The 288,358-nt window shown below is 36.9% G+C and overlaps 1 long non-coding RNA gene across 1 annotated transcript; it reads left to right on the plus strand.

Annotated features, from left to right (window-relative positions):
• The first annotated feature begins 28,353 nt into the window (after positions 1-28,353).
• On the plus strand, positions 28,354-166,052 carry LOC141948774 (uncharacterized). The gene is made up of 3 exons (XR_012630547.1): positions 28,354-28,409; positions 164,504-164,624; positions 165,939-166,052. It is a non-coding gene; the product is annotated as an uncharacterized LOC141948774 (long non-coding RNA).
• The last annotated feature ends 122,306 nt before the right edge of the window (positions 166,053-288,358 follow it).

Raw genomic sequence — 288,358 nt, forward strand, 5'->3', positions numbered from 1 at the left:
CAGTGTTGGTTATCCCTTGATTCTAAATCTACAGTATATTCTATAGTAATTAGTGGTGTACTGAAGTGCCAGCAGGTACATTAAACAACAAGTGGTCTGTCATGGGTTGGTTGATCTTTTATACTCACTGTTGAAAGAGAAATGTGTGTAGTGAAATGACTTGTTTTGTTTGGCATGGGATGTTTTGTCCTTGTTTTTACTGGGTTTTTTATTTGTCTCTTATTGAAGGTAGAGTGTTTTGGTCTGGCAAAGATATATTCTTTGCACTTGGAGCAAAGCATAGCGAGATTTGGGATTGTGCCTATTTCCTAGGAGAGTTACCTCGAAAGTTTTGTCTCACATGTAGTTAAACTTGTTACAGAGATGTTAGCTGTGCCTGAAGTTGTTAACCATGGCCTTTATCCTGGACATCAAGAAGTCTTTTAGATGCCCTTTGACCAGATGACAGAGCACTTCTACACAGAAGACCAAAAAAATTTTGCATATGATAATTAGGAAGCCTCGGGTTTATGTGGGTTTTTTTTGTTATGTTTTGTTTTTTAAAATGGACATCTGGACGCATCTGGTATACTTACATAACACTCAGCGCTACACTATTAAGTCTTAGATACATTCCCTGACCAAGAAAGACTCGCTTCATCATGGTCCAGTATGTCATGTTACGTGGTTCAACCAGAAAGTGATGAAATCATGAGCAAATCCCAGCCAAGGTGGAATTGCTCATAGCTGTGGTGTTTGTGAACTTCAGCCAAGAAGCTAACAGTGCTCTTGAACTGACTTGAACATCTGACCTTCAAAAAGCAGAACAATAATGCAAATAATCTTGATGGTAAAAAAAGAAACTTTAGCATAATAAAAGGATTGTATTGCTTTGCCGGTTGACAAAACAGTTATCTCTGTTACTTTGCTTCTAGGTTAAGAAGAATAATACAACTGCTAATACACAAGAATTTCAGGGTACCATATGAAGGTATATTTTAATATCATTTGATGAAAAAGAAGCTAAGTTGTTGAGTGGGATTTCTTACTGGCCTATTCACTAATCTCTTGAAGTAGCAGATCTACACTGTTACAACAGTACCTTTTAATATTAAACTATAAAAACCACAGAACTGTGTATTAGTTGCTTTTACTTTATATATTCATTTATGCATATTATAATTCTCAGTCTTGAAAAAAGATTGTATCCACATTATTTTGTCTAATTTATGCAGACTTAATTAGAGATTCTGCTCTCAAAAACTTTAAATTTCAATTATATTTACTTGAGCAAGCATGAAAGTGATGAGTTAAGTGTGAAAAAGACAGAAACAAAAGTTGAAAAAGCAATGGAAATACTTGAAATTGGCTACGGAGAATGAATATTGTTATTTTTTTAAAGACAATTTTTCATCTGTATATTTGGAAAAGCAGTACATTTAAGCACACCTATCCACTACTTGAAATGATCTGGTGTAAGCTTTTCTTAGGTTACCGAGGAAGAGAGATTCAAATGCTTGATGAAAGTTTAATAAAGTAGGAATGACAATTAGTTTTTGAAATATGTAAGTAAATAGAGGTCTTTTTCTGTATTCTTATGTAGTTAACATGGTGCCCGAGAGTCCAGTGTTGATGTGAAATCCCAAATTCTACATTCAGTGCAGAAAATAGGGGAAGGAAGAAAATTTGTTATCATACCACAGTGTTTTTTGGAGCTTCCAGCATTAGGCTCTTAGAGAAGGGGCTGCAAACTCTTCTCACGGGCTCACGCTGTCTTGTGAGCTCTCTTGCTCTCTCTTCAGTCTCATGTTGTACAGTTAGCCTGCACCTTCCAATATTTTGTGGAATTCTTTCAGAAAAGAAGTAATAGTCCCGACTAGAATCATTCATCACTGAGGGAAATCTATAGCCAGTGTTATACTAGTGCAATCCCTAGGAGGAAGACAGAATTACACAGGGGAGGGAGATAGAGAGCTGGCTGATATGCTTTGAGAGGTAGCTTCTTTATTAAGAAGCAGCAGCACAGATTCAGGATAGGTTGAGGAATAGGTAGGAAATGAAAACAACAAAAGAAAATTTCCCCTTTCTCCTTGCACGTACTTCCTTGGTGTTGATGCATCTTGCTAAGCGTCTTACAAGATGTAAGAATGTATTGTGTTTCAGGCCATTTCACCAGCTTAATCTCCTGATAAGCTTTCTAACATCTGTTCTGAACTTGACATAAATTTTCTTTTCTGTGTTATCCTTGAGGCAAAATTCTCTTCTCTGGTCCTCACTGCAGCTCTCTTATCTACACTGCAGATCTTTTCTATGAATTTATATTCATTTTGCTGACTGAACATCCACTGACGTGAAGTTTTGCATACCAGCCAAACATGGAATGAATATATTTAACAATTATTCACTTTCTCACTTCAAATCTTAGAGAAGAGAGAATGAAGGAGCTTCTTACTGATTTTTTTTTTGTGGATTTTTTTTCCTTCACTACCTTTTCAACTACTTAAGACATTTGGTTTTAGAGAAATAAGGACCAAACATTGACAAGAACATGTTACAAGTGTAATTTGTGAGTGGCTGCACCTTATCAAATCCAGAATGTTGCAAGCGTTTAATTAGAAAGTAAAATACTGTATGTAATTCTGAATTTAAATTTTTCTGTTGCTTGTGGGGACTTGGCTTGTTACATTTCCTTGTAAAGTGTACCACTCTTAGGCAGAGGACTGCAGATTTTTGTCGTCAATCAATATAAAAGTTCATTCACAAATTTAGTGGTGACTGAACTATACCACATATTGATTTTTTTTTGTCAGTACATTTTAGTCTCCTAGATGTTTATAGGATATGCATGTTCTTCACTGTGTTCCTCACTACAATCCTGAAAAATTTAAAGGGTTTTTTTTTGTACAGACAGTTAGAGTAAGATCTTTATTTTTTTTTAAAGCACTCGAAAGGAGCATCCAGTTTGCTACTTGAAACTTAAAGAACTTCACGTTTCATGTTTTAGAGAAGATTGTTGTAGGTCTGATCTCGACTTAATTCAGTTGTGTCCAACCCCAAATTGAGATCTTATTAAGATTTTTTACTAAGGTAATTATCTGTGATTTTAAGACAACATTAAGATCTTAAAACTTGTTATATTTACTGAAGGCTTCTCCAATAACTTAAATGTTTTCAATCCAGTACGTGAACTTTAGATATGTACTAAGTCCCTTGCACTATCATTTGCATTGTAAGGGTGGGTGGAAACACCTATGGTCATTCTCTGCACAACAGAGTATATCAGCCTAGCAAACTTTTTCTTCTGTTATGATATGACACATACTATTCTGGAGCAGTGTTAGATTGCTACAGACCAGAACTTCACATGGAAATGACAGTTATGACCATGTTAGCTAAGAGTTGCTCTTGTTGAAGGTTGAATTAGTTTGTGGTTGTCTGTTTTCTTTAAAGCAACATTTCAGTTAGAGGCATTTGCAAGTTATAAAGTATCTGGAAGTGTTTTCAGAGAGCTTGTGATCTTAGGATCAAAAGGACTACATCAGTGTTTCAGTTCTTCAGGCATTCAGAACTCCTTTTTTTGGTGCTCTTGTAATTTAAATATAGCTCAAATGATTATATTTTATTGTAACAGAGAAATAATTCATGGCAGAGATCTTCTATGTTCAAATTTCCACAGCCAAATGCCTTTTGAACACCGAACTCTAACTAGAATTTAATTGATGCCAACCCTCCAGTTTTCATAAAAGCGTCACTGATAGGATTGTAACATTGGTAACCGTAGATCTTTGCATTCATGCACTTTCAAAGTCCATATAGTAGCAGGATAGTATTCTCCTATGCATTATTTCACAGTGTGGTCATTGCTCATAAGATGACTGTATACATGGTAAATTAGCATAGGATTTTGTGAATATTTGGAGAATATGGTGTAAAACCATGATGTTTCTAGTAGTTCTGCTCTATCTCCTTTTAGCTTGAACACAGCATGAAGAGAGCATGTAATTTTTGCAAATAATTTATTTTTTTAGGAATTACACAGGCTTTCTTTACAATATCTGTAGCATGATGTTAAATGGAAATGAAGTTCTGTCTTTTTGTTCTAGTTCCTATAGTTCCTCAGAAAAAAAGAAAGGACTTAATACATCAATTCCTGTTAACTGTAATCAGAAGGGTACCCACCAAGCTTTCCAGTGGGTCAGTGAAGAAAAAAAAAACCTCAACATGATATAATTTGGTACTTTTGGGGTTTGGGGTTTTTATGGTTTCATATGACATGGCTCTCATTTTTTGAAGTATTAAGAGGATAGAAATGTATGGCATGAACTTTTATTGTCCAGGATACAAAATTGGTAGCTCACTGTTTAAGCAGGTATTTAAAAACTTTGGTTCGTCAATGAGCTTAGTTCGAGAGTTCAGTGTTGTACTTCATAAAAATGCCTGCATCTTATCAGCTAGTCATATTTGTCTGCCCTTGTTAGAAACTAATGTTGTTATACATAATGCTGAAGTCACAGCAGTCTTTGAAAGGGGTAGCTTCTGTTAATCTTTCAGTCTTCAGCACTTCTGCGTTTAAACTTGAATTAATTAGTTAATTCATCTATGTAAAGAAAACCCCTTAATATAGTGCACTCTAATTGTGATTTCCTTCAGGATTCTTAAGGAGATCATATGAATTTGAGTTGTCATACACAATATCTTGTTTCTAACACCTGGATTTGCAGATTTTTCTATACATGTTTGCATAAAAAAGTATTAGAAATGGTGGAGGTGCAGAGTGATCTTTCCCCTGTTTATTCTTCAAGCTTCTGGCAGACAATGACAGGGATTTACTGAGTTGAAAATTGCATTGAAAAGCACTCATTGGATTTGATTGTGTCTAGTGGAGAATCTTCTAGGATTTATAGCTCATACTTTTTTAAAGTAATCTTATGTTCCACCATGTCTTGTGTCAATGAATTTCACAATTTAATTATGTATTGTGTTAAAAATTACTTTAAGCATTACTTTGTTTTTTGACTTTTAATATGCTACCTGTTAATTGCATTGAAGGTTTCTCAGCTCCTGTGCTGTGAGACACAGTTGACCATTCATTCCACATCGATATGCCTCACTATTGTTCGTGATTTTATACATCTTTGTAGTATTCTAATGCCTCTCTTCCATACTGAAGAGTCCTAGTCAGTCCTTTTATGGTGTTCTCTTCCCTAATCTTCTTATTCCCCTTCTCTGTGCTTTTTCAAATTCTCTCATTTGGTTTTATTTGATATGAGGAACCAGAATGGCTGCAGTATGAGATGCCATTCTTCCATGCATTTAAATCCAGGAGAATCCCTGGGTATAATATAATAATAATTACATGTGTTATATCTTTTTCAGAGAGCTGGTCACAGTGACTTAAAGATCTCTTTTTCTGAACGATGTATGATTCAGTGATCATCTCTGAATTAACTCTCTTTCTTTAGTGTGAATTGCTGTGGACTTAACTGACATGGGACTTTATCTCCCAGTTGGTTAGTATCAAAAGCTCTTTCTGGAAATCACAGTCTAGTTCATATGAAAAAAAAAAATGTGTTGAGTATGTAATATGGGAAGAAACTCTGCGGCAGCAGTTATTGCTGCTGGGTTATTTTACTCTTTGAAACTCATTCATATGAAGTAAGCATAGTGTTGGAAACTCAAGTAAAAGAAAAGAGAACTTTTAACATGCTGCCAGTGCTGTGAATGATCTACCTGTCACTGTGTAGTCTGTTCATGGAGATGAACATGTGCTCTCCTGGAATGATTTACATGGTTTGGTATGTTTGGAACATTATTTGCCTCAGTGAAGATGTCATTTTCCCTGCTTTTCCGAGATTTGTGTAGACAGATGACTTCATGGCTAGAATTCTTTGTCTCTGGGGTGAATTGCTGCAATAGTTTACTGTCTCTGCAACTTACGGAGTTCCTGTTGTGCCAACACTTACTCATCAACAGTAGTGTCCATATTGCAATTCACATGCAAAACTATTGCAAGAAGCTGTAGAAGAGCAATTGTTTGATGGATTTAAGGAGATACCCTTTTACTGTTGTGTTTGTTTAAAATGGGCAACATCTGAACAAAACCAGTATAGGCCTTTGTTCTGAAGAGCGCATAAGTGTGTACTTTAAGCACGTGCCTGAAACTACCCTATACTAGACTACCAAAGTTTAAGCATTTTGTTAACAGTTATCTAATAGAATTTCATTTTGTGGTGCTTGTTTCTCTTGATCTTTACTCAACATTTTTGGAACTTCTTACTTCAATAGATAAGTCTTATGAAGAAGCATAAAATATCTGGAGTTATTTATTTAGCATTTGCTTTTTCCTGAAGAGAAGATATAGTTGTGTAGCAAAAGAAGTATGTTGGCACTTGTAGTTGAATGCTGTAGTAAATACTAAACTTGAGCTAAAGGGCTTTTTGCTTTAAAATCCAGCTATACCTTTGCTTTTTTGATACTAGTTTATGAACTGCTTCCTGACTGGTAAAATGGAAGTTGTCATTAGAAATCTGCGCTGAGTGCCCCCCACCCTTCTCTTGTGAGCTATGGCAACTGCTTGGAAAAGAAAAGAGATGTGCTATGATTTAAAATACAGTTTGTGATCATTTAGATTGGACTCATCAGTAACTCCTTTGTTTTTTTTTCCCAGAATGATATTACTGTCACAAGTTAGCATGATAAAATGAACAGCAGATTTTGAATAACAGTGATGTGATTATTGGGGTTTCCAGAATACAAATTTGTACTTCAAAACAGTCTTCCTTACAGTGGGTTTGAGACACATGCTTTGCTTAGACATATCTATATCCCAGGAAGTTTCTAAACAAGTGAATAATGTCACTGTGGTCAGCTAAAACACGCACTTTTTCCATTTTTATATATTTCTGAAGTCACCAGGGTTGTACAGGTTCTTAGCATTGAACTCATGCTTACATGCCATGTTTGACTGAGACCATAGTAAATGCCCAGAATACTCCTTGTCACTTTACAAAGACAGATGGTTATTTGCCATGATGAAATATTGCAATTTTTAAACAAAATGGGTTAATACTTATTTTTTTATTATAAAGATTATGCATCATGTCTACTTTCTTGTTACTAATATTAACTTTTCTTTATTTCTCTTCTCTCTTGTCTACTTGATGCTTACAAATGTATATCAGTCCAAAAAACCCCTGTAATTAAATTCCTTGGGCAGCATCAAAAGAATGAAGACATTTTGAGCTTACTAATGTTCTGCAGGGGATACTGTTTGCATGCCAGAGGGAAATGTGCACAAAAGGTGAAATAACTGGCAGTTGGCAGTTGTATATCTTCCTTCCAAAGTCAGGGCCACCTGAGAAGTAGTGTTTGTTATTTGCTGTCTTCCTTGTGAGAGTTAGCGATATGTATTATTGTGAACAGACTGACAGTGGGTCAGATGGCACACCAAGCCAGAGCTCTGTGCTCAGGTGTAAGCAAAACATACAGTAAGGACAAACTTTAAACAACTTAGGTGCCTGATGGACTGACTCAGATTTCCTGGGGGTAAACTATTTGTAAATATTCACCAAACAACTTAGATCTTTCTGTTTTTCACGTCATGGATAAACTTCTACCTCTTCTCAATCTTTCAGGGAGTTTAGCCACCACAAAGCCTGGAGAAAGTGAGGTAAGACGTTCTTAAAATTACTAATTTCTAAGGATTCTTCTTCATTACTTGTGTTGAGAGATTAGTCAGTCCTCTGTTACCATTCCTGATCTTTGAGTCTGATCCAATTTACAGTGAAGTCATTGGAATAATCTAGATGCGTTTTACAGGCTTTCAGCTAGTGCTTGGATTTTTGCATGAGAGAATCATAATGAAAAACAGGAGACTAGTATTTCACAAAATATTTGTGAAAGAGGTTTTCTTCTATAGAGTGAGTATTAGGCCTGTAGTCTGTTGTCAGTGGTAGATTGTTATAAATGGAATAGCAAGCATTGCACAAGATATGTAACAAAGGAATGAAAAAAGTCTTTAATACAATGCATTTTCATTTAAATTTTTGTACTAAGAAAAGTGTTTTTATTAACAGATGTATTACATTTGTTTATATTCTCTTTATCTCTGTCAAATGCACTATATCTGTATTTTGTATTTATCATAGTATACATACAGCATTAGGAAGAAGGATTAAAGCAATACTCATTCATGCACGTGTGTTCTTATTTCTGTTTTCAAAATTGGCCTTGATATTCTAAATAACCCTGTATTTTGCCAAAATTTCTCCAGTTTGATTGGTAAAAACATAGATGGATTTAATTTGGAGGGCCCCTCTAGAGGTCATCTGATCTAGCCCCACCCTGCTGAAATGGTGAAGACTTCAAGCAAATTGCTCAGGATCTGTCCATTGGGCAGTTCCTCTGGCTCCCGTAGTGTTTCAAAGATGATAGGGAATGACCTCGCACTGCCACTGACAAGCTCCCTTGGTACCCGCAAGTCACATCGACTTGTATGTGTCCATTTGCTGAAGCAGTCTCTAGTTCAACCTTACTCTACTGAAATGCTTCACTCTCCCAGACTCTGCTTCTAGATGAGTCAGCAGTCCCGGACCCTTTTGCACCTTGGGGCAGTCTGCCATTGTGATCTGCTAAGCAGATCCCTGAACAAGCGGAAATCTGCTTTCCTGAAGCCCGGGGCTGTAATTCTGCTGTTTGTTTTGTTCGCTTTTCTCTTAAACTCCATCATGTAGTCTTTGCAGCGAAGGCTGTCATTGACCTCGACATACTCACAGTTTTTCTTATTTATTATGTTAGTAGGTCCAACAGTGGGCCTCTCCTGGTTAACTTTCTGATCACCTGTGTTAAAAATTCTCATTAACTCTCTTCAGAAATCTCCCGGATTTGTTGTGCCCTGCCACGTTGCCCTTCCAGCAGATGTTCAATCATTAATGTTCCCATTGAGAAGCGGGGCTGTGATGATAAGACAACCTCCAATTCTTTGAGGGTTAATCCTTCTTAACGAGGTGATCTGTCCCAGACATCCGTCATGATGTCACCCGTGATTGTCTGTTCTCTGGGCCTTACCCATAAGCTCTAAACTAGCTTGTCACCAGTTCTGCAGCAGAGCTGCATGAGTCTAAGCTGCTCTTTGGCCCTCTTCCTTACGTTCCCCTCCTGTCCTTCCTCAAGAGCCACTATTCCTTGTAGCACTCTGGGCTGAGCTGTGCCAGTGAGATCATGCCTGTGCAACTGCTTGGGAGCCATACATCAGAGTCCATTTACATATCAATAGATGTAACACATCACAAAGCATCCTTAGTCAGTGTTACTACACACCTTTATCATTGATAGGTGTCACATTTATTGTAGGTAATCTTTAACCAGCCTCCTCTGCATTCTCCCAAAATAGTTCATTTTGGTGATTCTCATTGTTTGACTAGACTCGTCTTCAGACATTTTTGCTTTCAGTCTTCCATTAGAAGATTTTGTATCACTTTTAAACTTCAAAGTATATAAAGACTGATGGAGGAGGGGAAGAGAGGGGAAAAAAAAGTGTGTTTTTTCAGACTATTTGTTAATGCTCCTGGTCTTGGATTCTCTTTGACGTTTTCCACATTTCTTTTTGTTTTGTCACTTGGCTGTAAATAACATACTTTCCTGGCCACTTAGAAAGGTAATGTTCTCCTCGCTTGTCTTGTACAATAGACTTATCATTGAGCAGAGCATTCCTGGCAGCCTATTGAAGAGCTTTAAATTGAAACATCCTTTTAGTGCAGAGTGGTAATCAAAATACTTGTGTGTTATATGGGAAAGGAGAAGTAAGCATTTTTCAAGTTTATGGCACAAAGCTTTTCCCATTGTTGTAAGAGTTCCATCATTAAAGAAGCCACCTTAAATTGCCACATAGATCCCAAAGCAGTTCTAAAAAATGTTTGCTTTTGGAGAGCAGTCTTTGGATCAGTTGTAATTGCAATTGTATTCTGGTGTCATTAGTTCTCTCTGTGGCTTTGCTCTGTGTGGTGTTCATCATCCAGAAAGTACATTCTATTTGAAGCATTTACTCCTAAGTCCCAGAGTGAAATATATTATATGATTTTCTCTGTCATCCCCAACAACTATGCATTGTTAGAGGTTCAAATTTGCTTCTTAATAAATATTCACTTTTTCTATGATTTTAAAAAACTGTAATACTGGTGCTACATACATTACAGTAACATGCTGGATGTGCCTTGTGTAGCATGGTAGCAAACTATAAATTGTAGTAAGTACTACCTTTACAATACAGAGTGTTTTCCCATAGGAGGGAACTGATGTTTATATTATTTTGATAGAGTTTTCAGGAATTTCTGAGGATATGACCTAGCAAAGGAGGAGAACAACATGAAAATTAGACTTTTATCGCATTTATTTACTGGATGGTTGTACTAGCCATAGGTCTTGTATTTTGGGACTTTTTTCAACTGTTGAATTTGCCAAATTGTCTGACTGGAAGTATATTTTCATTTTTTATGGGCTCATAATGAAACTTAATTTTCTCTTAAATTGCTCATCTGGCCCTAGATGAATGCAGATAGGTTGCCAAGCCCCCAAGGCTTCTTGGGGTCATGTATTTGGGATCACTTGCCACGTGCTTTCATAAGCCATGGCTTCTACACTAGATCTCTAGTCTGGCCAACTTGCTTGGCATCTGGTCTCCAGAATTCCTGACTGCAGGAGATCCCTAATGAGCTGTGCTAGAAGTTGTGGCAGGTGCAGACTGAAATTAAGATCCACATTCAGAATAAAAATCTGTTGTGCTAGTCAGAAGTGAATAGCCATGGAAATGACTGGTATTTTACCCATATCCATCTAGAGCTTCCAAAGCTACTTGGATGTCCTGCTCTAGTGTGACCACTGATCAGTTTAGCAAAGTGGATTGGTACCTTGGAGTGGATATTTCATTCTAGATATGCCATAGTTTGGCAATAAGTATACACTTTCATGTTTTGGTCTATTGTCCTGATTCAGTCTTATTTTTCTTGAAAATAAAAATTTCCCAGAAACTGAAATTTCATTTCTGCACCTGCTCTCAGCATGTACATATTCCACCAACCATATACAAAATAAAAGTGAAACAAAATTACACATATCTTTAAAAGTTAAGGAATACTGGATTGTTGGCATTTAGCCCCTCCTTGCGTGTATGTTATGATTATGTGCTGTTCTCCAGCAAGAATGTATTGACTATAGAACCTAAGCTTCCTTAATCAGTTCCTCATTGGTTCTATCCTCCCAAGCTTCAGCTCTTTATCCTTCATAAATACTAACTAATCCTGTTCCGTTCCTGACCATCAGCTTCCTCTTCTTTTGACAAGTCAGCTTTTTGCAACTTGCTCTGCAGTTTCAGACAGCTTCTTTCTTTCTCCCTTTAGCTTGTGATTCACTGGTGCTAGAATGCCAGCAGAGAGCAAGGAGACAAAAGATCTCTGCTTTTAATACAAATACCTTATTGCATCTTGTAGCAGCAGTTATCATTAAAACCCTTCTCCACACTTACTACCAAAGAACAAGACGTGCTTACTCAGTCTATGGTATTGGAACATGCACTGTGTAGTTACAAACAGAATTTAATACCCACTTTCCTACAGAGATAAAAATGCTTGTAAAGTTTGGTCAGCAAAATCCAACAGTTTGAGCTGTGAGAGTCTCCAGTTCAGTCACTGAGAACAGATTCTTTTGCTTGTTAATCTTTGAGTGCCTGCTTACATGTGTGGGAAGTGTGGAAATGCTAGCAGGCTTCAAAACAAAAAAGTCTGGGAACTGGTTTACATGTGCAAAATTCTCCTCTCCCACTGCCAGTGTCAGAAATTTCTGATCAGGATGAAAGTATCAAAAATGAAAAGCTGAACCAGAGAGAGAGCACGAGACCCAGTGTAGGAAATGTCAACACAACTGGCTAAAGTTTGAGCCAGAAAAAGCAGTAAAGCAATGTTACTATTCAATGCTACCTGGAGTTTCCTGAATATCAGCACCAAATAATCCTTGCTTTTATTTTGTATATTGTAGTAGTGGTAAGAATAAAGCTTTCTGCTATAAATTCACATCCCTTAATTTATTCCAGCTTTTGGAATCCAGCAGTAAGATAAATGAAATGGAATTGCTCAACTCTTTTCCTTCATCATGAGCTGTTTTGTATTGCCAGGGTTCAGAGGAAGATTAAGAGTTATTTTTGTGGTTTAACCCCATCCAACAACTAAACACCAAGAACCGCTTGCTCACTCCCCCCTGGTGGGATGGGGGATGAGAATCACAAGAGTAAAAGTGAGAAAACTCGTGGGTGGAGATAAAGACAGTTTCATAAGTAAAGCAAAAGCCGCGCACACAAGCAAAGCAAAACAAGAAATTCATTCAGCACTTCCCAAGGGCAGGCAGGTGCTCAGCCATGCCCAGGACAGCAGGGCTCCGTCACGTGTTGGGTGACTTGGGAAGACAAACACCATCACTCTGAATGTCCCCCCCTTCCTCCTTCTTCCCCCAGCTGTATGTGCTGAGCAGGACACCCTGTGGGCTGGGACATCCCTTGGGTCAGCTGGGGTCAGCTGTCCCGGCTGTGTCCCCTCCCAACTTCTTGTGCACCCCCAGCCTCCTCGCTGGTGGGGTGGGGTGAGAAGCAGAAAAAGGCCTCGACTCTGTGTAAGCGCTGCTCAGCAGTAGCTAAACCATCCCTGAATTATCAACAGTGTTTTCAGCACAAATCCAAAACATAGCCCCATACTAGCTACTATGAAGAAAACTAACTCTATCCCAGCCAAAAGCAGCACATCTGGTTTTCTTATTTCATTGGTTGATTTATTTTGCTTTTACTTTACCTTTCAGGATGCAATTATGTCTACTGCATAATTTCATATTTTTAAACCAGCATGTAAGTTAACCATAGTGATACATAGATTTATTATGGAATATATCCAAACTTACTCATTTGTCAGATATGATTATAATGTATCTTAACAAGTTTAATAAAGTGTGCTGAAGTGGTGTCACTATAAAAGTATTCCCAGAGATGTCTACATTGATGTGAAACAGTTCCCTGACTACTTTGATTTGATCAGAGCTACGCAGCTAGCTTCACATCAAGCTTTTCCAGGCTTTATCACTCAGATTTCCATGAATTTTTCAAGCCTTTCTCTAAAATCTGCTTTATTATTTATTTAGCTGTTTCTTCACTACAAAGAAATCCAGTGGAAAATTAATGTCTCAGCTGTTTAACCGTTTGGCTAGGTCAGGTTATTTACTATGTCTCACTGTCTTCTCTATAAGTGAAGGCTGGAGTGTGGCTTTGTTTTTTGGCTGCATGCCATATGCCAATCTGCACAGGTGAATCCATAGTTAACCCATGGATGAAACTGGGCCTGTGAATGACAAATACCTCCATGATCATTCATATGGACAAGTCTGAGGTTGCCTACTCTTCTCAGGCTTGAACAGTTGACAGGAAAATCCAGTTAGTCAGAATGGTTCATTAGTAGCTGCTGCTTTGAGGTGCATATGTACACGCGTGCATATGTTATTAGCTGTCAGGCTTTCAAATTAGCTCTTAAGAAAAGGAAGATATGTTATTTCTTTTTATGACACAGAAGTGTTCATCAAAGTCAAGTTTCTACATCAGAAAGCATATCATATTGCAGCACAGTACATTGCTTGGATCATAGAGAGAAATCAGCTTTGGCAGTTACTTGCCACCTCATTGGGTGCAGAAAGTCCTCGTGACAGTGATTGGTAGGGTTGTGCTCCACAGAACAGAGTGTGGAAGAGTTCTCAGCCTTGCATGTTGAAATCTACATCCAAATCTTACCTACTTGCTCTCCCCATTCCTTTCCTATTCTTCCACTGATGTGAAAAGAGAGGAGAAGAGAGAGGCTAGAGTGGAAGACACAATAAACTCCTTGACTAGAGGAGTACATTGTAAACCTCCATTTATGTGGGTGGGCCTAGGGCTAGCTGGGCAGGTTCAAATATAAATGAGGTGGCTCCAGAAAGCTCCATTAGGCACAAGAAGTACAAGACTAGAAATAGCAACAGAATATGAGTGTTGGCACATTGGGTTAGTAAAACTTTGACGGTGATTTTTAGTTCTCCTATTGCATGCTAAGATCACCTTAGGAAGAAAGAAGCAACCTCTCCTGAATGCAGTGCCTGCAGAAATCTCTGATAATTGCAAATGCAGTGAACTATTTCTTCTTCAGCAGACTTCTGACCTGAGGTCTGTGTTTTTCCTGTACGTTTGTGTTCTACAGTTGTGAATCACTGTATTTCAGTTTCATTTAAATTCAACAGTGGGAATAGAAACTAACTCTCCGAAGGACAGTCTCTGTGTTTATGGTATTATATTTTATTTATATCCCTTAGTGCAAAAATTATCATAGGCTTAACTTGTTTTCCTATATTTGAACTCCTGTTATGGAGTATATATACACTGCGTCTTGAGGCTTACAATGTTTCTGGTGTACTTCATATAGTGTTACAGATTTTAGCAAATTTATGTCATCCCAATGGTCTTTGAAGGAATTACAATTTCAGATTTACTCATCTACTTGCAGGTATGAACTGCAGACTGTGGCAACCAGTGCCAAATGGGATATGTATTCATAAATCTTATAACTGATACTTTGCACTGTAGCATTTAAATATTTTAATCAAAAGAGAAGAATGATAAGGAGGATGTATGGATATTATTTGGAATACTTTTTATACACAGAGTGTAAAGTGAAGAACATGATTGGAAAGACCTAGGAATATCCCAAAGTAGTTTTTGAAATAATAGGGTGATATTGTGAATAAGAAGTCTTTGAAATCCACCTACATTCCCTTCATCACGTAAATAGCGAGATAGTTAAAGGTTAGTAGGGACGAGTTACAAGTTGAGGATATATTCTTTTGTACCAGTCTAGCAATGGTTGGTCTTCAGTGTAAACTACAGTGAGGATTTAGCATTCCTGCATGTAGTGTGTTACAGTGTTACTGCTTACGTAATGTGAAATGTATTTGTTCAAACTTTTTTTAAAAGTACTATTAAGTGTGCATGTGTGGATACAGACACATGGCTTCTGTGATCTCAGCTTGTAGAATGTGAGCTAGGTGTCATCCTCAACTGTTGCAACGAAGCTCGCAAGGCTTTTTTCCCATCAGTCTTAGTACAAGCATGTTAATGTAGCCAAGTGAAACATGCGGAAATAATTTCACCACCTTTTGTATTTGTTTGTGGGAACATATAGGCAGATGCAGTAGGAGAACAATATCCTTTGCCCTGTTTCTGTGGTTGTGGTGGCTTAGCCTTGGCTAACAGCCAAATGCCCACCCAGCTGCGTGCTCATTCGCCCTCCTCTGCAGGGCAGGGAGAGGAAATAGGATGAGAGAGCTTTTTGGAATGAGGTAAAGAGGGAAATTCCTTATCAATTACTGTCACAGGCAAGAGAGGCTCAACTTGGGGAAAAGTGGGTTTTATTCACAATTAAAATAGATTCAGGTAGTAAGAAATAAAAAGACAAAAATTAAAAGAACACACTTCTCCCTCTTTTCCCATGCTGAACTTCACTCCTTCCCTCCAGACTGCTTTCCTGTCCCTGCGTGGCTCTGGGGGTGACAGGGATGGCCAGTACACAGTGGTTTCTCGCTGCTGCTCCTTCCATCCCTCACTTTTCTCCTGGTCCACTGTGATCTCTCCCACAGGCTGCAGGGGAATCTCTGCTCTGGTGCCTAGAGCTTCTCTCACCTGATTTTCACACTGCTGGTTTTCAGTATGTCTTTTTTTATCCTTCCTCCTCTCTCTTTTCCTAAATATGCTCTCACAGAGGCTCCACCAGTGTCTCTGACAGGCTCAGCTGTCCGGTGGTGCCTCCATTGTGGAACCAGCTGTGTCCGGCATGGGGCAGCCCCAGTCTCTCCTCCCAGAGCCCACCCTGCAGCTCCTCCCTCCGCCAGCACCTCCCCAGGTAAACCTCACACAGGGGTAGAAGGTGAGTCAGCATAAATAGAAGTGATTAGGGGAGCAGGAAAAAAAAAAAGGTGATTTTTTTGTATATTAAATTGATAGGCATGTTGGATGAGCTCCTAGTATGAGACTGGCTTGGGAACTCACCGATGAAATTATATTGACAAATTGTATGGTAAAATGATCCTGTAAGTAAATACCTACAGTCCAAAGAGATTGCACCAGATAGCCTGGAGGAGAAGGTTAGAAAACAGAATTTACAGGAGAGCGCGAGATGTGAAGGAGGAAGTTATTTTGCCTTCCTGTATCTTGTATTTCTGCCATGTGCCTGATGCATGCTTATCTTCTGCTTACTCTGTACAGAGAGTTTTATGTGCAGTTAATTCTGTGGACTAGCAGCTAGGATATTTTTGCAGTGTGCGTGTATTTCCCAGAAGTGCTGGTATATGAAGATCTGGGAATAAGCCATTAAGATTTTGTGAGAGCTTTGTTCTTTCCTACAGGGTGTTGTAAATAACTTACAATAATTTGGACTTAAGCAAAAAGGAATTAAGAAGTTGACTGCTGCTAATGAATACTAATGATTGCTGGAAACATGATCAATGTGAGGTACATATTATTAGTGAAGGTGCCCTTCTTAAACTTCATTAATCACCAAGATACCTAGGAAGCAACAAATAATACCTTGTTATTTGGCAACAGCTGAAGGAAGAGCCAGTTAGTAATTGGTGTTAAATTCTGCATTCCTGTCTCATGCTGATGCAAAGCAAGATTTCTGTAAGACTTCGTGCTGGCATGAGTAAAAGATGTTTAGTGCCCTATTGGCGCTTCAGCATGTGAATGTATCTGAATAAATGACTAAACCTGTTCAAGTCAACCAGGTAACATGTGAGTTTATAGTTAATCATGTATTTCAATACAAGTCTGTAAGGGCTTCCATAGTGGGAGAGCAAGGCCATGACAGTGTATAGTCAATGGGATTGTACTGTCTTCTGAAATCCCATATCGTACAAAGATACATCTCTCTACTTTTCTGTAATTAAACACTATCACCATAACAAAAAAGTCTCTGAAGTTAAATGCTTGTTAAACATGTCTTCTAGTTTTAGCTGTTTTAATGACCACAGTGGTGCTGCTTGTTTTCATATGCCTATTTCACTGTCTTCATATATTCTACAAACAGCTTTCATGTAATGGCTTTGTTACTTCCTTTTTTTTCTTTTTTCTCCAGAAATCTCTCAATAAATACATTAGGAATGAGATAATTTCTCATTCAGCTTCTGTTGGGGTGGCATTGTCCTTAAAGTTTTTCCTTCTCAATAGCAAAATCTTTTAAATGGAGTCTTTTAAATTCAAATTGTTTGTGGAATGACTTCCCAAAAAATACGTATTTTATAGATAAGGTTTTAAAGCGGTTACAAATGACAGGTGGAGGAAAATTGTATTTCAGACCCAAAGAAGGACTTTTTGCAGCTGATAACTAGTCCACTTTTCTGTCTGTCAGATAAATATGCAACCTCTCCCTACATGTCTTCAAACACATTATACACTATTTTCTTTGCAGCGTCAGTGAAAGTGATCTTGTTAATAATGGAAATAGCAAGAAACTTTTTGCACTTCTTCGTCGTCAGAGTCTATGTTTACCTTCTCTCTGGGCACATAGCGCATTTGTGAAAACAAGACTAGATTAAAAAAACCACAAAACCAACAAACACAAACCAAAACCACCCCAAACCCCCCCCCAATAACCCCCAAAAAACAGTTTATTGATAATTTGGGGCCATCATACAGGTGAGTATGTGGTAATGAACTGTAAAAAGACTTTAGATATTGGGTTGATTTTGTGCCACCTGGGATAGTAATAAATGTGTACAGACCTTATTTTCTTTTTTCTGTTTCCTGATGTTTCTCTACAGATAGTGCAGTAGTATTAAAGCTCTTAAGAGAAAAAAACAGGATTTCTGGTTGAGAAGTACACACTTTTAATAAAATGCTATACCTGGTTAGCTTACCAAATGGGGGACTGGTTTTTATCTTTGTTTTCATCTTCCTTAGCTCAATTTTTTTTAATGACTAAGTAGAGATTGTGCCAGGAAATCTTAGTTACTTTTGATACTGAAGTTTTCAAGTGTCTATTTGCATCCTATTACTTAATTTATTTGTTTTGTCAGTCTTACTAATGGTATTAATGATAAGCTATGGTTTTATAGTGGAGGTGTTAGCTATCTTAAGCTTATTGCTCTATAGCAATGTTTAAACTTAACTAAGCTAGAGATGTTTTATTTCTTTTTAGGAATCTGCATAGAAAAGTTTTTGTGTAGTTCAATTATTTCCAAATTTTATTCACATGAAATTTTTCAATATCCATATGTGGGGAAACCCTTTCAGCACAGTCAAACCAGCTGATCCCTTTGACAGTGTCTATGATTTGCAGTTAGCCCAGACTTGATTTTCATTTCCTGATAAACGTTGTTCTCTTTCATTTCATTTGAAGAAAATACTTTTTCACCTCTCTGTCCTCATTGGCTTGAATTTTCCTGTCTAGTTCGTTCATTTAAGTAACAAGCAGGCCAACTGTATCGAACTTCAGACCTCTTCAACACTATGTGCTGTATTTTTACTGTTCAGTAATTAGTTCCTTCAGCAATTCACTTAGCTACTGATCTTCCTAGGAAGTTGCATTAGATCCCGTTGATAATAACCTGCTGTGGAGAATTCTTTGAAGAAGTTTACCTTTCCCAAGTGTGATTTTTCTTTCTCCTGAGCTTTCTTGTGCTCATTTACACTCCTCACAGTAAAATATCTTGCAGCACTGCAAAGATTCTCAATTTGGAAACTTAAATGCTCTAAGAGAATTAGCTTTTTGTCATTCTGTAGGGATGAGATCGGAGCTATTTTGATCATTTTCCACAATTTCCCAAGTAAATTAGTTTTTGTGCTGATAAAAGGAAGGGGAGAATAGGCAAAACAAAGGTTTGCATAAGTCCTCTGCATCTAATGGTGAGCTTCACAGCAGAATTCACTGGGAATATTTACTTTGTCACTAGGTTTCAGTGTATGCAGAGAACAAAGCAGACCAGTGACATCTTTTCTCCTCTGTGCCACCACCGGTGCTATCTGTCCTTGCAGAAAAAAACCAGTCATCTTCAGCTGCTAGGTGTATAGCAGTGGCAGTAAATGCTTTTAGCTTTATCCCTTGGACCATGTATTAGACCTATGGTAAATTTAGTATCTTTTTTTCTGGAGCATTTTTATTTTCCTACTATACGTAGAGTGAGGATACTGCTAATGGTTAAGATTTGGATGTCATGCTCTAAGGATCATAACTTTCCTTTAGGTGGTCATACAGGGAAAGTTTCAAGGGAAGCTGTTTTTATCACTGAAGTAACATGCTTGCTTTCTTACTGTCTGCTTTTGTCTGTTTCTAAAAGAAGTAGCTTCTAGGAGAAAACTTCCTTGTGAAAACTTTAATGTTCATTCCCATCACGTGGTGTATAGTATTCCAACACTGCTGATCTTTGAGCCCAGATTTTTAAATCAAATGAAGTGTTCTGCATGTGGAAATGTTTATACCTGTGGTTGGTATCTCTGGCTAATGGAGAGGAAATTAGTCTTTCAGTGCAGCTACGAATATTTCTGTGCTACTGTTTTTCACTGTAAATTTAGAATATAAAAAGTGGGTTAGGCTGAGCTCAAGGATTTTTAGGTGAGGTATTACCTGACCATGGAAGAGTTCTTGTCTCATTCCCTTAAATGCCTCAGAAATTTTCAGGCATTTAGTTTTCCTCTTTTTTTAGAAACCTACAGGAGGAAAAGAAAGCATTTACGAATTACAGTATTCTTAATGAACAGTTATAAAAAGTGACTCAATTACTCCTATTGAGTGAATTATATAATTTTGTATTAATAATTGTGTGTTTACTGATGTGGGATAATACATCTGAGTAAAAACCCATGGTTACTCTTACAAAAAAAATTATAATCTGAGTGTAAAAGATAAGGAAGCAGATTGACTGGGGTTCACAGCAGTTTGCTATGGACAAAATTCTTCTCAACACATTATGGTCACAAATTGTCACTCATGTGTTTCAATGATAAATATTTAATTATCCTATAATAACTCTGTAATTTGTTTTTACCCTTTATATTGCACAGTGATTATTTTATAATTAAATATTAATTTAATAACATGATTATGTTTGTGTTGTAGCACAGAATTAACATTGAGTTAATTATGAAATATTTCAGATGAAGCAGTTTTAAGTAGTAACCTCTCCCTTTTCCCAAAAGAAATGTAACAAGAATTGTATTCAGAATGTACTCCAGAGTAGTAAAATGGGATAATCTTGTGCATGAATTATGACAGATCTGTGGGGACTAAGGTAGTTTATTGGCATTTATAAAAGTATAAAGGAATAATTCCAGCTTTAACACACTTAATACTTTAGCAGAGATTGATGATTCTTATCCTAGTGGTGACTCTCACTAGAAATTATTATTCAGATACTATTGTGTGTTTAAGATGATGATCTTCATATACAAAGAAGTTGCAACAGCACAAGGAATATTTTGTTTGAGGCTAAAAATTGAGCACCCCAAAGCTTGCAGTAAATGTTTATAGGATACTAAATAGATCTGGTGTTTTGGTTACTAAATGAGGCTTGTCATTGTCTAATAAATTCTGGAAAACAATGGTGACTAGGTAAATAATAAGAAAGGTCCTACTTGTTTAATATTGATATATTAGGGGTTTTTGGCAATATTATGAATACTAAAGTGCTGTGGAAGGGCTTAACCTAGCTAACAGAACTGTTTACCTGTGTTTATAGCATGCTTTTTGCATTATTTTTACACTCAACAGAGAGAAAATAGTAGCCTTTAACAAATAAAACCCTTCCCTATGCTAGGCTTGATGTGGAATTATGAATTATGTGGGGTTTTTCCAAGCAGTGGAAATAAATTCATTCTGAAGATGGATTTACTATGGAAAAGATTGCTTCATAGCAATGTGGAGTAGTGTGTTTTGAGAAAGTGCAGCTGCTCTTAAAACATCATTCCACCCTATCTTCTTTTTTTATTGTATTTCTCCTTGCCAAATAGCCTTGTTTCTGGTTAGGCTAAGGGTTGTATTACTTAAGATACTGCCTGAAGTCACATAATGCAGAGTCATGGGTTATTTAGAGAATTATTAAAAGAAACAGGTTATTTCAAAACAAATGAAACTTGCTCTTACAGAAATAAGAGTAATTTTTCCTCCTTGTTTATCCTAATGCATTTCTGATACCCTTTTCAGTAGTTCATCACATGACTGAATTCAACCACATAACCTTGGTATTCACAGTGTATTAACAGGAATGTTTTACATCGTAGTATCTGAAATAGCGGGTAACATTGCTTAATCTGATTTCCTCCCTTAGCGTTGCCATTGTTCCTTATCAATCTGTTGCAGTTGTAGAGTGTAAGTCTTCCAGTATTGGAAGCTATTTATAGTGAGCTTTGTGAAAGGTCAAATACCTTAGGCTGTTTAGATGTTTTAATTAACAATATTTTTTCCTATTTTCATACTGTTTGGAAATGTGCCAAACCAGTATTTTTTAGAGAATAATATTTAGATTTTTTTAAAAAAAAAAATTAGGACTATTTTTGATTTTGGCTCGATAAATTCTTTACAGAAAAACAGGTAACATAACTAATTACTGTTACTTTTTATATCTTTTATCTGATTTTGTCTTGAAGAGTCCATACATTATAAATACAGTCAGCATTATTCATAAATGCTGAATTGATTAGTTAGGTTTGGAACTAGAGTATCCACAGGGTACTCAGATAAAGAAGAAACCTGAAAAGCTGGTATCAAAAGCTTAAGGAATGAATAGAAAAGAACTTAATATTGCACATTTGATATCATCAACCCAAATATCAAACTGCTTTTCAGGTTATGTCATAGCTCTCTGACATTTTTTATTGCTTGTCTTTGGGGCAGAAAGCACCATGTGAACTGTAGTGAGGTTCATATCCCAGAAACTCTGTGATAGGTCCCAAACACTTTCTTCAAAAACAGCTGTGTTCTTTCTTTTCTGTAACACTGGGTCTTCCAAAAGTAAAGATAGTGGTGTAGCCCCCACTTTCACAGAGCAGTTCTGCTTCTACCTGCATGGCCACTTGTGCCAGTCTGGAGCTTTGCTGACCAATTATAGAGCTGATTCAGCTAGCCCAATACCCATGTCATTCTCCATAAAAATGGTTATTATCTGTTAGCATGTTGAATTACCTCATCAAGGGATCAGAAAAGCTGCAGCTTTTCCATGTGAAGATTGTAGCCAGGAACAAGGTTAAATGGGAAAAAAGATTTGGTAGAAAGAAGGAGGAGCAGAAGATGAGCTCCACAGCAGCATGTAAACTGTTCATGTCCCATATAATTGGGCCTGAAAACAAATATGAGGCAAATTGACTGGGACAGAGGGAGAGAGAGAACCCCCTTTCTCTAGTTTAGAGGTGAAGACAAATACAGCTGAGGTAGAGACCAAACAGAAGGGCATGCTTATTCTAGCTTAGGTCTGATCTCACCAGTTCATGGATAAATGTGGAACACTGCGTCTTCCCACTGCAAGCTGTGTTTTTGAATGAAAGTAGCATCTGGTGCTGTGTTTTATGCTGTCATACCTTCCCAAATGTTCCCTTTGGGGAACGTAGGAGAGCATCTACGCTGAAGATTCTACAGGGAGTCTGTGTGAGATGATACCAACCTGCTCAGTTCTGATAAGACTGTGATCCTTCTGGGCATGGGCAGAAAAGCATGTCTGTAACACCTGAAATGTTGCTGGTGAAGATGTATGTGCTTGTAGGGAGTAGATGAGAATTTTGAGCATTGCTCTTGTGGATTAAAGCACATAAATGCCAGTTATATCTTACTTCTGGTGTATATATATAATTTTGAATCTGCATGGTCTCTTGTCTACTGGGATGAGATTTAGAAAGGCACATTTGGTGTTTCCAATTAAGCTTTTGCACATTTGAAAATTCAGAGTGTGTTTCCAGTTGGATTTAAAGAAGCAGTGGTATGGATCTTAGGAAGATGAGGCACTAAATTGTACATCATGATGGACAAGCCACTTAAAACTGGTTGAAATAGCAGGAAATACTGACTGCAGATGCATGTCCTCTCTGGACTCCTCTAAGTCACCTGACTCAAACATGAACATGAGGCTCGCAATTTTCTGAGAAATTGTCTTCCCAAGAATTCTTGTTCTTCACTACGTTTTAGTACTTTTGTATGCTCTCTTATAAATACATTTGGAAGAATAGACTCTCCTATTATCTTTTGAGCAATTTTCTAAGGCCTTTATGAAGTACCAGTTTTCACCCTGGGGAAGTATGCACACCAGCTTCACTTGTTGCTGGTGGTGGAGAGCTGCTCCTCTTCCTCAAAAGCAAACAGAATTATGTGATGTTTGGGGAAGTTGATCATATGGTTTTGATTCATTGCACATCTCTTTGCTTAACATCTGAAAAATAGATACTACTTCTACTAACCAATTGAAATAACATCAAAAGAGACCAGAAAATTCACGCACAAAAACGAACCAAATAATCAAAGTTTTGTCTGGGCTTCCTGTAGGTTTTACGCAGTTCTTACAGTTAAGAGAGTGGTAGTCCTGAATCTTGAAGCAGTGGATTAGAGTTGCCTTAAAAATGTTCTGATGGAAGCATTTTTCAAAAGGAAGAAATAGCAAAGCAAGTTGCTGTTGTTTAATATGGAGGTGAATACTTGCATACATATTTTATTGAGTCTCTGAATATGCTCAGAGTGAACATGAATAGATTGAGTAATACAGATGTGCGCTTCATAAAACACTCTGAGGCTTCTTCTGGCCAGCCTAACTCCTGAGGTCTTATTTAATACTGCAACCATCTTCTGCCACTTTTAAGTGGCTTAACCTCTGATCATCATGCCTGTTTAGCAACTGTTTATTTTTCACTTAACCTTTTCCTTTGCATTTGTTTAATTAAAAGATTTCTCAGGAAAGCACATTGCTACAGTACCACATTGCACTGCTTTTGTCAAGACTATATATAAGTGCTTCTGTAATAATTGTCATGTGATTTAGGAGAATTCTGCAAACAGGTCACCTCCCTGCCTTCAACTCTTTCCCATATTAAACAGATTGCCCTTCAGCCTGTAATACATTAGAAGTCTGGTTTATAATACCGTAAACAGTAACATAACTGAAGTAAATCTCGCTAACACTGCAATTTACATCAATTGTTAGTGTTAATTTATGATCAGACTTTATTAAATCCATTTAGTTTTATAAAAGGACTGTAAATTAATTCTGTGATTTGGGAACACACTGAAGTTATTACTGCACAGCACCTTATTAAAACATTTGAACACTTCTCGCCTGTAGAAATACACTGTGATGCTCTGATAGTCTCAATGGCTTTTAACTGTACTACTGCAACAGTATAATGATTTTCTTTAGTATAAGAGAAAATTCAGGTGATGATTACACATTTTCTGTTTAATTATATGCTATATTTGATTGCACAGATATACTGAGCCCCTCTTAGTTTATTATTCATAGTGCTTAAGGGAATCCTTTCTTGACAGTCTCAAGGCATTTATGTGTTTTGTCCATTACTGTTTGCCATTGCTGTTGAAAGAAACAGCAGTGTCTATAGATACTTTCTTAGTACAAAAAAGAAAATCTTTGTTTTATCACGTCAAATTGCAGGGAACAACAAGAAAAACCACCAAATTCAGCATTGCTTTTCTTCTAAAATTCTTTCAATCTGTTCTGAGAGAAAAAAAAATTAGCCTGTGAAATCATTAAATATAAATTTGAAAAAAACACCTTAGTATTGTATTCAAAAAGGCATCAGTTTTATTCCACTGTATGTTGAAATGTCATCACTGATGTAAAACACAGGATGTTAATGAAATGGGAGCATATACCTTGCAGAGTAGAGATGTGAAAAGGTAAATTTAACACCTAACAGGTGTTAAGAGCCATAAATAATGAATGGCTCAGCAGTAATTTAATCCTTTGTCAATCAAAGTATTCACTATTCAGAAAATATCTTGCTGAGAATGCTATGTTTAATGGAAATGCTTGTTAGTTTGAGAGGCAAAGTGCAATTTTACTAGCATAACACTGAGCATGGTGCATTTTCAAGCAGTCTGTGAACCCTCAAATATCAGAAAAGATGAGTTTTATTGCTGGTAGTCATATTTTGTTGTTATTCCAGAATTCTGTACAAATAGCACAATGGCAAATAGACAAAACACTTCCACATTCAGTATCTACATAATATTTATCAGTGTACTAGGTTGGCCTTACTGTATGATAGATAAATAATTCAAACGATTCTCAGAAAAGTACTTTAAAATTGTATGGAAAGTAAAATCATTAAAATATGGGTGAAAAGATCGGTAAAATATTTAACAATTCTTTGACTTGGGTTTATTGCAGTCTGTTTTCCACATGGACAGACTCAGGGAAAAATAAATTGAGATTTAGGTTGGTGTGGGAGAGGAAAGGACACGTGTGTCCCACTCCTGCATAGCTGTGTTAGGTACACTGAAGGACTGTGGCAATTGCAGTCTTCAGTCAGCTGTGCATGTGCTTAACTAGGAGCTCATAAACAGTCACAGGCTAGCGACAGATGTCCTGTTCTGCATCTAGTTTTGCCTATGGAAGCAATTATCATCTGTAAGTGATGTCCTCCTCCCTGCTGTTCTCCCCTGTAGGGTCTTCTCCCCTACCAGCACAATTGCTCTTTTGAAAGCTCCCTGACCCATTTCAGTCAGAAAGCTGGATTCAGAGAGACTTGCTCTAGAAACTGGCTAAAGCCATCCTGCTCGTTCTGACTGAAAGCAAGTGAGAATGGCATTCACAAAAGTAGCTTTGGGAGGAGAAAGTAGGAACAGTCTCAAGAAACTTGGCAACAGCTTTTTGTCTGTCACGTCTGGGTCTGGAAGAAAATTTGTGTCCTCATCTGTTTGACAGAACAGCCTCTGTTGTGGGTGATGACCTGGGGAGCTCTGTCTTTGCCTGTCTCCTGTAGAGGCAGTCACTTGGTTGTGTGGTTGTACTAACCTATCTAGACTTTTCTCAGGCCACACCAGAGTTCTCACACAGAACTGCATTTTGCATGAGATATGAATCTGATCTTGAGGAGAGTCTCTGAACTGTCCTTTTCTTCCAATGGATATAATGTAAGTATGGTTCAGTAGGTTAATTCCCATGCTTAAGCACATTTATGTTGAAGATTAGGGTAAAATATATGTAGACACATAGTTTTGCCATAGTTGACCCCAGTGAGATGAGGTATATTGATGACTTCAGTAATCATGAGCATATTGAAAGTAGAAATCATGCTTCAGAAACCTCCAAGCAAGGTTAAGTCTTCTGTTTTGATAAGGACAGTCACTGGATTTTATTGACTTAGATGTTCAGCATCCCAAAAGGAAACAAAATAACAACGAAAGAGCACAATAAAGTTAACTGTTGTTTAAAGTTGTGGAACAAGGTATTAAAAATTGATAGAATGTGTGTCCAAAACATAGTATAAGGATACAAAGATAGGATTTTGTCAGTCACTTCTTATTACTCCAGAGAACAGGACAAATAAAAATTGTATACTTTATATATTTTTTTAATCTTTCAAAAAGTGTGTTACATTTTTGGATCATAATTTTGCCAGGGAAGATGTATTTATTATCTAAGAGTGGTGTCACTCAGCAGATACCCTGCTGGCTTCATTTACGGTAAGCAGTTCTGCAAAAACACAGAAAACTTTTTTCCTTTCCATCTGCTGTTCAGTTAAATTTCTATTACGTTTGGTTGGTATTTATATAAATTGCTGGTAAGTTCTTTATCATTGCTTCAGATGGTAACTGTTCAGCTTTCAAGATCCCTTTCCCCAAATTAACAGTGAGGGCTCATGCTGTTTTCAATTATTACAATTCATTCCATTTGCTTTGTAAAGAATGCTTTTCTACATTTGAGTGAGGCACCAAAAATAAGTTTTCCTTAAAATCAGTGGAATCCCACTGGAAGACTATTTGTCTGATTCTACCTGTACTGTGGGTACCTTTGGGCTTACTCCTCTTCTCTTTGAAAGCCAGCCCCTACTGAGTTCAAAGTGAGTGGGGTCAGAGCCTCAGTGAAAGAGAGAATAGCCTTCACAGAACAGCCTGTACTGTTATGCCAGGCTCTGCCTCTGAGTTGTTACTGCAATCTCAGCACAGGCTAAACATGTGGATTTGAGTGCATCTGGCATCATATAGCGAAAGATACACAAAAGAGTGACTGGTGTGAGTTCTGGTGGCTCATTTTGTGGATTGTAGGATTTGATTGCCTGAGCTGCTCAGTTTGCATATATGGACTAGGGGAATAGGTTCTGTAGTGACGCTTGTCAACATGGTAGAATCTGAGAGGAAGGTGGTTTGAGAACTTGCTTATGGTATTTAATATCCTAATGTATGCAGCAGATTTTGAGTCCCAGGGGTAGGAATGTGGGGTTGGGTTTTTTCTGTTTATTTTGTATGTGATTTTTTGACTGTGGAGGCTGGTTTGGCCCACTTTTGTTGCTTGCATGAAATTGAAATAGTATTCGAAGTGGTGGGCAACAGTACAACACCCTCAGTCAGAAAATAGAAATGGGTCTATAGCTGCAATCACTATTTATGTCTGCGTGGGAAGTGTGTGCAATCCTAGTACAGACTGCATTGTGGTCAGTAACTTGCACTTATTGTAGTTCAAATTATACACATGCAGGCTGTCAAGGGTGACACATTTATCTAACGCCTTCTGACAGATTCAGCGCAGTTCTTAGCTGGCAGACGCACTGTTTGGACCAAATGTTCCAACACCAACGCGTTAGGCAAAGAGCCAGTAACTGTTTGTCATGCAAATATAAATAACTGATACCACAGCAGTGGTGTCTTGCTGCAGAAAAGCCTGCTTTCTGGTAGAAACACAGTTCTCTGGTTGTATTTGAAGCATGAAGAATGAAGTAATACATGTATTTTTAAATTATGTGTTCAAGTGTCAGAGAACAATTAGTAATATTGTTATAAATTCTGTAATATTTAAAAACTCATCCTATGGATTCTTGGAATCTTTGAAGCTGCGTTTCTTTGTGTCTTTGAATGGTGTGTGGCAGAGTTTGGACCCTTCTCAGTGCAAGTGTGTAGGTTCTGCTTCAGTTTTAATCTTCCTGCCTGTCCAGACAGAGAGTGCCTGTGATCACACAGGCAGGGAGAAGGCTGACCCTTTGAAGTGAACCCTAGTCATGGTTGAGGTCCTTTCCCACTTTATTTCACCTTGACCATATGTACCTGCCTACTGCTGGCCAGATGCCAGTATAGGAGAGCAAAGCTGCTCATCTCTGTAGTCTCCTCTTTGTATATCTGTGGCAACAGGGCAGTCAAGCCATTCTGACTGAGACCACCTCGCCTGTCCTGCATTAAAGTGTAAGTATCATGTTCCCAAGATACTGTGCATCTGTCCAACTGCTAAGAGACAGAATCAGGAATATATTTTTCTAGGGAACCTAAATTGCCAAGGTATCTTCTTCATAGCAGCCTGGATGTTTAGAGCCAGCCTACTGGGGAGTAGGAAGCTGTAAATTTTGTATTTAGATTGGATTTGTATTTTTGTCCCAGTTTTCTACTAACACTGATAGATTACTTCCAGTGTAATACAGGCGATTAAGGAGATAACGAGCAATAGCGGTTTGTAAAAAATAGTACAAAAAGGTTTTTTAAATCCTCTCTGATTAAGATAGCTCTTCTGTACTTGCCTTCCTCCTTTTTTAGTGAAAGACCTAACTGTCAGAATACCTAGGCTGTATAATGTTTATTTGGCTTGGAACACTGTTAGCAACATACTGAACTAAGTAAAAACATTTCAGTGTAATATCTCCGCTTGTGATAAAAGTTAATAAAGTTGCAGCCTCTCACTTTAAATCAACTCTTCTATTCTTAATTCAGTTCATGTCCTAATCAATAGAGGCACTTCTGCAGTGAAATTCAGCAGCTGTTAGAAAGCAAACCTGCTACAATAAAGGCTTAAGACAAAACTGGAAATGCAAAATGAGGTCTTTCTGGGACAACAAATTTTCATGACTGCCTGAAATTGAAATTGTATTGGTGTATTGTAATGGGACCTTTACTTATCATAAAGAGTCAGTTTCTTGACTTTCATAGAAGCATGAAGAAGCAGATTACCTTATCTTTTTTTCAGGATCTATTCGGAATACAAAGGCTGCAGCCACTGATTCAAATACTGCTTCTTAAACAATTGCATGTCCTCCATATGTGTGTGGCATAACTAGTGTTACCGTTACATTTTAGTGCTTTTAGAGCTGAGTAATTGTGTATCTACTGTCTTAGTTTCTTGAAGTATCTTACCCAATCTTTTGTTTGTTTGTTTCTAAAATACACATGCGTCAGTTTCTGGGAAAACTGTGTTTGATAATGAAAGCTCTGCCTCTGCTATCACAAAACAGTTCCTTATCCTTCTCTTTTGCTGTAAACAAGGATAAATGGTTATGCTTCCTTAAAGCTTAAGTCTTATGTCAGTCACACCATATAAACGTCTTGTCTTTGTCTCTTGCATTACTGGCAGGGGAAAAATGTCAGTGCTGGTGATTTCCTTCATCCTTTTAGTTGTTTCAAATCTTGGAGTCATGATACATAAGCATAACCAGGACTTTGTTATCCAGCTGCAAATCTGATGTGCAAAATGTAATTAACTTGGACGGTGACATCTCTCTGTAACCTATCTAGTCAATACTTCAGCTCTTTGTTGTCTGGAAGTGTTAAAGCTGTTGTCTTATTTCACTTTATCTCTTTGGTATTGCTCTACATCTTTCAATCCACCTCCAATGTTTGTTTCTGCAGTGTACTGCACAAAAACCAGAAAAACTGCCCCATCATAAGTAAAAGTGCTAGAAGCATGTAGGAACTGCATAAACAAATTGTGATTTGGCATCCTTCTTAAAAGTTGTAATCTCCCTGTCTTGGCTGTTCATTAAGACAGATGCATAAAACATCTGTACTAGTCGTCATTCACTGCCAGAATGCCAACTACTCCAAACATAGCTGAAAAACCCATTTTACTAATTGAGGAGGGAGTTACCAGCAATCTTTTTGACAATAGCAGTTTCATGGACTTCAGTCACTGGAGGGGAAAAAAGAAAGCAAGCTATGCATGTTGTATGTACATATTCTAAATAATATCACCCAGGATTTCACATCATCCAAGCTAGCAGACATTTAGAAGCATTAGTCCTTTTTTAAAGCTAATTATTGCATGGGAATCTAGTTCAATATTCAGTACCATTAGTAATGTAAAGGCGAAAAGTTCAATTTCAGGACAGCTCTGAAAAATGGAGTCCTGCTCGGTACCTCCTCAGGTATGTATGCTTATAAAATATGTAGATATTTATCCAAAAGATCTCATAATACATTGTGCAAAAGAGGATGTAGACATACAAGCAATATTTAACCCAATGAGTAAGTTAATTTTTTGTTCCTTTTTATGATCTGTCACTCTTATTTTTCAAAAACATGTGTGAATCTGGTTTGAATATTCCCACTAAATTTACTAAATCAGTAGAAGTTTAATGAAAATTTCCATTAAGCTGCTAAACTTAGCGGTGTGTTGGTAAAGTATATCAAGTTTTAATGTTCAGTTCATTTTGTATCCATGATAGGGAGTTTGAAGTGACACATTTGTTCAGAAAGGAGAACCTTGTTTAGCTGTACTGAAAGCTATACCCACAGTTAAGACTCTTCTAAATAAGGCAACGTTTAATTATTGATCTTACTAATGCATGTATTCTGAACTGCAGGATGTAACACAAAAGCAAAGAAATGCAAAAGCATTCATATTTTTGAGTGAAAGTACTGAGTTGTTTCCATCAACTCAAGTATCCGTTTCATAATGGAGATACTTCAGTGAATTTACCTAAAATTTTGGTTGCTATTTGTGAAAGCAAAATCTGAATGGGTTTATTCCTGAATGAATTTTATGTGGAGGGGAGGTGCAGGGGGAGTGTTGGCAGTGTTCTTTAGAAATACAGTTGCATTTCCACAGATACACTTAATTTTTGTCAAACTTTTTAACCAATTTTTTTTAAGGTCTCATACTGAAGAAAGACTTCGGGTTTTACAAATCCACAACAAGAATATCTGAATTTTTGACAAAGAAATATTTTGGTCTTGCAGAATGTCCCTAAAAATGCAGTAAAAGTTTCTCATTAAAAACTCCATGTAATGAAGAAAAATCATGTATTCTCTGACTGACAAGTTTTAGTGTTCTGTATCTGAATATCCTAAAATGGATATGAAAAAGTGCATTATGCATTACTTAACATGTTAAAAACAGTGTGTAAAACTGTTAACATCCTACCTATACAATATTTTTTCTTCCCCGTTTGTTGTAATTTCTGTGTATTTGCTAAACTGCATATTCCAAATGGCACAGTAAAACTGGTGCTTAAGAAAAATGCTGCGTCTTAAGCTCTGTTGCCTAATATCTTCTATTTAGACAAGTTTTGTTGTGTTAGAGGTACCAGTAATATAGCACTTACCTCAGACTGCCTCAGTGGGGTTAAGCTCCTGTTTTGTTTTGAAAGGACTGTGATCAGGTCACTGTCAGTTTTCAGATTCTAAGCGTAGTATCTCCTTGTCTTTTGCTTTACAGGTACATTAAGCAACACAATTAACAACTGCCATAGAATTTGTTCTTTAGGGGAGAAGCACGTTAAGGCAAATTACTTTGGTTTGAATTGTTATTTCATATGGGATGTGTTTGTGGAAAAACAAATATGCACAAACCTACTGGTAAAACAATAATTAGCATAACTCCGTAGACACAGTTCTGCTTTGCAAAAGGGTTTGCAAGAAGCACATATGTTTACACAATCTCATACTTGCTGCTTGTGGTAGTATCAACAGGTGTTTCTTGAACAGCTAAGTGAAATGTGCAAAGACTTTTGATCGTCCTTAGTTAGTTGGAAGATTTATTCTGCAGTCTTGAGCTGTCCCAGGAAATTTCCATCTCTTGGGTAAAATATTTTCAGTGTTCCAACATTGATTTCTAATATGCTTACTGATTAGAGCAGAAACATTTACAGTAAATAAGTTATTTGTGAATTCAAGTAGGGTTTTTGTCTTTAAACAGCTTGTGCTTTTAACACATTTCTTCTCAAGCCATAATTATCCAGTAAGTCATTTTATGATTCTTATTCTCAAGACAAAGAGTACACTATAAAATTTCAGGTTCAAGAAGTCAAGAACATGCTTGTAATTCATATTTAGGCTCTGAGTGTTTTCTGGTCACAAGGAGGTAACTCTCTACACTTGAGTGATTAGTGTGACTGTGATAGGCAGCTGAAACTCTAGGAATGTCTTTGTCCTTTTGAAACAAAGTGGAAACTAAAGAGCTGATGGTCTATGGAGTATCTCCATTTAATACTTTGAGAAGAGGTCAGAGAACAGTGAAATTATGTAACAATTATAACGTAGTATTTTGTGCCTTTGGAGAAAGTGAACTTGTTTTACATTCAATATTCCTTGTACACTGAAACAAACTAGAAAATTGGAAGTGCCTTCCAAGGGAAGCCATAAGAATGGCTTTGCAACAAACTTTTTTATCTTAGTAATAAATACAGCAAGAAATTAAATAGTGCACAATCTAAGAGTATTTAAGCTTGTTTTGCATATAAATATGCTATGTATACACACACACATATATATATGTGAGTGTGTGCATGTGTGTAATAGATAGCAACAATTATGAATACGTTGGTTGGTCTAATTAGGTAGTAGTGATAGGTGTCCTTAGAAGGAGGAGGTTCCATGCAGTAAATGTTATTACTCAGCTTTCCTCTCTCCTCCCTTAATTGCACTTTTCATAACTCTTTCTTAACTTATCTTCCCCTTCATAACAGCTAGAACTCGGTACCATAGAACTTTAAAGATAGACCATCAGATGTTTGAAGCACCTACCTTCTTCTACCTGCTTCTACATTTATTATTTTTTTTTTATTCAGTGCATGTGCTCAGAATTAAGTTTGTTAGAAGATTCTGCCTGGGCAAATATTTTATCTTTAAAGAATGAATGGCAGAAGTGTTTCCCATGCCTTTACATTTGCTATTGCCTACAGATCAGTTCCACTTAGATTAACTTGGACCTTAAAGTTTCTCTTTATTAAACATCACAGTAAAAAAAAATGCCAAACAAGCTGTTAAGAGAATTGCACTTTTGGTAAGTGGAATCAATTATATTTAATACTATTTGTACATCAATACAAAGTTTAGAAATAAACTATAAAAAGTATATGGCGCTGTTCTTTAAAACAAGCAATAAACACAAGCTGTCAGTAGAAGTGTAATCTTGCACTTTCATGTAAAGTAGTTTCTGTGCAGAGGAATCCCTTCTCATTCATTTTATTCAGGAAGAATTTCTATTAAGAATTAAAGGCATCATAGCCGTATGCAACAAAACACACAGCACTGGAAGATAAGAGGGATACATGTACTTTTCAAAAAAACTCCATACTGGAATTCATTATTATTAGTAGTAAGAAGGCAGAACAATATTTTGTGAAAGCCCAGAAACAAATAAAAATGCTTAATTTTATTGCGGATTCTTTTTGCAGTTTTTTAGTCCTAGCATAAGCTTTTTTTGATTGACTCCCTGACTGAGCTCAGATTTGGTTTGATGCATTTTCATCTTTGTCATTAATACAAGTACATGTGATAGTTATGAAATATTTGCTATAGCAGATATTCTGTACACCTATGTGTACACTATAGTGTACTACTATACTGCTTTCTGGCTCAATCTTACTGAAGTCCAGTCTGTCCAAAATAAAAGAACATATTTTTGGCATGGTAATAACTAGAGGTAGGCATATTCACTTCTAGTAATTGAAAGAGGTTTTTCTGTACACTTCTTGTAGAGAACTGAAGTTAAATACATTAGGGTTTTTTAATGTATTGTGTTAGATTTAGAGTTCTCTGATCTCAGTGGAGAAATTCTCATTCTGTTTAGTGGATTATAGATATAGCATCTTAAAAGGAAGTCTCTTGTAAATTTTCCTCCTCTAAATTACTGTGTTTGGATATGTGTTAGTTTGGGAAAATTTGTTAAGAAATGTTTCTTGCTTTTGTCATTTAGGTGTAAAACTGACTTTCTTCACCTTTTTTCTGCTTAGCAAATCATTTACCTGACATTCTTCAGAGTGGAAAAAAGATTGTTAGTATTTATGGCAATTAATGTTGTTCAGCTCAGACACATTAAATGTACCTAGTGGGGCTTGTTTAGAGTTAAATCCAAAATATCTCCATCTCAATTTCAAGTGATAATAAGATCCTGTTTTATTTTAGAGGTTTCTATGTATGTGTGCAAATTGCAATTCTACTTTCATTAAATGGAATATAATAAAATTATTTACTTGGTAGGATTAAAGCATAAAGGTAAATATAGAAGACATTTCGTGATATTTTATCATTATTCAGTTGGGTTTTTTTCGCATTTCCTCTGTGCCTGACAAATATATCAACCTTCCCGTATTTTGTCATAATTATACCTGTAGATCAAATGGTTGCGGGGCTGTGATGTTACAGAGACGTGAGGAATGTGCCCAGTTGATAACAATGGTGCTTGTACATAAAGAGGCAGTAAAACAGGTGATAAAACACAATCTGTTTCCTCAGTGTTGTTGATACCTTGATCGGGATGTGAAGGAAAACATTTCATTTTGGTTTAGTTTCTTCTCGTGCTGCTTTTGGCTGGGATAGAGTTAGTTTTCTTCATAATAGCTAGTATGGGGCTATGTTTTGGATTTGTGCTGAAAACACTGTTGATAATTCAGGGATGGTTTAGCTACTGCTGAGCAGCGCTTACACAGAGTCGAGGCCTTTTCTGCTTCTCACCCCACCCCACCAGCGAGGAGGCTGGGGGTGCACAAGAAGTTGGGAGGGGACACAGCCGGGACAGCCGACCCTAGCTGACCCAAGGGATGTCCCAGGCCACAGGGCGTCCTGCTCAGCACATACAGCTGGGGGAAGAAGGAGTAAGGGGGGGACGTTCAGAGTGATGGTGTTTGTCTTCCCAAGTCACCCTAACACGTGACGGAGCCCTGCTGTCCTGGGCATGGCTGAGCACCTGCCTGCCCTTGGGAAGTGCTGAATGAATTCCTTGTTTTGCTTTGCTTGCATGCGTGGCTTTTGCTTTTCTTAATAAACTGTCTTTATCTCCACCCACGAGTTTTCTCACTTTTATTCTTTCAATTCTCTCTCCCATCCCACCAGGGGGGAGTGAACAGGAGGCTGTGTGGTGCTTAGTTGCTGGCTGGGGTTAAACCGTGACACCTGTTCAGTAGAATTTAGAACAAATCTTTCCTCAGAAAGGAAGGCTTATCTTTCTCATTCAATCATGTTTGATGTGTGTTCTAAGGCAATTAAACAAGGAAGATCCACGTAGCCTGAAAGTATATAAAACGACAAATGTTCACATTTGAACTGTTGAGAAAGTGATGCATGTTTGATGTTCAGAGCACCTGAAGAGTGCAACAAAGAGGTTTTATTTTCCTTAAAATTCTGCTCAGTTTTTCAGAATCTGGTAGCAGTTTTGTTTTGGTAATAGGAGAGTTGTAGCTTTTTAAGAAACAAAAATTGAAAATAGGCTCAGTGTACTTTAGAGACTTGTATTTTTTCATAGTTGATGGCTCTTTATGCTGAACTTAGTATAATTAAATTATCCTTTTTAATTGTATGCTACGTACTGAAGACTGCGTTCTACTTGATGACATTCAATATGAGGCAGCCAGTGTGGATTGCTTTATCATAAATCTTTAAACAGTACATGGGATTGAAGGTGATTTGTTGGCTCTGGCTGCATCCTACATGCTAGTGTTATGTTGACACAGGGTGACTGAATTTTATGTATTTGCTGTCTGAGCAGAGTACTTTTTTATCTCAGTTCTGTTTGCAGCTGAATCTAATTGCTAAGTCATGTGTAAATACTAATCCTCATCAAGAAGTGGCATTGAATATTGGTTGGAATGTGCACAATGTGCTGTAAACTAATGCAGTGTAAGAAGTTCAAAGATGAGCTGTGGCTTAAGAGGAAGAAGTATATTAAAGTTCCTTCCTCCAGGGAGGTACAGAGGTCAGCCTAGCGTGATAGCAGTAGTTTTATAGCATTAACACCATCTTCATTATTATTAGACAAAATTGCAAGTGTGAAAATGCTGTCATTATACTGATCCCAGATCTGAGCAATAGCAACAGAACAGCAAGAGGGAGGGAGGGAGGGAGAGAGGACTGGCATTCCCTGTTGGTGGGTTGCTCCTTTCCTTTGGCACAGCGAAGGATTTTTCTGGCTTTATGTAGAGAAAAGGAGGGAAGCACTTTGGAAAGATTGTGAGAATCATGTTTCCCAGCTTCCCAGAAAATTAAAAGGCTTTACAGTACTCAAACTGAGCTCAGGTTTGGGGCCATCCAGAAACAGGGAAACTGCTAGTGCTGTGGCTGCTATAGGTCTCAACAGATCCATGATGTGCAGGAGAAAAGGGATAATAAACATGGAAATCTCAAGGTTGTTGCTGCAGTTTCCATTGTTGGAAGGCGGTCTCCCTGAGGAAGGTTACGCATGGGGCTAGAACATAAAATGTGTTAACAGCTTCTGTAACTTCTATGTAGGCAATTGTTCTTCTGGATTATAAACAATTATAATACCCCTATTCCCGAATGAGACTTTGTGACAACCAGGTATCCTCCTTTTCCTCTGGAAAGCTTGCTTCTTGCTACTTCTGCAAATTACATCTGTGAATGTTCTTTCATTAGCATACTGCTCAGACTTGGTAGGGATGGAAAAATTCACATTCAGTACTGGCTTGTTTAGCCCAGATATTCTCTAATAATAGTGTGTAAATGATCAGTGTGCTCTCCCTGAGCCATCGTGCTGCACTGGCACAAAGATTATAGACAGTCTAAATTCATGGCTTATGAATTAAATTGGGCATAATGGGCTGCTGAGGCCAAAATCATTTAAGTGCCTTGGGACTTGTATATCCATTCCAAACCTGGTTCTTCCCTTACACTTTTTGGGAACACTTTGCAATTACTGATGGCCACCCTAGTGTTTTGGCAGTAAGTAATTATTTCAATTGCCTGCGGTCTTAAAGAAGCTTATTATACATATAGCAGACAAAATGGTAGTTTACATGCCCATGAGCTTCACTAAAATTTTGGCTTCTCTTAGGCTGGGCTCAGCATTAATGCTTTGCAATGTAGTAAAGTACCCGTTTAATCTTACTTCATACTAAAAGCTTGAGTTGCATTGGATGTTAACACTTTGTTCATGTAAACCTTCATTTTATGTACCTGAATTAATTTTGAATCTCATAATACTAAATGATATATATTGTGAACCTTATCCTGCAAAAAGGGTCCTCAAGGCAGCTTTCTCTAAATAATTACTATTACAGAGATTCCATTTGCAGAAATCATTGCAAGGAGAAATTGTAGGCAAGGCCTGAAGAAATGCATCTTGCTCATTCAATTAGAGAGATTCAGCTTCTCTATCTTGTAGGTTATGAGTATTGCTTAGTCTCTTTTTAATATGTGTGTTTATAGGATAAATTTATGTCTCCAGGAGCACCAGAAACTCTTCTGTGAACCTAAACAACATAGACTTTGTGTCCAAGGCAGATCAAAGGTTATAAGGTTGTGTCACATTTTGCTTAAGATAACCAGTCAAGAACACAGGATTTAGTATGACTCTGATTACACCTAGTCACACTTCTGCTTCAGCGATAACAGCATGAAGTAAGTCGGCAAAGGCATTTTAACCACAAAGTCATTTAGTACATACAATGTATGTATTATGTTTGTTTGTGCACAGTCATGTACATGGACTAATATTAAAATTTCCTCTTCTTTGTGTTGGGGAAAAAAAGCACTACTCTCTTCAATAATCTGTCTCATCAGAAAGAACTAGTTCTTGTGGGAATATTCCTCTTAAAAAGTACCTTCCTTTGTGTGCAGATCATGCATACACCCAAAAAATCAAGTTATATGCTTTTCCATTAAAATACAACCACTGTAACTTAGTGCTTGAGAGCTTGTGTCATAAGGCTGTAGTTCAGAGTGACAGGTATATAAAGGTCCATTCTGCTTTTTTCTTCCCCTACCAGTCCATCCCACACCTGTTCCTTATTTGTAATTATTTTTAAAAATAAGTGAGAAATATTTTTATAAACATTTTTCTCAAAGGTGCAGGTTTTTTAAATCAGAAAACTGTTCTTTGTGGTCTAGACAGTAAAGAACTTGCTTTTTGGGCAGGGATGGAGAAGAGATTGTATGGGATTTTTATTTATATATAATATATATACTATATATAATATATTTTGTAATACATAATACAATATATAATATATACTATTAATAACTCCTAGGGAGTTGATTAGATAATTCCACCAGATTGATAAAATACTGATCTCTGTGAAGGTGCTATCATTAGAGCAGCCACTGGGACTATAGTGTGTTAAAAATTCTGTATAAAAGAGGGTTCTTTTCCAAAAGACACAAAAATGTATTGTGTGGACCTAGCTTTAAAACCATACTTTTTAGAACATTTTTAATAGAAACTAGTTTTGCTCATGAGTGAAGACAGTCATTCAAACAGACTTTGTTCTAGACTATGTCTTGTTCTGTGCTAATATGAGATGTTGAGCATGGGAACAGTTTTCTTGCATCTTTTTTTCAAATCTTTATATGAATGATTTTAGAATATAGTCTTCTGACAAGAGATGCAAATTATAGCAACCTGAACAGACTTTATTGATGATGTCAGCACTGTAAATCAGATATACAATTGTAAACTTGAACCACATGACCTGAGCATTTGATACACTCTTTAGAAATAAGAAAATGAAATAATTAAAAAAAAAACAACAAAACAACCAACAACAAAAATGTCTTATGTATGTGTGGGATAGAAGAGAGATCAGCATAGACTATACTTTTTCATATTCTCTGCTGATCTTGTTCACAAACACAATTCCAGAGGACCTTGGGGGATTTATTTGTTTTAGCTGAACCCCTGCATTGGTCTGCTTCATCTGTTTAAGAGTCATCCTGTTCTTCAGAATGCTCAAGATCTTCTAGTTTTATTTAGGTATGAGGTGACAGTGATGCATGAGAAGGTATTTTACATTCAGTTAACTAAATGTGCTTTTGTGTTAAACCAATATAGGTAGTGCAGAAAAATCAAGCACAGGAGAAAATGGAAAGCTCTGAAGAAAAAAAAATCAAACCACTGATAACAGCATAATTCTGTTATTCTGTTCAAGAACCTCACCACAAAATTGATGGCATTTGGATGTGCATATCTCATATTTGTATGTGTGATACCAGACCCTGTATTACAGTTTTATTTTTCTACTCTAAAGCTATCTTTATCTTTTTTCACTAGTTCCCTCTTATGCCATGGAGCTGATATTCCTGAGTGTTAATGAGAACAAAAACCAGCGAAAAGTCAAGTTATTTGAAAGTCCTTATACCCCAAACAAGTGATTGGATATTTAGCTCGAGAGCTGTGTGTGCTCAGCGTTTAAAACTAGGGCATCTTTTTAGATACTTATTATTGTTTTAGGTTTTGTACATGTTTGAAAAGCTCTTGTGACTGAGTGTATCATTAAAGGAATAAACACAATCTTCAGTTGTAGAAAAGATTTTTCTCAAGTTTGATAAATACTGCAGCACTCTAAAGTTCTATCATATCTTCGTTTTCTCAGAGATGAAAGACTGAGAAGAACCCTGTGAATGAAAAGAAACAAGTGTCTGGCCCCCACCCCAAGTGATCCTTTCTGATATTTTTGCAAATCTGCAAACTGTGGTAGGAGAAAATGGCAAACATAAGAAAGAAAAGCAAATAATCTTGTCCGAAAGTATTTCTCATTTCCTTCTCTTAGAGACTGTCAGGGTGATTAGCTCTTTAGGGGCTTGTGATGAAATACAGTAGCCCTTGAAGTATCTATTTTAAGACCGGTTGCTGTTGGACTTCATGTGCCTATCTCACAGCAAGAGACACAGTCCTCATCCATAACCATCAAAAGAAAGACAGCCAGGAAGTGAGCCTGGCACTGTTTGATTATTACATCTTTTTTGGACTGCTATGTCTGTCTTTTCAGTTAAAAGCTTCAGTTTAGGAATAGTTTACTCCTGGGATACTCCAGAAGGGCAGTGTAAACAGTGTTCTCTTAGGTGTGGCCTCTTCCTGCATAAGCCAGTCCTCTAACACTGTCCCATCAGGCTGTGCACTCCCAGATACCATAGATGGATGCATGCAACTCTTCCTTCAGCTTACCTTTGTAACAATACCACCCTTGGGGGCTGTAATATATCCGTTACGTTATTTCAGAGTCTTTGCACTGAATAAAGCAAAGTACTAATATTTCAGGGCCACAGAGACGCTGTATGTGGCCCAGAGGGGATCCTGTGGCAGGATCTCTAAAACATTTGCTATTCCAGGTGGTAATTTGTGTCATGACCCTTGTTCTGACACATGACCGACATGCTGAGAATGAAAGCTCTACTCTAGGGAGGGACAGCAGGGCAGAGAAACCAAACCCTAGAAAGTGAAAAGCTACTCTTCGTTTTGATCTTGGTTTTCAGCCATAACTCTAAATAGCCTTCTATAAACAGGGGCTGGGTAATCCACCAGTTCATCTTCATTGCTCCTAGCTTTTTAACTTTATCATAGTAGTAGTTAGTAATAGTGTTAGCAGCAATCTTTCCATCTCATTCATAAGAAGCTATCATATTCATATTTGATAGTTTATATGCATATAAAAACTATGTATATATGTATTTAGTTTAGACATATATATGTGTGTGTATAAAAATGCAAAGGGGCAAGTGAGAACCAGAGAGAAGCCTATGAACTGAAGATCATATTATTCATGTCTACCTCCAGGTGTTTGCTCCCCATAGTGTAAGGAAGGTTTAAACTTGATTTCTCCCTATACGTGGTAAATCCTACCACATATAGTAAGTGAAATAAAACTAACACTTGAGCCTGACTTTCTGCAAACCTCTCTTGTAAACAAACTGTGATTTGGGCAAAATGAAGATACAGTTTTCTTCAATTTCTTTCCTCCTTCATGTGCATTTGACCTTGGATACATAAATGCATTTTGCTACTAACACCCATCAGAGAAAGTAGATTGTTTAGTGTTGAGGCCAAGAATATGTGGAAACCTTTCTTAAAGCTAAAATCATGATTGTGAGGCAGGGAGATACTCCCGCATAAATCTGAGGCAAAGGCTAATATTTGTAACTGGGAGTGGCAACAGTATCTGATATTCCTTTGTGGTGTGTCCTGTTGTTGGTTCTTTTAGCAGTGTTACTGTCTTACTTGTTTGGTGACCAGTACAATAACAACACTGCTTTTTTGTTTAATCTTGAAGCTCTGTCAAACTTCAAATTATGATGTATTACTAATTTTGTATGTCTTGCTTTCAAAGCTATGCATACCTACATATGAATATAAGTATGTATCTTTCTTACGCACTTCACTTTGATAGTGACATTCAGGATGTTGGAGATTCTGTAAAGTCACTAGTCTCCATACTGAATATATCTAAAATATCTCTTGAATGCTTATGGCACTTGCAACTCAACATTGTAACTTCAGTTTCAGAGGGAGAGGAGTTAGTCTGTAAGTGGCAGTAGTGGATTTCTAGATGGTACCTCCTTTGTCCTTAAACTTGAAGTACAATATGGATTTGTAAATCAGAGTGAATTATGTGAATTTAGGCAATCTGAGGTAGAAGAGGAAAACATATGTTAAAAATAGATATTATCTACCCCATCTTTATCATCTTTAGAAAAGAGCTGTCAGTGAGAACACTATTGCCTAGCAATGAGATCCTAATTTTCCTTTCTCTCATCAGTCTGCTATCTTTTCAGCTTTCTTGGCTTTCTAGCATTTGATTTTTCTACAGGAACAGACTTCATACTATTCAGCTTGTCAACTTTAAGGGTTTTTTTTTCTTCTATTACCGTTTTTACCTAGGTTCCCCCACAATCGTTTCTTAAGACAGAAAGTTAACAGTGGCTGGCTTTTTGTTATTTCTTTTTCTGAAGTGTATGTTCTTCAGTAGTGTTTAAGAGCATGTTGTTCTTCCTGACAGTGATTCAACAAAGATAATGGAAAAGGAAGTTTTCACATATGATCTGATACCACTCCTGTGTTTGTATACCTTGACTGAAGGTAAAATATCTTCTGAAGTAGTGATTACCATAACACTCAGTCTCCTTAAAGGAAGGAAAGTGAAATTTATTATCACTTCCTCAATACAGGACCATTCCTTGAGACTGAAGTGTATCAGCTTATTCTCTGAACTAAAAAAACAAAGGTATGGCAGTGTTACTTGTGTTCATGGAAGAGATAAAGGGAGATCTGGAAAGAGAAATCAAATGCCCAAGTCATTAGAGAAAAGTGTGACGTCAGAATCAGATGGGAAATTGATGTTGTTAATATGTTTAAAAATAAATAAATAAACACTGAGCAATAATTAATAATCTATGGGAGACAGTGCTTGGAATTAAAACTAAACATATCAAATGTATTAAATATGAAAGGGTATATTTAAAGTCAACTTCTTACTGAAGTTGCAGCAGAAGAAAGTTTTATTTCATGAGAAAGGGAAGGAGGATCTTTCATGTGCATTACAGGCTAGAGCTGTATATAAATTTTACTATCCATGGCAATTTATGTCTATCAATTAGATATTAATAATAATTAATTAAATTACTTAGTATATTCATCTTACGGAAAAGATAGTAAAGCTGGTAGAAGGGCACGTAGCAATTTAATTGAAATTCTTTTGTGTTTGAACAAGCTACTGACCAAATCTTCAAATGCCTGTGACTAAATAGGAACCATAGTGTATGCCAAACACTGTGATTGCCCCTGGAATCTAAACAGTGCTGCTGTAAAAATTAAACTGCAGTAGTACATAAAAGTCAAAATGTTAAATGACCTGGAAACGTCTCAAGACTGCCAGACAGTGAAACACCGAGAAATTTGATTAACACTCCTTCTTTGTCTCTTAATTTTGAATTGTGCCTCTTTTATAAAAACATTTAACATTTTCTTATCTTTTCCAAAAAAGATCCAAAGAAAATCCACGAGTTATAAATTTGCACATAATGTATACTTTTATAGGATTTTCGAACTTTATCATGAGTAACTACTTTTGTGTTTTGCATTGCGAGTTGGAGATCTTCAAAGGAATCAGTGATAAAATACAGTATGTTCTAGAAGCAGAGCTGTCTACAGTATCACTTTTGTTTTAGTGGAAGAGAATCTTGGGGATAGCTCACTTGCTGGCTAACATGGTATAGCCATCTTCAGGGCTTATAACATAGACTTGAAAGCTTCATTACAAGGTAGTGGATAAAAACGGAACTAATTCTTTCTGTTAATGAAATATAGAATAAAGTCAGATTCTCTGATTAGTTAGTATTAGTGCAATAAGCTTTTCTAATAATTTCTACATAGATTAATACTGGTTCCTGGGGGGTTTTTTTTGGTTGGTTTGTTTTTTTGGTTTTGTTTTTTGATTTTTGGGTTTCTAGGCAGTTATTTGGTTGTGGGGGTTTTTTTGTGGGTTTTTTTTAACCTGCTTCAGGTTTCACCACTCTTAAAAAGAAATAATAAATAAATAAAACCTGATTGTGGTATTTTGGAAAAGGAAGGAAAGAAAAGGGGATTTTTCCACCCCAGAGGGAGCGGGGAGGAAAAAAAACCCAACAAACGAGTCAGAGACCTTTCCTTTGCTACTTTGAGTGGGATTACAGGTTCACAGAATACAATTTGCAAACACAGGAGAATACGTGAGCTTCTTGCTTAATTTCAGAAGTGAAGTCTCAAGAGAAATTTTCTTCTTTGATTAAAACATGCCTTTTTTCAATGACTTGGCATCCAATTATTATCTACAAAAACCCATCTTTGACCTAGCTGAACACTGTGCTGCCACTCAGTCCATTTTATTCCAGTGAATATCCACAGACTTGAGACAAAAAGCACTAGATCAGTCTTTGTAGGTAGTTATTCTTTGCCATGTTGGCATTATTCTTCCCAGTATATCTTGTTTGTGTATTTGATGTATACTTTATTCATTTTGGGACACAAGATAATGATCAGTCTATTGCTTCCTGTTCTATGAAGGTTTGGAACTTCTTCCTGTGCTTACTTAATTCTATTACATATTACATGGAATTTCATACCAACCCACAAAAGTGACAACAGTAAAATGATGGAAATTGCACCTCAGTCTACTTAGGAGCTCTAGAGTATCTGAAATAAGACTGATTATAAAGCAGCAGCAGTTTGTTGATGAGCAGTGAAGTTTTTAAAAGCCTTAAAATCTTTAGAAATATGCACCTAGATACTTGAGACTGTCTTCTTTTAGCAGTACATGCATATGTCAAAGCATCTCTTCGTCTTACTGATTCTGGAGACATTCTATTTAGACTTTCCATTTATTACATAAAATGCATTTGGGTGTTTTTTAAGTTTGCACATCATTTATTTAAAGTTCTGCTGTCTCTTCAGCACAGGGCAAACTGGACTTTATAAATGTTTGCAATCTTTCTTTTGCAAAAGCTGCACTGTTACTCTTACGTTACACCTTTTTCAGAAGAGAAACTACCACCTGTCTTGAATTTGTATGCTGGCTTGGTGATATGAACAAATCCAATAAGACTTATTCAAGACTCTGCCAGACTCATTTGGCTTTTATGAGCCTAAGTAACAAAAAAACCCCCCTAAATACTGTTTAACTCAATATTTCATCTCTCTGAAAGAACGATGTTATTATTGTGTATCACAGTGAGCAAGGCCTTGAGCAGATTCTTCATATTTCATGTCAGTTTGTCTGCCTTCTTGTAGCCTCATATCATCTTATGTGAAATGCATTTGTTTTCTGTAAGCTTCATTGCATATTCAATGAAACTGTCTTGTCTTCTCATCTGAACTCAGATCCCGCTAATGTAAATTATTATTCTTCCATTTTACAAATACATCATATGCATATGATTTAATTTATGCTTTTCTCTTAGGGTACACATTCAAACTTAGATGTATGAGTGAACTCTAGTAAGCCAGGAAATACCTTGCTTTTTTCTTCTTAATTAAGAAAAAAAAACCAGTTTGAATGAAGAGAAACTAATGTGATCCTCTGATGGGAAGTCCACAGAAGAAGGTAAGAGGTCATTGTGCACCTAGGAAATTAGGTCAGAACAAAAATACATTTTTTCCATTTTTAGTCCAGATTTGAGTGGCATTAAATGATAATGGACAGATGGAGGAATCCCATGCAAGAGGTCACCTAGTAATTTTTTTTTTTTTTGGCCAGGTTGACTGCAAATCCATCAAAATCTACGGTTGTTAGAACTGCTAATGGGTTCCTAATTAGAAATTAGCCAGCCATATTAATAATATATAATGTTTCCCAAGTCTGTCAACCAGGAGGATGAAACTGTTAACAGCCTAACTGCTAGGTTGATTAATGCTTATTTAAGTATATGATTTTACATACTATTTAGCCTTTTCTCTCATCATGATCAAGTCATTTTGAGATGAGTTGTGGCATTTTTTCAATCAATTCTACACCAACCTTTTTTAATGAGCCAGTTCAACTAATTTGAATTAGTCAAATAGTGGTGATACTGTTTGTTGTATAGCAGTGCTGTATATATATAATTATTACAGTATGTAAAGATGTTTGCATATTTGGCATAAATGCAGTAGAGAAAATAATTTACATTCATCAGGAGATGTGGATTCAGTAGACCTACATATTTAGGTTAGCTGGTTGTGTTTGTCAATACAACATGTTTTGTTGGGAACAGTCTGAATTTATTCAAGCTTATTACAATTAGATAAAATATTACCAGGATTATTAAATAGAGATATTTCTTGCTGAAATTTTCTTCTTGAAAACTCCATAGATTAATTGCATTTTATATCTTATTTGAGACAGCAAAAATGGGCACAGCCAAAATCAAGAAGTTGTCTTAGGTTGGAAAGTGACTTAATTATTTACTTATGTTTACTTCTTTGGAGTATTGTGTTTTTATCACTAAGTGCAAGTAAAGTTAATATGAACACTGGGATATTAATATAACCCAAAGGAAAAAAAGTGTTATCAGCCAGATGGGATTCAACTTTGGAGGTAGGAGAACCACGGAAATTTCAGTGCCTTGTTTGGTTCTGCAAATGTTAAACTGCAAAAGATCTAAACTTGTGATACAATTTTGAATTCACTGTTTATGCCCTAGATGATCTTGGAATCTTACTGTGTCTCTGAAAAGCAAGAATGGACCATTTAGAGAGGACCCGTGACACACATGAATCCAAAAACATGCTATTAAATACTTCTGAGTTTTCTATTTAGTTCTAGCAGGTTCACTTTGCATGGTTCAAGTAAATACCACTGGTACTGTTGAACATTGGGATGGTCAGTTTTGGGAAGCTATCATCAATATTTCAAGACCTTTTAGTCAGGACATGTGAAAATAAGAGTTAGAACCAATTTGGGTTGCTAACGAACAGTATGTGTAAATGTATTGAAGTTGCATTTTAATGTGTTTCATGTATGTCGTGCAGAATACAAGTATTTAAGAAACGTCACCGAATTTCACAGCATATATAAAAAATAACGTTTACAAAGCAGTGAGATGTCAAACCTATGTGTGCTGCATAGAACTTTAACTGGTAAGAATGTTTTGGGGATTTTTTTTTCTGCTCTTTTTCTCTTTAAAAAAGGGGAAAAGAAGGAAGTACTTTCATTCAAGGGATTGATGCTCATAGTTTTTTGTATCCTGATATTTTCCAAAAGCCACTTGCTTCAAAGTATCAGACAATTGAGGAATTGATTTAGACTTGTAGGTGAGCTCAGAAGAAGAAATGTGTGTGCTGTGGTCAATATTTTAGCTTTAATGGGAAATTGAGTATTCCGAAGCTCACTTAAACCTTTAATGAGCATTTTAGACTTCACTAGGGCCAAAAGTAATGTTCTCTAATTCTTGCAAATAAATATTTTACTGTTTCTTTTTTCTAATGTGAGTGCTCAGATAATTGAGGCAAAGTATTGGTGTTTAATCATTGCAATTAATTTTAATTGTAAATGTACATTTCCAGAGGAAAAATTATCCAGACCACATTGGCGGTTTTTTCAAATGTGAACAGTAAATCCTGATAGGGCCTAAAGCATTAAAAGCAAACAACAACATAAACCCCATAATTGTTGATTTAGGCTACATTAAAGTTGAAGAAACTGTTAATGGGTAAAAAATAAACTGAGTACCTCATTAATATTATTTTAAGTAACTAAAAGTAATCCTAACAGTGTGTTGAGTTTTGGCAGAAGTGATGATAAGTTTTTTGCTGGCAAGGGCATTGTGAGAAATGTGCATAATGTGGTGGAATATAGCCTGAAAACGGAAAGATTTTTTCATACAGTGGTGCTGATTCATACAGTACAGGAAGACTGCTTATTAAGGGTTATTAAGAGTAGCTGGAGTGCCCTAATTAGTGTTCTGTGTTTTGTGCTTGTTCCCTGTGATGGCACTTGAAGGTCAAAAAAAAAAAAAAAAAGGAAAAACAAATGAAATTAACAGAAACAAGCCAAGACATTTCTGCATATTTCTTTTCTGCAGGTAGGTGCTTTTGTGAAGCTATCTGTATGACTCGAGGACGCAGTGGTTTTTCTAACATAAGTTTGTACAACTTCACCATTTAGGAATTGGCAAGATGCTAATGATTTAAGCTTTTTTTCTGTAAAATTCACTGGGGAAAAATAGTGCTACCCTTTGGATTGTGAGGCTATGAGCCAAAGATCTCTCCAGCCTTGCTGAAAGTATCTGGACTTTGCTTCAAGAGGCTAAGTACGAAATACTTGTTGCTATGGCTTATAGGTAGCCTCAAATTAAAATTGGGGAGGTGAGGGGAGAGGAATAATTTCTGTACTTGAAAATATGGAAATGTGTATGTGGGTAGTAGTGCTAAAGTGTTCTCAGCAAATTTGAAGAAAAATAGATCATTAATTTTTCAGTTTGCTTTTGAGGATACTAATGACCTTATAGTAAAGCTTAATGAAAAGCGCAGTATATACTAACTGTTTTCTTCACTTTTGTTCTAGCATGTATGTATTTATGATTATAGTGGTCATTCTTAGAAGCTCTAAATTGGAGAATGCTCAAATGTCAAACTGATGGACCCTGAATTTGAAATGGATTTGAATAAAATTTAGACTGTTACAGGATAAGCCTGATATTGTTTATTAAGGAAACCAGTAGAATTTCTGTAACTTTTTTTCACTGCCTGGCTATAGGTAGAACTTTTGTTGGACCACTTCTGCTTGGCTTATGCCACAGTTAATTCAATGGAATTTCCAGAAACTTTTCCAGTTATCATTGTTTTAGTATCAGAAGCAGTGTTAGGCATAAAAAACTCTAAAAAACCCAGGGGGGGAAAAAAAGCTGCAAAAGAAACTATTCAATGCTACATTATATTCTTGAATTGCTCAAGGAACTGTCTTTTTTCAGTTTCCATGATACAGCTATCACTATGTAAACATAAACTGGTGCATTGTCAACCCAACCTTGCAGAAAGCTGTCTCTAGCCAAAAGATGCTATCAGCAAAGGTGTGAATGTGTCAGTTAAAATGAGATGAGTTGGTACTTCCCATGATCTGTTTGTTTTCAAAATTTTAAGTGTTAAAGAAAATTGTGTTAATTCTTAGTCTGCAAATTGAGTAGACCTTAATCTGCAGTAGATCCATGTTGAAACTCGCATATTATTTCATAAGAAGTGGAGCTAAATCTTACAAGCACAACACAGTTAAATATGCATGCAACTAAAAGCAGAAACAAATTTGAGATACTACTAACTGAAATGACTTATGCTTTTAAATCTCTGTGTAATCTAACAGAATTCTGAAAACTGCTAAAGACCTGGAAGGAATAGATGAACAGGTTTGTGTATGGCGCTTTTGGCTGGTAACACTGAATATAACTTAAGCCCAGCAAATAAATTCTAATGGGAAAAAAAAAAAAAATCTGGAATTTGCCTGAATTTTCCAGAGCCAAATTTGATCACTACCATTGAGTTTGGAGAGATTTGACTGAGAAGCTTTGCTGAAGTTCTTTGTGGCCTGACAATTAATAAAATTCACTGACAAAGGACGGAGTCTTGCTACAGCAGAAAATAGCAAGCTAAAGGAAGAATGTGATGCAAATTAAAGGGATGATATAATATTACTTTATTCCTACATAGCCTGAGCTTTTTTCTCTGCTAGCCAGCCATTTATTCCTGTCCCACATACACCCCTGATTCAACAAATATATCAGACAATGCAAAGCCATTTTAATTAGTCTGTGCTCCCTGTATTGTGTTGGTATGCATTCTGCCACTTGGCAAATCAACACAGCAGTAGCTGGAGATGGAAGTGTGGTCAAGAAGTATGTCTGGAGGAAATAATATCATTTCTTTTGGGCAACAATACCATTTCAGAAGCTGTGAAGGTTTGAACCCAAGCTTTGAATTGCAGTTGCAATAGCTACTGGCTGCTTTTATGTTGAACCACACTGTGCAGTGAAATATATGCCTAAAGGCTTATCTGCTCTTCTTAGGTGGCAGAGCAACAGCAGTTTTTCATGGCCAACATAATGCCAGAAAAACTTATGGGCACTGGGACAGGCATTCACTGTCCAGACTTCTGTGTTTCTCAGCTTCTCCAGGAAAGGGGAGAAGCTAAGATGAAAGGATGTTGGGTGTCCAGATCCAACCCCTGGACTGTAACCTTTCAGATCAAGAATCACGCAGTCTGTAGATTGCAATTTTGAATAGAGTAAGAAGCTGCATTTTAGTTTGATTCCTGTAATCTTCTTTATTTGCAGAATTCTATATGACCTGATCCATTGTTCACCAAAATTCACAAAAAATTCTTCTCAATCTTCTGTTTTGTTCTTGCACAACAGCGCTGTGGGTTTCTGAGATGTCCTTGCAGGATATTACTTCCTTTTTTCCTTCCTCCTACAAGAGACATTCTCCCCATCTCACCCTTTACATCACCTTGCAGTCGTGTTTTTTTCCTCCCCAGTGTACTAGAAGAAATGCCATTAGAAGCATGCAAAGCCTTTTTATTTTTTTTAATGTTTCAAATCTTTCACCTTTCTCTTGACCTAATAGCTTGTCAGCTGCACCTCACCTTCTTTTTCTTTTATAGAATCTTTAGTATCATTCATTTTGAAAGAATAAGTAAGTTCATGGGGATACAAACCTGTTTGAACTGCAAGAAATCTGCCTTCACTTATATAAAGCCACGTTAGTACGCCAGTGTGAAAACACATTCAGCTTTGTTGCTCTCTAAATGTCTTCAAAGGGGATGAAATCATGGGCAATAAGGGAAAAAACATACTTTTGCACAGAGATATGTTGCAATAGAAGGAAAATTTTGCGTATTTGTTTGTATATTATTCTATGTGCAATGGACCTGACGAAAGAGTTCTTTCACATTCAGACTTAAATAGACTCAAAAAATGTGAGGGAATATTTCATAAGTGCTAGTAGATGTTTGTGAAACAGAGAGAGATAGGCAGGAGTAAAAGACCTTCAGGAGTGTATTACTTCTTGTTATTGCAGAACTATTGAGATATATATTATTCCCAGAAAATGTCTGCCTTCATTCAAAACTGTTCATCAGGTCTGTATATAAGATGTGCTCTAGCCATAGCTCCTTAGGAAAGCTGTCAGCTGCTTCTGAGGCAGATTCAGGTACATCCTGAAGTTTCTGCCTTGCTTCCAGCCAGCTTAGACTACTGGTAGCAAGGGTGTATGTGGGAAGGCTGTTGAGACCCTGTGAAACTCTGTAGTTCTATGTGGGTAGGAAACCTCAAAAAGCTGAAAACACTGATGAAGTAAGGAATGTTTGAAACGTGTGATCATGAGCAAGAGAGCTTGAAAGTGTGTCTAAACTGCAGACAAAATGATATTTTAGTGATGTATAAATTATGAATATGTTTGAAAGATGTATGTTACGGTATTTAAACTAGGTGAGAGAAATATAAATTTGAACTGCAGTAAAGGTCTAAAGTCCTGAGTGCCATATTTACAGTGAAAAAAGTCTTGAAAGCAGAATCTCTCGGGAGCAAGAGAATTCATCTCTTTGTCAAAGATGAGTCAATACCATCCCGGCCTGATATGTGTTGTGAGGACCTTGAGGTGTTCCATACAGGAAAAACTCATACAATACCTTGTTTTCAAGTAAACTGCGGTCAAGCTTGAATTAAAGATAATTACCTGTCATCTTAAACAGATTCTCTTCAATACAAATCAGCTGTGCAGTGGCTAATCCTCACCAGAAACTCTGTTATGCACATCATCATTTGTTCTGGCAAGTGCATGAAATCTCTGGTCAGAATGAGCTCCAAAGGTAATTGCCTCATTGCATGCAAGTGTACATATAAAAAGGTTCCAGTGAGTGCCCTTCCTAATCTTCTGTTCTTGCAGTGAAGACTCTAATATTCTCAAATCATGAGGTCTAGTATTGTTTGCAGAATTGTTGCCCTTCCCTGAATCTCCTTGCATGGCACTGTACCTCTGGTACAGCTGTGAGCAGCATGAGTCCTGTGAGAAATGCCTGCACAGAATAAAATTTGCAGCATCTTGGCAGATTTCATGTTTTCAGTTTTAGATTATTTCAGATCTCTGGAGAGACTGTCAAAGCAGTTAAAAGAATTACTGTTTTGATTTTAATTACACAGTAAGTGTATCTGTTGGTTAGGCACAATATGATGCTTTTCTCACATGAGTTTACAGTGGTGGCTAGTCAGAAGTGAGGAAAGCAAGAGCGAGTAGTGCTGCTTTTCACAGTTGAGGGTTAATAACCCATGTGCTATCCCATCCTAGTGGTTAACTAATATATTGCAATTATGTTACCCTTAAGGCCTCTTTAAAAAGTTACAGCCTCTTAGAAAGAACTGGTATGTTTTAGGAAACTAAGAAAATGATCTAAAAGAGGTAGAATTAAAGAATAAAGGATTAAAGACCTAGATCCTATGTGGCTGTAAAAGTATTGTACTTAACTTGTTACAGGTATAATATTTCTTGCATATATAGCTCTTTAAAATAACGATGCTTTGTTTAGGAACCAGACTTTGTTGGTTTTTTTTTTTTAGCACAAACAACTGATGTTTTTAATGGTTTCTGTTTTTCATTATTATTAGTAGTAATATTAAATATTACAAGTGTTACGTGTTTAACTTGCAGATCCTGAAAGCTTTTACCTTGTGCTGTTCACTTTTGTTATTCAGCAGTCAGTATTGGTGTTGTGCAGTCAGCCACTCACATGCAGAACCACCTGATATGCAATCAAATGAAACTGTCTCCTTTTTTCTAAGTTAAATTTAAGGAAAATTAAAAAAAAAGTATTCACAGGAAGGAACACTATTCTTAATTTTAATTGAAAAATTACAAGTATGGAATAGTGGCCACAGATTTAAGCTACATGTCACTTAGAGAGGTATGAGGAATTTAGGTTTGAATTTTTTGCTATTATTGCTGTTTTTAAAAACAATAATAAATTAATTATTCTAATGAGAATAAGCACTGAGCTGATGATGATGTTAAAATAGACGTAACTAGAAGGAAGTTAAAGCCAAAAGGTATCGTTATCTGAAGTACCAAGGTATGATATTTTATGGCAGATTGGTTGTCACAATATATATTTGTGCTTAATGCATACTAAATAAGGCCACATTGTAGCTGTGGTTTGTGTTGTGTGCAACACTGTAGATATATCATAAGCAAATGCATAATAATTTCAACCAAATGACAACTGGAATATTTTTCAAACACTGCTCTGCTACATATCTAGTGGTAGAGCTCCCAACAACATTGACAGGCTTTTTGAATCTGCAGGCAAACTGAAATCCTGTTTATAAGGTTAGTTGTTAGCTGTTCATCAGCGTGCTCATTGACTGCGTTATTATAACGCATCAAAACCCACGAAGAGCATGTGCTGCCCTCTCCACCTTTGGCCAAAGCCACATTATACATTAAAGCTTCTTAAGTGGGGAACTGATCCATTCAGTGGGCTTTATGTTTTGGAAAGCCAGGATGTTGATATCCTAAGTTCAGCATTATGACTTAATTGCAGAGTCAGGACGGAAGAAAGAAGAGATGGAGGAGGCAGTGATGAGGAAAAGGATTGATTTAAAAGGCCTACTGCATAAATTATTGGAAATTGATATGAGTTCTCATTAGGATGCATTGTGAATAAGGAGTTTGCCTTATCTTTACTGGGACTCACATCTTTGCTATTTAAGTATGAGGCACATGATGAATATAGTAACTGTTCTCATTTTCCCCCTCTGTAATAAAACTGGAATAGGTGAGCTGTTCTCTTCCCTCTAACTGGGGCAGAACTGGAAGCAAAAGCTATTCAGGTGAATACTGAAGTCTCAGAGATGGTTCCTTATCTTGTTCTGGTAAGTTCCTATGCTAGTGGAATAGAATACAACAGAGTTTTGTTGGCAGCAAACTGTCCTAGAAACATGCCCCCCCAAAAGTCTCTGGGAACTTCTACAGTAAGATGTGAACAAACCTTTCATCTTCAAAGAAGTCCAGCTTGGATCCATGTCAGTATGCAAACTCCTTTTGCCGCCTTGGTCCAGCAGTCTTGAGCTAGAAGTACAGTGTAGATTTGGGTTCCATGGAGCATCTTTTGGTACAGGCAGAGTCTGGAAGTACAGAGCTGTGGATGTGTATGAGGGAGTATCTGTGTGAGATTTTTTTCCAACTAAATGTGGATGTACAGATCCAACAGAGTAAATAGATAGCCTTGAGAAACTAAAACAAGAAGTAGTGTTGGGAAACAATAAAACAGCTATAGAGACATCTGAGAGGTAGAATAAAAAGAAAAAAAACCTCAGCTCTTAGAGTTTTCTTCATCACTCTTTCATCATTATGTGTACTGTTAGGTATGAGAAACAGCATAAATACTACATGTTTCTGGATTTACAAACTCCAGTTTTAAATGCTGTATCTTATATTTTGTTCTTTTAATAACATTAAATAGAATGAATCTATTCTCTGGAAGGAGCTAGAATCATGTGGATTTTTTTTTTAGTTAGAAGTTTCACGTACTTGGTTTAAGAAAAACATCTGTGACTGTTAGCAGTCTGGTTAAAGTGAAATTTCTTGTTTAAAAATGTGACAGGAGTACAAGCTGATGTTTATTTAGCTTATTTCAAGAAAATGGGATGGGGAAAGTAAAGATAAGAGGGAGAGAAGTGTTATTACTAACAATGAATTACTTTTTATATACAGCATTATCTGCAGCCTCCTGTAGTACAGAGAAAGGAAAAACCCTTAAATTCTGATCTGTGCTGTTGCTAATTCCTCTGCAGAAGTTAAACTTAGTTTCACCTCTTCCTGACAGCCCAGAAGCTCTTATCTCATATATTCCAATGCTTATTTCTACCACTCCTGTACAGTCTTGGAACAGGCCACCACTCTACCTAAAGTCAGTGGAACGGTGCTTCCTGTTTTTAATGGCATCTGAATCAGGAACTTTATATCTTCTGTATTTAGAATCTACATTTTTACGTTCATACCAAAGAAATATCCCTTGTGGAAAATTCCCCACAGCTTTGCATTTTTTAGAAACCATAAAGTTAGTTTTGCAGAACAAAATTATAATTTAGGATTTATAAGACCTTGAATTCCATTGTTGAACCCCTTGTTGAAATGCTGTGAAATCAGTCATTGCAACTATCTGCAGAACTTCAGATAATACAGTAGACTGAAGTGATTAGGTTAGGGGTTAATTTATGTTAAACATGCTGTGGAATAAAGTTTCATAACAAAGAAAAATGCAAACACAAAATGCGAACACAGTGGTGTTCCTAGCAGTTATTCCTCCTACTTGGAGCTGTTTGAGGTAGATTCTAATGTGACATAGAGACACCTAGGGGAGATCACTTGGATGGTAGAAGCAGCCTTGTTAAGCCAAATATATCTTATTTTATTAACCTCCACAACAGAAAACATGTTGTTGTAGCTGCAGTTAATAATAAGATTCCATTGTATGTAAACCAACTTGGGTATCTTTATCTGTCATACTTTAGTCTGCAGACTTGACTTAAGCAGCGGAAATTCCACAGAAAGTCTCCAAGGAATAACTTTGCACAAAGATATTTAAATTGTGATGTTGTTTTTTATGTTAATTTTTCTAAAGTAAGTATTGATGAGTGTCTGGTTTTAGGTAGATGCCCTGTATTGGGCTGTTCGAGGCTCTGCAAATGCAGTTTTTGTGCATGTCAAGCTGTGCATAGTATGAGTTTTCTCTGGATTCTTTCTCTTTGTTAAGAGTGGTCTCTTAAGACAGAATTGCTCCTGTTGGGCTGTGATTTCTGTGTTGGGCTGTAATAACAGCTGGCATGTTATTTGATAGCTTACATTCCAGCGCTAGTTAGAGATGTGTAAATAAAACAAGTTTTACTGGTGCTCTCTTGGTCATTGAGGCTGGGGCTTCATCTGGAATGCACCTCAGTTCTCCCCTGACTGAATGCTTGACTTTTGTCCTTGGAGGTGGAGAGAAAGTGCTTCTGGTCCTGACAGGAAATGCCGTCTTTCTCCCACAGCCTACTAATTAAACAGAAACCTAGTCTTGTCAGTCTTCCTGTAGGAGTTACTAGGGGTAGATGAGTTTCTCCAGAAGGTGATTGAGAGCATACTAATTTTCTGAAATTGTTTGTCTCCATTTGTTTCGTTGCAGACGTGCAGAGGTGACTGAAAGTGTGTAACAGGAATACATTCAGCTCTACAGTTGTTGATGTTACTGAAATCTTGTAGGTGTCGACAAAAAGAGCAGAATGGGTTATCAGCTGTTTAATTTCTTGGTCTGATGTTTTCAAATGTTTTCAGTATTTCTGTAAAAAGTTACATCTTGGAAAAATTTATGGATATTTCAGCTGACATTTCAGTAGGACAAACTTCATTTCTACAAGATAAAATCTATCCAGGACCTTGCTTTAAACAGTGCTAGTAAGAAAACACCTGTTTTATTGTACACATGGTAAGTAGTCAAAAAGTAAATATTTCTTTAAGTGACATAGTAATTATCTACAAAATATCTGCTAAATTTCATCTGGTCTGAAATTTCTCATGCAGCTATGTTTTAATAAAAGCTTTGCCTTTTTGTGCTGTTTTTAACATAATCCGATATGATGTCTTGAAATTCAGTACAGCTACTGGAAAGAAAAACTGTTTCAAACAAAATGGGTTATAAAAATGTTTTTAAAGGATTTAATTTGTAATCGTTACAAAGACTTAGCTGAAATGTTTCATGCTGTGATAGATCATTTAAATATTGTGATATCAAAGGCAGTTGAGTGATGTACTGAGAGCACAAATTTATTAGCTATTGCCTAGTATTATGTTATAATCTAGTCTGCCTGAGTGCAGGTGAGCCTGTATGCTGAATGAAAGCAAAGGGAAGACTAAATAAAGTATGAAGTCTTGGCTTTTTGCTGGTCTATATTCTAACAATATAGACATACTGCAATAAAGTTGCTTAAGCTTTTTTTTTTTTTTAAATGTAACTTCACTGAGACAACTGCACATTTATTAAAGAATATGCTTCACTTGTTTTGTTAGATGGAGCATGATCTCTGGAAGCAATGAATTTTGTTCTTAACTTGGAACTGGTGACTACTAAATGTCAGAAATCCTTCCTCCCAATTTGTTTTCTGGAATATTTTGATTGCTCCTATTAGCTTCAGTGCTAGCATTAAAGGAAATGCAGTAGAACTCTAGATCATTTTAAAGTCATTCAACAAGTTTTACAGCAGGGGAGGAATTCAGCTTTTTATTTTCTTTTTAAGATAAAGTATCTGTGTCTGAAGTTAAATGAATTAATTTTTAACATAAAAGTATATCTCTAGCATTTCTTACTTAACATCCTAGGTAAGGATTTCTTTCTGCCTGATCCAGTTGTGTTGAGTGCTTGTGTGTTCAAAGAGTTGCTCTCCCCCTTCCCCGGCCCCCCACCAGTAATACCCTGGTGGCTTCAGTGAAGCAGAACCCAAATTGCCTGCTTAAATAACAGCAGTAAAAATCACTCATGCAACTAAACATAGTATCAGGACTCTGTCTTATTGGAGGATCTTTCACTTGTTTGTTTGGTGGGGTTTTTTTTCCTTGTTTTTCATTTAATTTTCATTCTTTCAAATCTTGGTTCAGCAGATTAATAACAATTCAGCATATGAAAACAAAGAAAGTAAATGCAGACATTCAAATAGCTAAACTCACAAGTCGATTTACCACTACTCCACGGTGTTAGCAGTAGTGACTGCTAACCCAAATAAGTATTTTACTGTTGCTTCATATGTGTTTTCTGTGCCATATGAAATCCTGGTGTGGCTTTCTGAAGGGTCTGAGAGGCTATGCTATCAATGGTGTCACTGGTATTCTATCCAAGAAGTTCTTACAAAGTCAACCATTTTACTTCCTTTCTATACAGTCATATTCTGAGTGAATGAAAGGGTATAGTCACTTGCAAGGATGTTAACCATGCTAGAGTCTGATGAGTAGGTTCTAAAGATGTCCAAGGATTAAAGTGGAAAAGCGGGAAGTCTCAGGGGGCTATTACTGTGACGGTTTTCCAGTGAAGCAGATTATATGCTGTGCATAGTCTAAGGGTTTATTGAGCACTGTGGCTGTAAAAATAGAAATCAAAAAAGGAAGCTCATTGAAAAGGTTCTGATTTTGAAAAGAAAACAATGAAGAACAGCAATTAGTATTAATAATTAAGGAGGAAAGGTTTTTGACAAGATTACCTTATGTTGAAAGAGTCTTTTGAAAGAATTAAAATACTGATGCAAATCAAATTTTCTTAAAGCTTTCATCATATTTTTAATTCCCTTTCATTAGAAAGTCCCTAGTCAAAAGTTCCTTTCAAAGTCCATGGGGCTATAGGTCTTTCAAATCTGCCTTTATTGCATGTTTATTTCTCTCTTGTGTGGATTTTCCAGTGAGCAGACTTAGAGACTTCCCAAATGCACAGAAATGATTGGAAGAATTCCTGTTAATGTTGTGCAGTTTTAGATCAGGTTCTGAATTCGTGGACTGTTGATGTCACGATCCCATCAGCCTCTGAATGAAATGGGACATCTAGTTGGTAGAGAAAGGTGGGAGCAAGAAGCAGGTGTGGGAGGAGGACTGTTATGTTGAAATAGAACTTGGCATTTTCATGATGTTCTCTTTCTTGGAGGAAAAAAAAAGAAACATTCTAGAATTGCCTGCACCTTCTTTGGAGGAACTAGTTATATTGACCCATAGGTCATAACTGTTATTCAGATTAACAGCAGAGGCTGAAGGAAAATGTTATGGTGTAATTTGTAGGGAACATCCTATGTACATTGTAAAAGCATAAAGAAAAGCAATTTAATATCTTTCATGCTGAATTAGTAATGTAGAAAAATATTATACATCAGGATGGAATGTTAAAGCATTATAATGGATGAAAATGTGCCAGAGGAAAAATATTTCTTCCTGAAACAGAATTTGAATTTCTTGAATTTTACCTAAAATGACAATTATAATATTTACAATGAAAAAATACAGTGGGAAAAAAACCCTACAAGCAGTAAGTTGGTAATTATGCACTTGCTGAAAACATGCACTCTGCATTTTTTAAATTCCCTAATTAAATCTTAATTAGCATGTGCACTAGAGTGTTAATTCTTGCTTTTATTCCTCTTGGGCATCCCTACACCTTCAGGAACATAAGCTTACTCAGATATGTAAAAGATAATTATCAATAAATAGGACTATCACATAGTATGTTCATTATGTTACTTATTTGTTTTGTGCCTGCTAGTCTATTAGCCAGAAAAGCAATAGAATTTGTTTTGTTTCTGGTTTCGTATGAATGTGTTCAGCTTTATCAACAGGATATCATAGCAGCACAAAAATTGGTCACCATATTGTCAAGTAATTACAACACTGGAGCAATTTTTTACTGCAGATTCCAAGTTTAGCTGCTTGTGTGTTTGAAAATATTTCCTATAGCTTAGAAATTTATGTTGAGAAAAAAATAAGTGCCAGTTTAAAATAGATGGTCAATTCTTTGTTATACAGATCTTTAGGTTATTTCTATTCTCATGCCTTTATTCCACCTTTCATACTGCTTGAACTTCACATTGACTACTTGGTGGTTTGTTAATATTTACTAAAGCACTAACTCTCTTAATAAACAAAAGATATTAATTAAACACCCATATTTAAACCCAACAGGTAAAAAAAAAAAAACCACAAAAAAACAAAAAACAAACAAAAAAACCCCACAAAAAACCAAAAAAACCAAACACTGAAAATAAACGAGCAGTGTGATTTCTTGGCAACCACCAATAAATCAGCCAGTGGAATTGTGTTAGGGAAACAGATGGGTTTACTATATGAGATATGTTCTAAGCATCCTCTCCATAGGGCTGAAAATCTCGCTCCTGAGGCCATGCCCAAACCAACTCATTAGTGTTTAGGAAAAGTCAGGATTTGGATTGGGTGGTAAGTCATTTGTACAAAGCAATCACTAGGTATCTATCTTTGTACTTGTAAGGTGAAAATTTTTATTTCTGAGACTGGCACTTTGATTGTATTCAGCTTTTTAATTGAAGTAATTTGATAAAGTGACTGAAAATAGGTGGTTTTCTTCCATTCATTTTTCTGTCCCTCTCTTCCTACAGCAGGGATGCTGTCACCATATGTCATGGTTTACAGTTCATTAAATTCTTGTCCTGAATGTCAAAGGGGCTCATCTTTTCCATCTGAAGGAGCTGTTTTTAGACGTATTTTGCCAAAAGTACTAAGTTCTCACATTTTTCTAATTGCAATTAGTCTTTGAATGCAAGGTTTGAACCCCAAAGAACAACGTAAGTTCAGCTGTCCTTGCCATTAAGTAACCTGATCTGTAGTAACAAATTATTGGGGAAAAAAGGTTTTCTCTACATAAAGAAAAATCAATAAAAATATACAACATAGTAGTGTTTGCCACCTTTAATGAGTTTTGATGACTTTTACAATTGGATATCTATTTGATTGTATGTATTTTATTGACTTTCACTAAAAATTGCTAAGATTAATTTTCCTTAAGCAATTAGAAATAACTTCTTAAATTTGCTTAGACTTTTGTTGGTCAAGAGTTGCTCAATTGTAACGAGATAATCCATTAACTATAGGAATTTAAGGCTAGGAGGTCTGTAAGAAATCATCTTATGCATCCCTTTGTACCAAAATAGCTGTTTGTCTAATGTGTATAGCAACAACAAATCAAAAGGGTTTATACAGCTTTTCTAGAAATCTCTAAAGGCTTAGTACCTCTTTTAGTCAGAAAACTTTTCTAATATCTAAAGTAAATCTTTGAACCAAATTTTAATGCCTGTCATTTGTTTTTTCCTGCCCTGCATAGGATGACTGTCATTTTGCAGATTTTTGCATTGTAAGTCTCTCATGAATCTCACTTTAATGTTTTCTTTTGTAAATCAAATACATCAAGTTCCTTCAGCTCTTCTTTATATGTCATGTTCTAAAATCTATTGTCTTTATTGTTTTCCTCATGTAGAGCCTGCAATTTGACAGCATCTATTTTCGGGTCTCAGAACTTGGCTCATACTATCAGTGTCAAGAATACTTGTCTTTCTGTATTTTACAGTCCTGCTAGTACCTCAAGAGTGAGTTTGGTTTTGGTTCGGTTTGGTTCTTTTTTAAATACTGTTTATGTTCTAGGCCCTCTATTCTCTTCTTCAGTTTTGCTGTCTGGCCCCTTACTCCTTGTTTTTTATTGGTGCATTTCATGACTTATTCCCACATGCAATGCCATTACCAAATAATCTGCCTTTTACCAAATTTCTTCCTAGAGATGTTTATTGACGTTGTTTCCGTTCTGTAAAGATCATTTCGGATCACAAAGATCCAGAGTGCTTTCATGTCCTCCTGCCTTCTTTCACCTGCACTTTTTCCTCCACCCTCTTCACTGGAAGATAATGTAGATATTGCCTGGGTGGACCCCTGTGAATTTCCATCTTAATGCCATTTTTCAGTTCAAAATCAGAATATTGATAACAGTGCCTTGAACTTATCTTTTAAATTAATTAAAGATTTACCTCAAGGTTTTTTCAACCAGGTAATATTTCTCTAGCTTGTCTATGGAGTTTCCACGTCCAGCAGTGTTTAAAGCTTTATTAAAGTGAGGCTGTATTACACCTACTGCTTCTACCTTATCAATTAAGCCAGTTACCTGTAAAGGAGGAAATTTAATTGGTTTGGCACAGGTTGCTCTTGACAAATCTGTGTTGGCTATTTCCATCGCTTTATTATCCTGTAGGTTATTATTAATTGATTGTTTAATCATTTTTTTCCAGACTCTGTCAAGCAACTGAAGTTGGGCTGGCTGATTATTATAATTGTCTCCTTTTTACTTTTTGGATGGGAAGTGAATCTGTACAATATTTATACTCCTTTCTGACTTCCATATTCTTTGTTAGTTGTATGTAGTATTGCACCAAAATTTACTTGCCCTATTCCTTTATATACATCCTCAATCATATGGCTTTTTATTAGCATTGTAATTTTCCTTTTGACTTCTAATTCTCTAAAGAATATCTTCACCAATTCTTCTTATTTTCTATAACTGTATCTTAGTTTCTTTTGTCATCAGTGTTTCTACAGCTCTTCATTCACCTCTCCCATTCATCTGTCTGCCTAGACTCACAAGATTGAGTTTAACATGATAAGGATCTGGTCTTTTTCTTACAGAACAACTGTTTAATTTTCAAACCAGAGTGATACTTCATCTTCTTAAGCTTTTTAATCTTTGCTTTGTCTGTATGCTTCCTAGTGACTTGGACATAAAGTATGGTCAAATCTCACTGCCAAGCGAAACCTTCCTGTAGATCCCGGATTCCCTGCCTCTTGAGTGTCACTTAGTGCCTGGCTTACTATTTCAATGTTTATGAAGGTTTAGGCTGGAGGGTGTATGCCTGGGCAAAAGCATCATAAACATACCCTTATGTGAGAGTTACCAGCAGTTTTGACATGATATTTTCATGTTAACACCTCAAAAATCTCTGCTTTCTCCTCTTCTCTGTTGGCACACTGAACTAGTTCCTGTGCTGCTTTCATTGTTTTTTTCAGTTCTGAAGTCTTTAGTCTTAAGATTAGTAAATGGTTAAGGAAGAGCTTGTCTAGATAAGGCCTCTCATTTGAAATAATAGACAGATATTAGCTCTCAAGTAAGTATATAGTTCATTTACTGTTTTTTTAGAAACTCTACATAAAGAAATTACCCTGAAGGTCACAAAATGAGTGTTCAAATTAGTTCTGTTAAGAGCCATGAGTCAGGTTGGATTTGAGACAGAAACAGGATCCTGAAATGGTGTTCTCTCTTTTTCTCTAGAACACCTTCTTTAACCAGTCTACATTAAGTACTTGCTGATGTCTGTGGCGTAGTCCCCACTACAGAAGTCATTCCCAGTGTGCTGTCTCCTGACAGTAACTGCTGCTTTAGTAAGGTTGAGGCAGTCTTGAAATTTATCATTCTGCCAGCGCACACTTTTCAGTCAGTGCACACTTTTCAAAAATTACTATTGCTTGGTTTCTCCTCTTCATGAGGCTGGGGGCAGGGCACACTTTCTGAAATGGTTTAGAAGGATTCCAGCTATGCCCCCATGAGGAATAAACATTTCAGTTAAGAGATTTTGAGGGTTGAGCTTGAGGCTGTGTAGAATTAAATCACATGGCACTGGACCACTGCTTTGTTTTGTTTCACACTATATCTTCTCAGCTAAATTTTCACTTTTCATAGTAAAGGGAAACTAAAAATCAGTTTTCCTATGAACTCTGGACTATCTAGACCTGGTGTTTCTATTTAGGCAATTGTATTCATATTTGCCTTCTGGATTTAACCTTTCCTTCTTAATATGTGCTCCTTATTCAGATAAACTTTGTGATTTAGCTTGAGAAAATGGCTAAAATGTCTCCCTGTAAAGAGATCTTTCTAATCAGAGTTCTGTCTCACAGTTTCTGTATCGTCACTTTGGTACACTCTGGGTTTTTTTCCTCAAGATTTATTGATCATTTAGACTTGTCTGAGTGTTAATAACATGGTCTCTCACCAGGTAGTTTCCACGGAGCTACTGAAAAACTTACAGAAAACTACTGCAAAGAGAAGGCTGTCTTACACATGGGTGACACACCCACATTTAGTAGAGGTATAGCTATGCTGCAACTAGTGATCATCTCACTGTATCATCTGTGAGAAGCCATTTACAAATGACCCTTGGTCAATTCAGGACTGTTTCACCTCTTTCATAATGTGACTGAGCCTCAAAACCAAATTTAAATAGAGCAAATGCTGTATTTTAAGTGTTGTAATATCTTAAAATGATTCACTCCTTCCAAGAAATAAACACTTATCTAGAATTTAATAATTCTGTATTGATGTTTCTTATCATTGATGAAAAATGAAACGACATAAAAATTGTCCATGCTGAATTGTTTAAAGCACTGTAAAATGAATGCCATTATACCATTCTGATCCTTTCACCTTGGAGTCCTTCAGAAACCAGTTGGTGTAGAACAGCATGGAATAATAGATATTCAACATCCAAGTGCTGTATCCCAGTTATCTTAGAAATACAATTTTAATGCTTACCGTGTGCTCAACATGCAGTAGGGACTTTGAGGGAATATGTGGATCACCTGCCAGTTCTGAAAATACTAGTATAGAAAAAATAATGATGTGATCATTCCCCAAAGTATTCCTATCAGAAGTAGTTTCATATATTTAATACATTGACACTGAACTGTGAGTGTTGTCATGGCCTTATTATGGAAGGTGAAATCTTCAGAGATACTGTCCTGGTAGTTAAATTGGAGAATGAGAAGTTACTAAATGTTAAATAATATAAACATATTTTGGGATACATAAAATGGTGCATTTCATAATAAACATGCAGTTTAGATACATGTAATGTGTTCCAGATCAATAGAATTGCCTAATACTACTGTCCACCTATCCAGATATAGATGTCAAAATGTTTATGAGCCTAAACTTGGAGCCTAAACTTCCATGCGAAGGGAGTCGTGCAGACCTGTGCTAAAATTGGGCATTGAATATGAAAAAGAACTGGAATAGGGAGGTATTTATTCTGAAACAACAGTGAACATTATGTAGGTTGATATTCTCTAATTTTGAACATTTTTAGTTATTGATAATTATGATTTTCATCAGTCTGTACATTCTGTAAAGGTTTGTGTTCATCAAGCACTTCTCACTTCCATGAATGTTTGCACATCACAGAATACTGTGAACATAAACAGTGAAAAAGTTCACTGCTCTTAGGCATTGAACCTTTAAAAGGTTGCACAGTGGGGAACCATGTAATTCTTGGACATTTAGTGAATAGGACTGACATGTTAGAGGATGCAGGCAGAATGAAGCAAGGGGAGGACAAATCTGTGTGAATATATATTAGACTGCTGAGAGCAGTTGGCTCAGTTCTCTGCTCTCTCACAGAATTCTGTTTGGAGTTCTGCAAACTCTTTGGCTTCTCAGTTCCCTTCTGGAGATGCCAATGAAAATATTACAATGGGTGCTGATGAAGAATTTTTGAAATAATGTCTTCCAGAAGAAAACAAGAAAACTATTTCAGTACTTTATAGCACCCCATTTTAAAAGATTTTGAATGAAGCACTGGATTTTTCATTTGAGATCACTTTTTATAGCGAATGTATAACACTACGCATTAAGCGTACATTTAAACTTTAACATGTAAATGAGTTAGGATATTTTTTAAAAAATGGTTAATTGATGGAAAGGTGTCTTCAAGCCTTCTGGAGAACTAGACTGTACACAAAGATGGCCATGCTGAAATGCTAAAAGTGCAGTTGCAGCATGGTTTTATCCTAACTGACCTCTACACTGCAGTCTTTTACACTGTCTATCCCATGAGTATATGAGTTTTCATAGTTTTAAAAAATAGTAAATTGCAGCAATACTGTAATAACTTACAATTTAGACTGTTCATGCAGAAATTGAATAGATGACATTGTAATCATTGCAGTAGGATGCATACTTTATTACAGTATGTTTTTAAAGTATCCTGAGGAAGGTTATTCATGCTACACTAGTCAGGGATCATTTTTGTTAGACAAGAAAAATAAAACTGTTAAGTGCTAGATCATTTACCTGGCTGTAGAGTTTAAGCCCATCTGTGTATTCTGCGGTCTCTCCCAAAGAACACGGTAGCTTTACATGGCTTAAAACTGCAAGCTGACTTGTCGGCTTGTCAGAGAGGCTGATGTCGACATCAACAAATCAAATAATAGCTGTGAGAAAAAACATGTGTTGGTGGGTAGGAGGCCATAAGGGTCAACAATTGGCATTTACACAGATCTTTACTTTGAAAAATAGTATTAGCAGCTTTTTGCTGCTTCCTTTCAACAGCAGTGTGTGAGGACTAGAGTCATGTGAAAAACAATGATCCAGTGATGCAAGTCAAATTGCTGTGACTTCACTTAAAACCTATCATTCTGAGTTCCTTTCAGCTGGTTTTTCAAAAAAAAAAAAAAAAGCAGAATCCACAGATAGAAAATTATCCTTTTAACAAGGGATTTTCCAGGTAAAAGTGATAGAGCCTACTACATGGAAAGAAAAGTCGTTTTCTTACCCATAGGGTAGGAATATATAATCATTATTTAATCTATTTCTTTGTTTTTTAACTTGAAATCATACTTACACATCTGAAGTCTTTAGAAGATTTATTAATCCTTTCCATATAAAAACCAGAAATAAATCAGTAGTTACTATACTTTAAATTTATCTTTTTGTTTAAAGAAGCATTATGCAATATAATTTTCAGATTTCTCTATATGAAGGAATATTATCTTCTTATAGAGTAAATGCACTTTACACAAAATTGCTATCGTGTAGGGTTTTGAAATTTCAGTAAGTGAAAGGAAATTGAATATTAATATTTATCAAACCAGCTTTATTTATGAAATGTTCATATGGGCAAAATAGCATGATTTGTTGACTTTTTTATGCATTAGATATATTAGATATATATCTTCACCTCTGAGCACTTCATTTATTATCTGTTTTGCATATAATTAAAGCATTTTTTTAAAAGTAACCATGGCCTCCTTCATTCTTTGAAACATTCCTCTGATTTTGAATTTTTTTTTGTCTGATGAGAGGCTATCGATAGTCTTGGTGCTATGTGAGATGAGTTATATTTGTACAGCTTCATTAATATAAATTATGAAATGAGAGTAGAATGCAAAAAGAGGTCATTTTTTATGGCAAATTTTTTACTTGGATTATAAGAAAACATTACAAACAAAATCACACATAATGACAAGCAGGATAGTATTAATAGTAAAAGCACACATATCTAACAGCATGAACAAAACTGATAAAACTACTGGGAAATTGTATGAAATTCTTAGAATTCATGTTGTGTAAAATGCATGTGTCGTTTGAACCAAAAGATACATATTGACTAAATTCTGGGACTATCTTGCTAGGATAAGCTTAGAACCGAATGGAGTACAGTGAATTTCTGATGCAGATGCCAATGTTCATGTCTTTTGAAGTGCTTAGAATTCTCCATGGACTGTTTAACTGTTTCCTTTCATCAGGGTGTGTTTCTTCCAGTTGTGGGGCCATATGGTAAGGAATTACCCTGCCTTCCTTGCAAGCTGCACTGTTTTTATTAAGGTGGAGAAAAACTGTGTTTAATAAATAAACTTATTTTTATTGAAATGTTAGGTAACAAAGTAGTAAGAGCCTGCTAGCAACAGTCTGCCTGTTCTGTGCACTCTGGGAAAACAGTCTTCAAACAGCAGGTGAAGCAATAATGTCTCCATTGCTCTGCTAGTGTGATCACAGCAGGTACAGGCATATGTGTGTCGGCTTTGATATGGATGGTCTGAGCCACTAGTACAAGTGAAGTCTGGAGCCACGTAGGTTTCTAAAGACAGCTGCTCTATCTGAAGCCCGTGTCTCCAGTCGCACTGTTGCTGGTATATGCGTTCACTAGATGAAAGCTAGATTTAAGATGCCTGTCCATGATCCAGTCATTCCTCTGATTTCCAAACAGGTGACCTGTGCATAGGTGCTGTGCCACACCTGCGTATTGGCACAAGCTGCATGAATCACTGCCAGGAACTTGTGTATTTCTGCTAAGTCTTTCACTGTTCTGTCCTTAGCCACTCACATCTAAGTTTACAGGATTAGAGCTGACTTGAGCATGTGTTCTTCTGTTGCAACTAAACCTGCAGTTGCATTGGAGAGACAGTGAGTCTTCCTACAAGAACACTGTCTATTCCACACACAAAGCCAGTGTGCATTAGAAGGCGCAAAACCACAGTTAGTTTCTAAGAGCCCAGTCCTGCATGGAATGTTCTGATCATGGGTGAGCATGGTGCTTGCCTTTCAATGACTGTGAGAATCTTTACATTGTTTTCAGTACGTTGAAGCACTTGCTTCCATCTCAGGGCTTTGAATTAGAAAGCATAGCCTTCTAAAGCATAAACCCCCAAAAGCGTGTTTTGTCTTGGCATATGGCCCCTGTGCCTCTTCTTCTGTATAGCTGAGAAGGGATGTGTTGTGTGCAGAGGCAACAGGGATGTGGGAAGTGCTTGGGAATCCAGTCTCAATAGTGTGCCTCACTTACCACCCAAAGAGCCTTGATCACTGTACTGTAATAAGTATTGCTGGCATTACTGAGCAGAGGCCCAGCATGGTTTTGTGGATCCATTGCTATGTTTCATGCTCTATTTATAATGAGGAAAAATCATTGAAGTTCCTTTATTATTTCTGGTTACTCAAAGTCAGAACAGTAGTAGTAGTATATTTCTTATTTTTATATATAACTTGTCTTTGACTAAGAGAAACTATTTTAAATTTTTATTTATTTATATTTACCTTTTGGTTTAGAAATCAATGTGGTAATGGTAGACCACATTGCTGACTGTGTGTATGCATTGTGCAAATGCACTGTATTTTTCAGTGTTTTTCTCCTTCCTGTTTCTGTTCGACTTCTTACACTTCTGGTCTGCATCCAAAGAGTGTTTTCCTAGTTGGAAGGCTGGTGGGGATATACGTCATAGAACAAGGCTTGAGGGACAAAAGGATATCAACCATTTCTTGAATATTTTTACTTTAGGTTCTTCACTGCCTTCCTTCCTTTCTTCTCTGCTGCTTGTTAAATGGTAGCTGCTTGATTTAATTATGCCTTTTCTTTCAGTGTTCTTCTCAAAGACCTTCCTGTTAAATCATTCTACTTTTTTTTCTTCATAAATACTCACTTAGCAGTAGTATTACTGCATTCTGGTATTTCGTGAGTAAATTCCTCATAATTCCTTTAGGTCACTTTTAAGGCACTTAAATACAGTGGAATCACCTATTCTCTCTCAGATTCCTTTCCTGTTAAGAACCAATTTGCATCTACAAGCTGAACGTATTCTTACTGACATGATGAGGCACATAAATATGTGCCTGTCATGCAAACATACTATTCATTATCTGTTAATCTACAGAGCAATATCTGTGCCCCTGTTTGATTGCTTTTCTCTTAAGTAACTGTGCTCTGGCTCTTAAAAATAAAACAAGCTTCTAAAGAAAAAAACTAAAACAGAGCAAACACAAGTGACAAGAAAGTAAACATGATGGAAATGGTGCTGGATTGCTATTTCTATGCTTCACAAACCCAGTAAGGAAAAAAATAAATACAACTAAGACTGTGGCCCAGAATACTAATCTGAAATTTTCTTGAGATACTTTATGGCAAACACATCCATGCAATCCACAAAGCAGGTTAGAACAAACCCCTAAACAGCAAGGCTAAACAAGAGCAATGCAAACTGAGTTACCATAAAACATGATCAGCAACGTTAACTTTAAAAATGGCTCTTGCAGTTGCCAGCGTCTTCCTGATAGGCTTTTAGCAAAGGGTAACATAATAGTTCCTGAGTTGGACTGGGTAAAAGAAGGTTTGAACTCCATATAAAATAGAGAAGATTCTATTTGGACAAAAGAAAAATTTAACTTTGTAATACACTTTGGGGGAAGATCTGGCAAGTTCTACATATATTGCATTTTAAATGGTTGACTTAGTGTCAGTAGTATTCCCCTGTGCTTCCATGTACTGGACTTACTGTAGAGAGTGTGTCCCATACTAAATGTTCGTTCTGTGTGGTCACTCTGAGCTGAGGGGAGGACACAAGGAATGCAGTTGCTGTTACCAAACTTCTGGAGGAAATACATTGAAAACTAAAATTGCAGAGGCACAAGAGGGGATGGGCAGTTAGGTTTTCTTTCCTTTTAAATGTTCAAGGTCAAGCACAGTCATTCTTTTAAATAACATGCAAGCAGTTGAAGTAAAAGCTGATCTTGCTTTCTGTGTTGAGACTCAGGTGTAATTGCTCTTGAGTAATAGTGTAGGTGTACTTCCATTAGTTATACTCCTTCAGCAGAGCACTAAGCCTGACAGCAGATCTTGAAACAGCTTCTCCCTTTACATATCTGTATATACATGTTACTTCCTAGACACCAGCGTTCCACTGGAAGCTCTAAAAATTTCATCAGAATATCCAGAATCCCTCTTAACTGCCTTATTAGTTATCCTAATGCCATTATCAGCTTCTAATCTTTTATGTAGTGAAAAGTCAGAAGAAACTTGGCCTGCCAACATGATAACATGCAAAGAGAAGGTGAACGCTTAATGACTGCATCTGTCTCAGTATCATCCTATTAACTTATGACATCTGTGCTGATAATATATTAAGGTGGCTGGCTTGCCAGCAGGGAGACTGTTTTCACTAAATCTAGTATTTAAAATATTAGAATCTTTCTAGATTCCTTTCTTAAAATCCCTTTGCCTAAGAGAGAAATTGCCTTAAGTGTTTTCAGGAATTTATTAGTATAGCACGGAAGATTAATATTGTGTAGATTCTCATATGATTAGAAAGAACCTCAAAAGGCCGTCATTTCTGTCCCTTGTGAAAATCAGGCTGAACTCTCTGTCATTTCTGACAGTTGCATGTCTAACTTCTAAAGAGCTCTGCTGACAGAGACTAAACTGTTTCAGTTAACTTCTTCAGTACTTCAGCAGTTTGAACATTTTTCTTCATGTCTAAATCAGATCTTCCTTGCTGCAACTTAATCCTCTTGCTGTCGTATCAACCAGAGACATAAATAATCACTGTGCTTGTACACATAACTGTTATGTCCATCCCATCGCCCCTACCCCTAGCATTTCCTTCTCTAGCTTGAACAGCTCTGATCTAGCCTTCTCCCTTTATCCTCCCCTTCTTTGCTTGGGTAGCTAACAATTTGCATTGTTCTCTTTGAAACTCACCTCATTAGTGTTTTCCCATCAGTATTTCTTGAAGAAGAGTGCTGAAACTGAAGACACATCTTCAGCTAAAGGCCTTGTTGGGATGGAAGGATGAGTGCAAATGTTTTACAAACAGCTTCTGTTATCATGTCCTGCTATAGTGTTTGTTTTTGTCTAATTATGCCATTGGTTACTTAGGTCTTGTTATAGGTGATCTTCATTCAGTTCCTTTGCCGTGACTTACTTTGTCCTCTATCGTGTTCATGAGCAACTCAAGTTGTGAGAATTTTGCCATGTTGGAGAGTTGACTTCAAGTGTAAATCTAACTGCTAAGGCAGCTAATGTCCAAACACTTACTAAATAAGTAGAAATCAATTGACTGCAAAATTGAATAGGTCACACAGTAGAAACACCTTAATCCCTGTATAATTTGCAATCTAATTGAAATTAAGTAAATGAAAACAATGCAGATGAGGTAAGCAAAGTGTAACTACGTGTCTTGACTATGCTATTAGGAAGTCTGTATCACAGCTTCTGCTTTCTTCTGCTTTTTCCAAGCAAAATAGATTGCACTTTTCAATTATCTGACCTTTCAGGAAAAATAAGTATGGGTAACTGAATAGGTAGCTCACCATCAAGCTTTCATTTATTTTTATTTCAATTCCTATGTGGATGATGGGTCTATATAAAAGACTGATATCAATTATCCTTCCAAACAGATTCATCTTCTTCACATGATTTGAACCATCAGGGTAGCCCAATAGACCAGTGCTGAACAGTGATTACAAACCAGTGCATATGGCTTATCACAAGACAAGCAGGGTTCAGGTGCTTAAATCTGAAATTGCAATGTAAAGGTGTTTTTGCTTTAAAAGTTGTCTATTGCTGACAGCCTTCATTTTTTAACATAAAGTTTTAAGTGCCTGCCATTCTTTTTTCTCCACATAGTCAGAATTGTCTGGACCTGAGCAGCTCCAATCCTGTGCCTAACTGGGACCCTAAAGCTAGAGAAAGCATTATGCAGGTTCCTGAAAGGTTCTGTGAGCAGGCACCCTTTTGGACTCTTAACTATGGAATCATTATCAAGCACCTCTCTAGTATAGTTTATGTACTTCATTTTTAAAGCACCATTCTTGCAGCCATGGAGCTTAAGAGTTCTGATATGTCATTTTTTCTGTGCTTAGCTGGTAGAATTTATCTACTACACAGTTTGTAATAGCAGTGGCTTGGCACTCAGGGTGAACTAGAGAGCCTGCATTGTGTTCTGAAAAACTTGAAGGAAGTCAGGCTAGGCTACTCTGACAGCATTTGCATTTGTTCTGTCTAGTCTGTTGTGACTATACTGCTATCCACATACAAGTCATTTGGCTTAAAATAGCTCAGGTCTAATTTTAAGATATACTCCATTGACGGATATAGTACTATCCCAAGGATTTTACGCAGTAACGTGTCTGTGTGTTAAAAGCATTCATGTTTTCCCAAGAAGCATACCAGGGATAATCAAATATGGGACAAATTCTGTATGTGGAACATCAAATGGAATAGGATTTTTCAGCCTGGAAAAGAGATTACGTTAGAGGAATATAGTAGAGACCTGTTCAATTGTGAGTGGCAAGTAGGTGGTTAATCTGGAATGTTTGTTTTCTGTCTTTTCCAGTACAGAGCTAAATTAAACCAGTAGGTGGGCGGGAAAACCCACCAAAAAAACCTCAAACCAACCAAACAAACAAACCAGCAACAAAAAGAACCTCAAACCCAAAAAGACAAACAAACAAACAAAACCCCATCTTCAAAATCATGTAATTAAGCCCCTGCTTAACTCTTGCCAGAATAAATGTTCAACAGATTGTTGTGGGAATTTAGACTGTTTGAGTCTCATACAATTGGCCTTGGCCCATCTATCCAGCCTGCCCAGATCCCTCTGTAAAGCCTTTCTACCCTCAAGCAGATCAACACTCCTGCCCAGCTTGGTGTCATCTGCAAACTTACTGAGGGTGCACTCAATCTCCTTGTCCATATCATTGATACACTGATACACTCAGCAGAACTGGCCCCAGTACTGAGCCCTGGGGAACACCACTTGTGATGAAGGGTTCTGAAATACAGAGGAATCTCTCAGGCTTGTATAGTACTAGAGCTATAGATTAGGGGAGAGCATTCTGAGGACATACAATTACATGCTTCTCTTTCTTTTGTATTCCTCTAGATAGTGCTTGCTATCAAAAATAGTTGGAGGAATCAGGCAGGAGGAATCTTTGATTTGACCTGATAAACTTTTCCTAAGTTCCTAAGAATATTTTTTTTCCTGGCAGATCAATTTATTATTCCCCATTCTCCATTTCTGGCATGATTTTAACTTCACTATTTGTCTCTAAAGTACTTGCAAACAATTAGTTTAAACCTGACCTTTTCTTTACTTTGCCTAGCAACACCTTTTTTTGCTTTCTAGATTTAAACTGCTTGCATTCTTTTCCTATATTTTTTGTCCTAGAGTTCAGGAGCTATGTCTTTTTTACCCCCCATTTCTGCCCCTAGGAAATCCCAACATGCTGCTGTGCTTTCATTTTTTTATTCGCCCACTGTGATTTATTCTATAAGAGGCTCTAAAGTACAGGATTCAGTCAATAAACAAAATACTAGGGTGGCAGCTTGATGGACCAATTACAGAAAGGTAATTGTAAAAATGTGCTTTTATTTCCTCTAGACATTGTGTGCAGAAGTCATAAAGTGGACTGCACATTACTGAAGTCAAATTATGATGAATGAGAATGCATGCCAACATTTCGGCATGGTTTTGGCAACTTGTAGATTTATTAGCTGATTAGAAATAAAAGATGAAGACACACTGCCCGATTGTTCATTGAAAAGCTGTTCAAATGCTAATATAATGGAACTAATATTTCTACAAACTTTGATTAAATGTGATATTATACTTCTACACTTTTGTGTCTGCAGTCTCACTGCAAAGGATAATCTGTTGTAATAATATCAATCTTGGTAGATAATACCATCAAACTTTAAACCAATGGAATATTTCACTTAATAAAGTGATATGATTATGTGCATTTTAAATAATTTCTCTGTTCTCATTGATTTGTGCTTAAATCAGGATGTCTTGGAATAAAATCATAGTCTTTCTAGTTTCTAGTAGTTTCTAAGAGTGAAAGTGAAGTAACCAGACTGTTATCTGTTACTTGCTTACTTGGGGTTCATAAAATTCTTCTTATGTGAGGACCTCCTTCCTTTTACCAACTTTAAATTCTCCATGTTAGTATTAATTTCTCCCAAGATTTTATGCTTGTAAAATTTGTACAGTTTTGTCAGTACATATTATACTTGTACAAACCCAACTTCATCAGGAATTTGCAGAATAATACTGTGCCATGAAGAGTTAGATATTTGTAGAATTTCTTGTAATTATATTTATTGAGTTTATTGCAGTTGATTTGCAGATAAAAAGTCATGTGATGATCTAGTATGTCCTCTAACATAATGTCAGTCCTTCCTAAGCATCTATTTATCTTGGGAGAGGCTGGTGCGAGGGCAGGCAGGGCTGGGAGTGGCAGAGTTGAATCTTGATGGTAAAACTTTCTAGATGCTTACAGAATATAATAAAATATATAATCAAATGTGAAAATGACCTTTCTGCCACTTTTTCCTGACTCATCTTTTCTTATCCGTATGTCTAACTTGTGTGTCTCAGAGACTGTCTCTCGTTATATTTTCTACAGTGGCTCAAATCCAGTGTTTTATTTAACTTCCAGTTAGCTATTCAGCATTTAGTAAAGGTCTCAGTAGAAGGGAATAGAGAGAATTAATTACAGAAAAATAATGGCCCATGCAGTATTTTTTCTTTGTTAGTTTTTTTAGTGGTCTAAGACAAATTCAGCAAAATACAAGTATTTGCCTTATATAAGGGGAGAGACAGTCATGCTGCAACATTAAAAAGTTTGTAGTGGTGCCATAATGGGTATAATTGGAAAAGCTCTTATCAGCAGTGAGCTCTATGCCTCGTGTTAGTTTAAATCTTATCAGTCTGTTTGTCTCAATAGATTTTGTGGCTTTAAAAATTAATTGTAGGTAATTTTAAAAACTGCCTTTAAATTTCTTGTCTTTTAGTCACATTGAAATTTCTATTGTTCTATTAATTTAGTTCAGAATAAATAAGAGTTCCCAACTAGCTTTAACTGTACTATAAATTTTTATATATATATCTCAATAGGCCAGACGGGCAGATCATTATCACTGAGCAACATCAGCAGGAATGGGATCAAAAGGCAAGGCAGCATTAACCAAGAAAATATACACACATTACACATATGAAAGAGAGCTGAGTTCTGCTAGCAATTAGTGTCCCAGTAAGGGTCCTGCTGTTGTTACTCTGCAGCCAAGACATTAGTGAGCCTGACCTATGCACTGCGTGTAGTTTTAAAATGCATAAATATGAATAGAATAAAATAATCCACATAGGATCGCCTGTAGATGTTGGCTTTTTTCCTGAGATAAGATAAAATAACGCTAGTGTGTTTTCATAAGAAGCTATTTGTGCGTGAAGAGAAGAGCAATATAGAATACCGTCAAAACTATTCTCCACAGCCCCTGATTTGGTAGTTTGTGGGGAAGAATGTGTTTGTCTTGGGAAGCAATTTTGCACATTTTAGCAGTCTAATCAGAGTGAATGAAATTGCTTACATGCTTAAGTGTATTGCTTTATTCCCCTGAAATACAGGGCAGAACTACAAGCTGGTATGATACCAAATAGGGTGGATGATAGTTGTGTCCATTACTTTGATCCTGATTCTGCACCAACAATCTTAAAGAAGAATTAACCCAGGGTATCCCCACAGTGCAGGCACATGTCTGCTTTTCAGCAGCCTAATACTGTACTGAATTCTGAGCTGCAAGAAGTTGGCTGTGAAGAGCAGGAGTGCCTGCTGTCTTTAAACTGTAACATATACTGTGGATATTATTTATCATGATATTCTCTCCTATTTTCTAGTAGTCTCCTTGTCATGTATGTATTCCTCAAGAGGTTTTATACCTCTACTTCTCTAATCATACTACTAATAGGAGGAGCCTTTCTGCATTACTAGTGTTTTCTTACCATCCCTAGGGAATGTGGTTAACGTATGTATTTTTCTGTTATTAAAAAAACCCCTTTTTCTCTTTGTGGTGATTGGAAGGACTATTGTTATTTGCTATCCTGGGTTCATTTTTGCAGTGACAGTGGATTATTCATGTTGACTCTACATTTGATCTTGTTTGGGGTTTCTGTGTGGTTTCTGTGGAGAGAGGAGGTTAATTTTTTAAAGAGATTTGTCACTTGCAGCACCTTGTTCAGGAGGAGAGGTTGTCTTTGTCTTGGTGCTTTTGTACATACCATGAATATTTTTTATAAACATTGACTACTTCTTACTGTATTTAATGACTGCCAAAGTAAAGTTTCAAATGTCATCAAAACAGCAAAAAAATTGAACTCAGTTTCTAGGTTGTCTCAGGAGAGGTCAGATCGGACCAGAGGTACTAGAAAGCGTGGTTGACATCTTCCCGGCAGGACAATGCTAACATACAGGCTGACAGGGACTGAGGCCATGAGAAAAGAGAATGAGGTGGTAGTGGGGTTGGCAGAGCTGTTGGAAGCAGATTTTAATACCTACTTCCACCACACCATCTTCCTCACAGGCCCAGGTGACACAGGTCTCTGGTGAAGTTGTTATGGCATAAATAAGCCATACCCTTCATGTGCCACATGGATCGCAATTGAAAAGCACTGGGATAGAAGCCAGAATAAAAAGTAAGACTAAGCACAAAATGGCATCTAGTAGCTTACTATATCATAATATACAATAATTACTATAATTATTCAGAATTACAGTGGCAACAAAACCCGTCTTTTATAGTAGAAATTCTTGTGAAGGAATGTGTGTGATGTGCATTTTGGGTGGAGTGAGAGAGTCAAAACTATAGTAGGGAGAATAGTTTATCAGTGGATGGTGTAGGTGTGTATAACTGCACATGATGGAGATAAAAGGTAAAGAAAAAAGTAGTTTTATGTAGTTGATGAAACAACCTCAGTATGGCCCATGCTTTCATCAATATCCGCCAGAGTAACTAATTTCAACAAAGTAATATGATTTGTTAAATGCGCTATGCAACTTTAAGACTGTTTCTAGTCCAAGCTGAAGAATATTCAAACTTTTTTTAAATGTCAGCTGGCAAAGAGGATAGAGCTGTACTTGCCAAGGATATTAGTTTTATGGTGATGAAAGGAAGAACAGCAGTACCTCCTCCAGAGCTTTGTGACCTCACTCCTGCACTTACTCTTCATGTCCTTTGATTTCCCATGAAGTTTTCTCAAAAGTCCTTCTCTGAGGTAAGGTAGAGACTGCATCTGTAGCTGTAAGTTGAAGGGTGTTGTGGAACATTCCTGAGCACTGTCACTTGATCTCAAAACCTGTTAAATTGTTATGATGATCATGGTCACCATGTAATAGAAACAGAAATGTCCCAGTGTGGGATAACACAGGGGCCATCAAACAGAGCATCCTGTCACTGAATTTCCAATATTTAGAGTCTGATTATTTGAAGATGTAAGTTTGAAATTCTGTGTCTACTAACGCTTTCTTTAGTGTTAAATATTCTGGTTCTAGATATCCTGTTCTCACAAATGCCTGTCACCTGGAATCTGCATTCTTGGCCTCAACAACATACTGTGCACTGACACATTAGAATTATCAAGACATCCAAGTATTTTATTTAAATATAGAGATTTCAAAATTAAAAACCAAATGTATAGGGTGCCTTCTGGAAATACTTCCTTTTGTATAGAATTTTGGTAGGTAAGTTGACCTTCTGTAGTTCTAAACGTGGTGTCAAATATTTATGTCTAACAAAAACAGAAACAAGAATGTTGCTTCTTCAGTAGACTTTGTCTCAGGGAATTAGTAAGCACTGATTCAAACCCCTGAACAGGGTCACTTATCTCCTTTATGCTTTCCCACTAGTCAAAGGTTAGAAGATGAAATGGCAATATGACAATAAATCTCTCTTATCTGATGTTAGAAGAATTGTGGTTAGGAAAAAAGGCACACTGTAAATAGCATCCTGCATAGATTAGTGTAAGACAAGATGCAATATGTATGCATATTAATTTTAATTTGCAAAATGTCTTCTCTTGAAATGAAATAAGGAAAATTTGCCTTTTTATATAATAGAAATAGTTTTGGTATGTACCAATCATTTCCCATATCAAACCAGGAGATAACAAATCTTGCACAATGCTGCTAAAAGGCAGAAAGATTATAGCATATTAAAGCAGCATATTACTATTAGTCGAAATGATTATGATAAATAGATTTGAATAGGAAAGCTCAAACTCAGAGAACAAAGAAATATATAGGAGGTCTATGAAATGTATGCTCTATCAGAGCCACGCTAACAGGAATGTAAGTCAGGAAGATACTACAGTTCTTTTTTATTTGATGGCATTATAAGACAATGCAGTAAATATGACGGTTACTGTTGATTTTTTGTCGTTCATTATTTCCAAGACAGAGGATTAAACAAAAGGATGGAACATGTAGAATACTGGAGAGATAGTAGAAGAGGACATGTCAACTAGTAGATAAGAAATAATGGCAAAGCTATTTTAGTAATTTCCCTTTCTACTGCTTGTTGTAATGAACTTCATAATTTGGAATATGCCTTTTGTACAAAAGAAATACCTTTTTCCCTTGCATTACATTTCTACATAGTTTTGCCTATGTGGCAATATAAAGGTCATTTCAAGGCACTCACATTGGTTATCTTGCTACCTACTTTGCTTGTGCAAATACTGTAGTTGTCCACGTGTTCCTTTCCTTTTTGGCCTAAATTTATGTCTTGATCGTAGCTCCGTCTGAAGGACAAAATTTCCCTCTTAGATCTGCACATTGAAGCTGAACTCTAATAAGCAGCTCTCACTTTGAGTGGATCACCCAGTGAGATCAGTGGGACTTCTGCATGCAGGGTAAGGTCAGTGTATTAGAGGTGAGCTTTGCTCTGTAGATTTCAGAGAACATCTCTGTCCTAAGTACAATTTTTTTTTTTATTTTTCTTTTTTAAGTGTAGAGCTTCTACATTTGATGCTGGTGCTTGGTGTAAGGTTCTTCCTTTTATTCTTCTGATAACAGAAAAGTGATACCAACACAGGAAGATATAGCTTAAACAGTAGGCCAGAAATTTGTACCAATTGGTGAATGTATCCAGACACAGTCCATTGTGTAGACACAGGGGCATTGATGTGTTTAGAGAATGCTAAGGGTAATAAAGGAAGAGACCCAGGTCTGTCAAAATCTTTGGGTCTCTGCCTTGCCTCCTATCTGTGTGTCTGACTGGCACAGATAAATATGGATCCAGTGTACGAAGGCAGAAGTGAGCTGTCAGTGCCTATGTGTACAGCTCAAATCCAGCCAGATGGACTGGAGAGAAGCAATGGAAGAGCAATCTCAGAAAGCAGTTCCTAAAAGATAATTGCACAACTTTATTTGTGCCACGTTCTTTCTCCTGAATCAGACCAATCACCACGTCTAGCTACAATGTACAATATTCCTGAAACATATAATAACCTGGAAAAGGGGTGGCTATCCTTTAACGTAGATAGAAATGTGAGTAGTTTCTAGAATGAGGTAGGAAAAGTGGAAAAGAATGAGTGCGGAAAAGGTGCACTAGATTCACATATGACTGAGATGATTCTTCTGTATTTTTGTATCACAATTGTATAAATAAAAACAAAGAGAGTGTATTCTTGACATTCTGCAGCCTACAGTACAATTTAACTTGCATTCACTAAGGAAACAGGTGTTTAAGTTGTTAACAGCCTCTGGCTATCTCTCATTATATTTCTGCAAGAGATTCCTATCCGTATGAGAGGGTCAGTAGAACAGGGCAGACCCCCATTACTCCAGTTCCTCTTTATTGGGGGGTTAAGCTAATCTGTCTGATTCTAATGAGTTAAGTCAAAGTCAGTGCTGTTTGCTGTTGACTGTGTTACAGGGGTGACAACCTATGGCACAAAGGCAGGTGACAGCTGAAGGGTAGTAGCTGTTAATTCAATTGTCTTTCTCTACAGAAAGCAAGGGGTGAAGTGTTTCATACAGTTACAGTTCACTGGGTGTGGCTTCTAGTTCAGATTAATTCTGACTTGTGTGAGTTGCTAAATGTCTTTGTACCTTAATATTTCAACTACAAAATACAAGCATGACCACAATAGAATTGCAAAGTCTCTTTTAACCATATATTGAAGAATTTTGAGATCCTCTGAAGAAAGCACAAAGATCAGTGTTTTTGTAATTCATTACTATTATAACAACTTCAGTGCAAAACCTGTTCTCTACAGTAATTTTATACATGTTGGGAGCTTGATGGATTCTATATGGATTTCATATTTCATATTTCAGGGACTACCTGCCTATATGACATACTATAAATTGGTTAATTAGTTGACAGATGAGAATTACCAAGTGGTGTCTCTTGCTGCACTAAAACTGTGCTGTTACAACTTGCTGTACGTTTGGTTTAGTGGGAATTAGTTCTTAGTTGTAGTCTATGCTAGCAACATGAATGGAACTGAAGAAAGAACACTTCTGGATGAGACAGCCATCATTAATCTTACTAATTAGTCGTTGATGTCAAGTGTATCTTTAAAAAATAAATAAAAATAAGCATTCTTGGGAACTGGACCTGCACTTTGCGCTGGACAAATGCTTCAACTAATTTTAATTTTGAGTAGTTCTTCTCTTTATATTATTTTGTTCTTTCAATCTAAATATTTTAACTTCTTTCTCAAGGCTGTATGAGGTCCACAGGAGGAAGTCTATAGCTTTCATCTTGATTTATAGAGATGATGATAAAAGTTTAGTCTCACAGCTTGTTGCCCATTTCTCTGCTAGATTGCTGCCTACAGCATATGTTCAAAGACAGGTTGCCCATAGTTGAATGTAGCTTTATTTCAGTAAACATAGCCTACAGTAGAAACATATTGAATTTAGGCTAAACTTGCAGAAAGATTGGAAGAAAAACACTATGTATAGTGTTGGGTTGCAATTAACTCTGTTCTAACATTTATAAGCCTGTGTGGCTATGCTAGAGGGATAGAAGTGGATGGGGTTCCATCCCTGTTTCGGATGTCTGTGGTCGTCATGGTTTGTGGCTCAGTGTACAGAAACAAGATATTGTGACTTCTGTTGTATGAATGTATCTTCTTGTGAATCAATTTTCTGTGTGTCTCAGGAATCTGTATCTCTCAGACATCACAAATAATGATTTCTGTGCAAGTTTTTCATGCTATAGAGGAGAAACAATATGAAACTGCAGATGAATAAGAGGAGAATTATTCATCCCCAGGTGAGGAAGAAGACTGCTTCTTTATGCTTCCTCAGAAACCCAGGAAGCAATATAATACAGTCATCATTTTGAAATACCCTTCACTGTTATATATATTTTTTAATATATACAAAAACTATTTCTATAGATAACATTTATACATACACATATATACACACATTATATATATGGACTATATACACTGTTGTGTTAATAACTGCAAAGGAACTGCTTACTTTTATTGACCAGTGCCTTCAATGTTAATTAGTTTAATATTAATTTAATAATCACATTAATATCGTTTATACACTAGTGATTGCTTACTATAGGAGGATGTTCTCAGTTTTACCAAAAGAGAATGTGTGCTTTTTTCTTGGAGTAAGCATTCACTGACACTAAAATACAGCACGACCTCACCAAACAAAGACATGTTTAAGTAAAAGAATGCATACGCTCTAGGGTCACTCATTCTTAGTATTCTCTGAATTTACTGTTTGGAATTACTGCAATAAGGCTCTGCTACAGTAAAAAAGGCAATTCTTTGCACATCCCTGTTCATGGTAGGAGCCCACTCCTGTCAAAATTATTATAATGCAGAAATCCAGAATTACAGATCTCTTTCAGTATTAAATATTTGGTAATGAAGGGACAGTTTTTTGGTTTTTTTTTTTTTTTTCTTTCTGTTGCTGACGTAGGACTGTACAGAGTTCCATACAAAGCTGCATTTCTACTGCTAATGATGGAAGTATCTATCACTGACTTACAGGACAGACAGCAAACAGATTTGCACTAAAAGACAAGAAACATTCAGCTTAAATGCATCAGATTGAATGGAAATTTTTGTTACTTTTACCTAAGTTAGTTGAAACAGAATAAAGTGAAGGATACTTCACTACATGGTGAAGTAGTGGTTCATTAAGATCCTCATCCATAACCTGCCTGTCACACACCCCTTGTTGAGACCAGATTGTCTGCTGTAGGAAAGTTCAGATTAATCTATGCCTTATGTTGTCATACTTGCTGGAGTGGCAGATTAAGATTCTATTTTTGGTGCCTAATTTCTAAATTAGCAGTTTTCATCAAACCATGTTTACTGCTGTCACAGAAGAACAAGCTGGGATGTGCACAGTCTCACTGAGTGACGTGTAATTATAAAAAGCTGAGGATGTGCCCTTGTGCTTGCTAAATGAGATGGTAGCAGTCCTTTTCCTCTCTGAATGTACTGATGAGCTCTTTTTTGGTGTATATTTAGTTGGCACATTCTTTAATAGTTAAAGTACTGGGAGGTTTTTTCCTATCACCAACTGGTAATTGGTCAAAGTTAAAGGAGGTTTCTTCCTTAGTTTAAGAATTTTCTTTTTCTGAATTCTTTGTACTATTCCAGTCCCTGCTAAGTGGGTAGGCTTACTTTATGTATTGTAGTTGTTTGAATACAGTTTTAGTTATTAAAAAGTGGAAGAAAACGGCTTTCTCAGCTCACATGAAAAAAGATGTCAATCCTCATAAGGTTAAAACATACCTGTGACGGGCTTGTCCTGTCCAGCCATGCAAAGGCTGAAGGTTCAAGAACACTAGTGAAATTCCAGGAGAAGTTCTGACAACTGCGTAAGAGGGGAGTGGATGATATAATTTTGCTTCCTGAAGCTATGTTCATTGTAGATATACACTCTCAGTTCTCTAGGGAGTGAATTTGGATTGACTCCCATTCCTAAAATTAGCCTTCTGAAAATTGGCATCTTCAGATAAATTGGAAACAGTCTACCAAACTTTTTTTAAGGTCTTAGAAGATGTTAAGCTTCTTGGGAAAATCTCATATCAGTGGGGAAGTGACCATCACAGGCAATGAAAGGTAAAAATGGGGCCACCAAAACTTGCAAGACTACTAGATTTTGGCAGTGAGGGGGCATTTCTGAGAACAAAATGTTTGCAGAAAGGAGGATACACTGAATCTGGAAGGAGAAGTCAGAATATTGGTCAAAATCAGCAGAGTTTTGTTCACTTTCTTAGGTAACTGTCCAGTGGAACAGAGTAGTTGTTGTTTAGCACATAGGCAGGATTCACAGCACATAGCTTGTTGATGTGTAGTGGTAACTCAATTTCAGTTTTAGAGTAGAAGGCATCAAAAAAGTATCAGGTGATAGCACTCAGTATAAATATGAAAATGTTTTTTGTGTATCTCCATGTTGTGCTAATTAATACTAGTTAAGAAAAGCCAGTTCAGGTGCTACTTAACATAAGGCAGAATCAGACAGTTCTTTAATTGGTCATCTGTATCACTTGGAGATATTCAGATTAGTGATGGTTTAGGAATTCCATATAATTATATGAATTTAATAACATTCAGATTTATCTTGGTAGAGAAATCTTAGTATCAAGGTACTCATTTGATTTACATTTCACTACTACACATATGCCTGGGTGATGAAGGAGCGTTAATATTTCTTACATGTATATATGAAATAGTTAAGTATCTTAACAAACTGCTATATATTTAAATACTGATTACACATGGAAATATTGTCACAGATTGGAAAGAATTCTTTTTAACTTCAACATCTTTCATTCCTCATTCCCCTTTTTTACCTTATCAGGAAGGTCACTCAGGATAAGCGACTCTTTATTCAGACTGCAGTTTTTTAAAGAAGGGTCTAGCAGTCTTGAAAAGGACTCATAATCACTCCTTTGGATTTCTTTAGATATGTTTGCTGAACTCCTCAGGGAGTCTTTGATATCCTGACACTTCATGTTAGTGCAGTGTGTTTGCCAAAAATATTCTTTGTCAAAGAGGTTGCAGAGCTTTTTTCTGTTTGCCTGTTGAAGCTGCATGGCATACAGATGCCTACAGTGAGAAAATGGGATAAAGAAAGTGGTGTAAATGTAATTACTGTCAGCTATTTGGTGCAGACACTTGAAAAGATTTTTTTATCAAACAGTGGAAGAGCAGTAGTTCATTCGGAGCAAAATGGTAAACATTAAAACATCTAGAATCTATACTATGGAGTTCCTTAAAGAAACTCCAACCAGAGATGTTTCAAGTACTCCTGTGAAGATGAAGTTATTTCAGATTGGGGTTACTCACTGAGCCCTGGGTAGGGAAGTTATGCCGACATATGTTTAGCAGTATCTGTGGGACTCTCTTTCAATTACTGTAGTACACTATTATCTCCAGATAACAGTAGATCTGCAAACAATACTGTAGCCCTGGAAATGCTAACACATTCAGGATGTATTTTCTTTTTCTCTGGTACAGACTTCTTCCCCGTAACTTCCAGAAATATAGACACTGAACAGCACTAGAATAAATCATAGTGATTTCATTCCACTCTTATAAATTGTTGCCTAAATCGTCAACACCTCTTCACTATTAGTATTAAGTAAACTAGTTTTTATAAAATATGAGCAAGTCAATCATTTATCTTAAGCCCCAATCTATCTTCTTGTTGTTTTTAAAGGTGAGATATAATACTAAGTGAGAACAGGGATTGCTTCCCTGAGGAAATTTTACTGCAGTTGAAGCAACCTGACTGTGCATGAGTGAAAATGATGCCTTAATGAAATTTAAAAAAACTTAGATAAATAGATGAAATGGAGGATTCCAAACTAATTATACAGTAACTCTGAAGAGTGAGTGCAAAATACCGAACCTTCGGGTTGAATGTGGAGGGGACAATCATACTAGTAAACTAGGTCAGGAAATATGTTCTTTGATGAAGGGGAAGGTAAGAATGTGGAAGTGGCTTTGTGAGACACTGTTGTGGACGCCTGATGATGTTTAATTGCCTTTGGAGTGATACAGGTAAAGGGTGATGAGAGAAGAGACTAAATCAAATGAGAAGGGAGGAGCAGAGTTATGTAGAGCCTCCAAGGTGGGGGCAGGAAGACTTTAATTTAAATCTAACTTTTTGCAGAAAATGTAATTTAAAAAAAAATGTATTTTGTAATAAATGGAAGATTGCTATGCAAGCAATAGAGTCTGGTTCAAAAGTAATTCTCCCATCTGCAGGCCTGTCAAAGGAATAAACATGAAGTGGGCCAGAACTAAATGTCTGACGGGTCCAAATACAGCTTGAACTTAAAATAATTGTTCATTTCCAATTCTAGTTTAGAAGTCATAGGCTTCAAGGGATTTGCTGGTGATCGACTTAATAGCGTTTATACTTGTCATAATATCTCATTTCTGAGAGGCCCAGTTTGTATGTTTTACTCACAACCTCAGGATTATATTGTTTGCAAGATTTAGGTCTGAGAAACCATCCTTCCCAGATTAGATTGATGGGGTAATGGATGATTTCTAAGGGTCATTTAAGTATAATTGCACTGTTTGATTTCTGCAAATTCTGTCAGTAAAAGTGTTTCAGAATTTAGGGACAACTTTTATTCTTTGCTTTTGTCATCCAGTCTGTGGGGACAGAAATCACTATATTCATTTAGGAGCATCTAATGATTTTCTTTGCTCCTCTTCTCTAGAAAGTCTTGCTTACTATGTGGAGAACCAGGGAAGGGTAGGAAAGACATTTTTTTTTAATTCCTGTCTATCTAACCATCTGTCTCTGGGGGAAAACCAAAACTTTGCTCAGTACACTGCTTATAAGGAGATTTGAAAGAATATGTCACTAATTGGAGCCTTTTGCAGGTAAACACTAGGGTATTCCAGCATGTGACACGAATGCAGATGTAGCTGAATTGCCAAATTGCTCTGCACATATTCAGCCACGGCTAGGAATTGTTGTGATTTTGCCTGATTTATATAACCTTCAATTTAAATTTAGACTCTCTTCTCTTCCTCCACCCCACTAAACCTAGGTGGATATAATTACTTTGTTTTGAATGCATTTCAACTTCTGCAATTAGTTTTTTCAGCAGAAAAAAAAGAATCAAGTGTTAGGTTGACTTAAAAGTCTCCCATTTTTTTCCTCTCTGTCTTCTTTGGAGAAAGGTGAGAACAGGTTTTTGGATCCTAATATATTACACTGAGATCTATATAGCACTTACTCTTTTGTATCTGATGTGATGGCCAGCAAAATACTCATGCTATTGAAATTATGTTTTCGTCTTTTAAGCCTAGTTGTTTAATCATGGTATAGTGATACCAGGACAGACATTGTCTGTTTATTTGTTTGTAGATCTCCATCTCTTTCTATATCCATCTGTTGTGTTTTCTCCTTAGGCAGATGTCCAAATGGGTAGTCTGGGTAGCAAATATAATAGGGTCAAATGCCATTTTATGTTATAGGTTAACCGTGTTGCAATATTTAGCAAAGTCTTTGCTATCCAATAGCTGTACAAGTCTATGTATTAGAATCTTAAAGATTCAGGTGTGAATAATTCTTAATGAGAGTTGCAGTTGCATGTTAGGCACAAAAGCTACACTGCAAGATGTTACCTTTCTTAAAGGTAGGATAGCCTCCACTGTATTTTTCAGTGTTTCAGATCTGTTTCTCTAGACAGAATAAAAAAAACCCAGATGGTCCCAAGTTTTGTCTGGTTCTATAGGACTCCATGGGTAACAGGATAGACCTTTCTTGGCCATAGATTGGACAGAGTAAGTAGGGTTTGAAGGGGTGACAGAGGAAGAAGAATGGGGAATAAAGATACTGCAATAGTATGGGATCTCCAGGTAATAGAGTATCTGGGGGAGCTCAAAGTCCTACAGCTTATCTTGACTGTGGACACTTAAAACATGAGCTTAATGAAAGCAATACAAAAGACAGCAATATAAAAGACACCCATATGTTATCATGCAGCATGAGTTAGGCTTAGTTTGTTTTCATTACAAGTATGTCTTTGACCTGTATGGATTTTCATCCCATCACTACTTCAGTATCTTAAATCATATCATTTTCTGCTACATTACTGTTTTGAAATGTTAAGCTTTCAAACTTCTACATTCAGGGCTATCATTTGTATAGCACTTCATTAGGAAATCGTTTGAAAGTTGGAGAGATGCCTAATTTAAATCAGTTAAAAGGAAAGTTGTCAGTTGCATTTTCAGTGGTCATCTGCAACTTTGCACTATGTGAGAGAAAGAGGATTTCTGTCTTACTCAATCCAGCTACTCCTCAGACTTAAACTGGTCCTCAAATTTCAGGAAGTAAAGCTGGGAATTAGGAACAGATAATTCTGCAAAGTACAGACAGGAAAGCTGCAGTATAAATGTGGGTTGTTAGCTGAGATCATTACCTGATAAGCTCTTTTGCAGTATCAAATAAATGTGTGTATATATATATTTACATCTAGTGGATGTAAACAGTTAAGTATCTTTCTATTGCCTTGGATACCCTTCCCCTGCCACCCATTGGTTTTGCCAGTGCAGTGTGGCTATTTTATTTTTGTGATAATATTTGTTTTGATTGGAGCAGGTTGGTAAACAACTGAGCTGTGATAATTACTTTAGTAGTTTGTTTGGTTTTATTTCCTCCTTGGGATAGTCTGTGTAACTGAGTTTGTACTGCCTGTTCCTTAGGCAAATCTTTCGGTATTGGAAATATTATCTTCTAGACAACTTTATATTAAGATTTTGTATATTTTATTCTTCACATTTCTGTATTTTTCGTACTGCTCTTCTTTCTAATCCTTCCTTGCCTGTTCATAGAAATTATTTACAATTATGCTTTGTTATTAAGAGGAAGGATATGCTATTAAAATGCACCATTACCAGAGTTTTATTGTATGTGTATGAACTTTAGAACAGATTTCTGTGCTCAGATAAACCTTAACATCTTTCTCACCCCCCCTTTCTGTCCCAAGTGCATACTATACTTTCATTAAGATACAATGCAGTTATGTTGACTTCTGTGTTGGTATTTTGAGTCTTACAGGTTACCTCAGTCAGTATTATCCAAGGGGAGAGTCAGTTTATTCAAAATGTACTATTTCTGCTTTTGCTTAATACTACTGAATAGATGAAAATGTTTTCAACATGATGGTACTGTTTTACACAAACAGGAAGGGTTATCTAAAAGGAGTAAAGGCAAATGTTGAGTTTTATCATCTTTGATTCTTCAGTGAGATCGGTTTAGCTGTACAATAACTGGTGCAAACATCACTGAGTGTGTCCCCATTTTATTGTTTACTGGGGGTGAAAATGCAAAGTAGGACTTTTCTGAAGAAATTCTTGCCATTGCCATTTGTCTGTCTGTATGCGGTTTGGAATGTAGTTTAGAGGAAAACAGGCTATATTCTATTCTTGCTTGTTCTACTTTTAGTAATTGTTACTCTTCCAAATTTTAACACATTCCTTTGTCATCCCACATATGTATCGTAATGATGAGATGCACTTCCTTCAATGCTAGTCTGTTCTTCTAACAATCCATGTGAGTGACACAGATTAATAAAATGTGGCATTTCAGGATGCAGAGTAAAATATGAAATAAAAAATTACTGTTTGAGGAAAAATTAGTCATATGCAGAGGGACCTATTAAAGTTGCCTCACATGTCAAGTCTTTGTTCTGAGCATGTGTGACTGGAAGTGCAAAGTTAGGCTGTCAGAATTTGTTTAGCTAATGATTCTAACTTGTTAAAATTTTAACCATGGCTCCTTTTGTTGTGCTTCAAAGGATTCGTAATGCTCTTTATATTAATTTGTCTTATATTCTTGAAAATATAAATTATTTTAGTTATTATTTGGACATTGATTTGACTGCTCGGCAAATACTATTTATATGTAATTTTGATTTTTGATATAGAGTTGTGTAAAAAGAATCTGCATAAAATTTGTAGCTCATATACGAGCACTTTTTTGTTATCCACTCAGACACGAGATGCAAATCAAGTGTGAGAAAAGCTTGAAGCTAGACTGTAAGATCTGAATGTTAAAATCTATCACAATTCATCCTGTCAGAGAAATACAGATTTAAAAATCCTTGGTCATGTGTAATAGTAGACTGAAACACAAATATCATGTTCAAGTGTAAAACTTAAGGAACATTTTTGTCTGAGAAGAACTTGAAAACAGTCCTAAAAGTACAATGTGTGAAGAAACTCATACTGATGTTTTCAGTGTGGTGCTACCAGGCCCATTACCTTTATTCTGTCTCTGTGTGGCAAACAATAATCATAGAATCATAGAATGGTTTGGGTTGGAAGGGACCTTAAAGATCATCCAGTTCCAACCCCCCTGCCATGGGCAGGGACACCTTCCACTAGACCAGGTTGCTCAAAGCCCCGTCCAACCTGGCCTTGAACACTGCCAGGGAGGGGGCAGCTACAGCTTCTCTGGGCAACCTGTGCCAGTGTCTCATGACCCTCACAGTAAAGGATTTCTTCCTTAGATCTAATCTAGATCTACCCTCTCTCAGTTTAAAACCATTATACCTCATCCTATCCCTACACCCCCTGATAGAGAGTCCCTCCCCACCTTTCCTGTAGCCCCCTTTAAGTACTGGGAGGCCACTCTAAGGTCTCCCTGGAGCCTTCTCTTCTTCAGGCTGAACACCCCCAACTCTCTCAGCCTGTCCTCACAGGGGAGGTGCTCCAGCCCCCTGATCATCTTCGTGGCCTCCTCTGGACCCACTCAAACAGGTTCGTGTCCTTCTGATGTTGATGCCCCCAGAGCTGGACACAGCACTGCAGGGGGGGTCTGACAAGAGTGGAGTAGAGGGGGAGAATCCTCTCCCTCGACCTGCTGGCCACACTTCTCTTGATGCAGCCCAGGATACAGTTGGATTTCACTTTCTGTGATAAGGTTCTGGATAACCATCTGGTTACAAAAATGTGGATGTGGGCCCTTGCTATGGGGTGAAGGTGATGCATAACAGTTTTAGTTTATGATTATGTTTGTCACTGTTCTGTCCTCCTATCAGTCCCTGCCCACACTGCAGACATTTTGCTCCCTGAGCTGGTTCCAGAGCCCACTAGAGTGAATGGAGACCATCTTGGGGTTTTCAACAGGTGTTGGAGTAAGTTCAGTTTCATAACCTGTTCCTTACACATTCAAAACACAGAACCTGCTTCTCCCAGTGTGCATATGGAGGTGGGCCAAGCAATTCTGGGGTAAAGAGAGTTGTTTTTAAACAGATACATCCAAACGCATTTGTTTGCGTGTGCATACCCTCTTGGTCATCAGAAAAAGAGCCTCCTGAAACATCTGTGGGAAAAGAGAGACAGCTTTAGAAATGCTTTGAAAAGATGGGTTCAAACCAAAAGCAGACATAGTGAACAGTCATATAAGACGGGTGTCAGTAAAGCAAAGAACTGAACTTTTTGCTTCTCACCTAGAAAAATCTGACTGATCAGGAACACTGGATTTCACAGGGAATATAATTTCTTTTTCATCTGTTTCTGATGGGGTTGAGCTCTTGAAGACATTGCACCAGGAAAGAAGCAGTCTTGCCCTCCCATTAATCTGCGTGTCTCTTGATTCTGCTGGTCTCTGTTCGGACAGTTTCGTACCCACCTGTCCATGGCTTCCTTTGTAGTAAAATATTCCTGTTAAAATTACAGCTTACTTGAATTTCTTATGTCATAAAAAGTGGGATCATAATTAAATTATTTACCCTGTCTGTGAAGTGAAAACCACACACAATAACAAATCCTTTTAGTACTAGCACCCAAGAAGTTTGGGTTGGATCTGCTGTCAAACTAAGGAGCACCAGAAGGAAGATACAGTCAGGCATGGGTCCGATCATAGAACCAAGCAGGAAGCAGTAGCATATAAAATGTACTGTGCTCACAGCTAGGCTATGTTAATAATTGTGGGTTTATACCATATTGATAGGCCCAGGTAGATTGCATTGGTATTAAGTATAAAAAAATGTGTATGAATAGAAATCTGTGCAATTAATTTGTTATAAAAGATGTGTAAATCCTAAAGCACATACTTACACATTCAGTACATGCTTTGTATTGTCTTTCTCTTATAAAGAAGAAAGAAACTACAAGGAGAATTACACTCTAGGCAACACAAAGGACTTCCTAATGTTTTTGGAAAATATTATGTATAGAATAGCATGCCACTGAACATGTCCCAGTATATGTATTATTTGCACTTTTAGAATTGCTGTTGTATTTACCAGAGCCAAAAACTGGTTGCCAGTGTCAAATAGTGACCTTCTGAACCAGTCTTTCCATCCTTTACGTAGTGACAACTTTGTTCCTCTTCCTATGTGAAGCTTGAGATTGTGTTTCCTTTCTGTCTCTTCATAGCAGAGATTTTGTCATGGCAGTTACAAGTGAGCATATGGAGGCAACAGCCTTTTGGGCATCAGAAGCTGCAGCATCAGAACAAGCCACATTAGTAGCCTAGATGAAGGATGCTTCCTTGTTGATAAATGTCATGTAAAGTGTTCTATCTGCATGAAAATGTGTGTAGTTTTCTATGCAAAACCAAGGGGATTCCTAACTCTCTGCCCAGATTGGAAATGCTCACTCAAGTATGTGGATGGCCTAAGATGCCCGTATGCTACGGCATATTTTTGGATTTCTTTTTGATTAATATCATGCTTCAGTGCATCCATCTGTCTGTGTACTGAGTGCAAGTTTCAGAGGAAGATAAGTGATATACATCAATTAAAAATGCAGGCAAAGTTTAGGACTTCAGCAAATTTCAGTAAGTTTTTAATAGTAAGGTGTTGCCAGATTGAAATGATAAACAAGTTTATATAGTTTTCAAAATAAATTAAGTCTATTTCATAAATGTAATTAATAAAAACCTGTGAGGCTGAATAACACTTCTAGCCCTCCTTACTCCAAGAGATCCGGAAAACACAAGAGATAGGCAAAAGATATTTTGCTGTCATAATAGTCTAGGATGGACTTGGTTAGATAACTGCAGTAATTTCCCGGAGACTAAGCAAATAATTTCAGAGTAGTTTGGCAGGTCTGCAGTTCACAAAGCAAAAGCTATGTCTGTATTTTACCATAGAAACATTTTAACCTACCCTGCAAACTCTGCTTCAAAAGTCAAGCTTCCGGCTTTCCTAAAGCTGTGCCTTCAAATCCATTTTGAGCAGTGGATGCATTGTCTGTGTCAGGCTTGGAAATGCAAGCTATTAGCCTAGAAGTTACTGAGTGAAATATAAAAAGTAAAAAGCCTATAAGAAACTTAGCCCATACAGTTTAGCAATCACTAAACCAGCTAACAAATAGAGACGATTTAAATTGCTTCACAATGCCAGTTGCTTGCAGAATACCTGCCATCCTCTTGATAGGTTAAAAAATAATCTATTTGCAGCTCTAAGGTTGAAGAATGCAATGAATTTAGCAAGCTCAAGCCTCACTGCACTTGTCTTTCATGCTACCAAATGTGTCCTTTTAAGATATTATACTGTTTCACACCTGACTGAATAAAGAATTTAAGAAGATATCTTCTCACACTATATCTGTTCTTAAGTCTCTTATCGTTTCTTAATGTTGGAACACATACGTGCCAATATCCATGGGGCAGTTAGAAAATATTTATAAAAAATGTCATGGACAATGCTTTGAAAGCTTTATTTGAATATCTAAGGAAGACTTAGATTTCTTATTTTACAGAAAAAAATTAGACTGCTTATCTGCAGACAAATACTCTATACCATAGTATACTCTTTCAAAAATAGTGGTTAATGACATAAAAAGGGTCGGTAAAGTGCAACCTTAGGGCAATAGACTAACAATGTCCAATTTTATCAGTAGTGTAACTCCATTACAGTTAATCAAATTACAGTTGAAATGATTTGGCCCAATGAATCTGCAAGTAATGTTTTCTGAGAGACTGAAGGGCATATGGTTACTGTGTATCTTAACAGTGATGTTCTGTGACAAGTTTCTGAGTTCTAATCTAGATTGTGTGAAATCAAATGGACCTTGCACAGCAGAAATTTATGATGTGCTTGCATATCTGTGTCTTCCTTAAAGATTGCACATTGCTAAATACCCACATAATCTCAGTATTTCTGCATTCTTACATAGTTATTTCTAGCTTCAATTTAAAAATTTATTAAAGCAATGTGGTGGTGGTGCATTTAGCCAGATTTCAGTGCATATGTATATTTACACAGGTGTTGACAGATATTTATACCTATATACATAGGTATAGATATTGCAGAGATACCAAGCATTTGTAACATTTTTGCGGTCTAAATAATTCAGTGTGTTTGGAGGTATTTGAAACAAAAACTGCCTTGGGATATCAGTAGGTCATACATTCAGTGAGAATCGGCTTCTCCATTAACTAGTACTGGCATTGAATCAATGTAGTGTGAGTTATGCTGTCAGCTTATTCATTTCAGCTTCATAAAAATGTGGAAAAAAAATCCAAATTTCACAATGGTTTATCCAAAACAGAAAGAATCTCAACAACTAATTTTGCATGCAAAATTGATGAAAGGCTGAGGAGAACAACAGACCTTGTACAATCCTTTGTGGATAAGGTTTTGTGTAGAGAAGTTAATAAGCATTATAGTTTTCCTTATTTCTCATCACAGTTCTTTTCTGTTTGGGTGTTGTGGGTATTTCTTTAGATCAAGATCTGTATGTTAAGAGCCCATTTACACACCTGCAAAATTCACTGAAAGTCTGTAAACCACTGACTGAGGTAAGTGTGTAAGAACATATACATGTTAGGGAGTGGAAATTTCTGCTTTAAAAGACTGATAAAGTTTTTGCTCATGTGTCATAAAGAGAAAGCTGAATTCAGTTCTTTTAATGATACGTGTCTGAGCTTGCAAAATCTCACACAGCACAAGATCAGTTTTTATGTACTTCGAGATACCTGTGTTTCTGTTAGTTCATGTGTGTGCAAAATATTCCTGCAAAAACATTTAACATCAGTATATGTTAGGTTCTTTTCTGCTTATTCTGTCTTCTACAGCAAACTGACCTTTCTCTGAATAGGTCAACATCTTACAGAGCCCAGGGACCACCATCTGACCTATGTTACAATGATGAATTTCTAGAGTATCTTCATTGATGTCATCAGTACAGCTATTCCATTCTATACTGGTGTGAGAGCAGAAATTTCACAGGGAGCTGCCCTCAAGTATCTAAGTAAACAGTTTAAAAACTTTAAATCAGTTCCTTTGCAGTGGTAATTAATTAATTAAACAAAGGCTTTAAAAGTAACACTTGCACTCTGCCATAAGAAGTGAAGGACCAGGTCAGAAGAGGTGAACTTGTAGGTGAAGAAATCTTCTAACCTTTAACCTTAGGGATTGCAATTTGTGTTCATATTGGAGACAGCTGCCTATGGAGAAACTCACCAAAATTATTTTGCAAGGCTATGTGATTGCCCATGGATAAACAGAGCCTACCTGTTTTCTAGTTATTTTATAATCTGTAAGAAGTAAAATTGAGATGGATATTCTGTTTTAGAAAAAGGAAAATAAAATTAGTTTACTTTGAATTAAGAATGGATATTACTGACAGACTCCATCACAGATGATCAGTGCAAAATTGGTGTTACATATTACTTGACAATTTCTCTCACATTGAAATTAAAGAAATTTAGGATGCTTTCAAACAAAGCTGTGTCTAATTCTCTAGAAGTGCACTTGTATGCCTTGAGGGACCTTCAGAAATGTCTGTTTGTGATAAGCCACTTCAAGCATAAAGATTTCAGACATGTCGAATGTTAGCAACTATAAAGAAAAGCCGTATCTGTTTAATTCGGATCATTTTCCAATTTACGTAAATGAAAGGCTTGCAATTTTTTTTTCTTTTGTCCAAGATTCAAATTTTCAGTGCTTTATTGCATCAAAACAGGCAAACAAAAATGGATGAATTTACTGAGATGTGTGTTGAACACCAAACTCGGGTACAGTCTTGCAAAATACCATCGGGCTTGGCTTTGCATGGCACTGCCATCAGTAAGTCCTTCCAAGTGGTTAAATTCAGTCCAGATTCTGTGTTGGATCTCAGGTGTTGTGTATTATTTCACATCCAATTAGGATGGTTTTGTTGTGTTGATTTAGACCTTCTGCCAGTCAGACTTCTGACTTGAGAACATTGAGGAGTTGTGGCTAAGTGGGAGCTATAGAAAGTACCAGAGTGATGAGGCCACTGTGTCCAGCAAGCCAAATAACAATTCCACTGTGTATCTCATTACCTATGTGTGTTATACCTCTTCTGTGGGGAGTGGAACACAATAGTACCTTCAAAGTTTCTCCTTTATTTTGCCAATTTATATCACTCACATTCTCAGTTGGTACAACAGATATATGTGATTTAAAAAATAATTTAAAAAAAAAGGTATCTAGTCTTGTACATGGTAGGGTCGTTGTGCAATTATTTTTCCTTCCAATACTGCAGTTTTTTATTCCCTACCTATTATCCTTCATTGTTCCATAGATGATGAGCCTAAAACTTGCAGCATACCACTGAGCTTTCTCCCATATGCTCTATATGTATGTATTGTGTGTATGTGTATACATAGGCAAGTATATGTAAAATCATTTATGGGGAGAAAGAAGCAATTAATCCTCAGGCTGTGTAACTGCACTGTGCACAGATGGGAGTGGTCAGGTTAAAAGTGTGTGGGATGAGTGGGAGCTTAAACTAGGTTATATGTTTGGTTTGTTTGTTTGTTTTTTGTGGGGAAGATGTAAAGATTATTATTGGATAATACTGCAGACAGTGGACTAATGAAGTTCCTTTAAGTACTCATGAAATTGATTTGTTTTTAAGGTGAAGGTCAGCCTGTGAATGAAGACATCTGAAGCAATGGTCATGATAGTAATGAACCAGCTACAGTGTCATTCTTTCACTCCTTGGGTCATGTTTGTTTGCATTGAATACTTTGCAATGGATTTTCCTCACAGATCCAATACAATCTCTGACAAATCAGGTAGTTTAGTGAAGATCCTGGTTCTTGATCTGTAATCCCAGAGTCCCTGAGAAATTCATTTAATATCAGTCAGCTCTGATTTCACCAGGGTGTGTGTATTTAGAGGACTCTGTATAAAAAAGGATAACTATATTGAGATGGTATTCTGCCATGTTGTGTGCTCAACTGATAACATCCATGAGCTGAAGTACGAAGGCACAAGGCTGGAATGCTTGTACCAATAAGGATCACATTAATTTCTATAAAAATCTCTCTTGAATATTTTCAGATAGAATATTCTTTGTCATTCCCACATAGGAAGCATAGATACGAAACTACACCCTATAGTGTTTTGGTCATTTCAATTCAGAATTCAGCATTAAATCCAGCATGGGTACAATTCATTGCCAAAGGTTTCCTAGCTACTACAGAATCCACTAATAATATGCACTAAAATAGAGAACACTCCCAGACCTTGTGCAACACTGGTTTTAGCTGTGCAGTTTGCAAGTGAGCATGTAGAGCTACAGACAAGGAAGAGATATGAACAAATGTCCTTACAGGAAAATACAATACTGAAGTAAAGAATATCAGTGAGACTATAATGCTAGAGACTGAATTTTTTGTTTTATTTTTTTTTCCCACTGTGCTCAAATACTGTTGAAGCAGCTTGAAAGCTCAGGCAAAGGTGTGGCTTCCCTAAGGCAGAGACAAAAGACAGGATTAAGAGCTATTTATTGTTCTGGGGATGAAAACTGGTTTACACAGTGCAGTAGCAGATAAATACTGAAGAAATACATTCTGCGTATTAAGCATAGATTTAAAACATAATGTGTTCTAAAATGAGGCAAAAAGGAAATCCAAATGATGTGGTGTTTCTTAATGTTGGTGAATGACTTCCATTTCTTGGCATCACATATCTAATAGCCTCATAGTGCCTTAGTAGAAACGTTATACAAGTATAATCCAATAAGGCAAAATGCTAAACTAAAGAACCAGTAAACTTGAGATAGAAGCCCTTAATCCCATGACCCTTCAATAGGAAACACGGAGCAGAGATTACCAAGGCAAATGTTTGTGGATTGTTATATGCACAGTTTTCTTGATTTGGCACAAACTTGTGTACTACTTCATACAGAGTTGAATTAAGATCTAGAGTTAAGCAAATAAAGTAACTTAAAGGATGCAGCTTGTGGGTTTTTTAGCCCTGCTAAATTTCATTGAAAGGTAAGTCTGCCTGCTTTTCTTTTTCTTTCGTCCCATTCTTTTTCTCAGTGCAGTCCTTTTGAAGAGTTTTCTATGTGAGTGCAATGATTTGTATGGGAATGTTCTGCTCAGTTACTATGTTCGAGCAGTTTGCAGTCCTGGTAGTTATAAAAGTGGGTGCAAAAGATTCTAGTGCCTTGCCCTTTTTCCAGTGTAGTGTATGTAAGACAGCTGTAAGAAAGAAACTTTGTATCTGATTTTATGTAGTGTTCCACCGAACAACTATGACTTGCTTTTCAGCTACCTAGTGCATATTTAGGCTTATTTATTTGACACAAGGCTGCTTTGTGTTGTGTTTTGTCATCTTGGAGTATGGGCTAAAGACTTTGGATCTTGCTACACATGTCCATGTTGACAGCCCTCCATTAAATAATGTTATTCCTAATTACACACCCATTTAAAGCTTAGCAGTGCCTCTGAAATTTTATTGACATCCTCAGCAACTCACCGTGATCTAGGCAGTGGTCCTTTCATTTACATATGCAACTATCCTTCATTTTCATGGGTGTTGTACATGTATGTACTCTGGTTTGTGTTGTTTTGCTTTATTGAGACAAGAATGTATAGATACTTATCATTAAACAGAAATATTTTCTACCCTCTGCAGTGTTACAAGAATAATTTCTTAACTTTATCTCCAGAGAACAACCAACCAGGGAAACATCTGTTTTTTAATACTGGCAATCTGCAAAGGTGGATATTGTGCTCTTACTGCATTTTGTCAGGACAAATACGGTATAGACTTTATTAATGTTTACAACAGAAGCCCTAATTTACTTACAGGCGATTACTATAGCAGTTTCTGAAGGCAGCCAACTGAAATGCAGATTTTGTGTTGTTGCTTCAGATATGACTAATTTGTCACTGAAAACCCCAAAAAAAGATTATTTGTAAGCATCTTTATATTTTAGTTGTACATTATCAAGCATGCACTAGTCAGTCCAGTTTTGAACTTTATACTGGATTCAAGGAACATTTGAGAGATGGTGTTGATTAGAGAGAAGATAAATTGGTATAATGATATCTTTAAAAATACAGACTTCTGATGAAGGCTGTTCCATAGGAATGACCAGTGAGCAGTAAGGCAGCAGTGAGAAAATATATATGTATATCCCTAACATATACATTTGCTACAGATAAACATAATGCCTTATAAAGTAACTTCCAGGAAAGGGGGAAAGTTTCCTCACTAGTGTGGATGAAAAACTAAGGCAATAGTTAGAGTGGACATTTTGACTTTGTTTGAATTTAGGCAGTGAACTTGAACCAAAATCTGAACTTCTGACCTATGCTGTTTCTTACTGTCAGTGACAACTATGAGCTTGTTTCTGTTTGTTTTCCTCTGATAAGAGGCCTATGCATCTTAGTTCCTCCAGAAGGAGGACATATATCAGAGGATAACAAAGTGATGAAATCCAAGTTTTACTCCCTACCATAAAATGACCTTTTAAAAAGTGCATCATTTAGCACTGTAGTATCCATAGCTTTTTACTAATGTCTTTTTATCCTTTAGCGCACTGTGAAAACTCTGTGGAATGTAATCCTGTAACTCACACAGATGTGCTAATAATTCCTACTTAATAAAGGCAAAATTTAAGTCCTTACTCAAATTATGATGGTTATTGTGGAACCATTGAAAATGTAGAAGGGGAGTAGATTTTGTTAATTGTGACAACTCTTTGATTAAAGCATGATAAATTTTAGTAGATTCTGTTTTATAATTAATTAGTGTTTCCTACAGATAAGCTAGAACTAGTGTCTGAAATTAGTGTTCCATGTTAAAAAAAACACAAAAAATGAGCTCAAGGAAAAGCAAGAAAGAACCATAAGCTGAGAACTGAAAAGATGAGACTGGCAAGTGAATGTGTTCACATATGCTTCTGTTACAATGGTGCTTTATCACTTAGCTTATGAAAGGCAACTTCTCTTAGGCTACCTTCATGCAGTGAAAGAATTGTTGCAGTCTCCAGCTTGTAGCCTCCAGGCTGGTAAATTGAGCAGCTCAATGAGTGGGTGACAGAAAGGTCACCTTACTGACAAACTATCCTATGTATCATCACAGATATGTAACACATTGATTGACTGCTAGAATACATATTAGTTGTGATAGAAACCACATGTCTTCTTACTTACTTCAGGCTATGGATTCGTCAGGTATAGGTGACAGATATAGTTATCTGTAGTGTTGCGAGCCTGGAGATGAAATGACTGAATGAAGTAAGACTTTGTTTGAAATGTTGAGAACATATCAAAAGGTTCAGCAATTCATTCACTTAAGCATACAGAATTGTATTGCCTACTTGAAACTCATACAAATGAGATAAACTTCCGGGGCTTGAAAAATAGGGTTGTAGTATTAATCTTGAAAAATGTACTCCTTTGATATTTCTGGTATGTTGTTTTTTACATAAGCCAGTAACAATAGGAAGAAAAGATGCCCTTAGAAAACCTCTGCATGGTTGTCTTCAATGTTGTACCAGCATTGCAAAGAAAAATATTTTGAGACTGCCTGTCCCAGTGAGCTGTGAAGAAAATGAAGCGGTTGGTAGTTGTTTCCCCTTCCATCTCATAGCTTCCTATGAAATTCCTGGCATGTATCTCAACTCAGTAGCTGAGGCTATGGAAATTTTCTTGCAAGTTTTTTTAAAAAAAACTTTTTTCAGTGGTTGATCTTCTCTTTGTTTCAGGAGAAAAATCTTAAGTGTTTTCTTGCTGAAAAGCAAGCACTTAAAGAATGATCTTCCATTTCAATTATTAAAGCAGTCTAAGTTCTTATCCTTTCAAAGTAAAGCCCTCACTTTCAGATGCTTACTCAATAGAAGAATACAAGTCTCCAAATTTTGCGATTCACCCAGCAGTTGTTACTATAAAAGTACTTTTCTTTTTTATTTTCCTCCACAAAATGTTGGTAGCCATTTTAATTTTTCCTATAAAAATGGAGTTACTATGAGATGTCTTAATGAATCTCACCAAGTTGACTGATGAACTTGTCAACAGTTAGAAATCTCGTTGTCAAGAAGAATGTAAAAATTAATGTTTCCCATCCATAATGACTAATTTCACTGAAGCTATCACTCCGTGGAAGTACTTTTATACTCCTCATGCATTCTGGTTAGATGCTTGTTGTGCCTGAGCTGCTTGAAATACAGAAATATGTTACATTTTGGTTTCCAACTGCTATATACAAGGCATTTCTATCATTTCAGTATGGTATCTTTTCTATACAATGCTACAGCATACACTTATGCTGTCTTCTCCTTCCATCTCCACATACAGCTGTTTTTTTAAAAAGGACTGAGAATCAGGACATTGAAAACTTGGCATGTGCCTTTTATTTTTAAAAAACATGAATGATATTAAGTATGGTCTTCCAAGCCATTCATCATTATTAGTGTCATTTGGAGCTGGACTGCTACCCCCTTTGTTTTTAGTGCATTTCCTTCTTGTGGAAAATGCCAGATTGACAGCCTTGAAAACTGAAATCCCTCTGTTTATCTTCAGGTCGCAATAGTATAGTCAATGACAGCACAAACATCCCCTCTGCCTCATCAATATGCCTGAAGTGTGAGCGAAGGTAGTTCAGTCTCCATGGCCATTAAATCCTGTTGATTCCATCAATAAGAATGCCAGTTACTGAAAGATGTCATAGTGACTTTGTGATCCGAATGACTGCTCAAAAGACACTAGATTGAGACACCAAATTCATCTCACATACCTCAGCGCATATACGATGGTAATGGTTTTCATTCACTGTGAATCTGGGATGGATTCAAAAGGTGTCTTAGATTTAAAGCTTTCTGAAATTCAATAACCTTCCCCTGAGCCACACACTCCCTCCACTTACTTGAGAAACTTGTTCATGTTTTTTAACAGGTTCCTTTTCATGTATGAGGCCTTTATTGTTTTCAGTACTATCAGTAGGAAATAAGTTTCTGAGATCTGTGGAGCATGTGAGTAAGAATACTTAAAGATGTACTTAAGTGTAGAAGAACTGCATACCATCTGGTATACTGCATGTATTTTGTTTATGCTGTTAAACAAGCTACAGGTATCTATCTTTATTCTGAGTTCTGACCCTACTTACATCACCAACAGGGGCTGCAAAAGCATAAAGGTCTGTAAGGAGAGCAAAGTGTAACTGGGTTAGCCCTCAGCAAAGTCCTCTTGCTTCCTGCCTCAGTTTCCCTAACTAGAAACTGGTGATAGCAATGCTCCGTGAGATATGATTTTAAAACCTGAATAGTTTATATCTGAGCATTTTATCAGGCATGTAAAATGCTAAGTACTTTTGCCACCTAGTTAAGCAATCCATTAGTAGATTAAAAATAAAAGAATTATCTTTTAGACTTTTGGTTGTAATAAGGTTTTCAGGCTACAGAAATGTGGTGTAGATAATTTGCTGTCATCTTTTTTATTTCAGAATGCTTCCCTGGAAAAGAAATACTCTTAGAAAATTCAAATACAAGTAACAGCAAAGTTTGCTTCAAGAAAAACCTGTACAAAACATATGAGCTTCATTAGTTACCAGGCAATATTTAACTGAACTAGCATGCTGAACAGATGCTGCTCACCAAAGGGTGCTTTTGTCTAAAAATCATTTTGAGCATAAAGAAAAAGAAAATGGAGAAAAAAAGTGTAGAAAACTTACCTGTGAAAAAGAAACCCATATTTGGTCAAAAAAAAAAAGACTTTTTTCCTAGTATCCCAGGAGTTCCATGTCTAAAATGAGTTTTAATGGTATGCAGTGTCTTTTCACTGGAAAGGCTTTGTGCGATCAGTAGAATGAGAAAGTTCTCAGTCAACACCCCAAACTCGCATGACTAAAATGGCTGTAGAATAAATACTTTGGAGCTTTATTTAATTTAGAAGGTAGCTCCACACGCATGTCAGACAGGTTATCCATAGTACCAAGTGGCTTTCAGGGGGCAATGGTAGGATTTAATATCTGGTTCTGAAGTTGATAAAAATACTGCTGATGGTATTTTGGTGCTGGTTGCATCATCCTTCTCCGAATTGCTACAGCAAACACAAAAGTTTTTTTCAAAAATTAGAAGTCTACAGAACTCAAACTTATTTTATGTCAGCATCCTATTACACATGGACAATCTGTTTCATAGATAGAAGGCAAAATTTCAATTTCCTGTGTGCTGACTGTTGGAATTACCGAGGCAGGTAGCCAGGTAGCCGTGCAGTGGATGAGTTTCTGACACACTGTGCCCCTCAGTGCATGTGAGCTGGTAAGAAAAGTTAGAATTGGCAGAGTGCCCCAAGAAAAGTGCTTAGATTATTTCTTCCATACCAGGAGTACAGAGAGACTATGGGGCAACTCTTAGCCAGGTTTCTGATTTGATTCTGCAGTAGCAGAAATACAACTTTCATCTTATAGCGTGCAGGTAAATAACAGGTGAGCCAATGTCCCTGTCATTCCTCAGATAAGCTCTGCATTTTGCCTGTCACTAAAGATGGTCCCAAACCATTTTGGATATCTTGAAAATTGCAGCATATATAATGTATCTCTAAATCCTATTGGCATTCCTGACATTTATATCTTTGCTAACATATTTTATTCCTGTGTATATCTTCAGCAAGAAGGGAGAAGACATTTCTACACTGAATATAGTTTCAGATGTATCAAATGGCCCAATCTACTGCGGCTTAAGTAATTTGAAACTTTTTTCCATTGACTTTAATCTGTAGTTTGGAGATGAGTAAACTATGGGAGGAAAATAAAACTTGACCTCTGGTATTGCATACCACAATATGTTGTATAGTTCTTTATAGGGCAGTAGCACTTTGTTAGTATATATAATTTTCACTCTTAGAAGCTTCTCCCACATTCTTAACATTAAACTATATATAAATTTTGTTAAACATATAAAAATATAGAATTTATGTTAAGTTTATCATGCCTGTGCCTTAAGGAACACATTTTTATTGTAAAAAAATTACACTTTTAATTTACGGCTATTTATAAATAATATATTAGTAATCAGTAAATGATTAATACACATTTCCCCCCTTAGTTATTTAGGGCAGTGTTGAGTAGGACTGTAAGAACTAATGCACGTTATAATGTATAAGAGCTACGAAATAATGGATAGTATCCTGTAGTAACGTCTTTTAATATTATTTATACATGTCTCTCTCATATGTTATACAGTGGAGCTACTTGCAATAATTTAGCTTAAGAAAGCAATGCCTAGACTCGTTATCCATTTATCCAAAATTGTCATCTTGGTTTATAGTGATACTGATATTTGCTATTTACCTTTTTAAAAGATTAATGTTGTTTACTGACTCACTGTCTGGACTAGTGTAATAGAGAAAGAGACTTAAAAAATTCTAAGCTGCTCTGACCTCATCCTGCAGTGCAGTCAGCAGGAAGGGCTCCGTGCACCCCTGTGGATGCCCACCAGGTTCAGTGGGAGTGCACAGATGTGAAAGACGCTCAGGGGCTGATTGCGCTGCTGGAGGTTGGCCTGTAGAGAACTAAAAAGATGAGTGTAACTAATCCAATAGGGGCTCCGATACAAAGCTTAACTTTTAGCATTTCACAGTGAACACAACTGAACAGATAACTCTATTTTATGAACCTGATTGCCATGCTCCTTTCTCTTTTTTTGGTCACAAAATGCATGGCTCTAAATGCATTAAAAGGAGTAAAATCTCAGAGTTCAAAGCATTTTCAGAGTATTTGCTTATTTGTTGTATGTTTGTAACAGTTTGAGTACACCACATTATTTAAGCTATGCCCTTGTTAATAAGAATTTTGGTTTTGTAAGTATCAAGAAACCACAGAAGCATTTGGCTTCCTTTTTTAAATACACGTTAAAAAGCCACTGGTAGAGTATTCACATCAATAATTCATTACTATCAATGTGGCAGGTTCCTAGTAAGAAAAGATAAATAATTTTAATGAAAATGCAGTGACAGAAAAATAAGCAAACAGAATTGAACAACTGGTATTTTAATGGCTGGATTTTCTCATGGTAGTTAATGGGCACTTTTAAACTGACTTCACATGGAATATGGTCAGGCCAATAACTGCTTTCTACTGATGTACTCGGTACAATTACAAATAACTTAGGTAGCACCGTGACTGATATTGGGTAGTGTTCTAGGCTTGCAGTCTGAATTCAGTGATGATGCATAAATATGTTTCCCTGTACTCATTTCAGATCTGGGCTGTAGTTTGTAACAGATATAATATGTAAAGATATACTTTTAAATGCTTTCCATGCATGTCTCCAAATGATGCAATCCTAAAATGATACTTTTAAACTAAGTATGAATGTCAAGGTGGCACAGTGGGACTCAGGTGTTTGCACTTACAAAGGTTTATCTGTACTGTGTCACATGGTAGGGTGTTATTAGCTTGACTGAGGACTAACAAACCTACATGACATTTTGAGTGGAAATGATTTGAATTCGTACAGCTGGGAGCTGGCAGAGAGAGCTCGTGTTTGTCTGTACCCATCCATGTAGACATACCCTAGATTTTCAGCTTAGATTTTAGGAAAGAAATAAAGGAAGGATCCCACTATTCATGGGTTCCTGTGAAATACTCTGCTGAATTCAGTTTAATTTCCCATGGATAGCTGTCCGCCAGTGCCAGAACTGTCACATCTTACACCCAAACTGACACAGCAGTAAAATGAAGCAAATATGATATTTACCCTTTTTTAAAAGTATATGTCTAACTGCCGTATATAAATCTAATCTGACATTTCAGACTATATAAAAAAAAATCCTGAAAAAAATTGTGGTTGCCGTGTTTTCAGAAGAGATCATTCTCCTCTGTTACAAAAAAATGTGCATGTCTTTCCATTAATTCTCATTATGGTTCTGATTAATAAATGTTGTAACAACATAGCTTAAAATGCTGTTCTGCAGTTCTCTGGTTTTGAGAATTGCTTAAGATTTCAAGTGGAAGGAGATGGTTTGAGATTTTGATGGCTTTCATTCCATACTTTAGGGAAGGAAAATGCAGGCCTTGAGATTCTCTTATCATGTCTTCCAGGTTTTGTGTGTTCAGATTTCATTATAATCTGGCTTTCACTGTCTCTCTTTCAGTGAAGTGACGGTAATTTATATACACCTGTTTATTGTATGTGAGTTCTTTTCTGCCACGTTTTCTTTAGTTTTATAATAAACATGAAGTTTCATCTAGCTGTTCCTTTTTACTGTGTTTTAAATTTCTGAAAGTGAGACATTTTCCCAGGATGGCAGTAGGAATCATCCTCTAGGTCTGGGAAACCAGTAGACACAAACATATAAAATCACAGCACTGAAATACAAAATTGTGTGTCTTTTTTTGGTAAATACATGTATCTGAGTAAACTGAGGTATTAATATGAATAGCAATCTGCATTCTTACAAGACCCATCTGCTATCTGAAGTTTGGACATTTGAGATTTGCAAGGCATTAGAAAATTTGAAGATTAGAAGACTTAAGGAAAGGAGATGGTTTCATCCTATTTAATTTAATGAAATTTATTTAGTATGAAAAATGGAGAGAGCTAACTGTCTCCAGCATAAAAGCTCTTTAAATACATTAGTTCCTGAGAGGCCTGCAATCTGAACACTGCTACTGTGCTTTTTTAGATGAATTAGACAATGTCTTCCTCCATTCCTTATGAATTGTGAGGCAGAATAGCTTCTGAAGTTCTGCTAATACAGGAGAATGCTCAGACATCCAGTCTTGAATTGCAAGTACATTACTATGTAACAGTGAAAGTGTAATTCAGAACTATTTGTCACTCGTACTGTCTATTAAGGTCCTAGACCATCCTGAGGATCTACTTAGCAATTAAAAAAAATCTTCAACAAAAATCTACTTAACAGTAGTAATATCTCCTTCATTTCATATGCATTATGGAAGATATTACACAATCTTGGATTATGAGTTGGATTGGGTTCAGAATATGCAGAAGTGGGAGAGAGGGTATACTCATCATTATACAAGTCTACAACTGCATGTTGACTTATATCTTTAGATAACACCCTGGGGAAAGTCCTTTCATGGAGAACTGTGCAGCTCAAACACAGCACAGAACTGCAGGTTTCTATTTCTTATAGTTCTTGTTTCCTGATCTGCTTCAGAGATATTTCACACTGTTCTTAATAATGCGATGGGCAATCCACAGTGCAGGATTCTGTACTGTAGTTTTTTTGTCAGTTTTTATTCAAGATTGACTATGTGACTACATAGATCCTGGTTTTTAGAAAAGTTTTCTCATGCTTATTCCTAGATTCACAAATGTTACTAAAAGATTTCATAATATGTTCAAATCTAAATTCCAGTGTATGTGAAACATAGGCAGGTAATAACAAAGCCTATATTTTAAAAGATACTATATTATAAGGTCTTTAAGCATTGATGAGTTTCACACCTTCTGTGGTAGTCTGTTACAGTGTTTAATTATCCAGAACAATTTTGAACAAAAATCAGTACACTTGGCCTCATTAATGTAAGCCAAAGCAGAGCTTTTTTAAAGCAACCTCCAGACAGGATTTGTAAACATCAACTTCATTTTTATTTGGTACAAAGCACATTAACAGCAGCAGCAGAGAGCGAGCTAAAATTTTACAAGTAGAGAATTAATCACAGTGGGTGATGACAGGCTGGTAAAGTGTCTCATTAGTAAAAGAATAACAAGGAGTTTAATAGAGAGTCAGTGTTTTGTAAGTATAATGGCCTGGGTTTCCAAAACGGATTGGCAATTTGGGAATGTCTCTGGTTTTGATATCAATTCAAAGCACCCAATTTTCAGAAGGTGTTTAAAACGTCTTCCTGCAACTGCTTTAAAGCATTTTGAGAGTCAGCATCCCGAAGTCAGTAGACTGTTTTATCAGTCTTAGACGAAATTCTTGACAAAAATGCCTAGATTCACAATATTTTAGGAGGCAACAGCATGGTTTAAGAGGCAGATTTGCAGCTGATATAAAATATCACAGATCCAGACAATGTAGACAGAGCAGTGTCAGTTCACAATAGCTGAGATACTGCCCCTACCATGAGCTCCTTGCAGTAGGAAAAGGATGTGTCATTCTAAGGGAAAGCTGAACGTTATGTGGAAAGCTAACACACACACACAGACCCCCACCCCAGTCATGCAACTACAACACTTACCACAATACATATTTTGGAAATGCTTTATTTTAAACATGCATTCTGCTTGCAACAGACCTAACTAATGCAAGATCTAATCTAGAAAAGGGCATAATAAACACAGCTGGCAGAAGCAGGAGACATAACCATAAAAGACAAGAACAAGCCATAACTTGAATGGACAGATTGGAAAATGGAAGATGCGAGGAAGAAATTCCAATATTATTTTAGCTATTTTGAGAATGAGCCAGGAGTTTTACAGCAAGCTTGCTGGGTAGTTTACTCCTGTGAAGTATAACTAATCGCTTCAAACAGATAATCTGTAAAATCTTCTTAGGCTTTTGTGATACATTTAAATATATTATTTTGATTGGTTTTTACTCTCATGAGTGCCTTTTCCTCAACTACTGAGCATATAATTTATATAACCTTGTAACACAATATATTGCAGGTAGGCATTTTATGGCATGTTTTGTTTATATTTTACTGTTGTGTGCCATAACGATGTTTCTGCTGCTTCCAATTTCACTCATTAGAGCAGGCAGGACAACAGGCAAAGCATCTTGTAATAACTAGGGGCTAAAGCACAATAGGTATTTCAGCAATGCCTAATTCTTAGAGGCCCTCACCTGGTGTAGTATGTAGCTACAAGTTAGTAGACTGTAAATTATATAGGAAGAAGTATACACCAAAAAAACCCAATTAATGAAAGGCAATGTGTGATGTAGCAAGACCAAAAGACTTAGAAAAGATGGGCTGAGGTTTGGTCTGTAAATCCCATTGGTGTTTAAGGAGCTAATTTGTTTAATGCCTCCAACTGAAGTACTTTCATCCTTAAGGATACAACCTTTGTACTGAGGAACTTTAGAGCTTTTTTTAAGTCAGGTAGCTTCTGTGCAGGGGTTCTGAAGAATTAGCCTTTGGACCTTTACATACTTAAAACAGGAATCATATAATGTCTTTAGTGATGTTTGTCATAAAAAGGTCAGGTCTGCCTTCTGTGCTCAGAGAAAGCACCTTTCTCTGCTAGAGCTGCCATCCAAATAAAATCAGTGTTGTGCAAAGTGGTGGCAGGATCAGTACCCGTACTTTGGTAACTCATGTACTGAAGTGAAGGTTTATCTGTTAGTGGAAGAAAACCAAGTTTTTCTTTTGATGCTTTCCCCCTGCTAAATCTATTGAAGTCACAGGGAGAATTTTGATGCCTCCCCCAATCTATTGAAGTCACATTTAGAAGATTCTTGGTGTTAGTTTTATAGCCAAATTATTTCTAGATATTCAGCTCATAATAAATCTACTTAGGGTGTTTTGTTCTGATGAACTCATTTAAATGTATTATATTAAAAAATTACATTTTCAGAAGCTTCTACAGACATTTCTTAATCGGTTGTCATGGTGATGTCACTGATTACAGTTTTTAATGTCCCATTTGAAGATTATGCACTACTTAATGGTCCAAAAAGTAGGTCTAATTTCTTTATAGAAAAAAAATGTTTTCATGGAATGAATTACACAGGGTACTTATAGTACAAAATAATGAAAAAATTGAAATAACACAATGTAAAGAAAAATTTCCTTAAGATTATCAGTCTAGAACATGTTCTACATAAAACACCTTTTAAATAAACATAGCAATAGAATAAAAAAGTTACAATCACTAAAAATGTGGATATGGGTAAGAGTAAAGAACACCTGAAATATCCTTGTGCAATCTTCATCTTTCTTTACAATTACAAAATGTTAGTGGTCTGGAGAGCATGTGCAATTATTTTATATTTTAAAGGAATTTGTTGTGACATATTTCTCAGTTCCTGGTTGGACTGTCACTTTGATTTAGGTAGCTTTGCAAGCTGCAGCAGAGTTCTAGCTGGGAATTCAGTTTCAGCTTCACCTGAGCGTGGTCCACCTGCGTGTGCTCCACATTTGGAGGGAAAAAAAATGTCTTGCTATTTTTATGTTTCAGACTATTTTTCTCATCCTTAAAGGATAAAATGTCACTAGTGGTTGTTCTAAAAAAAGTTTAAAAACATTCCTTTCGTAAACAATATTTTAAATTTCAAGAGGTATTTTTGTAGACTTTTTTAGCCTTTACATTTATAGGTATCCTAGACTGTAACATCTCTTCCATAGATTTTATTCCTGTCCATCCAGACAGTCTGAAACAAGACACATAAACTTCCTATTACAATGCAAATTACTATTTTCTCTGATCAGGACAATATCACTTCCTATTTAAAAGTAAATTTCCATTTAGGTCCATTTCCCCGAAACTGATTGGGAAAATGATATACGATCCTTGTGAACTCAAGGGACTTTTAAATGACATAGATGTGCCTATATCAGTGTTCAGGTCTGGAACAGGAGGGCACTTTAAAGCTCATCTGATCATTTGCAGTTGCTGTGCTTTGTTTTGTATCATGTAATCTCAGAGCACGTGAACTGTATTCAATTCAGTTTAACTTAAACCAGCAGATCTCTTCCAAACCCTAATGAACCTGCCTAAAGCTAGTCCAGAATAAATTCTCCTAAACGTGTGTGGCATGGGCATCAAGTCCTCAGTAACAGCTGGTTCTGTCACCCCATCCTCTACTGTCTCCTAACGTAGATATAGCAATAGTGTGTCACACTACTCTCTGCATCGTGCGTGTGTGTCATTTGAGTTGACTCATGCAGACAGTGGCAGTTAGCTTCCTGAACCCAGGAACTAGTCAGGAGATATTTGCTTTGTCTTGTTTATGCCACCTATTCTGCTATTCATTCTCTCTGACATTTATAAAACTATATAGTCCTTAGGCTGATTTGTAGCACACGGAAGTCAAGGAATTAGGAGAATGAACTGTTGGTTTACTAGCAAAGGAATTGTAAAAATAGTGAAGGGAGTGGGGAAAGGAGAGAATAAGGAATAAATAGGGAAAAATTAAATTATAAGGAAAAAATACACCTCAGTTCATGTTATGTGATCCTTCATCTTTGTCTAAGGACAAGGTTTGCAGAAATATTTAGACACTTAAATCTCATTGCTACAGAAGATAATTACATACCTATATGCCTTGACTTCTGGTTAATATCATACTGCTTTACCCTCCCGAAACAACAAATTTTTCGCAAAATCCATTGAGAGAAGTCTTTCTATTAAGATTTCAGGTTCTTGCTTTTCATTTTTTGGCAGATCACAAATATCTGCACCTATAAAAACTTCCACATGGATCAAGGGTGAGAACACAAATAATAATGAAGACTTGCATTGTGGCAGATTCAAAAGACATCAAAAGGCAACCAGTGCATTTTGTGCATAAGGAGAGTTGGAGCTTTTCATGGACATGAAGAAAGTTATGTGGGTCAAGTACTTCATTTACAGTACAATGAGCAAAACTTTTTTGAGAAAATAAGTATGTAACTCTTTCTAGACAGTAATGGTCACAGAAAATATGGAAAGAATTAAAATCGATCCTTCAAAAGACATATGCTTTATTCATTGATGGGGGGAAAGTTTTGAGGGGAAAAAAGTACTGGGAAAACATTTTTTTGAAAAACAAAATGAAACAAAACCCAAAGTCCCAAAACAATAATCTGTTTTGGAAAATATTTCTTATATTTGAACTATGCCTATCATGATCATCCCTGCCGTAACAAGCGTAGAGAAGCAATTCCTCTCTTGCTTACAAAATGTTACCCATTACCATAATACTGATTCAGTTCTTAACGTTTTTATTCTCAGAAGGTACAAAGGTTATATTAGCCCCATTGAACAAATGAAGAACATTAGGCACAGAGGAAACAAAAAAGCTTGATTCTTAGAAGATCAGTGCCTTTTCAGAGGTCAAACTCCAGCACTGGAAGCATGGACTTTCTCCCGTAGAACATAGTGCTCTGCCATAGCTCTGCTTATTCTTCTGACTCTTGCAATTCTCCTTTTCCTGTGAGAGGAACAGAATGAATATCGTGATTTCTGACTTCTACTGAAAAACCTTTTTCTTAATAGGCTTACAGTTTTAGCTGTAAAAAGCACTGTTAAGCCTTGCACAAACACACATCATCCACGTCATCAGTACCGTGTCCTTGTTATCTGTCTTGGGATCACAGGTCCTTGGGCACATTGCAGTGACCTCTTCATTTTTTCAGGCCTACTTGTGTGAGGCAATTTGATTCCTCTACTAATCATGCAACTTCATGCCTGCTTATTATTCATGAACACATGCAGCATGCATGTATTCGATGCTGTGTCCACAGGACATACCTCAGGCTAGTTTACTGGAGGTTAGTTTGCTGGAGAGAAATTTGTTGACAGGGGATACAGGGCAATTTTTGTTTCATCCTTTTCTCCTGAAAGCATAGTCTTTGCAGTTTGCAAAGTTTTTCCTTTATTTTATTTTTTTTTTTAAAGAAATTTCATGTAAATACACATCTTGATCAAATAGTTTCTTTAAAAAAAACCAAAGATATTTGCTGCTCAGGCCTAATTTTACTTCATCAGAGCTCCATGACTTTAATGTTTGGCAGCTTGCGTATTGTGTATATTATTGAAAGCTAACCAAATTTCCATACAGATAACTGTTCTGATAATCTCCAGAAGTTTTATTCATCCACAATAGACGCAAGCACTATGTAAAAGAAATAAAGAATGATACCACAAATGTCTTTAAAGATATATTAGAAGGGAGTCAGCAGAGGAAAAACTATGAAGGTTGTGTGATCTGTAGATTATTATGCATATGCTACAACAGCCAGAACATTAAATACCTGGTGCTCCATCACAGCCACAAATACTATGTTTGGCATGTAATGAAGTCTAGACTATATCAAGTAAGTGGTTTTATTCAGCAAGAGGCTTAAAGATAAAAACCCTTCAGAGCTGAACCTAATTGTCCTTTGAGGTATGTGTTAAGGTCAAAGCTGTACTTGATGGTAATTACAGTTACCTTCCCATGAAATCTTTGCAATTGTACTAAAAACAGTACCAAAACCTCTTGATCTTTTACTGTTTTTACTCCAGAGAGAAAGAATGATTCCTCTTTCTTTTCAGTAAATAATGCTAACTTAAAAGATTGTTGCACTTTAGTTTTGTTGTGGTTATTACTGCAATTAAGTCAATATCAGTCAAGATAAACTTTACAAAAAGAGATTAAAAGGAAATAGTAAGAAATAGTATAAAAAACAAATGGCTATTCTGATCAGGAGACCAGCCTACTTAGAAACCCAGTCAAGAAATGAACCACCTCTTTTCTTACAAAAGTCAGCCATCTTTCATTAGCATTAATCTCCCTTATAAAGTATTTCCTTCACTCCTTAGCAGTGAGAAAAAGTGCCACAAACCTTTGTTCTTGCAAAAATTTTGCATTTTTTTTGTAGTATAGGATCTGCTTGAACAATGGTACTTTTTAATAAAGAAAATAAATGTAACGCCACAAAATAGCTCTCCCTATCCAGTCTCCCCAGCTTTCAGTATCTAGAAAGCAAACAAGAAAGGAAAAAGAAGAAAACCAAACCCCAGACCTCCCATTTTACATTCCTTTTGCTGACTGTTTAGACCTGGTAGACTGAGACTTCCATTCTCTGGCAAATATTCTACCTTTTTAAAAAGACCTCAGCTCTTCTGCTTTGCTTTCAGCTTAAAACTTGCATAAATTCATGCACTATTTCCATCCTTTTTTGCCTTGTCAGTCTTGTTCTCTGAAGTCACGTTGCTATGAAACATTGTGCCTTTTCAGTTTCTGTCGACATGAGTGAGTCTTGATGGTTGTCAGCACTTAGCAGCAGAGCACCAGGGTTTGTCCCCTCAACAAATACTGTACTCCCTACCATGTCTTCTCTAGAAATTCCTCCTGCCTTTCTTCATTTCATCAATTACCTTCCTACCTCCTTTGACACATCATCACGGACCCCTAGGCTTCCTCAGGTTGATCACTTCTATTTTGTGGTCTGTCCCCCACTGATTATTATGTGGAAGCATCTGACTGAAGGATTTCTATTTCAGTTACCTTTAGGAGGAGAATTTTTTGAATGAGTAGATTTCTGTATATGCCTCATCGTAGTTAAAGAGAAAGGAATATATATATAAGATTCATAGAAGACTAAGTTTTAAGTCATCTTACTTCTTTGGCCTTCCTTGACTTAATGCTTTTTGTTATTTTAGATAACCTATTTTATCTGTATTTGCACTGAATCTGAGAAATTGCAGTGTTCCAATTGGCCTCTGTGAACTATTCACAAATTCTTCTTTTTCTTGCCCAAACTTAAAGATAAACATTCCTTCTGTAGAAATATTCAGTCCAGTTTGTATATATGCATAGTCATACCTTGGGAAATTCATAAAAAGACTGGGTTAGCTTCACTTCTTTCAGTGGTTGAGGTTTTTTGAGGAAAGACAAGTCCTGTAAGAACAAGAGAAATTTTGAAGGGTGAACACCATAAAGTATGTTATTAAAGTGCACAGCAACACTATCATTTAAATGCTTTCCCTGTTCATGACAACAGATTGTATTTTATATATTTATTACTGTTTACATACTATAACAGCAGTCCCTCATTTGTTCACAGTACTGGTACATTTATGGTCATACAATAGCTTGTTTAGGCCAAATATAGGTCATTACATTTCTGTGAAGTATTCATCACTTTGTGTCATTATATGCTGACCCCTTCTTTCTCAGATTAAATCATTTCATACTAATTTATGCAAATTTTTCCCCTCTCTTTTTTTTATTCCTTCATCCCATGGATAGAAATTTAATTCATCACCGTATACTGACTGGTGTGCATTCACGCTAATGGTGAAGTGATTAGCTTTTCAAGGTGGCATAAAAGATGCTAAACCAAATATATATATATATTTGTCATTGAATATTCAGAAAAGATCATGGTCTTAATTACAGTTCAACAGTAAGATACATGGTAGAAAGGTGATTTTCCCTCTAAACTTGAGACTTTTCCATACTGACATTCAATTTGGTTAATGTTTACATTAACAGCAATTTATTGGTCACTTGCTCAGCTGAAGCTTTCCAAAGCGAGATTATATACGATAATGTGTTACTACTTACAACCCCATAAAGCATACACAGATCACAAATTGGAAAATATAGGACTAATTAACACTGATCAGCAGATGTGTATGCTGATGTGATATATTGAGAAAATCTGATTTTCAGCTTCATTTATTCACAATCAACATGTTGACCATCCTTCTGAAGAATGCCTGAGTGAGCTTTAAAACACATCAGTAAGGCCCTATTCATATATTCAGCCTTGTTTTTCTATAAATCTAAAACAGATAATAATATGATTAAGTCTAAGATCTATATCTTTTTGCATTGGATTTGAAAATTGAGTAACAATTACATAACTGTGTAAGTAAAGATACACTGGTAAACAATCCAAAGATGATATTCACAAGGCTGATTCACACAGCCCAAAAAATACATTTCTGTATAGATGAAAACTGAAATCTCCCTTTTTTAATGCATTGTTCTTAGATATTTTTATTGTGATGAGAATAGGACATAAGAAAGAAATCACAGCATAGCTCAAATCAAGATGGAAAAACTTTAAGACAATTAGTGTGTTTAGAGATCATTATCTGTCTAGTACAATATGAAAGGAATAGCTTCCATTTCTGGTATAGGAAATGTATCAAATAAAAAAACCTACTTTATTCTTGTTTTACGCAAGTACATTCTCACACAAATGCACCATATGCTAGCGGGCAGCAAGACTAAGGCAGATGCAAAGGTTTGTGAGAGAAGTACACAGAACAGAGAAATCAGCATGAAGAAGTCGGATCATCTTACTCACAGCCCATAATCAGAAAGGAACGTGTCATTCCTGTTTACTCCTAGGCAGTGCTGGGAAACGAATAGCATTAAACATTCAGCAACATTATTCCTTTTCTATGTCTGCATAAATTTTTAACAGTTGCAGCGTCCAAAATAATTTGTATGAGTTTTAAAGCTAGGAAATATGTTCAATCATAATATGCCTTTGCCAGTTGGTCCAATAAATTTAATTTCTGACTACTGCCCTTAAACTCTGAATTGGACTATTTTTGAATCAATGTGAAATTAAATTTTAAATTGGTGCCAACTTTCTTCACATTACAAGAGGCTAAGTTTTAGCCTACTAAAAGGTACCCCAGAAAACTTGTGCCTGTTTTTGGCACAGCTTTGCCAGCATGCATATGCTCACATACATGAGTACCTACTTTTTCTGTCATCACTGGTGATGAGAGATACATATGTGTATTATATATATGCGCACACACATATGGTTACTATAAACCATATATCTCATTTTAAGTTGCTGTTCTTATGGAATGCCATTTCAAGTATGTCTATACAGTAAGTCCTACTCTTAGTGCTTTTATGGTCTCATAGACTTACCTCCACCCCAGCCTTCAATCTCCCCACTTTCATTGATATTTCCTCTCCACCAGCTTTAAAAATCTTCCAGACATCTGAGCAGTGTGTCATATTTTCTCATCTGTTGTGAACAAGGTTCAGGTCATCCATGCAGTCTGTTCATCTACCATAATTGCTTTCTCTTAACAAGTGGGGAATGCTTTGCCGGAATGTAACAGTAATGTAAGGAGATCCATGAACTTGAATAGCTTTCCTCTGCTTAGTCAAATCTCCAAGCATTTCAAATTTTATTAACCCCTACTGTTATCTGATTTAATATTCCAATGCATTATGGCTTGCAAGCAACGTGGGTGGACCATCAATACGTGGCTTTGCTATTAGAAGCAAGACTGATATAAGAAAAGAGGGATCTGGCTTTCTTCTCCAGTCAAGGGGACAAACCCAGGCAAACTGCTACCAGAATTTCCTTCTAAATATTCGTGACTGTAGCCCCCTGATTTTGACAAATACATGACCTTCAAAAGAGCTTTTAGTTTCAAAATTATGTCTTGAAAACAAACAAGAAACATACATACAGTGTGAAAACATGTCTTATGGACTAAAGGTTTTAGGACTAAAATGGTTTTGATTTTTCCAACTTCTGGTGAGAACTCCATAGCACTAACTTAGTGTACAAGTCAGTATTTCTGTACAGGATGGCATTTCCTCCAATCTAACCTTCTTACTGAGAAAATTTCTATATGTACTTCAGTAATTCAGTTTAAATCCTGCTTTGATCCACAGTGTGTGAATTCTGCTCCAGCCACAGATAATTCTCTGGAAACCAGTGTAGTGATAGTATCATCTGCTGATTTTTGTTTTTTGAGTTCATCACTTTTCTGAAGTGAAATAATAATTCTGGAAGAATATGCAGTATGGATATTAAATTAATCATTAACATATTTGTTAAGAGACAAAACATAAAGGGATATATGCCCTGTGCATTTCTACATTTAATGAATAAATTATGGAAATTATTGCATTTGTTCACAGAAGAAAATATCTTACTCAAGTATTTACCAGTACGGTATTCAACCATGTTGTGGATATAACACCCTCTTCCCCTTATGTTGTACTTGGCCAACAAGAAACGTGGCTCTGGGCTCAGACCACGACAGTAGGAATCTATGACTCAAGAATATGAAAGCTAGCAATGAACACTGCTTTCTCTCAGTCAGATGCGCTGGAGTGTTTTGGGCCTTTAAAGTGCTTTTTATTAACCTGAGATCGTACAATTAAGTAACTGCATCACAGTGCTCATGCCTCATTCAGATGCACTGACTTTTGAATACTTACCTCTGTAGTATTAAAAGTTCATTAACATTACTTATTTAGACACATTTGAACATAGTTTTTGGTTTATAAGGCAGTAATTATTTTGAAAATACCGTGTAATCACAAAGTTGGTACAATCTATTTGTAATGTTGGCCAAGGATCAAATGGTTGCTAAAGTATCAAATGGTTAGTATGACTGAGGAAGCCATCTATGCTCATATAAGTATGATACAGGCTGCTGAGTTCATCCTGTCCACAACAAATTTTTGTACCAAAAATTGGAGAATTTTCTTAGCTAAGCCCAAGTAGCGTCTCAAATTCCTGTCAGCATCCTACTTCAAACTTGGTAACCTTCTTCCATGGTATTTTCTTTCAGTTTTAAAAACTGTTTTTATTCAAACATTTGAGAACTTCCCTGTCTTCTCTCTATTTACAGTCTCTGGTAATTGAATGTGTAAAAACAACCAGGCAGCTATTTCCAGTCACATTTTGTGAGTGTGCATCCTGTTGTGGTAGGTCATTCGGGTTGACATAGCGCTGAGGGATATGATGTAGTTAAGAACGGTCAGTGTTAGGTTAATGGTTGGACTAGATGATCTTCAAGGTCTTTTCCAACCTAGATGATTCTGTGATTGTTTGTAAGATGCAGGAATAGATGTATAATTTAAATTTTGACAAAACCTAATGCTGTATGTTTGTGTGCATGCACATAGATGTGTATATATATGTGTGTGTATGTATACATGCTGTCCTGTCCTCATGCACTGGCAGCCTTCTAAGTCTTTTATCTGTTTTCTTTCAGAAAAAGAAACCTCTTTGCACTCCTCGTACCAAATCAATTTGAAAGTGGTAGCAATTTTTAAAAAGTCAGTAAATCTTAGGGAGTTAAGTGAAAGGTCATATGCTGAGAGCAAAGAGAGAGAACGTCAATTGTATGCAGCAAATGCTGTTTATCTTTTTCATTCATCTGTCAGTTTTGAAAAATTGTATGTTATATAACAGTTAAAAATAGAAGAATGCTAACATTTTACAGAAATGCTTGTTCGAGATCTTAAATTCCAATTATTGCCTATAGTGCATTGATAACTTAATTTAGTGCAACTTTTATAAGCAGCATACTTACAGCTGCCTGCTGTACCTTAGATGGTTTCAATACTTGCTATAATCCGATGTGTAAGTTAGTGTACCGTGAGGAATAGGGAGTCTTCCAATTTATTAGCTGAAGTATCTTACATCTTTCGATGCTAGAAAAAAATTTATATTGACATATCCAGAGTTTTTATTGAAGTTATATTAGTGCTATCTATCAGGGATATGCTAGAAAATCTATAACTTCCACCAAAATGTTGCCCATGTGAGCAATTCAGTTTATGAAGTACAATCTTCCCAGGCTGGATTAGTGCCTCCTAGTTCATTTTTCAAGCTATGTGATGTTTAATGAATTTGTCAAAATAAAAACTAATACACAGTTTCACGTCTATCATCAAATTATGCTTTCCAATACACAGCTAAAAGTCTGAAAAGAGACACCTATATGAAGGTCTGCAAATGGAAAACATCTCGGGTCTATGCTATTCTATTTCTTGTTTTGACACTTCTTCACAGTCTCAGAGATGTTTTACATTGGTTGCAATTACACTGGGAGTTTGTCCAGATGAAGTAATGACACTGTTTCATTATGTGAAGCATGTAGGTATTTGTCTGTGGTGCACCATCAAGCCAGTCAATATATTTGCAAAAAAATAAATAAAAGGAAAGGTTGAGAGGTCTTTACGACCTTGTTTAAAGCAATCTCAGATCCCATTTTCTAAACTACTAAACAGAGATTTTCAGACTCATTCGTTTTCTCCTACATATTAAGTCAGACCCTTACATCAACTAACAGACTGACATTTTTTAAATAGCTTGACATAATGTTTGCCCTGTTTATATATGCTGCATCGTTTTCCCAGGGCCTTAAGTTTCTTTGAATAAAGCTAAGAACAGTAAACCTCTAGGAATACTAAAAGGGAAAATGATTTCTCTGTGCCCTGTTCTGCAGGCATGAGTAATATATGCTATACTGGCTACCAATTTTCATAATCATTGGCCATTGTCAATCATCATAAATCAGTCTCTGCTGTGACCTCTGTGGGATTACGCAGGTCACTGCAGAGTGCTTCACATGTTTTATTTTTAAGTTTTGATGGAGTGAAGTAATGACACAATGGTGAGAGTTACAAGACATGTAACTCCTCAGGCCCATTAGATGCCATGTCAGATGGCCATGTGTGCACTCCCTCATACAGTCGGGGCTTCGGGGCTGCAGAACTCTGTTCTCACTGCAGCTGGATCCAGGGCCAACAATCCCCAGGCCTTTCTCCACACAAGTGCAATGTTCAGGCATATTAAGCTAATAAAGCATATTAAAAACCCACTGGTGGGGCACTGCTGATTATGGGATGTAAACTAGGCTAACGTTACAGCACAGGGAGGCTTATTGTGAAGAACATATCACCATCAACAGACATATTGCTGTATTTCAGCATTACAAAAGTGTATGTACAAAATCTTAAGTGTATCTTTTTAAATCGTGTATTGCCAGCTGCTGAGCTGCAATGATGTGGCCTTGAATTTACTGGGGTGGTGATGTTTTATATCCACTGATACAAATTTTACACATGTAGATGCTATTAATACCAGCACATGGATGGAATAATACTTAAATGCCTCAGATACATCTGGCCAAATAGCTTGCTGGCCTTTAAAATCTTGTGTTTTGGGCGTGATACTGGGTGTGCCTTAACATTGGAGTGTAAGTGTAACCTTAGAAATTCACGTAATCATGTCAGATGTGAAACAGGAGCTTTATGATAGAAGAGAGTAAGTACCATCTGTAGCAAGTACTCCTTTTATTGCAGAATACAGCATATATACTGGCCAGGATAGTGCCAGTCATAGGCTAGTCCCTGGCTAGTCTCACTACTTCAGTCCTGTGCAGGCAGACTCTGACAACTTTTCTACTGTTTTAGTGTTTTCCCATTCTTGTTCAGGAGATGATACCACTGGGACAGTGCAGAACCAACAACACGAGCCTCTGAATCAAGATATTAGGTCTTGCAAAGAAATACAGAGGGCTCCAGAAATAAAGCATGATTATAGGGTTTTTCTGTGGGTGGTTGGTTTTTGTTTGGTTTGGGTTTTTTTTCCAGGCAGGGTTGAAGTCCCTGTCAGAAAGAAAATTAATAATTTGAAAAAGGCAGAGAACTTCCAGTGAAATGATGACCATAGACATGTGCAAGTCTGGGAATAAATAGGGAGGTAGTATTGAAAGCCAATCTGTTGAAGTCTGTGATTGCCCCAAAGGGGTTAATTGGGTTTTTCAAAACATTTTCCATTGGTTTCAGATGATAATATCTAATGAATCAAGAATGAAGATTCCTTGAAGGAATGTTCATTAGCATAATTATGCTCATTAACATAATATGCTATCACTTAATATGGATCTGATTGGCTTACTTAGGATTAAAAGCCTGAAGCTGCAACACTGAAGATGACCTTTGCTATCAGCTGGCAGACTTTACTACTCAAAAGGATTGTGATCATAGGGTCCAGGAGCCAGTGTTTTCACAAGTGCTTCCAGTGTATTTTTGTTCACAATTGCAGCCTCAGAATAATACAGGCTCTCAGAGTTTCTTTTCACTGCCAGAACATCTAATATTTGCCAGTCAGACAAATTCCTATGAGACAGTATTGTACCTACGAGTATATTCTGGAAACAGTTCATATAGAACCCCTGTGTAAGTTGAGTTCATTTTTTCTTGATAATAACGGAATGCTAGGTTGGCATCCTAATGTCCTATTTTTCTGCTTAGTTGGAACCTGTCGTGTGCATGTTGACATTAACAGGAAAGCTCAATATGAAACTTGACTACACTACCTAGAACATTAAAATTTCAGTAAGTTCAAAAAAGAAAAATGCAAACATTTGAGAGGTCATTTTGCTCGTTCATTTTTTACAGTAAATTGCATGCAGCTCTCATTATATCATTTATCTCTCATAATAGCTTAATTTGGACTCTTTCCAAATTAAAATGGAGACAAAGTCATTGTTTTGCTGTTTTCAAAAGAGATGCTGAATTTCATATGAATAAGGCAATAGAGCAATGTCTTGAATACTAAAAGGAATACACAATTTCCTTCTGGTAGCTGTGCTGGCAATTGAGTTAGTATGTTTCCCTTGCTTGAATGGCTGAAGAAAATAATGGTTTTGTCCCTTCAAATGGCACTGTTGAATCCAAGAGTTGATTTCAGCAATGTGACTCATACATTATGCTGTCATAGTCTGCATATGGTCTCTTCTTCCAGAAGAGTTTCTTGATGGCTTCCCATGTGATAAAACACATCTCTCTGCAGCTTATATTGCTTCCATTGCATCCTCCGCACTGAGAAGGTAAAATAAGTAGGTAATCCTGCTCATCTCTGAACATTCCCTTTTAAAGGCAGTATATGATGTTATTACTAAAATCATAAGTTTTCAAAGATGATCAGACAATACCTTTTTTTTTTTTTTTTTTTTTTTAAAGAGTCCCTATATAATGATATCCACACAAGTACTGCCTATTGTCCCTGCCAATGTAAGCTAAGCTGCCAGCATGTTTAATAAGTCTGGTTCTTAGGCTGTAGTAAGACTGGTCCAGTACTTAACTACAAATGTCTGTAAGCCAGTCACAATGAGCCAGAACAAAAAGCACCTCTGTGGCAGCTCCATAACCAGCATCCAGCACCTATGTGGTGAACTCATAGGAAGTTGTAGGGTAGATGTAGGACCACTGTGATAAACCTAAGGCTGCTGTATGGTCATTCAGTAAATTTCTGCTTTAAGCTCTCTCTGTCCATAGCTAAGTCCAGTATCAGCTGTGATGAAGGCCTGACTGAAGTTTTCAGAAGCGTTTCAGTGTGGCAGTGTTGCACCAGGGGCACGTCGAAGGGGCCTTGTGGTAACAGCTTAGTGTTCAGTACGTGATATTGGTCACTCGTCAAGACTGTGCTCCCTTCCCTCTTTTATACCTTCCTTTCATCTGGGAAGATCATAGAGTTCAATTTCAATTTAACAAATTGTGGCATTGATTACAACCAGGAAATTCAACCGATTTTCCTGTGCTTGTGTGACATTTCTGTGTTTGCATGGGCACTGAGAGTAGAATTTGACCACACACCACTATCAAATGTAAATAACATATTAAGAATAGCAGTTGTAGGCATTTTTCAATAACATCCCACAATAATATGGAGCACATACTGAAGAATAACATACACAATTCACTGAATTTTAAGTAAGCAAAATGCATGTGTTTATAGTGGAAAATGGCCAAGACACGACCATTATCTGCCACGTTTTATCTGAAATAATCTCCTCCATCACAACTGATGAGAGAAGGTCAAAGACACCCTTTAACTCACACCCTGGAGATAAATACGATTCCTACTGCCTTTTAAACATTAACTAGTAGCTGTTCTCAGTTTTCCTATGACTTAAGTAACAATAGTAATCATTAATATCAAATGCTCTTATGAACCTTTCAAGGCACGGATTTCAAAGAACTCTGCAGAACTATGAAAGTGTCTTCATTTCCCAGTTTTGCAAATAAGGAGAGTGAAGTGGTTTGGGTTAGTGATTTGCCTAAAAGCACATGTTGATATATTGCATTTCTAAGAATAGCACTTAGAAGTTTTTTGGCTCTCAGTCAAAGGATCACTTCACTAAACCACTTTGCTTCTGATACCTATGTTAAGACCCATGTAACACATGATTCATAGGTATGAATGAAAAGGAAGAGCACCATTTTGTGTACCAGCAAATTTATGCTTTTCAGAACCTCAGATTGTGTTATTAGAGATATCAGATATTTCTCATCTAAGTACAAACAGACCTAAGCTGTTGCTTATTTGACAAGTAAGGTCATGGTCCTCGTTTCTTAGATGATTGTATACAGGAATACTCTTGATATGTTTTAGCATGCTTTCCTCTGTGTAATTCTTACTGTTGTGCCCACTCTTCTTGAAGATTTTTGCTTCATTGATAATAAGTACTGATGGGGCATTAAAACTTAAAGAAAAGTCTTAGCTCAAAGTGGAATAGGATTAAATTCAGTGTGGTGAAATACACAGCAGTGGTTGTGGGATAAACTTGAGAATAGAAAACCCTGGAAGTATTTGGCTTGTAGAGTAAGTTTGGCATCATTAGTCTCATCAGAGATGTGCCAGCATTTCTGCACCATCATTTCTTCATGAAAACTTTGTCACTAGCTACAGCTATAATAGTTTAAAAATAATATTGAAAATTTAATGAAAGTTAGGAAGCCACTGGTAACTTTTTACCTCAGATACAGAAGAGACAATTTTTAACAGCTATATTCTTTATCTTAAAATAGTGGAGAAAGAGAAAATAAATAGCTTTGAGATGTACCTAAGCATTTTACAGTCTTTCACCATTTCTTTTTGCACGTCTGATAGCTGGTGAGGTAGGTAGTGCTATATGTGATGGAACGTGGCATTGAGACTCACATTACTTAAGTTAATGGGTTTTGTTGGTTCCATTCACCATTGACTAGTTCAAAGTCCAAATCTTTAGAGGCCTTTATTACTACTTATTTTTTATTTTGTTGGCGTTAGGAACATCATCAACCATATACCAAACCATCTGAGGAGTGCACGAATCTGGTGAAAGATAGATCCTGCAACTTATCCACCATAAGGCTTGTGTTTTAGGCACCAATGGTCTGACCAAAAAAAGAGACTTCACTATGATACACACACTAGGTCACATATAATTTAGGAGTAGAATTCATAGACAAATTTAGGTTATTAAATTCTGTATCAGGTGGTAAAGGTTTGATGCCTGGGAATGTGTTTCAGACATACTGCACACTGAGACAAGGGAAAGCTCTGAAAATTAGCTGAAACAGCTGAGGAGAGGGGTGTTACTCTCATCCTGCTTCTCTTGTGCACTCTTTTCTAACCCTTGCTCCTGCTCTTTGAAGATCTAGTTCTGAGGTCCTGAGACTCAGTTGTGCACATAGGAGCATTGGGGAAAGGTTGCGATACGGGGGTGGGGGAAGGAGGGAGTGGAAGAATAAAGGAAGTAACAGATACCTAGACTCACTAACTACCAGAATCTAAAATAACTCTTTTTGAAACTGGACCACTGTGCAGCCAGGAAGTCAAGCGATATCAAGCTAGTCAGTAGTATGGAGTATTTGAATCTATTATAATGAATAAAACAGTCTGAAAAACAGAATACCAACATTTTTCAATACCTTGGCTAATAAACTGTATAGGAATGTTTTTCATAAGTCCTTGTGTTTTTTCAGTTCTGGCTGCTTGGTGGTTCCGTTCTTCAGGAAGCGCAGTCTCTGCGCATTAAGTGTGCATATACTATGCTTAATTAATTGAGGTTTCCAAAAACTCAGCCAGAAGTGAATATCTAATACACAAAGTTGCTTAGGCTGAGTTAAGCATTCTCTTTCCCATATCAGGACATTTTGGTCTGTGCATGTTCAAGCTCAAAGGTTTTGGGCCAGAGAGCTATCTACTGTTTTAGATACCCTCTAGGTTCACGTGGCTGTTGCTAATCCTGCTGATTTTTTTTTAAACATAGGTGCCTAAATTCTGCTTATCCCCCATTGTAGAAGTCAAGGTAGGAGTCTGAACCTCAAACACAGCACCTAAAGCCTGATGCTGTCTCTCAGGAGAGAGTAACTTCCTTACTGTTCAGGGAGGCAAGAGGAAGGGATAATCCCCTTTGCTTTCCTGGGATGTGTGGGTTTTTTTCAAGATTTATTGGAGGGGGTGAAGGTGTATGGAGGTGTAGTCATGGTAATATTTATTTTTTCCAAATATGCCCTCAGAAGGAGTTGTGTGGGTTTTGGTTTCTTTTGATAAGAAATGAACCCAAAGTAGAGAATTAGAATTTTTGCAAAGAGGCTAAAACTTAGTCTGAGTTGCAGGCAAAGAGAAACTGTGGCTTAAGTGGAAAGTGGTTGGAAAATGCCTTTTAGATGTAAATTGCAAGTACTGATGTTGCTGTTCTTGTAAGACAGGACAGGAAATCTCTTCTTTTTACCCTTCTATTCTGCATTTATCATCATTAGCTGCTAAACCACATTTTCCAAAGTCAATATAATATCAATATATTTCAAAGACAATATATTTTTTTAAGTTGGGGCATTTTTCAAATATTTGCGCTATTTCCCATCTCTAACCAAAGTCCTGCCATTCACTTCTGTTAGTTTAGTAGTCTTTTAAGATTCATTTCTCTTCCCAGAGTTTTTCAGTATGTTTATTGCATTGTCATTGGGACATATTTTCTTAGAACTATATTGATTTAACTTGTCAATTTTGGAGTCCAAATTGGATATAATTCTTTTATTGAATCCCTGTTGTTAAACATTAGATCTAATGCCAAGTCATGGAGATGTTATTAGTAGAAAATAATAAAAAATTAAATGTCCAATAATTTATTTGAAAGTATCATGATACTTAATCGTTTATGAATATTGTTCACCAGTGCAAAGGGATCTTGTGGTGACTCAGGGAGTTGTTACTAATACGCATTGCTAAACTGCCATTGAAGTCAGAAGTTCAGTGAAGTTGACTAACCAGATGAGATCCCACCACACTTATCTGAAGATATGGTATATATGGTAAGATATGGTGCAGAGCTCCATTCATTAGTTTAGCCCCTAATAATTCTGCCAGGAATCTGTACAGGAAGAATTATCTGCCATTCATTAATGACTGTGGATCTCTGCTTGCATGTGAAGTGTAGTTGACACATTGCAGACCACACTTTTCATTGCCTAGGGTAAAAATTTTGTAATCAGCTGTATCCTCAGTATAAATGGCATGACGCCAAGGGGGTTCTGCCAGCTGAAGAGTTATCCAAGAATTTTATCATGTTATATTCTCTAGGAGCACAGTATCAAATACAGTCTTATTCGTGTATAGCTTTATTTTGCAAGAGCACTGTTAATACCACTGTAAGAGCAAATATCTGATGTGTAGGCTCTTATCCAGTATAAATCAAGACACATAATTTAATTTCCTTCTCTTTAGAGCCCCTGTTGTCTGTGGTTAATGTTTGTGGTAAATAGCCATGATACCAAATTGTTTCTAATAATTTCATTTTGATTTACAAATGTCATAATTAGGGAGGAAGGGTCAGTGTTTGGTCCCATTTCTGATTCCCCTGAATCCATGCATCCCAAATACTGTTTTGGAGGGAAACGATGTGATTCTTTCACTTAACAATAGGACTGCGTCCAGACTGGCATGCAACCTCATGTTTCATGACAGTCTGTTTGCCCTGTGGTTTTGACTGAATTTTTTCTGAAAGAGGTTGATTAACCATGTTCTTAAAATAAAGTACTTTTAATTAACAATTTAAAAAGAGAAAAAAATATTTTGAATGACTATGTTACAAATTTATTATTATCATCTGGCACTTGACTGAGTTTTCAAAAGGCTGTATAGCCTGTTTTGCTAAATTACAGTGAGAGGACAGATTTATGTTACATAGTCCATCTTTTACTATATTATCTTGCAACCTACAGCAGCCATAGTTTACCCTGCCAATCCTCTTTTTCTTGTCTACCTCTGTTAACAAGCTGAGTTGAAGACAGCTCTGACTGTCATTGCTTAGGATCTGAGTCTAAAAAGCATACTGCTGGATAGTTTCTTTGCTTTCCACGGACCAAGATGCAAATCTTCCAGTGCCTTTGTGGGTTTGTCTGTCTTCCAAACAAGAGAATGCTTTGTCCATGGTGCTCCATGGTTTAGGAAGTAAAAACTAGGTTAGTTTCTATGTATTATAGTACCTGGTCTCCTACCTGTCTCTCCTTCTTGGATATCAAAAATTAATTTTTGTCTATTAGCATTATCATCTGCAGGAGAATTTCTCTTCCCTGTTTGTTTTAACTGGTAGACTTTCACTGCAAGACCTTAATTTAGTGTGGTCCACTTACATAGTGTAATCATATAATTTTTCATTTAGTATGTTTTTAGTTATACCACGGTGGAGGTGCCTCAGACCAGCTGAGCTTATTAAATATTTGAGAGTACATTATAGCAGCAGAGGAGCACTTTTATCAATACAGTTTACGATATAATTAAAGAAATTGAACTGTTGTGTGTAGACAAGGCCTTAACTTAGTAACACTGTGTTTATTCAGTCCTTTTAGCTAGTCCTTATAGCAAAGGTTTGCTGCTATATATATATTGGTAGAGCTGTAGAGAGGAGCAATAAATCAGTGTTCTTACCATTTCCTCTGTTAGTATCCGGTCTTTACTGGAAAAATTGATGATTAAACCAACAGATGGAATTCACTGAATCCCAGTCATTCAAACATTCACCAAAAAGGCAGGCTACTCAAAAATCCTCTTGGTCTGGGTGCAACTTATAACAGTAAAAGAGAGCTTTTTGTTAGAATTGCTTATGCCACTTCCCTCAATGAAGCAAGCTATGTTTTTTCTCAGTGTGACTGTGTCTACCCCAGGGCTTTTGCCACTACAAAAATATTCCTAGCTGACATTGTTCAATGGAAAACATGTATACGTAGCTTTAGTGTAACTATGATCTTAGAAACAGGAGATTGCACTTTAGATACAGATTGTGGGAAATGAGCACTGTGGTACATGGTCACCAGTGTCATGATAACATTATATATGATGCATTTGATGATATTTTCCTGTAACAGTCTGGCAATCTAAACATGTGCTGAAGAACTTGTTGCGCACTCACCCAGTATCATTTAACATACCTTTATTTAATTGTGGGTGCCTAGCGTGAGTCAAATTTTAGGCTAGGTGCAGCTTTAGTAATTGCAGGGAGATGAACTTCACTCTGCATTTTCTTGACTTATTGATGGCATGTAATAAAATGCAAACGCCCACCTTGTATCTGTGAAATAATAATTAATGATAAATACTGGTAGTTATATATTTCTTAATTGGATAAATATACATTTCAGAAAGGAACTGGTCAGATTTTACAACCTAATTAAAATAATGTATAAAAGGATTATTGCATGCAGTGGTCTATGATAATTGAGAAGGACAAATAAAACCAAGCTTTACTGCAGGTTATCTGAAGGAAGAAATTCTGTAACAGAAAAGGAAAGTAAAGTATGCACTGAATGGGCACTGCTCCGCATGTCGACGTGGCTGCTCTGCACATGGAAGGAAGGTTTCATGGAGTTGTTGCCACTGTTCCAACAGTTCTAGGACAATACTGTATCACACGGCATGAAAGGAACAGCATGTATTATCAAATTCCATTACCCAGAAGCTATTCTTCAGAGTCTTTGGTTCAGGTAATTATCATGGTCCCTAATTTGGCAGCTTGCAACAAACCTTTCTGTCATAATGCTGCAGACAGACAATACTCAGAAATGCTGTTACAAAACTGGCCCAGGGTTCTTTCCCTTGGTACTGGAAGCTGCAGAGAAAAAAGATCTAGTTAAGAAAGCAAGCTTACCTAGGAGACCTATACTACGTGCTCTGCTACCCATTTTATTTTGCTTCTGCTAGCAATTTCTCCTCTCTTTTATTGTTTCTGTTTTGAAAGAGGAAGTATGTAAGTATCTCCAAGATAAAAAAAAGAAACAAAAACCCCACAAAAAAACAAAGCAACAGCAAAAAGAGAAAACAAATAAAACTACTTGCAAACTGTGGAGGTGTTTTGAAGATCTAATGCACTGCTGTGTATAGCAATCCTCCTATGCTTCAGATCGGGCCTTTTGTGTATATTGTGTGTATTTTATATATTCGTGATAAGTATCATTAGCTGTAAGGCATTTATAGGCAAAAATATTCAGTAATATCAGTAACATCAATAACATGCCGTGAGTCTAAGGTTTGAAAATGAATGGCCTGAACCAGGCTTTAAGAACAGGCTGAACAATTTCTAACTGAAAGGTTTATGTAGGAAGGCAATAAATTAAAATGTTGAATGGGACATGCTATTTCATCAGAGTTTTCAGTGAGAATGTATTGAAATATTTAGTAAGATCAATACACCGTGTTCTGTAAGAGTACAATGCAGCATACTTTGTTAGTCTGAAACATTTTGATGATCAAAATTACATATATCATAACTTTGTTTTTATTCTGATTTGAGAGGTTGAAAAAAACTCAAACATTATGAGCATGTGGAGTAGAATTAATATCTTGGGTTTCCTAACAGTATAGAAAAGAGTCGCTTTTCCTCATATTCACAAAATCACAGAATAGTTGAAGTTTGAAGAGAGCTCTGGAGATCATTTGCCCAACTCTGCTCAATGATGAGCAGATGAGTCTCTTTAACCAAGTAACAAGTGATAGGACAAGAAGTAATGGCCTCAAGTTGCACCAGGGAAGGTTTAGACTAGATATTAGGAAGCATTTCTTTACAGAACGGGTTGTTAGGCATTGGAATGGGCTGCCCGGGGAGCTGGTAGAGTCCCCATCCCTGGAGGGGTTTAAGAGTAGGATCGACTTAGCGCTGAGGGATATGGTGTAGTTGAGAATGGTCGGTGTTAGGTTAATGGTTGGACTAGATGATCTTCAAGATCTTTTCCAACCTAGATGATTCTGTGATTCTGTGAAAGCACTACAGCCTTCCTGGACAACCTGTTCCAGTGTTTGACCGTCCTTACAGGAAAGGTTTTTCATATGTTGGAATGGCATTTCCTGTGTGTCCTCTTGCGCCCGTGGCCTCTTGTCTTGTCACTGGGCACTGCTGGGAAGAGTCTTCCTTACCCCCTCCCCTCAGAAATCAATACACATTGATAAGATCCCCCTGAACGGTCTCTTCTCCAGGCTAAGCAGTCCCAGCCCTGCCAGCCTCTCCTTGTATGTCAGATGCTCCAAGCGCTTAATCATCTTTATGAACCTTCGCTGGACTCACTCCAGTATGTCTGTGTCTTTCTTTTATTAGGGAGCCCAGCACTGGACATAACACTCGAGATGTGATCTCACCAGTGCCAAATAGAGGGGAATACTCACCTCCCTCGACCTGTGATTCATCATCATCAAACTATGGCAAATACTAACTGGCAAAACTTCAGTTATGAGCCTTGTGCCAAGACTGAGTCCTATTTTTGAATGTTTGTTTGATGTTTAGGATCTGATTCTTACCTTGCTCCTGTGTATAGGTTGTAAGAATAACTCTGTTAAAGGTTAACTAAAAAAGCTAAAATTGCCATTAAGTGAATGCATTGTAAAGCATTAGAGAGATCCTCTGCCTATCTGTGTGTTCATAAATACATTGACAAAAACACCTTTTATGAGCTCTAAGTTTAATCATCAGTGTCAACCAGGTAAGAGAGTGGCATTTTCTGGTAACATTTTTCCTTCACAAATGTATCAATAGCTGCTGAATATCAAAGGAAACATGGGCTATTCTTTTAATTTTGGGACTACTCTTTTAATTTGGGAGGTGACTAAAAGAGGTTACAGCATTTGTCATGAAAAAGGAGAAAACTTTTTTTGCGCATGTGCTTTATTTCACTGTGAAAATGCACACAAGTTTATAGTAAAAACTAGAGATTTGGGAACTTCTTAGGCCAGATTCCTTAGGAGAATGGCCATGACAGGATCTTTCCATTTCTATCAAAAATCTGTAATCCATGCTGTCAGGTGAAATCAGGTAGTAGCTGGATAAAGAACCTTCCCTTGCTGCTGAGGCAAAAGATCTAGTAACAGCGGTAGCATCCTACACAGTCTTTGACAGTTGAAGTAGGGGTTTGTACCATGCTGTCTTGTCTGCGCCAGAAAAATTGAAATAATTTTTGCTCCAGCCTTGTTTTATCTTCCTCACTATCTCCTGAACTAATGGAAAAGCAGGAGACAGAAGAGAAGAGCTTGCACTGATCCAGTCACAGAAGCAACAACTTCAGGATGCCATTCTTTCTTTCCTGCTCTGGAATGAAATAATTGACCCTGTGTGGTTTTGACCGACAGTGAATTTTCTGAATTTAGAAAATCCCAAATGCTCTGAATTAATCTCATTTCATCTCTGGCCTTAGCAGTCTTTCATGCAGGTGTCAGTGTCCTGCCCAGCGGATGGTCAGTGAGTACTGTAAGCTTATGCTGTCTCCAGTACTGTTCCTAGTGCCTCTTGTATCCTGGATAATACTTAAGATCCAATCAATGGGTGTGCTTTCATTTCTGTGAGATTCTTTTTCTTTGGTAAGGAATGCAAGATTTGTCCCATTTTTAACAATAATATGCCTAATCTGAAGTTGTAGCAATGCACACCCAATTTTTGGCAATACCATTTGCATCTTTATTTATGGATGAAAAATGCCTTCTTTTCTGGAGAGAGAGAGAAGTATCTGACAGTTCTTTGAAACATGTACTATGTGTAAACAGATTATTAGTATTCTGCAATAAATATTTACTTCCAATTTTAAAATCCTTAGCAGAAGTGACTAGTACTCTGATACTGTGTTCTTAAAATCCTTCAGGAGGTAAAGTCTCCTTTAGTGCTAATTTGTACATGTTAATTCTTAGTTATAAACCAGCTATATTTTTATTCACATCAAATGATGCATGTTCCAAAATTCCATGAAAAAATTGACTGCAATAATAATCTCCTGGTCATGTAAAAATCTCCTCTGAGCCTCTAGCTAAAATTTGACAATTGGCTAATTCTGTATGAAAACAGTCTTTTGTTCCAGTACAAAATCACACAGGCTATGATTTGCTTCCTGAATGTCACAGGGAAAACTCAGCTGCAGTTCTCAAATAGGAAAATGAGCATATAGGATTGGTGCTGGTGTCCTGCCACAACACTGCAAAGAATCCCTGCAGCCCGCCAGTGATAATTAGAAAATGGTTTGGGTTGCCTGGACATGTTTTTTGGGCAGGCTGTTCAGTGAGTCTAAACCTTGCGAAATCTAGTCCTGCCTAAAACACAAACTACAGGTTTTTGGCAGTGGCTCGGCCAAGTGAATTTACAAACTGAAATTATTTTCCTGCACAGCTGCTTTCTGCTTAGGACAGAGGCTAACGCAGTTCATTTAACTCCAGTCAGGACAAATTCTCCCAAGATCCACAAAGCCCTACACAATGTAGAGTAATGCCAAAACTAGTGTGTTCTCTGCACATACTAAACTATGAGTTGTTATTGTGAATAGTGTTGATTTTGTCTGGGCTAAAATAATTCTGAGAGAAGCAGTCCAAGTTTGTAAAATTGGATTGAATACATAGGAGAGTTCTGTAACTTAATGGTAATGTTGCTTGTGTCTCTTTCAAGTTTTCTGCTGGGAGACCAGTGCAATTCAGTTGTACTCCTACATATTTAAGTATGACTTTGCTTGCTTTAGAGATGTGGTCTAACTATGCTCAAGAATTATGCAAAAAACTTAGGTTCGTGAAGCCTTCAGTACCATTCTTAAACCATGAAGATGGAATTTAAATCACAGGGGAACATAAAAATGTTGTAATTAAGTTCAGAAGTTTTTGTAGCATAGATGAGATACATTGTTTGAGGCAGTTCCTTGCCATAAGGAACTGCCTTAAGCATGTTTTGCTTAAGATGTTACTGTGTGTCAGAAACTCAACCAGCCAAAAAAAAAAAAGAAAAAAAGGCTACCCACAAACAAAAATCCTAGCCTTTTCCATAACCTGCAAAGCTGCGTTACTGTAATCCTCTACCTAGAGCTGAACTGGTATGCCCCTATGGCAGTGGGCTTCATCATATGTAGGTGGTACCACTCAGGCCCTGGAAGACTACAGCACCCTCCAGCTGATACCATACCTGTGTTGTTCAGTGTATCTGATGCTTAATTCTTAATCAGTCTGGGAGAGCTCTGCACTAACCCAGCTGACTGGTTTCCAAGGTTCAAGCTAGGCTCAGTGCACTGTTCTACTGTGGAGGCAAGACACAGGTGGACCAGCACAGGTTGATGCTTGCTTCTGATTCTGTGTACTGGCCATCTCTGCAGCCATGCTGGGTTAGGTTATCGTTACACCTCTTAGTGTTATTTTACCCCTAGGAATGCTGCCTGTGCTGTGGAGATCCTATGCATGCTCTGCTCCCCTTGTTTCCTCATCCCACAGCTTTTCTGCTCTTTTTCCTTTTTGTTTTTTTGACCCCTTTCTGTAAAACCATATTGCAATTCTGTTACTGTGTTTTGTGTACCACAAAGTATTTAACACCTGACATTTGTAGAGCTACTCTAATGGAGTGTTTCTGGGTTGTTGGGTGGTTGTTGCTTTTTTTTCCGATCTGATATACAGAACAGAGTTATTTGTGGTTTGTCTCTCTTGGTGAGAAAAGCTGCTCTCACTGCTCAGACAGCCTGCTCTGTTGCTCTGGTGTCCATGTTTTGCTAACAAATAACATGCAGTGGGAAAGACTAAAGTTCAAGATATGGTGGTGACATTAGCAGTGGCTCTTTTCTCCCTAAGATTCCCCCAAACCATCTGCCATCAACTGATAAGACTGTAAATGGAAAAATGTAAGCAACAGACTTCCTAATTCATTGTCTGCAAGACCACAGGAGAGATGAAAAAAATGACAGTACAGTTCTGCCAGGAGGTATAAGCATCAGGGGAGTATCCTTAATAAACTAACATACTAGATGCAGTATGCAGAAGAGTCACTTTTTAAGAAAGGCTTGAATAAATGAGAGCAAATTCTTTATAAAGGTGCATAGGTATTATATCCTATGAGAGTGGAGACAAGAAACAATTCTGTAAAATCCACACCTGTGGCCTTTAGGTCTAATATTTATGACAGACAGACTGAGCTTTGATTGACCACCCAGTGTATAATCATCTGTAAATATCCAGAGCATGCTATGCAATGGCACTGACCCAGTGGGTGCAGTTTTATTGGAGGCTTCATGCCTGCCTTCACATTATTATGCTGCTGTGGCCTTTTGAGCATAACATTTAAAATGAATGGACTCCACACTGGGTAGGATTTACCTATAAACTGTCATTTCTGTTTATGCAAACAGTCATGACTCTTAACGAGAATTGACTCGATTGCTGGTAGAACACTGCTGCCTCTCCAGCCAGAAATCAGAGGTTTCTAAGTCTAATTTTAGGAATCCCACCATTTTTTAAAGGTAGATTTAAAAGAGTTTGAATTTTGACACATAAAACCCGATTTCCAAAAAAGCCTATATATTTGGCATATCACCCCAATATACATAGTCCCTATTACATGTCTTTTTTATGCATTTCACTCGTTGCACGGGCCTTTGAGAATCTGCCACCTGGGGCTTTGATTTTCATAATACAAGCATTTTCCCATGCAGGCACACACATGAAAATCACCTCGTGCAGTCTGTGACTGTGGGTCTAACACAAAATTTTGCTAAGATGGAAACTTAAAGTAGCAGAGTCAGTTTCCATTATGCGGTCTGAAATTCTCAGTTTAAGTCATACTATGCCATGAAAAGTGAAGTTTGTGGCAGGGACAATGTGCAACAGTATTTGCCAGAGGGATACTCTGAGGCAGGCAGGAGGTCTCCTCTTAGTATGTGGGGAGAAAGTGGGCATTACGATTTCCCACTGAGGATGACATAGCTGGGCTTTTGTTTTTTGTGACTGGGAAGATCCTTCTGTCTCTCTTAGGAAAACATCACATCAAACAACATTGGCAGTAAAGCATTCTGAAATCAATTGGATTTGGAAGATGCAGGGAACAAAAAGGATGAAACATCTTTATGCCTTTTTCTGACCCTGTGTATAGGCACCAGCTAGATGTAACTGGCCCTCACATATGCTAATTTGGCTATCATCTTTCATTTTATTATTTTTTGCTTTGTTCAATCTGTGCACTGTAGCATAGATTGTACAGTCTTGTAACATCCTCCAGCTGCCTTTATTCATTGTCTTGAAAACCGTCTGCTTACCAGACATGCAATTTTCAATTTTAAAAAGCTCTCATTATTCCCTAAATCCTGCTATTCTTGAGGTATTGGCCTCTAGTAAGATGATAACAATTCCCCATTGGTCTGTTGATGGCTGAATGTTTTTTTCCGTTTTTTATGCTTTAATAATTCTATGAATACAAGTAATGAATGAGCCACAGCCAGTTTTTGCTTGCTTTTCTCCCAGTGCTAGTTTTATTCTAAATATGAGTTGGATTCATTCTAAGAATTATTAGGAGTGATTCCTTTCACAGGTCTTCAAGCCTTCCAAGTTTGGCAAGCCAAAATTACAGGCTTCAATTGCTGTGCAGCCAACTATATTTACTTTGCATGTGATAATTCAAATCTAAAGTTCTTTGTGCAGGGCAGGAGGTCTTCTGTTTGTTTTGCAGACTCTGGATTATAAAACGCTTTTGGTTTTGCTCAGGTAGGCTTATACATGCCAGGCCTAGTTTTCACCTGGTGTAAATTAGTATCATTTCACCAAGCTCAGTGAAGATAGACAGTTTTCTACAACCTGACAATCTAATACATGGAATTACAAAGTGCAAATCCCCCAAAATCATCACAATAGTGTTTCCTGATTTTATTTGGTTTCCATGTGAAGCTGAAAATTGATCTAAGCTTCACTGACAGGTCTGGCCTAAGTGACAAAATTTTTCACCAGATACTGAATTTTTACTAGTGAATTTTCACACAGCTGTAGTTCTAGGCTAGTTGACTGGAGTTGTGTATTTGCTGAGTTTATCCAGTGCAATTTCTGTCCCAGGACATGCAGAGACATGAAACCAGATGTTTAGCTGCTACTTACTTTGAGCATTCCCCATGTTTTAAGGTATGAGGAGTCTCAAAACATTTCCATGCCATCGTTTAAAAGTGGCACTCAGGAGATGCTAAGTGCTCAATTAGCCAACATTTCTAGATCTTCTTACTCACTTATATTCTAACCCTCATCCTTTAGCCCCTCTCTCCCCCTCTCCCTCTCCACCTCCCACCACCTTTTTATGCTTGGGTACCATTCAGCAGCACAGTAACATTGTGCCTAGAGGCTGTGACCCTCTGCCCCTGCACATCAGCAGAATTGCAAGGATTCTCTTCTTATATGGATTTTGTTAGATTGGAGCACATAGCTCAGAAGCAATTGCTGAACTCCTATCATCCATGCTTTAATTTTGCAAACTGGCTTTTTCACTGTGCTAACAGATCAGTGATGTTCTGAGATATGGAGCATCTCTACTCCTTTCTTGCTAGTAGTCAGTTTTCAGTGGAGAGTACTACATTAGGACTTTCAGTCCCTTCCTGGTCATGAAATGGCTTGACACAAAGCCTACGGAAAACAACAAAAGTCATTTCATTAACTTCAGTGGCCTTTGGATCAAGCTGTGTCAGGCTGCATAGGATGGCTCTGAAATAGACCTTTTGAGAATTTTTTTTCTCCCTTGGAAAAATGTTAACGCTTAGGAAAAAGCAGCATTTGTGAACTTCTTGCTTCAGGAAAAATACTGAAAAAAACGATTCCAAGCTGCTGATGTGTTAACTTTTTCTAATGAAAACAAAATGCACTTTGTTTTGAAATATAAATAACACAGGTGAAATACATTCTTGAAATAATTGAAACAATGTTTCAGTTTTCATCTTCTGGCTTTTCTCCAGATTTTTGGGAACCCAATTTTGCCTTTTAATCTCAGTTTTAGGTAAGAATATTTTAGACATCAAAAGTGCCCGTGAATGTGTGATCACTGTTTTGTATACAATTTTACTATGCAGTATCACCCCTCCAGAACTTTTGCCACTGTGCCACTTGCCCAGAGTGGCATTATTTAATGTGATAGTAAGAGGAATGAGAAAAGCAAAGTAGGAAAAATGACTGAGAGACATAATTCTAATTCCTAAATCTCTTGCAATCTGAAGAGAAATTTATCATCTTTATTTTTATCAGGCTTGCTATGCATTAAATTTTCTCTATCCTACTTCACATTTTAAATCTTTGAAGTTTGGCATCATTTAAGTAACTCAGTTCTACATTCCTTCAAGAGAAATTATATCTTATCTAAGAAAGAATGACAAATGCTAGATATACTACTCTACGTGAAGCCTAACCATTGCCTCGCAAAGCAATAACACCGCCTGATTTGATTCACATTGTATTCCCTCAGCTCACCTCCCACCAGCCTGTTTATCTTATTCACTATCAGCCAAATATAAGGCTGAAAAAGCTTTTGAGGTTTGTTTCTGTAACAAGTGCCAAATTTTCTATTCTGATCAGACTGTTGACTGTCTTTTGTTTGTTTGCACCACTTCTTGCACTCTTTCTTTTGCTCTCTGGGGCTTATTGTTTTAAATGTTCCCTGATTGTACCACATTTCTCTGTCCATTTATCTGGGCCCAGGTACACTAATAATGTAATGAAAAAGGATTTCTTCTCTACAGGAGCTGTTAAAAACTGATGTAAAGAGCTGCACAGAGGAAACCATTTCCAGTTCACAATAACAACAAGTTTTATTGGACAATAAATCCCAGGAACTATACTGCTTTGTTTTCTTGTAGCATCTGCTGGCCCCTTATTTATTAACTAGCGATTTCAAAAATATAAAGCACTTTCAATACCAGGGCCTGATCCAAAGCCTCTGGGTAATTCAGTAGGTTTTGTATTGGCCATTAATACAGATGAGTGCTGCTGCCGAGCCTTTATGGGTGCCAAGAAAGGCAAAGATAGCTCTTTCTTGCCTTACCATCATTTAACACCCACTAATAAATATGACACAGTCAAGATTTTCAGGGAGCTGCTCAAAGCCGTGTCTTCTGAATTCTATGTTCAGCATGCATCTGTGTCTTTAGAAAAACAGTGCCCTGGCTCCCATTTAAGCATTATAATGGCTTTGATATTGCAGTGCTCTTCATTGAAACTGCTAATTCCCTGAGTTCATATACCTTCAATACATATCTGCAGTGCTCTTCTGTTTTCAACACTGAGGAAATGGACATTAGAGGCAGCAGACATTGGTCTATCTCTGATTGGGAATTTCTCAGTAAAATGAATATTTAACTAGAAAAAGAGAGAAACAAAAGGAAGAAATCAATCAAAATCAAAGCATTATCTGAGGAGCAGTGGCTCTTAACAAATTTCTTGTTTAAAAAACAAAATTGGAGTTTTCAGATCTCCCCTTTCAAAAGGCTGATGCTATCGTGCAATATTTTGATTGATCTGATGAAAAATTTGTGAGGCAAGTAGCTTCAGCATTTCTTATCCAGCATTTAAATTTGTAGATTTAGATTGCCACACACATGGTAAGTCTGATGCAATTTCACTGAGACCCCAGGCAGAATGTTATTATAAATCCACACTGCATTACTGCAGTAGAGCTCCTAGGATATTTTAATTAAATTAGTGTTTCAGAAATAAACTATTAAACCAATCTCAGAGTTACTACTCAGGTAAAATATCACATGGCAGAAAGACTTCAGGATGTTATGACTAGTGTAGCTTATAATGATTTACTGGGCAACAGTAATATCATTCAGTTTTGCTGTTTGTGTTTTTTTTAATATTGTTGCCCATGCAGCTGCACTGGAAGCTGGCTTTGTATTAATAGGTAATATATTTAATTCTGTCAGTATCCGGCTTAACTCCTCACCTGTGAACTGTCATTCATGCCTTTGCTTTAACCTGTTCTTTGATTGATACATGAGTAATGAGATAAATAATCCTTGCTACATTGTGAGCTCCTCATCTTCTTCATGTGTGTTTGTCTTTCACAGAAAGGAGATAAATTCTTAATTATTTCAGACTGACATTTACCTTTTCTGAAGAGGTTGGAACATATGGAATGATACCAAATGATGGTGGGGGAAGAGAGAGTAATATCACCTTGAGCTTTTTAATTCATCCAGCTCAGACGGAATCACTGCAGGATACCAGCAGTTACTTATGGGAACCAAATTGTTGTTGTTGTCCTGTATGCCCCTTTTACCATCTGAGTGTCTATTAGGGAATAAAAAAACTCCATTCCTTAGTGCAGGGAAGGTTTAAAGTGCAGACCAAAGTGGCTGTGCCAGATCCACGTCACTATGAGAAAAGTGGAAGTGTAGAAAATAGTATGTCAAAAGAACAGATGTTGCTAATGAAACAATCACTCCAACAAGGCTGTGTCCTGGCAAAGCTTTACAGGAGCTAAGTGATTGCAAAAATGCCTTTACTTTTTTGCATTTGTGTTATGTATTGTGTTATGAGGATGATGATACTTAACTCCCATTGACAAGCACTTTTAGCTGAAGTGTTATAGTAACATTAAATATTAGGTGGATGAGGACTGTTAGCAAACTATTCTACTTTATTAGCCCACAGTTGCTTAGAGCGCATGCTGACTCCTGAGTGGTTGAAATGTTTCCTGAAGACCTCCTGGTTTCCTTAGAATTTCTGTTGAGGAATAGTTTGAGTTTGGAACAGAGATCCATTGTCTAGGTAGGTAGATCACTAGCTCAGTATCTGTCCTGATTTGTAATGACTGAGATGAAAAGCCCCTTCCTCTCTGACAGAATAACCATTTACACTTGTGTCAAATGATGTGGACTCCCAGTTTGGCTGCTAAAATGCAGAGGCTTCATCTGTCCATGGTGTCACTTCCTGCCTTCTCCAGATTATTATTCAGTATGGATTTGTTTGAAGGGCTTTGTTTTTTTGAAAATTAACATGCTCAAGTATAAACTCGTTTCAAAAACTCAGAGGCTGACACAAGATGGAGTTGTTATCATCCGATCAGCCTTACCCACAACTGTTTCCCACTACCTGTTATTTAGATACTTTGCAACAGATTATTCAGAAAGAGAGGAGGAGACGATTTAATTGCTATTTTGCAATTTTAATGAATAAATGCCATTTCTGTTCATCTTCTACTTACTTTCACAATGTAAGGCAGAGTTCTAATGCCAAGAATGAATTTCACTACCAGCAGAAAAAAAGACACTTCATTAATACTGAACTGTTATTGCTGGCATGTGTGCTGGTTGGCTAATGTCTGTGATTATCAGTAAAAATACCCACAGCTTTTCAGACACAAGAGGAAGGCTGCCATTTCAAAAGTAACTAATTCTCATGGATGCTTCAGTTTCTGTAATTTTGATCTAGGCACTTGAAGAAAAGTTAATTTTTGGAGCACTGAGGTTTGGATTTTTTTGTTATTCAGGTCTTCATTGATCTAGGTAAGGGACCAAAACTAAGCCCATGGCTTCTTATAATTACTAGACATTTAGCAGATGAGAAGGGGTAGATAGAGGATCAAGACACTTGGAGCATATCTGCATTAAGGACATTACATCCATCATTCCATATCATTGAAACAGTGAGATTGGAATAAAATCAAAGATTCTGATTTACAAGACTGAAAGGTGTTCATGTTCCTATCTGAAACATTTGGAATAGTAATTCTCTCAAATGTGAGCTTTTTGCTTTGAAAACCTGGAGTTAAGTTCTGCTTGAAAGAAACAAAATAAGGAAAATGCTAAGGAATATTTTAATGCTTCTATTTCTAATTTAGATATATGTTGAAATGGTTGAAGATCAAAATTTTTTGATAGGTAATAGACAACCACAATGAATTTTTGACAAAAATCTTTGTCTCTTTTTTGGTGTTTTTATCAAACAAAAATTTTCTAAACTGAAAAATTATGACAGGGAGTTTTTCGTAGTAAAATCATAACACTGTGAAGTGTCTTATGCAGTAAGGTCACTTGACATTGATTTACACACCTACATTGATAAATACACATATAAGTATTTAAGCATACACTAGCTTGGCTACATTAACTGAATCACTATCTCTCTGTAAATGCTCCTAGATCCATCTATACCAATTTAGCAAAAACTGGCAATAATCTGATATAAAATAAGCAATTAAATCTGAGGGTGTTTTTATAGGGATTTGCACAGAAGTACATGTTTATATGCTGTTTTTAATTAAAGCAGTGCAATTAAATGGGTAGGCTGGTTTTTTGATTTTGAAAATACAAGTATCTATAAATTGACTGGTGTACACCAACCCCTTTCCTTTTATTAACTTACTGGTAAATAAATGCAGCAGCATTTGGACCCCAGTTTTGAACATCACCACTTGGATCATTACATCCCCTATTTTTGTTTACTTGCAAAATTCAGAATTAGATCTGAGTTGGCATTTAATTTATTTAGCCTTCTGTATTGGGTTTTTGTAATGACAACCCCTGTCCTAAAAACCTGAACAACAACCTTTGCTTTAAAGTTCAGGTAGCGATGTAATCTAGGTTTCAATTTCAAGACCGGCTCTTACAATAAAACTTAGCCCTTTGTCTACAGAATCATGACTAATTTTCCTTGACCTTTTTTCCCATCGTACTGTCCTCCTGTGTGCAAATGTTTTATACAACTCTTTTATTCTTGCTATGGATATATGACACAGCTTGGCTATTTGATGCTATTCTTCCCTAATAATTTTTTCTTCATGATTTAACTTTAAAACCCCCACATAGCCACCAATCTCTCTTTCCAGTTGTTCGTATACCTGTTCTTTCTTTTCTGATTATTAATGAGCACACTATCTTCAGGTTTATTACTGGAATTCAGATTTCACTTTAGTGATATTTCTTTGCCACCCGCCCTTTAAATATCATTTACTTCTCCACAATAGTTTTCCTGCATAACAGCTGATTTCAGTCAATTATCTTTAGGTTCTAATTCCTTGAATGTCTGGCTTTTTAAGACTAGTGTCCTTGTGCTTGTGCTGTGCCATTTGAATATATATTTCAGATATATCTCTGATGGGATTGTATCAGATTAACTACAGTCATACACACTCAGTTGTCTTCAGTCCTCACTTTGGTTAGTGTGTAGCTGAGTACAGAGAACCTTCAGTACTTGCCTTCAGTTACCCATGCAGCATCCTGTTTCCACATTCAACTACCCTAAGTATTCACATCTTTCTCCCTGCTCCCCCACATCCTTCTGGGGAGTTTCCAGCCATCTCAAACGACTGGTCCTTCATGTACATGCAGAGGATATTGTACATTTCCTCTAAGTATTTTTTCCTTACGTCTTGACCTCTAACTGGTTTAACTTACGGGTTTATTTTAAACCCTTCTACGCTAATAATTATTTTTTTGATGGAATAGGGGTTCTAGGATGTATATATCTTCAGGCAGTGAGGATGCAAATGAGAGGAGAGCAGGACTCCTTATGCTCTCTAGCTTTCAGGAAAGCCACCTTAACAAGTAAGAAACATTAACAAGAGGAAGTCCAGAGGTTAGTAACAGAAAGAAGTAGTAGGTAGTTTTAGTCCATTGACAGAGGAAAAAGGACAAGAGAATATGCACCTTTAGCAAACTAAATGGCCCAGCTCAGCCATTTTATGATTTAGCAGCATTACACTTTTACTGAAGCGTAGGGACTGATGAACATCACTTACTCTTTTTCTTACACTAGCACGTTCTTTAGACAGGTTCAGCTTGTGGTGTTTTTCCTCTGGTCACACACGTGCTGAAGCACATCAGGTGTAACAGCATGAAAGAAAAGTCTCTAATTCTTAAGTAATACCACTGATGTCTAATGACAGCAAAATCTAGTCTGCTTTCATCTAAAAGCAGAAAAATGAGTTTGCCACAACAGAGAAATACAGCAGTCAACATAATTTAGAAGAGTATGTTAATTTTAGCAATGTTTATCAGAAATGGAAAGGGATTCACATATAGAAGGAATCAGATTCTCCACCAAGAATTTCTCAGTGCTTTCAGAAGCCAAGATACTGAGCTGTATACAACAGTGACCTTACATTACACCAAAACCCGCAGTGCTGTTGAGATGTGGGGTTGGGGGGAACAAAGGGCAGAGGTATTTCGTTTCCAGCACTGACAAAAGACACTGGCATTTTATGCAGCATTTCATTTTAACATATAACAGCATGAAACAGGTATTCTTTTGCCCCTTTCTATTGTTCCACATAAATATTTCAAGAAAAATCCATTATTTTCTCACATAAACATCAACAAAGCAATAAACAAGTATTTTACGTACGCTGTGTAATTCCAAATCATTGAAAATGATTATACTTGACTTACTTCTCTATGTAAATCTTTCATAACAGGGTCAGACCTTCAACTAGAATAAATCTATACTGAACCCATAAAGGATTTATATCACTTGTGGTCTATAGATCAATTTTGCCCCATATTGTTCCTATATGTAGTTTGCTCAGAACTTGAAAAACATGTGCAGACATTGCTATGCATGGGAAAGATAAAAGCAAATTATTAAAATAAAACAGGTACAGTTGCAGTCTCTGATTCAACAAGGCACAGGAGTGCTGTCTTTGGCTGTAGGACTTCTTTGAGCTCACATGCTTGAGAAATTCTTGGCTGAATCAGGGTTTATGCTAAATGCATTTGTAAACTATTCCTAGTTCAGCCTTTCTATTAAAACTTCTACTAGGGGTTAACAGGCAAAACTCACTACATTATTAGCTTTCTTTGCCACACAGCTTATTTTTAATTGAAAAACGTAAGCTGCATCTTCTAATCACATTTGTTCCTTTACCTGCTTTTTCCTATGAAGAAGGCATTTTTAATTATAATCTGAAGTCCACAGCAGGCTGCAGTTCACCTCATCGGATTGCACCAGTCCTCTTTCTTTGAGCAATCACAGCACCCAGATGCCAAGCTGTTAAAATAGTTTTCTAGCTATAGCATCTGCCTCCAGATTGATCAAGCAGTTGTGTCTGAGTCAGTTATGTGGTTAAAGGGATAATGGACTGTCTGTGCTGTCTGGCCTTCCTGAATGCCAATTCCTTTTGACTTGCATTTCACAGTAATTCATACATTTTTACCAATCGTTCAAAAGGCTTTGCTGCAGTCCACCTCGCCTCATTTCAGTTTGCAGCAATAAAACAGAAGCTCCAAACCCATTGTGTTCATGACTGGACAGTGTCTCTACCTAAGAACATGGGTTAGATTATTTTTTTGCTAGATACCCTGTTTATACAATAGTAGCAACAATAGTCTGCTGCACAGTCGCAACAGACCCTTTATAATCATGCTGTCAGACATTTTCTCATGATTCTGGGCCACAGCAATTTAGTAACCTTTCTAATATACGTTTTTCAATGTTTGTAGCTCTGAGTAACATACAGATTGGAGGAAAAAAAATGCATCCCCTTCTCCCAGGCTCCTTTTAATAGTTTTAGCTCTAAGAAGAATATGAATGAAATGTTAGGTACTAGAATCTGAGGGGTTTTTTTCCTTTAACTCACCAGTATTGGGGACGAATAAATACGATGAATTTATTACATGTGAGTTAAGGATTCTGATTGTTATCTTCTCTCTGCATGAAACCAATCTTCTCTGAAAGGACATTTGAATTGAAGAAATAGAGGACAAATATAAATATGGATGGAGGTTAAAACTCTCAGTATAGGTGTGAAGTCATAAACCATTTGACCGAAAAAAAATCATTACGTTGTTTCTACTGCCAGCTTGCTGAGCTGATACACCAAAATTTCTTGAAAGATAAAGGAAACAGTATGTGAAACAGTGAGAAGTTCAGAAAAATGAGATTCATGTAGTGCTAATTTTATTGCATTCTTTTGTAGTGAAGTCACTCTTCAGTGCCTTCATTTTCCCCTCCCAGATTTATGGATAAAAGGACTATTCTCAGACAAAGAAAAATGCTGTGAGAGTACATGTTGTACTTCTGATTCCACAAGATGTACACATGTACATTTTTTCAAGGATCATATTGGCCTAATAGTAACAAAGCCTTAGGGCCTTACAGAACGCACATCCTATTTATTCTGAGCTTAAACATTTTCCTATCAAGCTGCAGATAATGGTTAATATACTGTAGTAAGTGCAATCTCATTATACATTCCTGTGATTTCAATTATTAACATGCTAATATTTTCTATTAATTTTTAAATATTCAGGGTTTGAATGTAAATCATTGTATGCTTCTGAATAGATTTTTTCTATTAATTATTGAATCTTTGTTACTGTACCAGTATTTTATTATACATAGTTCAATCTTCTTGCTAAAACCCCCCCAAAACCCCACAGATAAGGAAGCTTTGAATTTATACCATCTCTGGATATAACATGTGTCCATCTGTTCATACATAGAGTCTTGTATACATATTGCTGATTTTGTAATTAATAACAAAATTTCTAATTTATATTTATTACTTTTGAACCAGGAACTGACAACAAAATTTGGATGATTAGCGTGTGACAGTGTGTGAGCATGAGAAAGAGAGTAATGTTTAGAAACACTTGATGTCTCATTGACTAAGGGACCAACAAAGAGATCAAAATGTGTACATCTAGAGAAAGATAATGACATGAGAACAGGAGGAAAAAAAAGTCTGAAGTGTAGTATCCCAGATTATACTTTTGAAACATGGAGTGAGTTGAGAGCAGGAAAAGGCCATAGCAGCTCATGGAGACTCTAGTTCTGTTAACCTTACCCCTCCCTAGAGCATTCAGGCTTGATTTTGCATGTGGAACTGATTCTAAATATATTTTTGGAATACTAATTTGGGGAATTCATACTGAGTATCGTAAACCATATTAGCCTCTTAAATCAATGGAAAGAAAAGATACCTTCATCTATTGCTAAGATAAATAGATCATAGATCACAGAATGATCTATTCTATTCTATTCTATTCTATTCTATTCTATTCTATTCTATTCTATTCTATATTTGAAGTGGATGGACTACAGAAAGAGGTTAGACATCTGGCTAAGAACAGACTCATAATTTTTTTAAGGGTCTGATTAGAAATAGCCAGAATAAATTCCATGTGAAATGTAAAAAGACATGGCCATGTGCAAATGTGTATGGGATCAGCACCATCAGGTTCTGACAGATTCCTTGCATCATGGACATGACCACTATCATTTGTGATTTGCATGATGTTGCTATAATAGAGGTCAATCTTTTTTTTGTCCTCTTTGGTGTCTTGGTGTGCCCTTTCTATCTGACTCATATCACATTGTCTGCCCCACTGACCATGCCATTCACCTCTCCCTTAAATGCCTTTTTTGGCTTCTCTGGTGTCCTATTTACATAGTTTCCTTTTGTTCTCTCCCAAATCTTAGCCATTTCTTCTGTGACTGTTAATGACTGGGTAAGAAATAGTATTTATATAGTTTTGCTCTATGGATCTACTCCAAAAATCTGACTGGAGCCAATGAAATTACTTACATTCCTGAAATACAAAATATACCCAACAGCTTTTATGAGTGATGGTCTGTCTCTCTTTGCCACCCTTTCCTTTCATAATACATTTGTCTTCTTTTATACAGCTGCCTCTTCAGGAGACATATTTGTGGCATTACTTATGCTCTATAGTAATTGCAGAAGTAATAAGAGTAATAATAATGTGGTATTCTAGGTTGTTCATTTTATGCTCATTTAAATTGGCATTTCTATTTAATAAATCTTTGTAAATGAATCTCTAAAAAGCTGTAGTGAGAATCCTTAAACAAGAAAGTTATCTGTCACGAAACCCAAGCAATCAGCACCATCACAGCCTCTTAAGTGAACCCAGTGCCAATCCTCAAAAGTCTTCAGCTTATTGTTGATGCAACTGATGTTTGGATAAAAACTTGTATTGAGCCTCTTTAATAATGCCATAGATGAATTACAATTAATATGTAGAGACATAAAACTAGGCTTATCACATGTAGCTATCTGTACCAGCAATCAGGCTTTACAAATCTATCCCTTTTGAAAGTCCATCAAGCTACTTGCTTCACGTTTTATTTCCTCTTTGACTTTAGCTACTGAACTGCCAGCAGAATTCCAAGCACACTGTGGCCTCTTTGTAATTCACAACAGTCAAAGGCATGGCAAGTTATGATCCACTTGGCTAACTAGCAAGACAGCATGTTGCTGGTTTACTTTTACAAATGTCTCTTCCTTCTACCACATATTATATATATGTTTATATAAGTTTATAGTTTTGTATAACCAAATTATTACAGCATTAATAAGAAACAAAGACTCGTAATAGAGGAAACTTTCTTTAGCCCTGCCACAGAAGCCCCTGACCAGAGCTTGTAGAATGTGCCAGGTCAACTGGTGCTCATTTTTGCTAGACTTACTTGCACAGCTCTGTAATGGTGTATCAGAACTGGTCAGCAGGCAGATTTTCTTTTTCACAGAACAAATAAGCAACCTCAAAATAAATCCCCCCCAACAGCCAGAATTTTCACTGAGCAAGAGCAACTGACATAAATCTTAAAACTGTAAATCTGTTCTTCACCCATCTGTAAATTGCAGTATTTATATGCCACAGAGATCATGGTGGGCATGGTTAGAACCAATGAAGAGAGTAAATGTCATACTTAATTAATAATGGTGACAGGCACTTTCTGGCATTGAAAGGCAGACTGCATCCAAAACCTGCACATTTCCAGCCCTACTGAGCACTGACGCTGAAAGTCAAATAACTAACTTTATCTGATTGTTGTTATTAGGCATGCAGTAAAAGCAATGAAAAGTAGGAGTCAAAGTGAGAATTTAAATATGTCTCTATGAAAGCTTTGTGCGTCTGCAGATGGAAAACTCCTCAAAGAGTAAGCAAGGGGGTAGCTGGGATATACAGGAGCTTTAAACATTACTTACTTATTTAGATGTCGTAGTGATACGCTCAGCTGAATTGGTTTGTCTCTGCTTGGATCTGGCCTAAATTGGCCTGTCTCAGTCTCAGTATGATTTTTTTTTTCCCCCCATTCATAGTCCCTGGAATACAGTGCTGGATTTGCAGACCACAATCAGGGTTTGCTAACAACCTTCCCTCTTCACTTGAAGATGCATGTCTTGCAACACATTTAAGAATAACTAGGGCTTATCTCTCACATTTACATGTGTGAACAATGTTATCAATAATAAGAAAAAATGTTTAATAATTTGAAGTGTAATATCCAGAAAAAATTGAAGATTCAGATTTTTCAATGTACTGTATTTTTTCTGTATCTACAATGTCTCTATTTATTAGATTTTTGAATGTACACATTTCCAACTATATTTAATCACTTAAGTGATCTCTTGGACTATGCAGTTTTTGTTTGAATAACAAGTTTCCTTCAGCTTAACTATGAAAACAGAAAGGAAAGGAACAGTTAGTCTTGAAAAATCCATGATTCTATATATTCATGCCATAGTATATGTCTGCATTCTCCCATAACCTGATCCCAGACTGAAAGTTCAGTTAATGTCCCTGAGTAATCCAAACATAACAGGCTTTCCCAGGCAACATTACTGTAAGGCTGCTCCCCCACCACCAGCACCACCACCGAGTTTGCTGTCATTCTCACATTTTCTAAGAAAAAAATCCTGTATGAAATGGTACCCAGTTCACCTGGAGGTCCTGACCTGCATTCATTGGTTGCTTACAGTTCTCTGATAACGAGAGACACTGAGGTGTAAGTCTGTGATGCTGCGGCCCTTTGCCAGCTCTGACATGTGATTTCTGCAAAACCTTACTGAAATTCTGGAAATTCTGTAGGAATAGGTCAGGAGCAGGTAAAGCAGAAGCAGCAAGAGCTGGTCCTTTTCAGGCTCCCTCTAAATGCGACGAGAATGCTCTCGTGCTGTTCTCACAACTGTGCTAATGTTTCCTGTGATGTCCCTGTCACTCCAGCTTGACTAGTGGGCCTGAGCAGTTGCAGACTGACTGCAGATTCTCCTTGAACATGTCCTTGTACATTCATGCCACATCCAGGGGCATGAAAGGAAGCCCTGGCAGAGCACAGTCTGTGCCAAACTGTGTAGCTTCTTGTTTCTACTGGATACACAGCAAGCAGTGCTGTGCAAAGGGCTACATTAGGTAGATGCTTGGCCTTTTTGTTTTACACTTGGAGAATTATGCCAACAATAACTACATTAATTAAGCTTTCATGGCTTAAGCTCCTAAGTTATGAACTTGTTTCCAACCTGTAGCCCCACAGATCAGAAGGGTTGAAGTATTCTAATAACTCTGCAATCCTATCAGTGATTTTCAAAACTCATTACATTTGAAAGCAATCTATGAAAAATACAGATAAAATCATTCTCATCATTGCCTTTTTATACCATCACCTAACCATCTCTCTGCTGTATTAGAAAAAATGGATTATTTTTGTGACAAAATGCAAAGCTGAACTATTGTGCTTCTCACTGTAAAGATGTTGGCAGGTTTGATGTGTGCTGGATTTGAAATATTTATTGTACTGCCAGAGCAATCCAAAACCAAACAGTTTTACAAATAATTATGCCCACTAATTATATGCAAAAGGCATCCATTTCTCCTCCAGTGATACTATACACATATGGATCTTCTGCTAAGAATAATCAAGTTTACACACATACATTAAGGAGAGACAGAGCAACAAGCTCCCCTCATCTTCTTTAAAAACTGGACAACTTCTTTTGCAGATCAAGCTGTTATAAAATTAAAGCACTTCTCTGAAATCACAGTACTTCCTATAACATATGTGCGAATGCAAAAAGCAGTTTTGAAAGAGAGAGAAACCTAGAGGGGCTGGAAGAGAGCCAAAACGATAAAGAACAATGAGTGGGCTTGCTGGTCTGTTGATCTTGGATTCTCCCCAAGTATAATTTTTTTTCTATGAGCTGCCGTTTTTTTGTTGGTATTTTTTTCTTCCTCTCTCCCCGCCCCCCCCCCCCCCCCCCCCATCTCTTTTTCCATCTTACAAGACAAGGACAAGAGAAAGAGAGCAAGGCAGTGCAGTAATTTTAAAAGGACGACAAATAGGAATGAAAAAAGCGGTGTTTATTAGTACAGGAAATTGGTTTACAGCTTCATAAATTTAAAACAGGCATATCATATTGCACAGATTATGAAGTGTTAGACTGCTCTATTCAGGAAACTGGACAATCTGCTTTGCAATGCATAACGTACTTATACAAGCACAGTGTGGATTTAATAGAAAGTTAGGGACTACTTAAATAAGCTGGACATACACAGACTCATAGAATAGCTGAGGTTGAAGGGAGCCTCTGGAGCCTCTAGTCTGGCCTCCCCTCCTCAAAGCAGGGTCAACAAGAGTGGGTTGCTCAGGGCCTTGCCCGGTCTTGTTTTGAAAGCCTCCAAGTCCATGGTGCTGGACAAGATGCATCCAAAGATGCTGATGTCATGGGAAGGTTGCTGTCGTCTTTTGGAAAGTGATGACAATCAGGGACTAGAAAAAGCAAATGTTATGCCCATCTTCAAAAAAGATCAGGAGGGTCTTGGGAACTGCTGGCCATAAAGCCTCAATTCAGTCCTGAGCAAGGCCTCCTGGAAAGCATTTCCAGGCACAGGAAGGACAAGAAGGCGACCAGTATCAGCCCGTAGGGAGTTACCAGGCCCAAACTGTGCATGACCAACCTGATTGCTTCCTGTAATGAAATGACTGGCTTTGTGGCTCAGGGTAGAGCCAGGTTTTCAGAAGTGTCCTTTAGTACCTTTGTAGCCAAACTGAGAAGGTATGAACTGGATAGGACAGCTACAAGGGTGCAAGCTGACTGCACTGCTGGATTCAGAGACTGTGGTTCTAAGTGAGTGTGTCAGTGGTTCAGAGTCCAAATACCAACCGGTTATAAGTGATGTATGCTGAAGGTTCATACTGGGGCTGATACTCTTTCACTATTTTTATAAGCAACCTGGGCAATGGCATGGAATACATCCTCAGCAAGTTCATGGCTAACACCAAATTGGATGGGAGCTATAGAGAAGATGGATCCATATGCTTCTCAAAACGTACAGCAAAAGGGCAAGAAGCAACAGATACCAAATGTAGCAAGATAAATTCCATAGATACAAGGAAAGTTTCCCCACAGTGCATGTGGTTAAAGCAGTAGACCAGACTGTCCAGAGATTGTGGAATAACTATCCTTGATGATACTGGGATCTGACTGGACAAAGCCCTGATCTAACGTTCAGGTTGACACTGCTCTGATGCATTATACAGAGTTCTAATATCTGGCATGCTGGTTGTCTCCCTTGGCATTTTGAAGACATGAAAAATCATGCTTTGGAGGACTTGCCAGCTAAATTCTTCCCCTGCAGTTTTGCTGCATTACATATCTAATTTCCACGCATCCAACGTTTGAACTTTATTATTTTCATCCTTCCAAAATACAGAAGTTATATTAAAGTGTCTCTAAAGCCCCATGGATTTAACAAGTTATGCTGATTAATGGAGTTAATTACTTATCTGTTAAAATGTTACAGAAATGAACTAAAAAGATATTATTTTACTTTAATTTTTTAGTTCTCCTTTCACTTAATACACTTGCTTCTTCTATGACAGAAACTAAAACAATGAACAAGGCAAAAGAAAGACATATTGCAGAGTCCTTTATCAGGGAAATAAATTTCAAGATCCTTCATTGCTTAAGCTTTGCATTTCAGTTTATGCATGTGAGTACCTTTGCCTTTTCAGACATGGAGACTTACATGTGACATCTAATGACAGTAAGACTAAATGAATATTCCTATATTTTTGGGTTTTTGTAAATCAGATAGCTGACTAAACCTCAAAAGGAGAACTGCTTTGCTGTGTCTGCAGGGTAAAGTTGGAGAAACTGTTTGGAAATGATAATCAGGCTGGGCTTCTCTACAAAAGGAACGTCTGCTAATCTCAGGTACATATCTAGTCCCCTACACATATTTGAGCAATTCACTAGCAGCAGCATACTAATCTTCACTCTTGTGAAATAGGGAACTACTATTATCTCCATTTTACAATTAGAAACCAAGACAGAGGAAATACTAAAAAAAAAGTGGCAAGAACAAAAAAACTGAATAGCAGCCTCATCAATTGCAGATGACTTTCTCATGCTTCTGTATCTTTTTATAGGTTTTTAGCTAGACCATCGTCTCAGCCAGAAGGGTAATCCCTATGTTTCTAGCGCCTGAATACTGTACCTTTTAATAACATTATAAAAGTATTAGTGCAGCTTTAATCTTATTCCCGTTTCAATCATAACTATTATTTGGCATGGAGAAAAACTCCCACAAAACACTGTCATAGAAGCTTAGCTTCGCAGTACAGTTCAAAAAAAAGCAATTAGCTACTTATTAGTTAATGGACAACTATCAATGACCTGTGAGAGTTACATCCCAGATCAGTATCAGCAGTAAGCATAATAAGTTTGTAACTTCCAGCCAGTGAAAAGGGAGATACTGCCATTTTCCATGATGAAGTATCTTCCACTTCATGAATGCAATCAGGTATAGAAATACAACATCACTGGGTTTTACAATGCAAATTTAGTCATCTCTACGTACTGTGTTCAGTGTAAATGTCCTCAAATGCATAAAATGAAGCACAGTGAACAAAAAATATGCACAATTTGTTACACAGAGCATGGAAGGGGTGTTTGCTCAGACAGACTCTGAGCACCATCTGGGAGACAAGTGTTTAGTTTTGCAACAGATTGCATAATTTTCATGTAGAATCTGGAGAAAAGCTCTAAATGCTTTAATAGATAGTTGATTTAACATGCATTTAATCTTTGTTTTGTGTTGTCTTAAAGGCTATGCATATGTTTTGAATGACGGAAGTAGTCATTAACTTATTACAGTGCTCATCCCCTTTGCATGATTTGCTTTCTTTTCTTTTCTTCTCGTTGCGTGTGTCTGTGTGCATGCAATATTTCACCTTACAGAGTTCGTTTTCACAGCACATGGTAATTAATCTTAGTAAAAAGCCAAGCATCTACTGCATATGCATGCCATTTGATTGATTAGATTAAAAATTTAATGTTACAGTTCATACATTAGCAATATTTCAATATAACATATACCAAGGACTCTACTATCAATAATAAGAATACTTCAAGAACACAAATTAACACCTGAAGCATAAGAATGACCTTGAGAGAATGAAGTGCTTTACCTAAAACACATTGCTTAAAATGTATTTAAACTGTGCGAAAAAAGCTGTAGAAAGCACTGCCCTTCAGAATAGGAAAATTTCTGATAAAGAATTTCTCACTTGGAGCTTTTTAGAAGTGGCGTAATGTTTAGAAACACTACATTCATTTTTAGTTTTCTTTACTGGTATCCAACTAAAGAGTTCTGCTACACAATACTAAAAAGCTATACATTAGAACTTTTTTCAATCTTCTTCTTGCACAAGTTAATAAAAACATTGGAAGCCATAAACTGAGGATTCACTTTATTAGGGCCAGAAACATAGAGAAAGAAATATAATAAATTGAGACTATACATATTGTATAAAAAAGGCATGCTGTATTATGTGACATTGTTATGACAAAATGAAATACATCCTTCATTTGGATATCTGTTCTTCTATATCCAAAAGCAAAAGTACATCAAAATACTTCTACACTGATTGACTTGTAATGCAATGCACTGCAGCATCTTTGAACCTTAAGCAATGATAATGCTTTCAAACCTGCTATAAACTGGGTCAACTGTATGAAGATATTGTAAAAAATGATGCAGTAATTCAATTTAGCACTGTGTGAAAACCGCACAATAGCAGGATTAAAGGTTCTGAAAATGAAGACAAGTGGTTCATTATTAACTCCTTAAATGTTGTTTCTTCTGCCTTTCCTGGAATGTCATTTATCTGTAGCTTAGGATTGTAATTTTTGTGTCATGATACAGTGTATACATTCTATATTGCATCTCCATATGAGCACACTGAAGTTTCCCCAAAGGCTTAATAACCTTTATGAAATAAGTCAGCATTCACTATTAATTTTACCCACATAGGTAACAAAAATAAATTAGAAAGAAAAAGCATTATACAATCATATAAAAGCTGTGGCATGTACAAAACATAGTCAACTTTAAAAAAAAAAAAAAGGAGAAAAGCAGCTGTTTAAGTGGCCAAAGAGCAGCATAAAAGAAGAAAAAAAAAAAAGTAATGCTAAATCTGCAAATGGGAAGTGCTTGTATGCAGTAGAGATACCCCTATTTGTTCCTTGTATAATGCAATAATTTAAACAGCTGGCCTCTTTTGTAACATGGTAATTTTATAGACATCATTTCTTTATGTGCCTAAAGAGGTCTTTTTTTTTTTCCTTGGGCTATTGTGTGTTGTATGTGCATGTGAATATGTTTTGGATCAGCATGTGTGACTGCCATGGCCATTCTTTCAGCAGGAAGTCCAGTCTCTGTCCCAGTGTATAACAATAGCATGCCATGCTGATGATCACCAGAATCCAGTGCTCGATTCACAGGCAACGTCAAAATGAGTAACAATCGAAGAGAAACCAGCCTGGAATGATTTAAAGAGCTGGGTAAGCCTAAAGATGAAAAAAAAAAAAAAAAAAAAAAAAAAAAAAAAAAAAATCCTGCTCCAGGGGAGCAATTGTACTTTTGTGTATGGATCTATAAAAAACCTCCTCTGAATTCTTTGAGAGCTTCGATAGCTTCAATTAAATTCAGTCTGGACATCTAAAAATAAAGTTGATAATAGACAGAAGTGTAGTCTTACTTCTGCTGTGGAAGATTATCTTTCTTCCAAACTGTAATATGTTTGATAGCACTGATTTTTGAACTTAATCTTATTCTTAATTGGCAGAGGATTGATGCAAAATTCTATTTGGCACTTAGTATTTGTGCCTAAATTGACAGACAGTGTGCTCCAAAATGCATGTTATGGTTCTGGCTACCACCAGTCATCCAGACCAAGGGATCTGCTGGTGCTCCTCCCCATCTGCCAGAGGCTTTCTTGCCAGTAGCAGCTAGGCCAGACTGATGTGTCCTGGGTCTGATTTCAACACAGACAGGATGCAGCTAGGGCTGGTTAACTTGGTTCTAGAAAGCAGTCTTAGGTCCCCTAGTTTAAGTGTGTGCATGGCATTGCCCACAACTAGAACTGTAGTTGCTTGGCCATCACAACAACTAAATTAAAAATGAATGTTGGAGAAAAATCATAACAATCCAAAATAAAACAGCAACTTGAGTGATGATCAGCACCGATATTATTACTAACGAAGAAGTCTCAAACCTAAATTTAGTGACTCAAATGCAACTTACGTGTTTTAAAGAATTTGCGGTTTATTTTCCTCTGCTTCCCCATCTCAAATAGTAGTAGTAATTATATAAATTACTACTCCCTTTTGAACTCATGGTTACAGATCCCAGAGCACAGAAGCTATGTGATACCTCACCTATTTCTGTATCATTTCATTATGCAGATCTGGTGGCACATGGGATGCAGCCTGCATCATCTCCTTGCTTCAACTTCTGCCATAATTCATAGTAAAACCATTGGTCAGTGAGCTCAACTGTAATATTAGTGTTGGGTCTGTCATTAAGTCAGCATGAGATGAAAGAGAGTAGCTGAGCATATAGAAAAGCACTCATACAAAGAGACTTCACTCAGTGGCACAAATGGATATCATAAGTGGAAAATATGTTAAATAAATGTTGTGACAGAACTGTTTGTTTTGAGAATAAAGAGAGAGAAGAGGGATAGAGTCTTCTAACTGTATAAATTATCATTAAGCAATTAACACTTTCTCCATCTGTGGTCCAAAACATAAGTTGTTCTCCTTCAGAAGTGATCATACATTATGACTGTATATCTCTAGGAACAAGGAAGGATGTGCAACTTACCAGTTTCTTTTTTTAAAAAGTATAAACGTTTAATTGTATAACAGAAAATGGACTGAAGGAATAAGGTAAACTCTAAAAACAGAGTGGGAGCAATTTTTTTTTCCCCTATAATAATAATAATGTAGATTATATTTGTGAGGTAAATTTATAAACCCCTCATACTGTTTGTTTTCTCAGTTTTTGCAGTTTTCTCAGCTTGGATGAAGACAATGATTCAACCTTTATGTTTGCTTATAGTCAATCTCATGTTTAAATTACTGGAATTTGCAACTAGAGGTTTCACACTCTGGAAAAGCACTCTATTTATGGAGGACGAAAATCAATGATCCTATTGCTCTTAAATTTTTTCAGAAGGGGTTTTTTTGGGTGTTTTTTCTTGATGCACAACCACCTGTTCTGGAACTTCCATAATTTCATAGTGTCTTTATGGTAACTTTCAAGGCATCCTGAAACTCAGTTTCACACTAACAGAATTTAACTGAATTTGTACTTACCAAAATCAGTATACATGGTTAACTTCATGAAACTGAGATTAGCTAAACCTTGAGATACAATGTCTACCAGAGCATCAGATTTCTATCATGACCATGCAATGGGAAAAACTTCCAGATTTCAGGTTCATGGTGTGAAAAGGATGTTTGTGTTAAGTTCGGTACTGTTGCAGAGAGCAGTTCTGCATCGGTTGGATCAAGCGAGGACAGAGGTACACGGGGATTAATTTGGAAAGGTAATCCATGGTCTGATCAGCAAACAATTAAAATCTCTGAAATAAAATTCAACTGCGGGACAGCAAAATGAGGAATGGAAATTACAGCAATATACTCCCACTTTTTATTTTTTCCTAAATTTATTCATTTACTCATGTTGACCAGTATGCTTGTGAATGCAAAATGTAGTTTGCTTTTATGCATATCTTGCTGTATATAAATGCTTGTTTCTAAGTAGTAATAATATGCATTTTAGGGATATGATCCAATATCTGCTGAAATCAGAAGAGAAGTCTGTATTGCTCTCCAGCTTATTTGAAACAGGTCCAGATCAGGAAAACAAGCGATACATTCAGTGTTTCTGAGTGAAGTAACATGCATCAATTAACTGTGCCACAGTTAGTTCTTGGCGGCTTCTTTGCAAAGTGATTGCCAGTTGCTTTTGATAGTTATGAATGAAATTAAGACCTTCAGGGTGGAAAAGCACGTACAGTCCTTAGCTGTTTTATATGAAAAAAAATTATGTTTTCATGTGGGGCACAATAGCAAAGAAACAGGGTTTTCAAAGTGACATTCCTGTGCTAGAGCTCCCGATAAGTACCTGTATATGGGTACCATCAGCAGAACCGGCAGAACAAGCCATATTTGGATGAATCCCTTGGCAAAGTGATAATCTGTGCAGAAAGGAAAAGCAAGTTTGCTTTCTTGGGGTGAAGCTGGGGTGGACATAATCAAAACGTGGGTGAGAGATGACGCATAACCTTTAACGTGCAAAAGATTAAAGCATGAGGTGGCAAAGAGTAAATGTGGACTTCTAAATTTGTTTGGTAAGATAGATGTGCAATTAGAGGAAGCAGAAATTTAAGACCAAATAAACCCTAAATAGAAGGCAGACCTGTCTGCCATGATAAGGTAGTCATTTAGGCCCACAACAAGTGTCAGTACAGTAATTAGAATATACTGAGAAATCTGATTGGAATTTTTGCATGATGAGAGCATTGCCAACTGCTTTTGATATTGGCTGATAGCAACAGTAACAGGCTGACAACACCTGTTCTGAATTCTTTACCAGCAAGAGGGGAAGATGCTTTTCAGTGGATTTATCCTTTTGCATCTCCCCTTTCTTTTCCAGCCTCTTAAGTCCTTTGTAAACAAATAAACAGCAACGATATCGTGAAGGGTTAATTGTGCCAGGCATTGCTCAAGCTCACTTAAGAAGAGGTGCCATATATAAATTGCACTCTTCATGTGTGAGCTTCCCTCGTGTGTTACATTTGCCATCAAGTTTTGGATTCACTTTGCAAGTTTTCAGAGAAGTATTATTCTATTCTGATGTTTTTCATAAGCACTGGCAAAAGGTTTTGCTGTCCTGTCTCTCTCCCCTGGAATTTCAGCTTGCTCGAAACAAAGAAAAGATTATTTGCAATAGATCAATATTCCCTTAAGATGTAAATGCATCAGCTTTTCTAAGTGAAGCAAGATTTGGCCTGGCCAGTACTAATGTTAGATCTCAAAGGATATCTCAGGGGCTGCAGAAATTGTAACGAGGAATCAATAACTAGAACAAATCTCTCACAGGCCTGATGCAGCCTCTCAGAGTATGTTTGTGTCTTTGTATAACTGGAGGTAGTTTTCTGCAAATGAGATGCAAAATGGAGGAATTTGGGAAATTCATGTGTTAGTTTTAGTGCTGGGCAGGACTGTAAGTTTGATCCCAGCGGTGAGATTGTGCTGTCAGTAATCATATTCTTCCTACCTAAATTGCCACCGGAGGAAATACTCTCCTTTACTCACCCCTCTTAGCTGGTATACGTTGCTTCCTTTTACTGTTTAAGCAGAGGCTGTGTGTCACCCTAGGTATGCCTGAATTATGGTTTGGATTAAAGAGAATAATTTTTATACAATGTTTTGGGGTGAAATGAGCAGTTTCAAGTCCTACAAATGTATGCAGAGTATTTTGCTCTCTCCCACACTGTTCTTGGATGTGAACATGCTGAGCTTTCCTGTATCCATTTAATAGCTTTATAAGAAAATGAGTCAGGATTATGCTGCTGGACCACCACAGCAAGCTTTCTGTCCATCAGGGCATGAGGGACTATGTAAATATATGCATATATCTATATATATCAGGGGCTATTTTTTGTACCCCCTTAAAGTGAACTGTTCTGATATTTTGCCAGGGTGGAGACCCAGGGCAAGTTGAATGTCTCAGCTGAATGCTGAGTGTATTTATAAGGCGAGCAGGAATCCTGTTGTATTTATTAATAATCTGAGATGCACAGAAAGTCTGCAAACAGCTTGGTATTCATAAAACGTAAGAAAAGTTCAGATGCTGCATACTGGGATGTTACAATTCCATTACAGTAAGGACCTTTTGCCTTTGTTTTGTGAATGACTTTTTCATTTATGGAGTCCCTCTTTGTTCTTCTCTCCAAGCTATCGTTCTTTTGTGTTAATTAAAACCCAGACGATTAAGTAGACAAAAGTGCACTCAAGCTTCTGTGCACACCCAGCTGAAAACAGGGCCAAATGACCACAAAGATGCTAGCAGAGATGCGAGCCTTGTCACTGGAGTAGAATGACTGAATATGAAATTCATTATTGGGAAGCAAAGTGACATTTAAATTATGCTGGTGTTTCTCCTACAGGCTTCTGACAGGGTATTTTCAGAAAGAAAATTAAATGAGTTACAAGGCACTTAAATGCAATGCTTGAAAATGGTATCTTAATGTGTTTGATTCTTAAACGAAATGTTAGCCCTGTGTATCTCTATGATTTTACCATGAATGTGACATGTAAAACTGACACTGTATCTCCTCAAATCTTCAGTGCAATAACTTGCATCCTTTAAATGCTGGCCTTGTGCCATTTCTGTTGAACCTACACAATAGAATTAGTCATGTGGAGAGGGGAACAGCTGGCAAAAAAAAAAAAAAAAAAAAAAGGCATGAGCAATGAGCAGCCAACTTCTTAGCATTGTCACAGGTAAAAGACAGCAGTGAATCACAGGCAAGTGCAAACCTATCCAGGGAAAAAAAGCCAGTAATAAAGGTGATTCAACTGTAATGTCAGGCTCTCTCAAGGAAGTGATCTGCAGATGGATAGAGAAGTGGAGAAGAAATGGCTTCAGACAGGTGAAGGCTAATTTTTGATGTTGAAAAGAAAGCTTCATCCTTCTTGTCTGAGGCCCCAGTTTGAAAAGGGTATTTATCTATGGGGTTAACTTCATCAGCTCCACTAACTGCACTCCAGTGAGAGCTAAGAAGATAATTAAAATTACCACCATGCTTAATCAACTTGCCAGCATAGGGATACTCTCTTCAATTGGGGCACAATTAAATTAAAGTTAACTTCTTCTAAATATATGCAAGAAGTAGACATCTGGCAAAGTCTAGCTGAAAATGCACAGAGCTGCATTATGACAATCTCCAAGGAGAAAGGAAATGGAAAGTGAAAGGATATGAGAGAGCAAGACTTCTGCCAAGTCCTTTAATCTTTGTTTTGCAATGCAGCCTACCAATCACAAAAAATACTAATGATTTCACTAATTTATTGCTAAATCACTAAACTAGGAATTTCACTCATTTGCCCATATATACATAATATACATATGAAAACGTATGCATATACATTAATGTACATTATTTTAAAATGTTTCAGTAAGCATCTATAACTGTTGTTGTGTTTCACAACAATTTGTAAGTGCAATTAAAAGGTCTGAAAATTATATAAAAGGAAGCAGACTAATTGAGCTAATCAGAGACAAGATCAAGGCCCTCCTGGCCTTGAAATCTATAGCTCCATGAAAGGGAGTCTTTGAATATTTGCTGAATCTGAGGATATTAATAATCAGCAGTTACAGTTCTGTCCATCTACAAGGGGCATCAAAGAATTAATTTTTACAACATGCCCAGAAGGTAAATAGCAGAATCCCTATTAATTTTACTGAATCACAAAGTCAAGAAGACCTGCTAAAGCCACAGCTGGAACTAGTCACAGCCAGATTATATATTTCAAATTCCTGATTCCTAATCTCTGAGCATCTGCTAAAAGCTCACTAAAGACAAAAAGGCTTCTATTCAGATCTGGTCTGATAAAAAGTGTGACTGGCAGTTGTGCTCTCACACTCTGAAAAGTCAGAATGCTTTAAAAATAATTCAGAGTGTAAGTAAATAATTATCTTTTCTTATTTTTCTCTACAGTAGGAACCTTGAAGAACCTTTTCAAATGTGAAACCCACATTTCAGAAGTGCTTTAAAGAGTACAGTCACTCACCAAGAGCTAAAACCTAGGACCCATCAAGCACTTCCTATTTTAAATTATATTTATCTTTATCTTGCAAAGGCATCACCCCATTCCTTTTACTTAACTATGCGAAAAAAGGTAATAATTCTCTTTTTCTTCCCCATAAACTGTAGAAGTAGTAAGTTCATTAGCTATGGTTTTGACTTTTCTGTGCTTCTTTATGTAAGTTGCTGTTTCATTCATGGGGGAATGTTGTAAAAGTACTGATGGAGGCTGAAGAAATGCCTTGTTAATTTATTCCTTAGTGAGATATCATTCGAATGCTTTGGAATGGCACTAAGTCTCCTGAGTTCCCAAGTCTTCCCATATGGCTTGTTCTAGCCTGGCCACAATGCCTGAGGAGTAGAATATAATTAGAGCTCTACTTTCAGGAGATCATCCTCCTTTTTCACCAGGTACTTCCTCTTGATGGGATCTGATTGTTGATCTTGCCCTTGTTTTCTATTTTACATCTTAAATACAAGATTTTACAAAATAGTTCAGTGTATCAGATGTTCATTTTCAGCCCAAATGTGTGGTATCTTCAAATATGGCAACAGTCAGTCCCTTCTCAAGTCATCGGTTTAACATTGGATTCCAAAGGCAAATTAAAGGGGGATTTATACTTAAATTGTTGTCTGCACTCCTGAATGAAATGTGTCAGAATCCATTTGAGTTAACTAGACTAGTTTATACTATAGTGGGTTTTTTTCCACTTTTAAACAGTTCCATGATAGCCGAGAGCGTCAGTTCAGCAGGTGATGACTCTTACTCCGCTCATCATGGGTCTCCCCGGGGGGGCAGCTGCCCAGCAGGCTGACAGGGTAGGACGGCTCCTGCCAGAGCCTGGTTCAGGCAACGGCTGCTCTTCCCGTATCTCAGGCCTCGCACACAACCTCCAAAGGCGCCTACCCAGAGCCGAACGCTTGGAATGCAGACAGCTCCCGCCAGCTGGGAGGGAAAATTTGGAACCAATGAGGAATATAAAATGAGGCTCTTGACATATATGCATGATGAAGTTTGTATACAGATGCAAAACCAGAAGCATTTGACGTGCAGGGTCTTTACAGACCTGACACCATCCCTGGAGGTATTTAAGACGTGTAGATGTGGTGCTTAGGGACACGGTTTAGTGGTGGACTTGGCAGTGTTAGGTGTTTGGACTCGATGATCTTTTCCAGTCTAAATGATTCTATGATTCTGTGACACAACACACTTACAAAGCGCAAATTGATTTTAAGTTACTTATATGTTGGAAAAGAAAGAGTATTACTGAACACCTTCAGTTCAGTCTGGCAGTTATTCTAAATAGAAGAAAGCACCAACATCCAAAAATCTTAGACCATAAAAAAGCCACTGTTCATCCTGCAAGTGTATTAATTATCACTGGCAAATAAAACACTGAAACACCCTCCATGTTTCTGTAAGGGGAGACTGAGCAGTTCAACTCCTGAAGCTCCTACTCAGGCAGAATTTGCCAGTTCTTACACCAGATCTCAGCAGGCTTGATTTGAACGAAGTTGTAGGCTTGAAGCCATAAAGTTTAGGTATTAGAAAGGTAGCTCCAGTGGGAAGAAAATGCAAAAATCAAATTGTCTGAAATTTTACTCTTTGAGTCATGAACACATTCTTCTGAAAAGTTAAGCAAGTGATTAGCAAGTTATCAAAACTGTCCATGCTGGACTACCTCCCCACAGAAAAAAATGGATGCTTTCATTAATAGTAATCCCAGAAAACCATTCTGACATGCTCATTTTTATTTTCTTCCATTGGCAATCAAAGAACTGTGCTTGTGAGGGAAAGAACATTCTAATATCCCCATCATCTTTTCCCCTTTCCTTTCAAAATGAAAAGAGTACATCTCTTCATTTCTCTGTTGTGTTCAGCTACTCTTTTACAACAGTGGGTCGTGAAACCAGAACTCCCACTGTCATAGGATCAGAGACAGGCTTAATATTTTAGAGGTGGTTCTGAAGTCCTGAGAAATCCTTCAAAAGCTGTATGCTTTTAGCTGTGCTGAATTGCTACTGTCTTCAGATCTGATCTTTCCAGCAGTTGATTTTCCCTTTATCCTGTGTGACCAGACATCTCCCATAGGAGAAATTATGGTTCTGGCTTTCCTAAAATTCCCAGTGGCACAAAAATGGGTCACACTTTGAATCCTGTTTACACTAGCTTCACAAACTTACTCATTGCTTTTATCATGCAGATGGTTGTATGTAAGAAAACATATTTGTTAGATGTAAATTTTAGCTGCTTGGGGTCTCTGTCTCTATGTAATATCTAGCCTAATGTCACCACAGGACAACATTTATGTTTTCATTTAAAAATAAAGTAAGCAGATGGGACTTCTCTCATCCATAGAGTAGTAAATTAAAAACAAAAGTAACAATTTTTTTAATGTTGTACTCTGCTGGGATGAGAGTTTGGCATTATGACATCTGGTCTAATTTGAGTATTCCAGTAGCTGCTGTACAGCATTTACTAAAACACTGAAAGGAAGCCTGATAATACTATTTTTGCATAATCCCTGTGAACATGTACACAGAAAGTCTGTGCTTACCCACCTCTCAGCAAAGTAAAAAAGTGACTTTCATGGCATATGCCAAGTAGTAATCACTATAGTTGAAATGCAGTCATACAAAGTCCATTTGAGATTATCTGTCCATGAAGACAATGGGAAAGAGAAGAAGAAAAGAGATAGCAGTCTCCCAATTTGTACTTTGAAAATGTCTTCCCAAGTGAACAGCTTTTTCTCAGTAATCTTCCAACCATTAGGGCAAGTTACTGAGATTCCACTGAATATTCAAAATGTTTCTTCAATAGGTAGAGATCTTACGGTGCCAAGAAACTATCAAGAAATAACTTAATTTTTGTCCTCTAATTATAAACATCTTTAACCAGACACAAAGCATGACTAGTAAATGATTAAATAATTTTTGAGAGTTCAACATAACATGCCACAGATATGCCATAAAATTGAAATGCCTAATGTATCTAAATACAAAACCCAAGTAAACTAAATAGATAAATGGGCAGATTGCAATTCCCAGGAAATAATGCCTTTCGCTCTTCTGTGGAATAAAGAAGTTCTCATTTCTAAGTCATTGACTCTGGTCAAAAAATTACCTGCTGGAAACTGCTGCAGTTGCTAGTTGGTATCAGGTCAAATATTAGTGAGAAAATCAAGTCAGGCTTCTCCTTCAGTGGTAAAGCAATCTAGCAGATACATTACTGGATAAACTTTGAAGAACTGAGCTCCATTCCTTGCTTGACTTCTGGCTGAACTGATGGTAAGTCACAGCTGTGCTATCTCCATAAAATGCCTAAGATTCCTCACCTGCAACAAAGGAATAAGGTTAGTGTTACTAATACTTCTAAATGGATTTATATGGTGCTTTGAAAAAAACCCCAGAAGTAGTGTGGTTTGTTTGGAGGTGGGGGTGGTTTTTGCAGCAAGTAACTAGGTTCAACCAGCAGTGAGAGAATGCATTTAGCTCCTATCCTTCAGCTTTCAGTTTGGAACTGAGTCACAAGTGCTGAGGTCAGTGGGAACACAGTGACCTTCCAGACATGAAGGATGCCTTCCAGCTCTGTACACCACACTACCTTTTCATGAGCACCAAGGGTACTTAGAAAGGAGACATTCTCTTAGATTTTTTCAGGAAAACACTTTTGGCAAATCCAGCCAAAATACAAGTTCTTTTTACATACTTTACATGACTTTTTTAGGGAAAACTAACAATGCATCAACCTGAGAGGAAGTGCTTTTTTTCAGTCAGACTGTAGTAGGGCTTCATAAGCATTTACCTTCTGCTTCTAGCTAAGGAGAATGAACAGTTAGTAATACTAAGTGATATGAGAGAACAGCAAGCCTTGTGTTTATTCAAAGGTTATGCAATTACTTTAGTTGATATTTTTATTCTGTGACAATAATGATACAGTATTTTACACAAATATAATAAATAATGAATATTGTGAATGCTGATAGTTTAAGGAATTACACTGAGAGAAGAAAAAAAATCTTATTTGGTTTTAAGTGTCATACAAATCTGCTGTGCAAGAGGAATGATGATGAATAAATATACTAGTCTTATGTGGGTAATCCCGTATGCATAGTGACCCTGGAACTGGGGCTCTGTATAGGTGCAGGGCAACATCAAAATTTATGCATTTTTAGAATTTAGACCCTAATATGGAAAATGAACTTTCCTCCTGAATCAGCCAGCATGTCTGTACTTTCATTGGCAGTGGCTAGTAACTAAAGTTCAAATGACTTTGAGCCACCTTGTTTTCACACACCTCACCATATTCCGTATTAGTATTGGTCAAAACCAAACTTTTTTCATGAAGAATTTTGAACAAAGAAACCTTAGGGCTTTTTTCTTTCACTTTTTGCTTTTCAATCTAGCTTTCAGGGTGGAAATAAAGAACTGGAGTCCAAAAACAAGCATGGACAGAGTTAAAGTACCCATTTGGAAACCTGAAGGATCAGGGATGTCTTAAATAACACCTCCTTCTCTGGACTTAAGGTGGGTGGAAATGCTAACTGTTGTTCAGGGTTTCTTTTGAAAAAATGTGGAAAATTTCCTTCTTTTAGACAGATGGCTAAAAAGTAGATGTTTCCTCTTCTACCTTCATTTATCTCAGTAGCTAAACTACTCACTGAAGAGGTGGGGTACTTCAGTTCACAGCTTCTTCTATCCAGGGAATTGAAATTCAAATTTAAATCCTTATCTGTCTTTCTGGAGAGTGCTTCATCACCACTGTATGTTGCACCATGTGTATATCTGTAAGTATGCAAGAGAGCATTTTTCTCATTTTTTTTAGGGAAGCAGTTTATTTTGCATGACATACTAATTAGGGAGCAGATGCACTCCTTTACAGTCTAATCTTATGGTTAGAATGCTTTCCTGGGAGGGAGAAAAAAATGTAGGTTCAGAATCCCTAAAACATGGGAAGTAATTCAAAACAGACCTGCTGCACTCCGCTGTGTTCTGAGAACTGGATATAAAAAGTTACCGCCAATTACCATTCTTGTAGTCTTCTAATACTACATTTTAAAGTTCTCAGGCAATTAAAAATGAAGATTTTGTGCTGGAACAGTTTTGCTCTTTAGTAGTAATGGAGAAAATCTGGTCTTTGCAAGTAGCATTCCCATATGGACTCCAGAAATATGTTTTATTGTCTTTAGAGCAAGAACTAATTCAGAGAAAGGCTCTTTTATCTGCCACCTATGAATCTTGACCTTGACCTAGAAAGTCTATCCTCACTGTTGCATGAGGGGCAATTAAACTTCTGTGAAGCAAAACCTCCCTATCATAGCAAAATATGTCAAGTGTATCAGAGCTCAAACCTCCAGCCTCATTTTATTTCCTTTAAAATGTGCCAAGCTGCCTCACATTAATTTCAATAAACTGAGAACAACAGCATTTAATAGGTTTGAGAAACTTGAAAGTTTCTCTAATCTGTTTTGGGTTGTTAGGGGATTTTTTTTTTGAGGGGAGAGCAGGTTTCCAAAGTGAGTAAGACATAGATTTCCAAAACAAGACATGGGGCTCAGACATTTAACTGAGCTACACTGGTCTAAGAAGTTACTGTGTACCAGCTGAATCTCATAGCTGTTAGTAACGGCTCGTGTGCTCACTAATAGCCTTGCCTGATTCTGAGCTAATACAACTTAGGAAAAGCTCAGAGTAACAGATTCTTGCATTTTACTTGGGGAGGGAACAGGCTAGAGTACACAAATGAACTGTTCTATTATGGCAGCTCAGCTGATGGGAAGTAATTTATTAAGCTTATGTTACCAAGTCGTTAATACACTGATCACTGCTATCCTTTCACAGACTCCAAGGAGGAGGGAAGTGTACCCAACTACAGCACATACTGTTGAACAAATCATGGTCAGACAGCTTGCTGAGTTCTTACATAAAGCAAAGATGCTTTTAAAATTCAAGTGGATCCATGGATCCTCAGATTCATACTGTGCATGAAGGAGCATAACATAAAAATCTCTGCTGTTCTGTTTTTGTCAGTAGTATCTGACCACAATAAAGGTTTGCTTGCCTTCAAGAAACGCAGGTAATCATTGTTTGATTACTTGCTTAAATATGGGTCGATGCTTAAATATGCCTTGTTTTCTTATATACCCAAATGAAATGCATCCAGAAGGCCTTTTTATCTTACATCCTTGAAAATGAGAAAGTTTACAACAGGAAAGAGGGTCCTTGATGCTGAAAGGCTTACAGTTTTCCTAGTACAATCAATGCTTCTAGAATGCTGGATCCCAGGGTTCTGCAATTTTGCATTGATCTCATTCACCCCGTTTCCCATGAGAGCCTTTCTGAAATACTGCTATTGAGTAATACGCTCACAACTATGAAGGGAATAGAGAAGGAGTAACCTTTGCTGCTTGAGTAAAATGCAGAATGACATAAAGCATCCAATTCAGCCTCCTTTAGGGTGTTTAAGACACAGAACTCATTTTTCTGGATGAAAAGCAGACAGTGACACTGCCAGCAGCAACTGTGTCAGCTCAGGTTCTCCCAGCAGGAGAGACATACAGGGTGGCTGGAGAGGGAAACACAACAGATGCCACAAATGGAAGTGCTCATTTAGAGCCCACATTTAACTACATAAAATGAGGTGTGGGGCATGTAAAAGTTAACAGTAACTCTTCAAAACATAACAAATGGAACTGCTCAATAATGCAAAGTATAGACCAATTAAGATCTGTTTAAACTGGGGGTCCCAGCTTGCATCCAGAGCATCCTTACGTATGCATCCTTATGGATGAATAATGAATGGCTTGGTTTGGTATCTTAACCACAAAAACATTCAAGAGAAAAATTAAAACACAGGTTAGGGAGGTACGAAAGGGTAATGTTTTGAGCAGGAAAACCTTTCCCCTCCTCCCAGAATACCTTAATAAATTACACAATAATCACATTGTATGTCATATTGTTCAATCAAAATGTTTTATATCCTATTTTGTATTTATCTCCATTAAAGCAGTTTTTCTATTGTGTCTATATTTAAATGAAAAATTATACTTAGCGGTTTTTAGGAACCCAAATATCAGAATGAACTAGATATATTTTTAAAGGAAAAAAAAAGGAAATTTGAGGAGACATGCAAACTACAAAATACATTATTTCTAAGTAGACTACGTTAACATTTTGTACTGCTTAGCACTAAGATGATCATTATAGGATAGGACTTACATCATACTATATACATTGAGAAATCAGAAATTAATGAAAGACAAAATATTAAAAAAGCAGAGTTATTAAATATTTAGAACATGACTGCCTTATAGTGGTTAAGATCAACTAAAATAAAACTAATCACATTTTTTTCAAGATAATCTAGATATATTTGGATGCTCCTCAAGCCATTAAAATAAGTGACAGCTATTGATAAGTTTAGCATTTCCCAGCACTTATTTACTACTGGAATGGCTCTGTGAACAAAGCTGGTTTTGTTAACTTGGAACCAATTAATAAAGTAGTGCCTGCCATGATCTGTAGATCATCAAAACACTGATTAGGAGGGCTACAGCAACTTTGTTTCTGTGTATAAAGAAGTGATCATTTCCACTGCCTTCCAGAGAAACAAAAATTTACCTACAAACCCTACCTACTATTTAAAGGAAAGAAAAATATGTGAATAGCTAACTATAGTTAGGGGGAAGTTATTTTTTTCTTTTCTTTTTTTCTTTTTTAATGATGAATTCTGGCCATCTAATTATAAAGGTGGCAGATACTTCATGGTTTTGTTATAGTCCATCTTTATATATTATTCTGTGTGTTCTATCATAATAGCTTTTTGTTGAAGTTCAGCTCTCTAGGTTGTGATTCAATTGGAAATTGCACCAGAAAAGTGCAGAAATCTATATACAGCAACAAAGCAAAAAGGTATGGAAAGGTCCATGGCCCTGCATTATTGATGGGATATTTTACAGTACTAGGTTTCCACCGTTTAATAAAACCCAAAATAGGGAACATGCAATTCAGTCCACTGGCAGGTGAAGAACTGCAGTTACACTCATGTTTTCTCAGGACTACTATTTCTCCACTCATGCCTCCTCTTTTACTTTGAACTCTTACACGAAATCAGTCTCTTAAGTACCTCGGACGCTTTTCCCATAAAGCAGTTACCTGGTGGCACTCCCATCGTCTTAGTATGAGCCTTCGATGTGGCTTGAATAGTACACAGCTCTGCACAGGGTGCATTTCACTTGGTTGAGTGCCAGAAGAGAGATGCAAATAGCTTGAGATAGCCTATGATAAAGATTACAAGTAGCACTTAAATGTCATTGTTTCCATGACCTGTTCCATTTCATGAGTGCGCTGGGGTTAAAAATACTGTTCTGTCTGCTGCACGGTGTGTTTGTGATTGGGGCAGACTCTATCTGTCAGAGAGAGAAAACTATAGACAAATACAGCTAGATTAGATGTGCCAAGGCTGACTGCCACTGAGACATGCTTTGTACAGCTTCTCCTGCATTGACCTCACCTGGTAAATCAGTTGTTTTCAGACCACCAGTGTCCCAGGATGAGCCTCAGCTGTGGTAACATTTAGGCTGCATGCACAGCTATTCTGGGTCCTGCATGGGAAATTCTGCTAATTGGGTAAACCCACTCTAGTGTACAGGCACCAACTGGCAGACACAACTTTCACAATGAGAGAGATCCATAATTTTCAAATGTAACTAACAATTTGTGACAATAAAGCAGCGACAGGAGCCAAGATGCTGGCACTTCTTCTTGTCACCTCTTTGAAGCACAGAAACTAGAATTTGCATTTGTTTCTTTTCCAAAGGCAGTTACTTATTTTATAAAGTAGGCATTTAATGCATGCAGTTTCTTTGGCACGATTTTATTTTAAAGCCAAAGTCTCTAAAGAGATTAGTCTCTAAAGAACCCAACTAGTGTTTAATTAATACTGTATCAGACCAGAGAAATGTCATCATCCACACACAGAGTAGAGATCAGAACTGTCTCAAAAAGGGTAAATAACATAATTGTGATAACGAAAAGTGAAGATGATGGAAGTGTACAAAATTACAGGTGACACAGACATAGTGAAACAAAAATTCTTGTTTAAACTTTCTAATGGTGACAAAGGTGGTGCACTTCAAACCCACAAAAGCTAATGGTTTATCAACGTACAGTGCCATTGTCATTCATGATGTAGTGTCTTGGTTAAACAGTTAGCTACATCCGTGTCTCCCTTGTCCAGTGCATATCCCTGGCTCGTAGGGCTCCTTCGAGGGGAATTTAGATTTTTTTCATTTTTAGACCAGGCCCTGGGCTGCAATACTCAGCATATCAATCATTCTTACCCTGGAGGTTAAACTCTATAAAGAAGTCAATGCATGGAGGAGGGTCAGTGCCAGAATAACATTTTTAGAAGAGAAGTGTTCTTTATTTGGCATTTGGCTGTGGGCATAAATCTTTAAAGACAAAAAGAAAAAAAAGGGATAGAAAATTGGAGGGAAGATTTTTAAACACTGGCTTAAGGGTTTGTAGGGAGTAGGTATACTAAGTAGGGGTAGCTTTTTTAGCTACCCTAAATTCATTATCCTGCTTCCCCTGCGGCAGGCTTCACAAGGAGAGCCAACAGGCAGATGAAGAAACATTAACCTGAGCTGGCACTGTGTTGCACTGTGGAGGATACCCGTTCAAACTCCAAACGGCTTATTGCTGTGGTAGCACAGAGCTAGCTCTCAGCTAAGACCATCTGCCTCTCAGCGGCACACATTAGGCAGCCCAGCACCATGTTGATGTAAACACACTGCTTTAAGTTCTGGACGCAGCTCCTGCATAGTTGCTCAGTGCTCCACCATGCAGCAAAGACTGTCCCTCTCGTTAAAAAACTCCTACTTTTAATCTTGCCACTTTGTTTTGGGTTTTTTTTTGGGTTTTGGTTTTTTTTGGAGGGGGAGTCCCTTAATCATGTCTTGTCAGAACAAGTCTGGTAGGCTGTCGGGAAAAGGAGGTAGAGTCATTAAATCTAACAGTTCTGACGTTGTTTCTTAACAGCTCCTAAGTGTCACTTGATGGATGGCTGTCTGGAACAATATCCTCCTTCCTGCTGATATTCCCGACCAAACCCAAGTGATACAAAATGTCTCAGAATCCCAGCAGTCATCTATTAGCAATAAATTATTACATGGCACTCCACATCTTTTGCAGTCATCTATCTACAATACACTGATCCCGTATAGCACTTGAAAAGGCTTAGACAGTGTATGGATAATATGCACATTTGTAGTTTTGTTAGATATGAAAGAGACCCTGAAACCAAGATTCATTGTCAGGGGTTAGAATGCAGTTTCTCCTCTCTGTGGATTATTGGGGCAGGGTGATGGACTAGGTGACCTCTTTAAGGTCTTTTCAGGTTTAGGGTTTTGCCCATGGCCTTTATGTCTCATCCATCCCCATTGTCCCCACCCTGGTTTCTATAATAAATGGGTTTTTGAATTTCTGTGAAGTACCTGATAGTGTCCACTGCCAAAGGTAGTATAACAGAGAAGCTGTACTACAGGTCCAACCAGCTAAGAAAATTCCTATGTTCTTCTTGGCCATTTTAATAAAACAAAGAAATGGACAACTCATCTGAAAATTTCCTATACACCAAGAAAAACACTTACTTTTAAAAATACAACTTGAATTTTATGAGGATAACTCATATCAAATATTATATAGGCAGAAGCTGCTCTATTTCATTCAGCTTCTGGAGAAAAATAATTACGCTCTTTACAATTTGAAGTGCATTTGTATTCCTTCCAAATAGTCCTATTACAACAAATGAAGTACTTACTATACATCTTTTTCCTGCTGCTTTTCAACTTAAATTTAATTTTCACATAGATTTATTTAAAACAATTCTCAATGTGACTCAGCCAAATGATGAATTTATGGAAGGTTTAGTAAATGTGTAATCTAGTTGAAGTTAAAAATGGCTACTTTGTAATTCTGTGCCTAAATGAAATTACCCATTGTAGCCAGCTCTTGTGCATCCATTTAAAGCCTATTTCTTGAGGCACATATTCAGTCTTGAACTGAAAGAAAGCATAGTGCAAATGTGCTGCTAACAGAAAAATGTATATATACATATATAGCATTAGTGTTAAGCAAATGTTCTAATTTCTTTTTTTGTTCTCTGAAACTTCTTGAGCAGTTAATACATACGTGTGTGTATACATTTTGTGTATGCAGAGAATACTAACAATAATACATACTGACGATGTCTTACTTTCTATTGCTCGTAATACATGACTGTCTATCCAAATGTAAATAGTTTAAATTTAAGAAGAAAGGTTAAAACAAATAAATGTTGCAGAGCATAAAAATATTTGTAATGAGTTGTCACTGCAGAAAAGGTTTGTGACTTGTATTGATAATAGAACAGACTGTGCAAGAACTTTGCCTTGGGCAAAGCGTGATTCTGTTTTCTGTTCCATTGTTGGCACAAAATCAGCAGTTACACCAGAGTTAAGTCTAAAATCAGCCTATCTCTGATAAAGAATGCTTGAGTTCAGCATAAGATGTTTACAAGTTCACCATTTTTAAGAAGGGACCCCAAAATTTTCTGAGAGAGAATATGTCACTGAGGTTTCACATAGCTACCCAGCATTGAGGTACACTTAACTCACTTGTTATTCAGGAGTTTTTACCAAGTTATCCACACTAAGTTTGGTCAGGATAAAGTTCATTTCTCCCACCCAAACACATAAAGATTGAGCTAGTAAATTCTCTGTCCATATCACCACAGCCTTGTACCAACTACAGATGTGGTGTCTAATTCAAACCCACTGCATACAATTTGTGGAAGAACTTCCTCACAGTTCTGGATGAGGCCTGTATTTCCTCCTGCAGTAGTACTTTATGCTATTTATCAGTAATGTCCTGATTCATATAGATTCATATTTCCATTACTGTCTTTGCAAGAATTAGTGGATATGCAGAAAGGTGTAATTCCACATCCTCAGAGAAACCTAGACTCCCAAAGTTAGACTGTAGTCTGCAGTTTGCATTGTAGCCCATCCAGCATGCAAATTAGACTTCAGTTGTATAAATTACTGAGAGACCACTTTATTCTTTCTTTAAACAAGACCAAAAAAATCACAAACTGTTTCATCTTCTTTTCCCACTATTTTCATTTTTGATCTTAAAAGGTTGACAGCTGCATGCTAAGGAGATAGGCTTACAGTGGAATTACGACAAGGTATGTGAGTGAACATGCCAGCTCTTTTGAGGTAACTGTCTCTGAGTATGCCTTTAACCCACAGCCCCTCAAGGGAAAGGCAGTAGAGCTTATCCAGCTTCCTCTGAGGGGTTACCTAATGTGCCTGTGTTCCAGGGAAGATGCTGAACCCAGTCTGTTATCACAGGCTGTTTAACTCAATGAAGATCCTACCCTGCTTTACCCTATCACAACTTCTTCATGACTGTGATGTTACTTTATGATACAGGATTAATGGAGTGCAGCAAATACTCAGATATTGATTATAAGGACTAATTTTTCATTGTTCGTATCTAACAGTTAGCCTACTATTAAGCTATACAGCACAGTAAAGCCTGGAATTTAAAACAGTACCATATTCAAAGAAACAGAATTCAGAATTCAGAACTCTTCTGCTTATTGTTGCCTTGCTTACTTTAAATCACAGACAGTGTACCGAGAAAAAGTTAAAAGGTTTTCATTTGTGATTAAGCCATGGGTTTTAACCAGATCCCATTTTATAATCCTGTAACCTGTGTATGAGAAGTTTCCAACAAACATATTTTATTGCAACAACAGTCCACCAAAAGAATGGCTTTACGTCACACAACCAGCAATTCCTGAACAACAGTACAAAGGTATATGGAGCTCCTAATACTGTCACTACTGACTTTGTCAAATTTGGTTAGGTTCCCCACATGGCAACACAAGGGCTTGCTTTCTTTGGAGAATTTTATACTCATGATGTACAGTTCCAAAATAATACTGAAGCCTGGGCTTATATGAAAGACTCCAGAGTTCCTGGATTCTTCAAAAGGTTTATAAAATCTTTGAAGTTGGTAGCACCTTCTGTTTTGTCTTCTGTATTCAGTGAAATGGAAGGTAGAGAAGGCATTTGGTTTTTGTTACTTTGAAAAGAGCCAGTGAAAGGGCCTGCCATAAACAAAGCTTATGAATAAATGAATGCACCTGACAAAGAAGTTAATGATCACATGGACTGAGCCCAAATTCTTGATCAATGAATCATGTAGGCTGCTTTGTTTAGGCTTTGGCAAATCAATACTCCATTTTGTTAAACAAGTAAAATAGATTTTTTGTGGGGGTGCTCTGGATTAATTTTTAAATATAAAGTGTCAGACAAAGAAAATCTGCAAGGGTTCTTGAGAGTACTGCTTGGAGCTTTTCAAATTTCTTTCCATTTATTGTCTTGTTATGCTTCTTACCAGGTGACAACATGCAGCAGATGACCAGTAATGGGAAAGAAACAGTAAACTTTAGAAGACTATATTGTAGCTACAGAACTGCAAAAGAGCTCCTGACTCTGCAGATTTATTAGTATGGTATAATTATGTCACTACATTAGATTGCTGTTAAATGAAGTAGGATTGGTAAACAGTAGGACCCTCTGCATTTCATTCTCTCCCTGGGCTTTTAACACCCAGCACATGAACAGTTTTTCCTTTATCATATCACCTTGGAGTTTTATTCAATGCAGGTGATTACATTGTTCCCTCAGTGACCTGTCACACCTGTAGTTGGCAAAGCCACTCTAGAATGTAGTCTGTGATTTTTTTATGATAGAAGGCACAAAAGTCAAGATTCCTAAAGGGATTTAGGTATATAATGATGCAGATAGACCCTGCTCAAGTGCTAAGAAATAACTTTAGGCTGGATGATAGAAAGTTTCTATCTAGCAGCAAGATTATGCCAATTCCACAGGAAGAAATTTATTTAAGTAACTAATGTGGGTTCCTGACAGTGGGTAAAACTGGTACCTAGTTTTCAAGGGAACCTGATTGAGTTTTGAAAATTACTCCTGCAATATCAGATGTATCAAATGTATGAATATTACATTACCTTCTGATTCTTGCCCCACAGCATTTTCAAGATGGATAGAGCAGACTAGGCAATTCACTCCTGCTGAAAGGCAGTAGAATCCTACTCCCTGGTTTACATTGTGCTCAAGTAGTACTGTAGATCACACCAGACATCTATGTGCACTTTGAATGCTGCCATAATTCCCTAATTCTGGCCCCAAGATGTTGGGTCAGAACTGGTACCATGAAGCATGTGAGTATTGCTGAGTTTGCACCTGTCCTCTTGATACAGCAAACTACTGAAATTCCTAGCTCTAAGGCTCAATGAGTGAAAAAAACCTCCAACTTGGGAAGAGAGTAGAAAGTTTCTAACCTCGTCAAGAAAATGACAGTGTCCCACACTTGATATTGCCCAAACGATATTGCCTGAACAATATTCCTGAAACATCGCTCCTAGATAGATGTAAGTAGAGACAAAATGCCAAATCTGATTACGTAGATCAAAGTGGTCTGCTTCTACAAAGCTCTGAGTATTCACAGCTCATGTTGTCAAAATTAGATTTGTGGCTAAGTGGAATTTTTCATCATCATAGTAATTTGTTCAGGATACTTACCAATGAATTTAGGGGCCTAACTTTATGTAGCAGACATTGAAAGCTTTGGTTTTCTAAGAAAAGATACTGCTGACCAGATTCTCATAGTTATTTATTACCTTCAGCAGCATATCTCATTAAAGAGGGTGTTCAGAACCAACTTCCAGCAGGGAAAGCAACCAATACTGAGATATGGATAAGAAATTACCTCTTCCCCTAGCCCGGTTGGTTACTGTTTTTTCATCAAGCTTATATGTGCAAATACCGCCCAGAAAATGACACTGTGACTTTAATAAGAAAGCTGAACAAGAAACTGCTGTCTGAACTATGAATTAAGCATTCTGTATGGTCACTGCATTGAGTCAGTGAAAGAAAAGAAACCAACTGTTCTGCAAAAGATAAATTATTATCCCCTAAAATGGTTTATGTTCCCTTGGTTATTTGTAGCAAGTGATTGAAAGTCAGGTAGAGGACATAAGCTATTGAACAGATCACTGGGGACTCTTCCAGGTTTGGTCTGTTAAAAATCTTCGCAAGTATATCAGAAAATTCTGTACAGAATAGGACAAAATGGAGCAAAATAGAACAAATCCAAATCAAGGATTATGCCTTACAAGAATGTGCAAGCTTAAAGATTGTTAGAGGAGCTAAAATCTGTTTTGTGGTTTGTTATTTTAAAGCCTGAGCTGGGTTATTGGAATGCTAACAATTACTCATTCATAGAAGAGAAAACAAAACAAGAAACTGCCAGCAAGTAAAAATAAGCTTATTCACAAAAGTACAGTATGTATTTTGCAAAGCTGTTGGCTTGGTATTCTCAGGCTGAGACCACCCAGAGGCAAACACTCTTTCCATTTAAACAGAAACTAAGGCCTCATAGCACTTCTTAAATTCAGGCATTTTTCCTGTTCTAACATTCTCCCCGATTGCAGATTCACACATTGCTGAAGGTCTTTTATAAACCCAAGTAGAGCTCAATATTAGTAGTGACACATTTAGTTACTGTCCTTTCTTTATCAACTTGGGATCAAATATTCTAATGAAAATCAATAATTTCCCCATTGTGTCTCTGAAATCAAGAACAAATACATAACATCAGATAAAATGATTATGTTTTCACAAGTGATTAGCATGATTCAAGTGATACACTACTAAAATAACTTTATGCAGAATCAGTGTTCTTTAAATCAGCATTTTACTTCCTCTTTCATTTGTCTATAAATATTTCCATTTTGGCATATCTTTTATGTAGCAGTATCAGATCACAACCCTGCTTCAGACTGATCAGGATATTGGCATCACCTCCATAATTAGAAGATGCAATCTTACTCATTCACTACAGTATTGCTTAGTAGACTCAAGAACAGTGTATTGTGGTAGCTGGAAGTTCAGAACACAAATTTCCCCATGTCTGCTTCAGTGATTAGTATGTAGAAAAATGTTTTGTGTTTAAGAACAAAATGACAGAGATTTCCATAAATAAAACACTAAGTCTTTCAGAAAACACAACAGAATTAAAGTTGAATCTATGGAAAAGTTATGGATCTTAAGCAATAAAAAGCCTGAATTTGTTAACAGTTTGGATGGCAGAGTTGGAATGTCTCACATATTTTAATGTTTGATATAAGCTTAATATATCAATCAGTGTGACTTGTTTTACTTATATATGCTTGCAAAAAATAGTACCAATGACCCTATTTTTACATGTTTTTAAAGTTGGTGAAAATACTCTCCATTGCACAGCTCTGTACGAGGTTGTACATATCCATGGCCAGGACTTCTATAGTCTACCACAATATAAACAATACATTGTAATTACAACTTTTCTGTCATGTTACAGAAAGGTAAAGAGGCAGCACTAGGTTTCATTGGACGTTTTACCAATACTTCTTAAAGGTGATCGGCAACCAAGTGCAGTGTAAATTTATGCTGCATTTCCAAAAATAGGTAGCAGCCATTCCTTCTGGTGCTGTCACTGCCAGTGCAGTGCTCACAGTGCTGAGACCTGAAGACCTTCATTTTACATTTATGCATTGAATGTACTTGTTCTCCTATAGATACAAAGACTGACATGCACCATGGAATACTCAGTAATCTGGTAGATAAAGCATTCCGCTGGGATCTGTGGGTTCAAGTCATCGCATGCAAAGAAATAAACTGGAATTAGTCTCTTCTTACTTAGGTAATTGTATAAAAAAGTCACCGTGTGAATTGAGCCATAGAGGTGATAAAAAAGGACATTACATGCTATAGGGTAGGTCTAGAGAAAGGTGACAACTGTGAGAGAAATAATGGTATACATAGTATTTTTTAAGGAAACAAAAATGGCTTTCAGATCAAATATAATGATACTTTGACTCATTCAAGTAGTCTTTGTGACAATGTGGAGCAAGAGCTGCAGATGGCCATAGCAAGAGAGAGGGAGACACGGAAATCTCCAGTTCAGAGAAAGCTCGAAATGTAATAGAAAGCAAGTTGGCTGCATCTATCCCCAAGACAGAGATTTCACTCATCATTGTTACAGAATGAAAAATTTAAGAAAGCCCCAAGAGAAGAATTTTCTTATTTTATTCAAACGAAGCTTCCATCTGAAGGCACATATGCCACCATATGGGATCCATTTCAGGCATTCATTAGGAGAAGAATAATTAGTCTAGCATCATACCAGGAAGAAAGGAAGAGGCCCAGAGGATAATTACTTTAGAAACAGAAATAAAAGACCTTGAAACTAAATTTGCTAGGGACAAGCCTATGAAAAATGAAAAAAAAACCCCCTTATTTATGGGAATTTTGAATTCAGTTATCAAGGAGAAGAGGAAAAGGGGCATGCCCACGACAGGATTAGTTTTAGCTTGGGGAAAAGCTGGTACACTATTGTTTTAATGATTACGGAAAACACGTAGTCTCGTATTTCAGCCATTCACCACAAGCAAGAAGCGTCTTCTCTAGTACAAAAGAGATGAAACACTTCCACATTATACTAGGAAGAACTGCTCTGTATGTCCTCTCTTTGCAAATACACTGTTATTAGTGCTACTGGTCATGGCTTCAAATACGGCTGTGACCCTTTAAAAGTTGTCAAAAGGGATTATTCCTTTGTAGAATTTACTATGATACAACCTGCAAGAAAGAGAAATATCTGTATTATGTACATAAAGCACAGATTGAATAACATGAGAATAGAGACAAGACTCAAAATATGTCAGATTTAGGGATTTTTCTATGAGCAATTAAACATACTGAGATAGTGCTCTCTATACATCAACTTAATCCTAACCATGCATTTAGCCAACATATCTCTACTTCACCTTCTGGAAGGTAACAGATAGACACATCATATTGAATAAAAGACATACATTGTATAGTGCACCACAGTCTGTCTCTAAAGCCTCAGGCCCTAAGTAACTAACCCCTAATTACTGCTGAGTTTGGAGTTTCTGTGCTACTCAAAAGGCCCATGGGAAGTGAACAGTGATAAGATTTGGCCCTTAAAAAAAGCATCGGTGACTGGATTCTTCCTCTTCATACCAGGAAACACCTGATATTCTGCAGCATTGAAATCGTAATGGGAAGTAAAGATTTGTCTAGGTAAAATCCTTTGATTGAGACAGCGGTCAAAGGGACAGTTCTTTGATGTCTGGAGCTCTTTGTAACAAAGAATAAAATGAGATCTCACATCACTGCGTGTGAAACAGATGGTATGGGTTATGACAGTGGTTCATTCATATTGGGAACACTTGTTACAATGCATTATCTTTTAAAGATACAGAGAAAGCTATCTAGCATTTTGTGACTCACCTACAGTATAAACAAGATAATTACCTGGTTCACCTGCTAGAGCAGGGAGATCGATTATAGAAGCTAATTAGAGACCTGTTTTAAGCAGATATGAACTCATGAGTTTTCATTATGGATTCTTCTCCTCTTAACACACCACAGAGAAAACCATAGAACAACAGTGATTAGCCTTATTTCATTTTTATTGCTTCTCCCATTCAGAGTAAAACCACAGAAAGTCAAAAGTGTAGCTAATTTACTTTAGCAAGCCAGCAAATGTAAGTTAATTTCCTTACTTTACTACTTAGAAAGCTCTGCCAGAGCATTAATGTCAAAGGAAAACAAAGAAAAAATACGTGTCCATATGGAATACGAATGCAACTCATGGTAGCTTGACAAACACTGGCAGGGAAAACTGTCACGTTTGCAAGGAGGTAACGGATATTGGTAGTGAGCAGTTGAGCTCTTCATTATTTGTACGTGTCAGTAATGCAGCAGATAGATATACCACGCTGTGATGTTTGTTGATTTTTACTTTTCTGGCACTGGAGAACACTTGCGTTTCCTTTAAGTAGCAGTCCTCCTTACTGTTGTTCCCAGAAGCAGAACATCTATAGCAGTGTCCATGAATTTCTGATTGCTCATATTTAAATACATTGTATGTCTATGATCTGCAGTCATTTCCCAGCTCCATGTGATCTGTCATACTCCAGGAGGGATTACTTTAGAACTCTTCATTCTGAAAAATTTCACACTGCATCTCCACCCGCATGTGGGATGAAAAAACAAATTACTTCAGGAAGGCAGAAAGACTTTAATAATTAGTACTTAATTCCCAAGTGACCTGCTGTCTAGTGCAAACTACAGTTCTGAGTAGGGCACTGAGGCTTCCAGCCCACTGGAATGAAAAAGCTCTGACATATCTAAGCCACCAGCCTTGGGCGTGAACTGGCACCGTCACTTGGAAATCCCAAGGAGTGAAATGTGGACTAAACTGTACCCTTGTTAAACACCTGCAGCAGAGCTACAAAAAGACCTTGTCATTTTAGCCACAAAATTGTAAATTAAAACCTGCGTTCACCAGGAAGAATCTAAATCCTTTAGGTTTTCACCAAGTCCTTAACAAACTGACTGTTTTTGAGAATATTTGCCTAAATATTGCAAATATCAAGTAATTAGGCACACAGCTCACATCTCAGCATGCTGGGATGTGCAAGTCTGGTATTTGTTTTCTCACATGCAGGACCAAGGGAGGCATGAGACCATGTCTGCTATATCGGGTTGTACACAAAACATGAAGTTTCCCCTGCTGCCCTTGCTCTTCTCGTGAGCACTGACTGCTGCATCAAACTGCAGCTCTGTGGCTCCTGTTGAAGGTGTTTCATTTTCATTTTGTAGGAAGTACCTGATCACTGAATCAGTGGAAAGAGCATAAGTGAGTGACTGACACTAATGAGCTGAGCACTAACATGAGTAAGGGAAATGTTACCTCACATTTGCTGCCCAAGTTCATTTTTAAATGCTTTTTAGTTTATGTAAATATAGTAAGGTAAATATGGTTAATGTATTATAGCTTAAACACCTTGGGATGAAGTCCTGCCCCAAAACGTGCTATACCTGATGTTTCAGGCACTCTCGTAGGTAACACAAAGCTAACCTACTCCCCTCTAATCCCAATCCTAGAAACTCAGTCTCCAAAACAACAAATATTCTAGGCTGGATGGCAAAAACTGCTTCTCCCACCGATCAGCCAGCCTGCCTCTTTTGTGTCAGGCCAATACATTGATGCTGAAGGTTCCTTCCAAGACTCGCTGTCCAGTGAGGCCCACGCAAGCGAGGTCAATCAGGCAGTGTAAACCGTTAACAGGATTAAACAAGAGGGAAATACCCAGAAATTTAGCACTGTCAAAAATGAAGTGTCTTTGGATGTGCCCAGAAGCAGAAACAGATACCTGGAGAGTGTAATGGGTAGAGATAGAGTCTCTATCTATAGAGTAACTTCCTTGCAGAGACGAGCCTGCTCTGCCCTTACTCGAAGGCCACCAGATGTAACGCAGTCACACTAGTGCAGCATTGAACCTGAGCCAGTAACCCCTGTCTCAAGCCTTGGGGCTCACCTTGGCACTGTGCTAACTGAAGCTACACGGGTTGTCCTGAATGAAAGCAGAGTAAGCTCAAATCTTCATGTAGAGGATTGTGTACAAACGTTTCAAGAATTTAAGTGCCTACAGAGTTAATTGGCAACCAGGAAACATCTTTACAGTCTTGAAGGTACTTAAATACTGGACTTACCTGCCTGGCATGGTATTTTCCTGTATCTGTGGCTATTGCACATGCAGACGCACAGCTGCCCATCAGTGATATTAATACTTCTGCAAAAGCTGGACAGTAACAGATACTAAATGTGTGTAGCTGCTTAATTGTCTCAGTGATAGTCATATTTACACCACTTGCTTTCTAAACCTATTTATTCCATGGAAACTAACACAACCTGGGTTAGAAAAGCAGCTAATCCTGACTGAGTACCAAACTCTGTGGCAAGGTTTAGCACTGATAATCCTAGGGCAGAGGATGACCTCTATCTCTGATCACAGTGCTGCAGTTCTACCTGCCTGCCTCCTCATTACATGCTAGGCTAGCATAGAAACTGCAAACAGTCTCCTGAACAGGCCTTCCCTGTGCATTATGAGTCTGTACATTTTTTGGGAACATGGATACCTATCTTGGGAGGTGAAAACTGTGCTCTCAGGCAAGGAACCAGGTTTAGGGTTGGGTAATGCTTAGAAGATGTTAGCATGGACCTACATTCATTATTGAAAATGACGTTAAACATTTGACTAAATGCTTGCATTTGTGCTACCAGATTGGTGCAGTATAAGAAACTACCCTGCAGTCACAGAAGGATGCACTAGATATCTAATTTGAAAAAGGTTGCACCGCATCTTCTCTACATGTTTCTTGATCTCCTATAGCAAAGTTAGCACCTCTGATAAAAACACTAATAGTCACAAGAAACATGCCAAAAAATGAGAAGGGCATATGCATTGTCTTAGGCTCTGTGAGGACAACATGGCTGTTAAGTTGGGGAGTAATGATTCTTTTCCCATTGAACATAGCAGTGGTAAAAAAATCTATCAGTAAAAATAATATTACACTTTAAAGCAGGCCTTGCACCAAGACCAAACTGTGCTTGTATTTTATGGTCACTCATCTCTGGTCAAAAAGAACTGATAGTTTTCTCTTTCCTTTTGACTTCGAGATCCAGTAAAAGTGTTCACAAAAGGCAGAAAAAGGCTATCAGCTTACCAATGCAAGATGCCAATTAAAACTCTCATTAAAAACAAACTGATGAGGGTGGGGAGGAAGCTCCCCCAAAACACCACCCAACAACAATACAGATTTAGCAGCGGGGGAGGAATATTATTTTTAAGAGACCAAAGTTGTAGTAATATGAAGGTTTTATGTAGTGGTTCTTTATCAATCAGACAAAGGCAGGCTTTTCACCTTAGCTCCTTAAATACCCTATCCAATAATTAATTTAACTGATATGGGACAGCTATATCATCCCTGAATAAAGTGATTTGTGTAGATCTAAAAGCAAACGCCTCGGCAGAAAGACAGGGGTGATCATTATTTCAAAGCTCTTTTTTATTTTTCTCCTACTCTTAAGACTTGTGAAATTATTTATTTGACAATCTGAAAATAAAACTTGAGCTGTATTAGCATGTAGGCTGCTCAATAAAAGGGAAAAAATGGGAGAGAGAGGATTAATAAATTACATGCTAGAAATGGGAAACAAGATTAGAGGTGACATTTTGGCAATGTCTTCTTCACACTGAAGGAAAAAATGAAACAAGATTAGTTGGAGAAGAGGGAGTCAATCAGTAGGAAAAATGAAATTTAGAAAATGTGAGAAAGACTATGAAAAATGGAGGAGTTGATTAGGAGGATAAAGGGTGTGATAAAAGTGGCTCCATAGCAAAGAGGTAAAATATACCCAATGAATCAGAGAGAGGCTGGAGAATAACAGGCTGATAGCCAGGCTGATAGCAGTGAGACTGCAAAGTGAAGAGGATGACAAGAGAGGAACAAGGTGAAAACAATGTATGTTACTGGTGTTACAAACACAAGAGTGAGTTTCCGCAAGGCCCGTGTCGGGTCTCTCCTACTTTCTTACCTCTCCTCTGATAATGTGGATAAATGGTAAGCTATACACAACCACACAAGAAACAATAGTTCTGTGTGGATTCACAGATTTAGGCAAGACTGGATTTTCAGCCAGTTTGTCTACTTTCATGGGTCAACACTGATAGATTGTACCCTACAGCAAACCTCAAATATGCATATTAGGTTGCTGCCTCCAGCACATTACTATAGCAACAACACTTGAATTGCTGATATTTGACATCACTGGGGTTGCTATTTCTTTCTGTTTTCAACGGCAAGGCAAAAGAATTCTCCAGTGTTGTGCAACCTTCTCTGCAAGGCCAATGGACCTCTTCACCTTCAACTTTTCCACCTCCATCATGAATGCTTGGCTCCCTTCAACCTACTATCTTTCCATTCCTCAACCTCCTCTGTCACTGTTAAGATCTCCATTTTTGTTTCTCCCCCCCCCCTTCTTTTTATACCCTGATTGCAGTGGCTGTTTGAAACTTGTTTCAAATGAAATGAGAATGTAGGCAGGACAAGCAGGGACTCCCCATGCTGTAAATAACAAAGAGAAGCGATCTCTCCGGATTGGCTGTGGCCTGAGCAGCTATTTCTCCTTTGATTAACCAGATCCTCCTTTGCTGGTATATTTGATGAGCAAAATGGATAGGGAGGGGGTAGAGTCCACTGCCATGAGCCAGTGAAGTGGATAGCTGTTTGTCTCGTCTCCATTTGCTGGCACTCTGCCATCAGCACTTGGTCTCATAAAAAAGCCAGAGCACCTGTTGCTTCCAAGTACAATCAGAGTGAGGACAGCATGCTTGCTCTCATTCTGATAAACATGACATCTGCATGGAAATCACTCTAACGCACATCTCATTTGAAACGCAACTCTCAAAAAGCAGCAAGTTGGAGCAGAGCAAAACTACGGCTTTGACTGTGCGTGGGTCTCATGAGGCTCTGAGGACTTCTCCAAGCAAAGCCTACCCTGAGGATGGACACACTGGCAGTTTAAGAAGCTGCCTTTCAACTGCTAGACTCAGATTATCATCTGAAAATGATACCTGTTGGTAATTGTGTGCCCTTATGACAGGATAAAATTCCCATATACTACCATGAAAATAAAGTTTGCAGACCAGGCATGCTCGGAACAATCTTGGAAATAACAAAAAACCTTGTAACTATAAAAATCAAACTTTTGGGGGACAAGCGTCCCAAGAATGACTATTTGGTCACTCCCTGACTGTCTTGGGCCTCCATCGTACCATCCAGGGGATCCTAAGGAAAAAAAACAAACAAAAAAAGCAAAAACCAAAAAGTCCTTTGGGTTGACCCTATTCAAATTTACAGGAGTCATTCTATTACTACCTTAGTAAGACCTTTCACGAAGATACAAACATGGACTCAGTCCAGGACCCAGAATGGTGGTGCTGTAATTCGTCTTTACATGAGTGATCATCTGACAAAGATGATTCCCTCAGAAAACAGCTCATCTTACTTCCTTTGCAATTATCAGTAAAATGCCGATTATGCTTTCTTGCAGTTTCCTACAAGATGCAGGGTACAGGAAGATGTCTTCTGTATGCAGTAGTAATTATCATCCCCTAAAATGCTCATGTTCCGACAACAATTGCTCCAAAGCTTCTAAGTCTAAGAAAGAAAGTATGTGGGTTTTTTCCTATATTTAAATGTAGGATTTAACTAGTAACTGATTGTCACACCGTGCCACTGTTGACTTTTTGAATCATAATTCCTGTAACTGTGAGTGCACTGAAAAGTTACCTCAATTTGTCAATGAAATTGCGAGTAGTTAATGTATAAAATGTAAATTTTAATTTTCTAAGTCAGTATGAATATTATACTGCTGAAATATTTATTAACCTTGAGAATTTGAAATGAATGCATGCTTTGCTCATGGTCTTAATGGGACATTGTTTCACCTAAACACAAAATGCAGGTAGATGTATAGTATTTTCTTTTTAATTTATCAGTAGCCTATTAACATCATTTTACTTTGCAAGTATATTTTATTTTTAATGATAATTCTTTTCTAAATTGTTTCACAACCTGCTTTTAATTAGGATGACAGACAAATTTAAATTTTGCCTTTATTTTCCTTTCTCACAGTGTTCTTTATTCCCTATTAGTTTCCCACAGAGAATTTTTTAAATGAAGAGGTTTTGTTTCAGAATTTGTAATCTCCTGAACAGACTTTATAACAATGAAATGTAAGTCTCTTTCACACAGTAACCTGCTGTTTTTCTTATCTGTGTTTGGAAAACTTCATTTAAGACAGGAGGTTAAGTATATCTCCAGTTCCCTAGGGGTCAAAGTGCAGAACATGCAGATACATACCTACACCTTGTATAATCTCTTACAACTCTGAAAATATTTATTGTCTTGGCCTGCTTGTTCTTTAAAGTTGTGGCAAAAACATACTAGAACAATTACAACAGTATACAAGAGGAGATGTCAGCCAGTCCTTTACCAAATGCAAAATATGGTGCTTACTTAGAAGTGCTTGTTAGATCTTAACTTCCAGATTGCTGAACTGTCATCAAAGGCTCTCTGTTAATGTGCATACACATTTACCATTTGTTAAAAATTATTTTCAAGAGAATCCTTCCTAGATTTTTAAATCCATGTTAATCAAAGACCTTAAGGCAAGATTCAGCAGTCAGAGCTGACAGAACATTTGTTATATAAGGCATAAGAAATCCAGTTTAATCTGGACATCACCACCTGAAATTTTTAAGTTACCAAAACAAAAACATAGAGTTAACATTCATGATTTCAACCCTACATGACTGGACATTTAACCATGCACTGAATGTATGTGCATTAGTTGAATGACACTTAGACTTGTATCAATAAGTTTTCAAGATACTGGGCCAAATTTTTCCTTTTGCTGACCTTAAAAAAACCTTATTACTTACAGTGACTCAGCCAAAGATGATCCTGATGTAGTGTTGCCTTCATGCCTGGAATAAAGCCACTGGTACTATGTTCTGAAGGTAACAGTGTTGTACAAATCTTAAGGTATTAAATGGGAATATTGTGAGATGCAAAGAAAAAGGTTTACGTTTGAAATGTACACCAGGTGATGTCTAGCATTATGTGCATTGTGGAGATACAATTATAATACAGAAGTAAAGGTAATGAAGGAAAAATTTGTCAGGAAGAACCAATGATTTGAAAGAGACATTTGTCCAAATGTTAATCAAAACCTAACAACACGGATGTGAAAGTACAGTTAGTGATCACAGTTTTCAGTCCATTTGATATAAATTCTGAAGAGGAAGGAATCATTAAAGTATGGCATAGTAAGCAGAATTTGCACACAATGTAATAAAAAAGAAAAACTAAAAAAGAATCAATGAGATTTGGCAGAAAGCCAGATGTGATGAAGTTGCTAGTTTAAAATCAGCCCCATTATTTTCATTTCTTATCTTAAAAATGGAAGACTTCTGAGTGAGGACATTGAACTGGAGCTTTAGAAAAGTCATATAAGTGCTGGGTAAAAGGAAATGGGATAAAGAAATGAAGGAAGAAAATATAGAAGAAAAATTGTTTCTGGACATTAACGTTATGTCCTAGAGGGTAGTACATAGCATGACATCTAGCAGCAAATACCACAATAAAATGTGTAACTGCAAAAAGTAATGGAAGGTTAAAGAGTGAAAGCAGTCACAAACACAGTGGTACATAGGAATAAGTGAAGTTAAAAGACTATAACAATGATAAGAGGAAAAGAGAGAGGCTGAAATGGTATTTGAGATTGTTTTTATAATATGCATAAGAAAAGAAAAAAGGTTTGTAAGGGCCAAAAGGAGTACTATGGTGGGAAAAAGAGATAAAGAACATAAAATATTTTTTGCCAGGGAATGACACCAAAAGAAAATAAAACTATATAAAAAAATGCTAGATAGGTATCAAAGGGAATCAGTTTCATATGAAAGAGGATCAAGAAATAACAGTACCTGAAGATTGACACAGCTTTAGAGTGAGCTGAGAGCTGTCCCAGAATTCCAAATAAAATGACAGTCGGTCAGGTAAGCCTCTCAGAAAGATGCACAGATGAAACGGTTTAGGAAATAATTATAAGGAACCCAACATCTATATTCTAAGAGACAGTCTGGTGAAATTCACTCCTGTATGGAGGATCTTTGCAAGTTCTTTGCAGTATTTAAGATTTCAAGTTTAACAGTTAGAGTTCCCAAACTGTCACAGCAGAACTGAGAACCACTGGTAAATAAGATGAACAGTGAGGAGAGAAAATTTGCAGAGACAACACAATTTCTTAGGTTGTACAAGGCGAGAAACAATTTCAGGGAGGGTGATTATGCAAAGCTGAATGAAGGCACATGACACAAGACAAAGTTCAATGACACAGTACTGGAAAAAAATTATTTAAGCATCTTTTGTTCATTGCTAAGTTCTAAATGAACTTCTTACAATAAAGAGGAAAAAGAATCTCATAGAGAAGTTGTGGCTGCCCCTTCCCTGGCAGTGTTCAAGGCCAGGCTGGATGGGGCTTTGAGCAACCTGGGCTAGTGGAAGGTGGCAGGGGAGTTGGAACTAGATGATCTTTAAGGTCCCTCCCAACCCAAACCATTCTATGATTCTATGAATTTTTGGACTCTCCAATTGAACCTTAGTACAAAGGAGAGAGAAGAACGATTCTATGGTCTCTCCAAATTGCTGCACATCAAGAGAGACTGAAGAGCTGTAGAGATATGTAGTTAGGTGTGTGCGTGTATTTGTGATCACTGCCAGTCTTTCTTACAAAATTATTTTGTTATGAGATTAATATGACTTGGTCAGAGGAATTTTGTATCCAGTTGCATGCTAGAAAGCAGGGGGAAAAGGGAAGGGGAGAAGGTGACAGAGCAAAAGCAAAAATCTGGGTAGATAAGCCATCTCACTGTTTTCTTATTCTTCATTCTCTAAACATTACAGATAGCCTTCAGAGTTCCTCAAATGTGAGGAACTAAGTCATAAGAAGCATAAAAAGCAGCGAGGACACAGTAAGTCAAGACAACCGCCAGAATGCTACACCATGAAACTAGATCTGTAATTACACAACAGACCTTCCAATTAAAGCTCAAAAACCTGTTAGAAAGCAAGGTACTTGGAAGCCAACAAGTCTTTCATGGGAACAATGTTCATCAGCGCGAGTGTACTGCAAACATGATTATCCAAATGCAGCTTGGCTGTAAACATCTGTACTCTCAGTTGCCTGAGTGGGGCCCTTAGAAGACAAAACAAAGCTCTCTGTTAACAAAGTTGAACACAGTGTCTGTTAATGTTGCTAATAAAATCTAAGAAGGGAGAGTAAACTGAAGATATCCATAATATTGAAATGGTTGTATTCTGGTAATATATTAATGGTAATATGTATTAATGGTGAAAAAGCTGTCTATGCTTATTACCATAATGGCTCCTTGGCTTGTGTGCATGCTATATAAGCACTTCTGTTCACCCTCTGTGGTGCGCAAGGGCACCGGAGGGTATTGTGACTGCCATGTAAAACTCTTGCATCTGATATTTAATTTACTGAGCAACAGAATGCTTTGGAAAACAAAATGAAGGTTTTGCTTCTCTAAATAATCCTCCCTCCCCCACTACAGTCATTGTCTTTGCAGTATTTTATGATTTGTCATATAACACTCTGGAATATTGTCCTACAGAGAATGGGATTATAAATATATTGCTGAAATGAAACACATGTATGGTGTTCCTTACTCACAGTACAGCTTAAGCAGTGGCAGACTAGTCTATATGCATATCTTAATATTTTATTTTGAGTTTTTCAATTTTTGTAATAAAGAGCAAAAAAGAAGCAAAGAAGAAAACAAGCTTCACATTGATTTAGGACTTCAGGGAGAAGAATAAAGCTATTCCATCTATTTTACAAATGCAAATATGCTTATAACATTGATCTCAACAGTGTAAATCAATAATACCCAGAGCTTCCCTGTCCCCCACAGATTGTCTGCAAATTATAAATGGTATTACACAAGTATAATCAGGGTGAAATATTATTAAATCTCATATTCTACACATGCTGTAATTCAAAAAAGCAGGTATCTTCAAACTTGGAGTTTTGATGTTTTAATGAGTGCGCTATTTTTTCTAGTGAAGCACAACCAATAAATTGAGCATCCAGCCTTTTGCTGAAGGAACAGTCTCCAGCTTCCAAATGACTGCAGTTCTCTCTTTTACCATTACAGGAAAATCTTTTTATCCTGTCAGCAAGCTCAGTGCACTCAGATGGTATAAAGCAGCTGACAGCTAACATTAGTAGTATTCAATATAATCAGATTGGGTTGTGTATCTGACACAAGGAGCCACTAAGAGGCACAAGGAAACACTAGAACATATTTTGAAATTACATCTTTTATTGTGGAGTAAAAAGCAGTGTTTCACTGCTTTCTCAGAACTTTGGTCCGTATCAAAACTAGCCTTTTGGAAGTGTTTCAGATTTCTTAACTGTGTTTGTTAAAAAAAAAAGAAAAAGAAAAAGCAGGTTTCAACAGGTTCAAGTCTTGTCTTTTGTATGAGCAGTGAATCTGGGAACGCATCCTCCTCCTTACCCATGCATCAGTATTTGATTAGGAATATGAAGTAGAGCAGCTTCAGTAAAGAGAAACCAAAAGAACTTCTCCTAAGGTGAGCATAAGGGATGGAAGATGAGAGAGTCACATCTACTGAAGCAGAGGAGAGATTTTTTCCTATGTCAGTGGAATGCTTTAAACCCTATACTGCTAGATATAAGCCTTATTTAAAAAAAAAAAAAAAAAGCGCCTTCTATTCCTCATGATATATTTTGCCTGAGACCTAATCTGGTAGGAAAGATCTGAGCTTTGGCTTTTGTTTCACAAAGACTGGCTTGTTTGTGAATACCAAGAGACTGTATCAACCATCTCCTGCCTACTAAACATTTTGAAAATCTAAAGGTCCCTAGAGAACATCACTACTAGAAACATTGACACACTGGACGTTAGGTGCTTGCAGACTTAGGCTAAGAATTTTGAGTATCTAAAGTTTGGACTTTGATGAATTTAGCCCTGACTGATTTGTCCGGATTCCTACAGAAATACTAGAACAGCACAGACACTTTGAACCCACATGTCTCCAAGCTCCAGTTTCTTTTTCCAGCTATCAATTTGATTTTACCACCCAGTTCAAATTAAATTTTATCAGAACTGGCCAGTTAAAGCAACTCTAAAAATACCAGACTGTTTTTAGATGAGAAAGTAGCACTTGATCCCCTTTTCCTATACCACATTCCTCAGATTATGGAGAGAAAAAAGATGAGGGTTACATTTTTCCTTTTTGCTCTTCAAAGAACTCTGTGTCTGGCTTCAGCAATGGCACAGTAACATTTCCAGATAATTAATATTATGGGTAAGATGTTAGCAGTCAGGCTGCTTGCAGACAACCTCAGAGATAGTCATGCTTTAGGAAGTGATAGGCTCATATAAAGATCACTGTAAATAAAATAACTCTCAGTGAGAAGCGTAATTAGTTAGTTAATGTGTTTATACCAGACCACAAGCAGTAAGTCTTGGTGCCGCTTACATATAGGCAATAATACTGAAAGCAATGAACATTTCTCCATTGTTAAATGCTTAGTTTCAGTCTTTGCCATTTAAAATAACAGTAGTTTGAAATCTTTCTTCTGCTATAGTAAATGAAGGTATGGAAAGGCTATTGCTAGTGCTAATAAATAACACAAGTAATTTTACCACTTGGTTAGCAGCATTTGAATGGTATAATACAAGTTCCTTATTATTTGCTTTATAGTGATGCCACATACAAGCTTTATGTTAAATGGTATACTTTCTTTCCAGAATGACAACTAGACAGTTTTTCTCTGACTTCTGAAACCACCCAGAAAGAGATAGCATTCTGGAAGATGTTGAAAGACAGACATCATCCTGATGACAGACTCCATCAATAACTCAGGAAACAGATGTTATAGTGTCTGTTTAAGCTTTCCAAAGTGGTCTGGAAATTATTTTTCTGACTATAGTTTAAGAACTTCTTTTCCATGTTCATGTGTTAATTTTTGTTCAAAAGTTTCACATTTTTGCTAGGGGAAAAAAAACGAACCCAACACACCTAAAATGCCTGTGTGTTTGTTTTGCTGAATCCAGAGGTGACCCCAGCTTTATGCTGCTGTTCTTATGTGCATCTATTGTAATAGTTTGCGAGTTGCTCACACCTTTAATGAAGCTGTCCTCACAGTAAACCCATGGGTAGGTAAATGCTATCATATCCATTTTACAGGCAGAGAGCTGAAGCACATAGGGACTAAGTGATTTGTCTAAGTTCACACACAGTGTATAGCAGAACAGGGACTTGAAATCACCTTTCAAATTACAGGGCTTGAACTTCTGGCTGAGGTACTGCACAGTCCTTTCTCTTACTCAGCCATCCCTGTGCCCCCTTTCCACAGCCACCTGCCCACCACCGCAGACTCTGCTCCATCATGTACTCCATCTCATTCCCTTCTGGGCATGAGGCCAACTAAATCATTTAAATCATCTGGGACTTCACAGAAAGCTAAATGTAGGAATACACATTATGCATACATCTATTCCTGACAAACCAGCCTGTGAGGCAGTCGGCTTCTTAGAGGGTCCATGGAAAGTGGACTAGAAAGAAAAAACTGAAATTCCAGAAATAGATTACAGAAGAAGTGTCACAGAGCATTTTTGGGCTCTTTTTGGACTCCTCACAGAGCTAAACAGTGTATTCCTGGGAATATGGTGGATGTTTTCAGCTGTGTCTCCTGGAACCATGTGACCTGATTCAAGCTGGAGAACTTTTTTCAGTGTAAAGACACTTACTAATGTTCTACACTTGGGTAAATATCAATAAATATAATAAAATATGATTAATATAGTATTAAATTATATTACAAATAATGTATAGCATTATAGAAATACATATACTAAAATATAAATAGAACAAGATCTCAGACCCTAAAGTTATGGATGGCAATTATTCTACCTATGAGGAAAAGAATAGCTTTTTTTTTTTAAAGCATGACTTAATTGTAAGCTACCTCTATGTAATTCTCTATCAAACTAGGTCCTTGTTTCATAAACACACTGAAAACTTCTCTTGTGTTTCATATGGAGAGCCAATAAGTGGCCTCATTTAGTTTAGATGAAATAAATAATTTCACAGCCACTTCTCATTTAATAAGGTTGGCTACAGCCTGTCTTTCTTCTCCTCAGCTTGTATATTTTTGTTTGGAGTGAACATAAAAGCTTATTTTCTTGCCTGCTGAGTGTTCATTAAAACTACTTCCAAATCTTTGCAGCCATTAGAGTCCTGACTATGTTCTGATCTTACTGGCATATTGATTTAACTGTAAAAACATTCCTTTCTTCAAATAATAATAGTAAAGATATTAACTGAAAGTTATGAAGGACAGCTCTTCATCTAAAGGCCTACACTACTTGCAAAGGTTTCAAAGAAGGAAAAAAACAACCAAAAACCAGAAGGTCTCTGAAGAAACAAGACTAATCCAAGCATGAATTCTACACTTGTTGCTGAAATGCAGTTAGTGTTGCCCAGTAAACCTATGAAACTGGTAGGCTGCAAAGGAATTACAGGAAGATTTTAGTTGAGCTAATTCTGTTCCCTGGCTGAAATCCACACAGGATACCTGGCTATGCAAAACTTGCCAGAGCAAAACCAAAGACAGACATGAAGAGATGATCATCTATGGCTCCAAGTTCTGGACTGCCCCCCCCCCTGAAATTCACCAAATTAAAGGCCTTCACTGACAGCCATCTTCTGAGACTGGAGCGAGAGGTATATGGTCAGAAGAGGAAGCCACAGCATTTGTCTCTATCTAAGGCCCTGAAGTTGCCCTTTTCACCACTATACTTAGGCCACTGCCCACCAGCTTATGTTCCTTTCTCTGCTTACCTTAGCCTTAAAAAGATTCCATTGAGTTCTGAGACTAGTTTTCCTATTTTGGCACTTGCAAGCAACTATGTAAATCATGTTCTGTTTCCCCAAAGTCTCTTTCAAACTGGGTATTACCTACTTGGGAATTTCTTACTTGTTCCTTATTGTGGTATGCAACTCCTTCCTGAGCTGGGAAAATGGTATGAATAATAAGAACAGCCCCTGATAATGGCATTGGTAACGAGTATAATTATCTTGTAGACAAGTGGGGAACTCCAGAGATCTAATGTCACCAAAGAGGCACTATTAGAAGCAGGTAAGAAAAATCAGTAACTAAACATAAACAGAATTTCCAAGTTTCCATTGAAGCCTACGAAATACTCCCTTTGTGAAATTATAATTTGTTATTCTTTTGGGTTAGCAGTCTGAGCAAAATTACTGATCAGCTTTTCAGTACGCAGACTGTTTGAGAATGTCTTCCTCTGGTTAAGGTGACACACTGCACGTAATACAGTAGATAACACAGCTATATTAAAAGCCTACTTAAGCTCTTCATTATACCAGAATTCTGTAAATAACTTTGCTTTTTAATTATCGAATATTTTCTATGCATAAAAGCCTCAAATTATGTAGAGACAGAATGACAGTGCTCTGCAACAGCAACAGGGAACACAGATATTAGATCGTGTTATTTCAAAATTCCAATTTTCAGACAGTGTTATAATGACATTCAGCCAGCACACCCAGCACACTGACAAAAATACACAACTGGTTAAAACTACCTAATAGGGAAATACTGAGGACAGGAGTGCACAGACTGCGTATTTATCTGTCTATCTGTCCTAGAGACTGCTGTACTACTAATTGCAGTTAGTTGTTGTAGCCGTGCTGCTCAAAGGATATAAGTGTGATAAAGTCATAGGGAAAAAGTAATAGTTTACTACTGCTAGTAATCTGATAAGCTAATAAAAGTTCTCTCTCCCTACCTCACTTCTGCTCTGATTTGGCAGTGCTGATTACTTCTCAGAGAAAAAGTTAAGAACAATTATGATAAAATTACGGAAGTCATAATTTTAATGTCAGACAGAAATACTGCAGTGCACACCACTGTAATAAATGTTAAGCTGTTGTCAAGAAAGAACTAGATAAATGATACAATCCATTCTCCAAATCTTACTGAACATACAGAGCTGTAACTATTATTCTATTAGGTCTGTCTAGGCTGACAAATTGTATGCTAATGGATAAAATCTTAATCACAGAAATAAGGGCAAGAAAATCATTCAGTTTAGCTAAGATGCTTCATAATTATGTTACTCTTTCATTTGTCCTAACTCATATTGGTAGTTCAGTCACACACCTCATCATTCCCTGAAAACTCAACAACCTCTTTGCAACTCGTCTGTAAAATTTTCCTTTTAACTTCAGTTTACTGTTGATGCCTCTCTGAAGAATTTTGTGTTACTGTACATTAAGGCCATCCTATAAAAACACAATCTATTTTACTACATTATAAAAGAATGCCAGTTATCCTGACACATTTGTGTTAGCTGCACAGTCCCATGGGAAATACTCATGCAATAGAAGGGAATACGTTACAATTTGTTTGGAAGCATTTTTACAATCACCAGGTGAGCAAGTAATTGCTCACATGAAAATGGTTATCTCAATGCATTATCTCAAAGATGGAGATTACTGTGTCTGCACAGAATATCTGTAACTGCTATCGACTTTCTTTGGCACATCTAGCTAAATAACTAGCTAAATGAAATAAGTAATGGAAATGGGAGTGTTCATATTTGAGGCAAGCTGGTAAATTCACTAGGAAATGACATTGTGAGCAGCTGATTCTGAAATATTTAGTTCAATTATCCGATGTTGACCACGGCTTTGTACACAGGGGAGGCAGAAGTGATTTATGCTTAACCTCGTATCAGGTGGGCTCTGCTAGAGCCTGACTACGCTAACTGCAGAATCAGGACTCTTCTCATTTAACAACATTTCTAAAGGTTGTAATCTAAATTACCGTAATCTTCTGATGAAAACTGGGATTTAATAAGAGAGATTGAGTGAAGCCAAGTGTCCCTTAATGAGGGAAGGCAAGAGTACAGGAACCTGGAGAGGAGTTTTTCCTGTCAAAAGCAAGATATCATTCATGACTTTGGAAGGAGTGCATAGTGCAATACAGCAAATACTTTTTAGACTTTGAGGAGCTTTCTCTACCCCCTGCTGATCTGCCTGGGAGGGTTTGGCGCTCTTGGTGTCACTCTCTGAACTGAACAGTCTTCTTATGGCTTCCAGCTATGAAGTATGAAGAAGGAGAAGGACTTAACTTACTCTTTTCTTACATGTTAACATAACATGCTTACAGACCATTAGCACTTGGCTTCAAGGGGTAGCATCCTCTGCCTAAGGTTTTACTGCCTGAACTCATATACATGGAGGATCACAGCTTTATTTGTAGGACTGACTGAATTTTCCTAGCAAAAATATTCTAATATAAAACTAAAACTAAAAAATTCAAACAAAAATGGCTTGTTGCTAAAACATTTTGAAAAAAATAATTTTATGTTTTTTCCTCCCAAGCAAAATAGAAAAGATAATTTGAAAAATATTTTCAAAAATAAAAATGCAACAGCTCAGACATTCCCCTGAAAAAGAGGATCTGTTGGAAAATGTCAGTTATCTCTAGGCAGAATCAAAGGAGTTTAGTTTTACTCTCTGTCCCCCACATACATATCTAATGCTCAGAAAAACAACTTCCAAAATTATCTTCTGGTCACACGTTATTTTTAATGGCTTTTTCTTTGGTTGGTTGATTTTATTTCTTGTTCTAGGCAGTTTTCAAGAAATCTTAAGCTTTCCTCCCTTTTCCCAGGTCTAATTATTCTGCATACACTTGTGATATATCTAGAACTACATTTCTACAGTTCTCTGTTTCTAACTATATGTTGTTCACAACTGGTGATCATCCTAAGGTTTGTAATGCTATAAATAGAAGTTGAGAAGCAAAGCACATCCCTATTGTTATGATGTGCTGAACAAACAAAATGCATTCTTTGGTATTCTGTAAATGGACTATTATTTTGTCCTTCAATACTCAGATGGTTTCCCTCAGTAAAAAAATTTAATAGATAATTTTACAGCTGAATAACATTTGACCTTGGAACTGCTCATTGAAATCAATGAGGCAAGTTGATTTTTATGCAGCATCTATGCACTAAAAAGGCACTTTAGGCAATTCCAAACATGAGACAGCATAGCAATAGAAAACACTGGTTTCTTGAAACATGAAAGAGCTTGTACACTCTACAAGGCTTGCAGTTACTTCTGTATAAACTTCTAAACAAGTATTACACATTTTATCATAGCAGGACTCATAAAAACTTCCATGATTGCTGCACTAATAAGGAGATTTAGTGATCCTAAGAGCTTCATCACAGCAGAGTATTTCTAGCAGTTTTGATATTTTTTTAATTGAAAAATCTCTCCAAGGACTATCAGCATAGGTTTTTTTTAAGCCAACAACTACTGCTAAATGGACTTGTTTTTATAAAAGCACAGCTGAAGCCTACTATGATAGGCTAATATTATTAATTTAAAACTCTGAATTTAGAGCTTAGAAATCCAAATCCAGACCACACAATTAATGTGTGGTCTGGAAGCACATCTTTTAACCATCATGTTTTTTTTCTGTAGGTTGATTCTTCTCTGTCACCTGAAGCCACTCTTCACCAAAAAGCAAAATCACTGATACAGTTAATGAACTTTTATTAATTCTGATGATTATCTATTCAAGGAATAAAACACCATATAAAAGTGTGTTAGTATATTTAGCAGACAGATTAAGAATTTGTCAATGTTATAATCTGCAGAGTGGATCTGGTCTCATGAAGGTATGAAAGACAGTGTAAAACTAAACTCAAACCTATATGTAGGTTTGAAATTAACAAGGAAATTCTTATCTGGGGAAAAACAAATAGCTGGCTAGTCAACTGTTCGTCCTCCTTTGCAGACACACATTTAGTATAATGAATTCCAGCAATCTCTTGTTTTCTTTATTTTTTTCCTTTCCTCAGACATTTACAGATTTCCCCCCACCCCTGAATCCACGGTAAGTTCTCACATTTGCATTTATTATGTGTTGTGCAACCACAACCCCACAGTCATATCATTATATTCAGTTCTGACACGACTGACTGTCCAGATAATAACTACTGGATAGTTCATAGCAATATGATCAAAGACAGAAGAAAATTTGAATGATAAGGGCTAAAAAGCCAGATGACATTAAAGAGGCAGTGCAGAACACCCACAAATTTACTTACGCTAACAAAAGGACTGGAAAGCAAAGATCTCAGTATTTTTCAAAAACCTGTAATAATATGTAAAAATGTTTTCCTCCCAGAGAAAATAAACACACACTTGATTCCTGCTATGTTAAGTCACTTGAAAGGTCAATAAAGGCTCCTATTTCAGTTTTAAAATACAAAGTTCTGTAACATGGAACAATTACCCCCTTACATGATATAAATTACAAATTAATTTTTGCTGATTATTATACACTGAATTCATTTTAGAGAACAACTCACTAGAGCATAAATGTCAATTTCATTATTTTTTTAAAAAACTAGGATTCAATTTTGTATTTCTATCATATTCCAAAAAAATAATTTTCTATGTAACTCAGTGGAATATTCATATGTGCTCAGGAACTAATGAGGTATGGGAAATAGATACACTATCATAAAAGGAAAATTACTAAATGAGAAAAAAAGATTTTAAAAGGATGTCTTAGAGTGAAAAGAACAATTTCTTCACCAAATGGGACTCCTTCACTATATCTCTGGTTTTTGCCATCCCAAGTAGCCTGTTCATTTATGTAAGTATTTTGGAACATTCTCCTTCTTTTACTGATTGAAAGAATCCTCTTCATTAAACATCTCTGTAAAGTAGTGTTAAAAAGAAAGTCGAAGTAAAGGAGTTTATAAAGATCATTTTAAAAATAAAACTGTGCTCATTTTCTTTTGGTAATTCTGTTTTGCCTATAGAAATAAATGGTTCTCTAAACTATAAGTGAAATAAGGGGAGCACACAGCTATACTTCTAAGTAACACTCCCTCATTATTTTTAAGTAAACTGAATAGTATCTTTCTCATCTTGCAGCCTGAGTGTCCCTTTTCATTTGGTGCACTTTAGATAAACTGGCTGGTCAATGTGTTCACACAGCTGCTTGCCATATTCCAGTTCTTACTGAAATCTATGTTTGACTTAGATTTCCCTGCTTTCAAACTTAACTTTGACAATTACACAAAGACCAAATGATTTGTATGAGCTGATTCAAAGGCACAGTTATTCAAGGTTAACATGTGCCTTGGTGTAATGGCAGAATGTGATGTCAGCCTCGACACGAATATAAGGTGTGACCCTCCAACAAACTGGCAACAGTTGCTCGAAAAGTGCTGTAACAGATGAATTAAAAATTCTCTTTAATTAAGAGCTACATGTTCAGAGAAAGTTAGTGAAAGATGTCTCTAAGCAGAGTAAGAAAAATACATATTCATATTCTGATAAGGCAATCAAGATGTTGATGTTAATATTAGAGCAATAACTTTAATTGTATTTCAGCAAACGAATGGCAATTAGAAAACAAATTATCTCAGAGAAGCATGTCTGCTGCACAGCTTAGCCCTGAAGGCAAGCCAAAAGCTAAACCTTTTTCTTGAATTTTAATGCAGAAGATAAATAGACACACCTCTGGAATTATTCTAAATAGAAATACCATAAACGGTTTAAAGTTACTCTGAGACAGAAATGTAAAAATTGCTTTTCCTCTTGAAGTGGATTCTTTGTTGCCATAACAAACATTAGCATGGAAAAGTGAAATATTACTCAGTGCTTTAAAGATGGGGAAAATGTAACAGATGTTGGCCATGCTAATTAAAGAGCATATGTGTATAGTAAACGATTTCCATTAGAGTAAGATTTAGTGCATAAATGCAGTATTAATGATTCAAGGTGAATTTTCATACTACTTCCAAGTGCTATGCTGTTTTCACAGTGACCAAACACAACTACAACCATGTTGTTTTCTGACAGAAATAAACACTCAACCTGCTTTGTATCTGATTGTATTGGCTCTAACAGAACAGCTGGTAAGGTTGCTTGAACCCTCTCTTGCACAGAATGACAATGGTCAGCCAGCGCATGACTTGGTATGCCACAGGGTACCAAGAAATAGACTGGATCTTCACCAACGCAACTGAGGGCTAAAATCTGGTGTAACATTTCCAGATGTAAGTTATCTTCTGTGATAAAAATTACTCCTTCCAATAAAAATACACACATGTTTCTAGCCATCAGTGTTTTTCTTCTCTTTGGTCCACTCCCCAAGACAATATGTCAAGGTGGAAGTCTGTTCTTGTGATCCATTCACCTCACTGCTGTAGACCTTTTTGGTCTGTATGATTTGGCATGGATGTTATTTTCCTAAAACAGTGGTGGTATAAAATGCTTAGCCATTACTCAGCCCTCCATGGTTTCAGTCATACTATTTAGAATATTTATAAAATCTTTTGATCAAGCTTGAATGGGATGCTGTAACTGAATCCACCCAGATTGCAACAGAACATTGCCATTTTCAACCATCAAATTATGCATGAATGGTAAAAAGATGGACTGCAACTGAGGATCTTGATCCTTAAAAATCTCCTCACTCAGAAAGGAAATCGGTGACAATTTCTTATTGTACCTGCAATGCAACAGTCCATCTTGGTTCTACAAAGCAATTAAGTACCTCATTAACTTTAAGCACCTGCTTAATTCCCATGGCTTTGAAACCAGTGGGAATCAAATGCTTGTTCCTGAATTTGTGCATGAAAAACATGGTTGTTAAAACTTGCAAAAAAAGAGGATTATGTCTGCTAAACTTGATATAGACTGGGTTTAATAAACTTCATGGTATTTAACCTACATCTTTGTTACATAAAGAATCAGAGTAGGGCCCAAATGTGTGATGACATTTAGCCTGTATCTTCAAAAGATGCACCAGACATTAGGCGATCTTAACAATCTATTTAGAATTTGAAATTATACTAATCTACTCAACTGACCACTACTATGAAAGTGGGAGAAAAAATCTAGGAAAAAAAGGAATAGGAATCTTCTTGATGAAGCTTATGGTTTTAGGAGACTGACCATATTATCTGGACTGAACATGATGTTCTTTCTCTTTAGTATGAGTTTTACTCTAAGGGTTCCAAGATTTGCATGAAAAACCTGAGATTTCTGTCAAGAATATCAAGATGGTGGTGGCCAGGTGTTTTACGGCATTATAATACACTCACATATGATATATCAGCCTCACAGTGTCTGTGTTCTCACTGAAGAAACAGATGATGAAATACAGATGAAGGCTACAAAGATGTAACAGAGACTCTTCCAAAATGTGTCATTTAAATCATGTGCTGATTTAAACACATGCCTGTTATACATGGGTTGTATACAACTTTATGGCATGCTCCACCAGTGCTAACCAAGGAGAGATGGAGGGATTATAGTGAGCAAGGCTTAAGAGACATTGCTATGAATTTCCAACAATGAGACACATACCTCTTTGGCAGGATGAGGTAGGGGAGAAGATGTGACAGCAGCCATGACCTGTGTACTCTTGCCTGCAGAGACAGTAAACGCACTACGATGTACTTTGCAGAAAATGAAACATACAGTGCCAACTCCCAGGAAAATATTTTCTGTAAGGAACAGAATGGTAAACTCACTAGACTACCCACTAGACTACCCATTAACAAATATATCAAAAGTCTTTATTTTACATTGTGAGCTTCATCATGATGCAGCAAAATATATATCAATAAATAAAAGATCTCTGGACTGCTGAACACTTCAAAGTATATACCTGAAAGTTTTCTTATCTGTTTCCTGAAATAAAAGTATTTTTGATTGTCTTGGTTATTGGAACACGTATTTTTTGCAAAACACACTGATCATAGTGCTTTTCTGATAGCAGCTATTTACCTTCACAGGTGATTAGAGGACTTCTTGGTAACCCTTTTTGATCTGAACAGTGAGATAAAAACTCAAATCTTAGACATTGCTGCTTTCAGCTGGTGAAATTAGTGGTGGAGTGTGTGATGTATTGTTTGCTTGACAGCATGAGTAGTCACATAAGTTACCATAGTATCTTACCGACAGCACTAAGCCCTTTTCTACTACCCAGGACTTCAGCCATAGGCATAAAACATGGTGAAAATCTGGTTTATTGTCATAATTTGCTAGCATTGTAGTTAAATTAATCAGTGGTGGATCAGTGAGTTACCACCAAAAGTGAGACATTTTCATGTCATGTACAATTTACAAAAGTAATTTTTTAACTGTTCTTTGTTTACCTTTCAAAATGTAAATTAAACTTTCTAGTAAACTTTTCAAGCAGTACATTCTTTTAAAATGTATTGTGAAAACTACTTCTTAAATATGTCTGCATCGCTTTAACAACAAAAGACAGGAAAAAGCTGCTGAAGAGAATCCAAAAGGCTACTGGATTGAAATTCATGAAGGGCAGTTTCTCCCTTCAGTGTCAGAAGTAATTGCATATACACTGAACATCAGAGCAGTTCCAGAAGTTGCAAACATATTATAAGCAGCAATCCAAATGTATTGCAATTCTTTGCATCTACTAATATCTTTCTGTAACTTGTCCAGTGATTTTCTATCCTTAAAATTGATTGAAGTGGTCACATGATATAGGTAACAATCTAGATCAAAAAACCTTAATTATTTCCAATGTTAGAGATGCTGTAAGAAATATGTCTGATAAAAACATTGTGGAGTGTTGGAAGTACTAATGCCATGTGGAAAGATCAACTGAAAAAAAGTCTTGTAGTGGTTCCTAAGCCACAAGCTGAATAGTAAAATGTATTAAATACATAATTCACATTTTTCTATTTATCTTCATAGTTTTAGTGAATTTTAAAATTTGACTGTTTAGTGCAAATAACCTATGCTGAGGACAAGAGTTTCTATTTAGCCCCTTGGCATAAAAGCTTATTGCATTTACATCATCGCGTGTTAAAATTCACAGGGAAGCCTCCGTGAAGAGCACACTCCACCTCTTCCTTATTTTTAAAAATGTTTTGAAAACAAATCCATCATGTTTAGCATTTGTATGTGGTACTCAACCGACAGGCCTAAATGTTACTGAGTGACAGAACTGGTACAAAATATACCGCAGCACTACCTACTGCATCAATTTTAAAGTCAAGGGGACCATTTCTAGTGTGGGAGGAAACAAGATATTTTCTTCCGAAGACAGACAAGCCAATTTCTTTTGCTAGGTTTGCCAACAAGCATAACAGTACAGATCAAACTTCATGGGTCTATTTTTACTATAAGGAAAGGACCATATATGGTACAAATGATCTATACAATCTATACGTATGTTCGTACATACGCATGCATTTGTGTGAAGTATAACACATAAACCCTGGTTACCCAGAAATATAAATACAGGTTTGCAACTTCCAGGTAGAGGCCATTCCTACTTTTTCTGAAAGTGAAAGGTGGCAGGTGACATCTGTTTTGCACTGGTATTTCACAGTAGAGCAGAAGGCACCTCTAGCTTACCTATTTGAATTAGGTACTTTTCTCAACTTTAATTAAATTAAATGATCTTTGAGGAATTTACTACAAAGAGTACAAAAGAGAAGGAAAAAGATAAATGAGGAAGTGGAATTTAACAGCATTTTATTGCACGTATCATCATGTCCTTTGCCTTTATAATATCTACCAGTAAAATGCTTTCTAAAAGTGAAAATTAATTATTCTCTTCAAAGTTTATTAATTAATCATATCCTTTTTTATGAGAGACTGATTATTTAATTTTAGTCATCAATGGGAATGTTGAGCTTCTTAATATCAGACTGAAGCCATGTAAGAAAAGAGCATTAATTAGTTTCTTTCCAAAAAGCAGGTAGAAAAGGCAATTTAATGATCTAACATAGGCAGGTATAGGCCCTGATCTCATGTGAAATATCATTACTGTCTTTCTTTTGCATGACTGTTAGCTAAAATTCTACTATTCTGAAAGTTACTTTGTGGCCTACATGAAATAAGCTGATGGTCTCACTCTACTTTCCAGTGTTCAGGTGCCAGCATCACAAAGATACTGTCAGAGCTGTCACTCTTTGACATGTATGATGACAGGTTTATCAGATAACAAAGATTTAATAGGCACAGAAACTGAATGCAACTCTTGACTTTATGGGGACTGCTGCCTGAGCCACACATGGAAAATATGACCTGAGAATTTTAATTTGCAATAACACCTAGTAGACTTGTTCTGTGGAGAAACCAGATGATCGTAGTCACCTTTCTTGTTATTTTCTCCCCATTTATTACACATGCATTCTGCAAAGTTTTCAGTGAAAAAGCCCCGTTGGTTCACTGGAGAGGTTAAGATGAGAATTAGAAGTGTGGGGGGGTGTGTGGTTGTCTGAGAGGAGAGAGATGTGCTGCCATGCATATGTATGTGTACATAACATATAAAATAAAAGGGAACTTTGACAGAATGCAGCACAGATTAGATGTTTGAGTGTGCAGAAAACCGCTGAAAGAAGTTAAATGTAGAACAGAAAAATTTGTGTGCCCCAGGGCACAGGGCCATGAAAAGGGTTTCCTCCAATGTCTATCCCATTTTTAAATGTTAAGAAATAAAGAAAGCCCAGTAATGACATAGACCCATTATTAATGCATACAATATTTTCAAATAATCATGCAAAAGCTTCAGTAAATATATCTGAATCATTTGAAGAAAAATGGATTGATGTCCTTGAGTCACACAAACCCCCCACATCATTTTCCTTAATATGTATCTCTATTGACAAAACTCGCCAATTAGTTGTCATAAGAAGTGTATAGCACCTTCTCAGGTCACTTAAAAGTGAATGAAATGACTCTGGTGTACTATAATTAAGGAAGATAACACCATCAAAGATTGAGAAGTTGAAGGCAAAATATTGAGTCTTTTTTCAAGTAACTGAGTTTTATAAATCAGAAAATTCAGTTATTATAATAGGACAAATTTTAGCTTCTGGTACTATTCCCTCACATAATGCTCCTTCATTATACTTCCTGAAAAAATGTTTTAGCAGCTAGAAGCTGAAATACTTTATACATTTCAAACTTAAATAAAGAATATGAAGATCAAAGAAAAGGTAGGGAAAAGTTGTTGCCTGGACAACACAGAGGTAAGCAAAGTCCTGCAATGACTAATCAGAAATCTCTCCAAACAACATTATCATACCCCATACATGGAAGGCAGCCATACAAACAGATGTTGATGTTGACTAAGTACATTTATTCTAAAGAGTGACATCCGTCTTCTGCCAAGCATAAGAGATGTGTGACTACATCTGTTCACTCCACTAAGGGAGCATACAGGCGTAGGACAGGAGAAAGGGCTGCCATAAAATAAAATGTTAATTAGTGCACAGAGTCCCATTTGAACCATTAGGAAGTCTGTATTTCACAAGCCTTTAGGATTAGCCTATCACAGGTCCCCCCTGAAGGCGATGAGGGCTGTGCACTTGGTGTCAATGAGGGGAAAAACAGATCCAAGATTAGTACTTAAGTTTGACGGTTATCCATGGAGCCTTAAATAGGTGATGACAATAAACATCCACTGTCTACATACGCATATATTTATGCACACATATCCACACACAGAGGCACACATATCCACACACACAGGCACACATACACATGCTTATTACTATGTCTATCGGTGCACATACACCTTCTGCCTCAAACTCTTTCTCTTTTTATAAAACAACTGGAAAAACAATTCTCATGTTAAACTTTCTCCATTAGTTAAATGCAAAGATCAAAGGAATACGAACTTAATCACTGTGGTCCTGGAATGAATATATTCTCATGGTACAGTTCATGTGAAGTATCAAGCTGATTTCCAGTAGTATCATTAAATAATATGACATTTGTAGAGTTCATTCAAAGGTCTGAGACATACAAAACTAATTTATGAATATATCCCTCATTTTGCAGCTCAGGATTCGATTTTACATTGTGCTATCACCTTCACTCAGGTTTTAAGGGTCTTCAGGGCACCTGGAACAACTGCCAACTGAAGTACTTTAGTAAAGGAAAATAACTATTTGCATACTTTCACATTTGTATAGTTAATAATAATACATCTTCAAACGCTACTTTACTATTATGTGTATATGTATATAACGCACATACATAAATAAGTTTCCTGACTTCTCTGACTAGTTGGGTTAACAATCATGAGTCTTTTCTAATGTAATTTTGTGTTACGTTCTCTTCTCCTTACTGAGTCCTGTTGCCTTGGGTGAAGGTAAAAAGGAAATTGTCAAAATCTCAAAGATCTTTAAAAAATAATTTAAAATATTTAATCCCGCCCAATTGCTGAACTGTAGCCTAAAACAAGGCAGTAAAACATGTTTATATTGATTGCTAACTTCTTTTCATACTTCAGCTACAGATATTCTGCTCTTTCACCAGTTTTTGAAATCTATCCATGTGACACTTCTACTCTTCAAATAATCCAGCTCCCACAGATGCATGTGTGGCTGTTTTTGATGATATATTTTGACCATCTGAAAAGATATTCCATAAGATCATGCATTTGCCTTGATGTACAGACAGTACAAGTAAAACACCTTATTTTAACATTTCATTGTGTTTACTAACTGACAACTGAAAAGTTATAAAGTGAAATTGGTCATTTGTATGTTTTATAGATAGACAAAAGCACAAATGTGTGCTTTGAAGGCAGAGATTTCGTGGCTAAGATAAAGCATGTGAGAGATTTACTTTCAGTAACTTAAAGCTGATGGGCTTGGTAGGACAGGCAACTCATACTGAATGCTATCATCCATAGCTACTGGCAAAAGTGTGCAGTAAGATTCCAGGTATGATCATCCACTGAATTCACAACAGGGACACTGATGAACATGGCTCCAAGACACAATAAATTAGTAATAACCTCCATTATTATATCCCCAAACTAAAAGTACAAATAACTTTTCTGCCAGAAGGGGATATGCAGTAAATGTAGCACGGTAAGTTTGTTCTGACAAATTGATGATTTAATGGCAGTTTCTGTACATTTTGTCTTCATTGCATGTACTGCCAGTTACCTACAAAGTCTTTGCTTCAGTATTTCATGGCTTTTATGCAAATATTTGATGTTAATAGCTGCATCTTTTTTCTTGGTTTGCTTTGTATAGTTTTGCTGAATTGCATTATGCAGTCATTAAAAATGAATAGCCAAAATAAAAATATTTCATATTGGAAACCATACTTAAAAATTAATGGTGTTTTAGCAAAAGACTGTTTCCCATAGTTTCACAAACACAGCGGAAACTTCATAAGGGAATGGTTAATAAGCTGAAGACGGCATTTATCTGTGCCCTTTCTACATTTGGTGCATTTGGTAAAAATCCCTATAGTTGCTTAAGCTATGTAGGATTGCACACACAGACCAGACAGTGCAAAGGTGGCTCAAAGCTACCTTGTCCTCTGTGCAGTGTGCTGCCAGCTGGAGGTACAGCACATAATTCCCTTCCACTCCTACTGCTTAAGAGAACAGGCAATAACTTTCCACAAATTCTTGTGCTTTGGATGAATTACAGTTTCAGTTTGTCTGTGGATAACAACAGTAACGCCACTAAAAAAGCTATTTGGGATATCCAACAGAGAACAAAAGAATAATGAGTCTTGTTTCAAGAAAACTAAATGAAAACCCCACAGATTGTACTAACTGGATTTACATGAGGCACAGAGCCACGACAGCCTGATTCCTCACTGTTTCTCTTTTACAGATGGACTGCAAATCCATCAGTCTCATACAATCAGAGAATCCAGTAGTCAGGACTGGACTTCCTCACTGATAAAGTTACTCATGGGATTCACTATGTACTTTAACTGGTTTATGTTAAAAAAAAAAAAAAAAGTAATGTATTTCTAAGGAGCACAGGTGCAAACAGTTATTCAACATACTGAAAAATAAAGAGTGAGATAATAAAGAGCAGTGATTACCCCACTGTTGATTTTATATTCTTAATTGCTCACAGGTTTTTGTAAGTCAGTACTTGAAAGTCTTCATAGTGACAGGGAGAGGAAGGGAAAGGAAAAAGAAACAAAAGACAGAGAAATAACCATGAAAAGAAATGAATGTGCAGATAAGGCAAAAGCAATTGAAGATGGCAGTACTGGAGTCAGATTCCATACTTAGAGTGGGACAGGTTTTACTGTTTGCTCTCTCCCGAGTTCCCTGCCATCATCACAACTGCATTTTTTATGCCCTTAATTTATATTGAGCTCAGCAGAGAAAATGGCAGCTAAGATTCTTCTCACGAGTAGGTTTAGATTAGGCAAATTATGCATCCTCTTATTTTTACAAAGGATCAGCTTCAAATTCAATCCACTGTATGATTTTCAGTGGGTTTAACATATGATGATGAAAGTTCAGCTATTCCATTTTGGAAACACGCCAATTTACATTTCTTGTACTTGTGCGTAGTCCTCCTTTGCAGTCTTAAACATTTGCATCTTCAAGTCATAATGCCAGTGATTGATTACTGAAATTCTCTCAAGCACATAGTGAACATCAAACAAAAGTTTGTACCCTGTTGGTATTGATTTAGAACTGATGATCTCATTAGAGAGCCCTAATTCTCAACATTGCTTTGGTTTACACAGTCTTTAATTTATTTTAAAAAAACTGATTGGCCAACTATTTCAGCCTCATGACTGTCTCCTCATCTGACTAGACAACTGCTTTAGTCTTTGGGCATTTAAAAGGTCATTAATCCAAATGCTAATGCAATCAATACTATATTAAATAAACTATAAAAAGTAAATTAATATTAGGTAACCTGACACATTGTGCCATAAGGTTTTGAAATGTGCTTATTGTCAGCACATTTAAAATGATAAATTAAAACAGTGCACCTTTCAAAACATAATCCCAGGAAGCTTTGAAAAAATACTTTCTCCACTATTTAAACATTGATTCATAGCGAAAACAGTAAGGAAAATATATATTATTTACTTTTTGGTTGAGCTAGCTTTTATACTGATGCTATTTTTCACAAAACCGTATGTATGTAAAATTCAATTTTAAACACAGTGGAAATCTGTAAATTGAATGAATTTGGCCTAAGAAATAGAACACATCTAATCTGTTGTGGGTGGAGGCTGATGCCCTGTTAACTGAAGCTCTAGAAGGTGAAGGAGATCAAACTTGGCACATACCTCTACTTCACACTGCAAAACCCCACAGATTATACACAAATATATACTATTTTCTATTCTGAGAACATAAATGTCCTTCCACCTATCTCATCTAAGATGGCCAAGTTAGCCTTCATATTCATATCTCTTACTTTTTCCATGCTCTTAAGTAGTAAGTGGTTTTGTTATTTCTGTATTTGTAAACAATCCTGTTCAATACATCCCCATTCTGAGCAGCCAGTATGCACTACTGTAATAATTTACATCTCATAGAGATGGTGGCATAAAACCAGCATTTGCTGAAAGTTTGAGAAGGAGTATCCACATTTTGAAATGCATTTATTTAACAGGCTTTCAAATAAAAAAACTAGTTGAGAAATCAATGAATATCCACCCTCCAGCATCTATCCATCTTGCATCCTGTGGATTTTATTCTGAGGCATGAGAAAAAGTTTATTCATTTTTTTAAATCTTGGATAATGAAAACTGAGCTCTTGCAGCTACACTGTTAAAAGCTTTTTCCCTTTTATCATCACTAGAAAATCCTGCCTATCTTCAGTGCTTGCATTTGCAGTCTCTGCTATTTACCTTCCTTCTCAGACTTTCTTTCTGTATCCAGGTTATTGTCTAAATAGTTCCTTTCTGCACCTTTGTCTTGAATGTTAAAAAAATCAGTGTGGACTTTTGGTATATCATGATTCATTTAAAATGCCTCCAGTAGCTGATACTGATCATTTTCAGTCTTTCTAATGAACAGTTGCTAAAAAAATGCATTTTTGGCAACGATACTTATCTTATTATCACTGGCATTCATTTCTCATTCACTGGCTGTACCAGCTTTTTAGGCTTTTTGTGCTCACCTTCCAGGCCCATCATCAGCCTGGCTTTCTCCTGTTCTGCCGTCTGCTAACAAATCTGTCAACCTAAACTGCCAGATGCAGTGTTCAGATGAGGAAGCTTTTGGGAGAAAAACAAAAACACCCCAAAACCAAAAGGGTCACAATTTGTAACCACAAAAACAAAGGGTCAGAATTTGTATCCACAAAATGAAGACTCATGCTTTTGCTCCTGCAAAAATGAACAGAGTGTGCAGACTTCAGTATTTGGCTCTTCAACTACCAACTTCACACCAAATGGCTACAGTTGCATCAAAATACAGCTGCGAGCACATTATTTTGGGAGAAATTGTTAAGGAAAGATAAAGGTGACAGTGCCCTGTAAAAAACAATGTTACACAGATTATTGCTATGTAATGATGACAATCTTAAAAGAATCACAGCTAGCAATACAAGAGAAGTGACTGACCCAAGTTCAGCCAAAAGAAAGAACAAAATACAGACTGATGAGAAAATCACTTGTTAGAGAAAAATATATTTGTTTACAGAAGCTGCACCTTATGTATTGTTTCAATTTGCTTGTAGTTGATCTTTCCCTTGTAATCACTAGAAAAACACTTTTTTAGCAGGCCAATAGCATGGAAAGGCTCTGTGGAATGAGTGGAAAGTCTGGGTCAAGGTTGGTTTCAGTTTATAAACTAATGAAAACAGCCTATCATAAGCTGTTCTAGTGTTAAGACACTAGTTTGGCTGAAGAAATAATATTTTAATGGATCAAAGCTAGACTGCAGTGGATTAGCCTCTGACCAGCTGGCAGCTGATATGAGGACTGTGACCAGTATGGGTACAGGTGAATATTTATGGCTAAGTGATGATTGCTTGTTCAATCTCATCATGTGTTTTGTTTTGTGGAGTATAAAGGTCAAGGAGCTTTCTTAATTTAGAAAAATATGAAAGCAAAAGGAATAATTGAACAGTCCCCTGTTCTTTCCACTATGATTTGAGAAGTGACTCACTGCTAGTACCTCGTATAGTAACAGGACTCCAAGAAAAGCAAGACTACTGCTCATAGCGAGCCTCCAGCAGCAGTACTGCAGATGCTCAGCAGACAGAGCTCACAGCATGAAGTGATGAAATGGTTCCTGCTGCTCAGAGGCAATATACCCACAGCAGTAACTCTTTACATGGTATAACTCAGCTTGGTAGTTTTTTAACTGAACTGATAAATGATGATAAACAGGAGGCTTTAAAAATAATTTTCCTTGGTGGAAAAAAATCAATAAAAAGCCAATCATACTTGGGTATGAAAACATTTTCTTTCACTTCATTTTACTTTTTTCACTGAACTTTTATGTTCCCAAGTGTCTTGTTTCAAGTAGCTTGGATATTTTGCAACACTATCCACAAGGGGTGACATAATGAGTACAGGGAGAGCGTAACTAAGTGATGTGTAACAAAGTACTGCTCGTTTGTAGGGTGAATCATAAAAAGAAATTTTTAGAAGAATATTGCACAGAGCACAGAGGATTTGAAATGACAGTGCAGAGAAGAGCAGCAGTGGTGAGAATATTAAGAGATTACAAGGTGTAAGTATCTCAATTTTGAAGAGGTTAATTTCAGAGCACTCAAGTATTGCTAGTCATACCAAGCTGAGCACTGGGGTAAACAGCAAATGCAAATCACCATGGAAACATCCTTAGGTCACCAAGAAGCAAATGCTGGGGCTGAGCTACTCACATGAATCAAAGGCTGCTCAAAGTTGTAAATGGATGCTATTTGTTTCACTTCAGAAGCAAAATATTCACTTTGCTTTCCTAAGTAAGACCATCTTGCATCATACTTTTATCCAGAGTAACAACAAATTACTAAGAACATTTTTTCTAAAACTTTTGATTGTTATTTAAAAAAATGGTTGCTGCACAGTTGTGAGGTTTCCCTAATTGCTCTAAGTCTGAAATGGTGAAGACTTCAAATAGTTTATGCATCTGCAGCATTTTTTCAGTGGAGTCACTCAAAATGGAGGAAGCATGCTTCTAAAATCAAGTGCCGATGCAGGGTAGTATTTCACTGTGCATGCACTGCTGCACAGTGTTCTCAGAGAATACAAGTTTCTCTGGGACAACAGTGCATCTATTTGCAGTGACTCAGAAGTATATTTGCTAACAATTGTCAAGACTGTTATGTGTGAATGCATCCTCACTTGTCGCAAGCTCCATGTGCTCCATGGCACAAATCACTTGCTAAAAATTAAGATTACTCCAATTTGAATGAAATTATTCTTCTTTTTCCATCTATATTAAAACTACCACAAGCTAATAGTGGATGTATTTTGATTTTTTTCAAAGGATGTTGTTGGTAAAGGATGAAACCCCTTCCCCAGTGTGGTTCCATCACAGTGCTTTTCCTGGCTAATCAGCACCAGAACAACACAACACCTGAAAGGATATTTTCAATTTGCTTTTTCATAAGAATCAACTGATATCTAAAAAAGTAAAAAAGACTTACCACTGTCTAAGAGATGAGAAACATCAAAGAAATGTATGCAAAGCTTTGTTCTGTTTTATGTCCTTTAAAAGTGCCTATTGTTCACATGGTATTTGGGTCAGCTGTCCCGTCTCACAAACGGGAGGATCAGAGCAGAAGGAACACATAAGAAATCAATCAATTGCTCCCTAGTGTTAGGCAAACACTCCAAACATCTATCATCGCCATCTTTCATGGAACACCAAGGGCTAAAAGACATCATGTGTAACTTCTGCTTATTGAGGACAAAGTTTGAATCTACAAGAGATAAAAATGTCCCAGCCAACCTATTTTGGCTGCTGATTCTCTTCTATCACAGGCAAAATTTTAGAAATACTGAGGTATCACAAAAATAATAATTTTGATTTTTAATATTAGCTTTAACATTGTTTTTTAGTAAATAAATTTACTGAATCTTTTCAATCCCAAGTATGATTTACTAATACTACAACTTGTGTATAAAAACAGAGCAATGAACCAGCATAACTGGAATTAAAGAAATAATAACAGATGTCAGGAAAAGTCATATGGGCATTGCCTGATACTAGACTTTAAGAATGTCTGGTAATATTGGTTTTCAAGTCTGTTTAATAAAGACATTTTTCTTATTATTTTTTTCAATTTTATTGTATTATGATTATAGGGAAAAAATGTAATTTTAATGAAACAGAAAGAACCTTGGATTCCTCCTTGGTCTCCTTTGGGTGTTGCATGTTCTCAGAAGAATGTATCTTAGCATTTAGCTGATGTCAGGAATACGGCATTCTCTGATTACAGCAGCACCACAAATGTATGAGGGCGTATTTGCATCCTTTGCATCTTGAACTGTGCACAAGTACAACAGCTAGTATGAATATTGCCCTAAGTGATTTTTAAACCTATTCATCAAATGCCAGTTTAACATCAAAGTTTCACACTATGCTAATATCCTAACTGACAAATTTAAGAGACAGCCTTTACTATGAGTTTGTCTTAAAAGCAATGCAAGGAAGGATTAACTTTGTCATTCTTCAGAAGAAAGAGAGTATGATTTCTAATATGCTCTTGGTGAGACGAAGAGGAAAGCAAGCATACCACACATTACAATGACTTGAATGACTTGACAGCTGTTAGCTAAACAATACAACATTAATTTTCAACATTTTTGCACATGGCTGGGTGAGAGATCCCTTAATCCCAGTTCCTATTCTACTTCTGCCTCATTGTTGCTGTCTCCTTTTGTATCACTTATAATCAGTTTCTGCTGCATACTCCCTTTCACCTTATTATTGTTGCAAAACTAAGGTACTAGGTTAATTCAGACTTGCTTCCCCGGGGTACATTAAGATGGATTTAAGTACTTTATTGAGACAGTCTGACTTCAAAAGCTGCTTTATCAGTTACTACCAGAGAGAGACAGACCCATCCATGACAGCAGTAAACTAACCATAAATTCTCATATTCTATATGCTGAGTGACTTTCAAAAGGAGAACTATTGATTTTGTCATTTACGAATGGATTTAGTCAAATTAGTCTTTTCATTGTGCACAATAAGACAGCATTGTGATTAGGAATTAGAGGATAAAACTCTGTGGAACAAATGGAACTGCCATTTTTGGGATCCTCGGCACAAATTCAATAAGCTTTAGTTATGCCACCCTGATCATTTTGTTCATGACCAGCTACTCTCCATATTTTGATTATCTTCAAAGGAAAGGAAAAGTGGCCTCCACCTTCAAGAGGCATTTTGCTCTCCAGAAGACTTAAAGAGCTCTCATGTCTTTGCCTTTGAAAGAGCTAATAACTTGTTTGCCAAAATGGCATGAGTATTTACAGACATACTTGAAATCAGACAAAGATCACACAGTGAAATAAACAAAGAGACTGTCACTGTCAACAATAAATTAAGTTTGTGCTAAAAACACTAAATGTTTAGAGTGTAGCAAACATCACTAAGTATTATGCTACTCAAGCCTCTGAACTTTTCCAAACACAATAAGCACTGATAGGCCCTGGATACCTTTTCCTGAAGAGCCACTCCAGATGGTTATTTCAGTAGCTGGGCTGTATTGCTGGAAACAACAAGGCTAACACTTGCGTCCTGATTTTCATCCTCTTTGTGTGGTGTCTGGCATGAATATACCAGCTTACAACTATATAGAGAATAGACCGTCAAATGAAAAGCCACTGGGGAGGAGGAGTTGTGTGACAATATTGTATAGCCTGTGTATTTAGCTGTTTGTGCATCCAAATGCATGCACAAATGGGTATGCATAGAAATCTTAGGATGAAAAAAATGAAGTATGTGTAACCAGTACCATTTGGTACTTCTTAATTATTTAACTGAAAGGTTTCTGCATCTAAACTTGACTTTGCAATTTAGGAATACAGACAAGTCTATATTTTTAGTTTCCTTCACAATTGCAACATTATTTTCTAACCACTCCTGCTTTCAGTTTTATATTTTACATGGCTATAACAGAGAGTATTTCTGAATTTATTATAGACCTAAAAGATTAATGTCTTTGACCTGCTGTGCTATGTGTCCAGAGGTGCCAGAAACAAAGTGAAAACAAGTGAATTTCTAAATACAAAGTATTTCAGTCTCTGACCCCCTTCACTTTCAGGAAGAAATTGTGCATATCTTACATAGCTGATGTATGCCTGTGAAGCAAGTCCAGTGCTTCTGGCCAGCTTCTATATGAACAGTTATGTCAGTAATTGCAAGAAGCAGAAACAGCCATAGCAGCTACACTTTATGAGGTGTATAATGAATCTGGTGTCCCAAACGCTTCAGTCAGTGCAGGTAGAAAGCAGCTGTACAGTATGTACACAAAGTCACATACTTCTCAAAAGCTTTGGTCTTACTGCATGTGTAATACACAACACATCTTTCAGAATGGGAAAACATCATCAGTGTCTTGTAGATATGTTGCAGTTTTTAAAAATATATTTAAAGGAATCTTTTTGGAAAACTCCAACACAAACCAAACCAAACCCCAGATATTAATCACTTAATAACTTTTGTTTTTTTCATTTCACAGCCAAGTGCAGATATTGTCCTCATTCCACAGGTGGCAAAGGGGAAACTGAAGTTTGTGCCAACACATTCAGGCTTAATCATTGACTGTTAAATAGAATCAATTGATGTGGAGAAAGAGACAAAAGACTTGACGGCTTGGCTAGCTGTGGCTGCTGGGTTCTTAGACCCTCTACAATACCAAGACCATCTACTCAGGTTCCTGACTTCAGTTACTAAGTTTTAGTGCTGGTTACATGACTTGTGCGAGCTTATACAGCACATACATGGCAGAGCCAGGTATAGAAACCAGAAAGGTCCATTGGCTAATACGTTTTAAAACCAACAGCCACTATGTCCTAAGTACGTTGCAAACTTGCCATACAATCAGTGAGTATAACAAGCCTAATTAGGAGAATACACATTGTATATTTCATGGCTAAGTAAGCAATACGTTGACTATAAAATTTATGATCTGCTAAACACAGCAGATTATTTAATATTAATACCTTCATATTCCTCAGATGAACCATGTTAAAATGAATGAAGTATAGCCATTCCCATCAAAGGATAATGTGATTAAGTTACTCAAATATTTCAAATAAATGGATAGGGATGTGAAATGAAAAAAAATGGATATGGAGGTAGAAGCCTGTCTGAAGTCACTAGGAGTTTTACCGTTAATTATTACAGGAATGGAGTAAGGCTCACTATCTCAACTTAGTCTGAAGATGAGTGGTCTTTTGTAAGAAATGAACAGATAACTTTCTTGGAGACAACACCAAACATAACATGATGCACTGATGCACAGCCATGCTTATGCAAAACAGGAATATAGTACAGGCTTAATTATAATGATATCCTTGGGCACTGAGTCTGAAGCAGATGCAAAAAGTTAAACACATTGATGTGCTTCACTGAATAAGAATAAAAGGGAAGAGAGTAGTTAAGGTATCAAGAAAAGGCAAGAAAACCTCAGTGATTTGAGATTATAAATACATAAAACAAATATTTATTGGGCTCTGTGCTATTTTCAGTGTATTAATTCCTTAATATGAGTGGTAAAACCCATCCTGTCTTTGTCTTCTAACATCACACACCATTAGTTAGAACAGGTGCTTTAAAATAGGTCATTATGACTTTTGAGACATAAAGTAACTATACAAAATAATAACAACTACTGTATTGAAGTTTGTGCAATTTAAGCAGAAATATATAATGACATGACTTTAGCTGGTTACTTAATTGTTACATTTACATGGAAAGAGAGCAACTGCTTCAGTTGCTACTGGAGCTTTCATTTATATCATGTTATTTATATCATGTTATCCATGTAAGAAGATTGTGTATAATGTTCTCAAGCCCGACTAAGTTAGGACATACTAGGAACATACACTTGAGAGCATTTTGAAGAACATTTTCAAAAACTGTTACTGGAAGACACCACTTCTTTTGTTGCTGAAAAAAAGTAGCTTTTTAGCTACACAACACAAATCTCTTTGACAGTCTAGGACTTAGTGTGCAAATGCTTAAGCAAAGGGGATTTTAATCATCAACTTTAATGTGTTTAAGAACTGAGCCCTAAATAATTCTGCCATTACTATAGCTGGTAAACTGTGTAAGCTCAACTGTTGTGTTATTCAAAAACAACCCTGAAAAAAAATAAATCATACAGTCTCTAGCATCATCATTTGGAATATCAAAGGTGTTTGTGTAACAGGTTTTTTATGCAGCAGTAATTTTGCTCTCCATTTTCCCTTGCTATTAACTAATAATGCAAAGCAAAATGTTCTCGCAGAGAAAAAGAACCAGCTATAAACAAATGTTACACCCTTGAAGGCTTACGTTTTCCCTTATGAAAAGCAATGCATTGGATAATGTTATATATTTATAATAAAAGATTCCCCAAAATATCACTTCATATAACTGTATTTAGAAAGAAGATTTAGATGTTCTGATAAATATGCATATATGTTTGATAAAAAATGCACCCTGAAAACTGATGATTTGCTGAACATGAAAATCCATGAAGAGTTATGCAACTGAATGACAGATTTGAGGTATAAAATATTATCCATATTATTATTTTAACACTGGTGTCTAAATTCTGGTTTCTTTATATTGCTTAGTCTTTGTAAGACTCTATTTACAGCCTGACATCTGAAAACTGATACAGTGAAAATGAAATCTCTTCTTCTACTTTTATGGTAATTTCTACATTTTTCTTATGTGCTGCCCTTCCCAAAATAATTCACTCGCTGACAAAAAGCTATTTGAATAATCTTTATATATACAAGTTTCTGCAGAATGGAAACTAAAGAATAAAGAAGTGAGCCGAATACCCAAGTACAGTCTGAAACATTAGGATGCATGAAGATTACGTTATTCACTGCACAAGTTTTCACAGTTAGAAAGGATTCCTCATCAGGGAAAATCGATCCTGAGCCTGGAATGCTATACATTGAGTACAAGACATTTATCATCAAATGTCTATGAATACATTTGGCATTACTCTTGTTAGGAGCAAAGGAAACAAAAGCAATTACTGCATCTTAATTAAGGGTAAACACTGGTAGGCATATGTTATCTAAAAGAATAGCTATGTGTCTGAATATGACTAGATTTAATCTAAAATGAGTGCTGAGATTAGCCAAAATCCTCTAGACATTATCTCTGTGTAGGACTGGTTTTATAATCTTGTTCTAAGGCTAAGATCAATGAAACCTTAAAGAAGGATTTAGTGATGCTGATAGGATTTTCTCTTTTTGATAGATTGTTAGGTGAAGAAAAAGCCATATTAATAGGAATACATTAAAAAGTTTCTTGATGGTGCACTCACGCTATATGTAATACCCGTACTGGAGAAATGAGTTGTAAAACAATCCTTTATTAATGTATGAAACACTTTTTCATATTGCTAATGCTACTTCAGATGCTCATGAAATGTGAATCTTTCTGAGTATAAAATACCAAATTTAAATTGCAAAGAAAGAAGATTTTGGCAAAGATTAAAGCTAATGAATATACTGAAATCTGTCTCAGCTAGATGACTCTTATCTAAAGATAATATTTTGCTTCATAGGCTTTCAAACAGCCCAATGTGTTAGTGACACTTCTATCTTTTGATGCGATATTTTCTTGAGCAGCAAATGGGTGATGTACAATTATTGTCCACATAATATAGCCCTCTGGGAAACACACTCTATTCAGTTATGTTAGAGAATAAAGGTTCTTGGCATTTTTCAAGGTCTTTTAATCCCAAACAAGCCAGGAAAAAAACAGAAGCTGCAGATAATCTAACAGTCATTGAAAAAGGAGAACTGTTGGTATAAAATAAAATCCCAAACTCCCCCTTTTTCCTGGAATATATAAAAAAACTCTCTCACAGCAGTACTTTTACATGACAGTCATGTCTGAACTACTATGAACTGTTTTGATTCCTAATTTCAGTAATACCAAATAATTATTATACATTAATACTACAGATAATTACTGCTGTCAAAACAAACTGTCCACCTGCATTTAGAATTACATGCATTTCTCTTCCTAGATAGCAAGTACAGTGAGACAGTTATCTTTCTCAGAATTGCTGTATGGTGTCCAAATGCAGAGGAGAAGGAGGACTGGTTCAAAAACGGACAGACGTACAGCAATAGCTGAAGTGAAAAAAAGAGACAAAGATGTGGATGGGAATAACAGATAAATAGAGCAGGTAAGAAAGAAACAAAGACCAGGCAGAGGAGGATGAGGGAGGAGGCTGGAGAAAGCCCAAAGCAGGTTAAGAGGCCCATTAGACCAAGTACAGTAGGCTGTAGTTCATTAAAAAAAAGATCCAGAGAAAGAGCAAGGTGGAGGGTTTGAAATATGTCAGGACTGGAAAGTAGTTTTAATGACAGTGAACATGGTGGAAGTGGGAAAAAGAATATGCAGGAATGAAATGTTACATAAAACTTTTATGCAGTATATGTACACTTAGCAGTGATTTTACTGGGAGGCGGTGTTTTACAGTGAAACCACCAGCTCCTGCCTTTGAAGACAAGCACTTCAACCCTAGGGTTGCAGCCACCATCCCAGAATGCCTATGTTGGGATAAAAGTGAGCTACCTAAAGGAAACCATCGTGAGTACCTCATGCAATAAGTAAAAAGCTGGTTATTTTTAGTGAACAAATTGCCCAATTCAGCAACTCAGTTGCAGTAGTGCCACCAGGCAAAGGAGAAGGAAAATTCAGTAGTATGCAAGGTAACATGATACTCAGATTGGACACTTCTAAATTTTACTGTGAATGGAGAACAGCAGTGAACTGAAAAACTACACAGGTGCAAACTGAAGTAAGAGATGCTGGACACAGGAAGATAATTAAACACTAATTAGTACAAATTGGCTGAAAGTAATTTGCTAGGTTTTTACTAGGAGGTAGGGATAATTCCATAAGTCAAAAAGCTTGCTTTTTTTTTTTTTTGTTTTATCCCCATCCCAGGGTGTATACCTCTCACCAACCATGGTGGGCATTTTGAAAATTCCACAGAAGGTTTGAGCCACATCCTCAGTTCAACTGAACTGTAATGTTCTACATCTGAGGCATTTCAGAGGGTGATTCAAGTGAAAAAATATTACTAGAAACAGATTTGGAGGGAAAAATGTATTTTACTGCCTACAGAGCACTGAGATTTCTAAATTCTCTCATTCCGCACTGAAACAGTAATCATAGGAAACCAAGAGCAGGAAACCATTGAAAAGGAAGAAAACCAGGAAACCTCATGAAAACTGTCCACTTGTAGTCTGCTTATCACAGCATTGCTCTGGAATATGAAAGAGACGGGTTCAAATCCCTGCTCTGATTTTCACACAGCAATTCAAATCCCGAAAATGCTTTTCCAATCCAAAAAGGCTTCTTTCAAATCTTGTCTGTTCCAGCAAAGCTGTTTTTGACAAGCTGATATTTTCTGATGAAAAAACATTTGTCAAAAATTTCTGATACAGAATATCTCTGCACACATGATATATTCAGAAAAACAGTCACTCACAGACAATATACAGTATTACAGTAATGGTTAACACATCCTATCTCCTAAAAAATAGTTTTCAGTGGTTTTAAAATAGCGGGTCTTATCTGTACAAAAAAGATTATCAAATCTCCTGTTTGTTACAGAAGGGCTGGGCTCAGCAATTCATAAGGAGACAATGTGAGTATACCAGCAGTCACATCAAAATGTGCAAAACATTTTAAAGTGTTGATTCTAAAATGTTGAGGTATACTAATGCTGTGGAAGAATTTGCTTTCATATTTGGCTAGAAATTTAGATCTAAGAAAACCAGTGTTACGGGTAACTTAAAACTGGTCATTTGTGAGCATTCAGTTAATCATTCTTTTATTGCATTTTTCATATCTGCTTATTCTCTTAAAAAGAAAATACACTGATAAGTGTTGAAGCCACAGTTACATTTCAACACAGGAGCTCATCCAGATGAGAACCTGACTGCGGTTTAATTGCAGGAGTAAAATGGCTCAGGCAGAATTGAGTAATATTTTAGAGGTCCTTTTAAGTTAATGATATGTTTGTACATTTCTCAGAGTGTGTAATATCTGCCTGAGAGACTGGAATTTGTATGAAGAAACAATTTCCTGTCTCCCCCTGGTAAATAATGTATTTAAATAGAAGTTCTACAAATGTGTATTATGTGTAGACTGTCTCTGAAGGAACTGTTCTAGTCTGACAGCTAAATACCTATTTATAAACGTTTTAAAATCCATATTATAGACCACCAAAGCATAATGGTTCTTCCTGGAATGGTTCCAGGCTCTTGTGCAAATACATATTTAAGATGTGTAAGATGGATACCATTTATATTAAACAGACATACAGACAAAAAAATATCATACCTCTGGAAAAGACAAGTAACATGCCCTGGACTTGGTCTGATACGTACCAGAGTCTTTGCCCAAAATTATTACTTTCCATTCACTTTGATTTGAAGGCACTCAACAGTTTGTAGCAAATACTCAGCACCCATCAGAGTATCAGGATAGAAAAAGACTATAAGGAGTCAAAAAGATAGGTTGTATAAAATACTCTTACTTAAGGATGGGAACCTGAACATATGTGCAGTTCTATTAGTAGATGAAAAGGCTATACGTGTTTTTTTAGACTGTAATGAAAAGGAGAGTCAGGGTAGGGGTTACTAAATGTACACAGTCCCTCACAGAAGGAACTTAACATCCATTTCCAGTTGTCTTTGCCATTACACACACGAAACCATGAGGGGAAATGATACGTTCTAACATATACCTGTGCTTTTAGTAAGCAGTGGAAGGTTTGATCCTTCATATTTACACCATTGCATATGCATGAGACATACTAATTCTTCCTGGTTTTAAAATGGGAAATATGTACAACACTCTGGACTAAGAGCTGGCAAATTACTTTTCCACTCTGAACAACTCAAGTTGTCTCACTCGTAAACCCCATGGAAAATGGAGTTTATATTGCTAAATCCTTTTAAACCTCACTATAGTAACACACAAGATACCTCTGAAATACTACTTTATGCCAATTTTATGATCCAAAGCCAGTCTTTGAGGTGTATGCTTGCTTTTTATTGGCTGTCCTTCAGATGAGAATAATTCTGAATTCACTAATCATGATCAGTGCCTGATCTCCGTAGTTCTAGAGTGTCACCATGGCTGAATATAAGAAGTTATTGTGTATGTATCTTCTCCCCTGATCTGCTGCTCTTGCTATTTAGGCTGAGACTCGGAGATGGCATAGTAGTTCACATACTCTGAACATGTGCAAATCAACCACCTGTGTTCAAAAGATCCAAGAAAGTACATTCTTTACCATTTTCTAAGGAACAAATGGGGCATTAATACTTGTATTGATAAAAAAAATCTTAAAAAAAAAAAAATCTGACTTCCACTGAGGGTCCCTTAGTAATACGAAAACCAAAAAACCCCAAACCCAAACAGCTGCCACATCTGCCTAGCTCTAAGCATCTCTAAGTCTTTGGAGCTCAGCCATGCACTTCACGAGAATGAAACAAAATGTCTATCTACACTTTTGACCTTTTTTAAAGAGAAGTTTTCTTCTTAGCTCCATTCCCAATTTAATCTCACTGGACTAAACTCTCTAGGCAGCATGAACCCTACTTCAAAAGATGTCTTGAAGAAGGAATTCTGAATTAAAGGGACACAAGTCCTATTTATGTATCCCAGACTAGAGATATAATAGCATCTGAGTGTGGCTTTAGTCTCTACTTATTCTCTAAATAGACCCACTTGATATTCTCCCAATTCTTATTCAGTCAAAACCTGAGAGATGCTTAGTAACTGCTACTCTCCATGGCTTTCAAGAGGATTTTCAAGTAATCTTGATTCTATTAAAGGGCAATGCCCTGTTTACTTTAATGGGTCAGGCTTTGGTCAGATGCACATAAAATACCTGGGTAAAGACTAGAAAATTAGGTCATCAGCTTTCAAGCCTTCTGAGGGTAGGGAAAGAGGGGTACTCCTCAGTGCCACCAAATCTACACATAAATAATTGCACTTAAGACAGCTGTGCTCTATGGGGAAATTTTCAAGCTGTAAATAGACTCAAATGTTTGCCTTTGTGTTTGAGTGAAGTGATTGGTCCTGAAAGCAATTTGACACATTTTATTCAGAGTTATCAGCTGCTGCTAACATAAACAGTTTTGAAAATCTCAACTAAAATACATCTGTGATCATTTGGGCTAGATGAAACAGAATGATATTTGTCTATCTGGGAAAACAATGAGCGATGAGCATTCACTGGAGTTCAGAATTTAATATTACTCAGATGAATCAGTGAAAACATTGGGTGTACTGCTATTTCAGACAGATAAGCTGGAGTGAAAGCACATTCTCCTTTTCATCCTTATTAGCAAAGTGTAGTTCTTTTTCCACATTGTAAGAGGCCTTTTTTCTCTTTTTTTGTGTGTATGTATTGTGCATTTTGCAGTCCATATAAGGGGTTAAATCCTGAGAGATGATGAGTGATTGCTATGCATACTGGCTTAAATAGGTGTTCCAGAAAACCTGTCTCTGTTTAAGATTCAGTCGTCTTTACATATTGTTTACATCAACCTCATTGCCAGTTTTTTGAAATGAGGAAAGCAATTACCTTGAATAGCATATTATTTCCTACTGTGTACATAAGTTGGAAAGCATTCTGCTTCCTTTATACTGCAAAAGAATTTGTCGACAGTCCATTAATATATTTTTACCTACTAAGTCTCGTACATCTAGCACAGAAAACAGACTTGAGAAGGCTGGTTCTTTTTCAGATAGGGATGAAAACTTTTGACTTTTGTTCTAAAAAATAACTAAGTGAAATAGAAGATAGAGCCAAAAGCCAGGACCCACAGTTATTCCCGGGTCTGGAATAACTATGAGATTCTAGAATTCCCTGTAAGGTATTCATGAAACTTGGGATTCAGAAAGCATAAAATGCTCCAACTTCCTTAACATTTCATATCCTTCAATCAGTTTAGAAGTTTGAATCTATGTAAACTGACTCTGCAGTCTACGCTCTTACTCTGATTGATTTGATGTAACTAGTGATGAAAATAGTTGGCCAGAGCAGCAAGCAAACTATGTGAAAAGGGACTCTACAAGGGTGTGCATTAGAAACTTTTTTTGGAGACTAAGCTTTCCTGATGGAATGCACTTATTGCTCAGTTTTTTTCCATTCTTGTTTACAGTGTGTGAAGTACTGAGGGAGAACGTTCTGTCTTGATCATATTTTGCCCAGAAATTCTCTATTAGCTGCAGATAGGCTGTCTTTGAGGGTTTAGCATGGATAATTTCATACCTGTGCATGCCTAGCTGTTATCCATCTAGAATCTCAGCATTATTTGCATGGTATCTCTATACTCTTCAGCTGTCGTTAAAATATTTTGCATGATACCTGCTCTTAGAGATATATATTGTCACGTGCTCTTACCTTGATTCATATTATATTTATCCTTAGAAGCTGCAGTTTTGCAAAAAGGTTTCCTAAGGCCTTAATCCTGCCTTGGTAAAGGAACTGACTCTATTAGTGAAAACTGTACAATGGTGCGTACTGAAAGGAATGATAGTTATAAATAATGCCACTAGCTATTCATGAGATTTGCCATAGCTTTTTTAAGGCATAGGATAATATTCTCCAAGAATGGTAGATGTGTTAGCAACTGTCTCAGATTTTACTGCCATAAATTAAAATGAGTATTAAATTCACTGACAGCACCATTTTGATAAATAAGTGTTTTCAGCTTAATGGCATAGAAAATTCAGCATTAGATTCTTGAACTGGATAAGAAATGCAGCTACTACTACAGCACTGTGAGGTGGTGAGATGAAAATTTCACCTGAAAAACTTATTTTTCACAAATTTCACACTATACAAAGGAAAAACATAATTTTTCTTTAGCACAGTTGTACGAATTTGTGGTAAACATTAGAAATATGTTTTAATGTCAAGCTTTAACTGCTGTCATAAAAATTATACTGAAATTGGCTACAGCACATGCTTTTGTAGACTTCTGTAAGGCCTTCTTACTCGATGGATAAATTAGTTTATTTTGGAATTAGTCAACTGTTTACTGACCTTTCCCCATTCAGTAACTCCTTTGTTAGGTGCTTGGGCTCAGTTATTTTTTGCTTGTTGTAAATTTGTCCAGAAGTAGCTGTGACTTTCTCTTGCTAATGAAAATGGTCACTGAACCAGTCAAAGTAAGGCTTTGTTCAAAACCAGGACTGTCGATACATGGAGATATAGACACACAACCCCTCCCCAGCACCTCCACACACAGAGGTAGGTATGTATGTATATAGAATGTTGGAAGAGAGAGATACAATGTTAAAAGAGAAAGTGAGAGCAAGTGAAAAAATAAGCTCTGTGAGCAAGAGCTACTCTTCCATATTAAAGCTAAGCTATGCTCCACATTTCTGAGTTGATCAGCAAACCAGGTGTATCTTTAGCCCACACCTTAGGAGCCATCACTTTAGAAAACAAGCACAGAAACACTAGCTGCTGTTTGAATAATGAGCAATTAATAATTTTCTAGTGCAATCAGTGAACTATGTTATGCAACCAGCATAAAAAGCAACACTTAGCATTATACAAACCTTGCTGTCTAAAGAGCCACTTCCACCTCACAGTAGTACCTCCTGTGTAAGAAGAATGGCTGAGCATCCTCAGACTGGGGCACCTTTCTCCAGCACACAAGAGAACTTCTTAACAACTGTAGGGAAATAGGAAGAGAGATCATGATTAGATCATGACTATGACTGATGGAAGTAGCGTAGTTTCAGGTACCAGAGGACAAAAAAGATAGTGAAGATCCTGTAGAGGTGATGAGAAACTCAACTGCGGTTACTAAGAATCCACAAGCGGAGAAATCAGACCAAACACTGCCATGTCTAGTACTAAACAATACAAGCACATACACTTTTATTTCTTCTATTTTTTTAAAGCCTCATCTCCAAATACTTAACTCTCATAGGCAACACTCCAGGTAGTATGCAACTTGTGTTCATGTTTGTAACTGAACTATATTTTAATTGTGAAGTTTCTGAATACCAGTGCTCCTATCAGCACCTGAGCAGAAGTCCTGCTCTTGCACAAACTTTGCTTATGCTTATGCTTTCCTAGCTCATGATCAGCAGGATACACAGGTGCAGCTCATAATTCAATTTTTCCTTTCTACTTTAGATGAAAAACTTGTGCAACATTTTATCCATGGCAGAATTACAAAGACCAGCAGAGATTCCTTTTTATATTTAACACTCAAAAAGACCCTGTATGACTCTGCTGTTGAACTACCTAGTCTGGGAAATATCTATTATATAAATATCTATCTATTATATAAATATCTATTATATAAATATCTATTATATAAATATCTATTATATAAATATCTATTATATAAATTTGGGCACAGAATCCCCCAGTATACAGATTTCCCCAAGTAGTTCTAAAAATACTGAAATTGGAGAATAGAGTATTTCCAGCCTCCCTTGCAGTATGTAGTAAAGTATACCCAGCATTACTTGCATTCCCCATAGCTTTTATCAGCATCATGACAATCAATAACCACTAGGTACCATTCAACACATGAAAACAAAAATGCTCCCCCTGACAAGAACTAACCAGCCAATCAACCACCTCAGACAAGTGCAAACCTAAGACCAGTGCATGCCTTCCCACTTGTCTTCCTCCTCTGACCCTCCTCTGTTCTTCTCATTTCCCTCCTCTCTGTTTCTGTATCATTTGACAAATCTTGTTAAGATGGCACTTCTTATTTATTCATTTACCTCTTAATACCTAGTGTGGTATATAATAAGCTGAATTTGTGCTCTTTCAGTGGTGCACACTTATTTCCATAGCTATCTGCATTACACTCAATGAGAGGGTACCACTCATGCAACAAGGCTGTAAAGCCAGTATGGTAGGATTTGGCTCTTGAGAATGGTCTGACCTTTAAAACTACACAGTTACCATTTGGGGCAGCTCTGTGAGCTCTCCCACCATATGACAGCAAACGTCTCCTTCAAGTTTGGGAAGTTCAGTGCTCCCAAACCAGATACATTCATCAGCTGGGTCACGCTGCAGGGCTTCAGTTGGACGAAGTTACAGTAAGGCAGATGTGCCTCCATTTGGTACTCCCTTGTGACTGGGAAGCCTGCAAACTTCACAGATATTTCCTATCTGTTCAGCTGCCAATTATATCAACTGGTGCTTGTGTAAACTGGCGTATTACAGTTTTGTTTGGATGAATGGTTAGCATTTAAAATACATTCCAGACAAGGTCCCCGGCAAACTATATGCAAAGATGTCTGCTTTGATTTTTCACATTTGTAGCCACATATCCTCCCCCTTGTTTTTCAACTACAGCTCAAGTTTCACAGGCAGTTATGTTGATCATTCATCCCCCTTTTCTTCCCTGTTGTCCCTGACCTCGTTAGCCTTCTGCATACAGCCTAAGTCCAGCGTGACTTAACGACTTAGCGTTTCTTAGTGTAGTGCCTAGCAGTAAACTTCTCTGTGGAAGCTTGTACACAGAGCACTATAGCCAATATAGTTTCTCACAAAAATGCATCATCTTATACAAGCTGCACAAAAAAATTTTCCACATTTCTGTATGATAAAATAGGTAATCAGATCTGAAAAAACCTGCTTTCAATAATCCTGTGCAGATGTACCTATGTTAATCATAATGCAGCTAGAAACCCATATAAACAAATAATAGTAAGAAGAATATAGTAAGGCACAGATGAATTTTGCATTAAGTGTCAGGGGTTGGCTTAGAAGTTCAATACAAACAGAATGTTAGTTTTAGTGATGCACATAGGTTCTGTTTTGTACATTTTTTTTTAACTCTGTCTTCAGAGAAAAGTTCAGCTCAGAGGTTTTGATTTGGTGCTCATGGCTACACAAATAGTGTAGCCACCCAGGGTCATGCAGCAAGTCAGCACTTTAATTAGGATTTGATCACAGAATTTTCATGGCTCTTGGCTATTTGCTCTAACAAGCAGCTGGTACAACCTTCTAAAGATATTTATTTAGATGGTCAGTGGCCAAGAATGAAACCTATTCCAGGCAGCTGTGTTCACCACTCTACTACTCTGTTACTCAGAAATCTATATAAGTCACCACATAATTAAGTGGTTGAATAGCAGTTTCATATGAAGGTATTTGGGAGTTATAGTGGATTGCAAGCCAAACATGAATCACCACGTAGATGTTGCACAAAGGGAAACACCATACTGGGATTATAAGCAAATCTACGACCTGCAGGATATAAAAAGAAACTTCTCAGCTCAGCTCGGCACTCATAGGTCCTCGGTTAATTTAAGTCTACTTTTGGGCAACAGACTTGGAGACACACAAAGCAATTTGAGAGAATCCAAAAGAGGAAAAAAAATGATCAGAGACTGAGAAACACAGCTGACAAGGAAAAAAAAAAATCAAATGCAGAATTCAATCTGCTCTTCAGGCTGTGGTGAACAGGGCAACAAGCAAAAGGATTAAATTGCAACAAATAAGGTATTGCTTAGACAGCAAAGAAAACTGACAGAAAGCGTAACAGTAGAGTGTTGAAACTGGTTCATTTGTGATCTATCCTGTTGTAATGAACACAGAAGACACTGCATATCTGGAATAACATAGTTGCACTTGATTTTGTGGTTCTTTCCAGAACTGCACGTGCTGGAAATTATTGGTATGATGAAACCTTAATCAACATTTATGTATTTCAAACATCAACCTGTACTTAATATCACCTCTCAGTGGCCACTGATATTCACAAAGTAAGAAGTACTAGAAACTCAGTACCCATCTCTGTGTCTCACACATACTTGGGACTATGCTATCAAAGCATCCATGCAGAGCTGTTCTCTGACAACCCCCTTCCTGTACCACGCCTTATGGTTGTTACATCCCAGGTGCAGAACAGCGCTTTTGTCTTTACTGAAACTCGTGGAATTTTCTGTCAGCCCATTTCTTTAGTCCGTTCATAACTTTGTGAGTGGCAGCCCTGTTCTGCTATGAAGCAGATCGACTACACCATCCCATTTGGTGTCATCCAACAACTTGCTGAGGATTTAATCCCAACAAGCAGGTCATTACTGAACACTTAAACAACAGTAGCCATTTATTAGTATTAACTTCTGAGGAACATAACAGTTAACTGGCCACCAGCTGGACTTTGAACCAGTTCATGGTAGTTACTGGATGTCATAGGATCCATATTGCCTTAAAGTACTAACATGTGAGAGAGAGCAAGAGAACCTCATAGAATTAAGCATACTCTATCACTTACTCGGTGTATGTGCACTCCCATATATTTCCCCTAATCCCTGTCCTCACACACAGATACCCTTTTGTGGGTGAAGAGACCAAGCCATAGCTTTAGTAACATCAACAGCTTTAGAGTGGGAAAAAACTATATACAATACCTTATTCAGAAATACCAAATCGGATGCCCATAAATAAGAGGAATTAGGCTTCAAGCGATATTCTGCAAAGGTGTTGACACATAGTATGCCTTGACAGCCCATCTGGTAACTGTGGATGTCATTCAATACTCTGAATTTCCCAGTGAATGGCATGCCAAAATCTCAGTAGAATAAGAAATTGTACACCAGATGCCAATCATTCATTATTTTCTAATTCTCTAAGGAGTATTTTTCATTCAGTTTGGAATTTATAAAGGAAAAAAAATGCTGTGTCTCCATAAATGAAAATTCTGCACTTTTGTATCAAGCCAAGGGTTGACATGATGCATTCAGCCAGGCTTGTCTGAGGGATGACCATGTGCAAGATATGGAAATGGTGGTGCTATGAAGAAAAACAAAGGCCTCATTAATGTGCTACTGAATTTAACAAATAAATGAAAATGGAACCAAGACTATGCTCCTATTTTTCCCTGTTCATTTTCTATATTATCAGTCTAGGAGAGAGAAGAAAAAAAAGGCAAGTGCAGGAATACCTCAAAATGCCATAATCAATAACTCAAACTGACTGGAATGAATAATGCAGTATCTTGCCTAGATTTTACATCTGTTATAGGCTGCTTAAAGTAACGTGTCCTGAAGTATAGAAGGACATTAACAATCTCTGTGTGCATGTTAGTGAGGGTATGTTAGAAAATATAAATAAAAGAACACATAAGAGTTGCAGGGAAAATTTATTTCCTAAAAATAGTAGGGTCTCCAGTTTTCATAGTTTGAGATATATTGTTTAAAGTAATTGAAGTGACTTTTGGTATCAATTTATTTGACACCTTCAGTTCTTGCTGAACTGCTGCAACACATACATGCAATCTTCCTTCCACCCACACTAAAGCCAGCCCACCCAAGCAAATACAGATTCAAATTATCTAGAACTTTTTTTGAGCTTATGTGAAATATCTTCAAGAAAATGCATCTTTCTCTGAAAATATTTTACATATCTTCAACAATTTTACTTATTTCAAGGTTTTGTTTTAAATCAGGTTTTGTTTAAAACTGTACTTCAATTATTAATGTTAATGTTACTAAGTACTCAGAGTGGAGCAAACACTGTGTTTGACCCGATTTTTTTTTTTTTTCATCTTTAGACTGCAAACAACAGTCAGTTATTTGTACTACTCTACAGATGAATATTGGTCATCCAAACTTTTTGCAAAGCGTATCCTAGCTTACATGTTTGTGTTATGTTTTGTGCTCTTCACTTCTAGAAACAGCAAGATTAAAAATAATTCCAAGTGTGTAATACACAAATGAGAAACAAGAAAAGAAAATGTGCAGCCCAGGTCAAGAGAAAAGAAGATCAGTGAGAAAGGTATCTGACTATATGATTGTTTGTTTTCCAGAGCTTTCAGCCTCCTCTCAAACTGCAGTGCCATGTCTCTGAAGCAAAGAAGATAAGAGAGTTGTCTGTTGTCCTGAAGGATGTGCTAAGGACATATAATGCTCCAGGCATGAACACTGAACACAAGGTATGCCTTGAAAAATGTCAGAAGATAAGGGATGAATGAAGGTGCATGTGACCTTCATTGTGCAAGGGCTTAAAACAGGGAGACACTCGGAAAAGGGCATTGAATTTTTTTCCCCTATTTGTATGTTAAACTGTTGCTTCTCACAGATGAAAGATGAAGAGCCATTTTCCTGAAGAAATGTCCAACTCTGCCATGGACTTTCTTCTTTAAAAGAAAAAATCTAATTACAAATATTATGGATATGATTCATTACACTGACACTATTTTCACCCAAATCAGTGCTTATGTCACCATAATACAATACCAAAACCAACTCCAGCCTAGTCTGTTCCAATTTAGTGAGATACTTAGCATGCAAATAATCCCACTAAAGTCAGTGCCTGTATAGGCATGAGGACTATTCACATTCTTGAATTTTAACAGCAACTACTTGACTATTTCCATCTTCACCATGCCTGGAAGCCCACAGAACTATAAAAATATTTTCACATTTTGCTTCATTTGCCAACCTGAAAAAAAGAAACAATATATTTTTTGGATCAAAGGATTTTAAATCATTCATTTTTTTTTTCTCAGAGATAGCAAAATAATTCAACAAATTATTGTCATCCTACATGCAAATTGTGTTCCTAAAACAAAGTGTTGGAGTAATAGCTTAAGAAAAGTTTGAAAAAAAAGGAGGCTAAGATTCACAGTATTTCCAGGGAAGCTACTTATCCAATTATATATATAATCATACATGGCTAAAGCACACAGGAGCACATGAAACCCATAGCTACCTCTACTGCTGGAAGAAAATGGTATTCATTTCTCCTACCTCCTAATGCCCCCAACACAAAAGCTACACTTAAGCAAAGACTTTAGTTCTTCTTCCTAACATCCATTAATACCAAAAACAAGACAGTGAGAACCAGATAATCAGAAAGCTCACCTGGAGCTGATACCGTCTCTGCACTATAAGAATATCCTGGTACCTGCTGGTTAGGTCATTTCCCTGAACTGAAATTCTTTCAGGCAGGAGTATCTCAGACTTGCCATATTCCAGGTGAATTCTGTAACAGCTGAACTCCTGTACACCATTAAAAAGGCCATTCTTCCACATCTCCATCCAGGACATCTAGTGCTGACAATTTTCCCTTTCCTTTGAAATTCTTTAGTAAACATGACCAAATCTGTGAGGAGGCAACCAATGTAGTTCATTCTTTGCAAATAAATAATCTGGGGGAATTAAAAAAAAACAAAAAACCAAAAAAACCCACAAGCTTAGTTCTCAGTTTTGTGACCTATTTTTTTATACCACTCATCTAAGACATAACCCCCTGTACCAACAAATCCAATTTTCTCATCAGCTAACCCACAGAACAAAGCAGATGGATTCACAGTCATGCACAAGAACTTGTCATTACAGAACATAAGATGCCCTTCACAGAATTAACTTGTGAAAAATATTGCAATGATCTGTTCATAGATAGCTTTCTGGAAGTGGTCTCTCTTCCTTTATGTTTCCAAGACCTGTGGTAAGTTAGCATAACTTATATGCTTCTATGGCCTCCATCATTATGGTATCAGCATGACTCACAAACATTAATTCATCGATTTATGGATTGTAAGGCCAGAATGAACTATTGGGACAGAGTAGACTGTACTTCCTCATGATTCAGACCAATAATTTTTGCATCACGTCTGTCACTTCTGCTGAGCTGTAAAATATCTTTCAGAAAATTGTTTAGCCTTCATTAAAAGATTACAGTTGACAGAAATTCTAATCTGTCTAATGATTACCTTTCTGGCCTTTTAAAAACGTTCCCTTTATTTCCACTTTGAATTGGTCCATTTTTGGCTTTCACTCACTGTATCTGCTTGTCCCTTTTTTACAAATTAAAGGGCAATCAGGAATATCTTGGACATCAAGATAAGGTAAAGTAAGTCTCCTTTTTTCAAAAGTTAAACAATTTGGCCTTTTCTTGCCTTCCCTGCTATGATCTTTTTTATCAGTTTTTTGAACAGGCTTTTCTTTCAACTGTTTGCTGACCTTTTACACTTTTTTATTTCATATTTCATCTTTCCAATCTTTTTTTTTTTTTTTTAAAGATTGCCCAATATTCAAAAATCATTGTCTTCCCAGTTCCACATACAGTGGAAATAAAATTGCTTCACTCCATAAATGTTCACTATAAAATTAGAATAAGATATAATATTTGCTCTTGTGAGGAAAGGAACTGTTATGTCCAATTTTCAAATAAAAAAAAAATAGAGATAAAAGCATTGTGATTAACATCATAAAGGAAGAATGTGGCAGAATCAGGACTTGAATACCTACTCAGTTCCAGCCCACAAAGACAAGATTATCCTACTCCTTAATTAAGCACAAAGCAACTTCCAGCATTTAGAAAAGGAGATTAATGCAAGTTCTTAGATCTGTTTGTGTCTTTTAATATTAATTATGATCAGAAGTGATGGTATTTATGACTTTTAATATACCATGTGCCATATATACATATTTTCCCTATCAAAACAAGATGTCGCTCAGTTTCTTAGATTTTCTATTAAAATATTTTTTTAATAAGAAATTGTGCTTTAATTTAAGTCTATACTGTGCTTCGGAGAAACACAAACCCATACATGCTATTTATCCACATCTGTACTATCACCATAACACATTTTCTTTCATACATTTCACATTCAGAGTCTGTCACTTCCAGACTGAGATGGCATACTATTTTTCAAAGTGCACTGCCATCTTCATGGTTCCATCAACTGAAGTGCCTAGGTGTTTCTTAGTTGTTAGTTTCTGTTGTTGCTACTTGAAAAAATTACACAGAAGACTTACCTTCTGATTTGATGAATAATAGAAACCTACTGGCTAAAGATATGATCCTGCATCTTTCATTTTATTTTTTTAAATTTTATTATTTAATTTCATATTAAATACAATCCTTTTTTTTAGAGATTTACTATTTGCCAGAAAAAGAAATGTTCAGTACCCTGTGATTAAACACAGGAATTATGTTTCCTGTGAGAATAAACACACACAAAACATGTTCTGTTTGTGATCAGTAAGACTTCCATAGTGATACTAAGACAGTGACTGGAAATAGCATGGCAGAGCAATTTTGTTCTCATTGTTCTGGGGTCACACTATTCTCTCAAAAAAGGAAGATTTATTGTGGCAGAAATGATAGATGGATCATCTTCTCTCCCCCTCCCTTAACCTTCTGCAGACTTTCTCCACCTTTTCAATTTCTTGTCCCTCTGTACATGTTATCTCTAGCAATGCAATGCTTGCTCCTGTTACACCCTGATAATGAGCATTTTAAAAAGTAGCTTTTCTTAAGAAAAGTTACTCATACGTTCCAATTATTCTGATACTTAAAACTGAATTTTTACTTATTTTCAAAGGTTTATCTACAATGTGTTGAAGTGATTTTAATTCTATTTTATTATCATCCAGTATGCTCAACAGTGTGTTAATCCTTCTTATACTGCCATAAAGTCAAAGGAAAACTATCATAGCAATTTTGGTTTTATTCCAAATATACTAGCTAAGAGTTGAGCTTTAATAGAAATGCATTTTTATTATTTTTCTTCTTAACTGTGATAGAAATGGGATTGCTTCTGTGACAGTTCTGGGAATTTTCTTATGTACAAATCAAATTGCTGTATCACAAAATGTGCTACTGTATGTAGGACTGGGTATATGTAAGTCCCAGACCAAAGACAATGGAGGGTCATTAAACTTCATGGCTCTCATTCAGTGATGATGACATTAGGGAAAAAAGTATTGGCTGAACACTAAGGAAAACAGTCCAGTCCAAGAAGGGCTTGTGAAGAAGTTTGTCCAGAGGCAGAATAAATATTATTTAGTACGAATTAATTTTATTAATATTGTCTGGTTTTGATCATTATCTGTAAGTTAAATGTTACCTGGGATAACTTACAGGGATATCAAGTCTCAAAAACATGCAGGCAGGATACATAAAGAGAGAGGCATGCTTTAGGGCCAGAAGGGAACTGAATGGACAAAGAGGGAAAGCAGGACCGATTCCATGATGCAGAGAGGGAGCAGGTCGATCAAGACTTCCTTTATAAACTCAGGCCATTTTTAGTGAGGTTCCTATAGTTAGGTCCTTCCAAAAATCCAAACCCTTTATTTTTCAGGAGATAAACTTTTCTTTTAAAGTGTTTTCTCATGCTACCACTAAATATCTTTACTTCTAGTCAGTGCATTGCTTTCCTTCTACTTTCTTTTAAGTATTTAGACATGACTTAGCCTGCTAACAACATTTAAACAGATGCGCTGGAGAAAAGATGACATATTATTCCCATTTCCAGTCTTATAGGGAGGAAACTACTAGCAATTCAAAATTCAGAGAATAACTTTATGGGAAAAATGTCCGAATTCCCCATTACGTGCCTCTTCCTGTACACGGACGGTGGTTTTAATTCACTTCACAAAACACACTTCTAAATTACAGAAACAGACTTCCATCCTTAAAAGAAAATGTTAAAATTAAAGCTTTTCTTACTGGGATGATTAAATTCAGATGAAGAATGAAAGGGGTTTTTATTTAATTGCAACAAGGATATTTTTTTTAAATCTTTAAAACAGAATCATAAATCTTTAAGAACTAAAAAAAATTTCTTATCAAATGACAATCCTTTAAACACTGAATAAAAACAGAGGTATGATGTGGCAAATCCCATTTTCTGACCTATGTTTTGCCTGAAAAACATAAAAAATGGATTTCTCAAAAAGATCCAACTATGACATCTTAATGAATAATTTGTACTCTGCTATGGGAGAAAGCTTCACCGTCTATAACTGATTGTTCCAATGTGGTTAAGACAAAAATGAAATAAATGAAAACAAATAAAGATTCAATCTTGTTTCTATTTCCATTTCTATTCTACCTTACAGAAGTAGATCTGGTTGGCAAGAAAACACTCTTATTCAAAATGATGTCATTCAAAGCTTGGACTAAACTTCCACAAGATCGTGCATGACTGTCCATGGTGAAATGACCCATTAGGTCACAAAGTAAATTCAAGCAACATTTTTAAGTCACTAAAATGTTGAACATGGTAAATATGAGAGAAATATGGCTAATTTAAGCCATGAAATGTTTGATTTAATAAAAAAAAAAAAAAAATCACAGTAAGTAGGAATCAATCTATTTTATGGGAGCTTGAATGTATTAATTTTACACAAAATACTGCAATATGTCAAAACAGAAGGGACACTGATATATTCATTAACTGTATCCATATACCAATGAAAGGGATACTAGAACTGAATTAAGATTCTCATTATATTTTGCATCTCAACATATAGTTACACTATTCCACTGTTAAACTATGCAAATCAGACTTCCAATTAGTACTTACCCACAATTAGCTTTGATATTGCCAGTTTAGTGCTGAATAAGATGTACATTTATATGTAAATGAAATTTCCTTCTTAAAATTTGCCTTAAAATAACTTTACTTTTGGGTAATTGTAGAGGATGAGACCAGGAGATCCCTGTTTGTTTCTCCCATTCTTAGCAGTGTATGGCACACATCCTAAAAATTAAGTTGTTCTTATTATTGTTGTTGATACTGTTATTATTATTATTTGAGAGGTTATTTCATATTAAGCTAAACATTTTTACTGGGTGTCTGATATTGGTTCATGAGACTTACAGAAACAGCTTTCTTACACAATTTTAAATAGAAAGATAATTTATTGCATGGCACACAACATTTTTCCCATTTCTAGGCCATCCTCTCACCATATTGGTTTAAACTCCTCAGTGTATTTCCACTGTAATGCTGTGAATGATGGACACTCGGGATGCACTGTTGAAAACTGTTGGAAGACCTCTTTACAGAAGAGGAAATGTAATGTTCTTTTGAGATGAACAACTGAAGGTAGAGAACTCAAGACGGAAGTGTTCTGCGCTTCTGATAACACCGATCCATACAAAAGCCCCTTATGCAGGCCACAGTTCATTCCTCTGTAAGGGTTCACTACAAGTCTACCTTCTTGTAGTGTCCAATGTTTTAAAAGAAATTTAAGTGTGGACCTGCCACAGACAAATGATTTAGATCACTTAAAGAATCACTGCCAAAGGTAGTAGCAAAAAGTGATTTTAATGTGAATTTGCAGAAGTGCAACTTAAAGTTTGATGGCAAGCTTCACTCTATTATTTATTACACGGAAGAAACATACAAAGGAAAATCAAGTTAGAATCAATTTAAAATTACTTACACAGAGACCAAAAACGCCAAAAAAAAAAAAAAGGTAAGGGAGACCCTCCCGTTGAGGCAGGAGGTTCAGAGTGGACTCACTCCCCTTGCTTTCTAAACTCCTGATGGAGCTTAGGTGCTGCTAGATCCAATCTTAGTCCCAGACTTGGTCAATGGCTTACGTCTAATGGAATTCATATAAAGGGTAAAGAATAAACTCCCATTGAGTTACTACATTAATTTGTCGGAGAACAAATGATCACAACTTTGAGGTAGCAGCAATTTAAGGCTTATTAGCACTATTATGGTAAATCACAAGATTAGGTTGTATGAATTTTAACAATATTTAATCATCAGCCAGTTATCAGAGTGATTTAATAAAATTTGCTATAATCAACACTACAAAGTTTCCTAAATTGAATCACACCCACACAAACACAGATATAGAAGTTAACCTATGATCAAGACTTTTTCTCTTTGCCAATTGTAGTAAATTAGTGGTACCAAATTATCTTTGAAACTTCGCAAAATCTAATTGTAGTGAATTACTCGCTATTCTCCGTCAGCATTTGTCAGCTGACAATCTCTGACCCCTTCTTTGTAGGCATCTATCAGTGGATGATCTTGGAAATCCTTGCAAACTCTACTTTTTGAAATCTACCCTGAGAGGCAATCCCAGCTCACGGGGACACACTGGGTCACAGCCTGCTGTAATCCTGGAGAGCACAAGGGGTCTCACTTAGGATTTATAGGATTGCATGATAATTGGCTTTGGTCAGTATATCTCCATTCTGGCCGGAATTCTTGTCAGGTAATTCTGGCACCCTCCAGGGAGTGCCATGATCTAGGCAGCAGAAGTTTCAGGTATGACTAGGGAGTGCCTAATTGTCCTAAACACTGTACCATAACTGTCCCAACTCACTGCACTTGTAGACAAAACAAGAACACTATTTTCTGACATCGCAATGTGGCCCAGGGGTTCTCTGCCACCACAGAACCTCAAGACCATATACCTGAGGATTTAAATTGAAACATCTCTGTTGTAGCTGGATGAGCTACAACAATTTATACCAGCTTGAGACTAGTGCTGAAGCCAAATCAGTGATTGAAACTTAAATACTTGTCTTTCAGGTAACTTATTTCTGTACTTTCTATGTCTGCATCTTTCTTCTCCATGTACTAGCTTTGGTTACATATAAAATGGAAGTGGTTTCCCTCAAAAAAACTTGAGTCTTGTTCTACACTGAGACAAATCTGACAGTTTTTCATTAGCATGTGTGTACGTGTCCGTGTATATATACATGTGCATATTTATGTGTCTGTATATTTAAAGTAAGCAGGGCCTTCTTCCAGATGATGTTATGGGGTAGTATTCATACAGAAAGTATGAAAACCTGATTTAAATCATACCTAATTCAGATGAAACAGTTGAACTTGGATCTGCTATAGCCCACTTAAGTGACAACCTTGTTATTATTCTCTGCTTACCTTGACTGGAAATTTTGTCCTTTACTTTTCATCAAAAGTTTTGTCAAGACTGTCAAATAACAATTTTTTTAAAGGAGAGCTTATCAATCACCATGGTTTTGATGAGAAAACATTCTTGATCAGACCTAGTCACAATTTTTTTCTCTGCCATCTGCCTGTACCCATCTGTTATCTGTTTTAAGATTAAAAGTGATTTAGGACAGGGAGTGTCTTGTTAATTTTTGTTTTTAAAATACCTAGCACAGGAGGGTCATGGTTCAAGCCAGGAAGATAATGCAGTTTCTTCTCAATTCAAATGACAAATACAATAACCTACACCAACAAGTTCCCTGGCAGGGAGGTGCAGAATGAAGGCAGTGTGGTAGAGTTTGCTACAGTCTCTGCCCTGTAAACTCAACATTCTAGTCCCAGGCATTAAGTGAAACTTTGATAATGAATGGTTTGGTCCTGGCTCTAAATGATCAGGTAAATTTTTATTTATTTTCTGTAGAAGTTTTTTTCCCAATTTCTAATAACATTTTCATTTGGGGCAAAAGATATCATGGTGATGTCCATGCCTCTGGTTGCATCCTTCATTCAGGAAAGTCTATAATTTTGAGACAGCTTTTTGGGGGGTCACAGCTATTTTGCATTTGTTTGCTTTACCACTTCCCTCAAGAAGCTTCATCTTTTCTTTTATACATAGCAGCTGAATACAGGATAAATCTTTTTCAGTAGGTGTAATGTTAGCTTTTAAGCAGCCTCCAGGGAGTGAGAGGAGTTAGCTCTATACTGCATTGACATTCTACATTCCCCCACTCCCAGCGAGTATATTGCTTTTGTGACACTGGTGGCCCATTCAGCAATACTGGCTAATTCCAGCTCCACAGTCCTTTATTAAGTGTTTTGTTTTGTTTGACCTTGCAACACAGAATCATCTTGTCTACCTCTGACTTTTTCATTACCTTTCATTACCTCTCATTTCAGCTTTCCCTACATTACAATGTCATCTTCAGAGACTTGCACTCATAACACTAGGAATAATTAAGCGATCTGCATAGCAGTAATACTGTTGCCCTCCGCAAAAATGCCATGCCACCAGCTTTTAACTAAGAATGACAGAAATCCAGCCCTGAAGGCAGCAAAGCGAACAGCTTAAATTCTAAAAAGTGTTTCCTGAAATCTCAAAAGGTGTAAGACAGAAACAAGAGAGGTGATAGTGATGGATGGTAAGTTAGTATTTTCAGTGAATGTATGTGAGCTAGTACTTTCCCAGAAGATGGCTATTTAGTGTCGTAGTCTTGCAGAAAGATGGAAGAGAATTAGGCCCCATGTTTTCTTCATCTTTCCTATCTCTCTCTTGGCATGCCAGTCAAGATTTCGTGTTACACTCTCAAATTTGTTCTTCCTACTGTTACAGTGTTTCTCTCTGGCTCTTCCCAAAAGGGTCACTCATCACTGACATCTATTGGTTTGAAAGCAAAGGAAACTGAGGGAAAGAATTTCTCATCCTGGTTGCAGACAGTAGCCATTATCTTTAGCCTTTCTGCTGAAGCGTTCTGCAGATGCACTTTAAATAGAATGTCAGGAGAGCAGACCTTTCAGGTTATGCATAAGGAACGGTGACCTGCCTTCCAATCTGGCCTCAGATCCAGTGCCAGCCTACTTCTCTCCCACCCGTTCAGGGCCAGGTGACTGAAAGGACCAGTTGACCCTGCTACCTGCTTGTCAGATGAAGTCACATGGGCTTCAGGTGTGCATGGTACACCAGGACACACTCTCCAACACATTTTGGTGCATTTGAAGAATCTAACTAGGTGCACTAACGCAAAATGCTTTGTTACCCATTTTTTTGAGAGGCAATTGAATTGAAATACCAGAAAAGAAGCCTTGAGAAAACAAATTGCTTTTACAGTTGCTTGTGGGGTGGAACTGAAATCTTTATAAAAGTTGCATTCTTCAAAACTGTTTTCTTAGGGAATTTTTTTAACCTTTTTCTCCACCACAAGATACACTACCAGTTTTACTGCAGTAGGCTGACTGCAGTAGGCTGAAGTGTTCAAGAATATTTCTGGGTTTTACATACACTGTACTGCAATTCAACCTTTCCCCATATTCTTCATTCCTCCCAAACAATTCATGAGTACGCCAAGTTACTGTTGTGCTCTTCATCTGTTTAACGCACACGCAGTTCAGATGACAGTAGCTCATGTTAAACTCTCCTGATGTCATTACCAATTAAGAAGGCTATAATTCAGACAGTTACTTGCAGCTTCTCCATTTGTCTCTGAAATATATTCCACAGTCCTGCATGTTACTTGAGCTATTTAGAGTGAAATCTGTGACCGTTCTAAAAATTGTAGTTAAAGTAAGAAAGCTTGAATCTCAGGTAGACACAAGTAACGTGATTTCCTACACAAGGTCAGAAGAGCTATATCCTCTACTTAATGTGCATTGTTCTCCTATCCTCTAATAAAGCCTTATTTCCAGCCCTGCTGTGTGTGTGCACCATATCTGTTTTTTCCTCCCCATTGTTTTCCTGTCTATTGCAAACTTTAATCACAACTTCTTAGTGTCTTTGAAGTTGTCCTCTTTCTTTTCTGAACTTTACTGCTTCAGTTAAAGCACTTCAGGCTTATGAGTTCTACAAATTTTCCTCTCTGGGAACTTTGCTGCTATACTTATTACTTGCAGACTTTCAGGTCCCTGAGTGTTTAGCTTACAGTATAGTCCACTTTACCATTGCCTGGTCTCTAATAAGACTATGCTGATACAAAGAAAAAATACCAAAAACCTGAAAAAGCCAGAAAACTTTCACTGGCCAAATACCTTAATCCAAATAACAAAAGCATTTTATCTAACCCTTCCCAGAGCAATGAACATTTTGTTCATGCGAGCTTATGTTTAGCTACAGATGAATCTTCAGGGATCATAATGTCATATCTATTAAATAAAGCCATAAAGTAGGGCAGAAAGGTCACTGTGCTAGTTAGTGACGATGTCTTCCGCTCAGTGGAATGTATCGAGAACCGTTCCTCCAGGCTTGCTTTAGAATACACGATGCTATCTTCTCCTTGCCCTAACCTAATGTTAAGAAAAGCAAAGTCTGGATTTTTTTGTTTTGGGTTTTCTGAAGAGATTTCAAGGGTGTGCTTGGCCCTTATTTGCAGACTTTTCCCTCATGAAACTGGGAATTTCATTATTAATGAAAAATCCTAAAACTTTCACAAAATACCATGATTCCAGCAGCTGATATTTTGAGAAGGATAAACAAACAGAAATCAAAGTTGCAAGAATCGTAATAACACTCCAGGAGACAGCAACAATGCCAACACATGGAAATCGTTCAAAGACAGCAGTATAGGATTTATCTCAAAGTCAACAGAAGCTCATCACAGTCCATAAAAACAAGTAAACAGCTATATTAACACTGAACAGTAACATTTGCAACAGGAAATTGAATTCTGTAACCAATGAACACTTAAGAATAGCTATAATATTTTAACGTGTATTTTCTTAGGAGTTTGAATCCAGAAATTAGGGGTAGGAAGGACATCTGATGCAAATGCTTCTGGGAAGGAATAATGCCCAAATGGTGCCATTGTATGGCTTAGTTAAAAAAAAAATATATCCTACACATCTGTAAATAACTCTAAACCAAGCTGTGTTTTATTTTTTTTTCACAGCTGGAATACTAGTTTTTATTACAGCTCAACTGGCATTGCAAATTAAAATCCATCTCTGTTTGTTAAACTGCTACTTAAAATGGCTTCCACCAACTGTTACAGTTGGATATTATGTTGTCATTTATGCATTAAGTGGGAATGGTTCAATAGCATGAATATTTAAGAAGAAGTACATGGAAAGTATTTTAATTGGGTTTCCATTGCTAACTGCTGAGTTATGTTCCCAAGGTTTGGTCAAAGCTTGCCTAATTTTTCATTACCTATGAAGCAGCATCCACTGAATTAATGGAATAAAGATCCTTTGTAGGTGCATCTCAGGGTGTCTGATCACAGCAGAACAGCTTTGCACTTCTAATGGACATCATTTAAAGTACTCAGCAGTCTTCTACCATGCCGGTTAGTCTACGCTGAACAAGTTATGTGGTGAACTCTTCCTTAGAGATGTTAATTGAGAAAAAAACCACCACATTATCATGAACAAAGGTACTACAGAATGACTGTAAGCACACTGAAACTTCTGGCAGAGATTTTCAAAGGTCTGCACTGGAGCTATGCATGAAAAATTGTATTTTCATGGCCCACTACATCTATAAAGGCCCAACATCCAGGGCAGCTGAAGTGAACTTTGGAAAACGGATAAATGTATGAGGATCTAGGTCTAACTTAATTTAAAATATCTGTCTGAGGATACAATAGACAATTGTCAGAGTAACCAGATTATTTATATGGGAGTAAGGCAGTTCTGAAAAATTACAGTAAGTCTTCACCATCAGGTTTCTAAATAGCTCTTAATGACTGACTGCAACTTTCTCAGATGTTAAAATTTTTTTTCTCTTTAACCTATAAATCACATCCTGCAAGTGACACAGTATCAGTCTTATCTGTTACTCTGAGATAGTCACATCCAAGATATTTTTGTTAAGGTTGTTTCTGAATGTTCCCCCAGACAGTCTGACTACAGAAATCCCCATGATCCATATATTGAAGTTACTACTTTTACGATAGCCAAGTTATGATACACATTGTTAAGGACTTACCCAAAGAGCTAACAATTACTCAACACTTATGAAAAAATCTGCACAGTTATATAGAAAGCAAATAAGGTTTTCATAAATGTCAAATGATTCCTAAATATCATTAAAGTTCAATAGGGCCTGGATATCTAAATACATTCAATAATACTGTTGAAAATATCTCTGCTTATCTATGTGCCTTTGACATCCTCAGCCTTTGATTTTTTTAATCCACTTGCACCGCACTTTTATTGGAAACCTTCAAGGGAGGAGAGCTATTCCTCATGGTGACCACTGAATGACTGTGGAGGCCAGGAGGGTTCACAGGCTTCCCAGCTTTCTTGCCACATCAGATCTTCCTGGCAAGTGTTACAGAGAGTGTAAATTTAACATCTTATTTTTTTCTAATTGGTATATTAGCTGCAAAACAGATGCAACTAAGTGCCTCAGTCTATATCTCTCCATTGTGTAGGTGTAAAGCTAAGTATTTTGAAAAACATCATGTTAACTACTCATTTCCTTAAAGCGATGAAGATTGTCCTTCACATTCTCAGGCTTGAAAGTACTTAACATCAGTAAGGAAGTATCTTCAGTCTATTATATTTCCCAAAATAAAATAAGCAGCAGATTCACTGCCTATTACTGAAAAATACTCTCTTTCTCCCAATCTAGTAATTCTTCCCTTGACTAAAATAAAGGAGTCTGTGAAATTGAATGAAACGTCTAAAATTCCTCATATTAGCTTTTAAGATAATCATGTTGGTTTTTAAAAGTAAGACAGTAAACATTTCTGTAGTTGGGGCAAAGGAAAATTACTCCTCCACTGGAAAATAATCTGCTTAGTTTTATCTCTGTCTAGATTTTGTATGTGATTATTCTTGGGGTACATTAGATAAATATCTAAAAAAGTGTGTCCTTTGAAATATCTCCTCCAATCCAACTGTGAATTCCCAACATGATTTCCTAGTTGTTTTCATTCTTTTCAAAGGGATGGAGCGGAGGTGTAGGAGGAGCAAACAAACAGGACTTTAGAAAACTTAGTTTTCTTTTTCTGACCAATGCATGCTGTTCTCCCAAGTTAGAGTACTACTTCCAAAAAAGTCTCCTGCTTCAAAGTGATAATGTACCTAAATTATATAAAAAAAAAGAAATCTTTATTAACACTTATCTTCATCTGAGGTTTACCTCCATTTGAACTTCTTGGGCAGACCAAACCCGTATGTCTATGGGTATTGATGAGTATCCACTTGACATTCTTGAAGGTGTTTCAGAGCATTTACAGTCTTCAAAAAAATCTGTCAGCTTAGTTTTAAGTAGATTTAAGGTCAGGCTACCAAAACACCTACTGATTCTCAGGATATGCCACTGTTGATTCTAGCACTGAAGACTCAAACTATTTTGCCTGTTTTTTCATAAGTATCTTCTCTCTAAGTACAAGGTATATGTCTCTCTGTACCCAACCCTTTTTAATATTTTCCTTCTAACTCTGCCTACCCTTCTCTGATGTGACTGTCCTCTCAACTTCAACAGCACTCCAGAATTCTAAGAATTTTATTTTTCTTTTTCTGGGAATACACTGTGTAAAGGGTTTTTAGATCGAAGAACCTTTCCACTCGACAGAAATTCCAGAAGAGATTAAACACTCATTGAAATTAGCTGTTTAAATGAACTCCATTTTTTCCAGTTCAGGACATCAGTATAATATTGAACCAATTTTTAAAAATCCATGCTATTTCAGTAAAAAGAAATTATTTCTACTTCAGTGATCCCAAAATGTTTAATTTTAAATAAAAGTGTCAAAATAACATTTATTACTGTGTCTTTCAGAATATTTCTACCTCAGAAAGTATAAATTTCTCTTTCTATTTCATGGCAAAGGCAAATGTTGATAACTTCCAAATTTCAGTAAGATCTAATTCTTAGCTATTAGGTTTAAGGAAACCTGTATTAAGGGGATCAAGATGGCAGTTCTGAGCTGTGTCTGTAACAATATTAGCAGAAGTGTTTCCATCCTTTATTACAGGAAAAGGAACTGGCTAACTGCATAGAATATTTATGTCCAAACAATGAACTGATAACTTTTCTTCCTTATATATTCAAGCTATATCTTTTATTTTTTCCAACTACTCACTATCCAGAATGAAACTGTTGCAACTGAGAAACTTCTCCCTCACCCACCTATATATATATATGCGAGTGTATATATATATACACACACACATGCATATATAAAGAGCAACCCCTATTGTTAAACAACTGTTTCTCTTGGCACAGAGAACTGTCAGTCTTAAATCTTTTCTGCACATGGTTAAATACCTGCAGAAGACCCCAAATCTTTTTTCCTAGGGACACTGATAGAGATATATTTTGATGCAGGTTATACTCTCATTATTTTGAGCACATGTCAAAGATGGGAAATAGCTTGCAGGGATAGCCTATTTTGAAGGACCTGATACCTGATACTTATAGAAAAGAATAAGATATTGTATGGAGATATGATGGATAATGACTGATACAAGAGTTTTCTCAACTGACAATCCACTATGCTTCAGGGCTTCTGTTTTCATAATGCTAATGACAAAATTCTACATCCAGTTGGATGGAGAATTTTCAGGAGTTTTCTCTCTAAAAGGGAGAAAGAAAATTTGACTCCATTTATGGAAGAGAAATTAAAGCATGAGTCAGTGAGTTTCACAAAAAAAAAAAAGGGGGAGATGTTGTCAGTGGTCAATAGTATGTGTTACTTAGAAAAAGGAGCTTCTGTCAAGTTGGAAGCTTTTTTCACAGGACCACAGAGAGTAGAGAGGGGCACATTTCAGAATTCAAGACATCTCAATTCTTCATCTGCAGACAGCATTACTTTTCCCCGCCTTCCTGTTAGAGATGACAAACTATTTCTATGATTATTATTGAGATATCAGGTAAGTTTAAATATGGTCTTTTCTCTGGTACTCAAGCATAAATAAGGATAACAAGGTTGACATTCCTGCATTTCATCATAAAAGGACTTTTTAGAAGGGAAATGCCCAAAATATTCAGCAAAGGGAAGAGATTTGAACTGGTTAGGCAGGAGGATCAGATAAGTTAACTACAAATTTATGTAATTTTCATTTCCTTTCCTGTTAGCCTTTTTCCAAACTAGCATGTCATGCAATGTATAACCACGAGACAGCAAATGAGGATGTGAGGCAGTGTTTCATTTGAATGACTAGCAGACTTGTTTTCTTCATCTTGGGTTATCTCACCCAGTGGGGGACATGGGAATTACCTCATCCGCATCAGACAAGAATAAGTGGTAAAATATAACAAAAGCAGGAATATGATGCTCAGGAAGTCTAAGGAAAAAAAACAAAAAGCTGGCAAGATCTAATAGTAAATCCACAACTATAAGTATGGGGAGATGAATCAAACTTATTTTGAACACTATTCATCACACTCATTATCTTAGAAGAGCAATGGGACAATCCAGAGAACTGATGCTACCACTTAACAAAACTTGGCAGAAGGAGAATCTAAATCAGTTTGTCTTTCTATTTCACATGCACTCTCCCATATGTGATAACATTAAGAAGCAGTGTCATATGTTATTATGTTTTATTGCTTAAATGGGCAATTTCCCAAGTTAGGCCTTGGGAAGCTCTTCAAATGCAAACCTAATCAGGAAACTTGCAACTCTATAGATTGCACTTGATGAAATATACTGCTCTCCAGCTGACCTTCAGGAAATGCAGCATCAGTTGGATGCATGCCTCTCTCCAGGTCTATGACTCAGAATTTAATTACATTAGAGAGGGTATGATCTAAAAAGCTGATGCTGTTTTTATTCCAACCACTGAGCTTGTTGCCAGCTTAGTTATCAACCTCCATTCAGCTGAATGGTCACTTGGGAATCTGTGGTGGCAGTGTTAATACGAAGCTTGTGGTGCTGTTTTTCCTGTGGTGGCTGCCCTCCTGGAGGAAGACATGACGGGGTAGGGTAAAGGGGGATGCCCAGTAATACAATACAGCCTCGTAGGAGCTAGCTTGTAAACTGTTCAACAAATTCTAAAATGTTGCAGAGACAAAACTGCTTGATTTATACCTAAAAAACAAAACTGACCTTATACTTTTCACATACTGTTAAGCCTAATTACAGGTAAGTGATTGTAGAAGAGATCCAGAATTATTATCACCAACATTTCTGGCTAGTGGGGGAGGTAACACTCAAAATGAGATCTGCATTCACTGGAAATTGTTTGGTTTTAATGTTAATTTTTAGGCCTCATAAAATGGGCTTACTAGAAATGAAATTAAAAACAGATTTCCGTATTAGAAGACAGCACTGGTACGGAACGTTCAATATCCCTTTCTCCAGGAAGGAAGGTTGGTCAGTTCGCATTTGAGAGTCAAAGTTACTTCCAAAATGCACTGGTATCTATTCAGCTACACCTGTGATGTAGCTTACAGGAACAGTATTTGCTCTGTTATGCCCTAAACAAAAATTAAGTTTTCCATTATTCCAGTCATTCTCAAGAACGTGGAGTATTGCTGTTTTATAAAAACTACTTTAATCTGACAATTTCTTACACAAGTAAGATCTTTTTCCTAACAAGGAAAAGGGTCACTACCAAAGCAAAATGGGTAGATATGAAACCAAAAAATAATTCATATAATGCAAGCACTCTTTGACACTGTTGCCTGACAGATGTGTTGGACAGAATGCTGCAAAGCTGAAGCAAACACTGTACTGTCATACTCAGACCAAAGTCCATCTGGTCCAGATTTCCACCTCTAACAGCAACCAACACAATGCTTCAGGGAGAACATTTTAATAAACAGCTACAAGTTAATTTACACCAACTTGATACTGACACTCTCTTAACACACACCAAGTTTCATCTCAACAGTATTAATTGCTACAAATACATACAGCTAAACAACTTCATCCCAGTCTTTAAGATCCCTCTCAGTTCATGTACCTACATACTTTAAAAGGCTGGAACCTTAAAACTTAGTTTTTCAGCCATCAAAATAAATGGCACTTATAGGAATAACAAAGCTTAGACATGATGTGGTAACATCTGATTGACAGACCACAGGATTCCTTCAATTAATTGCTGTTTAAATTTGGATTTTCAAAATTCTTAAAACAATCTTAGCTAAAAAAAAACCAACCAACCAAACAAAAAACCCCAACTGATAGAGAATGGAATAAACCATTAGTAAATTGCTCCAAGTGTTAGTTACCCTCACTGAAAAACAAATCACCTTCTTTCTCAACCAAACCTTCTGAGCTTCAACATACAGCTATTGTATCTTGCTGAATCTTTGTCTCCTAGACTAAAGAGTCAACTACCCCTTCTGGATACTTACAGACTCTGACCAAGTCCCTTAATATCTTGATTTAGTAAACTACAAGAATTCAGACCTCAGAGAAGAACAAGGGATTCCAATAATGTACAACAGAGGACCGAAGTTTGGAAGGATGTAGCTGCTACAGTGAGAATGAAATAAAATTTAGGCACCTAAATATTGGAAACATCTTACTGGTAATACAGAAATCCCTTAATCCACAGAACCTTACCTATTTACTTTCACTGATGCCCAGAGTGTACCTTTGTGTATTTCTAAAATTAAACAATTTGATTCCTAGCTAACTCATAAGCTTGATCTGGACACAAAAGTGACACACTCCTTCATCTATATTGCCAGTGGGCCTTGCTTTGGAAGGGTTCGCAAATCATTCCTTACCAAAAAGAACAGGATAAATCCCACAGAGAATGCAGTGATAGCTGCCATTCTTTTAAAATAACAGATAGAGCAGAGAAAGGAGGGGAGAGTGGTGCTTGTTTCCCTTTCATTTGTCTGAACACACACCCAAGAAGTGACAGATGTAGGTTCCCTTTGTCTGCCTAAGTGATTTCAAAACCACATTTCCACCTTCTATAAAATATATACACCAAGATTAAACTTAAATCTTACCAGCAAGGAAAAATACATAAATCCTACTTCATCTTCATGACTTCCTAGTGACTAGATTAGACAGATCTCCACTTAGTGCTTGGATGCTGTGAATCTTTTTCTGAAAGAACAACCCACCTGCACACCGGGGGGAAAAAAGCATCAAGCTTAGAACAGAAGATTCTACTAGAAAATCAGGTGTTAAGAAGTTAGGTTATATCATGCTTTGTATTTCAGTGTTGTCTGACAGATCTAACACCATTACAGCATCGTTTATTCTGATCAAGAATCTCCCTGGTCACTGTACCTCCCTGTTGCGCACAGCATCATAGTGGGAGCACATGTTGCACTGATTTTGCAGCATGATCTTCAAGACTTTCAGAGACACTTTTTCTAAATTGGAAGTCTCTCATACTGAAATATTGAAATGCTTCTGGTCAGAGTGAAAACCAAATTGTTTTCGCCTACTTTACCAAGTGACCTAGGGTGCTTTGGAAACATGCCCATCTTATTCACTCATCTTTTTCAACATGTCCAAACTTTTTCACTACAGATTTTATGCATTCCAAATTGATAAGTTAAAAAAAAAAAAAAAAAAGTCAAAGCCAGAATCTGTACTTTCAAGGCTCCAGGAAGATTCAACTTAGTAGCAATTCCCCAGCTGTAATTGCCTTACTAGACAGTTTAAATCCATTTGGAAAGTTCCACGTTAACTCTGTAGCCTCAAGAGTCTTGTCTCCAGAAATAGCTCCCGTTTGAACTGTAGCTGTTCTCATATATTTTAAATCAAGTGTGTGACTTTTTTACCTGGAGAGGCTGTGTATTGAGATAGGCATTTCAGGGACGTATGACAGGAACAGGATAGAGCAGATAGTGGTGCACATACATAAAGGTAAGCCAGCTGGTGCAATGGCTCAGTTAGGTGGCCAGGGAAGTGCTTGAAGCCACCCCAATGGTTACACTCAGCATGCTGGGGCACACAACAAGCTACACACAAATCTGGTATATATTGCAGCTTTAAGCCCCATCACTAAAACTAAATGAGTGAACCTAGAATTATTTTTTCCTGTATAGCTAAAACACACATGGAATATTTTTAACTGTCCTTTGATTTGGAACTGCAGGTAATTAAATCCTAGTACAGGTCTAATATTTCAGTGTGCTCCCTCTGATCATAATTATCACATTTACAAAGAGCTATGGGGTCCAGGCTGTTAGAAAAAGAGAGAATTTTTTTCTGTAACTTCACAAGATAATTGTTTGCAAATAAGCTTGAAAGCTACAGTCGGTGAACAAGTTCATGCCCTATCTTGAAGTCAACAGGAGAAGCAACAGGCCAGCTCATGTGCTGAGCGGTGCTGTGAATCATGCAAAAGGAAGGTTCATATCACACACAGGCTAGCCTTTATCATCACACTCTTAAAGCTTCTCTCCTACACCTCCAATTGCATTTCTCATCCTTGACTCCAGTGCTTTCATCATTTTGATGAGGAGTATGTAAAGGTGTAAAAGGCATTCTCCATTCATGAAAAATGAACACTCAGAGCAAATCAAAATAATTTCAAAATAAATGTCTGTGGTGTGCAAATACATTCAAGCCCTGTTCATTTTCTTCGATCTTGTTAGCTAGTCATAAACTTGAGAAATCCTATTCAATTGTCAAGCTGTTATACACACTCCACCAATGGTTCTATATGGAAAATTGCATAGTTTATAGTGACATTTACTGCAGCACAGCAATTTTACTTGGAGAGATCCAAGTTTAAATGTAGCATGAACCACATCCAGAAAAGAGGGAGTGGGGCTCAGGGTCTACCCAACATTGAGGTGAGTTAATTTCAAAACCATGTTATGAAGTGATCTGTTACAAGCTTTCAATTATTCTTGTAAAAGCTCCACACCAGGCTATTTGGGCTCCTGCACAATAGAATTCAGTTAAATCACTCTTACACAGCGCCTGCCCACAGCCCATTCAACTCTCAACAGTGCTTCCACTGATTACGAACACTATAATCAATGCCCAAAACAAATTAAAGAGAGGGATAAAGAGTTATCTGCCATCATTTGTATGCTCTTTATCTTTCAAAGGCTTCTAGCAATTAATTTGTTGGAAGTTTTATTGTTATCAAGTGAACACTTTATTTTGTAGGACACTATGGGTAAGAGATGCTATAATGCAAACAAACAATGGCAATCTGTTATTATGCTATAAATCTGCTTCCAAATCTGACTCATGCACTGAGGGTTTAGGATCTCTCTGAAGTAACATATTTGTTTACATGTAAGGGGAAAGGGTCCTTCTGTATGTACAGCATAGGTTAAAATTTAATCAGAATAAAAATGGCACTCTTTGTAAACTATCATTCGGAATACAGTGATCTGTGGTTTCATAATTAGGGGAGCATTTTTTAAATGTTTGCTGATGAATGACTACAGAAATGCTAGCAACCATCGGTGTGCCCTTCACACTCACAGAAGATGACATAAAGTGCAAGGAGATGCAGTACGGCTGGTAAAGATATTTTTCCACAGATCTTATGCATCTATCACACAGTTAGATATCACACATATAACTAGTTTGTTACTTCATTTTCTTTTGATTAACTTCTTTGAATGTTCTGATGGGCCTTTACCCTGTACTGCCAACAGTCACTGGGTATTTCAAATGGGTTAGGTGCCACTTCAGTCTCCTTACAGTACTTCTAAGGACAATCACACTTCTTGCTTATCTCTATACTTGTACAGGTAGATGCATTGAGTATTTGGCTGTAGACACATACACAACTAATATAACAACTCGAAAAATCTGATGGAGTATGTTTAGATATATATTATGGCCATATATTCATTCAAAAATGAGAGACAGCGATGATGCTGAAAGGCTGTTGCTAGCATTGGTACATCAAGCAATCAAAAGTTGGGAAAAAAGGGAGTGTAAAAAATTCCTCTCTCTCGGGATGTGACAATGAAAAATGAATGCTAATCAGCTAGCATAATCACACCTGCTTTAAACACTCTCTTCCCTTTTAGGGGAAATTATTAACTTCACAGAGCAAGGCAGACCGTTCAGGATAAAGCATGAAATATAGCAGCAGCACAGTTTCTCACAGCACCTGTAAGCAGGTTTGCATTGTATAAGTAATTATGATTTGAATGGATATTGCATAGATGTTATCATCTTCGATTACGACTGTCATTTCCATAATGCCATTTCCATGTGAATGAAGACCAAACTCTGTCAGAAAAGTGTTGACCCTCCTAGGTAATAATACAGTACTGATTGTGATAATAGTGGAACTCCCGTGCCCTGTAAAAAAAGCAGCTTGTGTATCAAGGACAATTTAATAACAAAAACTAAAACCAACCTTACTGTAGTCAGTGGTGGTTGTATAAAGAAAATGTTAGTCATTTGCTGCAGTTCAGGCACAAGGATGATTGTTCACAGAGCATTATAGCCAATCTAGCTACTTTGCTTGGTACTTCAGCATCCTATCTGAAGCCTGTTAAGAGTGACTGTCATTTAAACAATCCAAAATAAAGAAAATCCCTAAAAGAATTATGGCACTGATGTCCATAGTTTAAGACAAATGACCAATAACACCCTTTAAAGAGTAGATTAAAACTTTCCCGAATAAAAATGATCAAGCATTTTGCTTTTGACTTTTGTTTCAACAGAAACAAAATAAAGCCCAGTCTTTGCTTCAAGCACACCCTCAGTGCATATTAAAATGGGTTCTTTTTCACAGATACCACAATATTGCAACTTCAATCATCAAAGATGATCTACTAATCCACATACCCTGTAATTATCACTCAAATGGTGCAATTTCTTTTCAGACCTAGCACAGAATTAATAACAAGGGCCTGATGTATACATTTTTTTAAGAAAATAACAGATTTAGTCCTTTTTCCATTAAAGGTTGTGGCAAAACTCCAATAATAATGAGAAAACTCTTAATAATATTTAACTCTCATATGATTACTATGTAGCAATTCCATTAGTAATTAAAACTAAATGGCACTTATCAAGTCATGTATTACATTTTACCTTTCCTAATACCTGGCCTTTCAAACTGAAGGGTCAAATTAATGTCAGTGTATGTGAAAAATACCTAAGAGGGTGAGAAAAGGTGTTTTCTGTCTATTTATCCCTATAAAAAGTCAGCCAAAGCCCTTCAATTCCCTTAAGCACAATGTATCATCAAGGTGAGAACCAGAATAACCCCTAGCCTCAAGAAAATTGATTTAGTGAAAATGGAAGATCCTGATACTCTCTTTTTTTTTTTTTTTTTTGCATATTCTCTTACAGCTAAGCTGCTAACTAGCAGGCGTGCGCAAACTTTTCTGTACTGTGGTATCTTCATGTATTGACTCTGTGAAGCACAGTTTAGGTAGTCATTCCTGCCTTCCATTCTACCCTTCAGCTCAGTCTGGGCTTCAGCATACCCACTGGATCTGAGTTCTAGTGCATAGCATAAACTGAGCCTCTCAATCACCCATGATAACCCATAAGCAAAGCAGGGTATATGCACTTCAGCCTGGTTATATTACATCTGCCTCAGTTTTTTAAAAGTGTTGCTCTTTTGATTGGAATTTCTCTGAAGCAAGGCATTCAGAGTGGAATGGGGAAAATGTCCAAAGAGTGATTCTGCTGTAGCTAATGGATCATTACAGCATTCTTTAACGAACTCCTCCCTACTGTATGCCATTCTGAGAATAATACCAGTTTCTGCTTCCAAATCTTCCCTTTTTTTCTGAAAAATGTTTTTACTTTTGGGGTTTTTTTAAAACAAATCAATAGATGTATCTCAATCTCAATATTGCCCAATTAAAAGTAATCTAACTTTAAGTATCAAACTTCAAATACGAGTGCACTAATACAGAGTTAAGTGACAAGCTGAATTTTAATACATGGTCACCACTTAGCTACTAGTATCTATCTAGTCAAGCCACTACTAGTAATTTATAACTGCACTACTCCAAAGTTATCAGAAGAAGCAACAAAAGCTTAACTCTCTTACAAAATACAATGCTGTTGTTAACACTAAACAATTTTTCTCCTTTTTTCAAAAACTCTTGTAGGAAAATAGATAGTTTGCAAGTATTTTTTCACAATGTTTCTTTCTAGACACTTCAGAAGAAAGATAGGAAACCCAGGAAAAATTCTGACCTTACATGCACACAGAGTTCTTGTGTAGGATCTTCTGTTCTGTTGTTGCAACAATCCCCATAAGAAAGTTTTAATTTTGGGATATCAGTGCACCGTTGCAACTGGTCCAGTTTAACTGTGCAATGCTGTACTGCCTGAGTTTGGATGACCACAATCAAGACATATTAATAAATGTAAAGCAATATTAATAATCATCACAGGAGCTGAGAGCACAGCTTGGCAATAACCCAGAGTTTAAACCCCTTAAAAAAAAAAAAAAAATTTAAGTTAAAAATCCATTCTGGTTGGGAGTGAAACTGAATCAGTGGTATTTTGATCTGAGAATGGTCCTACCAGGTAGAACATAATGTGTTGGCTGTACTTTCTTTCGTGACTACAGGAGCCCATTTAGCCAGCTAACGCTGGAGACTAATCCTTAACCACTCGGGGCAATAGAGTTACAGAAATGTGCTTAAGAAAGTATACAACCAAACTCTAGATGTTATGTACTCAGCAGATCTTCAGCTAGCATGAATCTGCATAGTTCCACAGACGAGCAAACAGGACCACAGCTGAATTAAATCGACTTAACTATAACTTTAAATTTTTGCCAATTAAAAGACAATTGCAAAAAAAGAAGCTTTGGGCTTACTTTTAAAAAAAGTAACTTTGGTATAACATCTTACTTATGTATTTTGTATGTTTGTGTCTAGCCTTTCCTTTACATTTTATTCTTCCAGTAAACCAAGGAGAACTAACTATAAGCTCAGTCCTGTCTCATGCCTTTCCTTCCTTCACTCTTTCCCATTTTTATCTAATGTCCTGAAATTTGATATGAGACAAAGTATTACAAGGAAATGTAAAAACCCCACACGACATATAGAACAAGAAGGGGAAGAGAGCGTCTATCATTTCTTTGGTTAATTCCAAACAAATGAGCAAAAAATAAGCAAACAGTCCTGTACAGACAGCTTTACATTAAACCTGACAAAAGGGTTTCCTCAGTGACTTGATATTATTGCTCCATTCAAAATATTTTTAAAGTTCAAATGCAAGAAGAAGCAATTCCACTTCTGCCAGAAGTGGTCTCCTCCCACTTGGCCTCTACTGTTATTACTGTGCTTCTGGTAGATTATAAATTATGAATTGTATTTAGAAATTTGCAGACTTGTATTTTCTTTGCAAAGAGGCAGTGAGCTGTTATTATTTGTACTTTGATGTACGCCCATAAAGTAAAATTAAATCACTACTTTTATAATACCCTATATATTCCAAGCACTTGACCCAAATGTATTTAAACAACACAGTATTATTTTTGTATGTGAAAAATCTCTCCCCCCACCTCACACCTCTTCTCTTTTCTTGGGGTCTTTTTATAGCTCAAAATAGCCCAGCTTATCTCGCTGCCAGCATCCTCAGCTCATCTCAGTGTTCGGGGAGATAAGATTAGAGGCCTTGATCCTCCTGCTGTTAGAACAAGACCTCAATCTCTCACTGTCTCTATTTAATCAGGTTCCTATTTTAGCTGCCACAAAACTGTCAACAAAAGAAAATAAGCTATACCCCATCAAGGGGTTAAATTGGATTTCACAATGTGCAAATGCTCGTCTGAACAAAATTCCACCTGCACCCTCCATCAGGCAAATTACTTCTGACTTTTAATTTATTTCTCTAGGAAATGGAAAGGTATGGCATACCCAAAGTCAATAGGGAATAAAGAACGAGGTGTAATCAGCCTGCTCACCAATTCAGAGCCCTCTTCTCTGTCAGCTTTAATAGATTCTCAGACCACACAATTTATAGAATGTAAGATGTATCTTTTCTGGTCTGTGTTTTATTTTGGACTTGTCTAGTTAATGGTCCTAACAAGTGACAACTGATGTTTGTTTGATGTAACAGTGCCTGTGAGACATAGACGTTACTCAGGCAGACTTTGGACAGTCTGTTTGCCTACTCTGGGCTCTAACAGAACTGGATTTCAGCTCTGGTGGTCTGCAGTACCAGAATTCTCTTACAATTTTACTCAGGAAGCCAACTGATCAGGTTTTTTTATTCAGATCTACTATGTAGGCCTAAAAAAACCCCAATAATTAACCACTTGAAACTTAAAGAATATTTTTACTTCTTTGTACAAAATCGTTGGTTAGCAGTGTGTTAGCAAAAAAAAAAAAAAAAGGTTTTCTTTTCTTGGATACTGATTATATTGTAGATATCAAATAATCACTTCACATTCTTTCAAAATATTTCTCCTGTTTTTCCCTCTTCTTAATATTTTCTTAATTTCACCAGGCCAAATTCAAAACCTGCTGAAATTGGTAACTCTCCTTGCTCCCTTCTCCCAGGAGAAGGAACAGCACCATTAAGGTGAAATATCTCTAGGGTAATGAAAGGATGCTTAGTGTAATGATCATCTACTATACAAACCTTACTAGCATTGCTGATCTTGTATCCCTATTCACTTTGTTGGCCCTATAGCAAGGTAGAATTTGATCTGCAATGGGGGCACCATTAAAACTTAATCATAAAGCATAAAATAAAATCATAAAAATAATAAAATTCACATCTGAAGAAAATGCTTCAATCTCATTAATTTTCTAAATAGCATCAGAAAATCTGCTCCATATGTGATACTCACACAAGGGACAAAGGTCATTTTTTCACTAAACCAAAGAGGAGTATCTTTTGCATCTTCAACTTATTTTCTAATCCCATGTTATGAAACATGTACTTGCCTCCAGTGTGTTTATTGCCGTCTAGTAGGACATCTGCTACCTTGCTGCTAACATCTGTCTACCTATGATCACGTAGTGTTAGCCATAATTTTGTCCTTAATAGCTTTCCTTGGGTTTTGTCTCTCTACCTCTAATAGCCTGTATTTTCTTATCCAACAAATAAAAGTGCTTTATTTTTGGTCTAATTAAGACACACAAATCTTCATAATTGCAAAAGTAATAGATGTGGATTCTGGATAAAAAATTTTTCTGTTTTGCTTCTGGGTCTTTCTTCAACTGTGCAACAAGAATTAATTATGGTGATATTAAAGGTCTTGGGAACACACCATAAAATCAGGGGAAAGCAAAAGCAAATACTTTGAAGGAAAGAAACCTGTAGTGGGATTAAAAGGTAGATTACATCCTGCTAACAAATTGCCATAGAAGCTACTCTTTTTATCCTCTTATAATGGCACAGGTTCATGTTTTTCAACAGAATGATTATCTGAAAATCAAATGCATGTGCCTGAAGTAAATAAGGACAACCTAACTCCACATAGTAAGGACAAGAAGCATAAACCAAAGAGGCAAAGAGGGAAGTACGCAATACAAAGGTAGATTAAATACAGCTTCCAAGCATTCTGACAGACCCTTCTTCAAAGGGACCCTTCATTTAAGCAATTTAGAAACCCAAAACTGCTGTCTGAGTTGCCTTCTACCTCTCTCAGAATGAAGATGCAATCTTTCAAGCCAAAAAAAGTGCATTACTGGTACACTGTGGAGCAACAGCACAGAGAAAACAAATACTGGAGTTCACTATTGCTTATTCACCAGCTAAAAAATTTGGGATATTTTATTGTGAAAGTCTACATTTTAAACAACAATTTGAAAGTCACTTAACAGCTAAATGCTAGGATATGTAACATATTCTGTATTGAAACCTCATCTGAAGGTTCCTGAATCCATGCAAATGTTCTGAATGGGCATCTTCAATTAGTTTCTATTTGAAGATACAGTGATACATTGAGAAGATCATCTCTCAGCTATCTCATTATAGTTTATTTTGGATAGTTGAGAAAACACAAAGTGTTTGGGCTAGATGCCAATTCACATAAAATCCCATAATTTTTCTTAATAAAACATGCAGAAACGGCTTTTGGACACAGTATTTTATTTGACCTGAAATAAATTTCAGTTGTTTGAAATTTAGCTTATTCAGATTAGGTTGCACACTTGCAATATAAATTCAGCTAAATAGAGTTCAGAAATATTTTTTTTTTTAAAACTAGTTTAGAGACCAGTTGAAACAAAATGCAACATCAGTAAATAGGGTTTTTGCTTTTCCAAAGGACTATGTTTCATTTAAAAAATTGTAAATGGTTTCTGAGCTCCAATACTAACACAAACACTGCACTACTAACCTGTTACTGATTTCAGGTAATGTTGAAAATATCTATATGTAGAGTAAGAATTACTGGGGTTTTGTGGTATGGAAACATAATACTAGGGAACAATTATTATTAGCATAGCCAAATGCAAGTGTTGGAATTCTCAGACTCTGAGATCTGCTAATCACACTGTATCCCAGACCTTTTTGCAGTATGCTGCAAAGCTCAAGTATCCTTACAGTTTCAGAAAAGAAGCCATCTGACAGATACTGCTTAGTTAAATATGAGTTATTATTACCATTACCACAACATATTATTAGAAGTTCCATAAGCAGTCATGTATTTTGGAGAGGCACTGACTTCAGACACAGAATATATTCAGCAAATATAAATTAGCAGATTTTCTTTTGCTTTATAAATTCAAAATATTTTTGAAAACCAAAAATCTATTCCATCTGAATGGAATGGCTGAGATGTAAGCCTCTGAAAATACGAGAATTTGTGTGCATGTGTGTGTGTGTGTTAAAAATACATACATATTCATCAGGACCCCGAAGGACTGATCAGCCCCCTAACTACCGACAACTATTCTAGTATTAAGGTACTGCCTATTCGCTCCGAATCAGGATTGGAGCAATGTTATTAAAACTGGCAGGACTTCCCACCCACACTTCAGAAAGCTCTAGTGTTCCACTGCAAAGGGAGAAAAACACAATTTGCCTGCATACAAGGATGACCCAGAAAGCTAAATCTTTTCCCCAGGAAAAATAGATAAACTTGTGCTTAAGTTCCTATAATGGCAGTGCATTCAACTGTTACCTAATAGAGAATGATGTTGCATCACTGAGTTTCCCGGGAATTTAACATCTCTGCATGCAGTTCTTTCAATAAATAACCCAGCCCAGGTGGTAGAATAAAGAAGTCTGATGCAAAAATCAAACGAACAAACCAACCAATGCATGCTTTGATCTCAGTAATGACTATCAAGTCAATCAAACTTCCTTAATGCTTTGTCTCATACATCAACGCTTGAAATCCAGAGTTTGAAGCCAAACACCCGTCACTGTGTTTAGCCAGCTGCAAATGCATACCACTTATGACAATGCATGTGTTTACAGGACACTGGTATAAAATGTCTGTGGTGCTTTACTAATTACAAGCACAGCAGCTGTAAAGCATCAGCCTCAGTCCCTGTAAAAACAGGACTGTTGTATAAAGGGAACCACATACTATCAGCACTTCACTCCTAAAACCCAAAGGGTCCAGAAGCATGTAGGAACAATACATTTCATTTTCCAAATGTGCCAGTGGATGCTAGGGCAAAAATAAAAAATAACATTAGCCATCTTGTTCCAGCTGAAAATGACTCTGAGATCAGACCCTTATCTCACCCCACCTCAAGGTAGCTCTCAACTTAAATGAAATTTCCCAGCTTACACCACAGGATCACATGGCCCTACATATTTAAGGGATTTGAAAAACAAAAAGATAACTAGCAAGTCACAATCCTGTAGCTGCAAATATGGACTAAATCCTTGGCACCACTATATGTTGCATTTAATCAAATAGGTTTTCAAGAGCTTAGTTACCTATACTCCCACATACACATTTCATCGCTCCTTCCAAGATACTTGTTCTGCTTCTTTGAATTTGGAATCAGCACCACCATTAACAGCTGTCTCCTTCTGTACACCAGTAAATGACTCTCCAGCACCACTTCCAAAGGGTAGAAAGCTCTCATTTCCCCGGTCTGACAGAACGCATCCCCCCCCCAAATTAAAGTCCTTCCACTGTCACAAGCAGTACTAAGATTAATTCAGTATCTTCTTCCCTGCTATCCCTTTCAAAGCTTTTTCTGGTTATTTAGCACACTAACTTTTAGCAGTTTGGCACCCACCATGTTTAATCTCTGTGCTACTGTTCATTCAATGGACTGGTGTAATTTGTTCACAATTCTAAAGGGCAACACAAAGAAAAGTAATTTTCCCTAGTAATAAGATATATACACACAGAAGCCAGGAAGGGAAAGCACAAATAAAGCCAGATTATCTTGCAAAGTCTGTGGCTGGTCCTTAATGCTAATTTAAGTTTCCATCAATAGGCAGCTCCTACAACATGACACTTCCAATACTGATTCACAGCAAATGTAGGAAGTGGTAAACTGAATCACCCAAATGAAATCCTCACTATCAGGGAGAGCAAAGATGAGGATTTGAGCTCTTTCTCTTTACTACGCTTCTGTCTTTGCTTTTTATCTGACACGTACAGTACGATTCTAACAACACACAACATGCAAGGCCCACCTACCTACACTTGCTGCTTTTCTGGCCTAGAGCTGTAAAAACAGTAGCTAACTACTGAAGTTTTAGTTCCACAGCGAGTAGTCAGGGATTTAACTTTTTGGTGGGTTTTCTGCTTTTTTGGTTTGTTTTCAGAAGTTTCCATCCCATTTGCTCACTTCTCTGATTGGCCCAAAAGGTCTGTGTCTTCTCAGTTGGATAACTCCCACACAAAGAGCTGACTCAAGACCTGGCAACATGGAAGGGTGTGAGAACTCTTTAAAGTGTCAGACACCTTTGGAATAGAAATTTCCCCCACCTTATTGCCAAGCCACAGCACACACTTATTTTTACCCTCAGCTGCACTGAGTGCTATAGAGACTGAAACTTCCAGACGGAAACCAGGAGTTACAACTTGTATTTTGCTCAAACAAGATTCTCAGCTGTGCTTACATGACAAAATTGACAACCCTGTTCTGGCTGGCTTCCGAGACAAGTGAGGATACACATTGGTCAGAAGAATATTACCCAGTTCTCATAAGTTTATAGGCATCTTACACCATGTCATATATTTTTTGTATTTAATTATATGAAAGGATGGAATAATGAAATTCTTAGATAAAAGGAAGTAATCCCACATAAAGCATAGATCTTTGTTTAGGTCCAGACATTCGAAAGTGCTTAAGACCCAGAGAAATCAAAGCCAGACTTAGCAGATTTTGAAGAGTGTAAAGTCCCCAGCAGCGCCTGTTGTGACATGACCAGCGTTTCAAAAGCTCTCAGCACACAAGGTTCTTCTGAACTCTTTTGAGAATCTAGATCTAAAGTATTGCATTAGGAGCTGCTGTGTGCTTAGCATACTTAAGTATCAGATCTCTATTGTGGGTTCTTCTGAGCCCTTTTCAAAATCTAGTCTGCACTTTAAACATCCCGCTTCACGCATTGTTTCAGTCCTTGGAGGATTCAAGAGGTTTATAATGAATTTTTTAAATTGTGAAACTTGATTGAAAAGTGCCTTTTAACAGCTATATAAAGTAGGTTATCTCAGGCAACACATTTGTTATTGTTGCTACAGGAGGTATATGCCAACTATAAATACCATTTATTAGCAGTGAATGATAAAGCCTCAGTGTTACTGAAGGCTTAATGGCAGAATGAATTAACTCCTGCTCATACTGCTGTAACTTTAATTCTAACTTGAGGCATTATGGGGGAAAAAACCTCTGGTTCCTAATGGATTTCACGAGTAAAGAGCCAAATGTAAACAACCAGCTAAAATAAAAATAGCCACTGGCTACTGGTCATTTGTATGTAGCAGTGAGTAGCTGCTCTAGCCCTTTATATAGATGTTTTCCTTTCTGCAACTGTAAAGACTTGATGTTAATATTTTACTTTTATTAGCTGCTTTACCTCCACATTTGGACTAGCTAAGACAATACCAGGCACCTCTTTTTGAAACTTCACAAGACAGGCAACAGAGCAGAAAGAAGCGATGCAGCTTAAATAGCTTTCTACACCACAGGAGAGGAAAACATTTTTTGTAAGAATACAAATATTGTAGTGCAGGGGGAAGACTATGACAAGAAAAAGCTAAAAATTTTTTCATTCCTATTTACTCAAAGTCCTGAAAGCCACAACTCTCGCTCTCCTGGAAGACAGGAGAACATGCAGACAGGCTAGTAAGGTGCTAGAAGGAAGCAAAATGGGTCTCTAGAAACTCAAGTCTAAATGTTACAATTCAAGCCAGACTCTATCATGTACCAGAGTGATGTGGGATATCTCTATCTTATAGACCGGGAGATATATAAGGATGAGAATCTCAACTCAAACTCATACAAGAGGTAGACCTACCATTAAGATGGAAATATCATTTATATAAATGATATTAAACAAATTAAATAATATTTCGCATGTCACTGTAGTATTTAATTCTGAATTAGTTGTTTTATTCTTCCAAAACCATTCTGAGGATATCAAGTACCCTAATTTGTCTTACATGTTAACTTAGTGAAAAAATAAATGTTGTCAATTTTTCTAATAGTTATCTGCAAACCCCTAAAAGCCATAGCCTATTCTTATGCCTTCTCACCAGCATGCTCTCTCCTCTTCAAGAGGGATCTTCTCTCTGTGTCCCTCAAAAGTGTGACTGTAGCAAAGATTCAACAGTATGAAATAAACGTTGGCTGAAGGTACAGGAAAGAAGTAACAGAAGGTATTCTGAACTAAGCAATGCTTGGGTATTTTGCAATATAGAGGGTTCTAGTTACTCTATTCACATTCTACTAGTGACAAGTTAGGAATTAGTCTCCATGAGAAACAAAGATGGCAACCAGCTGGATACCAACAGAAACCACACCTACTGGATCACCTGCTTGTCTCTCACAAGCAGTTCAGCACTTGCTCTTAGACTCTGCCCTCATCTAACCACCAAAAACATTTGGGAAAATAGACTCAGATTTTTCCCATTTCTCTCCATGGAAGCCCCTCCTGCAAAGGTTAGAAAATGCCACCCTACAAAGCCAAGGGTTCCCCAGCTTCCTTGCACTGCCTGTAGCATTTGCAAAGGCAAAGATTAACTGCATTTGTAAATCAGATCCCTTGCATTTGCTATAGTTCTGATTTATGGCTTTGTAATCTTCATAGCCCAAATTGCAGGGAAGGAAAAATGGATATTGGAAGAAGTCATAGCAGATGTGTTCACTTCTAAAAAAGAATGCACAACATGTGCTGCAAAATAAAAGCGCCATTTGGCAACATAAAATATCTTGGCATCTGTGTGAATTTGTAACTGCAGTAAAATATTGATATGGCTGATAAAGCTGAAGTTCTGTTTTCCTCTGTCTTTGAATGTGTATGCCTTTAGAGGAAGTTTCATTTTCATACTATGGAATTGTCTTTGTTTATTCCAGATTTTTTTAATTTCCTCATACCACTTTGCCTGGTAGAATGGTGAAAAAATAAAAAAAAAAGTTCTAGTAAGTGATCAGATCACTTTTTTGCGGCTTCACTCCATTGGGAAAATATTTACCTATTTTTTTCCTAAATGTAGTGAATTTTAATGTTTAATCTTAAAAATAGTATGAAATTAGTGGATTAATTTCTCTTAATTAACAGCCAACATACCTCCTTTTAGCTGCACTGAGAATTTTCATACAGATTGTAAATGGTCAGAAATGTCCCAATGTCCTTTGCACAGATATGTTTTCTTTTAGAGTGAGATAAAATCACACCAAAAAGGAGTAATATATTTACATGCACAGGTCCAACTCTGTGCTTTAGGCCATTATTTACAGAAACAATTTGTGAAATTCATACCTGTTCCTGTTCCTTCCCTAGATTTGAGGCTAATCATTCACACTTTGCACATAGTTCAAGATAATAGGATACTGGAGGTTTGAAGCTGACTACAAAGATGCATGAATCCCTGAATTTTGTTCATACTTACAGAGGGACTTTCTGTTCTGAGATAACTTAAGCATGAAAAAAAATCCTTCAGAAACAATGTCTCAGAGCATTTGACCTCTGATGTACCTGGCTGGAACAGAACAAGAACATAAAAATGAAAATGAATGAGCATTACTGCATTAAATATTTCTTCTATTAGAGAAAACTGCCATTTCCCCTCCACAAGGCCTTAATCTCCATTTCAAAATCAGCTTTATCACTTCTGGATCTGTGACAAACTAATTTTACCTCCTCCACACAACCAATCACTGTGCACCATTAAAATAACACCGCACCCAGGTTTTGAGAGAGCCTAAGAGATTATGAATATTGAGAGTACTTCAAATGTAATTTCCTTCTCATAAAAAACTTTGGTGTCTGTTCTGAGTGCTGATATAATATGTGGAGGCTGCAAGCTTGTTCCTTTAATCCATAGCAATTAGTTTCTATCAGGATATACTCTCACTCTGGAGAAGTTTTATAAATTGGGGGGGAGGGAGGGCATCTGAGGAAATTTTAGCTTCCTAAATCACAATGAAAACAGCCATGAGACTCTCATGGGTCTGTAGTGGACTGTAAAAAAGTCTGCTGCAAGCATATTTGCTGTCACTGTATTATCTACTCTGTGCAAAAAGATTTTTTCCTATTCAAGGTCTTTTTTTATATGTTTACATTCCTGTTAAGCCTATGGAATTCCTACGCATCACCCTTCTCATCACAAACTGCAGAAGTGTTAGGAAGACTGGCAATATATACTTGTAGTGCAAGTTTAGAGTCAATACTGGAAACAAGTTAAAGAGGAGCTAGTAGCTAGTGTGGACTAAAAGAATTTCACTTGCAACAGCAACTTAATTCCCATAATACACACTGTCCAATTTAGCATTTCCTACCTAGATTTCAGGTTTTTGAAATGAGATCACTTGCTTGTTGCTTTTTCCAATTTTGTTTTATTATTCTAAGTTAATACATGGGTTACTTGCAGACACAAGAGACCTTCAACAGCTGCACAGGTAGCTATTCTTGGAAATCAGTAGCAAAACCAGATATCAGCAATGTTTCTCTAGTGCAGTACTACTTTCTGATATGGTGATGTTGGCTGCAGATGAAATAGATGTTTGCTACAAATCACAGTCATAGTAGAAAAAGCCCAAATTCAAGACAAAAAGCAAGGTTTAGCAAACAAGTTTGCTTTCTGCCCAGGAGACAGTTATTGTGGTATGCACTACTTTGCCACAAAAAATCCTTCCCATGAAATATTTAAAGTATTTCATTTAAGAATCAATCAATTTTCATGTTCAAAATTCATGCCCTTCTTGATATAAGGGTTGGATGCCTTTCTCAGACAACTAGCTAACAGCGAGCAAGCTACTGATACCTTCTCTATTGTTTTTAATAAAAACTAAGTCAATAATAAATCTATCTGGCCATAAGCATTACATTACAAACATGATCCCTCCAGCAAATTATTGAATTGTTTCTGTTAATGGATCCCAAAAAACAGTTTTAGCTAGGAAACTCCTTCATTATTACTGAGATTCTATTTAAATAACATCATTGATTGAAAAAAATCAGTTGTTTGTACCTGAATGCACAGCTAGCTACAAATATATTTAAGTCCTAGACAGAATATACTTTTTATACACAAAGAAAGTAAACATTTATATTATGTATATGATTTAAAATACACACAGTCTTACTCACATCCCTTTTTTCTCAAAAGAGAGCTTTCTTCATTAAGTTGTGGGTTAATAGGATCTTTTACTTCAAATAAAGCTGGAAATGCTATGTCTTGTCTTTCCACAGGACAGGTAACTGCCAGCTATCACAAAGTATGAATAACATCGGTAATTAATCACCATTACTGTACAACAAAGGCTAAAATCAAGAGGGAAAGAGTTGAATAAATATGCCAAAAGAAGCATAGGATGTATCTGTTCTACAGAACACAGCGCAATGCATTGCAATACTCTGCTCAAGCTAGCTTGAGTGTAATGAGCAGTACTGATGCACTTGCTCTACCTCCTTCTCCTTGTGCTGGACAGGCAGGGCGATCTTTGGGCACTTACACAGCTACATAGCCCAGCTCCTGAAAGCTAATTTGCTCTGAGCTCCTTACTGCACAGTATCTTGTGCCACACGGACAAAGTTGAAGAAGCAGGTCTAATACAGTCCAGGAGTATGCAATCAGTTTGATCCTTTCCCCCCTTAAAGTCTGTGTATCTGATTAACAGAAATACAGTCAGCAAAAGGTTCTGAAAATACTGAGCAAATGACTCATCCTCTGGTTAAAAAGTAGATACATACTGACTCCCCAACAAAAGCATGTGGCTATTGCCTTAATGGACACTGAAGCAATAAAAGCTTGACAGGTGGAATAGATGTAGGTTTGGAGGCAAAATAAAGCCCTCATCAAGCTTTCCAAGCCTTTGTTGCTGTGGGTTTTTAGCTCCATTTTTGTTTACCTCTTGTATTTCAGCCTGTGGCTGAACAAAAGAGCAGCTGCCGAATCTGATAATATTGTTCGGCTTAGGCATTGCTTCTCAAATCGGAACAGTGTTAAATGGCTTTACTTCATTAGTCTGCAGATTTACATTGCTTAGTCTGTATTTCACTGTGTGTGTCTGTAGATGCCCACACATTCCTTTTGTAATATACATGCATTTATTGAAATACATACATATTTTAGAGCAAAGAATTATTGACTACTAAAACCAGAAGAAAGCAGTAAGATCTACTGGCTAGAATAGGGGTTATTAAATCAGGATGTGTAGGTTTCAGCTCTGCTACTGGCTGAGTATAAGAACTTTGTTACTTAACAAATGACAATATCCAATAAACGATAATTTAATATAGAACTACAGCGTAAAGGCTCTAAAGTTCCACAGATGAGCCAGGCACCATTCTAAGACACTAGCTACTTATTCACTGTATTTAAATATGCTACATACCACTTAAATTCAATACAAGGGGGTGTGTATTACACAGGGCATTAAAATCAGCTGACTTTGATTTCTAGATGAACAGAATCTTGGTTAACTATTTTTCATTTTTATATGAGTCTCCATTTATAAAGCCAACAGGCTGCTTAGAATCTCCCCATATAAATCTAGCCCCACCACATCACTGAGTCCCCTATCTATCAGGAGCCAATCTTGACCACTTGGATATTTTGAAAGAGCAGTTTGAAAAAAGAGAAACCACCACCAAGGGAAAAAAAAAAAAATGCAAGCACAGGCCTGAGAACAGATTGGTATATCATGGACGAAATGATGGAAGAAACAACCAGAATGTGTAAAAAGCCCATACATATGTCTTAAGTGAACAAACCTATTAACTCGGCTTTATAGTCAATAGAAGAAAAGAGGATAGACTGAAGGAAAACATTTTCAAGTGTATTATCAGTAACAGTAGCTTTATCTTCATTTTGGTTGTTTTCCCTGAGTTCCTGTAGGAAACAGTTATCATTATAGTTGCTTTCTCTCCTGTTACCTTAACAGTACATTAATGCTCATAAATAAGGGACTTCTGTAAAACACAAAAACCAACAAAAAACCTTTAGCAACTGAAAATACTGTGTGTTTTCAAGCAAGGCTCTCCTGCCCATTTTGAAAGGTTGGGAGGCCAACAGATGAGGTAAACCCTGGGGTGTTCTCTAGGTGTGCGCACATTTCAGAGTCCATAAGGCTGCAGGAGGAATGATCAGGCGCAGAAACGCCCAGCATCTCTTGAGCTCACCCAGCCCTAATCATTTGGAGGCTAAACAGAGATATTACCTACTCAGTGGAACTTGACTGTTAAACAATAACTTGGCCTGCAGCCAAAAAAAGGGTACTTAAACAGGAATCTCATTCTTACAGATTAAAACTCTTCTGCAAACTCACAGTGACAGCATGCAGCCTTGGAGAGCTTTCAGAACGTTTGTGTTCAAAGAACAGTCACTGCCGAGAAGCACCTTGCAGGTCAGAAAGACAAAGCAGAGGAAATAACAAAGTGCACTGATAGCAAATTGCCTCAGCATGCAGTGAAAATGGAGCATGTAGTCAAAAATCGGTGCTAACCTGTCATATATATCTGACAAGGTAGGAGAAAACCAAAACAACACAGCGCAACTCTTACCTACAGAGAAGCTGCTAAAGAATGTCTGGATTTACTGTAAAAGTGACAATGATGTGTCCCACACCAGAGTCCCTGAGTGACTATGATTAGGAAAACTGGAACAACAAGTACAAATGAAGCTGTGAGTCTGCTGAATTGCTTTGATGCTTGGGCTTGGGTTCAATTCTCATCATCACACTGATAAAACAGCTCTGTCATTATAAGTGCCTTAATTTTCCTGTGAATTATCAGACATTTCTGGCATTTAAATGACATACACATTTTAAGCTATATTCCCTATGTCAGCCAAAAATGATGGCATTTTTAGCTTGGGTAAGCCTGAGCATTTTTATTCACTGCTATTTCAAGTATATTCAAATGACTCAGAGGTACAGCATCACAGTCATATTTTAATTTTTGACCCTAATTAATTCATCAAGTTGATAACTATTCTTCTCATCTGAAACTTGTTCTTAGCACTTCAACCTCTGCCTTATAGCTTTAACTTTAAAGCCAAAATGAGAATCTCAGCTCCCTCTCCTCTTTCATTAAGATGATTTAAATTATCTGGAATTTTTCCCACTCCCACAAATAGCTATCTTGCTTTCACCTTTTTATAACATACATGAGTTGAGAGAAAGCCGGCTTCCACCAGTAAATAAACTGGAAGAAGGCTAACACTGAACGAATTAACAGCACACATTCTGTCTTGAACTAAATTATTATTACTACTAGCACAGTAACAGCTAGGGAGCTAGTGTTTCTCAGTGCAAAAATACTTCCTCTTAAATATTAAAAATACAAAGTGCAGCATGAACACTTCACTTGACAGTATCCTGAAGAGATTAGCTGAAACCAGTTTAACAAAGGCCAGACACAGCAGAAAAGCCCTTCAGGTCAGAGAGTTTCAGTTAAACTGAGTGGATGCTATGATGTTTCTCGCCTAGTTATTGTAATTGTGCAGGCTTCCAAAGCATAGCAAACAAAGAAAAAAAAGTGAGAAAGTAGCACTCCTCTTTTCAGGCTAGTGCTAGCAATGCTGTCACCTTTCTTTTGCAGAGTACTTTCCTGGTCCTCTGCTTGTACTCTCACTGCAGACTCTGAGCAAGTGGGTCAGAGAGCACACAGAGAATCCACTGGATTGCTGACGAGAGGCAAATAATCCTCTACTCGCCAAGGGCAGAACTACTGGTGCAGAAGATAATTAAACACTAGCTATTGCTTTTTTCTCAATACACTTTGAAAGGAGATTAAAAGAACAAGGCTTGGAACTAAATCCAAGGCTGCGTTATTGCCTTGACATAAGGTATAAATGGACACAAGGGAATTCAAGTATCAGTGGAGACTGGGATTTTGCATCTTTTGAGAGCAATAAAAATTTTCAGGTTTGTATCAAAAATTCTTGTCTGAAATTAACTGAGCAGATAACTACACAAGAGCTGTTTCACTATAGCATCCAAGTGACTGAAATGCTAGATCAGTATTTCCTAGTTTGGGTTTCCAGTAAGATTTTTCTAAATGAACTATCTCCCAGAAGAGTATTTTCTTTGTGAGGCAACTATTTCACAAGATCTCTCATTTTGACAGCATGCCACAGATCAGAAAAACATTCAATTTTATGTTACAAACTTCACACTAGTAACTGTCTGTTTCTTATCAGGCTCAAAGAAAATCTAATTTTAAAATTTCAACAGGTTACTTGACAATTTCATTCTTTGGTACACTTTTACCTGGCTCTGTTTCACTTTCAGATAGTATGCAAAAACATGTCAATATTTGGGCCATATGGGTAATATTACATAAAAAATTTACTCCAAGTATACCAAATAGATGATAAAATAGTTATACATACAAGTAGTAAATTATTAGCTAGGGAAAGAATAGTTTCATAACTGTATATAACATGTCTACAATACCTAAACACAGTAGATCAGTCCCATATTTGCAGATTTGGGGATTTTTGGATTTTTTGTTTTGCAAGTTAACTCAAGAAGGAAGAAAAGGAAGAAGAAATATAACTCCTAGTATTTTAAAATCCTGAATCATATTCTTCAGACTATGGATGAGTAAATGAGGGCAGGAGGGCTTAAATCCAGACTGCTGAAAGATAAAAAAAATCTTTACCTTATTTAGGTAAGACAAATTAAAGTCTGTAGAAAATAATAGTCTATTCTGCTATTAACAAATGTGACTACATTTAAAGCCCCCCCAAAAGATAACAAAGAACCCCAACAAGATGAAAGATGAATGTGGACCTTCTGTGAGAATCAGAGCTGGCAGGTTAACTTATCTAAGCATGCTTGTGCATTTCAACTTCTAATTTTTAAAGCAGAGAAGGTATCTGCCTTGTCTGGTAAGGTACATTACCCTAAGAGTATCTTCTTATTCAGTTATGATTCTAAAACCAATGGAAAACAGAAGGCAGAGTGACAGAACTAAAGTCCCAGGATAATTTATGTGAGTGAATCAGAGGAATTCTGATGTCATTGGTGTCTCATGTCCAATTACAAAATTGCAAAACAAAAAACCATCTTCCTCCCTCCAGATTAGGTCAAACCTCTACCATTCTAAAAACAAACCTTAGTGTAGTTAATACTTATTGTACATAACTTTTCTTCACTCCAATGTATTATGCATCTCTGCTCTGACATTCTCTGACATCGCTGAATAAGAAGCACGGAGACTTTCTGGCTTTCAGATACAGCTACTGTGAAAGGCCACTGAATAAAATGATTTTGCCACATTGTCCCAGCAATGACCTCAATCCTGACTGAGGAACAAATTCAATTCCAAGGACTCTTGCTATCAGATGCTGTCAATTTGTCCCCCTTTTTTTTTTTTTTATAGTAATATCTAATATGGAATAGAGTTACTAGGAAGTGAGCTGAGACCAGCAAAATTCACTTCAATTAGGGGATAAGATGGCACTGAAATTTCTCCCCTGCAGGAAAAGAGACCATGGCTTTTCATTCACATACCCGTAAAGGTTGCCAGTAAATACAGTACCATCATATAAGCTAGATTTCTGCTTGCAGTTGGGGGAAAAATATTTTATGTATGTCTACTTCCTATGCTGATGAAGAAATCTAAACAAAATTAAAAGCTTGAATTCTGAATTCAAGCATTATGAAGTCAACCTCTCTCCCAATTTCTCATTTCCTCTTGTAACGTCAGTGCAAAATTTAAGCTTTTATTAGAAATTTTTTGGAAGAAAGGAAAAAGGTTTGGGAATTTACATTATTCCCATGTGAAAAAAGTTAAAGAAACTCTGCATTTTTTTAATGGGAAGCTGCTTTCCACACACAATAATCCATTGCTCTCTGAGTTGTAATGGTTTTGTGTGCACGGGCATTAAAGATTTCACTTTACAAATAAGCCTCAGATGAAACAAATCAGAACTTCTACAAAGTTCATAAATGGTTTCATCTCAGTAATTTCACTGGGAATTTCAGGTCTATTACTATTCTCTGTGCTGTCAATACCTCTCCATTCAGGGAGGTATCCTGCTCATGTAGGGAGTTTCATATATAATGCAGTTTGATACCTCCAAGTTGCATCATGCTCTCCATTTCAGAAATCGCCAGTAAGCCGTACACAACCTCACTGCACTCAGGTGGGTAGGATGCAGCCCAGCATTCAAAGCTGTTGAGTCAATGCCTACACTTCAGAATAGTCCTATTGTTTAATTTGCACCACCACAGAAATTGTTATGAGAGTTAACACAAATCAAACACCTTCAGACTGAGCCAAATTCAGTTGTATGTTTGGAATAGTACGATAAATGAAAGACACTTTGTAAAATCAGAGGCTGCAATGCAAAGGGGCTGAAAGATTTTCTAAATTGGGAGAGAGGCTCATTAATAAGAGCACCAACATAAATTCTGATTGGCCAACTGTGGAAAAACTTGCAGATTTTGGGAGGCATCATTTATCTGAAAAGCACAATATACAATGGAAAGAAATATAAAAAGTAAACTTTGATTGTAGCATGCAGCCCTGACACTGTAGTCTTGTTTCCAATCCTCAATATATTCTGAACTCACCTGATGTTGCCAGATTTGGTTATGCTTCTAATTTTAAATGTGAGAGATTAGCTCCTGTCAGCCTCTCCTTTATGCCCCTTTCCTTGATTCCTTCTTCTTTTTCCAGTCTAGCTTGGTTTTTCGTCCACTTAGTAGCAATCTCACTTAGTTTTTACTGCAGACCAGGGACTAACAAAGTGCCACCAATATTAACAAGATTACAAGTTTGTCTGGTCTCAGAGTATGAGCTGAGCCTGTCTTTTTCTACTAATGCCAGAGACAGAAAGGGTACCTTTTGCCTGAATCCTTTATCTTTATTTATCTTGATTTGCCTTTATGTAGGTGGCATCAAATTTATATGCCAAAATCTCAACACTGTGTTATTCCTCTGAGCTTTCTAAGAGAATAGTTACAGCTTCTGAAAGATTGTCAGGCAGGAGATGGCTAAAATAAATTTTAAAATCTTTTCAGAGATTTATAAAGATTTTTGTGGCCGGTATGCGAGACAAACTCCATTAGAAGACCTGAGAGGTGCAAGTGCTTCAGTGATGAAACATGAGTGTGAATTCCTCTGAGCATTTGTACTTATTCCATCCTCATTGAACATAAATGCATCTCTAATACTGCAGGGAGAACTTGGCATCGATGATGTGATTCCAAAACGAGAGGGGAAAATATTGATAACCTTGCCTTATTCTTTGCCAGAGACTTCTTCAAAATGGAGGGGAGAGGATGAAGATATTTACCGTGTATTTTGTATCAATGCTCTGTGTTACAGAGACAGTATATTTTACTATTATAAGACAGGAGTCTTTTGGTTCCCTGTGTATTACAGTAAATAGCAACATTAGTGCAGCATGCTGGAGATTGAAGGCTCCCAATCCTCAGACAGAAGGTTTATAAACTCTGTGCCAAGACTGGAGCTCCCAGACAAAGAACATCTGTCTCTGTACACCTGAAGCAGCAAGGGATAGTCTTCAAAAAGTTTCCAGCAACACAAATAAAGATCATATGAGTATTCACAGTCTGCAGTACATAAATAGAAATACCTAGTACCTTTCTACTGTTTCTTTATATCCAGACAGAGAAAAAGGCAAGTTGTAACGAGCTAAATGCTGTTGCCTTGATTTTACTTTTTCCCCTGGAATGTTTCAAGTATTTAGAAGCCTAAAAAGAAAAACATAGGTAGAGCTTCACAATTCACATACTAATACTGTCAGAATGTATCTCTTCAGGTCTTCTGGACTCCTTTGATGCATCACACTAAATCAAGACCCCCAGCCTGGCGCACAGATTGTTGCCCTGAAGGACTCATCCTCCATGTCAACTGAGAACACCAAACAAGGACACTCCCACCCATGAGTAATAGCATAATGGTCCACTCTAACAAGAACACACTTCTGCTGTGTACACGGCATATGGACTTGAAACAAAAATGCATTTACAAAATGTAAGTGTACCTGTTAATTCTGCCCTGGGGGTACGATGGACAGGCAGTTTCTCTAGGGCTGAGGTCACATGTAGCCAATACCACCATTAAATTATCACATGCATTGCAGCCAGGATTTACCTAGTAGAGACTAAGCTTGTACAATGTCTAAGTACATCCTGGGAGACAATACCCACTTTCAGGAATTTACAACCCAAATAGGGAGGATCAGAGAGGATTTGCCTGGGATCACAACATCGGTCTGCAATAATGCTGACTGTATGACAGGCTGACTCAAGGCTGGTCCTTCCCCCACTTGCCAGCCTAAGAGCTCCCAAAATTGTCTTGTTTGTGCATTGCCATCAACACCAAATGCTACTGTTTTCAGCATAACCTAGGATTTATCTGCTCATAATTACTTAGCACGTTGCTGTGGGCTATTTAATATACTGTTCTATATTCACTTGTTGATACCTGTTTTCCAGTGCCCCTTTGTTATTCTCCAGCAGAATAGACTCTTGGAAACCTGAAGGATAATGGCCTATTCACAGTCTTAGTCCTAATTAGGAAACACGTTTATATTCTGTGGAGAAATCAGAATCACATAATAAGGGTTGTATCAGCCATTAAAGACTCACTTTAGTCTCACTGAAACACCTAACTGGTGTAGCAAAGTTTAAAGTATTCATGACAAGGCTGCCTGTAATTCTCAGGCTGGCACAAAGATATTACACATTATTTGCATGATGTGGGAAGGGAATATCCCTAAACTACAATACGAGCTCCTGCATGTGTATGTATAAGGGAAAGGGAAGCATATGGATTGGAAGAGATTCATGAACAGCACTTAACTAACCCACGTAAACTGTAACAACAGAGGGCAGGAAAATAGTAAAGTATGGATTATAACCTACTAATTTTAGAAACTAGTAGCCCTAATCAGTTGATGAGTATTTTTATTATAACAGTATTTAGAAACCCTTCCCAATCAGTCTAGGTTATTGTTCCAGGTATTTCACAAACTCTTAAGGTGAATCCTGGCACAGAGCCAAACACTATCTTTTGCCCATTTGTACTATGGGCTATGAGTTTATTCTCAACTAATGTCTAGCTTGAAATCTGCAAGTTGGAGAGTTTACCACCTTCAGTAAAGTTTGGGCCTATAGAATAGCCTTAAATAGAAAAAATAAAAAATAAAACCAATCCACTAAGCAAGCAATTGAAAAATAAAAAATATTTTCCATTTTACTAACTTTCAAATCTGCCTGTGATCTGCAGGAAACCTGTCCATGTCCAGGGAAAGTCTGCAGGCATCATAAGTGAAGGAAAACTAATTACAGGTTTGTAACAGTAGTTCTGAAGCTGCCACTCAGATAGGCTCACACTCTCAGTTACAGACCAGATTGAGAAGATAGAATTTGCATGTCCAAGTTCCAAACTTCAACATTTATATCTAACAAATACCCTTTCTAATCCTGGTAGTAATAAAGTCCCCTAGAGTTTGTTGACACAGTATAATGCCTTGCTTTGAAGAGACACCTGAGCTTGTTCTTTTGCTTGCTGTATTTTTGCTTGGGCAAAGCACTTTACTAGTGCAGATATACTGGCTCTGATGCACCACCTCCTTTACAGCTAGTATAGGAATCTACACAATAGTGCATTTTGCCATAGAACCAAATTTTAAGCTTCTGCTGGTGAACAGTAAAATATTTTTATTGATGGGCAAAGGTCTAACAAGCTAAATTCTGGCATTGCACAGCTGCTAGGGCCTTCTAACACTACATGTGCTCAGCCTTGTCATCCACAGATTTCAATCAGTTGGGAAGCTGAGTGCATCCCTAACCCCTCACTGAAGAAGGCTAATAAAGCTAAGTAGCTAAACAGTTAGCTGCAGAAGATTCAAGTGTATATCTACCTTCTGAATGGGGGAACTGTTGGTTCACAACCTCCCATATAAATATTCTATGCCTTAATGAAGTATGTAGGAGTCACACCACTCCCCTGGTGCCAGTTTTCTACTTTGCTTTAAATAATTATATATCAGAGCAGGTAAGTGCTCACATAAGAATAGAGTTGCACTGTTTCGGCACACTGGCTCCCCGCTAAATGTGTTTGTGGCCAAAGTCTGTACATACTCATCTTAGATCCCCTTCCTCCCTGAATAATACAGCAAAAAGTCTCAATGTTAGGGTTGCTCATTTGCTAGGCACCAGAATTCCTAAACTGTTACTAATCAACCAACCATTTCACAGTGCCTGAGCCTCCAGTCCAAAACTGTTTCTGCAACAGTTGGAAGCAATCAATAAACTAATGAAAATTGAAGTGGCTGTGAGGCAGCAAGACTTCTGTGTACCTGGAGTTGAAGCTGTTCTTTTGGCGCACACAAATACTCCTTGAACTAACAGGAATGATTTTGTCTTTTTCTGCAGTTCTCTGATTCACTACATCAAAAAACACTGCCTTTGTGAATGACTTCATTACAGAATATCTTTCAAGCAGAGCAACACAAGAACACAACAACTGTATTGGGTCAAATGAAAGATCCAGTTAGGCTGGAGCCTCCCCAAAGGGGGTAAGAAGAGGGCAAGCATATGTGGTGCCTTCCCCAGACCTTCTCTCAGCCTACAACCATTTGTGTGGTTCATGGGTCTCCTAGAGACACGTGTGGCTTCTGTATACTTAGCTATGTGCAACAGGAATTTCCCTGTTAATCTGTCCAGCTTTGCCATGTAGTATTTTCTGAAGAACACATTTAACACCAGCTAAGTTATGCATTTTAAGCACTTGGATTTGAAACTCTCTAGGCACAGCCCATCCATTTGTTCCTGATTGCTCATTGTTTAGCACATTGATCCATGACTAAGGTTACTAGGTACTACAGCAATACAGCACAGCTTGCTAACAAATGAGACTAACCTCAACAGACAACACGGAAATGAAATAGATGAGAAAACTCCAGCAAGTTCAATAACTCTGGAATCAACCCAGTAATGGCTCAGTGGAGTATTTCCAGTTCCTTCTAGTTTGGAGAAGTTAGGGTGGCATCACAAGGTAACAGCTGTTTTTACAGCAACAGTAGAAACAAGGATATGAGAAGCTGCATTCATTTAGATTCTCAGCCAAACAGTAGTTTGCTCATTCCAAACCATTTCCTATAAAAAACTCCTACCTTAATAGAAATTACGGTACTTTATTTGAAAATGAGAAGCAAGAGGAAATGAGTTTTATGTCATGATTCCATTTTTAAAGTTGTTAATAGCCTGAAAATTTAATTTCAATCATTCTACAGAGTTTTTCCTCACTTTTTTCAGAAGGTGAAATGAATACTTCAGAATGTTAAATCTTTTGATCACTGCAGAGGTGGAATAACTCTCATTTTGTTTCTCTTGAACTACTTTTCAGTTATAAGAAGTCTATTCTGTAATTGTTAAAAAAATTATCACTGTATTTGAAAGATCTACTTTATTAGCAGGAGCTAGCTCTGTTAAAGTCCCTATAATCACAACCCATTACTGTAACTGTTTTGATGCTCTACTGTATCGTTTCAAAGTCCATGTAGCCTTTCTTCAAAGTAATATTCATTTCTGAGTTAGTTCTGAACCAACAATAAAAGTATTTCTTTGAACAAAAAGTTATTCTGGAATGACATGTTGCAGTCTCCAGTTGCTTTCATCTTCCCCTTGAGATATTCTGATTTACATAATGTTTTAACTATCTTTTTACTAAATGTATATATACTTATATACATAAAATTCCTTTTAAAAGACAACCTTGCATCTTAAGAGCTCTGAATATGCAGCAATATAGCAGTCTGGAAAAATGGCCACTGACTGAAGATTTAAGAAACAGATTGACATCTGCCACCTTAATATTTCGCCTAGAAATGAAGCAGAATGTTGTACACTGTGGAATTCATTCCTACTGGCAAAATACAGAACTCATCAGGAATCTGAAACTGAAAAATATCTCAGTATACTTTTTTATATGTACACACAAACTCTTACAAGATAAATTTGCTAACACAGGCTTCTTGTTGGGGTTTTGGGTGTGGTTTTAGTTTGTTTGTTTGTTGGGTTTTTTTTTTTTTTTTTAAGACTTCTGTTTCATTTCATCAAGCCAGATACTCATTATTTTGTCAGGTTTAACACTTCCACAGCAACTGGTCCAGGGCACAATTCATTTAAAGATACTCCCTTAAGCATTCAAGCCTCCCATATGAAGTCTCAAATTCTAAGCACAAAGGGAAGACTCAGAAGATGGCAGACAATACAACACACTGAAAACTTGCTGCTGCTGCTAAATCATTATTTTATAAAATAAGTCAACAACTAATCCAAAGGTATAATTCCTTATTCAGTTTTATGCTGTGCCCAAATGCAAGATTATAGAGCAGCTGGTTACCGGTACTATTTATTTCTGCTGCTAAAGCAAAATTTAACCAATATTAGGCTCTTTGTGCTGGGTGATATGCATATTTGTACATGATTTAAAGGTTTTAAGAACTTACTGGAAGAGAACGCACAGATTCAGAATATAACGATTGTTCTTAATAATTTGTATTTCAGGAGCACTTAGAAGTTCCAAACAAAATCAATGAGTCAGTCAGATAGAAACAGCATGAACCTATTACAGGACTGTCTCTGCCATAAAACCGTCTTACACACAATACACAAAAAATGTAAGACCAGGAAAGGAAAGAAAAAAAAAAGAAAACCCACTATCTGAATTCAAAGTGAAAAAGATCAGGTTTTAAGCTAAAAATAGAACTTAGGTCTTCCAAAAGTGAATTCATTGCATATTAATCCAAAAAACCAAAGCATACAATTTTTTAAACTTCCTTTAAAGGGAGCAATATTTTTGATGTTTCATGGGTTTTGTCAGGCCTTAATAGAAGCTTTTTCCTTTTAACACCTGCCCAAATATGAAGCTACAAGAATTATTTTGTTCATATTCTCTTCCAGAATATGAATGTTTTTTATGTATGTTTGACATATATGTATGGACTTCCCATACAATGATCTGTACAGCTGCAGCCTGGTAGTAATTTATGTCAGTAGTGAACTCTCAGTTGAATATGTCTGGAATTTGCTCTGGAATTCAACTGCTGTTCAACAGTTATAAACACATACTTCATCTAAATATCCCTCTCCCCTCCCCATTTTTGGTAAAGGAAAGGATAAGGAAAAAAAAAATGTCTTGATGATAAGCTGAAACAATGCAGAGTAGAGTGGCTAACCACCTTCTTCTCATTTTAAATTTATGAAACTCAGCCCTTTCAGCCATACATCTCCAATGATGCTATTCTGACTGCTTCTTTCATTAGGGTCCCACCTAACTTTTGCAAGGGGAGCATGACATACTGAAATCAGGTACAAGTCTTTAAAAACTAGTGCAGACAAAAAAAAACCCCACCACTCCTTCCTCACTTTGGAAACTAGTGACCTTGGAATTTGTCATTTTTGATAGCATTACTTTGGGTCAGAATACATGACATAACTGTATCTGTACCTGAAAATCAACTTTTTCAAAAGCCTATAGACCTCCACGTGCTTTCATTCTAAAGGCAAGCTCAGTCTAAATGTTCAAATACTTCCATAAATCCTATGCGATAGCAATTTATGGAATACATAAAGCAATACTTGCAATAGTCCTTGAGATCAAAGATTCCTTTTATAATTCCACAACTAATTCATTCTTAATGGCATAAACACTTTGGTAATAGTCTTATTCTAAACACCCAGAGTTTGCCAAACCTCATTTACTTTTAATGAGATGGCAGATATTTTACAGTGTATAACATTTTTATACATTTTGTGATATAAAGGCTAATTACAGATTTGTGTTCCTTCTGTTCAACTGGGAGTACACAAGCTTTCTTGTGGCATCATATTTGCAAGACTACAATTATTTAGCATTACCTAATCCCCAAGGAAGTTAGTTCCAAATCAGCAAATTATCCTTACTTAACTCTTTCACAAAACCAAGGAAATTATAATTCCCATAGCAGCTTAATGAAATATTTGCTTCACTGTATGGCAGGACAAAGTGGGTAGATGACAGCTTAGCTGTACCACTCCACAAGACAACAAAGTTTCACCACTGGATACCACAACATTCAAAGGCCAGACCATCAGTGCATAGCCCTACAATGCTATCAAATAAAATGTCAAGTATCCCTTTGTTGTTTCCCCCTCCCCGAGAAATTTTTGTGTTTCAACGATTTTTATTGGGATGGGCGAGGAAGAAAATGAGTAACTTGTTTTTCTCTCACACTTCTCAAGTGGAATCTCCATCAAAGAACTACAGGAAGGCACTGTACACCTGAATGTCCAAAGCAAAACATTTAGGTGTATGTTGAACTACTACACATGATTCTGGGCAAATATACATCAGCAGGATATGAGCAAAATAACACATCTCTTTCTCTCTCCCTTTTTTTTTTTAATATATGTTCCTTTAATACCTGCCACAAAAGGTTTAGCCTCAGACATCATGTGATTGAGAAGACTGGTTATAACAAAAAATTTGTCTTGAATGTAAATATAGAATCGCTGCCTCCAGATATCTTATTTAGCTTGGTCCATTTTAGATCTCCAAAGCAAGGGATTCCATTCAAGTTCCTTGGAGAACTGGATCTATTGCTTTCATCATCAGCATCAAAGACTTATTTCCAGCATTTGGTTGAGCATATATGCTGCTAGACTTCTTGAAGTGTTTATCTTTCCTTTAATAAGCTTCCATTCTCCATCACAAAAGAGGCTCTGATTTTAAGACCAGATAAGGATTTTTCCCATAATCATTAATAAATCTTTAGAATCACCCCAAATTATAACAAAATCAATGATGTAAGTATTATTTACTAAGTCAGTATTTCCTTTTCACCAAGTCCAAGGAAATTATACTTTAATAGAGCATTTGCCACAGTAACATTTTCATCATAGCTAACCCAGACTAATATTCTGTGTAAAATTACTACCATGAATTAACTTTATGTCTGTAGAAAATGAGATTGTTTGTAATTACTGATTTCCATTCACAATAAACTAAGCAAATTATCTTCACAAACATAAATGCACCATAAATTTGTTTTGAGGCATAACGAAGAAATAAATTTGTGAAAGAAATATGGACTGAATCTGCCAAATTATTGTAAATGATAGCTTCTTTAAAATTAAGGCATGTAATTGCAATTGGAAAATGTTATCCTCTTAATGGTTGTATTATTATTTAGGTAGACCAATAATCCTCTTTGCTGATGCCTCATTTCTAAACTATTGGCAGATTTTATGCATTTTAATATCAAAATGTCATGCAATCTATAAATAGAATGATTTACCATTTGCAGGATTAGGTTTGTCCTAATGAATTTTAGAGGATTTTAAAAATAGAGATAAAAATGCTTAGTAGAAAGTCTCACATTTTTTCTGTTCATATTATTTAACTCAGTGTACACATTCAATAGACAAGATTGTTTTAACATATGGTTCCCTGAGCTTAATGTTAATGAGTGAAAATCACCGTACTGAATATGACATTTTAAATCAAATAAAACAATCAGTTTGATGATGTTTTAACAATTGCACATTACATCCTGTAATAAAATTGCAAACTTAACTTCTTTAAAATGCCACAGAAATTAAAACACTTGCATTGTTGTAAGGCATCAGTGTTATTTGACATTTCAAAAGCACTAAATCATGTCTGATACACCCTCTATCTTGTTGATGACCATGCGTTTTAAGACATTGTTAAAAATTTCAACTACTTTTAAGGGGCCAAGCTTGTAAAAAACTTTCAGGTTTAAGGATATTCACTAACAATAGTAACCCTACAGAATTCATTAGTATATTGTTACTAAAAGTGTGAACTATTTCTCTCACCAGAAAATTGTTTTTGCTCATAGCCATTATGTTACTATATTTTTCCTCTTAGAATACATAAAAATAGAACAAAAAAACCCACATCCAAGTTGTCATTTGAAGCAACTGGTGGTCAAGTCAGTAGAAATTACTACAGACAATTGTACAAGATGGCTTTTGCTGTTGCCATAATGCCTAGCAGCTTTCCAAAACAGCTAAACAAATATTGCACTTAGTGAGAATTCAAAAAAGGTATCTGAAAATACAGTACAGTCACTGTGGCATGCTGCTAGACATTAGACAATCAGCAGTCACAATCCAGATTTCCTCCTCAGCACCTACTTTTTTTAAGAGAAGTAGGTATCATAGCTGGCAAACAAATCTCCTCCCTGACAAGAGGACTCTCAGGGTTGCTTCTCATCCTTGTGTCTACCTTGCCCATCCTGCAGGGCCCCTTCATCCTCCTCTTTCCTTCTTTTGCACCTACCACAGCTTTGCTTTTGGGAAAGGGAACCTAGCAAAGCTAAACTACAAAAGACACAGAGAAAAAGCCTTTGAAAGTTTGCTTTTCTCAGACACATTTAGGTTGGAATTATCTTTAAAAAAAAATAGATTATATTACAGAATTTCTGTACTTTAGCCAAGCAAGTGAGGGAAGGATATGGTAATCTTTGCCTGTACTCCCCATACACCTAAACCAGCTTCAAACAAAGCAACTACTATTACCGAATTACGTGAATTTCATTTCTTACTAGGTATGTTAGCACCACACCTAAGAGATGGGGGGAAGCTTTCCTCATTGCCCACACTGGGAAAACAAAGCTACAGCCAAGCTGGAGCTTGAAAGCATGTTTGCACTTACTCACTTCCATGTAGGCTAAAGCAGCCTCACATTTTTGATGCAAAATAAAATGGAGCTAAGTTGTGGTTTAGAAGAATCAGCTTTGCTTTACACTACATTTGTTAGGAATATAGTTTTTTCAAATAAGCAGACATATAGTAACCTAAAGGTCACGACACCTCTGTTGGCAATAGCTTCCAGTCTGAAGAAAAAGCCATTTCCTACACCAATTCCAAACCCTTGTCTGATGTTACTATGAAGGTATAAAACGTTTTAAAAAGCCAATTTTATTTATTTATGAAGTGGGCTCTATATCAACGTTAAAGTTGTCCGTCCGTATTTGAAGGAAGACCCAATATTGTTTTTATTATTTCCTTTCCAAACTTACAGATGCCAAAGTTTGGGTCTCCCATTAAGACTTTGGATAGTAAAAGTACAGAGTAGGAAACAGTGGCCTTGAATTTTTACCTGAATAAAACTAAACTTGCTACACAACAACCTTTTTTCTTCTAAAAAGGTAGAATGTTATTTTGCCGTAAACTGTATGATAAAATTCAGCTGAAATTCCTAACATTATAAAAAATGCTAGTTACCCCTGAACTAAATGGACATTTAATGATAAATATTGGGAATTATAAACTAAGTTTTTTCAGGGATGGTTCATGAGTGCCACAAGAAAATGTAGGTTCTGCATCCAGCTGTTTGCCCTCCCCCTCTTCCATGCAGGGTCTTCAGCAAATGTCTTCTGTATTACTTAGAAAGACACAGGAGATTCCTCCTCATGCTTTGGCTGCAATATCTCAGGGCACAGAGTTGAACCCTACTTCTAATGCTGAATTACTGCCTTTATCAATGAGGCAAACACTCCAAGTGAGAACAGCTGAGTTAATGCTCCTGCCAACTACTACACAAGCAGTGGTAGTAAAACAGAAGATACTGAGATTCCAGCATAGTAAATTAGTCTGTAATGAGAAAGTGATTCTCAGTCATCCAGATAATCCAGAGAGATCTTGTTCTTTGCTGACTGCCCTAGGCATAAAGAGTTTGAATCCTAATATGAAACCATTAAGCCAGTTTGGGTTTGATTTTTGTCAGATAGTGCTGGGAGAACACAACAGGTAACCAGAGATAATCAGTAATTAATATGAGTAATAATAAATAGTAACTGCAAAGGCCCTACAAAGGATGGGAAATGGACAAGCCTGTTACCACTGAGCAGAATCCACACATTTTAAGTTTATTTCATTGTTCACTGAAAGCTGACAGAAAGCTCACTAAACCTGGGGAAAAGGGCAATTTAGCCTGCAAGTCCCTACTGTCTTCATTCCATATTAGCCAGGTGGTTTGACATTATATACAGACCACTAGGTGCTTACTAACATTCCCAGTTTGGCTTCTCCCATCATATCCACTCAAATCAGGCTTAGCAAGTTCCTGCTGATCTAAAAGAGATCTGTGATGTGGAGAATACCCCTATTTTACCAAAAGAAGGAAGTGGAACTTCTTTACATTAGGCACCTTGCTTTGCTTTTTGTGAATAAAACACTCCAATGACAATTTTTAACTCCTTTATACAAAGTGAATCCCTGTTTTAAACACTGAAATCAACCTGTGATTCAGTATCAAAATCACCAAGTATCGTGGGCTGAAGATCAAAAGGTTAAAGACAGACTAATGCCTGAACTGTCATTAGAGAGGAAAGGGCACTTAACTATTCAATTTCTTATTGCCTTGTGCTCTGTCGAACATTCAAGTGCAAGGGATTTAGCCCCAATAAAGGTAGTTAAGGGCTCATTCTGCATAGAAATGAAAACTTTTCATTTACCAAATATTTTAAGAGGATTGTAGAGTGTAATTAATTAATTAATATTTTTATGGCTTTGGATTCTGGAATGAAGGGAAACACTTTAAAATAGAGCTACTGCTCATAAATGTGAATGTCTCCCCAAGTAGTTTAGTGCCAGGCCAGATACCTTCTATTCCATATGCAGGAAACACAATAGATGTCTTTGAGACCTTGTAGATAATCTGAGCCCTAGAGAGTTTCACTGCAGACAACTAAATTACCACAGTCCTGAAGTTATGTTTTAAGCCAGGGGCTGCACAGAACCACAAATACTTCTGTAATGTAGAAGAGAAGTAAAGACAAATATTTACCTTCGGTGAGGTATCTGTGAGGATAGCTTAGCTAGATTGATTTATGAGTTAATGCCTCTTTTGTCTCCTTTTTCTCCATGTATAAAATGTGGAAAACGTATTTTGTCCAATATGTGAAGCTGTGGCAGGACTGGTTAATTCATTAGTGTTCCCAGAGAACTGTATCCTGAGCATTGGAATTATCCCAAACACTAGCTATTGCTCTATAGTCACTGTTCATCGTGTGTATGTGTGAGGGATGAAGGCTAGTTGGGATGAATGCTGCTGGTTGAAACAGAGCATCTTGACCCAGGTAATTCTCATGCTGTTGCTCTTTTTTCAGTTTACTACAAAACAGGACAGCAAGTGAGGAAGTAAGTGGAAAATTTTATTACTCAAAGAAATTTAAATGCTTTCTTAGAAGCTTAAGAGTTGGAGTTCTGTATGAAGCTGTGTTGGGTTTGTGTGGTGGGGTTTTTGGAAGCAGGGGAGGGGGCTACAGTGGTGGTCACCTGTGAGAAGCTTCTCAAAGCTCCCCTGGCTCCAAGTTGGAACTGCCTGTGGCCAAGGCCAAGCCAACTAGTCTAGTCACAGTGGCTGCACCTCTGCAATAACATATTTAAGAAGGGGAACCTGGGAGGAGGAGTTAGAGTTGTGAGGAGGACACCTCTGCAAACACCAAGGTCAGTGGAAGAAAGTAGGAGGAGGGGTATGTGTGCCAGAGCAGAGACTCCCCTGCAGCCCGTGGTGAGAGGGCAGGCTGTGCCCTGCAGCCCATGGAGGTTCACAGTAGAGCAGAGACTCACCTGCAGCCCATGGAAGACCCCATGCCAGACCAGGCAGTTGTGCCCGAAGAAGGCCAGGACTCTACTGGGAAGAAGCCCCTGCTGTTGTAGTTTGGCACTGGGAGAATTGCAATACATGGGATGGACCCACACCAGAGCAGCACAGGAATGGCTGCAGCCTGTGGGAAGGACTCACATCAGAGAAAGTTCATGAAGGACTGTCTCCTGTGAGAGGGGAACCATGCTGGAGCAGAAGAAGAATGCGAGGCCTCCCCCCTCCCATACCCGAGGAGTGGCAGGACTGACTGAACCCCCCCATTCCCTGCCCCCTGCGCTACGGGAGCAGGAGGGGAGGTAGATAAATCAGTAGCAAAGCTGAGCCCAGGAATAAGGGAGGGCTGGAGGGAAGGTGTTTTTAAGATGTGGTAATGCTTCTCACTGTCCTACTCTGTCTGTTAAGTGGTGGTGTTGTTAGCGTCTGAAATAAATTTATGTTCTTTTTTTCTTCCCCTAAAGAGTCTGTCTTTTGCCCGTGACCATAATGGGTGAATCATCCCTCCCTGTCCTTATCTTGATTCCTGAGCCTTTTGCTTTATTTCTCCTTCCCAGTACTGAGGGGGAAGGGGTGAGTGAGCAGCTGAGTGGTGCTTAGTTGCCCTCTGAGCTCAAACCATGACAGAAGCAATTGTGGAGAAAGGACTAGGGGGAAAAAAAATACAAGAAACAGATCCTACACACAAAATGCCTCTCTTCTATGAAACAATGAACAATGTGACATTAGCTGAAGAACATTATAGTAACAAGTGTCTGGCACTCAGGCACATTTCATTTTCCACAGAATACAAAAGAAAAAGCTGAGAATTTATAGAGCTGTTAATTTAAAAAAAAAGAACAAAAAAACACACAGTCCCCCCAAAATGTTAGAAAATACAAACAATGTCAGAAGAAGCCACCACAGCAGCAGCAACTGCAAAAAATGAGTACTAATATATTTCTCGGTTTGTTATACAACATTGCAGTTTAGAAAGATAGCCATAGACTGATAGTGAGGAACTGTGTTTGAAAAATGCTTGATACTAGGAAGAATATTCCCAGTGTGATACCATATAATGTAATCTGAGGACCGCACAACAAATGTTTACAAAAGAGTCATTCCTACTTGTATTAACAGTGTTTTTCATACAAAAGCCAGTGCAAATATGTGTGGTATAAAAGAAGAGGTATCTGTGTTGTTGATGAATTTGCCGAAGGAAATTTGCATTGAATGGAAAACTGGACTTTTATCTATAATAGCTTATAATTATGGTCCAGTCTTTTATCTGGCTGTCCTTCCCTACTGCATATATAAAATTCAACTTTAATAGAAAAAAAAAAAAGGTTGGAGGGAAAGGGCGAGATTTCAGAAAATTAATCCTAGAACATTATCTCATCTCTTGCTCACGATGCAGACTCTGATTACATGATCACATATTTATGTCCTCAGCATCTGAGGCTTGCCATCCTGATCAAATAACTTCCCAAATATCTCAAAGGCAGAGCTAAAGAAACTTCCAACTTCATTGAAAGAATTCATACTATCAAGTAAATGAGGCAGCAATATTAATATGAAACAGGTTTTGCAGATCATCACATCTGCTTCAGATTACAGCCCAAATCCAGCAAAAATCAACAGACAGTTATGTATTGACTCACATCCACAGGCATTCTGGCTTTAACAGGAATCCTGAAAAGTTGGTGTCTTTTGATTTGCAGACTTGGGAATGATGTCTGGAATTACAGAGCTCTAACCAAAAGAATTTGCATTCAGGATATAAAATAGTTGAGGCATAGTCAAGGAAGCAGGCATGGCTTTGAGTCATACATCTGGCTCATTTCACGTTGGATTCTATTTGGTGTTTGAATTTGGGTTCTGGTAATAGAACTGGAGAATAAAAATAATGTAAAATAATAATGAGCCAAGTTCTCAGATGGTCAGTGGAGTACAAAACTTTGTGATTCCCACCCAGGCAAACATCTGGACCAAATGCATACATTCTCTCCAATGCCTTAAATTTCGACTTATGCAGGAAGAAGAAATATTTTTTCCTGATGGAAATTATAAAATTCCCAATTTACCAGGAATACTAGAGGGCAAAGAACTAATTTTAATGCAGAAGATATATTAGGGAGATTTGACTATGATAACAAAGAGTATTTCAAAATTTAAAAATTATGGCCAGTCATTACAATGTTGAATGAAAACTGAGAGAAAGAGGACTACTCCTCCACTTAATACCTACATGGAATTATTTCCCTCCAGCTCCATATAGACACTAGAGTCACAAAACAAAATAAGCTTTAAGAATAAGACAGTTTATACACACAAAAAATCCCTTTGTGGTAAGTGCCAACAAAGAACACATTGTACATTAATTGCTGGTCTCTCAGTCCAGACCATCTGTCTGTGCGATGTAATGAAGGCTGGCAGCATTGCTGCTATTTGCTCAATAACTAAAATTGGGTCTGAACTAAACCCTCCTCACTGTCTTGTTACACTATCGGCTTGACTTTTGTGAACTGAGATACAAATGCAGTCTACAGCCACCTTTTAGCAGCAATGGCTAAGCCTGCTGCAATGTGCCTGATTGAGAACAGAGGGTATTAGCAGGGATAATGAGAAAGAAGTGAAACCACCAACCACACCTGAGAGCGGAGTGCATTGTAACTGGGGTGCTTTCACATGGCGAGAATGTTCCGTACCTCCGGCGACAGCTGCCTCTGAGTATTGCTGAGCCACTGTGGGGGTTCAGACTCATTCCAGTACTAGAACTTGGAAATATATTTCTACTTGTGTAGATTGCATCTATAAGAACTCTTACATGACTAATGTTTGTAAGAAGTGTTAAAGTCTAAGTAGTCTTGGCTTAAATAAAAGGATAATGAAATACCAGAAAGCTGGGTAGCAGCATCTGATATTAAAATAGCCATAAGTCATATGATCTACTCTGCAGGAACAGAAATGTAAGCAAGGGAGAGATTGCATTTACCATTTAATGCCGATATGCAAAAGCAAAACAGTGAAGGAAGCTCCATGGAATTTACACTCCACCATCTATGGAAGTGACATGCCATATTCAAAGAACTCAGGAAGAAACTTTCTTGCTTGGAGTTTTCGAGGAGACAGCAAAAGCATGCAATCCTCAGTGCACTGAAAATTCTTCACACTTTGTGATGTCCATCTAGCCCTGTAGGTGTGGTGTGTAAGCAACAATTTTAATGGTCACTCTCTGTGGCCAAGCTATGGCCAAGCTATGCCAAGCTAATGCTCAGCCCATCAGCTGGCTACTCAAGAGGAAGATGTGACTTATCCTTGAATTTGTGCCTTCCCTTCAGAGAAAACATGCATTGCTTAAAAGGCATTGCTTAAAAGGGAGGATCTGTGCAACTGACTATTGGAGACAGATCTGACTACAGTTCTATGGCAGCAGTTCAGTTACTACTCCTGTTAACACTAGCAGTTCTAGGATGCGAGTGGCAGAAAAAGAATAAGCCATTTTCATATATACGTAATTCACACAGCTCTCTGAAAGGATGTGGCCATGTTGCTGCAAAACTTCTCTTTGGAAAGCTGGATTCATCAGTCCCTAGCCTGCTGAGGAAGACTGATTGTTTTTCATTACTTTCTGGCTTCAAGATCAACTGGGAGAAGATAGAGGTTCTACTGCTTTCCAGATTTTGCCCCAGGAAATCTGTCCCCATCATGGAGTATTTTATTTTTTTGTATTGCCAGAATCTTATGAAGTGCTCAGGTATCTGGGATTCTCAGTAACTCATTGACATGGGGAGCAAACATTTTTCACCATTAATTAAAATCCTGCAAAGAGATTTTGACAGATGGAAGTGATTGAACCTATTGCTACGGGGAAAGGTCAATTCCATTACAATGATTTTCACTCCAAAAAATTAATTATTGGCTGTTGAAGATACCATTAGAGAGTTTGAAGAGGATTTTTTCCCCAAAGTTAGAACAACTGTTCAAAGAATTCCTATCATATGGAAGAGGCATTACTGTACTCAGACCAAAAAGCTGGAGATAAATCGTTCTGCTCAATCTATATGCCTAGAAAAATGCTAAAACTTTTTTCATTGATTCAAACTGATCTAACATCAAATGCTTATTA

This window comes from Strix uralensis, chromosome 12 (genome assembly GCF_047716275.1).
Source record: "Strix uralensis isolate ZFMK-TIS-50842 chromosome 12, bStrUra1, whole genome shotgun sequence".
Taxonomy (NCBI): domain Eukaryota; kingdom Metazoa; phylum Chordata; class Aves; order Strigiformes; family Strigidae; genus Strix; species Strix uralensis.